The sequence below is a fragment of the Cydia pomonella genome, chromosome 14 (genome assembly GCF_033807575.1).
Source record: "Cydia pomonella isolate Wapato2018A chromosome 14, ilCydPomo1, whole genome shotgun sequence".
NCBI classification, from domain to species: Eukaryota; Metazoa; Arthropoda; class Insecta; order Lepidoptera; family Tortricidae; genus Cydia; species Cydia pomonella.
The window spans coordinates 3,629,491-3,895,279 of NC_084716.1; the positions used below are offsets into that span (position 1 = coordinate 3,629,491).

The 265,789-nt window shown below is 38.2% G+C and overlaps 14 protein-coding genes and 1 non-coding gene across 19 annotated transcripts in view; 5 read left to right on the forward strand and 10 right to left on the reverse strand.

Moving 5' to 3' along the window:
* Positions 1-12,301, reverse strand: part of LOC133524725 (ommochrome-binding protein-like) — a 14,299-nt gene extending 1,998 nt beyond the window's left edge. Inside the window, exons 1-2 of one of the 2 annotated variants that reach the window (XM_061860867.1) lie at positions 11,972-12,301; positions 1-12 (exon numbers count right to left, since the gene is read on the reverse strand). The exon at positions 1-12 is cut by the window's left edge and continues 1,998 nt beyond it. In XM_061860867.1, coding sequence (XP_061716851.1) covers positions 1-12; positions 11,972-12,002 — 43 coding nt within the window. In that variant the 5' untranslated portion in view covers positions 12,003-12,301. Of the gene's footprint in view, positions 13-457; positions 882-11,971 lie in introns of those variants that run through there. The other variant, XM_061860866.1, reaches the window with a different exon arrangement.
* Positions 12,302-14,783: 2,482 nt separating this feature from the next.
* Positions 14,784-21,196, reverse strand: LOC133524724 (uncharacterized). Of its 2 annotated transcripts, none has more exons than XM_061860865.1 (3): positions 20,960-21,196; positions 17,432-20,005; positions 14,784-16,129 (listed from the first exon to the last, which is right to left on the reverse strand). In XM_061860865.1, exons 1-2 carry the CDS (start codon positions 21,018-21,020, stop codon positions 19,137-19,139), a joined length of 930 nt encoding a protein of 309 aa, XP_061716849.1. In that variant the 5' UTR covers positions 21,021-21,196; the 3' UTR covers positions 14,784-16,129; positions 17,432-19,136. The 2 variants fall into 2 exon arrangements, with proteins under 2 accessions (XP_061716849.1, XP_061716848.1); XM_061860864.1 differs by having other exon boundaries at positions 20,960-21,182.
* Positions 21,197-25,512: 4,316 nt separating this feature from the next.
* LOC133524726 (uncharacterized) lies at positions 25,513-30,134 on the reverse strand. The gene is made up of 2 exons (XM_061860869.1): positions 30,005-30,134; positions 25,513-26,663 (listed from the first exon to the last, which is right to left on the reverse strand). The coding sequence occupies exons 1-2, from the start codon at positions 30,063-30,065 to the stop codon at positions 25,774-25,776; spliced, it is 951 nt and encodes a 316-aa protein (XP_061716853.1). The 5' UTR covers positions 30,066-30,134; the 3' UTR covers positions 25,513-25,773.
* Positions 30,135-34,591: 4,457 nt separating this feature from the next.
* On the reverse strand, positions 34,592-35,602 carry LOC133525284 (uncharacterized). The gene has a single exon (XM_061861570.1). It carries the CDS (start codon positions 35,600-35,602, stop codon positions 34,592-34,594), a length of 1,011 nt encoding a protein of 336 aa, XP_061717554.1.
* Positions 35,603-38,857: 3,255 nt separating this feature from the next.
* Positions 38,858-42,839, forward strand: LOC133524727 (ommochrome-binding protein-like). The gene is made up of 2 exons (XM_061860870.1): positions 38,858-38,962; positions 41,671-42,839. The coding sequence occupies exons 1-2, from the start codon at positions 38,902-38,904 to the stop codon at positions 42,555-42,557; spliced, it is 948 nt and encodes a 315-aa protein (XP_061716854.1). The 5' UTR covers positions 38,858-38,901; the 3' UTR covers positions 42,558-42,839.
* Positions 42,840-56,738: 13,899 nt separating this feature from the next.
* Positions 56,739-110,556, reverse strand: LOC133525285 (coronin-7). The gene is made up of 23 exons (XM_061861571.1): positions 110,539-110,556; positions 109,029-109,364; positions 107,068-107,254; positions 102,685-102,885; positions 101,818-102,039; positions 99,898-100,025; positions 97,427-97,567; positions 93,614-94,069; positions 91,997-92,105; positions 91,536-91,637; positions 89,341-89,461; positions 87,858-87,956; positions 86,398-86,501; positions 86,057-86,170; positions 85,002-85,244; positions 83,344-83,603; positions 82,035-82,156; positions 81,257-81,395; positions 77,332-77,463; positions 76,926-77,000; positions 73,288-73,423; positions 67,116-67,228; positions 56,739-65,985 (listed from the first exon to the last, which is right to left on the reverse strand). Exons 1-23 carry the CDS (start codon positions 110,554-110,556, stop codon positions 65,893-65,895), a joined length of 3,651 nt encoding a protein of 1,216 aa, XP_061717555.1. The 3' UTR covers positions 56,739-65,892.
* Positions 110,557-110,603: 47 nt separating this feature from the next.
* On the reverse strand, positions 110,604-133,647 carry LOC133524733 (ras-related protein Rab-30). Its single transcript, XM_061860878.1, has 4 exons — positions 133,165-133,647; positions 132,129-132,312; positions 128,030-128,181; positions 110,604-118,562 (listed from the first exon to the last, which is right to left on the reverse strand). Exons 1-4 carry the CDS (start codon positions 133,333-133,335, stop codon positions 118,461-118,463), a joined length of 609 nt encoding a protein of 202 aa, XP_061716862.1. The 5' UTR covers positions 133,336-133,647; the 3' UTR covers positions 110,604-118,460.
* Positions 133,648-134,060: 413 nt separating this feature from the next.
* On the forward strand, positions 134,061-136,025 carry LOC133524732 (speckle-type POZ protein-like). The gene has a single exon (XM_061860877.1). It carries the CDS (start codon positions 134,227-134,229, stop codon positions 135,235-135,237), a length of 1,011 nt encoding a protein of 336 aa, XP_061716861.1. The 5' UTR covers positions 134,061-134,226; the 3' UTR covers positions 135,238-136,025.
* LOC133524734 (probable RNA-binding protein EIF1AD) lies at positions 136,018-136,918 on the reverse strand. 2 transcript variants are annotated; one of them, XM_061860879.1, is made up of 3 exons: positions 136,824-136,918; positions 136,517-136,725; positions 136,018-136,356 (listed from the first exon to the last, which is right to left on the reverse strand). In XM_061860879.1, exons 2-3 carry the CDS (start codon positions 136,637-136,639, stop codon positions 136,033-136,035), a joined length of 447 nt encoding a protein of 148 aa, XP_061716863.1. In that variant the 5' UTR covers positions 136,640-136,725; positions 136,824-136,918; the 3' UTR covers positions 136,018-136,032. The 2 variants fall into 2 exon arrangements, with proteins under 2 accessions (XP_061716863.1, XP_061716864.1); XM_061860880.1 differs by lacking the exon at positions 136,824-136,918 and having other exon boundaries at positions 136,517-136,799.
* Positions 136,919-137,760: 842 nt separating this feature from the next.
* Positions 137,761-171,678, reverse strand: LOC133524735 (DNA polymerase subunit gamma-1, mitochondrial). Its single transcript, XM_061860881.1, has 19 exons — positions 171,104-171,678; positions 170,464-170,659; positions 169,566-169,720; positions 168,497-168,696; positions 167,140-167,288; positions 165,340-165,553; positions 163,357-163,883; positions 162,207-162,419; positions 160,306-160,411; positions 157,335-157,465; positions 156,443-156,612; positions 155,154-155,277; positions 153,199-153,288; positions 151,893-151,983; positions 151,229-151,401; positions 150,515-150,650; positions 147,631-147,799; positions 139,632-139,748; positions 137,761-137,966 (listed from the first exon to the last, which is right to left on the reverse strand). The coding sequence occupies exons 1-19, from the start codon at positions 171,433-171,435 to the stop codon at positions 137,774-137,776; spliced, it is 3,486 nt and encodes a 1,161-aa protein (XP_061716865.1). The 5' UTR covers positions 171,436-171,678; the 3' UTR covers positions 137,761-137,773.
* Positions 139,957-142,601, reverse strand: LOC133524731 (lipase 1-like). Its single transcript, XM_061860875.1, has one exon. The coding sequence runs from the start codon at positions 142,332-142,334 to the stop codon at positions 141,186-141,188; it is 1,149 nt and encodes a 382-aa protein (XP_061716859.1). The 5' UTR covers positions 142,335-142,601; the 3' UTR covers positions 139,957-141,185.
* On the forward strand, positions 166,287-166,358 carry Trnap-ugg (transfer RNA proline (anticodon UGG)). The gene has a single exon. It is a non-coding gene; the product is annotated as a tRNA-Pro (tRNA).
* Positions 171,679-171,952: 274 nt separating the features above from the next.
* Positions 171,953-173,641, reverse strand: LOC133524729 (AP-1 complex subunit mu-1). The gene is made up of 2 exons (XM_061860873.1): positions 173,522-173,641; positions 171,953-173,387 (listed from the first exon to the last, which is right to left on the reverse strand). Exon 2 carries the CDS (start codon positions 173,378-173,380, stop codon positions 172,112-172,114), a length of 1,269 nt encoding a protein of 422 aa, XP_061716857.1. The 5' UTR covers positions 173,381-173,387; positions 173,522-173,641; the 3' UTR covers positions 171,953-172,111.
* Positions 173,642-173,794: 153 nt separating this feature from the next.
* Positions 173,795-205,706, forward strand: LOC133524730 (peptidyl-prolyl cis-trans isomerase D). Its single transcript, XM_061860874.1, has 8 exons — positions 173,795-174,066; positions 176,944-177,081; positions 178,704-178,810; positions 182,130-182,318; positions 194,888-195,004; positions 195,595-195,763; positions 197,856-197,959; positions 200,903-205,706. Exons 1-8 carry the CDS (start codon positions 173,997-173,999, stop codon positions 201,155-201,157), a joined length of 1,149 nt encoding a protein of 382 aa, XP_061716858.1. The 5' UTR covers positions 173,795-173,996; the 3' UTR covers positions 201,158-205,706.
* Positions 205,707-221,989: 16,283 nt separating this feature from the next.
* LOC133524728 (uncharacterized) lies at positions 221,990-228,542 on the forward strand. Of its 2 annotated transcripts, none has more exons than XM_061860872.1 (2): positions 221,990-224,200; positions 225,396-225,512. In XM_061860872.1, exons 1-2 carry the CDS (start codon positions 222,359-222,361, stop codon positions 225,417-225,419), a joined length of 1,866 nt encoding a protein of 621 aa, XP_061716856.1. In that variant the 5' UTR covers positions 221,990-222,358; the 3' UTR covers positions 225,420-225,512. The 2 variants fall into 2 exon arrangements, with proteins under 2 accessions (XP_061716856.1, XP_061716855.1); XM_061860871.1 differs by having other exon boundaries at positions 224,076-224,200; positions 225,396-228,542.
* The last annotated feature ends 37,247 nt before the right edge of the window (positions 228,543-265,789 follow it).

Consider the following 265,789-nt stretch of genomic DNA (forward strand, 5'->3'; position numbering starts at 1 on the left):
AAGAGAAGAGAGCTGGAAAGGAAAAGGAAAAATATTATTAGTGGATATCTAACGGTAACATGGAGTATTTTTTCATCACATTGCATTAAAATAATTACGATAATTATTATAGTTATCGGATCGTTATTTTTTTCTGTGTTTCAGGAGATATTTTTTCAGTAAAACAAATTATTCAAATGTTCCAATCATTTTAAACGATATGATTTTTTTTTCATCACGTTGCGTTGCATTATGATAATTGTTCTTGTTATCGCATTGTTAATTTTTCAGTCTGCTTATTCTGATAAAAATATTTAATTTAATTAATAAAAATATATATATTGATAAAAAATGCTATTTCATTAGGTACTTTTTACATTAATACAAATTATTTATTATGCGTTCAAATCATTCTGGAGGCCTATTAGAAGTGTTAAAAATTCACTTCTATAATAATATGTTATTGATATGATACGACCTTCATTTACGGGCAGTGCATCTGCGAAATAGTCGCTAATCATTTTTCCGTTGTAAGAACAGTCGTGATCAGATACATCAGAGCCGCCAAGGTGCTCATAAATAATCTGAAAACGCCTCTATTGTCAAGGCGTTAAAGTGCGTGCACAGATGGTTTTGAACACCTCAGCCGCTCCGATATGTCTGATGACGACTGTACATGTGTTTTGATTGAACCAAGGTCCGGGTAAGATCGTAAATAAACGATCTAATAGATAATGACGTGCAGAAGGTATATTTCTCAGCAGTAGCGTATTAACCAATTGAGAAGGATTAGCGATAGATTGGCGGGTCGATTGAGCAATTAAAAGTTGTTTTGTGTTACTTCCTTAGCTGTATTGAAACCTTGACCTCTTAGTTTTTTCGACCCATACAGGACAGGCAAATAAGAGATATACACTTGGTTTTTAAATTTTTAATATATTAATTGCAAGAATTATTAAATATTTTTTCATAAATATATTATTCAGGGTTGACAATTATATACGGAAGATAATTTCTGCCAAATGTCTACCTCTAGCAGTAAGCGTTTTTTTCTCAAATGTTTGTGTTGTTTAAAACACGTTGTATGCTCGATTAATTTCGAAAAACAGTGACAGTGATGGGCGCCCAAATTCCCCAAATTTTGCAGCTCCTGACTTATTTCTGTGAGGTTATCTAAAATTACGTGTCTATGCTAACAAGCTGATGAAATTTAACAGTTTAAACAGACCATCCAACATAAATTTACTAAGATAACGCCGAAAATGTGCGAAAATATGCTGGAAATTGCGATGATAAGTGATCACATTTGCCTACTGTTAGCGGTGGACATTTGTCAGACATCATGTTCCGCGTGTATTTGCCAACCCTGAATAATATATTTTTAAACCAATTATTGAAATTAATATAGTTAAAATTTTAAAACAAAATGTATACTTCTTATTTGTCCATCCTGTACAATATTATTTCACATATTTGTCGGTTCTACCGACTAGTATAGTCCATTTCGGTCGGTTTTTTCACGTATGCGGAATTCCCGTAAATAAGGTGGTAACAAATTAGTTACCGATATTTTAATTTTGATGGTACTTAACATTAAAACAATTAAGTTGCAATAGAAATTAAGAAAAATTTTCATATAAGTAATTTATTGTCTTCATTAACCGAACAAAAAAAAATCCTTTACCTACGGGGACTTTCAACACCCAGTCACTGCTCAATACGGGCATGTATGGGAGTCAGCGGTTTGAGATAATTTCACTTATTTATAACTTTTGATGTATTACAGCTACATGCTTGAAATTTCACACACACATTAAATAAAATATGTATAGTAATAACTAATTACTCCGTGTAATAAAGTCATGTATTATTAGAGAATAGACCCGCTGTTCGTAATCGATTTCACCACGCGAGAGTGCGTTGATGCGGTGTGGTCAGAGTGCGTGACAAGCTATTGTATGTATATATATTTGTCGTATTTAGAAACAGGGACTTCCGTACTATTTCTGACTATCTGCTATTAAGCGTTCGTGTCTTTCTATCCCATGATGACAGAAAAAGACATAAATTCGGCCCAAAGTATGACGATGTCCTCAATAACGTCAAATTTCTGTGAAAATAAGACGTATAAAAGGACTATAATGTTGTATCAAGTTATGTAACGTGGCGATAACACACCAGGGTGCCTAGCCTAGATGCCAATCGTTTACGCTCCGTAGCGAACGAAACGCAACTGTCATTGTCGCACTAATATGGAAGAGCGATAGAGAGACAAAGGGTTTCGCTGTCGTAGCGTAAGCGATTATCACCTTGGCTAGGCACCCCGAGGGCCTTGCCAGGAGGATAATCGTTTGCAGCATCTCCCATATTACTGCGGTTGAGACAGATAGCTTTTCGTTTCATTATCTGCGAACGTTTGTCACCTTGGCTAAGTCCCCTGCTTTTCAAGTGACTACGCGGGCATGAACACTTATAGAATTATTATTAATGTAGCAAACAACGCGCTTACCGAAACAAGCTTACGTAATGTACGTTAGGCCGAAGATATAGTTCGTTTCATCCACGATGACGCGTAGAATTGTCAAATCTAACATTTAATTACATAATCTAATAATCTAGCATTTATTTACGAGTCAAGGCACGCGTCTTGATCTTGCACAATTTTGTGAACATTTACTTTGAACAAATGGCCTAATCCCCTTATTCATAAACATCTACTAAAGTTAACAAACCGCTAATAATCATTTGTCCATTTCCGACGTATTGGTATGATGGAAAGGGACGAAAGGGATAGACGTTTATGAATAAGGGGGTTAGACGTTAGCCAAAGTAGCTGCCAGTCTTCTGGTTACCGGACGCATCAATATACCTGTTAATAATTCTTCTCCCTCCCGTTGCCCCGGCATTTTGCCACGGCTCATGGGAGCCTGCGGTCCGCGTGGCAACTAATCCCAAGAATTGGCGTAGGCCCTAGTTTCTACGAAAGCGACTGCCATCTGGCCTTCCAACCCAGAAGGTAAACTAGGCCTTATTGAGATTAGTCCGATTCTTCACGATGTTTTCCTTCACCGAAAAGCGACTGGTAAATATCAAATGATATTTCGTACATAAGTTCCGAAAAACTCATAGGTACGAGCCAGGGTTTGAATCCGCTACCTCCGGATTGCAAGTAGCACGCTCTTACCGATAGGCCACCAGCGCTTCATACCTATTAATAATTGTATAAATTATATTTGTGTGGATATATATATTTAAATTGTTATTTCGCAAAATAGCGTAAGCGCCTTCCTCGGGGCCTCCCTTTTCGTATGACTCATTATTGAAGCCCAAATGACCAGAAATTAAAAGGATAATAATAATAATAATAAGCCCGCAGGCAGCTTGTGGCGAGCTGCTGGGGAGTAACGACCCCACGGACCCGAGTACTCCCGAGGCACGCAAGCCTATCGAAAGACCGGGATTTATAGGCCCGTGAAATCCAAGGATATACAATAATAATATTCTTTATTGTGCACAACGAAAACATGATTAAATACAGCAATTAACATAAAAAAACTAAGCAACAACAGGCGGTCTTATCGCTAAAAAGCGATCTCTTCCAGACAACCTTCAGGTAGTAGAAATTACCGTAAGGAAGGAAGGATATAGGCTCATTAACGCCACGCGATCGTCATGGAAACATAAATGTTTGATGAAGCGGTCGCCATCATTGCTATTATATCGATTTTTCATAGGAAGCTCTCGGGTAGACATATATATGGGCAAATAAGGATGGGTTTTCTTTTGTTTAAATATTTTAACTATATTAAGTTCAAAGATTATTAAGTATTATTTTTAAAATATATTATTCAGAGTTGGCAAATACATGCGGAACATAATATCTCACATATGTCAACCTCTAACAGCAGGCAAATATAAGCCCTTATCGTCGCAATTTTCAGCATATTTTCTCACATTTTTGGCTTTATCTTAGTAAGTTTGTGTCGGATTGTAGGTTTTAACTGTTTAAATTTCATCAGCTTGTTAGCATAGACACGTAATTTTAGCTAGCCCCACAGATTATGTCAGAAGCTGTCACTTTTTCTTCAAATTAATGGAACAAACAACGTGTTTTAAACAGCACAAACATTTAAGAAAAAATTGCTTGCTGCTAGAGGTAGACATTTGGCAGAAATTATCTTCCGTATACAATTGCCACCCTTGAATAATATATTTATGAAAAACAATTAATACATTTTGCACTTAATATAATTAAAATTTAAAAACAAAATGTAATCATATCAATCAATGTAAGCCTGTATATTTTACGTATAACCAGGGCGTATTTGCGCCTAGGCCCACAAAGCACGGGCTTAAGGGCCCAGGCAACCTAACAGTGGTTTTAAAATGGAGAAGGGGGCTGCCCTAAATTCTAAGTACCATATCAAATGCCTATGAGCCCTAGGTCTGTAAATCGGGACCTGCGTACGAGTATAAAGTAAATGTCCCCGAGTTATACACTGTCACAGTTCAATCTTAATTCCTGCCAATAGATTTGACAAACGAACCAGCAACTATGGAATTAGACTCAAACACAAACAAACAAACTCCAAACTGTTAATAAAATAAGGTCATTTTACTGAGGCTTTAGTCATACAGCTTTAAAAAAATAGAAGTTTTGAACTCGCCTTAGAGTTTGGAAAGAAAAGTTTGTTTCATTTAGTTTATGATATCCACAACTCCATAGGTAAGACGAAAAAAGTTTTTGACCCATTAGCATGTCTTGAGCGTTGCGAGCATTTCAAGGCACGAGGGTTAAACAAATTTTGCCAACCCAACCATTTTCACGACACCAACGCGAGGAAAATACTAACTGTAAAAATCAAATCCAAATGAACTTTTAAATATTTATCATTCAAAATCATCATTTTAAAATCAATTCTGACGACCGGTTTGGCCTAGTGGGTAGTGACCCTGCCTATGAAGCTGATGGTCCCGGGTTCAAATCCTGGTAAGGGCATGTATTCGTGTGATGAGCATGGATATTAGTTCCTGAGTCATGGGTGTTTTCTATGTATTTAAGTATTTATAAATATTTATATGTTATATATATCGTTGTCTAAGTACCCTCAACACAAGCCTTATTGAGCTTACTGTGGGACATAGTCAATTTGTGTAATAATGTCCTATAATATTTATTTATTTATTTATTTATTTTTTATTCTACCGGCCAACATAAGGAAAGAACTCAAAATTTGCAACAAATTACTTTGCTACTCTTGTGGATAAAATGCAACTTTGTCATCAGTTTGTGAATAATCACGAGAGCTGGTGTGCTGAAAAAGCTTTACTTATATTATATTTGTGCACGATAAAGAAAACGTTTGGTTTAATATGTGCCTTGGACTAATTTATCGAAGGATAAGTGATAACCAGGTATGATTCCAATTAGTGGTTTCGTAATAATTAATAATTTGTCAAGCTCTTTAGATAACTGTTAATAGATGCTTGACAATCAGTACAGAACCGTCTAACTTTCATCTTGTTGTCACTCAACTAAACAATATATTATTAGATTATTAAATAATACATGTTTTTGATTTTTAACAGTGTATTTTACATAACAAGTATTTTTTTTTTACGCGTCAATAGGTAAGCTATCTAAATTTGTGGTGTGATAAGAAAACTCCCTGTATGTTAAAATATGTAATTTTTGCGTCATCGGCATGAAATATGCGAGCCCTGTAGGGTTAAGATTGTCGGTTCTTTATCATTTGCCACCATGCCTGTCACGTTCTAACGAGTGTGTAAACGCGAAAGTGACGGGCATAGTGACAGGTGATAAAAATGTAACCATGCTGCCACTGCTGCGGCGGTATCATGGTTCCATTTATATCACTTGTCACTATGCCCGTCACTTTCGCGCTTACATACTTGTTAGAACGTGACAGGTATGGTGACAAATGATAAAGAGCCGACCATCTTAGCCCTACTGATGATAACATTTTTATCGAAGCTGATAAAAGATAACATTTTAATTCGCTTAATTAAAGTGACATTTTCGCTCATGTATTTAATTTAACGAGAAGCTTTTTGGCAATTAATTGTTTCACTCTATTTAACACGATTTCACCAAAAGGGCAACTTTTGTGACGTGACGCGTATCTATAAAATATATGGGTATCTCTATATCGTCAGAAGTACCTACTAATTAAAAATACCAACTTTTGGAGCGCTCCTAATAATGTCATTTTTGAGAGAACCTCGTTATATTTCTATTCTTTTATTAATATAAGTTACATAATTAATAGTAGATTATTAACGAGGGGATGAAAGCTGGCTATCTCTGACGATAGGTATAAGTGATACGTTACTTTTGAACTATTTTTTTAATAAATACCTATGTAATTTATTAAAAAAATATTTCAAAAGTAACGTTATCACTTTTAACTCGCTTCAAAGCAAATGAGCGATTTTAGAATATGTAATGAAAATAAACGATAAACAAATACGATCTTCATCTCTATGCCTCGTTAATTTTATGTATCTTATATAGATATCAGCTATTATTATCTATAATATAATAAGTACACTGATGTTTAATCTCCGTGCTCTCCGGTTGCGCGGTCGGATTTGGGAATTATTACGAGTCATTGGCGACAGATATTATGGAATTACGGATATATTATGGTTTATAGCCTAATGAGTTATTAGGTTAATTATACGATTACTAAGATACAGGGAGTTATGGATTTATATACTCGTACCTACAAGTTTACTGGCGACCCGCCCCGGCTTCGCACGGAACAGCAATTCCAAGCTGAGGAACTTTTCAAATATCGAATTTTTGAAGGTTTGTTTCTGTCGCGCTGCGGGGGGGTGTGGGAGTGCGTGTATGCGATAAGGACAACTGCAGCTCGGACTAAAATTCCCACGCAAAAAACTTAAAAATCGAGGTTTCGCTCTCGAACTGTATCCTCCTCCAAAACGCAACCAATCATTATGAAATTTTGGAATTCTGCAAGAAGAAGAAATGTTTTGATTTTTTGGATATTTGTTGTCATATTTGTATACTGTGCCTTTTTTGCGGCCAATTCATTTGAGCCGTTTTTGCGATTTCGAGGCGCTGTAAGTTTCTTCAAAATGAAATAATCCAATAAAGCAAAACATATCGGCACAGATATGGATTACATTGATCTTATTTGAAAAAATCATGGCTCTAGGTTAAAAATCCAGGGAGGAAACGGTCGAGAGCGTTTGTATGGAAAAATCGCAACTAGGAATTCCTTATTATGCAAGGAAGCTTTACCTCAAGTATCACTCTATTGAAAGGTGAAAATCGCATGAAAATCCGTCCAGAGATTTTTGCATTTATTGCGAACATACCGACAGACAGACGTGTCAGAGGACTTTGTTTCATAAGGTGTAGTGATGTAATTGGTACAATTTCAGCAACGGAAAACGGGAGTCACTGACAACTTCAGTCATTCGTTCAGCAGTCAGTCATCAATGTCATCATTAGGTGATTTTATCGACAAAATAAGTGACGTAATTGAACGAAACGAACTCACTGGGCCTGAATTCACACTATAAGTTATAAATTGGTAATGAATATCACATAATATTGAAATACCCGGGCTGATCGGGTGGGCCAGGACTACCGGGTACGCGGATGGAGATATGCGGTTCAATTCCGGCCTCGGCCATAGGGCTTAGACGGTTTTTTACTGTATTACAGAATATTTTTTTACAGTTTTTTTACTATATTTTTTTGTATTTCAGTTTATATGACTAGTAGAGCTTAAATTAGGATGCATATAATGCCTGACCAGTAATATATGATCACGTGCCATATTACGCAATTTCATTGGTATTGGAACTTTTTTGATACTTAACTGAATGTCACCATCACCATACATGAGAATAACAGCGCCCTCTTGACAATAATCATATAATTCTGTTCGGGCTTTAAGCACATTAGAAGCACATTCGATTTTTTTAAACTTTTTATTATACTTCTATAAGTGAGAACCTGTAATTATATTGTAAGTTCTAGATATATATATATATACATAGCGTTGGTTTTCCATATACTAAAAAAGTAGTAATAGAAGTTATAAATTATGTGTTTCATTGCGTAATGCATTTGAATGGATAAAGACAATTGACAAACGCATTTACACTCACGAGGCTACCGCAGGTAGTTGTTAAAAGTAATTCAATATACCGCATTTATTTAGACAAAGTCTTAAGTGACGCCAGGTTTTTACTGAGATGGGCCTGTTTGGATGTTCGCAGCGGAATAGTTTCAATGTTAGCGCCATTACGCTTGTTAGGGAAAATGGAGATTCTTATCACCACGTCTATGCCTATAGATAGCCGTGTTAGTACTATCACGTTTAGGTATAGATAGCGAACATGTAGACTTCTTTTTATTGTATTTTTCCTGTTACATGTAGCAGACAATTGTTTTGATTGGGTTTTTGTGACATTTTGCATGTGAGACATAATTGTACAGTATTTAAAACAATCATTGTCCCTGTGGAATGGAACATAGTTAACAGTTTGTGTGCAAGTATGAACCAGCAATATTCCTTACTCATAATATTTATTATATTTCATCTATGAAAGCTTTATTTACATGATAGATGTATATAGAGGTATTACTAATAATAACTGCCTTAAATATAAAATAGGCCCTTCAGGCATTATACCAAGGATGCTGGCGGCATTTCCTCGTTGTATCGCAATGCTGATACGTTGAGCGAGGAAGCCGCCTGCTCTTCGGTCACCAGTTTCGGCAACCAGACGCTTCGCGATTTCTGCAAAAAACTTGTGCGCGCCGGGACCCCATGGACCTAGAGTTTCAACGCCAATGGTACAAAGTGGTGCTGTTATATTTATTACGTTTCAAAATTTCGGCGTGAAGTAAATACAAAATGATACTATGCGGATAAAATATATATGACCTTATTGCCATTTACACAGGAAAGACGTGATCCTATTTGGTGTGTATGACCCACGTCTACTATGGAACGAGTAGGTTTTGTACGCACAGTATAATAGGAATACCTACATTAGTCATATCTCCAATCTCAAAGGTGTTGACGCATTGTTATTTATATTAGAGACTCCTACAAGTAGGTACGCATAGGCCAAGGGTCGGCAAGTATGCGACTATAGATCGTGTCATTCACGAAGACGCGTGCCTTCGCTCGTATTGTCATGTTATTAGAGGTTAGATTTGACAAATCTGCGCGTCATCGTGGATGACACGTACTATACAGGTGTGCAAGTTGTGGATTTTTTTTAAAAACATACAAAGTTCTCGGAAATTTAAGGAAAGTTACACAAGAAACAAAGAGCACTTTCATATTGGAAATAGAAAATTTCTATCACCATACAAACTAATATGGAATGGATATGGAAATTTTAAAATTTTGGAAGGTTTCCAACAGTAGATCAGGGTGCTTAGCCAACGTGCCAATCGTTAACGCTCCGTAGCGTATCGTAGTCATCTCTCTATCACTCTTCCAAGATTTCCTTGAATCGTTTTTTCAGTGAGTCACGAGAAGCCGTGTTGTAAATATATCTGATTGCTCTCTTCTAAAGAACGAAGATGGTTCTGCTTTGCTCTATGTCAGCTGCTTTGCCCCACGCCAGTATGCCATAAGACATAATACTGTAAAAGTAATTGAAGTAAGCTAGGCGAGCTGTCTCCACGTCATTGAACTGCCTGATTCTTCTAACTGCATACGCGGCAGAGCTCAGCTTTTTCGCCAGGGTAGATATGTGAGGGGCCCATTGCAGGTTACTATCTAAAGTAAGGCCCAGAAAAACCGTATTCTCGACAAGGTCCAGCGTTTCGCCATTTAATGTGATGATCGTTTTAGCTTTTCTTACATTCGGCAGCGAAAATTTGACACATTTCGTCTTTTTCGCATCTAAAGTAACCATTCCCCTAATTTTATATTCATATTCGTCTATTGCACTCATGTAAAATAATGCATTATGTCTAGGATTTATTACTATACTTTACTTTTTCTTACTCTAATGAACAAAATAATTTTAAAAATACTACAGTTTGCTACAATATGTGTTTGTTCATCTGTATAGGAACCAAGAATGTTTTATGTTATGGGATATTTATTTTTTAGACATGCAAAGTCTCCGATAACAAAGTAAGTCCTAAGGAAAAAACCATGGCCATACGCGTCTATTACTTTACGAGTAATCAGGTACTGATTATGAAAATTTGCCTATTTGTTTAACAATCCACCATACTAATAGCTCCAGTTTAGCCTATTGTGACGGAAGGGTAACTACTGAACCCTACACTGAGCATGGTCCGACATACTCTTGGCCGGTTTTTATTTATATTACGTCGGTGCAAACAAGCATATGGCCTGCCTGATTATAAGCAGTGTCCGTAGCCTATGTACGCCTGGAACTACAGAGGAGTTACATGCGCCTTGCCGACCTTAACACTCCGCACCCTCGTTGAGCTTTGGCAACTTTACTCAATTGCAGGAACACAACACTATGAGTCTAGTCTAGGGTCTAGTGGTATTTGGCTGCGGTTTTCTGTAAGGTGGAGGTACTTCCCCAGTTGGGGAAGCCAGTTCTGCTCTAGATCTGGAATGACATCCGCTGTGCTGTGCCCTACCACACAAAGCGAGATTCACAGTACCCATACATCTCTTTTAGACGTATTTTAAGGACATACACGGGAACTCTCGCGTCGCGTCAAATGATGGTCGCCATGACAGTTCCTTCAAATCTATTTTTAATTTGGTTGAGTCGCCTCTAAGACCTATTCCTCTGCTGAAAACCTTGCACAATGTGTATAATTAATGTATGGACTGACGTTTATTTGACATGGCTATTTATACGTTAGGTACGTACGAATAGCCATACATTTGACATACCCCTCCTCCGCCAAAATCGGCAGACTGTTTTCTACAGAAAATGACAGACAAGGTGTCTCCAGTTACTAAGTGCTCTAAGTAAATGTCACACAACCTCGTCAATAAAATGTCCTGCGTGACTAGCTTAGCTGTGTTTATTTACGTGATTATGCCCCACTTCACAATTAATCAATATTGTCCTACTTTCAATTTCCGACAACCTTTATAATATCTGTACATATCGTTCAATACAGAAAATGTGTATTTATACTTATCACGAAGCATAAATTTAAAAATAAAAAGGTACATACATTTTATGTAATTTATACTTTGATTTAAGACCTTAAAATAAGTCGCGAAACTTTAACAAGAGTCAAGACATTTTTAACTATTTTAATCTAAACAAAAACGTAACGGAATATAAGTTGCGTTAAAACGTAATATCCGTCATATTAAAGCAGAGCTTTAGAATTGATGTCATTCGCATATTTAATACTGTACGATATGATAAGACCATATGAGTTCACAGTAGAAACGAAGGGTGATAGTCATGAATGAACCACCGAAAATGTGTATGCCGAAAAAAAACACGTTCAATGCCGAACACAATTTAGTTAACTTGCTCTCTGTACACCCCATTAATGACTGGTAATACTTAGTTTCCCCCGCAGTACGCTTAAACTAGACTTTATAATAAGAAAAACCTCGGAGAACGTAATTCGAACACCGCACCGGGTAAAAGTTCAGCACAGGGCGAATATGACCTGTTCCGCATTGAACGTATTCATGTATAAATCATGTGTAAATCAGTATTAATGTAAACGTATTTACTATATTTATTGCACCAATATTTTACGAAAAATATTTCTTGTAATATTTACTTTATGGTTATTACAGCAAGGTAGAAAATCAAATATATAAAAACGAAGTGTCAAGATAAACTCAAGATATTATTGTAGTATTTTTTCTTAACAGTCGTTTCTAAGAGTACCTATGAATGAAACCTATAAATAAGTGAATGTTTTCATCAACAAATACACAAATGTAACTTTAAAACTACTGATGTAAAAAAAACGAAAATATAAAGTAATCACACTATAACAAACCTGCATAAACCCCGACAAATCGCATCTTCATTGTTTTCAACACGCAGTAATTAAAAAAATACAATCAACACACGTCCATCAGGACCGCCGACCACAATACCACTACACAACCCCATTAATACTTAAATACCACGTAACACCAACTATACCATACAAAGTACCTAGCGGAAAACCGTACTATACAGTCGAATTCACAAACATCTGTACAAGCCGTTTCAAAAACATTTACACACCTTTAAGACATTGACAATAAGTTCGTGTAAATATTTTTTGCAACTTTGTCTTTGTAAAGTTTGTGTACTCGACCGTACCCCTCCATACACGGGCCTGGAATGCCTCTAAACCCATTTTACATCTTCTACGGTTCAAAGGTTTTATTTTTAGTCACTCGGTGAAGTCACGCGTAATATGGATCAAACGAAATTATATACGCAATGTGAATTAAAGAATTGACTACGCCTCCGGGTGCTCGTGATATGGGACTATGCCCACGTGTTTAAACATATAACTGGGTCAGTAATGTTAGTATACAGACGAAATAGGGGAATGTCATTACTTTCAAGGTTTATTGGTAAACATACTTGAACAGTCCCTGTGTAGCATTAAGAGGATAGTGGACGACCGCTTCTCCACTAACGTAGGTAGTCCTCATTTATCTCTCTCGATATTGACGTTATGGAAAATGTTTTTATATATTTCTTTTGAATATTTAAACATAGCTATGCCCTTTCGTTTGACTCCGTTAATTTAACTATTATAATAAAAGTTAGAAGCGAAAAACAAATTCCATACAAATTTTCAAATGCTCCCAAGTTTTATAGTAATAAAAAAAAATTAGGAGCATTTGCGCAATTAAAACAAAAAACATAAAGGATTCCAAACGGGATACGATTATTATTATTATTATGAGCCCATACTGTCCCACTGCTGGGCAAAGGCCTCCCTCTTATTCTTCCACGTGTCCCTATCCTCGGATAACGGGATACTAACGCGATATAAACCGTTTTTATACTTTTATTTCTTAGTATGAGTTAAGGTTTTTTTTCTTATTAAGGTTCACCAACAGTGGCAACAGCAACTATAACCTAACGGCCCAAATTGAACTTTGCTTGCGACTTTCTCACAAATCAAACGGACTTCAAAGCCCAATTTTCGTACTAGTTTTTTTCCTTATAAGCACGTAAAAACCTTCTACTTAAAATTTGCATGATGAAAGACATAAAAATGTGTACAAATCCTTGACTTCTGTAATGTTTACAGGCTGCGAGGACAAGACGCTCCATAGCGAAGGAAACGCAACTGTCTCTGTCGCACTAATATGGAAAAGTGGTAGAGAGAAATAACTACGCTTACGGAGCATTAAACAATTGCCATCTTATCTACGCACCCAGAAAAGACACCGGTTTCCCGAACATTTTTAACCTTTAATGCATCTAGTTTGTTGTTTTCGTACTAATTCCATGTTCTAATACATCTGGCGATTCAGAGTATGACTACGAATAAAGCCAAACAATTAACACTCACACAAAGTGTGACTGACAATACCTCTGCACCACGCTTCATAACAACAGACGTAACAGCCATTAATAAAACAGTTCGAATTTGAAACTTATTGCACCAGATTACGGTACACAATTTTCGTTTTCGAATGACTGAGATACGACGTCTATTCTGGCGCAGAATAAACCATCATATATAAATCAATTAGTCGTATGTTCTAGCATAACCAGTATGTCCAACGTCCCACCATTCGATTTAGAAAAACTTTTGGAAAAGTTTGTAAGTGTAACACGCAAAGGTTAACCACAGAAAAGACAGCTTTAAGTGCTAGATAAAAAGTTCAAATTTCCAAGGTAAATATAAATGGTTTGACCATTTTTCTGTAAAATCCTATTGTATTTATTGTTCACTATTGTTTAAAAACAGAGCAACCGAAGCGTGTTACGTATTAGTTTATAACGTTTCTAACACCGGTCAGTGACCGTTCAAAGTCAAAGTCAATACAATTTATTGTACGTACGTATTAACGTAAGTATCCTTGATAATGACCTAGGTGAAATGTATTATAATCATGTTAATTTCGCCTTTATAATTATAACACGCAGGTTAAAAGGAACTGTGGTCAGATCTGACAACACAACCTTGATGCTCTTAAACCTGACCATTGGTGGATCTTATCTTTGCAATTTAAAAGCCTAAATTTTTTGAAAACAATATTAGCCATAAAAAAAACTAAACAAAAATGTTATTCTTTGCGGATAAGTCATGAGTTTGCGGATTTGTGGTTTAAACACTTTCTAGTAGAAGATAGCTGAGTAAGTATTTGGACTATAACTAGACTACCTATATTACTTACTTGACATAATACAAATAAGCTTCATACAAAGAAGTCTTCCAACCAAACCAAGCCAACCAGTTCGTAGCTGACCATAACAACTTCTTACCGTCCAGTCCGATTAGACCTTGGTAGTTCCACCTAGGTAGTTCTTGGGGTTTTGGGATTTGGGGTTGGGGTTTTCGTCAAATTGTGCTTTTAGTCAAATAAATATCATAGAACTAGATTCAGATTCAACAACCTGTTACGGTGTTGAGGGGGTTTGATAGGACTTGGACGTCCATCTCACGCATGAGCGCACGACCTTCACTTCATTTCGCCAACCAATCAGCATGAACGAAGTTCAAGGTCATATCAAAATATAAACACAACCGTAACAACATCGGACTGATCATTATGAGTACAGGTTAGAAGGTAAAGGTAAAGAGCAGACGTACTTAAAAACACAAATCAGAATATTTGATAAAAATAATTCGATTACTTCCCAAAGTTGAGAGACAGGGTTTAGAATAATTTTATTTCACTCCAACTAATAAAGGCAAAAAGCAAGGTTCATTTATTTTTTCAAAATAAGATTACAGTAAGGAAAAAAATTACAATGCCGAAATAGGTAGGGCAAAAATTACTTAAAGTAGTTTGGGTTAAAGATATTTTTATTATTCTCAAAAGAAATTAACATTTCACTTCATGAGACTTAAAAACTATTTACATATATGCCATGCAATAAAAGCAGTTAAATAAATGTATTCAAAAATAAAGTAGTTAAATAAATGTATTCAAAAATAAAGTAATTAAATAAATGTATTCAAAAATAAAGTAGTTAAATAAATGTACTCAAAAATAAAGTAGTTAAATAAATGTATTCAGGTGCCCACGGCAAAGCAAAGCAAATTATACCTATAGCAAATCTCGTTTATCTTCAATTGGATTCAGACATTACATACCAAAACAATCACTGGTAGTCACTTTACTTAACTTGTACAACTTTTTTCCGATCGAATATATAATGTTGTTTGACTGATCAAACGTCATAGCGTCAGGAGCTAAATTTGAAACACGTTTCAATGTAGACTGGGAAAGAACTTTACCTAAAGTCACTTTATATATCCCATCTACATGCCAGGCGTATACTGCTCCTTTCCCGTCGACAGTCAAACCTCTGATGAACCGCTCCGTTGATAATCTTACATCATTCTGACTTTTACTACGGAATGAAATATATAATCCAGTATCATTTAAATACACAATATTGTACCCGATATCCAGAATAAAATTATTTATCGTTTTATCTACTAATTGACCGACATAATACCCGTCCACATATTTAAATATTCCATCATAACCTGACGCAGTAAAATACACATTGTCCCTTACAACAACGTTAGTGATAAGATTCGCCTTCATACTAAAAAATGCTGGGAAACGGCTAATAGTATTAACAACCCATATACCGTCGGAACCACCTAGATATACTTTTTTATTGTTTTGGTTTATATCAAAAGGACCAAAGTTGAAAGACTGCCAGCCAGAAATGACGCCAGAGAAATTCGTAGAATATAACGACACGAAGGCAACTTTGGAGTATTCCTTATCACTGAGCGCAGGTTCGAAGTTATAGTATAGAAGGTTCGAAGACTTCATGATCCCCATTCTTTTAACGACGGGGTGTTCACCGAAGGGCGCCGGGAGCTCGAACAGCTCGGTGTGGTTGTAGCAGATGTTGTCGATTTTGATGCAAGAGTAGCAATATCCATTCTTGTCCACCTCGGCTAGGTCGAGGATCTTGGTGGCCGTAATGCGCGGGCCCAGCAAGGCAGAGAGTGCTGGAATGTGAAAGCTATATTTTATTTTTGGTAAACAATGGAATTTTAGTCAACTTTGGGAACAAATCAAATATTTTGATTTGTGTATTTTAAGTAAGTGTTTTTGTGTAATTTAACATATAAAAAATTTTATTAAAATGCACTTATTGACATCAAACGACACAAGCTACTTATACTAAGAATCCTACAATGTTTTCTTTTTTTTTAATTAGACATAAGACATTAATATATGTATTGTTCTCTGAACTCCCCATCGGCACACAAACCTCCTCAAGGTTTTGCCTACGATGGGTCTTGTATTAAATTCTAGACTGTAAATTGTTTGTTTATTCAATAAATTAAAAAAAAAAGTACTGCCACTACTATATACAAATTATAAAGCGCAATAGATGTCATATACTAAAATCAGTTACGAATCCGGCCTCCCACCACTGGAGTCATTTTTTTGTAATAATTTATTAAATTATCTATTTCAGTTTATAGTAGATTTTTAATCAAGTAGTCGTAATGGATATCCTCACATGAGTTAAAATGATTTAGCCCCTAATCATTTTCACCTGTGTGTTTTGTGCACATGTAATGTAATCATAATATTTATATATGGCTGTTTTAACGCATCACTATCAAATCAATTTTGCATTCTGAATATTAGAGAAATTTAAATAATGCTATTAATGCCGTCCGTCCAATTGCACTTATTCATGTTTTTAAATAAGACAATGCTGGTTTTTCCCAATTTTGGATTAAATGGGCAGCCGCTTTGACTTAACAGAAATTGGAATCACTATATATTTTGTTGTGTGTTGTATACTCAAAAACCTTTTCATTAAATTTATTAGGATTCTCGGATGCTTACTGATAGTCGAGAGTTTTCAGGTTCCCTCATCTAATTAATCCGAACAAACCATACTTTCACACGAATACGTATTAAATTTATTTTTATTTACAATATACATAATGGATATATACAGAGGATTACTGGAATTTATTTGGTTACTTTAGGAATAATCAGGTTCTAATACCAAACAAACAGACGAACAAACAAACATACAAAATAGAATAAAAATCATTAAAAATAACAATCTAATTCAGAACCACTTTTCGTGCGGCTGCCTTCAATACTATCTCTAATAATAGAATTGATAACGAGTTGTCAATACCACTAGATTCCCAATTCCTAGCGCTCGCATTTCAAAAATAGCATTTCGCTGTGTTCTATGGATTTTCGAGTGACGAAATCGAGCGCTCGATATTAAAAAATCGGCACCCAGTAACTAAGAATGAGAGATGTTCATGGCTTACCAGAGCCCCATAAGGCGTGAAGCACCAGAGTTACAAAAACCAACGCCAGTGTACGACCCATGATGTTGCACTTTAAAATGCACCCTCTAAATGTTATATTCCAATTTATATCCTGCATCAATTAGCGAGTTGTAATATTCTCATAATCAGTGTTGACGAAAATCATGAAAACAAATTATAATTATCAGTCACATTTGCTTAATTAATTTAATCAGCATTATTATATCCATTTAGAAATAATTTTGTTCCGATAAGGTAATACTGTCGAAAAATACTTAAAAGATCTGATCAACACCGCGCACCGAGGATTCCGTACAAACTTTCAATTATCTCAAGTAACTATAAATACGAAAGACTTATGACCAGAAATATACCAAGCATTATTGAGTTCAGCGCCATCTACCTATCGACAAATTGCTAATTTACGCAACCTGTATGTATGTTGGTTTTTCAGGGATAATTTTTTATCATGTGAACAGATTTCAATTTTTATTTATATTCAAAGAAGGTGTCTTTAGTGTAATCTCAAGGATTTTTCAAGAATAATGAACACCCACTAATGAACAAAGGGGGTTAAATTGCAAATTTAATCTGGAAGTGTTTTTGATAACCGTAAAACCATCCAACTATAGTCCAAAGCTCCCAACTATGGTCCACAAATAAACTCAATTTTTCTGGTTCAGGTGTGTATTTTACTATATTTTTGTAGTTCTAAGGCAAAGTATGTTTATAAATGGAAGGTAAAACTAGGAGTAAACCACAAGGAACATTGGTATAGATACTTAATTTCCTTTTGAACTTGTGGACCATAGTTGCAGTATTGGACTATAGTTGGGTGGTTTTACGGAACTTAAAAAATAAATATCAAGCTAGACATGTGTTTATATTTTTTCCTAATTATTTATGATAATTCTAACGTAAAAAATAGTCGACAATTGTTTTGTGTACCATGTCTTGAGCTTTTATACGTGAATAGGTGTTTAAGTTTCTTTTGAAAGGTGTTAATGTTAGCAAGGTTAAGTCTCATCCCGAATCCCAAGATCTGTTGGATGTTTATTTATAGTACCCCCGAGTATGCATCAGTGGAAAAGCCTACATAGCCGTTCTTACCTCCACCCAAGGTTCGGAACCGGTTTTTCCTTCATACAAAAATACCGGTATTATTACGTTCTTTTTCGTTCTTTATTATTTCATTTTTAATGGGACTATCTAATAATGAGAAGTTGTAACCTAAATACATGATCCAGTCCTACGTAAAGAGTATAAAATAATTAAAAATATTGGGCTATGAAATGAAATGAAATGAAATGAAATACTATAATTCAAATTCTAGGAGACTCCCAGGGAAGAATATAGGACAGTTTTTATCCCCGAAATCAACCTGACACGATTTTGCACTGGTTTTGATACGGCTTTGACGTACAAAAGATCAAAACCGTTACAAGTTGTTAAAACTGAATTGGACTTCTGGTAATTACAAATACAGGTAAAATAATTAATTTACTCCAAGTAAAGGCAAAAAAGCAAGATTTTATTTGGGTATTTTTTCACAACAAAATTCAGTTTTACAGGAAGGAAAACAATACAATGCAGATACGTATAAAAGATGTAGGACAAAAATTTCTTACATTAGTCATAAATGTATGGCAAAGCAAAGTAAATTATGTAGCAAATCTAGTTTATTATTTTCAACTGGAATTAGCCATTAGCTACCAAAACAACTGCCGGTAGCAACTTTAGTCAACTTGTACAAGTTTTTTCCGATGGAATATATAATGTTGTTTGACTGATCAAACGTCATAGCGTCAGGAGCTAAATTTGAAACACGTTTCAATGTAGACTGGGAAAGAACATTACCTACGGTCACTTTATATATCCCATCTACGTGCCAGGCGTATACTGCTCCTTTAATATCAACAGTCAAATCTCTGATGAACCGTTCCGTTGATAGTCTTATATCTTTCAGGTTTTTACTACGGAATGAAATATATAATCCAGTATCATTTAAATACACAATATTGTGCCCTATATCCAGAACAAAATTATTTATTCTTATATCTACTAATTGAACGGCATAATGCCCGCCCACATATTTAATTATTCCATTATGACCTGACGTAGTAAAATACATATAGTTCTTTACAACAACGTTAGTGATATGATTAGCTTTCCAGCCAAAAAACGTTGGGATATGGCTGGTAGAATTAACAGTCCATATACCGTCCGAACCACCTAGATATACTTTTTTCTCTTTCTGATTTATATCAAAGGGACCAAAGTTGAAAGACTGCCAGCCAGAAATGACACCAGAGTATTTCGGATTATTTAACAACACGAAGCCAACTTTGGAGTATTCTTTATCACTGAACGTAGGTTCGAAGGTGTAGTATAGGACGTTAGTAGCCTTCATGATACCCATTCTTTTAACGACGGGGTTTTCATCGAAGGGGGCGGGGAGCTCGAACAGGTCAGTGTGGTTGTAGCAGATGTTGTCGATTTTGACGCAAGAGTGACAATATTCATTGTCGTCCATTTCGGCTAGGTCGACGATGTTGGTGCGTCGGGAGGAGAAAGCTGGAATTAGAAAGGTAATTGTTAGCTTTAGTAAATTTTATGGAATCCTAACAGATACAAGCACTCATTTGAAAAAAAACTATTTTGTCGCTAATCATTTTGACCTGTGTGACACAAATTGACTAAGTCCCACAGTAAGCTCAATAAGATTAGGTTGAGAGTACTTAGACAAGGATATATATATAATGTATAAATAAATATTTATATAGACTTAAATACATAGAAAACACCCATGACTCAGGAACAAATATCCATGCTCATTACAAGAATAAATGCCCTTACCAGGATTTGAACCCGGGACCATCGGCTTACCAAAACCAAAACGTATATGCTGTTAACACACTTTTGTTTGACATCAAATAATCTATTATTGAAACGATGCACATTATTTCTGTTTTCAAAATAAGTTGACTAGGTATTTGAAAAAAAAAACATTCATGGAATATGTAAGGGATATATGTAATATGATGTATTAAAATTCTCAAGTGAGCTTTTTTAACTACCTCAAATTGCAAATTTCCATGATTTAGAAATGATAAGAGTTCTCAAGCAACAAACATACAATAATAAAATCAAATAAAAATAATTTAAAATTGAATCGAATTGAGGACCTTGTTCTTTACGGGACCAGTAACTAGAGGCCAGTTCAGACGGGACAATTTTTCGGCCAACCTGATAAAATTGCCGCATCAAATCAAGTAGCGTGGACGCAAAAATGAAATTCTCTCGCTGAACCCACTTTTTTCACGAATTTGTAAAATTATTACTAATGGGGGCGCGGACGCAAGAATGCTATTTCTCGAAGCTAGTACTTAAGCACATTTAGGGGCATTTTTTTTTTAATTTCACGTACTTTAATGTCACAATGAACGTGTGGGCGTCTGATTTGATTGTTTTAAGGACGCCCACGAATGCCAGTAAAAAAATATCTAAATATAGATGTCTATGGCTTACCAGAGCCCCATAGTACTTGAAGCATCAGAGTGGCAATAACTACCGTCAGTGCACGACCCATCGTGTTGCAGTTTAAAATGCATCCTCCAATTTCTTTTTACCAATTTATACCCTGCATTAATAAGCGGATTAAAATAGTCTCATAATCAGTGTTGACGGAAATCATGAAAACGAAATAAAATTATAACAAATTTAATTAAAAGTTGGATTTAATTTTGCCTAATTATTTTAATCAGCTTCAATATCTAAAATTAATTTTGATGCGATAAGAAATCTAACTGTCGAAAAATACTTAAAAAAAGAAAGGTTAAAATTTAATAAATACCTAGTACGTCTGAAAATATCGATACGAAAAAAGTGCCAAAAATATGTATAGACGACTTTATTGCCCATATATTAAGGTAGTGTATACATATTTTTGGCACATTTTTCGTATCCGTATTATCAGACGTGACTGTACCGCTGTGTCGGTGGTAAACTCAGAACTCTAAGTCCAACTTAGAGTTATCGATGATATCGATTAGACTGTAACCTACTTTAAAGCAAAGATTTCTTTAGTAAAGATAGGCCCGACGAAACATTTAAGCTGAACCTTCTTCGTAAAACAAAGCAAACTAATCTTCGTAAATAACAAAAACAACTCTGAGAAGATGGCGTCACTAGTACAAACAGTAAACAAACCGACATGATGCATCATGTCATATCTATTGTTCGAAACAAATAATCTGTGAACACGTATTAAATAAAAAAATTATGTCACTGTTACAGGCTTTTCAAAAAACCGTTTATATATACCTAAGTTTCCACCGAACACTGTCTATGTACTGATAAGATTCATATACTAGCCGTGTCTTATCCAACCTCGACATCGGCAGAATCGTTAACACCTTGATGGAGCCATAACACGTAAAATTCATTGATTGATACCTAAATTACTCCATGGTTTACGGTGTGTGCTAGTGCTGCACTCTGGCGGCAGAACTTTGCAGTAATACGCTTCTTTATTAGTCTTTTTTGCGTAGGTGTTTTTAATTTTTAATATAATAGTTAACTCCTTAGAGTATTTAACAATTGGAGACGCCTTGTCTGTATTTTTTTGTACAAAACAGTCTACCGATTTTTCCGAGGCCCCTCACGTCAAATGTAGCCATGTCAGATATACGTCAGTCCATACAATAAGTATGACCATTGGGGGAGGTATTCGGTTTAAAGACATTTATTTCTCATAAGAAATTACATTTCACTTACACGAGAAATATGTATAACTCTCTTCTTCTTCCATTCCTTTTCCCTTTATTTGGGGTCGGGCCTCCTCACATATTTGCGCCAGGATGTCCTGTCCTGGGTTGTCTGTTCTGGCAATTGGGCTTGCTTGAGGTCTCCTTGTATTTTTGACCACCAGGTCGTTGGTTTGCGGCCCTTCCTCTTGTTTTGCTCTGGTAAATCTAGCGCTATCTGTACCACATGATCTTTGCTGCGTCTTTTAATATGTCCGTACCATCTTAAGCGGTTTTCGATGATTATTTTTTGGTATTATTTTTATATACAAAAAGTGAGCTCGGACTTGTGTACATACCAGTTTAGATAGAATTCTTTCTTATCAGCATACATCAGGCACATGATTATGTAGTTACTTCACGGTAACATCACTTGTTAAGAATTACATATAATTTTCATTACTTATTCACTTATATTCATATGACTAAATGCATAAAAGTGTTTACGTTTTAATTACTGTTTCATCGCCTACCTTACAACTTAAAAATGATCATAGTACAAAGTATCGCGTAAAAGTCCTTCAAACCTTCAAGAAAAGAGCGTACTCCCATCTTAAAGGCCAGCAACGCACTTACAACCCCTCTGGTGTTGCAGGTGTCCATGGCCGGTGGTAATCGCTTACCATCAGGTGATCCGTCTGCTCGTTTGCCTCCTCTACCATAAAAAAAGTATATGCTTACAGTGCATCATGGGATCACAGTTATTGATTGTTTTATATTTTAAGTAGCTATGAAAATAAAATATTCGACTTTTTTAAATTAAGCTCTTAAAGGCGACTCCGGTTGTTAAATGCTCAAGTTATACTCCAATTAAGGCATATTTAGAGTATCAGTCTTTTTGCGATTATAGTCCAGAGGGCTTACCGCGAACCACGTTCGACGTGTTGCCTCCCTGTCACACTTACGTACGAATTTACAAGTGCGATAGAGAGGTAACACGTCGAACGTGGTTCGCGGTAGGCCCTCAGGGCCGGATTAATTTTATAGCATCAGTTGAATGGCCTCGCACGTAAAATAAATTGAAAATACATATTTTGCACGGAAAGACCAACTGGCATGGAAAAAAGAGGCCCCGAGATTTACATTGCCTAGGGGCCCGGACATGGTTAATCCGGCCCTGCATTAAGTATCCCCGGTCCCGTCACGTTGGTGACGGATGACGGACGTTAATCACGGCCGGCCCGGACGAGTGGAGCCACAAAGAAGCGGAAGTCACTGCCGGAAGCCGGTTTTGTGTGGCTGTCAACTAAATTCCGAACATTTTAATAGCTAACTCGACGCGACACTGAATTTGACAGAAGAGTATGACAGTATTTGAAAATCGGTTGAGATATGCGACCTATGTACGGAAGGTGGAGTTAAGGAAATAAATCTCCATGTACCAAAAGGTGTCATCAAAAAACCTTAAATAGGTGGCGCTACAATACCTAGAATACTTAAACAAAAAAATCAAATCATAGACAGCGCATTTCACTCCGTCAATAACGCCTAGGTTCTTAGCTACTCTAGCGCTACTCTGGGGAGATTTGGAACTATTATTTATAGCTGACAGCTGGACACTTTTGCAACAGTTCTACCACAAGAGATTTCACTCCTCTTAAATCCACACTCCATAGACCTATGGACATATTTGCCCAAGCTGAGATGGAGATGTCTCGCTCGCTCTACGCGCTCGCTATGACGATAATATTTTCACGTCAGCAGCTCGAACAAGGGTAATTTGCTGCTTAAAAATAGTGAGCATCATCGCATTTTGCTCACTGAGTGAGACAAAATAACATTCAAGTGACTTTTATATTCGAATGTTATATCAACGTGCGGGGCCTTATACAAGTTCGAAATAATTGGATTCTATTGTCTCTGTCCCTTTCACAAAGAAAAAAGAGACAAAAAAGGTCATGTATAATTCGACGGTATATTGACGGTTTTTTAATTGACCCCCGAAATAAGTCAGACCGCATCGTTCCAAAAAAAACAAACAAACAAACTGGTTACAGTTTGGCGGTTGCATAAATTTTGTCTGTAAGCATGTACCGTTTGAGTAAATAAAAAATAAAAAAAACACCCTACGAGTACTCATTCGTAGAGTCTGTTCGGAAAGAGAAGAGTCGTGGAATGTATTGGGCCCCATACATTCCACGACTCTTCTCTTTCCGCACAGACTCTTATACCTAATAAATTAATTAAATAAAAGATTAAAACTTAATAGAAACACCATATTTAAAGTATTTTAATGTACAATCACAACGATAAACTTAAAAAATACAAATATTATTACGCAAAGTAAATAATTCTACTTTTAACTATCTCTACTTTAGTTGACAAATAGTGGTATCCGCAATTTGGACTGTATTTAAAAAAAAGAGTTGTCGATTGAACTGTCAATTGATGTTCGTTAATGTATTATTTTATTGAAATTTCATTCATTTTGTTGTATTTATTACCGCAGTAATTAAACTTAAGTGTTAAAATATCTTAAGAAAACATGAGTGAAATAATGATGAAGAAGGATTAATCGCAATGGAATCTTTCGCTTGTACGGGACTCAAAATAAGCAATCAATGAAATATCAATCTTTGCTCTCTTGTTGTACAAATAACTAAGCGTGTTTGAGTAGAAAATTAATGTTGTATTTAATATATGTTCACACAGATTCGAACACAAGCCTTGCTGGCCAGCGTTAAACCTCAAACAAGTGTTGTTGTTGTTGTTCTAAAGCACCCCAGAGGGGCTAAGGGCCTTCACAAGCTCGCGTCACGCCTTACTATCTTCAGCTCGCCTTCTGGCCTCGCTCCACCTCAACCAAGTTGCCAAGAGTGTACAGGGCGTGCAAAGCCCTCACACAAGTAGCAAATGAAATTTCGTACATAAATATAACTCTAAAGAAACTCATTGATATAAGCCAGAGTTCGAACCCGTGACCTTCGTTTTGAAAGCCCCTCGTCTTACCAGTACAGCACCTGTCTGAGACCTGTGCTGTACTGGTAAGGTGTAGATGAGGGCCTCATCCCAGCCGTGTCTCCACATAAGAACAACTCGCGTTCAACTTATAATAAATATATTTTATCTCCACAACACTTACAAAATTTTCATTGCATTACAACTCAATATCTTCTCTTATCTTCTCTTCTCTATTCGACTGTTTTCATAGACAACAGGGTAAAATAAAAAACCTAAAGAGTTTTGTGTATTTGACACCACAAACGCTTCATCATTACTTACAGTTACAAGGCAAAGGCAAAGGACGGATTTACGATGAATTGATTGTACACCGACTAAAGGCAAGTAAGCAAGGTTCATTTATTTGTTTAAAACAAAATACAGTATTTCAGTAACTAATTAAAATCAGATACATACATAGAAAACCGGTTAGACAAAGATCGGTATTTAAAAAAAGATCCTCTCTTGCAGTTTCAAGCGCGTAAACAATTCCTTAAATTAGTTATAAATGTATTATTATGTGTCACTGGTAAAAGCAAAGAAAATAAATAGCAAATAATGTCATTTTACAAATATACGTGTTATTTTTAAATTGAATTACCTACCAAAACACTTACTGGTAGCAACTTTACTCAACTTGTACAACTTTTTCCTGATCGAATATATGATGTTGTTCGATTCATCAAACGCCATCGCATCGGGAGCTATACCTGTAACACGTTTCAGTTTGGACTCGGAAAGAACATTGCCTACAGTCACTTTATATATCCCATCTACATGCCACGCGTATACTGTTCCTTTCGTATCCACAGTCAAACCTCTTATCCACGATTCCGTTGATAATTTTACATCACTCTGGTCCTTATTAAGAAATGAAATAAATAATCCACTAACATTTAAATACACAATATTACTCTCGGCATCTAGAACAAACTTATTTATAAATTTATCTACTAAATGAACGACATAATACCCGGCAACATATTTAAATATTCCCTGCTGATTGTACGTAGTAAAATACACATAGTCCTTTACAACAACGTTAGTAATGTAACTCGACTTCACGTTAAAATATGTTGGAAAATAGTTGATATCGTCAACAACCCATATACCGTCGGAACCACCTAGATATACTTTTTTCTGCCTGTGATCTATATCAAAGGGACCAAAGTTGAAAGACTGCCAGCCAGTGATGACGCCAGAGAACTCCGGATAGTATAACGATATGTAGCCAACTTTGGAGTATTCTTGATCACCGAACTTTGGTTCGAAAGTGTAAAATAAAACGTTAGTAAAGTTCATGATGCCCATTCTTTCAATGTTGGGGTGTTGTTCATCGAAGAGAGCGGGGAGCTCGAACAAGTAGGTGTGGTTGTAGCATATGTTGTCGATTTTAACACAAGAATAACAATATTCATTATTATTCACTTCAGCCTGGTCGACGATCTTGGTGGCCGCTGTGCGCGGGTCCAGCAGGTAGGAGAAAGCTAGAATAGAAAAGCTTAATGTTAGTTTCGGTAAATAGTAAATAGTCGACGAGTAACAAAGTAAGAGTAATACTCGTTATCAAGGAGTCGAACAGATATCCTTATTCAGATAAAATGATTTGGCCCTTAAACATTTTGCCCTCTCTGTCATTGAGTGAACGTATAATATAATCCGAATACTATATTTGCTAACCAACTGAACCAAATTAAAATACTCTATTTTGCATTATGTATATTAGTAGAAAAGTAACCAGAGGGGAATTATGTGAAATTAATTTTAGAATCGTTTGAAATTTTGTTTGTGTACGGATCACTGAGATGACCTGACAACTCTTTAGTTTATCAGTAAGCGTCCAAGAATTCGAGTAAATGAAAAAAAAATTAAAAAAGCCTTTACGGTCCCGTTAGTTAATACTCTTTAACAGAAAAAGTCAAAGAGCATTTTTATGAGCGACGACGTGCGCCTGTCCTGTGAAAAAACTCACTACATAATAGTATAAACCGCCATTAAATTCATTCACGACCATACACCCCTTTACAATCGTAATACTCTGAAGCCCAAAGACGCTTGCGGTACAGCGTTGCATAACGGAATTCAGTTGATCATTTTGTGGTCTTCATAATCCACATTACCTCAACTAGTCTGTACAGAAAAAGAAGAATCATAGAATATATCGGTTCCCTTATATTTTACGACTCTTCCGCACAAACTCTACCTAAAGCACCTGTTATCAGCATAGACCAAGATAAGTTGCCAGCGATTTTGATAGGCCAGACGGTGCAAATGTCAAGTAAACTTCATAACTTCATAGAAATTTGACGTTTAAAATAACCCGTCCACCTTATCCTGGTTTGACTCTAAATTGATTGGCAACTTTAACAATGAACGTGAATTGCGAAAAATAACAAAATAAACAATTCGAAATATTCCAACTGAATTAAGGACCTCATCTTAAATTTTAATGTCGGTTATAATAAATAAAAATGGTAGCTGAGAATGTCAAAGAAATTGAAAATAAGAAGTCAGTATGGACCTTTAGTCTAAAAAAATATTTAGTTATAGCTTACCAGACCCCGCTAACGCTAACGATAACGCTAGAAGAACCAGTGGTAAACACAACCGGCAGTGTACGACCCATGGTGATGCACTTTGAAATGCACCATCCAAATATGTATTATCAATACAAAGCATAGATACTTAAATTAAATGTGTAATAATTAAATTGAATTAAATTAATTAATTACCTAATGATATGAAAACCATCATGAACATGACATGTAACTTGGCGTTATAAATAAATTATTTGTATTTGTATTTGTATTTGTACAGGGCGTCTCACGACTTTGCCAAATGGAGGGGAAGTACTATAAATATAGTAGATAGGAAATTTTACTGAAAGACGACTTCATTTTTATTTTTATTTTTAAGACTATACGAACTGCATTCAAAGAATTTTATATAAACGCCTGTCTGAACCGGGAGTCGAACCCGCTAAATGTGGTAACAAAAATCCTGCAATTGACCTTTTAGAGTGCGCAACGAAGAGCCACCAAGATTCCATTTAATCTGAAACGTCTACCTTATGAAGAAAGGCTAAAGTTACTGAAGCTGCCCACACTCAAAGCCAGGAGAGCGAGAGGAGACCTTATCGAGTGTTTTAGAATTGTTACCCACTGTTACAACCTCCCCGACATTCACGATATAATCAACAAGAGAACTATCAGCCGCGAGACCCGAGGTCACAGCCTAAGAATTGTTCGCTCTCCCACTACTACTAAAGTTGTATATCATTCTTTGTCCAACCGTGTCGTGGCGGCTTGGAACCGTTTACCGGATAGTGTTGTGACTGCTGCCTCGGTCAATGTGCTTAAAAACAGATTGGACAAGGGGCTTTTAAACAATAAGTTAGACTGACGGCTCGATTCGAAGAATGAGATACGATAACGATAAGTTCTGGTTTAGATAAGTTCTCATTTAGATATCGTTTATATGTCGTATAATTACAGAAATAGCTCGATTCGGGCAACCAATGTCACTTTGACGTTAGAAATATCGTAGATAGATCTTATTGGGATCACAGCGGAATCGTAATAAACGTCAATTTTGACATGTCGTTTAGTTATCGATCTTTTAAAGATTTTTCCAGGATCTTAAATGTGTCTTAATCATTCTTCGAATCGGGCCGTGATGTTACTTAGTGATGTGATACGACTTTACAAACTTTGAATTGTATAATACTGGACACTGTGTGACATAGGCTCATCAGCTAAATAGCTGCTCGCCTATAATTACATAATAATAACAATTTTACTGTACTGATCGAAACCCTCAATTGTAAGAATTTATGTCCTCTAAGTAACGTAGCATCTTAAATAAAAAAAGACGATGAATTTTGACATTTAATAAAATCATATCAGTACAATTAACTGCTACTTACAATAAATTTAACTAAATTAAATGCTCAAAATGTTTGCCTTCCTGTTCCTTATACAATGCAACTCTTTTAATAATTTCATTTCCAGTTTATTTATTAAATTTTTATGGTGAATGTTTTAAATAATATTTCTAAGTTCAGTTTGTAACTCCTGCGCACTCTCATACTGATTCCTACACTAAATTAAAACAAATAAAAATTAACTATAATTTTAGTAATCTTAATTCCATTTTAATCAACATTAATATATAACTTTAAAAATTATTTTCATTTGATAAATTGTGGAAAAATATTTAAAAGACGGAAAGGTAATTGTATTATTAACGACAAAAAAATAAAGTTCAACCTCATTTAGGCTGGTTTTGTACATAAGTAGGTATGAGTGTGATTACTATTTACATATTTTGTTGTGTGTTGTAAACTTAAGAGTCTATACATTTAATTTATTAGGATTCGCGGATGCTTGCTTACTGATAAAGTCAGGAGTTTTCGAGTTCCCTAATCTAATTAATCCAAACACAAGCAAACTTTCAAACGAATAAGTATTCAATTTATTTGGTTGCTTTAGAGATGGTGAAATTCTAATTCCAAAGTAACAAACGCAAAAATAAATAAAAATCATTAAAAATAACAATCGAATTCAGGACCTCCCTCTTTTTGAAACCACGGGGGCAATTTTTTTATTTCAAGCTCTCGGTTTCGTGTGGCTGCCTTCAATACTACCTCTAATAATAGAATTGAAAACGAGCGGTCAAAATACCACTAGATTCCCAATTAAAATCGCTCGTATTTCAAAAATTGACTCGCCGATCGATTCCCACGGATTTTCGAGTAACGAAGTCGAGCGCTCGAAATGAGAAAATCGGCCCATAGTAGCTAAGAATGCCAATAGAAATCCAAACTTACCGGAGCCCCATAATGCATGAAGCACCAGAGTTACAAAAACCAACGCCAGTGTACGACCCATGATGTTGCCCTTTAAAATGCACTCTCCTAATTTTATGTGCCAATTTTATAACTTGCAACAATTACCGATTCGTAATATTCTCATAATCAGTGTTGACGGAAAACATGAAAACAAATTAATATTATAATAAACTTAATTAAAAGTCACGTTTGCTTAATTATTTTAATCAGAATTATTATATCAATTTAAAAATAATTTTGATCCGATAAGGTACCTATTACCTACTGTTAAAAATACTTAAAAAAACTTGGTCAAGTGCGTGTTTGTTTAACTCGCTCACCGAGGGTTCCGTACAAACTTTCAAGTATCTCATGTAATTATAAACATGAAAGACTCTTGACCAGAAGTATACTAAGCATAATTGTGTACAGCGCCATCTACCTATCGACAAATTGGCTAACTAATTTGCGCAACCTGTATGTTTGTTAGCTTTTCAGGGATAATGCTTTATCATGGGAACCGATGTCAATTTTCTTTTATTTGAAATAATAAATACCCACAAAGGGGGTTAAACTGCAATTTAAATTTGGAAGTGTTTTTAGGGTTCCGTAGCCAAATGGCAAAAAACGGAACCCTTATAGATTCGTCATGTCCGTCTGTCTGTCCGATTATGTCACCGCCACTTTTTTCCGAAACTATAAGAGCTATACTGTTCAAACTTGGTAAGTAGATGTATTCTATGAACCGCATTAGGATGTTTACACAAAAATAGAAAAAAACAATAAATTTTGGGGGTTCCCCATACTTAGAACTGAAACTCAAAAAATCTTTTTTCATCAAACCCATACGTGTGGGGTATCTATGGATAGGTCTTTAAAAATGATATTGAGGTTTCTAATTTCATTTTTTTCTAAGCTGAATAGTTTGCGCGAGAGACACTTCCAAAGTGGTAAAATGTGTGTCCCCCCCCCCCCCCGTAACTTCTAAAATAACAGAATGAAAAATCAAAAAAAAAATATGATATACATTGCCATGCAAACTTCCACCGAAAATTGGTTTGAACGAGATCTAGTAAGTAGTTTTTTTTTAATACGTCATAAAATTAAAAAAAAAAAAAATTTTCATCAAACCCATACGTGTGGGGTATCTATGGATAGGTCTTCAAAAATGATATTTAGGTTTCTCATATCATTTTTTCTAAACAGAATAGTTTGCGCGAGAGACACTTCCAAAGTGAAAAAATTTGTGTCCCCCCCCCCCCCCCCCTGTAACTTCGAAGATAACAGAATGAAAAATCTAAAAAAAATATATGATATACATTACCATGCAAACTTCCACCGAAAATTGGTTTGAACGAGATCTAGTAAGTAGTTTTTTTTAATACGTCATAAATGGTACGGAACCCTTCATGGGCGAGTCCGACTCGCACTTGGCCGCTTTTTTTGATATTTAATTTAAACAAATAAAGATCAGGCTAGAAATGTGATTATATTATTCCTGTAATATTTATGTGAATGGTAATGTCATGTAAAAATTTCATAATTTTTCGTTGGTAAACGTCGGTAAACTAACTTTTTAACATTATTCTTCATAAATCAATTTTTTTCACTGTGATTATTTTAAATTCAATTTCAGCTTTTTTAAATGATACCCCACTTGACCTTGTAACTAAACTGAAATTTTGCCCCACCTTCATATTGACCATATCCCATAGTTAATAAAAATAAAATAAAAAATAACACGGGTCTGGGTTAACGCTGTTCATAAACATGTCAAATTTCAAATAGATACGTAGCTTAAGTAAGTAGTTCTTGAGATATTTAGCAATGTGACAGACGGACGAACAGAGTCGCACCATACGTACGTACGGAACCCTAAAAAGGAAAGAAATAAAAACACTCATTATCTTTTACTGCTGTGTCGGTGATACTGTAATAGGCAGAGCGCCGGGGTGGAGGGGTTGAATCACTTAACACAGTATACAGGTTAACAGATGTATTGGCTTCCAGCTTGTACCCTTAAATCCCCCAAATACTTACTATTCTATCAATATGAGTGTCTGCCTATCGCAATACGCTCTAAACTTTATAGTTGGAGATTTCAAGTAAACTATTTGCGTTCTTAAAAGCAAAGATTTTAAAAGTAAAGATAGGGCCGCCAGAACGTTTAGACTGAAACTTCTTCGTAAAAACAAAACAATCTAGAGTCAGGCTAAAATAACTGCAGCTATTTTTATGCCACAGACGTAGATGTGCAAGTGTTATTTTAAATGACAAACTTCTATGAAATTTTGACGTTTAAAAAACACTTGCATCTGTGCTATAAAAATCACTGCAGAGTATTAAGGGGTTTATCTATAAAGATGATAGGGAACATTACGCAAACTCTGCGTAGGGGGTCTCCCTAGCACAAACAATAAACAAAGCGTCATGATGCATGTCTCATTAGTAAATTTAAAAAAGTCTGTTTAGTAAATTTAAAAATGCGAATAGAATAAGCCAATTTTGGGACTGGCCTGGCTGTGACGTGGTATTCCGCTGCAGGGGCGCCTGTCCTTCGATAATGGCGAACGTAGCAATCTGCTAGGCTGGCGTCGGGAACGTTTTATTTTGTGCTGAACACTTGAAGCTTTTGGGGTTTTGGTTTTAAAGGCTCGAGCTTTCGGAGCGAGCAGATGCGGCGCGTTTTAATTTTGAGATCATTGAGAAGAGAATATAGCAACACTCAAGCTTCGGTGTTGCGCGCTTTGAGAAAGCGGTTCCGTTTTAGGCTTGTCGTAATCTCTAGTCTTATCTAAACTCAATTATGCAGAATTTCTTTGTAAATCTCTAGTCTTATCCGCGGGAAGGCATGGCAAAGCATGACGAGCTCTGGTTGGACCACCTCAAGCAGAAATGAACTCGCAGAGTTGCTGGACCACCCCAGAAGTCAAGACACATCTGTGATCGATGCGGCAAGAAATGCCGAGCAGCCATTGTTCTATACAGTCATCGCTGTCGATGTAGGCTGTAGACTACTTCCTCAAAATACCTCCTTACTCGCTGCAACTATCATCTGCAAAGATGCAGTGGCCAATGATGATGAGTCTTATCTAAACTTAAATATGCAGATACCGTTATAGGGAGATAGACGTCTTCAATACAGAACGAAAAAGCTCATACAACGAGTACAGAACGCATGTGCTCAACTTTGTTTCGTTATACCGCCCAGAACTAACATAAATCCTTACCTTAATAACAGCGCCCTAATGAACATGGAGTCGCATCGTTCTCTACATGTTGCATGTATGCTATTTCGGACTATTAAGTCATTGACACCCCAGTATCTAAATATTTAAAAAATTGCATTTGCCACAGCGGCAGGTTAGAGAAGCTACTCGTCTTATCTGCCCACGGCACAACACACCTGCATTTTGTGGCAGTTTTGAAATTCCGCCACGAAATGCTGGAACAACATACCGCCGCCCATAAGAAACTCGCATTCAATTTTGTCTTTTAAAGTCAAATACAAAAAGTAATAATAATAATAATAATTTAGCCTATATACGTCCCACTGCTGGGCACAGGCCTCCTCTCATGCGCGAGAGGGCTCGGGCTATAGTCCCCACGCTAGCCCAATGCGAATTGGGAACTTCACATACACCTTTGAACTTCTTCGCAGATGTATGCAGGTTTCCTCACGATGTTTTCCTTCACCGAAAAGCTAGTGGTAAATATCAGATGATATTTCGTACATAAGTTCCGAAAAACTCATTGGTACGAGCCAGGATTTGAACCCACGACCTCCGGATTGAAAGTCGGACGTCATATCCACTCGGCCAAAAAGTACATTTTAAATTTGCAGAAATCTACTCCACTTCTAAGTGCCAATGGCAAATTTCACCTGTATTAAGTGTTTGTTATTTCAGTCCCTACAACTACGGGGCAAACTCAAATTAGTCCTACACATATGTTGTTGAGAAAATAAGTGATAGTTACATCATATATAAATAGCTCGAAATCAAATAATATTTCATTGATATTCCTATCCTGATCTCGACTTAGTTTAATGTTAATTAAGTTTACGTACAGACGCGATTGCTTGGACAGGTTTCCACGGAAGACCAGCTTTGATGATAATTATGTATTGTTTTTTTTATTTCAACAAATTCATTGGTACAAGCCGGAGTTCGAACCCGCGACCCTCGGTTTGAAAGTCGTTCAACAACTTACCACTGCCACCAACGCTTTATCATTACAGGCCATTAGGTACAGTTAGTAGGTAAAGGCAAAGAGGAAGGGTAGGATAGGATATAAGATAAGATAAGATATAATATTTATAAGGTAAGATAGGATAAATTTATTTTACATCAACAAAATAAGCAAGGTTCATTTATTTTATCAAAACAAAATACAGCATTACAATAAGAAATTATAAAATCAGACATAGTTTTACATACATGTAAAACTGGTACGAGTAGGCCAATGAGCCCGTAAATTATTCTTTAAATAAGTTATAAATGTATTTTTAGGGTGCCTTTGGCAAAGCAAATACTTAAATAGCAAATTATGTAATTTTACAGATATACCTCTAATATTCAACTGAAATTACCTACCAAAACACTTACTGGTAGCAACTTTCGTCAACTTGTACAACTTTTTTCTGATCGAATATATGATGTTATTTGACTCATCAAACGCCATCGCATCGGGAGCAATACGAGTAATACGTTTCAATGTAGACTCGGAAGGAACTTTGCCTACAGTCACTTTATATATCCCATTTATATGCCAGGCGTATACTGTTCCTTTCGTATCAACAGTCAAACCTCTCATCCACGGTTCCGTTGATAATTGTACATCATTCTGCATTTTATTATGAAATGAAATAAATAATCCATTAACAGTTAAATACACAATGTTATACTCGACATCTAAAACAAAATTATTTATCATTTTATCTGCTAAATAAACAACATAATACCCGGCAACGTATTTAAATATTCCTTTCCGATTGTACGCAGTAAAATACACATAGTCCTTTACAACTACGTTAGTAATGAGATTCGCCTTCACGGTAAAATATGTTGGAGAATAGTTGATATCGTCAACAACCCATATACCGTCGGAACCACCTAGATATACTTTTTTCTCTCTTTGATCTATGTCAAAGGGACGAAAGTTGAAAGATTGTGAGCCAGAGATGACGCCAGAAAATTCGGGATGGTATAACGATATGTAGCCAACTTTGGAGTACTCCTTATCACTGGGATTTGGTTCGAAAGTGAAGAATATAACGTTAGTAAAGTTCACGACGCCAATTTTTTCAATGATGGGGTATTGCTCACCGAAGGGAGCGGGGAGCTCGAACAAGTAGGTGTGCTTGTAGCAGATGTTGTCGATTTTAACACAAGAGTAACAATATTCATTATTATTCACTTCAGCCTGGTCGACGATCTTGATGGCCGCTGTGCGCGGATCCAGCAGGTAGGAGAAAGCTAGAATGTAAAAGCTAAATGTTAGTTTCGGTAAATAGTAGATCGTTATCAAAGAGTCGAAACAGATATCCTCATTCAGATAAAATGATTTAGCCCTTAAACATTTTGCCCTCTTTGTCATTGAGTGTACGTATAATATAATCCGAATACTATATTTGCTAACCAACTGAACCAAATTAAAATACTCTATTTTGCATTCTGTATATTAGTAGAAAAGTAACCAGGGGGGAATTATGTGAAATTAATTTTAGAATCGTTTGAAATTTTGTTTGTGTACGGATCACCGAGATAACCTGAAAACTCTTTAGTTTATCAGTAAGCGTCCAAGAATTCGAGTAAATGAATAAAAAAATTAAAAAAGCCTTTACGGTCCTGTTAGTTAATAATTTTTAACAGAAAAAGTCAAAGAGACAGGAACCTAAAGCATTTTTATGACCGACGACGTGCGCCTGTCCTGTGAAAAAACTCACTCTACAGAATAGTTTAAAACGCCATTAAATTAATTCAGAATTTTGATTCTGAAATTCATTCACAACCAGTGCATCTCTTTACAATCGTAATACTCGGAAGCCCAAAGACGCTTGCGGTACAGCGTTGCATAACGGAATTCAGTTGATCATTTTGTGGTCTTCATAATACACATTACAACTAGAGTCTGTGCGGAAAAAGAAGAGTCATAGAATTTATCGGTTCCCTTATATTTTACGACCCTTCTGCACAAACTCTACCTAAAGCACCTGTAATGTGCATAAATTCCTTGGCAACTTTAAAAGAGAACTATAACACATATTCGTCTATACAAAAAGAGAAAATGTTATTCCACTTCTAAATATTTTCCATTCTCCGTGATTTTTAGTACCTATGTTATATATGACAAACTATTTTTTTTCTTATACAAAATATTTTTTTATTTTAAAAAGAATGAAACCTATAAACCTAGAATATATTATGCTGAAGCGATCGACATCAAAATCAAAGTGATTTGTTAAGATTTAGTTAGTGGAAACCGTTTTCTCCCGAAATGGAATTCATAGAAAAATTACCGTTATTCCGTTAGGATCGCTAAGCTATTCTTCCTTCATATACAATGAACACGAATCACGAAAAGTAACAAAAAATATTGAAATATTCCAACTCAATTAATTCGTTAATATAAAACGCAACGCCATCGGCGCGGCATCGGTTTTGTTGTATTTCCAATCATCCCCTATGACGTGGCTACTCACCCCATATGCGTGTCCGCTGACCCCTTTATCACGTAAAATTGCTTGTTGATGGCAAAGAAAAGCTTAATTATGGAGAAAATTGGTGATATTATTTGGTAAGTACTACAGATACATACCACCAAGTTAGCTAACTTGGTCTCTGTTAATATCACCACATTTACCGCTAAAACAAAGATCAGACTGGCTGTATTCCTTACCTCGGCATGAACTTACTTTAGAGTAAAAAAAATGAAATTTTTAGGCATTTTTATTAACTTCTTTTGGTATCAATGTAGACTGTAGAGTATAAATAGTCTACTATATACATGCCCCAAAATCTCTAATTTTAGAGATGTATCTTTTTAAACATAACAACTTGAAAAAAAATCTTCAAAGTTTCTCTATTAACCCCACGATTTCTAGTGACCCTGTATTACAGTACTGTTTTCGGAATTGGAAAGTATGATGTCGAGTTTAACGGTGCCACTCTGATTATAGGTATGCAAACTTTCATTCAAAAGGTATTGTGGGTAATGTCAAGCACCGACGAGCAAAGTCTGCAGTGAGCATGTCATGGATAAAGCCAATCACTCAATAAAGTTTTATATGCATCTGGTTATATGTCGTTTTAAAATATTTAATATGTCTATGCCTTACGAATGTTTTGTCATTAAATTATTTGTCGAGTTCAATTTCAACTGGTATTTATGCGTTCTACGGAAAATATCTTTCGCGCGATTCAACAGCCAGTACAAGCTGCATCTAGTTTACAATACATTACAAATGTTAAGACTAATCTTCAGGGGCGTATTTACCCTAGGGCCAAGGGAGCTACGGCTCGGGGCGGCATGCTGCAAAGGGCGGTAAAACAGGGTTTTTTCCTTAAATGAAATAGATTATCATCACTTAATGGGGCCGCGGATCTAATGGTCCCAAGGTGCCAAATATTTAATTACGCCTCTGAAAATTTTCTGAAACATTCTCAATAAATGATGATATGGTCGAGTCGTATGACTCGTATGGCAATCATTATTTTGAGTTACATTTCGTACAACAACGGTTCCAAAAGTTACTGCTACATAAGGTGAATGTCCATCGAGCTTTAGTGCTGATCCAAGCTGATCAGTAGACCAACCAAGATTCGTGTCTACAAGACTAGCTAGGCCAATTTTGATGTATGGGTGTGAAGCTTGGACTCAGAAAGAAGAGAGCAAGCTTTTAGTGGCGGAGAGGAAAATCTGGTGGAATTTTCTGGGATCTATTAGAGATGAAGATAGAACTTGAAGGCGTAGGAAGAATAGGGAGCTAGAGGAGCTGGTTGCGGTGCCCAATATAATTGGCGAGATCAAAGCCACACGACTGCGCTGGCTCGGTCACCTACAGAGGATGGGAGAGGATCGTGCTGTGAGAAGAGCGTATGTGGGGCACCCGGGTGGAAAACGTCCGTCTGGGCGTCCCCGATACCGCTAAAGTGATGAAGCCCTAAAAGACCTGTTCGCCCTCGGAATACCCAACTGGCGTGAAGTGGCGCAGGATAGAGCAGAGTGGCGCTCTCTTGTGTCAGAGGCCAAGATCCTGTTTAGGTCACTGAGCCAGTGAAGTAACTAAGGTGAATGTTACCTTGTTGCACAGTGTTTCTCCACAAAAATAACTACCGCTCCCATTGAAAAAATCCCGGACAACGTTAGAAAGGAGGAAGGAAGGAGCTACATAGTTTTCCTATTTGAGGTTATCTATCGTCATTCAGCGTGGTAACTCGGCTAGTGTGATAGGTACCTTTACACCAGGTACAACTCGAGGGGAACTTTTTGACTAGGCTTAAGCTAGTCTTAAGTTATAATTTTATTGTTATTCTATGTATTGACAAGTTTTATTTAAATAAACGGTATTTGACTTTTCTACACAATTACACATATTTAAATAAATATACGTTTTATTACCTCTCCCGTTTTAACTTTTTGCGACAGTTTGATACCTTATCGATCCTGAATTATTTTAAATTGATATATATATATATATATATATATGCTGATATTAATAACTAGAGGAGGTACCTAAATGCGGTTATAACTTCATTATAATTGTACCTAGTTAATTTTAATTTGTTTTCATGATTTTCATTAACACTGATTATGAGACTATTAAAATTGATTAATTAAGCAGGGTATAAATTGGGCAAAACGAATGTTGATGGTACATTTTATAGTGTGTCACCATGGTTCGTACACTACCGGTGGTTTTTGCCACACTGGTGCTTCCAGCGTTATGGAGCTCTGGTAAGCGATAGACATCTTATTTATTATTATTAATCATTTATTCAAGACACGGAACATAGGTGTGTTTTTATATGAATTGCGAATGAATAATTCATATGAATCAGATCTATATTAAATATTATATTGAAATATTTGTTTTAAGTACTATTGTATGTATGTATAAACTCTTTATTGTGCAAAATACAAAATATAAATATGGCACAGGATAAGCAGTACAAAGGGATTGTACCTATTTTTAAGACATTTTGACCTATACCTTTGGTGTTAGTAATAAAGTTTTGTATTTGCAAAAAATATCCACAACGCAGGCTACGTCAGGTGGCCACAAATGCTTAGATGATGAATTTTCGAAAACGCTGAAATTAGTTTTCTTGTATTTTTTTATAACCCCTTTTCACGAAGTTTCATATTCCTAGCTTAAAATAAACATCAACCCCATACCAACTTTCACGCCCTTTTTAACTCCCTTAAGGGTCTAATTTCTCAAACTCGCTACTTATCCCTTGTACACATTATAAATCTTTTGTAGTTTCGGCTTTGCGTTGATGAGTCAGTCAGTTAGGACACACGCATTTATATATATATAGATTTCATGTTAGATTTGGTTAATTCAAATAGTTTAACTTAAACTAAAATGTTTGAGTTAGGTTTGAACGATAGTTAGGAATTTTTGGACCATAGTTGAGTTGTATTACGGTACTGATTTCCTTTTCAGAATACATACTGTTCTCAGTTCGGTTATAGTATAATTTTTTTTGTATGTTTGTTAGGTACATTTGAACTTAGTCATTATTAAAACCGTTCTTTAAATTTGCATGTTCTAAAACCGTCTTTTTGCCTTGCTTATATAGGTAAGTATATAAGCAAGATAATATATATTACATATAATCGTAGGGCTTTTTTTAGATCCCCTGATCCTGAACTCACGGCGCCTTTAAAAAACCCACAATTCATACCTCATTGCAACTTTATAGTCCTAAAAAAACAGCATTAGAAAAAAATACAAAAAGATGATGTAATCTGATTGTGCCCCATAAAGGGAAACCTTTCATTATGATTTACCTACATGAAAAAATAACTCTTATCCGGATTATATCTTTATTCAAATCAAGATTAGGTATATCTTTTTTTTAATTCTAGTTCAGATAACTTTCAGTTCAAGGAAATATCTTAAAGTCAAAATATTTATTATTTTTACCTAGCAGAAAAGCCATATTTTTGCTTCGTTTTCCAATATCGGAGTCCTCAACCTTATCTTAGGCATAAGTAGGTCATAACTTTTTTAATATGCACAATGCAAGATAGTACCTATTTTACTTTAGTTCCGGTGATTCACTCTCTTCTTCTTCTTATTCCTAGCCTTATCCCATTTACTTGGGATCGGCTCTCCTAATACGGCGTCGCCAGGACTGTCTGTCCTGGGTCGTCTCGGCTGGAATATTTGTCTCTTTAAGGTTCTTTTGGATAATCGCCATCCATGTCGTCTTGGGTCTTCCGCGCCCCCTACGCTTCAGGTGATTCACTGCACCTACGCACGTTAAAACAGGCATAAGTAAAATCTTCCGATTCGAGACAAAAGTCAAAATTATTAAAGCCTAAATGATTTTCTCTCAAGTGAGGATATCCGTTAGGAATCCTTGAATAAAAATCGATTTACCGAAGCTAACATTTAGTTTTTACATTCCAGCCTCGAATAAAAACAAAAAATATTACTTTGCTAACCCGCTAAGATAACGTGCTAGTCATCGAGTTTATAAGCTAACTTGTGATGAATGTAATAAAGTGTATGTGGGGCAAACGGGCCGTAATTTCACTACAAGTCAGAAGGAGCATGTTGCGTTGTATAGACACAACCATCCAGAAAAGTCTAATTTTGCAAAGCACTTAATAGACAGTGCCAGGCTTTATCTGAGAATCGTACTTTTGATATTTTGACGACCGGTTGGCCTAGTGGGTAGTGACCCTGCCTACGAAGCTTATGGTCCCGGGTTCAAATCCTGGTAAGGGCATTTATTCGTGTGATGAGCATGGATATTTGTTCCTGAGTCATGGGTGTTTTCTATGTATTTAAGTATTTATAAATATTTATATATTATATATATCGTTTTCTAAGTACCCTCAACACAAGCCTTATTGAGCTTACTGTGGGACTTAGTCAATTTGTGTAATAATGTCCTATAATATTTATTTATATTATATTATATTTTACATTTTTGCGAGAAAGGAATGGGTTTGAGTGTTCTGGAACAGTTGGGAATAATTAAGTACAACAATAGGGGGATGATTCTTAACGAGCAGTTGAATGTTGCATCTGCGCCATTATTACGATTTTTTCCATCTCACTCACACTTGCACAGCAGGGGGAGTAGTTAAGGTATAAATATGGCCGACCATTTTAGACAGCACATTCAGTTGTCGGACGTCAGACCGTCTACATCTCCAGCATCCTCTCCCAGCAATCTCCTGAGGATGCCTCGTAGAGAGGCGAAACACTTGTCGAATTTTGTACTTTTGGTGGTGGCTTGTTATATTTATATGCGCATTTATTTTTGCGGTAGGAAGGGTGGGAACATTCATTGCATGTAAAAATACGCAAGTAAGTGTAACGGACTAGCACGTTATCTTTTCGCGGATGAGCAAAGTAATATATTTGTTTTTATTAGTATGGATTTCCGCAAAGTAATGCCTGATTGTATTCATCATTCCAGCCTCCTCCTCCCTGCTGGGCCCGGGCATAGCGGACACCAAGATCGAGGACCTAGCTGAAGTGGACGGGAATGAATATTGCCATTCGTGCGTCAAAATCGATAACATCTGCTACAACCACACCCTGCTGTTCGAGCTCCCCGCCCCCTTCGGCGAACACGCCGTCGTTAAAAGAATGGGCATCATGAAGGCTACTAACGTCCTATACTACACCTTCGAACCTACGTTCAGTGATAAAGAATACTCCAAAGTTGGCTTCGTATCGTTATTGTCTCCGAAAAACTCTGGCGTTATCTCTGGCTGGCAGTCTTTCAACTTTGGTCCCTTTGATATAAATCAAAACGATAAAAAGGTATATCTAGGTGGTTCCGACGGTATATGGACTGTTAATTCTACCAGTCATATCCCATCATTTTTTGGCGTGAAAGCTAATCTCATCACTAACGTTGTTGTAAAGGACTATGTGTATTTTAGTAAGTCAGATCACCAAGGAATAATTAAATATGTAAACGGTATATATGTCGCAGTATTAGGAAATAAATGGATAAATAATTTTGTTTTGGATAGAACTTTCGGATATAATATTGTGTATTTAAATGAAACCGGATTATATATTTCATTCCATAGTAAAAACCAGAATGATGTAAGATTGTCAACGGAGCGGTACATCAGAGGTTTAACTGTCGATGAGAAAGGAGCAGTATACGCCTGGCATGTAGATGGGATATATAAAGTGACTTTAGGCAACGTTCTTTCCCAGTCTACATTGAAACGTGTGTCTAATATAGCTCCCGATGCTATGACATTTGACCATTTAAACAACATTATATATTCGAACAGCAAAACGTTGTACAAGTTGACTAAAGTTGCTACCAATAAGTGTTGGTAGGTAATTCCAGTAGATTACACGTTTCTCTGTAAAATTACGTGATCTGCTACTTAATTTGCTTTGCTTTGCCATGGCTACCAGAACACATACATTTATAACTAATTTGATAAATTATTTATACGCTTGAAATTGAGTGCCTTAATTTTTTTTATTTCTTATCTTTGTCCTATCTATTTTACGAACATGAATTTTAATTTTTTGTTTGCTTACCGTAATGCTGTACATATTGTGCTGTACCTACATGTTGTTTTGAAAATAAATGGACCTTGCTTTTTGCCTTTACTTGGTGTAAAATCAATTTACCCTAAACCCTTTCCTTTACCTACTTATTTATTTTACTAAAACGATACCGTAAGTCATGACTTTCGATACCGGTAGTCGATAAGTAGAAGTACCTACTTCCACACACTTATATGTGTACTGAGTGACTTTGTATTGTGTTGTATTTTGTATTGTCGTTATTGAGTAGATCATACCGACAACATATTCCAACGTATGTAATGAGGACGACCCTAAAATTGCGGAACAAACGTCAATGTTTTTTTTTACAAAAACGTTATTTTTCCCGATGGCTTGGTTGATGGATGGATTTGATTAACTCTCATAGTATTTACTGATAAAAACGACACGTTCAATAAACGGTAACCCTGGCATCTAAAACATTTCTAAGCGCCACTTGCACCAACCCACTACTCCGGGATTAACCGGTTAAACCGTTAACTCGGCATCAAATTGTACTGGTAATCATGGTAACTTCCTGTAAATCTATTTCCAGTCCACTATAACTTAGATAGTTTTTTTAAATCGAGAGTGAATAGACATCTTTAGGTAAGCATGTTCCATCCTAGACTGCATCGGTACTTACCAGCAGGTGAGATTGTAGTCAAATGCTTACCTTTTTACAATAAATAAGTAAAAACTCTAGGTTTAACCGGTGCCTGTAAGTACAAAATGGACTCATGCACTTTGTGAAAAAAAAAAAACCGTTGTTTCTCTCATTTTTAACCATAAATACATATGAAATTTGCTGTTGCTAGTAGTGCAGATAGACAATTTCCGAATGTAGACGTTCGCAGTGGGGTAGGTAGGTATTCATCTATTCACTACATCTTGTTAGAGACTAATAAGAAACGTCTGGCTCATAAGTAAACTATCTCATGGTGAATACTGCCATTTTGCAGCCTTATAACGAGAATAAAGATAGTTGATTACCAGCATATCTCAGAAATAATCTAGTCCTCTGTCACTCAACTTTTAATCTAAAATCAGCCTTAAATGTCTACAATAAAGTTCATATTTAAATAATGATTAAAGAGCGATACGAGATTGGTATAATAAGCAACAAATATTTCAGTTGCCGTCCACTTTACGTTATTTTATTCAGTTTCAAAACGTTTCAAAATATTCGGTATTTGGCTGAATGTCGGCTACTATTCGGCCGAATACCGAATATCGAATATCAGTTACACCTACCTAAAATGAAAAAATACACAATAAAAATAACCGAAAACCACTATGTTTAATATTTAACACTTACCTACCTATTCTTGGAAAGTTGTTGAAATACGAATACCCGTTTTTTTAGCATTTGTTGATTACAAATAATTTTATATTTTTGTCATGGTTCTGATTTTTTTGGTTTTAGTTTTTTTTTGTGTTGACTCTAAGCGGTAATTTATTAATTACGTCACGCCACCGTCACACAACCGGTCGTGGTTGGGGGCCCCAAAGCCCACTGTTGATTCAGTAATATTAAAATATTTAGGTAAAACGGCCTCGGCGCCCATTATATGTACAAAATTTGCTAAAACTTTTACAGAGGAAATATGTCAAATTAAACACAACTGCAACATAAAGTTTTTGGAACGTCAAACTTACATCAAACCATGTAATGTGAGTTTTAGGTATCAAAAAGTAAGTAATATACATATTGAAAAAACTATTGGAAAATTAAGCAAAAAATCCGCGGGTGTAGATGGAATAAGAATACAGGACTTAAAATACATACAGAAAAAAATTAGTCCCGTTTTAGCAAATTTCGTAAATATGTGTGTGCAAACAGGAAAGTATCCTGAGAAATTAAAACAATCCATAATTAGGCCGATATATAAACAGGGTAGCCATTACGAGTACTCAAACTATAGGCTAATAGCTATCTTACCGGTTATTAATAAAATTATGGAAAAAGTTATTGTAAATCAGATCAGTATGTTCCTAAAAAAACATAATGTTATCTCGGATTCGCAGCATGGCTTTCGGAAATCTAGAAGTACTTCCACAGCCTTAGCACGATTCTCAGATGAAGTTTGTCGAAATTTAGATAGTGTCAGGTACGTGGGGGTGCTCTTTATAGATTTCAAAAAAGCATTCGACACACTGGATCACGAACAGCTACTGCAGGCGATGGATGAATGTGGGGTTCGTGGTCCAGTGTTGGAGTGGTTCCGTGCTTACTTGAAAGGTCGGACTCTCCGAGTCACTATCGACGGAGATAGCGGAGAGGAGGCACACGTGCAATCGGGGGTACCTACCGGCTCGGTCTATGGTCCACTGGGGTACATCATGCATGTAAACAGTGTGACAAATGTAGTGCGGAACTGCTCCACCTACATGTATGCTGATGACACATGCCTACTTTATGCTGACAAAGACCCTAACATCATACAAACATGTATACAGGAAGATTTTGAAAATATACTCAAGTGGTCTCACGATAACGGAATCATTTTGAATACACAGAAAACAAAATTTTTGCTTATAAGTTCCCCGTATACTAAAAAATACCATAATCCTGTTCAAATTATTGGTCACACATATGATTGTTTACATACCAACAAACATAATTGTAAATGTAAAATAATAGAAGTAGTTCAAAATTTCAAATATCTGGATTTAACTATAGATAGTCACATGAATTGGAAAATACATATAAACATAGTGTGCAATAGGCTAAGGTCCATATTATGTCAAATAATTAGCTTAAAAAATATTGTAAATAAAAAAATATTACGTATGTTCTATCATTTACTGGCTGACGCTGTAATTGGATATGGATTGATAGCCTACGGACGTACTTTTAAAACCTATTTAAACCATGTGCTTAATTTACAACTGAGACTGTTAAAAAATATTACAAACGAAAATACCAAAAAAAAAAAGGTTTGTACTTGTAAAAATGATAACGTAGCCTTATTCAAAACATTAAGCGTCTTACCAGTGCATGACAAGGTTAGATATTTATTAGCAACTGATCAGTTTAATTGTTCTGAGTTTAAAACGCCGCGAGTGTACACACGACCGCAAAGAGGGTTAGAGCGCCGTAGGTACGCGGAGCCCACCGCCAACAACTACTATGGTGAACGAACGCGCAGCTATCTCACACCGCGAATTTTTAACAAAATTTCCTTTGAAGACGAGTGTAGCAGCAAAAACGTGTTTAAAACGAAACTGAAAAAGTTGCTACTAAATACCTCAACTCAAAACGTGCCTCAACTTAAAAATAAATAAATAAAATATATAAAACGATCCCAAGCTTGGGCAACTAGTTTTTTCAGATAAGAAAAACAATACACACCTACATACATACATATAATACTTAGAATAAGTCATAATCATAAATACTTAGATAAATAAATAGTTCATAAGATAAGATCGGGTACACAAAAACTGTAAGTGAGTGCAACATTCGCCGATAAATGTTATGTTTGGCGAAATATTATGTAAATATATATTGTACCAACTTTTTTTGGATAAATAAATTTAAAAAAAAACATATTTCGAGGTTTTTTTACCCCTTTGCCGTCACAAAGTTTGTGAGTCCCCCCTCCCCCTTGTCAGAATTTTTTACATTTTCTTAACCCCCTTCCACCCCTAATGGATGAACCCTAACCACATTCGCTGATTCTGAGAAACAATAATGAAATTTTAGTAAACGTTGTGCTTTATTAGCAAACAGTTTTCATAATTAATTGTGACTCAAAATGTTCGCATGTTATGCCGAATATTCGGCACTCAGGCTGGGAGTGAGGCCGAATATTCGGTATTCGGTATCACTAATTTCTACAGCGGTTGGCTTCTACTCAAAAGTTTACCGACGCCAGACTAAAGCCCACTTGCGCCATTCGGGTTAGCGACTAACTCGGGGTTAACCGGTTAAACCCGGAGTTACCAGTACAATTTAACCCTGTGTTAAAAGTTAACTCCGAATAAGTTAACCCAGGATGGTGCAAGTGGCCCAATTGAAAAGCAGTGCCACAATTCAGTTTTCGCTACACAAGTGGTTAAAAATGCTACGGTCTACGACGTAGCGCTCGTAGCACACCTGAGAACCCAATGAGAACCTACGGCCCGATTTATTTATTTATTTAATCTTTTGCACAAAAGAAAACAATCTTATAGTACAAAAGGCGGACTTAATGCCACGAGGCATTCTCTACCAGTCAACCTTAAGGCTAAGCAGAGAGATTGAGAGCGGTGCTACAATTACAATAGCAAAACAAATCAAGCAAAAATACATAAAATAACATATACATACAAACATAATACACACATACATATATAAATAAAGATTTTTATATTTTTCAATGCTTAGATTTGACACATTATATTTGCACGCTTGCTTGCAAGCAAAATACACATTGTACCTGAATAGTCCTAACACCTTATGTTACTGTATTTTTGCAAATAAATAAATGATCGATTGATTGATGTATACATAAGCGGATTGAGTAAATTTTCTCTAGCTTGGTATTAACACCTTTCTAGCTCGGGGATAAGGTTTAATTTAATATGGCAAAAAAAAGTGAGAGCGCCCTCTACTTTAGGTACAACTTCATGGATTAATCGTATTTTACGAAAGATAATGCGATAATTGATTAACTTATGTATGAGTATTTATCCTGCCTCTTTTCTTTCGATCGGTATAATTTTTGCAACATTCGACCACGCATGCCGGCGTATTTAATTTTTTTCTTCGAACAATTGATGCACTGACGTTTCAATTCGACTGACGGCAGATTGGTGGATGAGGCCATAGAGATAACTGTCAATGGGTGTGTGTCACGCGTAAATACTAGAAAATTGGTGGATGATGGAATCCTATTTGTGTTTTAGCGAAACTACGTCCTTAGTATTCTAAGTCCATGGTTATAATGTCACATCACATTGAAACGGAGTTTTAATTTTAGAGTGATCAGTCATTTGCTTTAATAGGAGAACAAAACGAAAAGAATAATGGTTATCATATCACATTAAAATGGAGTTTTTATTTTGGTGATTATAAAAATTGAGTTTTTATTTTGGTTTTTGGCAGTAAAAATGTTTTTTGACGTAACATTTTACTATAGTGGTGATCAGTTAAATACCAGCCGTAAAGTAATCTAATAGTCTCCAGACAGATTCTCTAACATTGCCACTTTAAACTCAAAGTCAAGGTCACGTGAAATCGATACGCTCTCTGAATTGATGGGGTTCAACTAGTTCGCCATTGATATCGTCCGCAATTCCGTGAAGCAGTAATTGGATCCCAGTCATAAAGCGCTGTCACAGAATACACAAGTCCAAAAGCAGTAACTGATCAACTTGTGTTTAAGTGCAATGCAGTGATTTCATCTAGTAGAGTTTTTGGAAAATTGTAGCGCTTTTTTAGACTAAAATATGGTTGGCAAAAAATATAGATTTATCTAGTCACTTCATCGATTCGAAACCTGATTAAACTTTTGCACGATCGAAAAAAATCACGAACATTGGTCAAAATCGAATCATTAAAACTGTTAATTGTAAATATTGCTTCTAATAATGCTTTAGGTCATTTTTAATCGAGCTCATCGATTACTTTTTCTTGTCAAAAACAACAAAATAAAAATAACAGTGATATATATCCGCGACCCCGGGCACGCACGGTCGTCCGCTCAGTGCTCAGCGAGCGGTGTTCGGATTATTGATAGAAAACGCAAATAATGTACGGAAATAGCCACATGACTTTTCGTAGCATGTCATCCTGATATTCTAGATACATTTTTTTTTTCGTTTGGCGTTTGTTGATAACCAACTTACTGCACGGCTTTTTATATTTATCTACCACTTATTCGGACAAGCGCTAATCACGACACATTGTCGTTACGCCTCTACGAAGCGTTAGCATCAAACCATGTAATCGGCTATATACGCTACGGCGTAATCGCTACAATGTAGCGTAGCAGTTAAAGAGCACCCCCCAACCATAGTTGAAATTCTGAGGTGATTTTTTCGGCTAAAGATTAATATTTTAAGCCGAAAAATCACCTATTTATATTTATTTATTTATATTTCGCCAAGTCCGCCATTTGTACTTATTTTTATTGTGAAATAAAGTTTAAAATAAATAAATAAATATTTCAATTATAACTTCATCCCATATTCCTCATCTCACTCATCTGTAATAATTAAATGTATTTTCAAAAAAGTACATGTAAACAAATGCAACGTCAATCATCCTTTCTAGTATTCCTTGAATCTTCCCGTCTACAACCAAGAGCTTGGTCTCTACCCTAACTTAGGTACTTACGGTATAGATAGACGGTAGACCCTAGTTTTATCTATTGATTAACTGGGACATGATTATTTTGTAAAGTGCTGATGAGTAAGTATAAAGTTGAGTTACTGCTTCCCAGTATAAATCATACTGTGGCGCTGACCACTGAAGATGGTCATTCGTAAGACATTGAGAAATTTATAGCACGAACCGTGAGTACGGTCAGCACTGCGTACATAAAGCTCTCATTCCCTTAGAAATAAAGTTGCTAACTGTACGCACCTAATCTGGATTCATGGTCGCTTTATGATGTTTATATGGTGTGTTGACTTGGGATTTGTATGGGGAGGCTCTTAAAACTTGATGGGATATGTAATGTTGTGGGTCACAATGGAGAGGGTCCAGATGAAAATTTGCATAAATGTCTTAACGGCCAAAATACCTATACCATAACTTGTGCCTCAGATTCCTCAGAAGCTAATTTTAAAATACTTGTAATAAATATTCGTCGAATCGAAAGTCTAATACCCAAAAGAAGAAAGAGTATAGTTTTTTGTTTTTAAATACTAACAAATTGGGTTTGCCGGACTATAAAAATACTGAATAGCGTGCCATATGACTTAAAAAATCTACCAACACATTAATTTAAAAACAAACGTTTAATTTATCGCCACTCGTTACGAATTTCCCATTTTTCGCACTTGTATCGTAATGTACTATTACAATACATATGTTGCTACTTTACATGCAAGAATGGGTGATTCGCAACTCGTGTTGATTTAAAACAACTATTTCGCGAAGATTTCGCGCCAGGACTGTGAATAGTCTTATAAACTAATGCTACAGAATACACAACTAGTATTATTATAGAGGCGGCCGAAAAATTAAAAAAGACTAAATATAGGGGTCTCGGCACCGAATATAATTTCGTACCATTTGGCGTCGAGACCCTTGGTCCGTGGGGTCCGAGCGCCTTTAACCTTTTTAAGGAACTTTCGAAAAGGATTAGAGAGGTCACCGGTGACCGCAGAGCTGGCAGCTTCCTCGCTCAAAGAATTAGTCTTGCGATACAGCGAGGAAATGCTGCTAGCATCTACGGCACCATGCCGCAGGGGGATAGTTTTATTTTATTTTAAGTCTATTTTTATTTATTTTTAGATCTAGGTTTTAAGTTTTGTAGTTTAGTTTTTAGTATATTTACCAAATTTAATAGCTGTTAAATTAATTAAATTAAATTTTATTATTGAAAATAAAAAAAATACACTAATAAACACTAGTATTCATTATATACTTATATGTAGGTACCTACGCGTGACTATTCATCTAATAGTGTAGGAAATGAAGCAAGTTGTTGTATGGAGACCCATGCATTAATTTCTCAGTCGATGAAATTTTGCTTGGTTATTGTATAGTATGAGTCGAAACTAACATATAAATATCCAAAAAAAAAAACACTTCTAAGTTAGGTATTTATACGTAAAAATATAAATCTGTTTATATTTTTAACCGAGTAATTCCTCTGTCCAAAATTATTTTACCAAATAAGTTATTTGTATCAGTATGTAATACTAGAAAAAAATCTAAAAATTTTGTCAAACATGTGATTTTTTTTAAATGATAATTCCTTTTTTTGACGCTCATTTTCATCGGAAAATTGCTCTGTCATTTTTTTCTTCTTATATGATCTTAGAATATAATTTGGCGTAGTGGGTAAGAATATCCAAAAAAAATACATACCCAAATTTATGTATTTTACAACTATTAAAAACTGAGAGTGGAAAATTTCTCAGCCTGTATTATTTTTAAATATATACTTAGTAGTCACGTATACACTTAAATTGAAAATATCCAAAAGAAATATTATCCAGAACACCGAAATTTTTGAAGCGAAGATAAATACATCCCGCGGTTACGCAATAATGTACCGTCTTCCTTTAGCAGTTAAGTGCAGATTAGTGTCCTTGTGCTACTAGTACGACCCGACCGCGTGACCCGCAGTCCACACTTAAGAAGGGAGTTGTCGTTGTCACTGATGTGTGAGCCTTTACACTACATTTAGTGATTTTTGCGAATAATATATACTTACGCAGTTTTATATAACATTGATTAGAATAATATCACGCTAAAGACGTTAATAACAACCGACGTCAAAAACAACTAGGTTCTAGAATATTTGCCACGTAATAAAGATTACCTACGTGGGTGGGTTTAAAGGTCCCCTTTTTCAGTTTATCTTAAATATCTCGTAAACGGTGGCCCATAGCAAAAAATGTTCTTTAACGTAAATAATATATATAAAATTGCCTAATCGAAAGATTCAGTGCACTTTTTCGCTAGGATCAACATTTAAAAAATATTAAAGCGGGAAAGTTAATTAAAATCAATTTTATGGTCCATTTTACTATATTTTCGTGAATAACCCGTAAATAGCAAAAACCTTGTTAAACGTAAATAATTTACAAATTTTTATTACAAAAAAGATTCAGTAAACTTATTGAAAGTATCAATATTTAAAAAGATATTAAAGGGGGAAAGTCAATTAAAATCAATTCTAAGGTTCCTTTTCTTTCGTTTTTCGTAAATAATTTGTAAAGTATGATCCATAGCAAAAAATCTCTCATACATAAATATTAACCATAATTTTTTTTACAAGAAAGACATATGAAACTTTTCGCTAGGATCAACATTTAAAAAGATACTAAAGCGGGAATATTAATACTAATCAATTTTAAAGTCACTTCTTAGTTTTTCGTAAATAACTCTTAAACGGCAGCTCATAACAAAACAGGTTCTTATACATAAATAATTAACATAATATTTCCTACAAAAAACATACAGAACACTTTTCTCCGGGATCAATATTTAAAACAATATTAAAGGGGGAAAGTAAATCACAAACAATTTACAAGTCCCTAATTTTTTTGTTTTTCGTAAATAACTCGTAAACAGTGGCCCAATGCAAAAAGTTCTTTATACAGTAATAATAGAAATGTAATTTTGTACAACAAAAGTTCCGTAAATTTTTTCGCTAGGATCAATATTTAATGAGATATTAAAATTCATTATAATCAGTTTCCAGGTCCTTTTTAGGGTTCCGTACCCAAAGGGTAAAACTCCGCTGTCCGTCCGTCCGTCTGTCACCAGGCTGTATCTCATGAACCGTGATATACAGTTGAAATTTTCACAGATGATGTATTTCTGTTGCCGCTATAACAACAAATACTACAAAGTACGGAACCCTCGGTGGGCGAGTCCGACTCGCACTTGTTGGGTTTTTTTAGTCAGAGGGGCAAAGTTACTTACAATGAATCCTCAGGTCTCTTTTTTAGTTTTTCGTAAATAATTTGTAAAGTATTATGACCTATAGCAAAATATATATATGTATATATAAACAATTATAATAAAAATTTCTACAAAAGACATGCGGAACATTTTTCCCTAAGATCAATATTTATTAAGGTTTTAAAGCGAGAAACACAAATAATGTGCAGAGTTGATTAAAATTAACTTTCGGGGTTTAATATCTCAATAATATTGATCCTAAAGAAAAAGAATAGAAATCTTTTTTCTAGAAAATTTTATGTAAAACATAAATAATGTTTGAACGTGTTTTGCTACGGGCTACCGTTTACGAGTTACTTACGAAAACTAAAAAGGGTTTTTAAAATTGATTATTATTAACATTCCCGCTTTAGTATCTTTTTAAATATTCATCCTAGCGAAAAGTGTGCTACATATTTCTTATAGAAAATTTTATGTTACTTATTTATGTATGAGACATTTTTTTGCTATGTGTCATACTTTAGAAATTATTTACGAAAACTAAAGAAAAGGAACCTTTTTATTAACTTTCCCTCTTTAATATCTTTTTAAATATTGATCCTTTCACAAAGGGTACTGAATCTTTTTTGTAGAAAGTTTTGTGTAGATCATTTATATTTTACAGCGTTTTTTGCTTATTGCCACCGTTTACGAAAATATAGAAAAATGGACCATAAAATTGATTTTAATTAACTTTCCCGCTTTAATATATTTTTAAATATTGATCCTAGTGAAAAAGTGGACTGAATTTTTTTTGTACGAAATTTTATTTAGATGATTTGCGTGAAAGAACATTTTTTGATATGGGCCACCGTTTACGAGTTATTTAAGATAAACTAAAAAAGGGCCATTTAAAGCTAGCAGCCGCGTCGATGCAATTGTCTCACGTGCGCTCCAAGCGATATCATTGTCGCTGGTTACGTTTAGAATTATAGTTTGGCATGCTATGACAGAAATATTTATATGTATTTCTGTTGCGGCTATAACAACAAATACTAAAAAGTACGGAACCCTCGGTGGGCGAGTCCGACTCGCACTTGTCCGGTTTTTTAGTCAAAGAGGAGCAAAGTTACTTACAATGAATCCTCAGGTCTCTTTTTTTAGTTTTACGTAAATAATTTGTAAAGTATGACCTATAGCAAAAAATATATATGTGTATATAAACAATTATAATAATTTTTTTACAAAAGACATGCGGAACACTTTTCCCTAAGATCAATATTTATTAAGCTTTTAAAGCGAGAAACACAAATAATGTGCAGAATTGATTAAAATTAACTTTCGCCGTTTAATATCTCAATAATATTGATCCTAAAGAAAAAGTTTAAGAAATCTTTTTTCCAGAAAATTTTATGTTAAGTATTTATGTTTAACATTCTTATTGCACTAGAGCACCGTTTAAGAGTTATTTACGAACAACTAAAAAAAGTACATATGAATTAATTTACCCCCTATAATATCTTCTTAAATATTGATCCTAGAGAAAAGTGATCGAATTATTTTTTGTAGGAAATATTATGTGCATTCTTTATGACGTGTAAGAACGTGTTTTGCTACGGGCTACCGTTTACGAGTTACTTACGAAAACTAAAAAGGGTTTTTAAAATTGATTATTATTAACATTCCCGCTTTAGTATCTTTTTAAATATTCATCCTAGCGAAAAGTGTGCTAGATATTTCTTATAGAAAATTTTATGTTACTTATTTATGTATAAGACTTTTTTTGCTATGGGTCATACTTTACAAATTATTTACGAAAACTAAAGAAAATGAACCTTAGAATTGGTTTTATTAACTTTCCCTTTTTAATATCTTTTTAAATATTGATCCTTTCACAAAGTGTACTGAATCTTTTTTGTAGAAGGTTTGTGTAGATTATTTACATTTTACAGCGTTTTTTGCTTATTGCCACCGTTTGCGAAAATATAGAGAAATGGACCAGAAAATTGATTTTAATCAATTTTCCCGCTTTAATATCTTTTTAAATATTGATCCTAGTAAAAAGTGTACTGAATTTTTCTTGTAGGAAATGTTATATAGATGATTTGCGTAATAGATCATTTTTTGATATGGGCCACCGTTCACGAGTTATTTAAGATAAACTAAAAAAGGGACATTTAAACCCTCCCTCCCCCGTACACAGTAGCGCCACCCCCATCTATCAGTACTTTCAGTATGTTATGTAAGGTACCTTTATCTACAACTATGCCAAAATTCGCTTATACACGAATTATTTCTCCGTTTTTTCCTTCGTTTGGTGGCCTAATACGTACGACTCGAATTGAATAAATTGAATTTAAGAATATAAATATTTAAATTAGACACATCGCATAACCTACCTACTTCATTTGTAGGTACGATAGAGACTATACTTACGGTAGGTACTACACAGACAGGCAGGCATACGGCAGGTCAAAAAAGAAACAAGTAGAAATATTTTTTAAAACAGTAACCTATGCACCTAGGCGATACGCGAATGAATAGAGAAGTAGCAAGCTGCCACCGCCGGGCAGGCGCGGCGCGCGCGCTGGCGGCGGCTGGTACCGCTCCCGCACCCCGCTTGTACACCCCGCTCCCTACACACTGCTCCCGATATGTTAAGTTTTTAATACGCTCGTTATTTTTTTGGATGTTTTTATAGTTGGATGGAAATAAAACTGTGATCTTAATTCAATAAATAAAATGGATAGAGAAATTTTTCACAGCGAGTAAAAAGGCAATTTCTGAAAATAGTATAGTTACATGGATTTTTTTTTAGATTTTCATTTTGTAGCTATAAAACGGCAATAAAATGGCATTCCAGTGAAAAAATTAGACGGAGTAATTTTCCGGTCCAAGACACGTCCAAAAATTATATTTTATTAATATTGGTATTTCTGCTGGGATATTTTTTTGGATATTTCATATATTGTTGTAATACGTTACATGAATATGTCTGGTGAAGAAAGTTTCAACGGAGCATTTTTCCGTAAAAAGATATTAACGATTTAATACTTTAGGTATTTACTTAAATCCTATTATTATTATTCTTTGGAAATTAAGACAATACTTTTTATTTATTGATACTTTATCATACTGTAAAGTTTTTTCTGGCAGAGGAGTTACTGCGGGGTCCACTACCTTTATTTCCTACACTATAATTGTTTATTTTTCTCCGCCGAAACCCCCGCGTCAATCAGGGGACCTTCGCTGTCAGTTCCGCATTCAACATGATCCCTTGTAACATGAGATTAATGTCAACGCATCGTAACACTAATGTGTAACACGCGATTACAATATGATGCGTAGAAGGAACGATTCATTCCATCAGTATTGATTGCAAACGCTACTGTTTTAATATAGAATCTAATAAATTAAGTTCTATCTACCTTACTTGTTCTCTTCGCTTAAGAACAAGAGATGTTTCTATATATAGTATCCCAGCTATAAGAAGTATCACAGCTGGTCCCATTATCGAGTAACAGTCTGATGAGTTCAAAGAAAAATCGAAAGAACTCTTCAAATATAGGTGCAGTCGCCACCAAATTTATAAGATCTGATCATGCACTTTAACGTCTATAAAATAGAGGCTATGTTCCAAATATCAGGCCTTGGCTTGGTATAGTGGTTCGATTTGTAGCTGGACCCGAACGGCTAATCATTTGTCTATTATTAAGTAAAACCGCACGTGCTACTACCTGCATAAAAAATGGTCCGGTCACTTTAGCCAGGTAATGAATTACAACTCCTATGGAAATTGCAATAAGATTTAAAATGAGCAAATAGAAAAATAATTTGCGATTTCTTGTGTTGTCCCTCTACGGTAACCGAGTGCCGGCGAGTCGAACGCTACAGATCCAGTCTAAAATATGTCTTCGAAATGCGGAACAAAGGCGCGTTATCGGAGAGCGCACCTACTGGTTTTTTTTTTTTTAGTGTTGGACTAGCCCGCACTCAGGTGCCAATTAGAATTAACAGACCCTTTTTTGCAGGCAGTAGCACGTGCGGTTTTACTTAACAATAGGCAAAGGATTAGCCGTTCGGGGCAAGCCACAAATCGCACGACTGTAACTCGTATGTTTGTTTTCGAATGCAACATTTGGTAAACTTGATGAGATAAATACCATAAACTGATGTCATGCAGTAAGTCACTTACGTGCGTATTTAAATTTAATTCGTGGAGTATTGTAGTATTGATAACTATTTTTCATCGTGAAATTTATATCCCCCCATAGTCATCATAAGACTATCGCACCGATAATTTTCGAAAAAAATACACACGAACAGACGGACATGGCGAAACTACAGAATGGTAAAAACTACAGAGGTTGAGCTTGTTTTGACGCGGCCCTTTAAAGAAAACACATTAATAAATAAAACACATAATTTATTTAGCAAGAGTTTAATAAAAAAATGCAAAATAATAAAAATATCTCCAAATATTGCCTTAACACTAGGATATCTGTAGGGCTTAACATCCAAAGGTATGAAAAATACACACACGTTCCCTGATGTCTGTTATATTTTACCAACAAAGACTGCTCACTGAAATATCAACCCTTTCTTAAAGCAGTAAGACTCATTTTCAGATTGATATTTCTATTAAGCAAAACGGTAAAGTCGTGAACTATAATACAGTAAGCCAATTTTTATACAAAATTAAAAAACACATTGGCACTCGTTTACTCAAAATTGTAGCAATCACGATCCAATTCATTAATGATAAAAAATGGATTCTAAAATTTGCATTTTCGTAAGACTAGCAAATTCATGGAAAACTTTAATAAAATACAAATTGTAGGTAGACAACATAACCCTGGTATGATTTGAATCATACCAAAGTTTCACTTCTAGTAATTTTAAAGTAAATCCGTTTTAATGTAGACCTAGTAAATTTCTAAATAATTAGAATATGGTTTGCGGTAATTGTGTACAGCAGGATTCTGGGGTATGATACGAAAAGTATTTTTTTAAACTTTAACATAATACAATTGTATTGACAAATTTTTAATGATAGGATCCAGAAATATTTATTCATTACGTCGATTAAGATCAAAGCAAAGCATAGTTCAGAGCCGGTAAAAAGCCGCTATCTTTTTACTAAAACTTTTTAATACCGGTAATACTAACCTAACTTAACCGGTTTAATCGACAAGCAGTAGGAGGCGACCGGCTGAGATTAAAGAACTTAGCAACCCCTTTATTGTCTATAAGCGGTTTAAAAGTTTTAAATCGGATGACCTTCATATCATACTTCTCCAAAAACCGGTTTAATATTGTTTTTGGTAACGAAACTGAAACAAACACATGATAATCATTTGGAAATTTAACCGGTATCCACATCTTTTTTTTTTCACAGCGTTAAGAACACTCGAAATAAATACTTATTACCACCATTCTCTAGACACTCGAGCCATACATAATTACATATTTTTATTGTATTGAATGCAAAGAAATTACCATAATTTGGAAGATTCTGGGAAACAAATTATTGTCATTCCACAACTTTGGTACGGATCAGGATTTGTGCAAAAGCAATTCGTATGACAATTCATTACAGAATACAAAATTATATATTATACAATCTTACAATTAACATGGAATACAATAGTGGGGTGAAAAATCTCGAAAACTGAATACATTACGTTAGCAGATACATTTCAACGGGCGAAAAGTTCAAAAAAATCTACACGATTTCTTTGTAGTAAATGCAGAAATCAAGTCACTTAACAGCCTTAACACACTCACTGACAAGAACACGTGTGTGCTCATTTTGTATTGAAAATGGGGCATTTGGCACTGAAAGTGTTAAGATCTAAGAATTCAAAAAGGTCATATAAAAGTACCCTTTCTAAATTGTACAGTCAGCGTCAAATACTTCGTAGCAGTCAAAGTGGCCAAATAGTTCGGTACACCATACTAAATATATGGTGTACCGAACTATTTGGCTACTTTGACTGCTACGAAGTATTTGACGCTGACTGTACCCGTTTATTATCCAAATATGAACACGCAAGTTTTAAGATTTTTCACACCACCATTAGGACTCGATTATACAAAAATGTTAGGTGATCTATTAGGTAATATTTTATGCGATTAAATATCAAAACGATGAAAATGTCATACGAATTTTGGTTTGATTACAATTTCGGTTTCGAATATTTTTCACAAACATTAAATAACCATTAATATTAATGTGAAATATCATATCATACATTTGGAAGGATTTAGGTATACCAAAGGTGCGTATTTTAATATTATATTGAAATAGCTTATAGCCATAGTATGGATATGTGCAAATGTCAAAATTTACTTGTCAAACTACACATTAACACCATCAGTTCTGAGCGAACAATGTCCTCAAAATATCTAAACATCCATAACGTCAAAATGTTAATATTTTTAGGTAAATCAGCAAAGTGTATGGTGATAACGGTATATTTAAACAAGAACTTAATTAAAAGGAAATACTCTTTAATTATAATCATAAATTAATATTAAAGAAATACGCATGAAACCATAAGGAATAGCTTTTTGACTAGTAATAAAATTACATCTATTCTATTTATATTTAAGTAATACGAAAGCGTACGTATCTCCCTGTCCGTCTCGCTCGTAAGCGTTGAATTCAAGCGAGATGGAAGATATTGAGGAAAGTCCTCGATATTTAATCAATTTACAAAAATTCATTGCCACTTACAAACTTCGAATAATCGTACTGATTGAACGAGCAAAACTAATTGTTGAGTCAAACACTCGCTGCGCGCGAATACGCAGTGTGCTCTCTAGCCTCTCTATCACACATACCTGCGGCGGGCGGCGTCCTGTCTCTTTTTTACTTGCTTCGCGTGCAGCGAGTTTTATCTCAACTATAACAGTAACACTCTGAACTGATCATTAGTGTACCTTATATCTTCGCAATAAGGCTTATTCTCAGTTAACAGTCAAGCCGATGGTAATTCTACATACAAAAAATCTGACTATGTGAACAAAAGACGATCTACTTGCGTTAGACAATAAGACCGATTTTCAACTACATATTATTGAAACCGGCAAAGTAGAATCACCAGTTTTCTCCCTCTTACTTAAACCTTCTGCAACTAGAAGTGAAAGAGACGACTATAGTTTAGCTCGTTCAATGAGTACTGTCATTTAATGTACCAAATTTCCTTTACAAAACTTACAAATACATTATAAATAATGTCGTTATGAGATTCTGTTGAATAGGACCTATAATGATGCCTACAAATAAACTATAGAGTACATAATCAAAAACACCAAATCACATAGTTTTAATCCATGAGGGTTTATATGTTTTTTTTAAACTACTATTCATTAAACTCCTTAATTTTATTGTTATTTTTACTATTTGATTTTATTGTGTGTTTACTATTTGATTTTATTGTGTGATTCTCACATCATGGAATTGATTGGTTCGTCATGGCATGACGTTTAAAAAGATAAATTTTTGGAGATAAGAAATAGTAGACTCGGTTCCTTTACACTGTTATATTGAGCACATTTTATATATTTGGGATTTATTATACATATTAAAAAGGCCTAATAAGGCCTGCCTTATTCAAGAAAAAAGTTAAAATACCGTCCCAGTGGGGTAACGACTACTATATTCTAATAGCTAGTTGAAAATATAACCCTAAAACTAGTAAATCCTGATTCAAAGATTATAAAAAGTACACTGATGTCAGCCACTTCATATAATTGGGGAACATTTATTTTGTTGTTGTCACTCCTGCCCCCAGTTACACTTGACGGTACTATTTTAATTTTAAGTAATCTATGTGGTCTGTAAAAAATTATCATACAGTCCGACACGTCAAGGCAAAACGATTGTCCTTTTTTGAAGAAACCAGTGAATAAAAAAAAAATATGTTTCTTAAACAAGTAGACCAATTTCGTTTGATATAGCGTTATAGGAACCGAGTATAAATCAACATTGTAAATAAATTACGTTGACGAGACAGAACTCTTTGGCTGTTTGAGCAAAACGTGTGATGTATGGCATCAACTAGCAATACTAAACGCACTATAATATAATTATATATAAGATTCTGTATACAATATTAATAAACATCCACTGAAGATATAGAAACCGGTTAAAACCGGTATTACGAAAAACCGGTTCTTTTAGTACGACTTCCGTTAAAAAGTCTATGGTCTGTTTTTTTTAATATGAAGTACTGCCCATAGAAAATAGCATGGAACGCTCATTTGATTCTTGCATAGAAAATATATGGAATACGGAATACTACTTTATAGTTAAAAAAAAAAACCAGTATAACTCAGTGGATTGCCACCCTAACAATTATAGAAATACAATATTACGTTGAAAAAAATCGTCAATTCCCTAAGACGGATTTCACATTGGATTCGGAGCCGCGCGATGTGTGAGCGGGACATCATGTATAGCGCTGTCTCGCTCACACAACCCGTGCGAAGCCGCATCAGTGCGATAACCGCGGAAGTACCCTATATTTCCTTATCTATATATACGCGTTACGATGTATATAGTAACAATATTTAAATACATAAAGTACGTATAAATAAATGCATTTCATATGGCAAACGTAGGAATGTTACGTTTCTGAGTTATATATAGGACTATCTCTATGCGATAAGCGTCTTCATATAGAAAACCGAAAAGAATAGACATCAGATTTTTTTTTTTTACAGTCAAATGAAGACGGCATATAAAATTGTACGTCTATCAGGGGTCTTATACAAGTGTTAATTTAGTCACCTGCAATAATTTACGGGATAAATATATAGGTCATACTGAGCTACTATTGGACCAACGCCGATATCGCAAAAAAAATTGAGTATACATCGTAAATTATTACAGGTGACTAAATTTACACGTCACGTCTAAAAACATCGCCACGATCGACGTGCCAAAAATATGTATACACGACTTTATGGCCCATATATTAGGTTAGTGTATACATATTTTTGGCCCTTTGTCCGTATCGATATTTTCAAACGTGACCGTATGTGTCTTTTTAGTTAGTTTCACATGAAGACGTTTACTGCGTAAAAGCCCTAAATGATCATTGTAAATATCTGCGACCGATCATAACTGGGTGGATCAACTTTTTTGTCTCTCGTTGCCATGGTTACGGTTTATTGTCCCTTAGACAACCTGATTTTATCTTATACCTTTAAACGAGCAATTCTTGTATATATATATATATATATATTTCTGTGATCTCGGAAACGGCTCTAACGATTTCGCTGAAATTTGGTATATGGGGGTTTTTGGGGGTATACAATCTATCTAGATTAGTTTTATGTTTGGGAAAACGCGTGTTTTCGAGTTTTCATGCGTTTTTCTTTCGACGCAGAATATGCTCGCTAATTTCGTATTACCGGCCACTGCCCGTCTGGTCCAGCGGGTTAAGACGCGGGCTGCTAAACGAATGTTACGGGTTCGAATCTCGCCCGGTGACTAACTTTTTTTTTTATATATATTCATTTTATGTATATAATTTTTTAATTTTTATTGTTTTAGACAAGTTTAATTTAGTAAAAAAATGTAGTTAAGATTATCACCTATAGACCACCATATTACAATAAATAGTTATAACCGAGCAAAGCTCGGTCGCCCAGGTACTGTTATTTAAATGTATCAAACATGCATTTTTGGGTCGTTTTATACCATTTCTATAACAGACCATGTTATACCATCCATCGGGCATGTTAGTAGATCGTCATATGTACATCTTTTCAAACAAACTGTACCAGTATTGAGCCTTGGACAACGGGACAGGATAACAACACAAAAAAAGTTGATTCACCCAACTATATAATTAATTTTGGTTCATAGTTCATATCGTAGTGCATTATAGTAGATTAAAATTATCTAATATATCACTTCGCCACAACACTTCGGGGATTAAACGAACTGCTATTCGTAAAATCAAAATCAATGAAAACTGGTACTGTCTGTACGGGATGTACCCGTTTTTATTGTTTTTGAGTGTATAATTAGTGAGCATGAATGAGCATCGCTTCACAGTCAGAGTTTGGTCGAATGTGAGATCAAAATAAATACTTGACGCGGTTTTCAACACGCGTGCCTTTGTCATTATTGTTACCAGACCATATAATTAAACTTTACGATAATACATATGCAATTTCAAACTTTATTATAAAGCGTGAAGGTGCATTTTAAGTTGTACCCGGTAACAGTTGATAAAGTTATTCGTATTTCTGAATAATATGGTATTGAAGACAGTGCCTTTACTGAAATATTTTGTGAGATACAGTGAAAATTTCCCTTGAAAAAAGCGAGCTAATCGTGATAATCATGATAATAGTCGTTTCGCCTCCACAAAGCACTTTCGCTACACACCGGGAAACTCGTGGTATCGGCTATGACCGCAGCTGCTAAGTAACTTTCCCTGTATCTCCCAAAACATTGACGTATGAAATAATGAGTCTCCGGCAAGCTCGGCCGAATTTCACCTCCCATACAAACGAACTTTGCACATTCAACATGAGGTATATCTAGTACTGTAATTAGTTTATATAGCTCCAGTTTAAAATGAAAGAAATAGAGCAAAAACAAGTTTTGTATGAAAAACTTAAATTCGCTGTATTTTTTTAACGATAGCATCTGACGCTACATAAACTAAATACAGGAGTGGATATACCTTATCCTATTGTAGGTTGAATGTTGTACGTGTTATTGAATGTTGAGTGCTACCGTTTGCCAACATACTGTCAAGCAGTTTGGTGAAAAATATGTAAAATGAATATTGCTGTGTATTTTTATTGAGTAAATACATGATATGTGTAATGGTATGTGTGTTTGTGTTTAATAGTCTCCATATTTAGCTCCTTGCACTACCTGTTGACTTTTGTATGAGTTCTAAATTTCCTGCTGCCTAAAGGTTGTCTGGAAGAGATCGCTTTTTAGCGATAAGACCGCCTGTTGTTACCTGGTTCTATTTTCCTTTAAAATTCATTTGTAGTTTTACATGTATGTAAAATGTATGATTGTTGGTGCAATAAAGAATATTTACTTACTTGCTTACTTAAATGATTTAAAAAAGTACAAAGTTTCAGAGCTTTCTAGCTAGTCGGTTTAAAATGAGAGCGTGAATACGTTTGTATGGAGAACCGAACTTGCTGCGGAAATAATTTTACGGTTTTCATTCAAGTATTTTTAGTTCACTCGCGCGGCATGTTTCAGAGAGCTATTCATGCACAAAAATACTCGAGTTATACCATAAAATTAGCTCTGTACCCCTAGTGTAAATTTGATCGACATCATAACGTGACGAACGCGTTTGCGTTAAGTCTCATTTTGTATAGGATTTTGAGTTTCCAAAACGTCCCGCTTGGCGCGCTCTTTCTAAATCCAATACAAAATTAGACTAAACGCAAACGCGTACGTCACGTTTCGAAATCGAATTTATTTACACTAGGGGTACTGTTCATGTCAAATAATACTTTTAAAACTAATCGTCTTTAGTCCAGCTACTTACGATTATTGAATAGCTACGTTAAGTCGGAAAAAAGTTCTATAAAATATGTATCGAGGTACAGTCATAGGGGCGGGAATCCTAAATGGAATTCGTTTACGGTCTTATGCTTTCTACATATTAAAATAAATGTGGCTTTCCATTAGAGAAGGGTCCTTGTGTTTCATGTGCAAAAGGACAGGAAAGGTTATGCACATGAAACATAAGGACCCTTCTATGTTTGAAAGTCACATATACTGTTACAAATGGGTCTAAGAATCGTTGCCAATATATTCCTCAAGTTAATCATGTCTAAATCGCTAATCTATTTCTAAAGATATACAAAAACTGAGACTGAAAGCATTATCGAAAACTTCTTACACGTAACAGTCTGTTGCAAAGAGGTCTAAAGGTTAAGGGATTAGTTACCTTAGGTATTATATAATAAAGTCCCAAATATCTTATCTTCTTCAAATGCAGCTAAAGGTCTGCGACTTAAGTCGACTCGGTACTATATCACTTGTTTTAATGTTACTATACCAAATAATGTTTGACCTTGGAAGTAGCCCATCTTCTTAGGGTGTTACCACACCAATCGATCGATCATCGATCGATACCATCAATCGACATCGATCGCAATGTGTGGTAGCTTTAGCTGATCAACGGTTACGCTAATCGATCGATTGGTGTGGTAGCGTTTGCTGATCGACTGATACACTAATCGATCGATGTTGATCGATACCATCGATTAGTGTGTTTTGTCTAATAGAAACTATCGATCGACGTCGAATTTTCCATTCTACCATCGATCGCTGCCATCGATCGATTGGAATCGATTGGTGTGGTATCATCCTTACAAATAGATTGGGACAGACGGGCTATTCCCACAGAGTTGACAAATAGACAGAACGTATGCGGCGCGTCATCGTGAACCTTATCGGAATGCACGAAGGTTGATATTGGGCTGTCGCCACGAGCGTTAGTTGACGTCTATAGCAGTAAAACGGTTAAGGCAAAACTGTGACTCCATGAACGATACGCATAGCTCTGGATTTTTAGAAATTAATAACGCGGTATGCTCGGTTTATTTTACCCCAAAACAGTCTGAAAATAAATTTCAGGTTATTCCTATAACTTCAACCCGTGCCAACATTCATGTGATTATCCCGTACAATGTATGAAAATTACCAAATATAATAACATTACTTCACCGGAAAACCAATAAATAATTATCAACTTACTGTCTGACCAAATTTCTCCAAAGTAATTTGTATAGGATTTTCAGATGAAAGTCGGCACGGGTTCCGGTTACAGGAATATCCTGAATTTTTTTTCAGGGTGTTTTGGGGTATTATTGTATTAAGAGAGTACGCGTTGTTGATTTTAAAAATCGCAAAATAAGGGACACCCTAAGTGTATACCCGAAATCACTTGTATACCCGAAAAAATCGGCGTATTTTTATATCAGTTTTGTCTTAGCCCTGCTCAACATATCAACTCTATGTAGTGTTGGTAGGAACTACTTTTGAGTCTAAATAAGAAAAACTCGACTCGTTTTTACGCGACTCAACGCTTACATACGAGTTTAAGCCCCGAGTCAAGTCCTTTATCTACTCACTTGCTTGATATTTTTCAGCGACTGCTATTAGTATAATAAAATAAGGGTGACAGCTGGTAACTACAGTTACCAAAAGCAAGTGAGTGGTTATTGAGTCTTTTAAGCACTTAAAAGGACTCAAGTCTTCGGATAGACTTCGTAAAAAAAAATAGGTTTTATCTAAATGAACAATATGGAAATAGGCGTTATTGAATGATCCTTGTCATCATGTGAAGACAATGCCTTTTCACAATTATCTATACATAATTTAAGAGTGAAAAACCGAGTCGATTTTTTTTTTTTGCTTTAGCAGAGGACTTAAAGGACTTGAGTCTAAACCAACACTTATTCTATGGTTATTTGTCTCAAGGGTGGAACAACCTATTTTGAACCTTATAGCAAGTTACTTAAGGTATGTCGGTGTAAGAAGAATTCATCGGCAGCTCACTGGTCCCACTCGGCCTGGTCAACGCCTTCCATGTTGTCCTGCTCTAACTTCAGGTCCATTGCCACCTTTGCGCTCATGGATTTCATTATCTGTCAACAATAATTCCATTTAAAAACTGGACCAGTGCGAGGCGGACTCGCCCACCGAGGGTACATGTGTAACTAATTTTTTTTATAAATTTCTAGTTTTTAGATTTTTTCTTGTACTTGTAGTATAAGACTGTATTACTTGCCAAATTTCATAGTTCAAGGTCAACAGGAAGTACCCCATACATTTTTTCCCCTTGAAAGTGTCGAAATATACGGTAACTTCGAAGTTTGATTTTTCAAGTCGATACCTCCACGCGTTGCCGAGATAATGGGTCTTGACAGACAGACGGACGGGCGGGCGGACAACAAAGTGATCCTATAAGGGTTCCTTTTTTTTTGATGTATGGATCCCTAATTAAGGATTATTAAGAGTCATATTATATTATACATTTTTGTTCAAAAGTAATTCAACCCAATTTATCACATGACGTTACGAAGAACTTAATACTGATTTTATACATTTTGAAATACTAAGATACATATTTTAGCTATAGGTAACAAATAGCATCAATAATTGCTATACAGATACTAAACTGATCAACATCTTAAGTTGATATTTGTAGCTAACAATTAGAATGTGCTTATTGCTCACTCAATTAAAAATATTTAGACTTTGTCACCCCACAGATAACTGTCAAACTTTCCATAAATTCTAACTGACTGACATAAAATGTTACCGAGTTAACGTTGACAGTTGGTCCGGTCCGGACTATGGAAGGAACAGAATCTCCTTAGGCAGAACTGTTGCAAAAGTGTCCAGCTGTCAGCTATAAATAATAGTTCCAAATCTCTCTAGAGTAGCGCTAGAGTAGCTAAGAACCGAGGCGTTATTGACGGAGTGAAGAGCGCTGTCTATGATTAGATTTTTTTCTCAAGTATTCTAGGTTTTGTAGCGCCACCTATTTATGGTTTTTTTTCGGACACTTTTTGGTATATGGAGATTCTGTTCCTTGCCTCTACCTTCCATAGTACGGACCTTAGTAGTGTTTAGGGCCACCTCACACTAGCATCTCCCGAGCGTGGACGTCTAGTCAACTCTGTGGCTGCTGCTCGACGCTACGTCGGCGCAATTGCGCAGCGACGCCATTTTCCATACAAATACAAATACAATACAAATTTTAAAAACTCACGCTGTCCTGTTTTTCCTTAGGGTCGAGTGGCACGTGCGACTTGATCAGGTCGGGTTTGGGCTTCTGTGGAGGCTTTGCCGGTTCCTTCGCAGCGGGCACGGAATGCTCCGACACTGTACAAAAATAAATAAATAGTCACAAAAAAATAAATTGATTAACAAGCAAAGTGCTTAGAGAACTTTAAACTGATTATGGATTTTTAATGTAGCCTATAATACACATTCGAATCGATTGCCACCTGAAATCATTGAAATCGGCTTAGTTGTTTTGACGCTACGGTGGACACAACACAAACATATCTTTATACATGCTGTACCGTAAAGGAACTGATTAGTAGCAGATTAATTTCTATACATATTTAAATAGGTATTTTTCCTTACATACAAAGCAACACAATTAGGAAAGAATATATTTTTCTTGTGTGTGGCGGCATCTTTTGAGATGATAAATAACTACATTATCCCAAAGCCGTTTCCGGCGTGGCTACCGCGCCGCCTAGTAAAGTAAAAAAAAAACTTTTCTTGCCATTGAAAGCAACGCATGCTGCACGCGCGCTCCGATTAAATAAATCAAAATTCGAGTCTGTCGCTGCAGTTTAAAGTGTAATCCAAAAAGAAAATGCCTCCTGATCCATATGAAACTGTCGATAAAGCAGAGGATTTTCCGAATTTGACAACCACGCGGTCTCCAAAGGAGCTGCTGGATTTATGTAAGTTGACGACTTCTTATCGCCGCTACACATGCATACTGACCTAGAGCCTCGATAATCCGTACACAGGCTAATCCGAACGTCGCTGTAATCCGAACAGACTTTTTTCCCCGCCGCAACAACTGACCCCAGTTTTGTTTGTGGTTTTTAATATTTTATTTGCAAGGATCAAAGTTACTCTGTGCTGTATTGTAATTAAAGAGAATTGAAATAGAGGTGGATTGTCAAAATAAACTTTGTAGCCACAGTAAATTTACTGCCAAACTTTTAGAACGCCATTTGACTTTGAGCCTTATTCTTTCACAGATATTTGTTAAATTTGTTAAATATCAAAAATTGGCGCCATCTACATATTTGTGGCATAGGCTAGTAGTAAGTAGTAAAGGTCTAGCTCCATGGCTCGAAAAGATGCCCCGGCGCGGGCGCCTGCGCGGGCGACGAGGGGCAGTCGCCGCTTGGCCGTCGGACGGGAAACCTGTGCCACTCGATGCGACGCGCGCAATTATTATCTGTGAATTGATCGTTCGATTTTGAGTTTTGAGTGATAGGACACTGCTTATTTAAGTTTAAAGTAAGTGACTGAATTTTAAGTGAGCTAACGGACGCAATAATAGGTTTGCTTGTGCAAATTCAAGTTGTGAGCATGAAGATCTAGGAAGGTGGGTCGAGGGAGTTGGAGGTCATTCAGATAGGGGACGGCCTTAATAGACAGCTTTTCAGTCGAGTACTGTGTTTAGGCCACAAAGGTTGCTGAGTGACCTAAGTAAGGAACGAGATTGAAAAACTTGATTATATCTCTTTTGTATGCAATACTTATTCTATGACTCAACGAAAATAATACTTTTTCTATTATACAACCTAAATCATTGAACGGAATTAAGTAAGTATCTACTAAAGAGTTTCGTTGATGTCTTTTGTGGTATATTTTGGTTTTGCCCTCTTGCCCGCGGCGAGACGCGATTGGTCAAATTCATTATAGTTCACTAATGAAGTAATTATAGCTGAGACGGGAGCCTATATTGAAAAGTATGCGATTATAGTTTGGTTTACGAAGTCTTAATTCAACGATAGATTCAACCAATAAAAAGTGGCTGTGACATAATCGGACAGACATACGGACATGACGAATCTATAAGGGCCATTTGGCTACGGAACCCTAAAACGACGAGTAGAAAGTATTTATCAATCTATCCACTCACAGGGCTGCATGCCGGGCGGCTGCAGGCTGGCCGTGCGCGGGGTGACGTGCTTGTTGTCGAGCCAGGCGCGAGGACTGCCACGGCTCCCACGTCACTAATGTATGTACTCACAGGGCTGCATGCCGGGCGGCTGCAGGCTGGCCGTGCGCGGGGTGACGTGCTTGTTGTCGAGCCAGGCGCGAGGACTGCCACGGCTCCCACGTCACTAATGTATGTACTCACAGGGCTGCATGCCGGGCGGCTGCAGGCTGGCCGTGCGCGGGGTGACGTGCTTGTTGTCGAGCCAGGCGCGCGAGGACTGCCACGGCTCCCACGTCACTAATGTATGTACTCACAGGGCTGCATGCCGGGCGGCTGCAGGCTGGCCGTGCGCGGGGTGACGTGCTTGTTGTCGAGCCAGGCGCGCGAGGACTGCCACGGCTCCCACGTCACTAATGTATGTACTCACAGGGCTGCATGCCGGGCGGCTGCAGGCTGGCCGGGCGCGGGGTGACGTGCTTGTTGTCGAGCCAGGCGCGCGAGGACTGCCACGGCTCCCACGTCACTAATGTATGTACTCACAGGGCTGCATGCCGGGCGGCTGCAGGCTGGCCGTGCGCGGGGTGACGTGCTTGTTGTCGAGCCAGGCGCGAGGACTGCCACGGCTCCCACGTCACTAATGTATGTACTCACAGGGCTGCATGCCGGGCGGCTGCAGGCTGGCCGTGCGCGGGGTGACGTGCTTGTTGTCGAGCCAGGCGCGCGAGGACTGCCACGGCTCCCACGTCACTAATGTATGTACTCACAGGGCTGCATGCCGGGCGGCTGCAGGCTGGCCGTGCGCGGGGTGACGTGCTTGTTGTCGAGCCAGGCGCGAGGACTGCCACGGCTCCCACGTCACTAATGTATGTACTCACAGGGCTGCATGCCGGGCGGCTGCAGGCTGGCCGTGCGCGGGGTGACGTGCTTGTTGTCGAGCCAGGCGCGCGAGGACTGCCACGGCTCCCACGTCACTAATGTATGTACTCACAGGGCTGCATGCCGGGCGGCTGCAGGCTGGCCGTGCGCGGGGTGACGTGCTTGTTGTCGAGCCAGGCGCGCGAGGACTGCCACGGCTCCCACGTCACTAATGTATGTACTCACAGGGCTGCATGCCGGGCGGCTGCAGGCTGGCCGGGCGCGGGGTGACGTGCTTGTTGTCGAGCCAGGCGCGCGAGGACTGCCACGGCTCCCACGTCACTAATGTATGTACTCACAGGGCTGCATGCCGGGCGGCTGCAGGCTGGCCGTGCGCGGGGTGACGTGCTTGTTGTCGAGCCAGGCGCGAGGACTGCCACGGCTCCCACGTCACTAATGTATGTACTCACAGGGCTGCATGCCGGGCGGCTGCAGGCTGGCCGTGCGCGGGGTGACGTGCTTGTTGTCGAGCCAGGCGCGAGGACTGCCACGGCTCCCACGTCACTAATGTATGTACTCACAGGGCTGCATGCCGGGCGGCTGCAGGCTGGCCGTGCGCGGGGTGACGTGCTTGTTGTCGAGCCAGGCGCGCGAGGACTGCCACGGCTCCCACGTCACTAATGTATGTACTCACAGGGCTGCATGCCGGGCGGCTGCAGGCTGGCCGTGCGCGGGGTGACGTGCTTGTTGTCGAGCCAGGCGCGCGAGGACTGCCACGGCTCCCACGTCACTAATGTATGTACTCACAGGGCTGCATGCCGGGCGGCTGCAGGCTGGCCGTGCGCGGGGTGACGTGCTTGTTGTCGAGCCAGGCGCGCGAGGACTGCCACGGCTCCCACGTCACTAATGTATGTACTCACAGGGCTGCATGCCGGGCGGCTGCAGGCTGGCCGTGCGCGGGGTGACGTGCTTGTTGTCGAGCCAGGCGCGAGGACTGCCACGGCTCCCACGTCACTAATGTATGTACTCACAGGGCTGCATGCCGGGCGGCTGCAGGCTGGCCGGGCGCGGGGTGACGTGCTTGTTGTCGAGCCAGGCGCGCGAGGACTGCCACGGCTCCCACGTCACTAATGTATGTACTCACAGGGCTGCATGCCGGGCGGCTGCAGGCTGGCCGTGCGCGGGGTGACGTGCTTGTTGTCGAGCCAGGCGCGCGAGGACTGCCACGGCTTCCACGTCACTAATGTATGTACTCACAGGGCTGCATGCCGGGCGGCTGCAGGCTGGCCGTGCGCGGGGTGACGTGCTTGTTGTCGAGCCAGGCGCGCGAGGACTGCCACGGCTCCCACGTCACTAATGTATGTACTCACAGGGCTGCATGCCGGGCGGCTGCAGGCTGGCCGTGCGCGGGGTGACGTGCTTGTTGTCGAGCCAGGCGCGAGGACTGCCACGGCTCCCACGTCACTAATGTATGTACTCACAGGGCTGCATGCCGGGCGGCTGCAGGCTGGCCGTGCGCGGGGTGACGTGCTTGTTGTCGAGCCAGGCGCGCGAGGACTGCCACGGCTCCCACGTCACTAATGTATGTACTCACAGGGCTGCATGCCGGGCGGCTGCAGGCTGGCCGTGCGCGGGGTGACGTGCTTGTTGTCGAGCCAGGCGCGCGAGGACTGCCACGGCTCCCACGTCACTAATGTATGTACTCACAGGGCTGCATGCCGGGCGGCTGCAGGCTGGCCGTGCGCGGGGTGACGTGCTTGTTGTCGAGCCAGGCGCGCGAGGACTGCCACGGCTCCCACGTCACTAATGTATGTACTCACAGGGCTGCATGCCGGGCGGCTGCAGGCTGGCCGTGCGCGGGGTGACGTGCTTGTTGTCGAGCCAGGCGCGCGAGGACTGCCACGGCTCCCACGTCACTAATGTATGTACTCACAGGGCTGCATGCCGGGCGGCTGCAGGCTGGCCGTGCGCGGGGTGACGTGCTTGTTGTCGAGCCAGGCGCGCGAGGACTGCCACGGCTCCCACGTCACTAATGTATGTACTCACAGGGCTGCATGCCGGGCGGCTGCAGGCTGGCCGTGCGCGGGGTGACGTGCTTGTTGTCGAGCCAGGCGCGAGGACTGCCACGGCTCCCACGTCACTAATGTATGTACTCACAGGGCTGCATGCCGGGCGGCTGCAGGCTGGCCGTGCGCGGGGTGACGTGCTTGTTGTCGAGCCAGGCGCGCGAGGACTGCCACGGCTCCCACGTCACTAATGTATGTACTCACAGGGCTGCATGCCGGGCGGCTGCAGGCTGGCCGTGCGCGGGGTGACGTGCTTGTTGTCGAGCCAGGCGCGCGAGGACTGCCACGGCTCCCACGTCACTAATGTATGTACTCACAGGGCTGCATGCCGGGCGGCTGCAGGCTGGCCGTGCGCGGGGTGACGTGCTTGTTGTCGAGCCAGGCGCGAGGACTGCCACGGCTCCCACGTCACTAATGTATGTACTCACAGGGCTGCATGCCGGGCGGCTGCAGGCTGGCCGGGCGCGGGGTGACGTGCTTGTTGTCGAGCCAGGCGCGAGGACTGCCACGGCTCCCACGTCACTAATGTATGTACTCACAGGGCTGCATGCCGGGCGGCTGCAGGCTGGCCGGGCGCGGGGTGACGTGCTTGTTGTCGAGCCAGGCGCGAGGACTGCCACGGCTCCCACGTCACTAATGTATGTACTCACAGGGCTGCATGCCGGGCGGCTGCAGGCTGGCCGTGCGCGGGGTGACGTGCTTGTTGTCGAGCCAGGCGCGAGGACTGCCACGGCTCCCACGTCACTAATGTATGTACTCACAGGGCTGCATGCCGGGCGGCTGCAGGCTGGCCGTGCGCGGGGTGACGTGCTTGTTGTCGAGCCAGGCGCGCGAGGACTGCCACGGCTCCCACGTCACTAATGTATGTACTCACAGGGCTGCATGCCGGGCGGCTGCAGGCTGGCCGGGCGCGGGGTGACGTGCTTGTTGTCGAGCCAGGCGCGAGGACTGCCACGGCTCCCACGTCACTAATGTATGTACTCACAGGGCTGCATGCCGGGCGGCTGCAGGCTGGCCGGGCGCGGGGTGACGTGCTTGTTGTCGAGCCAGGCGCGCGAGGACTGCCACGGCTCCCACGTCACTAATGTATGTACTCACAGGGCTGCATGCCGGGCGGCTGCAGGCTGGCCGTGCGCGGGGTGACGTGCTTGTTGTCGAGCCAGGCGCGAGGACTGCCACGGCTCCCACGTCACTAATGTATGTACTCACAGGGCTGCATGCCGGGCGGCTGCAGGCTGGCCGTGCGCGGGGTGACGTGCTTGTTGTCGAGCCAGGCGCGCGAGGACTGCCACGGCTCCCACGTCACTAATGTATGTACTCACAGGGCTGCATGCCGGGCGGCTGCAGGCTGGCCGTGCGCGGGGTGACGTGCTTGTTGTCGAGCCAGGCGCGCGAGGACTGCCATGGCTCCCACGTCACTAATGTCGGCGGGAACAGATCGTCTTGGAAGAGCTCGCTCTGAAAGCAAATCACACTCGTAAACATTAAGTAAAACACGGATATAAACTTTCACGGTTTTTACAAGCTTTCATTTAACTGGAAATGTTCATAGGAACATTACATACATAGGTATGTTTGTACGGGTCAAATCTTGCAAGTTAAATTGGACCCACTTCCCGGTTTCTCAAGTTGAAAATTTGCATACATATGTAAGTCGGGTGACAATGCAATATTATAGTACCATCGAGCTGATTAGATGATGGAGAGGAGGTGGCCATAGGAACTCTGTGATGAAACAACGCAACCTAATTGTTGGGGTTTTTAGAATTGTCTTGATGAGTATTCGTTGCCTTTGGAAAGAAAATTACAGTCAGTGATAAAAGCTTGTACCAGATTTCTTTTTTTACTTATTGCCCAGATACGATTATTACCTTCAATGTTTCGAAAACGACATAGAAAAAATATAAAAATAGAAATATCTAGAAGGTGTTCATATCAAATTTAACAAGTTTTTCTCCTGGACCACGAAAACAATGACGTGTTTCAAAAATTTAGAAAGTAATAATTATAAGCGATTAAATCCCGTCTAAATAAATAATAACTTGAAATAACAATGGGAAAACAGTGAATTCATCTGTCATGGAAAGATCTGAGCTCAAATAAAAAACGTACCACTTGTACTCTAAACCTACTCTCCTTATGACTTACAGGTCACTTCAAAAATAAAATGGAGCATTGAAAGCAACTCGCGGTCACCAAACATTTACATTTATTTCAGCATTGACTCACGCCACGCCTATCGTGTGTCACATAACCGGAAACCTCGTCAGAATGCACGAATGTTCATATAGGCAGAGATGTGACTTATTTGAAATACTTGTATTTAAAATACAAATACAAAATGCAAAATACCTATTTTGTATTTTGTATTTAAATACCTTTTAAAGAAAACTATTTTGTATTTTATTTCAAATAGTTTTTGGGACCTATTTTCTATTTTCAAAATACAAAATACTTTTTATTAGGTGAAGTAAGTAGGAGATCTCTTCTGACGTTACAATCCTTGCAACTCTCTCATTCTTTTATGGCGACCGGTCTGGCCTAGTGGGTGACCCTGCCTATGAAGCCGATGGTCCCGGGTTCAAATGCTGGTAATAGCATTTATTTGTGTGATGAACACAGATATTTGTTCCTGAGTCATGGGTGTTTTCTGTTTTTTTTTTGTGTATTTATTCACTATGAATTTTTTGAAACAGGGTTTATTTTATTTTATTTTATTTTTATTTTATTTATTCATTTTAATTAACACAGTATAACAGTTAAAACTAAAGCACTGTGAAATTACATATTGAACCTAGACAATCTAGACATGTATAATTGGAAAGAGTTGACATGAAACATCAAAATACTAATTAGAATACAGGTGACACTTATAACACAGAGGAGGGACGAATATCCATCATCTCGCTGAACCTCAGACATTCATCACGCACTGACATCCATCTACTTGCAAACACATCACATTCAGGCGCTGATGCGAAGAGTGAATTCAAGCTGCGTAAAGCTCGAACAAAAGGAGCGTTCCTGCGCGACACAGTTCGGGAACCCGGCACAGATAAAAGACAGCGATTACGAGGCCGAAACTCAAATCTAGAAGGTGTTGGGACAAACAGACGCACTACTTGTGTTGTTAACTCGACACAGTCAAAGTCACCGCGTAAGATATTACAGATTGTAGTGAGAAGTGCTGAGCTGCGTACCTCTAGGGAGTTAAATCCCATCATTCCCAACAAAAACTTGGTAGGATAAAGGAATGGGTAATACCCGTACATTTTTTTGTATAGGAAGCGCAAGAACACTTTCTGTACTTTTTCCAGTTGTAAGACATATGTTGTCTCGTAGGGACACCAAACGACAGAGGCCGTCTCAAGCTTACTCCTCACTAAGGCATTGTAGAGCAGTTTTATTGTTCTTGAGTCAGTAAAATCCCTGGCATTTCGAATGACAAATCCCAACCTCTTGTAACAATTACGGGTCAATGCATTCAGGTGCTCATGGAAATTGAGACGAGAGTCTAGAATGACACCGAGATCGCGGATGGAGCTAACACGAACTATTGCGTCTGAACCCAAAATATATGTGTAGTTAAGTGGATTTCGTGCCTTGCTAAAACTTATAACCGCACATTTAGAGACATTAAAGGATAGTCTATTTTTTACGCTCCACTCGCGCAGTTGGTCAAGATCCTTTTGAAGAGATTCACAATCTTAGATTCCTTGTACTCCATAGATCAACTTCAAGTCATCGGCATAAAGAAGGCATCTAGCGAAACTCGGAACAGATGCCAGGTCATTAATCATTATACCGAAGAGCAAAGGACCCAGTACCGATCCCTGACTGACCCCAGACCTAGTCTGATAAGTGTTCGATATAAAGCAGCCATGTTGCACATATTGACTCCTATCGCGGAGATAACTAGCGAAGAAACGGAGTAGTTGCGGGGAAAAACCGATATCGCACAACTTGCTCAATAGCACATCGTTATCCACGCGATCGAATGCTTTAACATAATAAGCCACTATTGAAAACCTCTAGGGTTTATGTAATAGTTGGCGAAACCGATCCGCGTTTGCTTAATACTATTATTACATACTTAGTTATGTTTTCCTGTCGAAGCTGTTATTGTATCTATCGTTTAAATATCGACCTTATGTATATGTACTTAAGTATTTATAAATATGTATCATTGTCTAGTACCCACAACACAAGTCTTAATGAGCTTATTACTGTGGGACTTAGTCAATTTGTGTAATAATGTCCTATAATATTTATTTATTATTTTAACATGGAACTGGTGAATCTGTGTAGTAACGCCGCAAATGACCACAAGCGTAGCGAGAGATTAAAAATGTGGAATCTTAAGTGTTGCAAGGGTTTCAAGGCACGAGAGGTAAACAAACTTTTCTGCCCTGGTGAAACACAAACGAGGCGTTTTTACCAACCAACGAGAGGTATATACTAGCTGTAAAACATTACAAATCTAAATTAATGCTTTTAATAATTGACCGTTAAAAACCATCACTTAAAAGTCCATTCAACTGGTAAACATGAGGAAACAGAAAATTTGCACTCTAGAGAACTGATATACACACTATTTTTAAAGAATAAAGAAAGCCTTTCCAACTTGTAAATTCCGAGCCATACTAACTTTTTAATTCAGACTAGGTATCCACTATTTAAGAGTACCTTTTATCGCAAAGTATTTGTATTTTAAAAAAGCATTTTGAAAATACCTATTTTGTATTTAGTATTTTAAATACAAATTTGAAAACTATTTTGTATTTTGCATTTGAAATAGTATATCAAGGAAGTATTTGTATTTTGTATTTAAATACTTTTTATAAAATATTTTTCACATCTGCATATAGGGCTGTCGCCACGCGCGTCAGATGACGCATTTGGCGGTGAATGGGTTTAAAAAATCAAGAAGACTATCTACTTGTTCACTTTTTTAACTAACCTTTATCCTAGGCACAGTGAAGGACAGAGGCTCGATATTGCCATTGGTCAACCTTAGCGCCCTCGCGAACTCCACCTGCAATGAAAAATACACAATATTTGAATGAAATATGAATGTGACTGTCCCACCAAATAGAAAATCGGACCTGGTAACAGTAGATATATGTAATGTAGGTCTTTTCAAGTAGGGTCGATCGCTATAATGTTTCACCAGCATCAAGAGAAAGCCTCCCGTCAAATCGTTCTTGGTTTAAAAATTACGACAACCTACCTTCTCCATAGCAACCAATTTCTCGTTAAGGAAGATGCCCTGATGTGATGCGAAAGGCCACACAGGTAGGGAGTATCGCTCGTCACCTTGTATCAACAGATTGTTGAGTCGCGTTGACACAAGAGTCAAGACATACCTTTTCTACAGCGACCAATTTCTTGTTGAGGAAGGAGATTCCCTGGTGCAGCGTCGGCGAGCGGTGATGCGACAGAGCACACAGGTAGGGGGCTTCGCTTGTCACCTCGTAGCAGTAGATTGTTGAGTCACCCTGGAACGATATAAAAATGTAAAACATGGGCCTCTCACCAAAATCTAAATCATTTTTAGGGTTAAAACGGAACCCTATTACTAAGATTCCGCTGTCCGTTTGTCACCAAGCTGTATCTCATGAACCGTGATAGTTAGACAGTTGAAATTTTCACACATGATGTATTTCTGTTGCCGCTATCAACAAATACTAAAAAGTACGGAACCCTCGTAGGGCGAGTACGACTCGCACTTGTCGTTTTTTTTCGGTCACTTCTGAGAGATGTTGTTTATTACTAAGTTGCCAAGTTGAGTTGGTGCAATCGACCCTAAAGCTGAAGGACAAAACGATGAGTGTTACTTTTATGAGATTACGAAATATTTGAATTGAAAAATTCAAAGGACCATACCATACTATGCCTGATACAACTTAATCTGTCATAAAATCTAAAAAAAAAAAAAACAAAGACAAGTGTTAAGTATTAGTCGTTTTTCCTCTGAACTCAATTGCCTGATTAGTCATTTACAGGGGTCGGACAAAAAGTGCGGATGACGTAAAAATGACGTATTCTTGCACACAGGATGATGTTTGAGTTTGTATTTAAACTTCCGTGTGACATGTAGTAACAAATTAGTATTAATGAAGTAACAAAATAATCGTAAATAAATCCATGGAATTAATAATACAGGTGGTAGGGTGATGTAGTGAATAAAATAAATTTCACGAAACTTGTTACCATAAGGTATAATTATTTGAAATTAGTTAGAAAAAGTCTGTGGGATTGCCACAATATTCGAGTAAAGATGACATTTTAGAGCGTTTTCTTATACATTAGTAAATATAAATTTTAGCTAAATATAATCGTGAAGATACAATAGCTAAACAATAACAGTCAATTTATTGTTCATCTGATTGACAATGTGTCAGTCAAAAACGTACTTACTCATTTCAAGTGGCGATATCGTTTAATAAAGAGGTTGATAAATGATAAGTGATAATTGTTTATGAAAATCAAAAATACTATTTGAAATCATCCTATAAGTGGTTTGACGTCATCCGCACTTTTTGTACGACCCCTGCACGGCTAGCACATGACGGGCGCGACAGTCGACAGGCGAGAAAATGCCGCGACATAGAGCTTTCTCGCGAATCGGTAGCATAAGACGCGCGCGACAACGCGCTGTCTCGCGGACAAATGTCAAAGCGACATAATTTTGTCGTTTGACAGTTCCACGCGGGATACTCTCGAAACTCGTAGCACAAGTGCACTATGAGAGAGAAAATATCCCGCGTTTCAACGTCAAAAGGAGAGAAACTGTCTTCGAGGCTAGAGGGTCGCGAGAAGCATATTTTGTCGAAGTTTTGTTGACTTTGGTCCTAAAAGAAAGTTAATTTTCTATATTTTGTATTTATTTCATACTACAGCAATTTTCTGTGTAATTTTAATATGAATACTGAGTTTTATGATTTGTCCGTTAGCTAGGTATTTAGGTAAGGTGTAGGTACGTGGTATTGCTTTATAACATACCTATTAAGATACCTATATCTACATCATGCCGGTAATAACAAAATGATTGTATTTTTTCACATTTACTTGTTTGTTCTCTTAAGTTAAATGAAAACCCGACAGAAAAATTAAAAGCCTAAGATTGTGCCACTACATCAACAAAGCAAACAGTTTGATGGCGAATTGACTGGAGGGTGATTAATAGAAATTACTTTGTGGAAATCTGTATTAATTGATACAAAAATATTACTTCGCTAATCCACGAAATAATTAAGTGCTAGTCAATCAGTGCTAACCAGTTACACTTACACGCGTGTTTTTACAGTCAATGCATGCAACCTACCACCTAAAAAATATATACGCAAATAGTTAAATAAACCACCACCTAAGTACAAAAACTCGTCACGTGCTTCAATTGATTGTGGGATATAAACCGCGGTCTTGGGGTTTAATTATAGGTATATCCGGGTACTAATGATTTATAATATGTGTACAAAAACGCACCACCTAGAGAGGATGGGAGAGGATCGTGCTGTGAGAAGAGTGTATGTGGGGCACCCGGGTAGAAAACGTCCGTCTGGGCGTACCAGATACCGCTGGAGTGACGAAGTCCTAAAAGACCTGTTCGCCCTCGGAATATCAACTGGCGTGAAGTGGCGCAGGATAGGGCAGAGTGGCGCTCTCTTGCGTCAGAGGCCAAGATCTTGTTTGGGTCACTGAGCGAGTGAAGTAGTAGTAGTAGTAGTACAAAAACGCAATGTATTTTAAAACTTTGGAGAAAGCCTTCAGATTGGGTAAGGTAACCTACATCTACTGTACTTAGGTACCTATTACTTACCCTAAGTAGGTGTCTAAGTACACTTTTGTTACTATATGCATTATTTTATTAAACGCAGATAATAAAATAATGCAAAATAATGAATCTGGCAGCCCAACTCAACCTCCACCTTACAAAAGGCCACGGCCGTAATACGAGTATTCTGTAGTTACCACCCTAATGTACGATTCCCACCGACTGGCTGGAGTCAGGCCGCACCGGAGCGCATTTTTAATGTGCCTATATATTATATATCGCAGAAGCGATAGAATCCGTCCGGAGGCGTCTCCGCGTCCGCGAGCAGCCGACCTGCTTGCGGCCACATAAATGTGAAATGCGATCCGACTCCGCCCGTTCGGTGGGAGTCGTAGTAGTCGTACTTAAATCTAAATATCTAAAAGAGGTCAGAGTAAATAAAATAACTTAATGTTTTTGTGTATTTGCAATATGAGAAAACTTAAAAAACTAACGCTGCATCCATAGATCGCTAAAATACAAAACACGCAAAAATGACTCATTGTTTTAAACATTCGAGTGTCGTTGTATGGAGTAGGTTCCCAACTTGAGCCCTTCTATGTCCTCCGTGGCAGGATGGCTGCGCCCAGCAGCAGCATGTTTAGGTATAGGCGCCGTGTTTGATGACAGACTTGTGCATGTCATCAATCTATCTTCAAAGCCAGCGGTGCAGCAACTAGCCAGCCACAAGGAAGATATGTTGGGGATTATCATGAGATCTTCAGTCTTCTTTGTAAAGATGGTAGCTTATTTGCCAACACTTTCGGGTAATCTCAATTATCTTAAAAAAACACCAATCATTCGTAAGGAGTGGTATTTAATTATTAGGTAGGTATAATTACCTAAAGATAATTCTTTAGATATCATAATGTACTCCAACTTGTAACGACAAAGCGAATCAAATTATGATTGACACATTGACATTTCCGACTTCAAAATAATATTTGCTATTTCTTTAATCTTAATACTGCGAGAAGGAGACAAAGTTATCGTGACTAGGGACGTTCCGTTTCTAAAGCTGACTATTCATTATTTTTCCGATTATGTTAGTACCGATTCAGTGTTGCCACGAAAGAAAAGTTTGTTCCAAGTATAAATGGCCACACTGGCTAAGTCGCGCGCGGGATGGCTCTCTCGCGTGGAATTCTTTTCTCGATCTGCCAACTTATGCTACCAAAATCGAGAAACTGACAGGTCGAGATAGAAATTTGTGACACGCGACTGTTGTTTCTCGCGGCGCGAGTTATCCCGCGTGTAATCATGTGCTAGCCGTGCTGGTCATTTAGGTCTCAACATTCAGTGTAGTTTTACCTACCCGCCAAGTTAAATGTCTCTTATGTCTACTAGCAGATAATTTAAGTACCATCGGCAAGGCTCTCAAGTCATGTCTGATCGGGGGGATAGCAGTTGGAAAAACGAATGAGTGGCCTAGAACTTAGTACAGAAAATATGGAAGTCGACTGACTTCAACTTACCCGTCCCGTGAGGAAGATGGTGCCGGAGTCGTGGTCGATGTGCGTCTGTAATATTGCCGGGGACACATCCAAGCCCACCGTACACAGCGGAGCGCTGAGATCGCTTGCCTTGTACAAGTAAATTTGCCGTTCCGATACTCTGTAAACAAATAATGTCAATCAATACTTAAAAAAACCACAAAAGTATGGAAAAACAAGCTAAATAAGAAAAAAAAACTAAATACTTATTCTGTTTATTATTCAAAAACTAAGAGAATTGGAGATGTTTCGATACTTATAGCCTGGACTGCACGAATCTTACTAGAAATAAACTTCGTAATAAATAAGCTAAAATGGCAATCTCTTATTTTTCATTAATTAATTTCTCTAGCCACTCATAAATATTTAACTTCTTCAGATACCATATAATATATTTTTTTTTTATGGTAGAGGAGGCCAACGAGCAGACGGATCACCTGATGGTCAGCGATTATCGCCGCCCATGGACACCTGCAACACCAGAGGGGCTGTATGTGCGTTGCCGGCCTTTATGATGGGAGTACGCTCTTTTCTTGAAGGTTTGAAGGTGGTATCGGTCCGGAAATACCGCAGGCGACAGTTCATTCCACAGTTTACCATATGTTACGTTCCACAGGTAAAGGCACCTTAGGCGGTTTACTTCGCGTACCGCATCAATAATGGAGCGCCACCAACGCCAACCACTATAAGGTACCTTTGACTCGTAGAGCGTCACATGTTTAAAAAGATGCTGTTTAACGATTGAAGAGTTGGAACTTACTTGTCAAACCCAGTGACGACTAGATGCGTCTCGTTGAGGGCCCAGACTATCCTCGCCCCGCGGCTGCCCGCCGGCCCGGGGCCGCTGCGGATGGCCTCCGTCGACGACCGGGGCTTGAAGATCTGGACCAAAATTAAAACGTCACGTTTACCCAGCAGGTACTTCAACCCAACAGATAAAAGGCTAAAGTACGAGAGTTGAAGTCACGCACACGACAACAAAATCGTGTAATGACAGCGAGATACATTTGTATTTCATACCCATAGCAAGTTGAACTACCAACTGCAAGATGGACTGAAAAGTCTCGATTATTTAGCTTAATTTCGTGCTCTTATGTCACATTCATTCATTATTCACATTAATTGTAGCTGTGTGTGTAATTATTCACATCAACTCCTGGTGATACTTGTATGCATGCATATTAGCGGCAACATTAACCGGCAACATAAACCGAAAGAATATTAGCGGCAACATTAACCGGCAACATAAACCGCAAGAATATTAGCGGCAACATTAACCGGCAACATAAACCGCAAGAATATTAGCGGCAACATAAACCGCAAGAATATTAGCGGCAACATAAACCGCAAGAATATTAGCGGCAACATTAACCGGCAACATAAACCGCAAGAATATTAGCGGCAACATAAACCGCAAGAATATTAGCGGCAACATTAACCGGCAACATAAACCGCAAGAATATTAGCGGCGATTATGATTTCATTTAGACTTGCAGTTTCTTTATATTATGTATTTTTAGTTACATACTCAGCCCCGGGGAATGTATTCAAAACTCTCTTATACTTCGTTTTTTTTTAGTATTATATAAAAAGGGTAAAAAATCTTGATGTGTCTTTTCACTGAAAAAAGCTATTAAAAACATAGTAACTATTACTTATGAAACCAAAAGAACGTAAATGATCATAAAGGCTATACAATTGTTACATATTAATACCTTCTTTTTAATGCTAAAAAAACGACAAGTATAGTAGTTAGCAAACAATAAATAAAATAATCTATTGAGCAAATAGCATTAAGTATGAAATGTCATATCTTTAATATTGAATCTTGAAGTTGAACTTCGACTTACCCTATGTCATATCTTTAATATTGAATCTTGAAGTTGAACTTCGACTTACCCTGCATTGCGACTTACCACAAGTCCATCCTTGCAGACTGTAGCCAAATATTCCCCAGAAGGCGACCAATCCAACGAAAAGATCTGCTGATATCCAGTAAGCGTTATGGGTGCTTCATATACATCTAGGCTGCGATCCTTTATCTTAGTTAAGTCTTAAGTATGTCTTACCCTGACAAGTCCATCCTTGCAAACGGTAGCCAAATATTCCCCACAAGGCGACCAGTCCAAGGCAAATATCTGCTCCGTATGACCAGTTAAAGTGATCGCCGCTTCTGGTACATCTAGGCTGAGATCCCATATCTTAATAGTAAGGTCGTGTGCTGCAGTGGTGAGCAGGTCGGAGGCGGTGGGGTGGAAGCGCACTATGTAGATCTTGTCGGGGTGAGCGGAGAACGTGCGGTTTGGTGTGTTGGAGGACTCTTGGAGGCCTGGAAGGAAAATCTGGTGAGTGGGGCTGTAATAAAATGGATAATGTCCCTTACGAATATTAAAGTTTCGTTTATTTTAAAAAAATACCAGGAAGCCCATTTTAAATTGAGAATGTTCTATGGCCTGTTCCAAATGTTTTCTGTCAAACAAAACTCGACTTTTGTCAGAAAACCCCAAAGACTTAGGCTGGTGGAATGACAATCTAATATACTATAATATTATATATATAAAGGAGTGTACAGGTTTTTAAAGGGTCGGCAAAGAGCATGTAACACCTCTGGAGTTGCAGGCGTCCATAGGCTGAAGTGACTGCTTACCATCAGGCGTTTGCCACCGTCGTGGTATAAAAAAAATATATTTACAATTGAGTTCATAAATATGTATATTTTTTTCATTTTATTGCTAATGGATTAAGGTGAAGAAAAAAAATTTGAGGACAATCTCCCACAGATCGATCTAGCCCCAGACTAAGCAAATTTTGTACTATGAGTAGTAGGCGACGATACACATACTTATATAGATAAATAAATACTTATATACGTAGGTAACATCCATAACTCGGGAACAAATATTTGTGATGAACACACTAATAAATGCCCTGACCGGGATTCTAAGCGGGGATCTCATTCGCTACCGACTATGAGGGTAGGATGCCGTTAAATGATAAATATTTCTTTGTAATTTTCATTTTGCAGTTCCTACGCAGTTTGTCTGAGTAAGTTTTGTTAGGTAGTCCTCATTCCACGTAAGATTACCTTCAACTAGTCCAAGACATGTATTCTGCTTCCGCACTTGATAGTTCTACCTAGTCCAAGACATGTATTCTGCTTCTGCATTTGATAGTTCTACATCAAACTCATATTAGATATTCCTTTTTTGCTGATACTAGACTTAAATCGACTGGGATATTTTATTATTGTTTTATTCGGGATGCTTACTGCCTCAAATACATATACAATAGACTTATCTACTAGATGCAAATTAGAAGCTAAATAACGTAAACGATGACGATGGGTTTAAAATGTCAAATGTGTAGAATCCTGTGATTTGTTTGTAAAATAAATGAATAATATCCGAATTAAACCCGCGTAGGGACATTGTGAGCGTAGTGTGCTTGGATAGACTAACAAATGTGGACGCGACCAGTGGTAACGTTGAAAGCGAACGCAGCCGACGCGCACGAATGAGGGTAGACCGAGCGCGGTTTACACAACTTTGACACCCACCCGCTATCTCCAGTTACCCATGAACAAGATGCATGTAACTGCGTTGAAATATCGCGAGTTCGAAACAATACAAAAGGTAATCACGGTCCCTATCTCGGTCTATTTAAGTCTATTGAAACTAACCGTGGATAATTCAAAACTGTTTTTGTTGATAGTCAAAGAAATAGTCACCTCCTTCCGGAATAATCCATTCCCGAATCATGCCATCGTCGCAAGCCACCAGCAGCCTGTCGTCGCGGAAGGGGTCCCAGGCCCAGTCCTGCAGCACGGCCGGGTGCAGCAGCGCGGGCGCGTGCCGGCCGGAGGGGTGCGCGGGCGGCGCGGCGGCGGCGCGCGAGGCGCCCGCGGGCAGCTCCACGATGGCCACGCGCCCGCCGCCGCCCGACACCGGCACGGCGCAGCGGACGCCGTTCGCTGCGAACGGAACGGGAAATTAACCCCCTTAATAATCGTTTGTCCCTTTCCGACGTATCGGTATGATGGAAAGGGACAAATGATTATTAGCGGCATCGTAACTTTAGTAAACGTTTATGAATAAGGGGGCAAGCGTTTTGCGAAAGGTGCCGATATTGAGGGTCGGTTGCGCGAAACCGTGTCACCGTCGAAGCGTACGCAAAATTTTATTATTAGGTATGCCAAGAATATTCGTATTCGTACGAATATTCGCATAATTTTAAACATTCGCATCAATTGAAGTAATGTGCCCTGTCTCGTTGACTCGCATATGAGCAGTAGAGAGCATTTCTCAACACTTTATAATATCTCGTTCTGAGGTTACGTATGTTTTATATACTAACAGATTTTTTTCTAATTAGGATGATAATAACAACATATTCCCTAACATTCGTATTCGCGTCCTCGATATTCGGATTCGCATTCGCAAATGTGAAGAATACGAAATTAGTGACATCCCTGTCGACGCAAAGAACTGTCGACGATTTGTCATGCGACAAGTATCTACTATACGTTGGCATTTAAAAGTACACGCACTTGTATGCAAATACATATTTTATGAATACTCTACAATGTAATTGAAAATAAAAAATCTTTTACATCTTAATATTGAAGTTCTTAACCAAGTCAACTTTACGATTTAAGTAATCTAGAAGACATGCCTAGATTCAAATTTTACTTATTTAAACTTTAGTGCATAAAATAAAAACTCAATAAACAATAAACAAATTTTCGATCATAAGAAACGGCATGTGAAATCCTTTAAATCTCACCATAAAATCCATTGCACTCTCCCGATATCTGTCGGCTGATGTTTTTGATGTTCTCCACATGTGTCGACTTGTGTCCTGGCGTTCCTTTCAGATGCCGGAATTTTGATACTTTTCCTAAAAACAACAAATACCAAAAATTAACCCATAAACAAGATGGGCAATTAACGCCTACCTAATACAAAATATACCTATAGTGTAAGGGTTAGAATCCCTTGCACCGTCACCGAACTTTTCCTAGTAAGAACGCATTCTTGTCTTCTTGAGCAAGTCTTAGAAGAACTCAACCGAAATGTATTTAAATTATTTTTATTTTATACATAGTCAAAACAAGAAAAACTTACCAAAGACAGTAGAGGTCCTCTTAGTGGTCACGTTCGGTACGGACGCGCGTTTGTCCTTTTCCTCGCGATCTGGACTCTTCCGAGATTTCAGCGAGTCGCGCCGCCTGAATTAAAACATTTATTTCAACCATTGACGTATTAAAACAAATAGACGCCCAAAGCCAAAGAAATATGTCAAAATATATGGAGTACTGACGTCAGGAAATGCGTTCCAGTCTTCCAGCAACACCGGCTAAGCGATATTTTACCGAACAAATCATTCTGCCATTTTTTGCGGGGGAAACGTGCACACACTCACAACATACAAAATCCAATCTCAAATGACGACACAAATACATAGAAAATGACACGCATCAAAGACAAATCTTGTACACCACGATCTATTTTTGTGTACGGACGAGTCACAACATGCACCGCCTTAGGTACAGTTGTACCCATGCTTCGGCAGAGGGGAAATAGTATGAATGCCGTCTCCCTTCCCGGTGTTGCTCGAAGATTCTAGTAGGTGCTTATAACGCTTCTTTATAATTTTTGTCAAGATAAGTATTATATACAAAAGTAAACTTAACCCGATACAATTTAAGTGTCAAATTTGCAAACGCACGTTTCAAAACGTTGAATACTTTATGGGTAAACGAAGTTTTCGCAAATTGATCATTGTATAAACGTCAAAATTAATAGCGAATTAATAAATCATTAAATACCATGAAATTACGACGAATTCACATTAGTTCTGTTATAATATTAATAGAACTCACTGAATGAAATATACGTGATCAAGTATTAAGTGAAGTGAAGTGTATTTTCATAAGTGCGATTTCACTCATTCCTTGGACGCATTCATCTTAAGTTTTATACGACAGTCATTAATGTACAGTCTAATGTCGCGTCATGCGATTCATTCGTTAGAAAAGGACAACGTGATTTGCTGTCAAACACCTGTTTTGTTACGCAGTGAGAATTCAGTAAGTACGTTGTATTATTTTGTTATCACAGTAGGGTTTTTTTGCTCATCTACAAGTTCTTAGAATTTACCTGAAGGTGTATTCCCATCTGTGCCCGTGCTCTAATGGGCCTTTCCATTTTTCCCCGCCGGCCACAGATGGGAATATATGGATGGATGGCCACAGGTGGGAATACACCCGGACACACATTTGGACCCGGGTACGTCGTTAAATTACGTCCAAAAGAGAAGTATGGGCATTGTGAGTGTCATCTCGCTTTATGTGGTTGGGCACATCACAGCGGATGACATTCAGAACCTAACTGGGGAACTACCATCACCTTACAGAAAACCGCATCCAAATAACACTAGACCCTACTCATAGTGTTATGTTCCTGCTGGTGAGTAAGGTTGCCAGAGCTGAATGCGGGCGTTAGGGTCGGCAACGCGCATGTAACTCTTCTGGAGGCTACGGAAACTGTTTACCAAAAAAAAAATAGAAAAAAAAAAACGTTACCTGAGAGGCGCGGGCGATGGCGGCGTGTCGGACTCCACGGCCACGCTCACGGAGCGCGCCTCGTACGCGCGCCGCCGGTCCGCGATCGATTGGTTCCCGCTACGACACAACATAAGCCCCACATAAACAACGTTCCTTCCGCGGCAAACTTGCGAAGCCTTGCCTGCTTACATTCCAACTTTATCATAATTATGGATCGCGAATTTGCCTTGGATATGACGGTATAGCAAAACGTTACATTAGCACATAATCTTGTATTAGACAAAAAGGCGCAGATTTTCCGATACTAAGACAGAGCTAAAGCAGAGAAAAAAATCTTGACAAATAGGTGATCTTGACGAGCAGTTATACGTACGTATGTCACTTTAATGCACACAGGTTTACATATAACAGACAAAACAAAACAAAAATAAAAGGTTACATACAAAGGCAAACTTATCCCTAAAAGGGTTCTCTTCCAGCTAACCTTTATGAAATTGTGAAAGGATCAAACACTAACAGGTGAAAGACAATTTAGTATGAACAATAGCATTATGAGAATTTTTGATACTCATAAAGTAGGACGAGATCAATAAATAATAATAAAATAAAAAAGTAGAAAACCTGTAGTATAAATACGCATAAACTATAAACATATACATCAACCTATAAACACCTATATATAAAATACACATTAAACATACATATGTGTATACATAAACATATTATATACATATAAACAAAAGTACTCAGGACTAACAACATCAGAAATCTAATAACCACAACTTTTTCTACTTCTTCGTAAAGGTTGCCAAATATTGCCAATTATAGAATTTGTATATGGCAATAGGGCAGCGTCCTAACTAGTCAATCAACTACTTTTTATACAAGATCAAAACTATAATACTATGAAGAAACACGCAATCTACGGCGTGACAACGCACTCCACCACCAACCTTTAACCTTTTGAACGCAACGCCTAACATACGCGGCGCGTAATCGTGAACCTTATCGGTACGCATGAAGGTTGATATTGAACTGTAGCCGCGCGCGTCATATGACGTCTTTGGCGGTCAAAAGGTTAAATGAGTTTTTAATCTTTTAAAAATAATCATTAACAGCACAGAACCTAGGGCAACCTTAGATTTTCCATAGTAGGGTTGTTTGTTTTTAAATGAATTACTTATTTTTAGGTCCTGATTTATGGTTACTCTGTACATGAATTATTAGTAACGCAGACGAAACAAATACCCAGTGAATTTTTATTAACCTTTTGAACGCCACGCCTATCGCACGCGGCGCGTAATCGTGAACCTTGTCGGTACGCATGAAGGTTGATATTAGGCTGTAGCCGCGCGCGTCATATGTCGTCTTTGGCGGTTAAAAGATTAATTCTCAATTTAAGAGGGATTAAAATCTTCTCGGGTCAGAGGTGTAGAGTTAGAGCATAGCTTTATTTGACATTCATAAGTTGTAATATGTCTACTTGAATAATAGTACTTACTCAGTGGTTTCAAAAAGTTTCCTCCTATCGGCAGTGCTTGGAGTTTTAGGAATGTATCCCGAGTCGGAGGAATTCACCTCCTCTTCCAAGCTCGTGTCAGACTTCCCGTTCGTGTACTCTTCTGTGACAGAATGGTATAATAAAATACACTTGATGTTAGAGTCGAATCAAGATAAGTTGGTAGCGATTCTGATAGCCCAGACGGCGCACGGGTTATTTTGAACTTCAAGAAATTATAATTTATAAAAAAAAAATTAAAAAAAAGAAAAAGACGACCGGTCTTGCCTAGTGGGTAGTGACCCTGCCTACGAAGCCGATGGTCCCGAATTCAAATCCTGGTAAGGGCATTTATTCATGTGATGAGCATGGATATTTGTTCCTGAGTCATGGGTGTTTTCTATGTATTTAAGTATTTATATATTATATATATCGTTGTCTAAGTACCCTCAACACAAGCCTTATTGAGCTTACTGTGGGACTTAGTCAATTTGTGTAATAATGTCGTATAATATTTATTTATTTATAATGTTTACTTGAGACTTGCACTGTCTGGGCTTTCAAAATCGCTGCAAACTTATCTTGGTTTGACTCTAATAAAAACTAGTCAGTCAAGTCAACCTCATTTGGACTTTATTGCAAACGTATTAAGGGAACATATATTAATTACGTCACACGTTTATGGGGAGGTAAGAAAATGTGGCATATTGTGACAAGTCCCCTTGTCAGAAACTTTGTAACATCACTTTAATCTGTAACTAAATAAAAAAAAGATTTTTTTTTCGCTGTACAGATAAATAACTAGATTACTATTAGATTTTCCAGTGATAAATCGTATTTATTCCTGTAGTCATTAAGTCATTATCACTAATCGGTTTTAGAAAGAAAGAAAATACATTTATTTATGACAAAACAAACACGGATGACAAAAGCATGTTGACAATACAATGTATTAACATTTAGCGCAAAATGCCATAAAAGGGTCACAACTCAGCATGTAGCTGACAAAGCCAGCGCTGTTCTTCCGTTGTGACCCAGGCGTACGCCGTTCGACGACGAGGCGGTTATGCTTTAAGTAACTAAACTACTTAAAACTAGAGCTATAACTATACATAAAACATAAAATTTAAACTAAACTATTTAGACACTGCAACATATTTGACAACATTTCAAAATTTTCAATATCCCTAAATCACCATTTTAAAAAACCATTTCGAGAGGGGCTCCTGTAGATTACAAAAAAATAAATTTTATATATGTTTTACGAATTTTTGTATTCAAAATCTCTAAAAATAGTTAAAACGGAAATTGACGTCACCCAGCTCCATCAGTTCTGCCACTACAAGCAAAAAAATTACTTCCGATTGGGTTGCCATTGTCATTGTCGATGAAAACGGGATGAAAACCATCGTTTGACTTGAGTTTTGACGTTTGTGACACTTGTTAATTTGTGATTTTATTTTTAACGTTTGAGGTTATGTCACTCGCACTGTTGTCTATGCTCAAACGTAAATTAATTCAACGTTTTTTCCAGTGTATGAAACAGATCCGTGACGTCGCGATTCTCACAAATGACGTTTGTTACATACGCCCTTTTGTTTCAAGTAATAATATAAATAGATTTTATGACCAAAATATAGGACTTACGCAAAATAAAAAAAAATACGCGTACCTTAAATGAGTGCGTTCTTTCGATGTAGACAATAAAAAGTAGCACTTAATAATATGAAATGTTGTCAATTGCCGTATCTAAAACAGCCCCGACAGCGAAGTGACAGTTGGCCGCCACGTCATGGCCACGTCACGCGGCACGGCACCAGCACGGCCATGTTTGTGCTATGCCACGAATACATTTTGTGCAAAAAAGTTTTATGTTTCAATATTTCTATTACTGCTTTTAATTATTATTTGTTAGCCTGTTGTGTCCCACTGCTGGGCAAAGACCTTCCTCTCTTTCTTCCACACGTCTCGGTCTATAGCAGTATTATCATTGCATCTAAAAAAATTAAAATGATCAAACCTAATAAAAATTGCTGATTACGTTGAAAACAAAATTGCCACATATGTGACGTCACACTCGTGACCAGGTGTGACGAGGTGGGGGGAGAGGTCTAACAATAATGAAATTCGTGTGCCGTAATTTATAGATGACCCCTAAAATTTTAATTTCGAAATTTGTGTAGTTGTTTTGTTTTTACCTTTAGGTGCAATTTCAACGTCGCTGGTAGGAGACAGGGATTTGTCCTTTTCTTCGTCTTTGCCCACAGGAGTGGAGGCCGCTTGCGTCAATGGCGAGGTGGCTGCCAAATAAAAATAAATCAAACGTCTATTTCGCGAATCAATAGATTAAGCGCAGGAGAATAACAAACAACAGCTAGGTAAATTTCGTTAATCCGAATTCAGACATTAGTATAGTATTTTGTTTGGTTTGAAAATTGAACGGAACAAAACAAATGCAACTGCAAATTAACTTCGCGCGTTTATGTCTATTGTACTGCATTTTTGTCTACAGAGATACTTACCAATTTTCATTATAGGTTATTTAGCAAAACAAAGTATTGTTTTAGATGACACGTAGTTAAGGTATTATATACGATAGTGATATAATCAAGCTTTTCAATCTCGTACCTTACTTAGGCAACTCAGCAAATTTACTCACCTGATTCAGATTTGGGTACGCCCGGTACAACCGGCACAGAGAAGACCTTGTCGAATGAAAACTCTTCACTGCCAGACGATGCAGAGAATGGCTTCGGTCCCAGGCGAGGCTGCAAATATCATTGATAATGTAGTTCAAAGGGGATATAGTATCGGCTTTTAACCTTTTGACCGCCAAAGACGTCATATGACGCGCGTGGCTACAGCCCAATATCAACCTTCATGCATACCGACAAGGTTCACGATTACGCGCCGCGTGCGATAGGCGTGGCGTTCAAAAGGTTAAGCACAGCGAAATAATAATAGTATAAATGACTACTATTTTATTACTATACTATATTACTATATCTAAGGTGACACTTGTATAAGCGTTCAACTTCCAGGGATCATAACTTATCAGCGAAAAAACGACCTGGTGCTGCTTAATTTGAAGACATTACATTCCCGAAAGTGCAATCTAATTTGAACCTTAAATCGGAATGCTAAAGTTGAAATTCTATTGGAGGGTATGTGGTGGTACTGTCTATTTATATTTTCAAAAAACATGAAAAACGAAAGATTTTTTTTTTTGTATTTCTGCCCACAAAACTGCAAACATACATACAGGAATACCAAAACGCCAGTAGTGCAAAAATTGAAGCTGCATATTTATGTTAGGTACAGGTTTCATAAGAGATGGCGCGAGATTTGTACTGAACTGTCACTATGCTCATAAAAAATCCCCGACAGCTCTCGTGAATCAAAGTTTATTAGTTAATCTCGGTTTAATTGTGAAGCCAAGGTAAAAAACACATCGACTTCTCTCAGAATCAAACGCTGGCATTTTAAATTTTAGTTAGGATTGCTTAAACATAGGAATAAAACAAAACAAAAAACATATTAAAAATCACATGTTCTAGAAAAACATGAAATATTTGTAATTATCGAACGCAACGATACGCTACTTCGTTTCATAGCGCATGCAAAAGTACCAAAATCCAACACTGAGAAAAAAAACTTATTTAAAACAATTCCAATTCCATTAACGTTTAATGCTTTAAACAGTTCCATATGAGTCTATCGAACAAAACAGTAAATTTTACTGTTCCGAAAAGACAGTAAATTTTACTGTTTTGAGTAGCTAAAATGTTTTAATCAGTTCCATATGAGTCTATCGAACAAAACAGTAAATTTTACTGTTCCGAAAAGACAGTAAATTTTACTGTTTTCAGGAGCTAAAATGTTTTAAACAGTTCTATATTAGTCTATCGGACAAAACAGTAAATTTGACTGTTCCGAAATGACAGTAAATTTTACTGTTTTGAGTAGCTAAAATGTAGTGACTGTTCGTTTATTTTTATTGTTTTTTCAATACTTAGAAATGTTCAAACAGTTAAAGTTACTGTTTTTTATTTTACTGTTTTTCAAACATTTGTTGATATTGTATAAACTAGTTAATCTAAATGAAAATCACTTTAATGTGTGCTCGATAGATCATATTTTATTCAGTGAAATCAGGTAATTTTTGTTTACTTCGCTTCTTTTGATACAATTTTTTAGCTATAATCGCTAGCACAACTCTACCTATACCTAAAAGCAAAACTCAAAATAAAACAACACCAACAAACACATTTTATACCTTGTAACCAGAAATCGGTACCGCCGTAGTCCTAGGCTTAGGTTTGGGCGCCTCGTCATCGCCCGCCGAAGGCTCCGAAATAGACGACCTAGGCAACGGCTTAGGTGCTTGTCCTGGAGTCCCGTTCACATAACTATTGCTTCTAGACAGACATGTTTCCGAATCTGTGCTTTCAGTCTTCTCTAGAATCTTTTCTTTATCTTCTGTGTCATCTTCTTCATGCCCGTAGTCTAATTTCTTATGGAAACCGTTTTCTTTCTTGCCTTCCATGCCTTTGATTAAGTCTTTTACATTAACGAAGTCAATCCGGTCTTCGTCTTTTGGTTCGGGTGCAGGTTTAGGTTTCGGGTCTTCTTGGGTGATGACTGGAGTTATGGCTTTGTTGGCTTCTGCTTTTTTGGGTGGAGGCATTGCGAGGATCGATTTGACTAGTTCTTCTAGGTTTCCGCGGTGGATCTAAAAAGGTTTATTAGAGATTTTGTGAAAGAAGGCAAGTAAGAAACGATTTTTACTCGAGTTACCTACTCATAGTGTTTTTCCAACATTTAAGCCATATGCAACGTCTTTAAATAGGGAATATTACACAAAACTCTGAGTAGGGGGCGCCACTAGCACAAACTCGAAACAAACCATCTGGATAAATTTCATATTTATTCGTAACAAATAATTTATGAAAACTTGTCAAAAAAACTGTTTTATTTTTATAATATAGGTATTTTAGATGTCAATACTTACAGCTAATGAGATCATACATATTCTTTATTTTTCGAATGAAACATTATTTATTTATCTAAGGTACATAATTACTTTTGAGTCAAATTAATATTTAACCTTTTGAACGCCACGCCTATCGTACGCGGCGCGTAATCGTGAACCTTGTCAGTACGCATGAAGGTTGATATTGGGCTGTAGCCGCGCGCGTCATATGACGTCTTAGCTTTGGCGGTCAAAAGGTTAAGTCAAAGTATATATAAGTTACTCTATGGTTTACGGTTTGTGCTAGCGCTGCCTCTGGCGGCAGAACATTGCAATACTACTGTTTCGATACCAATTACGACATTGCGAAAAAAAATGTGTTTATAAACATTTGATGAATTTCGTGATTTTGGGGTTGTTCGTGAAAAAGTAGTTGAAGACGACATATTTACCTCATAAAGTAGGGCTACACGTTGAAAAAACACCTTGAAAGCAAACAAGGCAAATAATATGTAATACAAAACTTATTTTTGCGTTTGTTATAAAAATATTTAGATATTTGCAAATACATATGTAAGATAACCTCAACAAAATCAATGAAACAAAAAGGTAAAGCAATATATCACAGGCGTTAAAAAAATAAAAAGAAATTTAAATAAAATTACTTACGCATTCAACACAAAACTAACCCAACTACGAACAAAACAACACAACACCACACAACACAATAATAATGTAGAATGCACATCAATCACCGGTGTTTTAATTATTAATAACACAATAAAAAAATAAATTACTTTATGACCTAATCCCACGTGTCATACATCCACATTAAATCGCATAATAAAATCATGCACCAAGTCATATGTCATAAATTATGAATATACATAATATTGAAATTGATAAAATTTTTAAATTTAAATATTACTATACTAAGACTGGCATAACTCAAAAGTTATTAAAAAAACACACACATATGTTGTTTATCTCAGAATATTATTTTCTGATGCCTTTGCCTTTCTTTCCATCGCTCGGCAACTATGTACTTTGTGGTACTATTTCATAACCGTACGAGTATGTCCACTTTACTAGACTTGTTGTTGGAGACCCCTAGTTTTTATAAGGTTAGGTGGGTTAAGAGAAACACTTGTTGGGAAAATAAACGTTAGAGATAATTAAATCAATTTAAAACGGAATTAAATGATATAATAATAATAATAAATAAATAAATATTATAGGGCATTATTACGCAAATTGAGTAAGTCTCACAGTAAAGCTCAGTAAGGCTTGTGTTGTGGGCTTAAATAACGACATATATAATATATAAATATTTATAAATACATAGAAAACACCCATGACTCAGGAACAAATATTCGTGCTCATTACACAAATAAATGCCCTTACCAGGATTTGAACCCGGGACCATCGGCTTCATAGACAGGGTCACTACCCACTAGGCCAGACAGGTCGGCAAGATACTAATAATCAGAGCACGTAACTTTCGTTTCGTTAACGTTGACAGAAAAATGACGTCACGCTACATAGAGTATGATTCCAATGGGGTTGGCAACTGTCAAAGGTTTGCATAGATGGCGCCATCATAGCTTGCCCCTGTCTCTAGATTTGTTCTATGAGATTTGGCTTAAAGTACTGGAATCCAGGTCACAAAATTCCAAAAAAAAAAACAAGAATTTGACACAATTCTAGGGATTGACAGGGCAAGCTATGATGGCGCCATCTGTTTAATACTTCGACCGGCCAACCCCATTAGTATTTTCGTAATAATTAATCATTTGTCAACCTCCTTAGGTAACTGATACATATACTTGACAATCATTATAGAAACGTCTAACTGACTTTCATTTTATTGTTACACAAATAAATAATAGATTATTAATTTATGAAATAATACATATTTTTGGTTTTCTATTCTATGTTTTTAACAGCGTAACAAACTTTTATTCACGTAACAAGTATTTATTATGATACCCATCGATAAGTAAGTTATCTAAATTTGTAGTAATTTTTGCGTCAACGGCATGAAAAGTACGGGCCCTGCTAATAATTAAACTAATGCATACATGTTTGGGTCCGGGTATATCCTTAAACTACGTCCAAAAAGAGGTATGGGCATTGTGAGTGTCATCTCGCTTAGTTTGGTAGGGCATAGCACAGCGGATGCCATTCTAGATCTGGAGCAGAGGCTAACTTGGGAAGTACCTCCACCTCACAGAAATCCGCAGCCAAATAACACTAGACCCTAGGGTTGTGTTCCAGCCGGTGAGTAAGGTTGCCAGAGCGATGCCCATTGATCACGTCATACTAAGTAAGGGGGGGAGAGGGTCTACAAAAAATCACCAATGATCACCAAGGGGGGAGGGGAACGAAATATCACGTTTATTTTTTTATGTCAAAAAGTAGTCAAAAGTGATTAATGGACAATCTCTTACGACCAGACGGGCCGTATGCTTGTTTGTCATAAAAAAAAAATATATAAAATTAACTTAAAAACACGTTGAAGGAATTAGCAAAATAAACTATGTTTCTTTTACCCCACCTGACCTTAAGTAACAACTACGGCCCGCGGGCCTCACTTTTGGGCCGCTAAAACGCAGCAGAAGAGCCAAAGGCCCTCCGGTCAAATATTAGGTCATTACCTATGAAATTGGTGTTTTGTATGGAGAACTTTAACGAAATACGATTATTCATACAATGAATTTTGCGAATTATTTTGTGATGGCATTTTCAAACCAAACAAATTTTTGCCAGTAAACTGAGACATTTTTGAGACACATTTTCTATATCATATATTTTTTAAATCTGTCGCGTTAGAAAAATATAAGTCATTTAAATACTCGAGCCGGCAGCACATGAAAAGAGCTGTTTTCAGGGCGGTATTCTGAATACATAAAACAATAATTAAATATAGTAAATATAGTAGCAAATAATTGTATGTAAAATCGTTGTCATGTAGCGCACTAATGAAATTAAAAAATACTTCGACGTTACTATTAAAATAAATAAACTATGACATGACTAATACTTATGAACAAAAACGTCAATTTCATAGGTAATGATCCAATAGTTCGGTGGGAGAGCCCACAGCAGCAAGCGTACCTGCGTGCAGTTGCCGGCGGCCGGGTGCAGGGAGATGCTGGGCACGGGGTGGTCGCGGCGCGCGAGCCACATGGGCGCGCTGAGGTACGTGACGGCGCCCGCCGTGTCGGGGTACAGGTCCGCGTGGTATTCGCGGTAGCTCTGCGGAAACGAAAAAACTCATTACTTCTACTACAACATTTATTCAGCAAATAGGCCCCAAGGGCACTTTTACACGGAAACATGTAATTTAGATATAAGCAAAAACAAGAACAATTATAATAGTACATTACGATACAAGTGCGAAAAATAGAAAATTCGAAACGAGTGGCGATAACTTAAAACACGACCGAAGGGAGTGTTTTAAATCGACACGAGTTGCGAATTACCTATTCGCACATGTATTGTACAACGTTTTACAGTACATAAAGCTCTTTAAATGTTCGATATAATAACGTAATATGCTAATTTTCGCACTAGTGCGGTAAAGTAGCACCATATGTACTGTAAAATACAATTAATCGAAAATATTAATGCAAACTACAGTATTATTGTTTAAAGAAAAAGTAAGTAGAATATTATTATTACTTAGAGATGTATACAGTCTCTAAATGTCGAATTACAAAAAAGAAACTAAAATAATAATAATAAAAAACACAAACAGATTGAAAAAAATATCTAAAATTTGTTACAGGTGTCTAAATGTCAGAACTAAATGATTTTTATGAAATTACCCTTAGAGATGTATAGAGTCTCTAAGAGTCAAAATTCCGTATAATTAAAACATTCAGAACATTAGATTTGAACGCAATGTTATTTTCCACGGCCTTCTAAAAATAATGACGATTAGAGAGGTATTTCCATCTGTCTAATATCTATATCCAATATTTAAACGAATTTCTTTGAAGGAGGCCCATTCTAATTATCCAATATCTTGTTTCAAGTTTTTAGACTAGTTAATGTCATTCGTAATATTTGATCAAATGTCAGTGTTTGAATCGAGGGTCGGAAACCGGTTAAATTTCCAAACCGTTATAGACCGCGAGCCAGGAACAGATTTACGTATAGTGGTTAACGTAACGGCTATATATAATGAACCCTCGTCAGCTGCCGCTCCGTTGGGGGTTGAGAAATGACAACAACCGAAACACGAAAAAAAAAATTGTCATCGCCTTCCGTTTGATACTTTGTCAGATGATAGTGCAATTGTTAATTTAAAAAAATGTCAGCCGGTTATATCGCGGTGGTAAAAAAGGAAGCGCTTTGCCTTTTTATGATAGCAATAACAAATCACGAAACTTTGCATGGAGAATTTCATCAGGTGAAACGCCATAAACGGATTACGTAATTTACATTGGCTATTTTAGCTTTGTAACATGTTCATTTTATAGCTGGCGGTCTTTCCACCGCGATACAATCGGCTGACGGTTTTTTATTTGATTTAAAACAACATCTTAACTATCATCTGACAAAGTATCAGCCTGGAGGCGATGACTGGCGACATATGCTCCTGGCCCGCGGTCTGTTATTACTTGTATGTACTTGGCGCAAAACCTTTTAATTTCGGTTTCGTTCGTAATAACGTTGTATTCAAACCGGTTTTTAGGACAAAATTTCCATAAAGTTCTTGTCAGACTAACCGGTATAGAACAATAACAAATTTTTAGTAATGTAACCAAAATTTCCGCGTAATTTAGTACGATTGTAAGCTGGATATCGATTTTTAACAACGGCAAAAAATTTGCACTATACATTTGACGTTTCTTTGTTACCGCACTGCTATTATGACGTCACAAAAATGGCAGCTGCCTTTTTGGCGCTTTTCTTTGCAAATAGCGATATTGTTTTCAGGAAATGAAAATATCAGTTGGCAATCGAAGCCATACGAATATTTATAAATATATTTTAATACGAATATTTATAAATATATTTAAAAAAAAATGTAGAATATCCTACGCCATCGACGTTTACTTTTTGCTTGTGTTTGTGTTTAAGAGGCTGTCAATACCTAAAGCGCGCACACTGTCTATTTTTATCGGAGTAAATGAGATAGCACTGTCGCATGTTACTGGGCCTGGGCAAGGGAATAATAAGAAAAATATTTAAATAAAAAAAAGTGGATTATTAGTGTAATATTTTACTCAACAGCGGTTTAGATATAAATGTTTTGAAATTGTGATTTTAATTGCAGACCCATAAGTCAAAACAATAAAGACATAGAACCGTTTAATTGTGATTTTAAGACCAATCTTTGCAATTATTTTCTATCGAGCCGATTTCGTTCAATCATGTATCGAGTACAACCACGGTCTTTGAAATATAATTAATATGAACATATATTTTTCTTACTTGACTAAAACAAATATGTAGTCTTTCTTAAAAAACTGTTTAAGTAACATCAATTTCAAGGACATTGGGTGTTGACAGCCTCTTAATCACTTGACGTTACGGTATAGGGGGGAAAATGGGAAGCCTATGACTGTGAAGCTTACCTTTCTTGGCACCTGGTACATGATTGGTATAACGCTAGAGCCGGTGAGCTGCAGCACTCGGTTGACTTCGCCCTCCATGACGCGGAGAGCTCGCTTCGGGACCAGGCAGGCGCCTTTCGTCTGTTCGCCTGTCGAGTAAGATGAAGTTTGTTTATATTGTTACGATAACTATCTGTGTCTGTGTATGATGATGAACCTATTTCTGCGTCAGCCAAGACCACAATGTTGCTATAAAAACATAGTAATTTTCATCCTCCTATATACATCCTATCCTGTAATGAACACATATCAACCACTTCAATCAGTTATCCTTCGTGTGTATCGAGTTTTTTTTTCAAATAGTTTTTTCTCTTAACACATTCACTGCCAGACCAAAAACGGCGCACTACCCCAGAAACCGGTGGTCTATAGCTGCGTACAAAACAACCCGCCCAGCGGGTTGTCCGGCATCTGAACAAAGTTCACGAGCGCCCACCAGGTGGGTTCCCGGCAGTGAATGTGTTAAGCTCGGTTCTCCATACAACCGTTATTACGAGCTCATTTTAAAACGACTAGCTAGATTGCTCTGAAACTTTGTACTTACAATAGGATAAGGTTTATCAAGAGCTATAATTAGTTCATGTAGCCTCAGATACCAAAGTTAAAAAAAATACAGCGAATTTAAGATTTTCATACAAAACTTGTTTTGGCTCTATTTCGTTTATTTTAAAAGATAATTTCACGCCTAAATATACCTCATGTCATTGTATGTGCAAAGTTTCATTACAATCCAACACGTAGATTTCAAATGAGAACGGAACTCCGTTTGTATGGGAAGGTGAAATTCGGCCGAGCTTGCCGGAGCCTTGAGTCGTATCAGGATGCCGATAAAACAGCCAAGTTTGAGAGATTTTGAGTTTGAGAAAGGGTATTATGCTACATATTAAATATCTATAATACCAGGTATAGGTATTATACACCGTGTTTTTATTGAATTGCGTTAACTCCGGGGTTTCGGTAAGTACGTTTAAGGAAACTAAATGGCATAGTTAATTTTCAAAAAAAAATATTTTTTTTTGTTTTTTTTTACTATTTTTATTTTTATAAAAAGTAACTAAATGTTGCATATAGCGTTGTTGTAACATGGGCATTACATTTAACTCAACCAAACAATTGAAAACTGTGACATATCAATGTCATTTCTAATATCGATCGTCCGAGATAGTACGTACGTTTAGTAGCAAATGTATGAACTCGCACTAAACACTAACTAATAAGTAAACAGGTCCTAAAGCAAGTGTACACGCTCGTAAGGGCCTTATAATAAAAAAATTTATGATTGATTATCTCCGAAATGGAGTTAGTTAGAATATCGGTATCTTTGAGAAAGTTACTTAATTTAAGCTCAGGAATGCACCCTCGAAATTAACGCAAATCAAAAAAAACACGGTGTAGATGTGGGTGTTAAGGCCGCTAAGCTTAAGTGGGGTTGAGCAGGACACGTCTGCCGTATGCACCCGGATCGGTGGGCCAAATTGGCTACCGAATGGACACCGCAGATTAGCCGGGGCAGAGGCAGACCAAAAAAGAGATGGCGGGATGACCTCGACGCTTTTTGCAGAGACTGGCGGGAACGTACTTCAAACCGTGATGAGTGGCGGAAAAAAGGGGAGGCCTTTGCCCAGCAGTGGGACACAAAATAGGCTATTACAAAAAAAAAAATTAAATATCTATTCACCAGAATGCCTCAATCCCTCAATGAGGAATGGTTCTCTATCAGTAACTTCCATGTATAATATAGTGGTATCTCCCTTGCCAGCAAGGAACAGCATGTTAGTGTCAGGATCGAAGAGGCATGAGGATGCTGGTGGAGCAGTCTAGTTCGAGGGGCTTTTGAGTTTGAGAAAGGGTATTATGCTGTATATTTAGTATTGTACTCACCAGAATGCCTCAATCCCTCAATGAGGAACGGTTCTCTATCTGTAACCTCCATGTACAATATGGTGGTATCTCCTTTTCCAGCAAGGAAGAGCATATTGGTGTCAGGATCGAAGAGAGGCATGAAGATGCCGGTGGAGCAGTCCAGTTCGAGGGTCTTCTGAGTTTGAGAGAGGTTGCGAACGTCGCGGATCATAATCTGGCGGAGGCGAGCTGCGTCGAAGCCTGAAAGTAATAGGTAAGTTTGAGAATCTAAAATTTTGTACAAAAAACATGGTAACGAAAAAGTCTGAAATAAAGAAAAAATAATACAAGCCTATTATAAGATATATAGATTGTGACATTCACGAAGACACGTGCCTTGACTTGTATTTTTTTTGATAATAATAATAAATAAATATTTTAGGACATTATTACACAAATTGACTAAGTCCCACAGTAAGCTCAATAAGGCTTGTGTTGAGGGTACTTAGACAACGATATATATAATATATAAATATTTATAAATACTTAAATACATAGAAAACACCCATGACTCAGGAACAAATATCCATGCTCATCACACGAATAAATGCCCTTACCAGGATTTGAACCTGGGACCATCAGCTTCGTAGGCAGGGTCACTACCCACTAGGCCAGACCGGTCGTCATGTCGGTCGGTATTGTCATGTTCTTAAAGGTTAGATTTGACAAGTCTGCGCGTCATCGTGGACGACACGAACTATAAGATAAGTACTTGGTACAACGACTCAAAATTGGTTTTAAACTCCCCATCAGCACACAGACCTAGCCAGTAAAAAATATGTTAAGTTAAAATAGACCTTATATTGTTGAAGCGAGTGGTCAGTTTACTATGATAATGATACATACCAGTGGTCAAAATTCGGTCTTGGTCCAGCCATACCACCCTGCTGTCTTTGATGCCATGGTGGCTAGAAGCCGCGTCCAACACGGCAGAGTCTGCTCGAGGATCCACTATGCGGACCTTTCTGTCTTTGCACGAGGTCGCCATGAGACGCCCGTCCTTCTTCCATGATGTGGATTGGATCACGTCGCCGTGGTCTCGGTTTACTGAGAAAAAAAGGGCATTGAAATAAAAAACAAGTTACAGACAAAAGTTTTTTTCATGATACACTCTTTTATTGTGGGCTGTACTTATTTAATCGACGACCTGGCTGGCCTAGGGTAGTGACCCTGCCTATGAAGCCGATAGTTGCGGGTTCGAATCCCGGTAAGGGCATTTATTTGTGAGATGAACACAGATATTTGTTCCTGAGTCATGGGTGTCTTCTATGTATGTAAGTATGTATTTATTTACCTATAGTACACGCTTTACTTAGTTTGGGGCTAGGTCGATCTGTGTAAGATTGTTCAAAAATATTTATTAAATTATTTATATTTTAATTTGCATGTATATCTACTTCTGCTAGCTATGCCCCTACGTTTTACTTTATTAGTTTTTTTTAATTTATATAAAAATTAGGAGCGAAAAACAGTTCAATGCATCTAACTCTTACAATAATTAAAAATACGAAAAATATTAAACGTGGCATAGCTGCAGTTGATATATAACAAATAGTATCAAAATATTGCTAATATCCAGAGACCCGGGTACGTCCTTAAACTACGTCCAAAAGAGAGGTATGGGCATTGTGAATGTCATCTCGCTTTGAGTGGTAGGGCACAGCCAGTGGATGTCATTCCAGATCTAGAGCAGAGCCCAACTGGGGAAGTAACTCCACCTTACAGAAAACAGCAGCCAAATAACACTAGACCCTACTCATAGTGTTGTTCCTGCCGGTGAGTAAGGTTGCCAGAGCTCAACGAGGGGGGGCGGGTTTAGGGTCGGCAACGCGCATGTAACTCTTCTGGAGTTGCAGGCGTACATAGGCTACGGAGACTGCTTACCATCAGGCGAGCCGTATGCTTGTTTGCCACCGACGTAGTATAAAAAAAAAAGAGAGGGAAATTAGGACTACGTTTCGCGTTTGTATGAAGAGGTGATTACGCGCGCGTCCCCCGCTTTCGTTTTAAGATATTTATGAGCACTTTGGCCGGTCCCATATATATGTGACCAACTGGCCGCTTGAAGCACAGTCGCCATTCGTGGTCATAGTCATAGTCATAGTCATATTTATTCATAAACAATTTACATTGTGTTTGAAATTAATTTACATATAAATTTTCTTATCTAATATACACAAACAATTCCTATAAAATAAATTTTCGTAAGACACAAAAAAAAAATCTCATAAAATACTTATAAAACATAACATAACGTAAAATTAAATTTAAGACATAATAATAAATAAACAGAAAATTATAATGTCATGAAGAATAAATACTGAGACTAAATTTCATTAAGAGGAAAATTTAAATTTAAAACATAATCAACCCAATAATAATAATATTTCATTTATAAACACATATAAGTACTCGTAATTGTTACATTAATTCTACTTTTTACTAAAATATTCCTCCACAGAGTAGTAACATTTTTCCAACAAGAAAGCATTTAACTTCTTTTTAAATAGATAGCTATTATAGATTGACTTCATGTCAATGGGTAGCTGATTGAACAGTCTAATCCAGGGGTTCCCAAAGTGTGCGCCGCGGCGCCCTGGTGCGCCGTAGAAAGTAAAGAGGGGCGCCGTGAGTTCTATCATTATCCGAAACCACAAATATTCGCGGGTACCTATTTGAGCGCTCGCATCGGTAAATAATATTGCGTCGTGTCACTCTTTTTCGACCGTGATTTTAAATTTACAAGGGCGCCGTTGCAAAATACTAAACTTGTAACTGCGCCGCATGTTGAAAAAGATTGGGAACCCCTGGTCTAATCGCTTGATAATTTGCGGATTGTTTGACCACTGTTAGATTGGTCGCCATCATATGAAATAAACTGTATTTATATTTTATAATTTTTCATAAACCCCCTCACCCGCTACGTGAAACGGCGCCACCTAGCGGACTCGTTTGCATACATTTGTAAGTCGGGTGATAGACCATCGAGCTGATCTGATGATGGAGACAGGAGGTGGCCATAGGAACTCTGTGATGAAACAACGCAATTTAATTGTGTTTGCGGATACCGATCCGCGTATCTTCCCATACATTTCATATCCGTGCAAACCCTAGTCTCGATACTCCATGCTGCAGTACTTAAATAAATAAGTCTTCACCTAGTTCCACAAACCTTTACAATAATGTCCTATTAGGACACTTACAATCCGTATTTAATTCGTCAATACAAAAAGTGAAAGCATGACTGTATCGTGTCCCTTATCGGGCCGGGTCAGACCGACGGAAACGGTGCCTGTACTTCCGGCCAACGACAAAGCCTTCAACATTCAATTGTTCTCGGAGAGAATGCCTGTCTTACGGAACTTGGGACTAATGCCTTATCTATGTGATGTGATGTGATGTGTGGAATATTTGTGCGACGCCTACCCTATGTCCTATGGTTGATTCATGTACAAACAATATAGATATCGCATTTTTTATAAAGTTTGGTAACCATTTCATTAACGGAAAAAATCGGCCAAGTGCGAGTCGGAGTCGCACAGGAAGGGTTCTATACCATTATCTATAAAAACGGTCACCCATCCAAGTACTGACCCCGCCCGACGTTGCTTAACTTCGGTGATTAGATGAGAACCTCGAGATTGGAAAGAAATATTTATTTTATTCTGTTTTTAGTATTTGTTGTTATAGCGGCAACAGAAATACATAATCTGTAGAAATTTCAACTGGCTAACTACATGAGATACAGCCTGGTGACGGACGGACGGACGGACAGCGGAGTCTCAGTAATAGGGTCCCGTTTCACCCTTTAGATACGGAACCCTAAAAATTGGTTGAATTATATAAATAAGTTAATGTTTGGGCATAGCCATATATAGTTCAACTTAAATCCGAAAGCGACACAGTCTTATGCAACAAATATGATGTTTATTTCCTAAATTTTCCCTATTACAAGCACTGTAAATAAGAAGAAAAAACCGGGCAAGTGCGAGTCGGACTCGCGCACGAAGGGTTCTGTACCATTATTTTATTATTTATAAAAACGGTAAAAAAATATGTTTGTTGTATGGGAGCCCCCATTAAATATTTCTTTTATTCTGATTTTAGTATTTGTTGTTATAGCGGCAACAGGAATACATCGTCTGTGAAAATTTCAGCTGTCTAGCTATCACGGTTCATGAGATACAGCCTGGTGACAGACGGACGGATTGACGGACGGACAGGGAAGTCTCAGTAATAGGTTCCCGTTTGACCCTTTGGGTACGGAACCCTAAAAAACAATCAATTAGCTAACCCTTTTCCAGGCATAGTACCTACGATTTTTCGACTACATATGTGCCAAGAGAATTCAACTTTAGCATTTCGATTATAATTGTATTCTAATGTGTAGTTTACTTTTTAATTTGTTAAATATGCATAATTTGTATTTGTATTTATTATTTACTGTAAGCTTAATAAGTATGTAAAATAAAATAAATTGAAAATTAAGGTTCAAATTAGATTGCTACCAGGATTTTTTTTTAAATGAATCACCAAAATTAATTGAGATATATTTGTTTCTTTTTTTTTCGGAAAAGCTTGTTATTTGGTGTGGCCTGGAAAAGGGTTCACGGAATTAAAGTAGTGAAGTGGATTCATTATTACATCTCAGAGATATTCATGGAGTTAATATTTGATGTTGTATAAAGAGTTGCTGATTTGACTGGACCTATCAAATTACATGTTTTGGCACTCTAATTTATTTCAAATCTCTACAAAAACTCATTAAAAGTACCTACCTAATTTTAGTGAGTTTTTGTAGTTTTTTCTTTTTCGTTTTTGAATCGACTTGTATTTGTGATGAGTTATGACGTCACAGGATTGCTCATGTTGGATGTTTCATAAAAACATGCCAATACGGTGTTCACAATTCTGTGAGAGTTCTAGTAGCATCCATAATAGTTCTATACTTCTAGGTGCTTTTTTTCATAGTTCTGCTCATTTATGCGAATAAAATAATATTTGAAAATAAGACGCTAACTTTGGAAAGCCCTATCAACTCCAAAGACTCAAAATATCATTTAAATTCAAGGGACTAACATTCCTGGACGATATATACTAACTATAACACAAAGAGTTTTATCTTCTAGAACAAAATCTGGCAGACCAATAATTGAATATATGCCGTTTTGATCTGATTTTACTTAAAATACACAACCCTCAATCTCATAAAATTAACTATAAACTCACCAAAAGCTTCCTTCTGCTTAGTCAAATCCCATAGAGCCAGCTCATGACCCGAAGCCACATGGATCAGCCCATCGGCCACTGGGTGGAAGCCAACATTCTCCACACGCCGCTGCTTCTGGGACAGTGTGCACTCCGGGTTGGAAAGGGACTCTTTCAAACCCTCTGGAGGTATGTGCCATAGTTTTACCTGTAACAAAGATATGGAAAATTTAGTTATTGCATAAGTTGTCTGCCTGATGTCTAAACTCTTCTACTATGTGTTACTCAGTATAGTATATTCTTAGACTACTGTGTGATATCTGATGACCAGTCTGGCCTAGTGGGTTGTGACCCTACCTTTGAAGCAGATGGTCCTGGGTTTGAATCCCGTTAAGGGCATTTAGTTATGATGAGCACAAATATTATGTATATTTTATATGCAAGTGTTGTCATCTGAGTTGAGACTTCTTGAGCTTACTGTGGGACTTAGTCAATCTGAGTATGAAATGTCCTATATGTTATGTGGCCTAGCTAACCCGCCTAGCGGGCGCCTATAGATGTTGCATGGTTTTTGGAGTACTGTTTAAGTTCATGTCTGGCAGTGAATGTTTTAATAAGCAAGCACTTATAACAACTGATTTTGCCTGTATCCCAGTGATCTGCCTGTGAGAGACAGAAAATAAGCAATGCAACAAAATTAAAAACACACTTTAACATTTCTGATACCAAAAACAACCTACGTAATTTGGTACCTTATTTGTTACCCACCATAAACCATACAAAAATTTATGATGAGGAATAAAAAAATGTGACTGTGACAAAGATAAACAATAATAGCGCTTTCTCTGCTATTCCTACTGAAGTACATAAGACTATCCTGTTCGGTCATTTCCCCCCACCGCTCATGCCTGATCCAGTTATACTAGATTCATGGATCTCCCAGATAATATCATTGACATTCTCAATAAGGAAAAGAAGATGTACGGTCACAACACTGCTTTAGCATTGAACATAAGGTAAATCTACATATTATATCTCTATGCCTACTAAAACATAAGTGACAATCCAAATCAATAGGCGCGCCTACAATACTAATGCAGTACAATAATATAAAAAGATTTCCAAAATTACAGTTCTTACAACATTAGTTACTTAATCTTATTGAGATAATTTATCAACCGATGTGATATTATCTTATCAGTGATTTATCTATCAATGATATAAGAGATATTGTCAACAGTATTGTAATTTGAATTATTATTTTGGTTTCATTGTAAATTTAATTATAACCAGGAAGATAATTGTCTATCCATATAAGGTTATTTTCCTGTAAACCAATAACAATTATACTATCCCCAAATAATTATACAAATCCATATAAGGGTATTTTTCCTTGCTAATGGTAGGAAATTCCCTTTGGGAACCAGGAAGAAGCAGAAAGGGCCCTTACACAAAGATAAACCATTATGAATTGACAGTGGTGGTTTTGCCCCAAGGCTTGAGTAGGCCCGGGCCAAGGGCGGCTAGATAATTAGAGTGGCAGTCTATATAGATGCTTTCTATATAGAAAGGTGCTGAGAAAATGGTGGATAGTACTTAATAAGGGGCCTGGGACTTAAGGCAGCTAAGGCTGCAAATCCGCCACTGGGGCTTGCTTGCTCCCACGTTGAAAATTTCAAAATGATTTCATATTTATAGATAATTTAAGCTGCATATTAAATAAATAGAAGTCTTACAATAGGAATCTCTGCTTTGTCAAGTCTACAGTCACCATCAGATATATCAGAATGGACAAGGTGTTCACAAGTATTTGAACACACTTCTATTAGGCGTTAAAGTGCTTGTTCAGATATTTGTGAACACCTTGGCCATTCCAATATATGTTTTAAAACAACACAATAAAGATTGATATGTGTGCTAATTGTATACTTAGATATTCAATAAATCAATTCTTATTCTTATATTAAGACTAATCAACTTACCAAAGAATCTTGAGATCCAGTCAACAGCAAACCATCATGGAACGGTGAGAATTCCATGTCAGTGATTGTGTCCGAGTGTGCATGCAGCAGCGGCATGGTCTTGCTCTTCCTTCCGCAGTCATCCAACGGCAGCACCGCCATACTTGAACCCACATGCTCCCAGTTAAACGCCATAAAAGACGCTGAAGCGCAAATATTGTTCCCAAAGGTCTGGTACGACCCCACACAGATGTCCCGAATACATGCCTCGGGCTTAGGCACAATTGGTGCTGCATTTTTATACTTAGAGGCTTTAAAAACGCCACGCCATTTTAATCCACTTTTTGTAAAGTCAGTCTTTTATATGGAATGTTCTTGGCCTCGGGAGAGGCAGTAAGAGCTGGAACAATCAAAAAAGTTATACACATTTCCTAATTTTACTTTAATGGTTAAGTTCGTTTTTTACTTATCTGTACATTAAAGAGATTACCGGAAGTTCGATAAAGAAAGGAGCGTTTTTATGTACAGTTTTCTAAACTGTAACAGTAAAGTAATGACTGCATTAACGCATCTCTAATTAGGAGCACAAAAATAATTAACATAAAAAGTTACTAAATTTCAACACACTGTCGATTGCGGTCTAGAGGCTCTCGAGCGAATAAAAAATGATTTTTTGCTCTAACTAGACAATCTGTGAGGCAAAGACGGGGTAGAGACACGAAAAACTATTATAAACACCTTTGTTTTGAAATACTTGCCCGGCAGTATGACCGGAAACCATTAAAGTTCAGCAAAACAGACATAGAAAACTATTACACCTTTTTGTTCATTTATAAGAGTATTGGTTAAAATAAAAGTCGCAATAAACAAGTTACCTTATTGAGTAAAAATTACAAAGAAATCCAATTTCCGTAAAACACTAGACACTCCCCCTAGACGTCGGCCATTTCAAGCGACGTTAGTGCCGTATCGATCAATAATGAACCCAAAACAAAACTTACAATCGAATCATACAATGTCAAAACAAAGGGTTGTCAATTGAATCGATACTAAGAACTGTAAACTTGAACGCATCGTATAAATCCACTTAAATCATTCACACAATCCATTTAAAATCATTCAGTAAAGACTATTAGAGACAAATTTCAATTAAAATAGTTTCTACAAAACGATGTTGTATTTATTCATTTCATTCATTTTTAATTTAATTAATCAGAGAAAAATAATCGATTGTATCGAGTCATCGATCGATGTATCGTTGTAGTACAACACTGGGCACTTTGCGTTACGTTCCACGCTTGTTACGATTCCCAATGTCAATTTGGTTCACTTGACAAAAAAGAACTCAACGATACGAAAACAGCAATAATTTATGAACCCAGCCTGCAAAAGGATGTATGTTTCTTATCTTTACTTTGCGGCACTAGTTTCGGATGGAATTTTTTTGACGAATTGTACCCCAAGAAAATTCATGATAGCGCGATTCTGGATTTTAACCACATGGAGGAAAGCCATCTTCTGACATAGGTACCATAACTCCACCAAACATTCTCGTAGATAACGCTCGTTCGATCGATCATAAATAAAACAAGAAAATTGTATCCAAAGTGATCATTTTATTATTTATTTATTAATTGCGAGTATTACAATAATTCCTTTTCTTTGGTGACTTAATTTAATCAATGATAATTATCAGGAAACATCAAGATAGGTATTTTCAGATCCAATAATTCTAATAAAAAGGCTATATATTTCATTCGGTCAAGTATTTCATTTTCTAAGTTGATTTCTACATAAAAGCTGTCACAGTTAGAAATCATCATAAGGAAGCACATCTACTATACTCCTGTCCTAATTTCATACTGATGACCAGAGATAAATAAAAAATAAAGACTGCTATTAATGCTGCTATTATCTACGTGTTGTTTCTATAAAATGAGAATCTCAGACACCTACGGGTAAATTTGTGTAGTCCGTAACTAGACATACTATTTGTTGGATTAGCAGTTATTATTACCCGACTGCCAAAGGGAGGAGGGTAATGTTTTTTCATATCTCATCTCTGTATTAGCTTAGCAATAAAACATTATTCATTAATTCATTCATTAACAATATTACCAGCGTAAAAAATCGTATTGCACATATTCAACATCAATTAAGCATACAATTTAAAAACAACCTCACATGTAAATGCACAAAGAAGTTTATGTGATGAAAAAAAATCCCAAAATAGACACCCATAACAAGCATAATATCAGTTATACTAAATATATCCGTAACCCTAGGTTAAAGTTAACAATTCACAAAAAAAACTATTTTGTAGCGTAACTATTTCTAAAGCTTTAAAATAGTCTAAATCACTTTGCGGCATTGATACTAATAAATAAGTTCTCATAAGTTTCACGGCTATACAAACAACCATACAAAATGATAGAAAAAGTTAAGGCTTATAACTTATAATGCCGTAGTTAATCTATAGTCTGGCAAGTCAACTTTGTCAGTAGAAAAGGCGAAAAATTCGAAATTTCTATTTAAGACCAAACCTTCACGCCCACAGTTTTCAAATTTGCCGCTTATTTTACTGAAAAAGTTCTTTTTGCCATACTTAACACATAAACGCGTCCTTATTTTTATGGTTGCTTAAATAAGAAGGCGGTTTTAATGTGGCAACACCAACGAGTAATAAAAAATACAACCAATATTTTTACTAAAGTCAGTCAAGCCATTTCCGTCAGTAGAAAAAAGCGGCATATTTAAAAAATGTAGGCGCGAAGGGTTATCGTCCCATAGAAGAGTTTAATTTCGCGCCTTTTTCTACTGGCAAAGTTGTTTGACCGGCTACATGTATGTACACACTGAGAAAATGAAAGATTAAAGATGTAAACTTCCGTGGGCTCATATCTCATAACCACCAGGTATGTCTCTGTCAGACAGATGCGATAGGAACCGTTCATTTGCCCAGTATGTATTATAATTACAATAAAATACTTTTATTCCCCAAGTAATCCAAGTATACTCCTGAAAGGTGAAATATAATACCCAGTACACATATGGCGACAAAGTTTGCCAATCTAAGGTAGCTATCCAGTCAAACCTAGTGCTTTTGGCGTACATTTTTGATCAATATGTGTACTGGTCATAATACTTCGATAAATTTTAAATACCAACTCGCCAAAAAAATGCTCAAATTACAAATATAACAACAACTACTTGCAGTTGATTTCTAACATAGCATGTATATTTATTATAAAGCTTAGTAATCACTGTCAAATGCACAAAGTAAATATACAACTACGTACGATGTATATAAATCCGCACCTTTTAATGTAATTAACCTTCACATACATATCTCTAACCAAATGCTAGTCACAGACTGCTAATCTTCATGCAAAATGAGGTTAAAACCCACAGATTTTAAACTACTTACAGTTAAAAAACCAAAAAAAAACTGTAGTCTGTGGTTTGTTTCTTTGGATTTGATATATCTAATGACCTGTTTTTTTTTATGATTAAGCGTCATCTGGGTTAAGCTTTGCGCGATCAAACTATTGAGAACACTCAGCGAGTGTCACTAGATGGCGCTGTAAAAGAAAAGACAGTGTCATCTAAACATCTAGACAAGCTTTTCAAGTTATTTGTCAGAAGATTAGCAGTTTTTATTAATCACTCGTCTCTGCTGTAACTAACAAAAACAAGTACTTTCTACTGTATCCCATGTTTGTTGAAAAACAATGAAATTGCTAATATGTACTAATTGATTTTAGTAAAGCGAACTATGTATTAATAATCATAAACACTATTACATCCACTTTACCCTCAACGATAACCATAATCTACAAAATAGTATTTCAGCACAATGTCTAAAGTAAGGACACTAAGCAGGAAGAATTTCGTTCATTGACCCGCGATTTCCTGTCTCTATTATCACACGCGCATAATCATGTTGCTGCCCCGCTCGCACAGTGGCATTGACCGCCGGCATCATCGCGCTTGCGATAGATTGGGGCAGGCGGGTCAATGTACAAAATTATTTGTGCTTAGCATCCTTAGTTTAAACCAGGGGTTCCCAACATTTTTCACTGAGCCCCCCTTAATAAAAAAAAACGTACACTCTCTGAATTTTATCCTAATATAAATTAAACAAAGCGTTTTGTTCACGCTAGCATAGCTAGTAATTATTTATATCAAAATAATTACTATTTATGTTAAAACAAAATTGCAACCATTTTTTTTATTCTACAGTGTTGGTACAATGTCATCAGGTCATCACTACGAATTCTATTTATTTAAGTAAAACTGTCTTTTTATAATGAATAATTATTATGCAATGGATCTACATTATATTAATTAACATTATCAGTCAAACCTGAAACCTTGTAATGCTCATTAATTTATTTAATTTCCAGATATATTTTGTAAATGTTAGTAAACGTCATTCCAAACGGCCCGTCATTGGTCCGTCTGACCACAGATAAAAAAGTCATCATATAAGGCTGTGTTTACACGACGGATCAAGCTAATACCCTCTTGTTAGAAAGATCTAACTGATATAAAGCACATGTAAACACAGCCAAAAACATTTATTATATCATAATATCGGTAGTATAAGACCGCGGGATAATAACAGAGGGCCTACCGCCAACCACGTTCGACGTGTTGCATCCCTGTCACATTTACGTACGAATTGACAAGTGCAACAGAGAGGCAACACGTCGAACGTGGTTCGCGGTAGGCGCTCAGATTCCCATGACCTAAAGCATCACGGGCGAAACTTCGTAAAGTAATTAAGGGCGACGTGTCTATCATATCATCTGACAAAGTTTCAATCGGGATACGATGACAATTTTTTTTGGCTGCCGTTTTTCAATCTACCGGCGGAACGGCAGCTGACGTCCGCGAGGGTTCATTATCATTGCCATTAACCACGTTACTAGCTATCGCCCGGGATGCGATGGCCGATGAAAATGAATGCTGTCTTTAGCTCCATCACCATTATGAAACCATTAAAAAAACCCCTGAAGCAACTAGACGTTTTACTATGAGATTAATTTATAGAGAGCTCATTGAGCAATAACGAATTACTACCATATTATTATTAGCTATCATACCTTCAGCCATACAAGAAGCTAAGACTATGTATTTTGGTCAAATCTACAATATTTGATATGCAACTTACACTACCACTACTGAATTGACATACCAATTATATCTATAAAAGCAGATTATAATCGTGTTTATCGCGCGTGACATGACAAAAATATCATATGTCTCTTACTGACACCGCGAGTTATTATATCCTGTCGTGCGCGATAGGCACGATTATAAGATGCCCGCAGAGTATTTAAGACAACTTTTGGTTTATGACATTGTACCCACACTGTACCTTAATTTTAAAAGCAATTGGAATGACCTCGGCAGCTAGAATATGGTTTATATAATATATACATATGCGGCCGATCGTAATGTCCGCCCGATCGTTGTAATGTTTTGACGGTAGTCACATTAAACCAATAGATAGGATAGATTCGTCAGCCCGGAGGGCAAACTGTCCAGAAATACAAGCCCCGCCTGGCGGGGCTCCGTCAACTCAGGGAACGAGACAATGACATCACGATATGCCTAGGAATTTCATGATTTTGCGGATATTACGATCGGCCGCCGACATATATAACATGAGTAACGGAGTAACCTAGTAGTGATAAGCAAAAAAAATCTTATACCCCATAGTTAAAGTTCAAATTTGCTTAGCTCAATAAAAGTTAAGACCCAAAACATAAATGTGCTTACAGACAATAGACTATCACGGATCAACTCCACATTTTTTAACGGGAGTAAAACGATCAGCCTTGTCGCCTAAAGCAATTATCCTTGCCCATGGACACCTGTAAAACTAGAGGCGTTGCAAGTTCGTTGCCGACCTTTAAGATCGGAGTACGCTCTTATTTATCAGTATTTTCTTTTCATTATAAAGTTTCGCAGTCACCATATGTGCTGCTTTACTTTTTAAATACTACTAGTACAACTCATTTTTATCCTGCACTATTTCTTAGCAAATATGAACTTTAAATATGAGTAATAAGTTATCCTGTATTACTACGTTTACCTTCGCTTCGTGACGATATTCGCTCAAAATACGATCACCTGCAGTGGTATTAATAACTGCGAGCACTTAAAACTTTAAAACACTTTATAATACGTCTTAACCCTTTGAACGCGATGCCTAGCGATGTGCCGTTCTCGAAATTATCCCGAGAACAGAGAAATCTATCGGAAACGTTCTCGGAAATTTCTCGGAAACGTTCTCTGAGAGTTTTACCCTTTCGTCGCCAAAGCGATGAATCTTTTGGTTAATCGCTTAGTATAGGAGATAATCAGACCTCGGACAGAGTGAGCCATTTTTACGTCATTAATGTCAAGTGTAGATGTTAATATAGATATGCCTCAAGATGAAATATTAAAAAGAATTCATGAATAATAATATTAATAATTAAACAAAAATGACAGTGCATTATGTACAAAACGAGTAAGTATTATTTATTTATTCAAATTTTTCTTTGTTATTGGTTATTGTAATAAAGAACTATAATTTTTTCTAGATTTTCAATTTTCAACGCACTTCTTCTTGAGTTTAATATCCACTTATAGATGGAAAAAGACCTTTCTACTTCCACTGAAGTGAGCGGAGTGAAGTTGTACATTAAAATACCGTCCACATCTGTTCCTTCCGAAATTTTTTCAGCATAGTCCCTAAACAGATCTAAGTCTGGGTTTCTAGCTATGACGTCTTCTAATTTCTGACTGACAGAAGCAGACGAAGACCAGCTTATAAAATAATATGCTTATCATTTAAAGAGGCTTGCTATACAATTAATTTGTTTTGCTAGTTATGTAAAGATCTAAATAGAATAATTTAATTCGTTATTCAATTACATCACATCTGCCATTGAATGACTACGTAGGTATGTCCATATTATGCAAACTCTTAAAACAGCTCACCCTGTCCGAGGTCTGGAGATAATACCATGGAAGCTTAAAATCAAACACTTGACAATATTCATAGGAATATAAAAAATAATATTAATTGATAAAAGACCAGGAGTAAAACAACACAAAATTGCCCAAATTATTTGAGGCAAAAGTTATAAACTTAAAAAAAGTAAATGTCATTCCATTAAAAAAAAGAAAATTATTCATAACTTATTTATGCTAATAAGAGAAAGTTGTTGTTTTTTTTTTCGGAAAGGGATTCTCAGATACGAGAAAGTTCTTATCGGCACATCAATTGCCACGCCTATCGTGCGCGGCGTGTCATCGTGAACCTTGTCGGAATGCACAAAGGTTGATATGGGGCTATACCCGCGGTCTTTGGGCGGTAAAAGGGTTGACATTAACACTAACAGAGTGGACAACGGTACTAAAAATGAAAGTTCGATTGGCCAATTGACCACCCAATCATAGTAATTTTATAAACCAAACTGGGTGGGTTTGGTATAAATACCAAAATGCGACCTGTCATTAGACAAAATAAGGGCAATTGAACTGTCAATTTAGTTTTTGGGATAAATACGAGTAAATTATAAATACAAGGTTTAGCATCTTATTATTAAACGAAGTCTTATCAATTCCTTGTAAATTCTACCCTGCGTGGTATCGTTATTGACATATAATTAAAATAATATCAATTGATAATTCATTGTTCGATTAAGAAAAAAACTCTAGGTGCTTTAGGGAAATTCTAAAAATGGGAATCCTTAAAAAAAAACAAATGAATTATGAAGATTATCCGAATGAAGCAATAGACATAAACTAATATAGCATTTAATAAACAATAAAGTGGATTTTTAAAATCACTCCGAAGTACTTATGAATGTTATCATAATATTTTTTTGTTAACATAATAACTTAATAAGAGTTAATTTCTCTTAAAACCATCACAGTTTAAATAATAAAACAAAAATTGCATTTTTTTCTTTACATTCAAACTATACCCTATTATTATAGGTATAGGCATTATTATATATGTACCTTCTCTATCATATTACGATATTTTCTAGCAATAAAAAAGTAAAATAAATGTATTTCAAAGAGAAATACTGTAAATGTATAAAAAACAATCTTCATAAGACAATACTGCTACAATAATACCACTGCACAGTAACGACACTAAAAGACGTCCACATTATAGATCGGATCTGACCGGGGTATCTGCGAATTAGAAAAACTTAAAAATATCTTCACAAAACGACTGTACTTTAACTTTAACCCTTACTTGTACGCGTAAAATCATAGATAATTCGTGTCCACAGCGCCAGCAAGGACGCTTTTACACTTTATGGTGTATTTCATCAAAGAGAATTTGTAGCCACAGACAATTTACTGCCATCTTTCGACTCATGATTAAAACTTTTAGGACGCCATTTGACTTTGATCCTTATTGTTTCACTGATATGTGTTAGATTTGTTAAATATTAAATATGGTATGGCGGCATTGTGTTGAGTGATGGCGCCATCTTTGGCCGTAAAATAACTGTGGCTCCAAAGTTTTCTTTGACAATCCACCTCCATTTTAAATTATCTTTGAATTATTGTTTTTTTTTTATACTACGTCGGTGGCAAACAAGCATACGGCCCGCCTGATGGTAAGCAGTCTCCGTAGCCTATGTACGCCTGCAACTCCAGATGAACATACACGAACACACACACACACACACACACACACACACACACCCGAAGAGTGACTATTTCGTAGCCAGGTCTTAGGAATTATTTCAAGTAATTGGCCACATCATGAACTAACCTAACTAATTCTATGATGGCATACTATGAAGTAATCAAATCTAAGATCTGGCTGTGGGGCTGTGGCATTTATACAAAATCGCGTTTCTCTAATATTCAGCGTTATCTATTGATATATTGAAAGAAAGTTGAGTTATTTAAACCAGAGTACTAAGCGCCCAAAAAAAATGGAGCTAAGACGTGCTTTAAAATAACTCTACTTCCGTTCAATAGATGGCGCTGCGGAACACTAACACGAACTAGTTGTCTAAAATGGATGAAAATAGAATCTTCTGCGTGGGTAAAGATCTACCAACAGCCGATAGGTAATACATACATACACAGATACCCCGTCAGAGTGAACGTGAACATTGATGGACCCTAAGCAGTCATACTTCGTCGACATTGAACCTTATTGCATTGAATTAAGGGCTACTAAGCGTCATTTGTGTTACTCTTAGTATTATCAACACAATTGACCTGTCGTACGCCGTATTGCAAGGAGATAAGATATAGTTTAGGAGAGCGAGCAGCAGTAAGTGTCGCCGACGGACGTCATACCATTGATGGGCCCGAAGAAGTCACACTTCGTCGACATTAAACCTTGAGGTCTACAAGGTTAGTACTAAAAATTAACTGACAATATGTAAATCTTATTGCAAGGAGATAGGGTATAGTTTAGGAGCGCGAGCAGCAAGAGGAGTCGCCGACGGACGTCGTCTTACCGTTGATGGGCCCCAGGCTGCCGTCGTACTTCGGTAGTTCCTTGCATTTCGCTTGCTGAAAAAAACATATCATTGAGAAAGAGGTTACAATTATTGTATTTAAGAGAAATAATACGGAGTCTGTTGTAAAAAGTTACGGGGAATTTCGTTTCAGTATGACTAGGGTATTAAGTGGTTCCGTATAATTCAATACTGAAATGTACTAAGCCCGAACAAAATAGGTAATAGGTATTAAAACGAATATAATATTGCAAAGAGGAAGACACAATCTTTACACCTGGCAGTCAACAGTCGAATTTAAAATTTGCGTCAACAGAATTTTGTACTACTTTACGCGTAGGAAACAGAAAAAGGAATACAGATCATACAGTAGGATCTGTATTCTTTTTTTTAAATCTGATTTTTATTGAGTGGACAAATATAGGTGGACATATCAGCTTTCATACGAGTAGTTCCCTACTCAAGGGAGAGAGCAATAAAGTGGTATACACTAATTGCTTTGTCTGATAAAGACTCTGCCAACCAACAATTGGGTACTTGACACATATTAAATATTATAACAAAATTTAGTTAAATAGATAGAAAATGAGGCATCCATTATGGCATTTAAAAAGACATTGAAATTATAAAAAATACAAGGCTACAGTCTAAAAAAAATGTTTTAACTTTCTTAAAGAAAATGGTACCATTCGATTCCTTACATTTTATTTAAAAAATAATTTTATGACAACTATATACATAAACGCAATATTTCAGGGCCAAAATAGCAATTTTATTGATCTTCCGTACATTTAGGACAGACTAATGTAATGTGACATCACATTACAATATGATTTTGTTAGAGGCGTTTCAATCGTCGAGTGCGAGCGTCAGACTTGAACTCTCATTTCTGACCTTTGTGTTCCTTAAATACCATGAGTTCTATATAGACATGTTGTTCTAGACGTTAAGGTTCATTTTGGAGTGAAGGTGTTAGAAGAAATTAAAACAGGTCCATACGCTTATGACTATTTATTGCAACTAAAAATGCAGCGGTGGGTTGGCTCATCATAGGTACATATAGGTATACATGTATAGGTGCGTATAGCTAATCAAATTTCGACTTAACATATCGCCCACCAAAAACAACAGTTTTTAAACCAAGCTCTAGAATGAGTAAGAAAATATTCGTTGACCTAAACCCACATAATAACACCAGTACATTGTAAACTTTAACTGAAAAAACATAGGGCATAAAAATCTAGTCGATTAAGTTAACAACTAACAGTCGACATGCAAACTATGAAACCAAATAATCATAAAAACAATAGTTCCTTACTCAATACAATTTAAACTACTGTATCGGCGGTAATTATCTAATCTAACAAAATGTAGGTACATTTTATTCATTGGAAACACAATATCGATCTATGGTCGGGCCGTAGAAAATATTATTATATCACGAACAAGTTAGCTTCGTGCTAATTACGTACTACATAACTAGTCAAGCTAGGTACCCACAAAATGTGTGCTAACTAATTAATAATGTAAAAGAAGTAAACAAATCCCATCACCCAAGTGCTCGTTTACATTTAAGAGGTGTATGAACATATGTTATCAACTATGAATGAACTGCTTTGAACCTTAGATTCATAGAATTAAAGTATAATTTCAATAGTAAATGTTTCCTAATTAGTTCATTTCGCGTCTAAATAATGTAAACTGAGCAATTTAACAAAATAATATAAGCAAATATATCACAAATATTAAAAGCGATCTGACATAGGGCATGTAACATGTAACATTTTTTACGTACTTACGACTATAAATTTATTTTATCTTAGAAAATAACATTTTGTTTGCTAACACGGTTAACACGATTCAATTGTAATGGACTGTATGGATTGTTTTAGTTACTAAATACAAAACTTAATGTTAGCTAAACAAACTTTTTAGTAAATAATGTTTATGATTAAGTACGAACATGGAAACTCGTTACATCTTAATTTTCACAAACAATCTAGTGAACACACTCGAGTATAAATCTTACTCTAACATAATAAAGTCTTTTAAATGATGTTTGATGTTGACGAAATAATAACGAGTGGTTTATTTGTTAAATAACCACTTAAATCATCTCAATGATTACAAGTTACGTTTATAGGTAAGTATGCACATGTATTGAGATACGCAACGGGAAAGCGGTTATGTAATGAACGTTTAACCTTAGTTACTTAGGTATTCGCGACTATACCTAAGTCTGATTGAGATGCTACCTGAAAAATAGGTATTTACTTTTAAACTGTAATTGGATGTAAGTATTTTAAAGGCTGAACGCCCACCCTTTTGGACTCAGGTTTGTAGATCACGATGGTGATATACAAGCGTGCGGTTTATATGTAAAGTAGTGGTAAGCGGAAACTGTAGCCTCTTCCAGAATACATGTTCTGCAGCCGAGTGTAACTTGTCTGATAGTTGCCTTTAAACAGATAATCCAACATATTATGCTTCGAATGTATATCATTATAATCAGAATTTCTATGTGCAAAGTTCTTACGGAAGTCTCTTTTATCATTAGTTTTTTGATATGTTGCTTTGCTTGTTCTTTTATGGAAGAGCTGTTAAGGCCGCCAACGACCCTCAACAGACCAGGTTCATCTAAGTATGGGGTCAGTGTGATTAAAGAACTTTTTGCCTGACTTTTACCTTTCCTTTTCAGATGTTTAATTTTATCTTCATATACCAAAATATATTGGTAGTATCTTATACATCTCATTTTTATTTTTTCCATTTCAGCTTCTGTCAAATAATCTCCTCGACTTGTCTTGGTTTTCCCTTCTTCTTCTCTCGTCTTCAGTAAGTTTGAGAGCTCATGCAATAGCTCTGCAAACAAGGCTGCGGCGTAAAGTTCTAATTTCGGCCTACTCACGACTCTCGCATAAACTATTGCAGCGTCGACAACGAATGATGCGTCAGGGAACCCATGCAGTTGTAAATCCTTGCAGCCTGCTGTGATTTTCATCCACCGTGGGACTCCGATCATTTGCAGTTCGTTCAGCTCATCCCGGTAAGTAACCCATTCATTAACCAATTCAGCGGGCAGTTCTTCATCCCACCCATGGTTGCAAAGCCATAATTTCTGTAACAAGACTTTCGCTGTTATGACGACTGGAGCTAGCCATCCTAAGGGATCGAAGAGACTGGCCACATCTGATAAAACTAACCTTTTTGTTACAGGATTCCTGAGTTCCGGTAAGTTCACCGTTATTTTAAAGGTGTCTTCGTTCCTGTCCCAGGTAAGTCCAAGTATTTTTATTACCTTATCTTGCTTTATTTCCAGACTGTTCACTGTTTCTTTACTGTTACTAACCTCTTGTAAGTACTTTAACAACTCTTCAGAGTTGCTTAAACATTTCTGTATGTGAAAGCCACCTTTCTTTAATAACTTGTTAACTTCATTGCATATTACCTTCTTTTCAGATAAGTCTGCATGGCCAGTCAACAAGTCTTCCATGTAGACGAAGTCCTTACCAACTGCCGCGCTTCGTAAATGCCTTTCAGATTCATTATCAGCGAATTGATGTAGCGTTCGTACTGCTAACCAAAGTACCGCGGCGGTTCCAGAAGTGACTGTTAACAGCTGATTACTTTCCAAGTTGCCATAAGCTTCGTCTTGCCACACTATTCGCTGTAAATCGGTATGGTTGTTTGTCATTCTTACTTGACGATCCATCTTGACTATATCGCCTACCACACAGATTTTGTGACATCTCCAGCGAATGATGAGGCTGCGTAAGTCAGGTTGCAAGGTAGGCCCCACGAGCATGCTGTCAGTTAAGGATCGACCGTTGTATCCGTTCAACGACGCACCGTATACAGCCCGTACCCTTGTGGCGTCCTTGTCCTCACGAATGATAGGGTGTTGGGCTAGGTAAATCCCTTCCCTTTCATCTTCCTTCTCTTCCTTCTTCATATGACCTAAATTCAAACATTCATTGGTGACTTTCGTGAATTCTTCCTTTAGTTTTCCATTTCTCTGGAACTTCCTTTCTAGTAGTTGGAACTTGATAGTTGCTTGTTGCTTTGTTTCACCGCAAACCTTTATTGTTTCTTGTTTTGTTTGTTTCAGAGGCAGATGTACTTCATAGTCTTCATACTTACCTGTTTCATCTCTTACTGTTGTATTTTTGGAGATTTCTTCACAACTTTCTTCCTCCTTAGACCAAGCTTTCTTGGTTGTGTAAAGTTGTATTTCCAATTCCCAGAATTTTCTTAGTAGATTGTCTTCTTCCTTGATCTGTCTTGTGATGTGAAAGCTCCTGACATAATGAGACCTGTTTGAATTGACCTCAATATCACCTGACAAGATCCACCCGAGACGAGTGTGCTGCGCGATTACGTCACCTGGCCCCCTAATCAAACCACTATCTATTATCTTAGCATAGATTTTCGCACTAAGTAAAATATCTATCCTACCCGGTACGTTGAAGGTGGGGTCAGCCAGTTGTATATCCTTAAGCTGTGGCCAATTATAGCCTCTAATTTCCCTTTCAGGCAACCAACGCGTTATTGACCTCAATACATATGCATTGTTTACATTAAATGAGAAATTTGTATCATATCTAGACGTAATCTGTAAATCTACTAAGTGCTTAAGAGATGTGCGATTACCTTCACCAACACCAAACATGACGCCGCCGATCTCGTTTTTCTTTAAACCTAATAAATCGACGACTCTTGATGTTACTAGTGACACCTCTGAACCTGGATCTATGAGAGCACGGAAGACGTGTGACTGACCTGAACTCGATGTGACGTCTACCAGTGCTGTGGCTAACCATATATTCTCACCAGGCTGTTCTCCGCTTGCCACATGCGCTGTGACCTTGGTGACACACTTTTCTTCGTTTGTGTGTGCAGGCGGATCCTCTTTCGTTGCAGTTGTAACCTGTTTATCTTCACTTATTTGCTCCTTCTCTCTATGTAATAAGGAGTGGTGTTTCCTCTTGCAGATTTGACGTGTTGTGTGTTGTTTGCATTTAAACACGGTGTGATTCGGTGTAAGACAATTATAGCACAAGTTATTGCCTTGAACGTGGCTATATCTCTCTTCAATGGGTAGCTTACTAAACTGCTTACAATTATGTATGTGGTGCTTCTCTTTGCAGAAGGTGCATTGCAGATCATCGTTGCTTGCCGTTGTATGAAATGACTTCGGTTTAATACTCGGTGGTTGTTTGTAACTTCTACTTGCAGGTTCTACCATCTCTAGTGTGCGAAACCGCGTTTCCAAGAATTGCTTCACTGATTTGTCCATATTTAACTCCAAATTACATTAAATTCACTCCGCGAAATAGGTCACCGTAAATGATATCCGTGGTCGATGGACCATATGTTCTAGACGTTAAGGTTCATTTTGGAGTGAAGGTGTTAGAAGAAATTAACACATGTGATCCTAAGGAAAATCAAGATCGATTCACATTTTTAAAAAAAGTAGTAAATTGATCTGTCCATTGTGCATGGAACCCAAACTACCAAAAATTATTTTTCTCAAGTCCGAATTCCAGACGTAGTGAGACACGTGAGACAAGTCATCAGACTTCTGACAGTCATTAATTTTAAAAATCGAACACAAATTACATTTAGCTTACATCATGCCTTTAACGTTGTTGACCATGACCTTCTATTGGCTGCTCTTTCCCATCTCAGGTTCTCATCAGAGTCAATGGCATGGTTTGAATCGTACCTGTCCGGTCGCTCCCAAGCTGTCCGTAGAGATAGGTGTCAGTCTGATTGGTGTGATCTGAACACTGGAGTACCGCAAGGTGGTATTCTCTCTCCATTGTTATTTTCGGTGTTTATTAATTTCATTACACACGGACTCAAATGCGACCATCACCTGTATGCAGACGATCTGCAATTATACGCCCAAGCCGAGGTAGCGGATGTCAATTCCGCAATTGAGGCTATCAATGATGATCTGGATCACATAAGTGATTGGTCTAGTTCTTTTGGCATCTCTGTCAACCCTTCTAAGTGCCAGGCCATCATTCTGGGTAGTCGATGGCAACTCTTAAAGTTGAATGCACTTTCTGTTGCACCGATCATTTTTGACGGCTCGGTCATACCTATTTCGAGTCAAGTGAAGGACCTCGGTTTAGTCATTGACAGGCATCTCTCATGGGACGGGCAACTTTCGGAAGTGAGCCGGAAGGTCACTTGTACCTTACGCACACTCTACCGTTTCAAAAATTTTCTTCCGGTATGCACAAAGAAATTGCTCGTTCAAGCACTCATCCTCCCGCTCATTGATTATGCTGATGTGTGTACAACGAACATGTGTCAAAATTCTCTCAACAAACTCGATCGACTCGTAAACAATGGAATACGCTTCATTTTTGGAATTCGAAAGTTTGATCATATATCTAGCTACCGTCGCCAGCTCAAGTGGCTTCCCATACGTCAGCGCCGTTCCTTTCGAATACTCTCCTCACTTTTCTCTATCCTATTCGAGCCCTCCACTCCAGAATATCTCAAATGTAACTTCAACTTTATGACCCCCCGCCCAGGCTGCGAGCTGCGCTCTGCCCGTTCTCTTAAACTCTCTGTTCTCCCTCACCATACTGGTTTCCTAAAGTCTTCTTTCGCTGTTCAAGCAATCCGTCTTTGGAATGCGCTTCCTCTAACGATTAGACAAGCCGCAAACAAGCTGAATTTCAAACGTATTCTCTACAAGCACCTGCTAGATACTGTCTAGTGGGACCCCCCCCCCCCCCTCTTCCCCCCTGCCCCGCACACATGCAGAAGTATATTTATGTATATTGTATAGTATATTATGTAATTAATTTGTATATGTATTTATAATGATAATTTGTGTAGTTTATAAAAGTATTATATATATTACCTATTAGTTTGTATACTGGCTTAGTAGTATTAGACTTAGTATTTAATTTTGGAATATTTTTTTTCACACTGCACCCACCTTAGCAAATTTCTGTTTGGCCCAGTGGTTGACTGGTAGAGAATGCCTCAAGGCATTAAGTCCGCCTATTGTACGTTATACTTGTACTTGTGCAATAAAGTTTAAATAATAATAATAATAATAATAATCATACAATTTATTTTCCTGCCCATTGGAACATTGACTAAATCAAATTACCGAGTGGGAATCGATGTTTGATTCGATTGATCATGATTAACCTTTGGTCACTGCAATTGAGTTATTCCCTTGCTATTGGAACGATTTTAGTTAGCGTATAAAACGACGCTTTACACTAATATTATGCCTTTCCCACTAATATAGTGTGTTCCTAGCTATTGGACAAAGCCGAAATGTACATATGCATTAGGATATTTAGAACCAGTGTACAAAGTATCATAACAACCGGTGTAGCGGTTTCGAAGAAATTAACAAATTACCATTTTTAGGGTTCCGTAGCCAAATGGCATAAAACGGAACCCTTATAGTTTCGCCATGTCCGTCTGTCTGTCTGTCTGTCTGTCCGAGGCTTTGCTCCGTTGTCGTTAGTGCTAGAAAGCTGAAATTTGGCATGGATATATAAATCAATAAAGCCGACAAAGTCGTACAATAAAATCTAAAAATTTAATTTTTTTTAGGGTACCTCCCCTACACGTAAAGTGGGGGTGAATTTTTTTTTTCGCTTCAACCCTAGAGTGTGGGGTATCGTTCGAAAGGTCTTTCAAAACTAATAGGGGTTTTCAAGAAACATTTTTTGATAAAGTGAATATATTCGGAGATAATCGCTCCGAAAGAAAAAAAAATGTGTCCCCCCCCCCTCTAACTTTTGAACCATAGGTCCAAAAAATATGAAAAAAATCGTGGAAGTAGAGCTTAAGAAAGACATTAAATGAAAACTATAGCGGACATGATCAGTTTAGCTGTTTTTGAGTTATCGCAAAAAGTTTTCCCTTCATAGTAAAAAGACTTACTTTAATTAGGTACTGATTATGCAAATTTGCCTATTTGTTTAACTCGGGTGAAAGGTACCGTGTCATCCTTTGGTTAACAATTTACTATACTTTAAGCTCCAGTTTAGCTTATTGTGACGGAAGAATAACTACGGAACCCTACACTGAGCGTGGCCCGACATGCTCTTGGCCGGTTATTATTTACTTTGGAGCAGCCTGTATGTGTTAGTAGCTCCTAAGGTAATATCCTTAAAGAATAGTATGGAACCTTCTTCGACCTTTTTGATTATCTTTTTTATTTATGACACTAATAAGCTACTGACTTTTGAAAAATGTCATCGTTATCAAATATTTCGATCAAATTGTCAAAAACACTGCCCACGATTAACACAGTAGATTAACCCAGTGTTTCTTTTTGTTGTCGATTATTGCAAATAACTTTGGTAGAAAAAAATATTTTTAATCTTTTGTTTTGTTTGTTTTGCTCTTTTTTGTTTGTTGTTTGACGACCGGCTTGGCCTAGTGGGTAGTTACCCTGCCTACGAAGCTGATGGTCCCGGGTTCAAATCCTGGTAAGGGCATTTATTCGTGTGATGAGCATGGATATTTGTTCCTGAGTCATGGGTGTTTTCTATGTATTTAAGTATTTATAAATATTTATATATTATATATATCGTTGTCTAAGTACCCTCAACACAAGCCTTATTGAGCTTACTGTGGGACTTAGTCAATTTGTGTAATAATGTCCTATAATATTTATTTATTTATTTATTTATTTATTTTATTTATTTAATTAAAAAAATATTAACGTCAGAGCAATCCTGAGAAGTAAACCTACGTGGGATTTCAGGGTTTGTCCAATGGCTAAGGTCACCCTGTATAATTATTAGTTACAATTTTTTACATTTTAGTTCGTTTGCTAATAACATTAGAAAGGTCTCTTCTTCTTAGCGTCCCGGCATATTGCCACCTGCCAGCCTGGGGTCCGCTTGACAACTAATCCCAAGATTTGGCGTAGGCACTAGTTTTTACGAAAGCGACTAACATCTGACCTTCCAACCCAGAGGGTAAAACTAGGCCTTGTTGGGATCAGTCCGGTTTCCTCACGATGTTTTCCTTCACCGAAAAGCGACTGGTAAATATCTTAGTGTTAGTGTCTTAATAGGTTAGTGAATAATTCATAGAAAGTTTATAATATGTGTGTAGGTAAAACAGTGTATGTAACTGTACACAGTTAGGCATTTTATTATGTAGGAGTCACATAAACTACTATTGACCGTACAAAGTACTACAAAGTTAGCTAGGATGGAGTCTAGGAATACCTTTACCGTAAATCATCTCCTAATAACAAAATTAAATTGGGGGAATGGGATTTGTTTATTTGGTTTATAATTACAGGTTAAACGCACCTCCATAAGTTCCACTTTTCGCCACGAAGCGCCGCTCCACATTGACAGTTGAAATCCTTGTTACAATCAACTATATAGTGTTACCTCCATGAGCTCCACAGCGATCTCCATAAACAACCGCTCCACATTGTCGGCCTCTAGGGTCTCCAGGAAGTACATTCCGTGCCGCTTGAAATCCTCGTTACAATCAACTGTATATTGTTACCTCCATGAGCTCCACAGCTATCTCCATGAACAGCCGCTCCACATTGTCGGCCTCTTTGGCCGAGGTCTCCAGGAAGTACATTCCGTGCCGCTGCGCGAAATCTTCGCCGATGTGCCGCGGGATCTCGCGGTCTTCACGGTCCGTTTTGTTACCTAAAACACAAGGTTCTTTGTCAGTTAACAAAACAAAGTAAAATATCCGCAGCCCTCTCCGCTGTGTGCTCAGCTCGCTCAGCGGAGCGCCGTGCATCCTCATCCAATGTTCACCGGAGGAGAGTTTGCCAAACGTGTCTTGCGAGTGACTAAAAATAACGCGAGGCAAAATGTAAAATCAATCTAAGTATTTTGCCAAGTAAATACCTGCACAAGTCAGTTTTCTCTATCTAATTTACAGTTTCAGTTAAACTGTAAAAACTGTTTAAACTGTAAAATCAATACAGGGTTGTAACAAAAATAGTGGGGATCCATTTAAGTTCATATTCGGCGTCGTTTGATTAGGAAAAAGTAGAAGAAATAAATATGTTTTTATGGGGTAGGTCATCCTAAGTTGGCTAACCCTCTATCTATATAAAAGCCAACCATATTTCGCACAAAAAAAAATATTTCTTCTTTTTCCTCAGAACTCAGAACACGATACTGACTATACCCTAAAACGGATCCCCTCTGTTTTTGTTACACCTTTTACAAGTATTTTAGCAAGTACCTAAAGTTTTCTGTATCTAATTCGGTCTTTGTAGCACAATTGCATAATCCGATTGCCACTCGCAACTATATCATGCGACCTGGACTCTCATAACGACTTTAAAGCGGATTAGTTAGCTAATCTTTTATGTAAATCGCTAATATGTTAACGGCACCAATCATGGGACATTTAAGGGAAAATTTGATATTTCACCGACATCTGTAAAATTTCTACCGCTTTATGCTTTAAAAGTTGAATGTCCAATTCGTCCTTTATATTTTCTATGTATTGAATGAAAGCTACTGCAATTGGTTTCAATATTACTAACAAATTAAAACTATGGTTTTTTACTCCAGTCATGGGATGTATGGCGCCATTAATTTTCAAACTAACAAATATCAATGAAAAATTAAACTTAAGCAGCTTTTTGGCTCTTGTTTATGGTAAAATGTTGCCAGCGATTAAAAACTGATGGTAAATACTTGTTTTACAGGATTTGTCTATACCATCCCATTACTGGTGCCTGTTCCATTATAGGGGTGTTTACTATATCACTTGTTTCAGTCATACATTAATCTAAGTATGTCAGTATTGAGTTTATACTCTGTATCTTTTGGTATTTAAATAATAGTAAACAAATTCTACCCTCAAATCGCTCCTGAATCCAGGTGAGGGTAGATGAAAACATTACATTATCAAATAATGTAGGTTAAAGTTGGGTTCAGTGACAGATCCAGGCTGTTTTGTATTTGGTTGGTTAACCAATAAATGTTATAACTACCCGAAAATGTACAAATTGTTTGTTTACTTTTATTTAAAAACCTAAAGATACAGATATAGGTAGGGCGTTAAAGCTGCGTTTCCACTAGATAGGCATGTGCGAGGACGCGTTGCGAGGGATGTTTGTTATGAACCAATAGAATTACTTCATTCGGTTAAGGTTCTGATGGAAGATCAGCGCTGTGGTCTCCGCAGCATTTATGCTGAGTCAGCGTTCAGTGCCTATTCCATACCACAACACATGACCCTCTACTAATTCAAAGATATGTACAGAGTGAACCAATGATAAATGCATTATAAAAAATTGAAATAATCCATAAATGTGTGAGTTTTTAAATAAAAAGTATATTTAGAATTTGAGAGTCAAAAGGGCTTACTTGGGTCGACCAACTGGACCCCGGCCTGTTGGTCATCCTAAATGTTGTTGGACGGATAGAGTGGAGGCAGATGTCCGTGAGCTCGGCGTCAGCGAAAGCTGGCGCAAGTCCGCTCTGGACCGAGCAAAGTGGCGTGATCTTGTGTTGGAGGCCAAGACTCATTTTAGGTCATCGCGCAAGCCAAGTAAGTAAGAATTTGAGATAATAACATAAATTTAACGTTTTTGTAAGGCTGTAGCCGATCAAGCCGTAAAATGCGTCGTAAAGTTGTTCTGGACAACCCCAAAGCCGTAGCTCGTGTACGCGTTGAGTTCCTTGCATCCGTTCTCATCGGTTCGACCTTTTCATTGTTTCACCGTGCACGTCCTTGACGTCGAGATTTCAGTGTCGATCCAGTAGCCTCAAATCTGACTATCCATTGTTTGATTTGTGCTTGGACACTCACGGATATTGCGTAGTCCGAACTTTAGTCGAAAACGCCGACGAACAGTCACATTATAACGATTGTTTTCAAAAAGGGCTCGCATGCAAACGCTCGCTGTTTTCCCGTGTAAGGCATCATTTTGAAAAAAAAATGGTTTTTTTTAAATGACACCTTACTCATTTCAAAGAGGTCGAGGAACACAGCAGGACTAACAGGAATTCAGAGTGTGGACGGCACTACGAATATTACTTGTAACGCTCGTGCCTGGGCTATAACCGCGAAAATCGAAGTTCGTCAATTGCGGGCATTTTTCTCTGTCACTCTAATTAGGTCTTAGTGAAAGTAAAGGAGAAAGATCCCCGCAATTTGCCAAAATCGGTTTTCGCGGTAGGCCCCCTGATCCATTGTCTGTCGGTTTTTAGCGCGAACACAAAGGAGCTCGCAGTACCGTCCATACGTTGACGCTATATTACACGTAATCTTACATTACACGTTACACTCGACTGGACCCGGCTTTACATGTTTTTTTATTTTATTTAGGCAGGTATACATATTTTTTTCGCCAAACTGACGACAGTTTTTTGGCGAATAGTGCGCTCTAAAATTCAAATAACAATGTTGTGTTATAGCTACTTATACATTATACAAACTTACTACTACTACACAACAATACCTGTAGCAATCCTATTGTTTTTCCTCATATCCTTGAATAAATCAACATTGACACAGTTCCTGTCTAATCAACAGTTAAAAAGCTAACAGGTAGTGTTATTGTGTCTGTCACGTAGAAAACTTGTTTGGTAACACTTACAATGTAATGTATGACACTAATGATACTTTATTGCAAATAAAAATTAATTTATGCGTGCGGAAGCACTGCACTTTTCTGTTGTTTCTGCACTAAGCATAAATGCAATCAATATTTTAAAAGTCACTGTTCAAGAAGGAGGTAAACATTTGTGCAAACATAACAAATTATTTACACAAGTGATAATGAAAAACTAAAGTAAGATATTGCATCATGCTCAGGTCTTGATCTTAGCAACAGCAACGGAGGGCCTGTCTGAAACACCGAAACTCGCAAATTGCAGACACCTTTCTCTGTGACTCTTATTACGCCTTTTTTGGTAGGCCCTCTGATTCTTATTGCTTGGAGATGCAAGAGTGACAAAATAGGTTATAATGACGCTATGTATTTTTTATGACGGGCCTAACGGGCAATAAGAATGGGGCCAGTACAGCGGTGTCACACACACGAATTCGAGCCAATCGTGCAGTCTAACGCCACAACGCGATTGGTTGATGAGTTCGCATCACCCGCGCGATTGGTCACAACTAGTTGCATTAGACTTTACAATTGGCTCATATTCGTGAGTGACACTGCTGAACTAGCACCATTCTAAGTGCCCGTAAGGCCCATCCTTAGATATATGTATGTCAATGGTCACTGTAAATGTTGTATTGCATTGACTTATGAAAGAGCCCTTGAGGCCTGCAGAATATTTTTCAGAGCAACTCAAATGAACTCGAGCATTCGAATAAAGAGTCCATAAATAATTTTATAGGTTTTACCTAAATAGCAGTAAAGAAATTAGGCATTATTGTATGATTTGTGTGTGTAATCCATGAATATTACTTAAATCAATGCATTTCGAAATTTTGCAAACAAAAAAATTTTGAGTTATCTGAAAAGGAATCAAGTCTATGGAAAGACTCAAGTTTCTAACAAGTTGAAAAGAACTTGAGTTTAGACTGAAAAACTGAGTCAAATCTCAAAGCAGAGAACTCAAAGGACATGAGCCTTAACCAACACAACCCTGAGGGTATGACAACTCACCTACTAATATCCTCAACACCTTATTATTGGCATATTCTTCGATTTCCCGCAGCCAATCCGGTAAACAGTCAAAGGTGGGTTGGCAAGATATGTCGTACACAAGTATGAGCGCATGCGCTGACCGGTAGTAGCTCTGTGTGATGGAGCGGAAGCGCTCCTGCCCTGCTGTGTCCCATATTTGAAGCTGTAACATTGGTCAGGAATATCTGAGTGTCCACAACCAGTATTTGGATGTGTAATCTATAACCATTCAAGTAGCAGGATTGTGGACAATTAAGTCATTTAAACTTAAAATTTGATGGAGAAAATCAAAATTGCAACAACTAAAAAATGATGTATGTACAGATAAAATTATCCCTAAGAGTAGGCCTATGAGTCCAGAACGATAATGTCATTTAAATTTCAAATTTGATTAATTTAAATAAAATCAAAACCCAATAACTCAAAAACTACATATTTAATTATATATTTATTTGTCTTGTATCTTTTTACTAAGGTATGCCAATAAAGAGTATTCTATCTATCTATCTATCTATGCCACTTGAAGTTTTAACATTCTTGAGGATATAAAACTGCTTTTGTACAGCAAAGGCAAGTCTGGTGTCCACCAACTTTTTACCCTAATTTTAAAATTAAGATTAAATTTGTCTATTTAATGTTATAAGAAAAACATTCACCTTTAAAAGGTTACTATGGTACCTGATAGATTATTTTGATCAAGTTTAATTAAAATATAAAGAGACAATGCTCCTATCCATTTTATAATATCAATCACTTTAAGATCACAATGCTAGTATTTGAGATTTAGCAAGTTCCTCAACAGAAACACTAAGTGTAGCTTAGCTTCTTAGTTTATCTTACTACTACTCACGATGTAATTATTTACAAAGTTATAATACTGAACACTTCAAGGACTTATTAGCAGATGTTATGCCTTAAAATGGAAACAAACATATGGCACACAATCGTAAAAAAAACACCTACTTAAACAATACAAGTGACGCAATTATTGTCCAAAATCGCAATTAAGCCTCACCTTCACTTTCTCGCCGTCAACTTCAACAGTTTTTATCATGAAATCCACTCCAATCGTAGCACCTTGCCCGGGAGGAAATAGACCTTGAGTAAACCTTCGTACCAGGCATGTCTTCCCGACACCAGCATTACCAACTAGCACCACTTTAAAGAGAAACTTATAATCCTCCATAGCGACACCGAATCACATTTGTCGAAATTCCAACATAAAACAATAAATTAACCCAGCCACTCGCGACGTTACGCTTTGATGAATTGACTACCTAATACATTATCTAGTAACACTTGTATATCTACACGATTTTTTCGTGATCAAAAGACCATTATTTGATTAGATAAGGTAATAGAGATTAAATTTACTAAGCGGACCTTCCCAAAACAATGGGAAATAAGAGTGCGATTTGCGATGCGAAAGCGATAATTCAACGTCAATCAAGACCTTGTTGAGCATTTACAAAGCATGATGGTATTATTGGTATTTAACACGTAGAAAGTAATTTATAAGGTTCAATTTCATTTTTATGTTGTAATGATTAGAAATTCAAATCAAAGATTTGAATAATAAATATAAATGGTATGTGATAAATATGTATTTAAACTAATCCCAGAGATACCTCCTTAAAAAAATATTCAAGTAGAGATGTGGCTTTATAAACAACTTGTATGTCACATTGACTTTAACGTTCTGAAACCACTTACCACCTCCGTATTAAAATACCCAGACATGTACAGATGCACACCAATAATCATCGTTCATAATAATTATTAAGTTGCAGTTAATAAGTACGGACGAATGTAATCAATTGACTTAAAAAAAAAAACACTGAATAATAATGCTTCTATATTTGTTCAATATCTTTGTATCAAAAATTATATCCTGTCATTGATAAAGTGCAGGCTACAAGCACAGACTACAGAGTAAAGTAAGTATATAAGTACAGATACAAGTATTTGAACGTTACAATGAAGTGCAATCAATAAATAACTCAAAATTATGAAAATTTGACTTTTTCACATCTCAAATTACTTAATTAACTCCAAAGTGTGCAATTAAACGTCTAATATGTCTTGTATAAATTACTCGTCACGCACAGAGGGCCAGAGGAAAATAAATACAATAATATGGTCAATACCAAATTTCATAAATCTCTTAGATAAGACAACTAGAGAATTCAGGACTGAGAATTCAGATGCTAAAGTTGAGTTGAAGGAGCCAAGATTTCAGTTGAAGATGCAATTTTTGGGAAGAGACAACAATTTGATTGAGATTTACTACCTGTCCCCCACTCCTGTTTTTCTGAAATGTATCTTAACTATTTGCTTGAAACGATATGAGGAGCGCTCCGTAATTGATAAGGACTACAACACAGTCCAGGCAAATAAATGGCAGTACTTGACAACTTTATACAAAAGAGATATTATAAATGAGCGGGATATTATACTACTTAGTGATGGAACATTAAGACTCAAATTTCAGTTTATGATCACAAATGATATAAAAGTTGACCGAACGCATATCCCTGCAGCCCAGCTAAGCAATGACTTCGAAAATTTGCTTGAGAATGGACTATTTTCTGATGTTATCATGAAATCAGTTGAAGGGGTTGAATTTAAAGTGCACAAGGCTGTTTTGGCGAGTCGGAGCGCTGTTTTGAAAGCGCATTTTGAGCATAACACTATAGAATGTCACACCAATGTTTTAGAATCTCCTCTGGATGCTGATATTTTACGAGAAGTATTGACTTTCATTTACACAGATAAAGCTCCGAGTGTAGATGAAAATCCTGAAAAGTTATTGGCTGCTGCGGATTACTACCAGCTTAGCAGGATGAAGAGCTTGTGTGAGGAAGCTTTACATAAGAAATTGACTGTTGAGAATGCTATAGAAACCTTGCAGTTGGCAGGACTGCATTCCGCAAGCACATTGGAGCAACTGACGCTTGAATTCATAAAGGATGGTCAAGCGAAGCTGATCATTAAGACTGAAGGCTGGGCAAAAGTGAAATCAGTTGATTTGATTAAGAGAATCTATGAATATATAGTAAATGATGAAGTTGATACTGATATCAAATAAAATATATATTGTTGAAAATCAAACTAGAAAGATACATATGCAATACCATTATTATAAAACAAATATATTATTTAACTATAAATGTAAGGAAATTCAGATAAAAAAATAATTTATTAAATTGAATGATTGTCAAATGTTGTTATGAAGTTGTAATAGGTATTAAATCTTATACCTTTAAACGAGCAATTCTTGTATATATATATGTATATATATTTCTGTGATCTCGGAAACGGCTCTAACGATTTCGCTGAAATTTGGTATATGGGGGTTTTTGGGGGTATACAATCGATCTAGATTAGTCTTATGTTTGGGAAAACGCGTGTTTTCGAGTTTTTATGCGTTTTTCTTTCGACGCAGAATATGGTCGCTAATTTCGTGCTGCCGACCACTGTCCGTCTGGTCCAGCGGGTTAAGACGTGGACGGCTAGAAACGAGTGTTACGGGTTCGAATCTCGCCCGGTGAATAACTTTTGTTTTTTTTTTGTGTTCAAGTTTATATATATATTTTTTAATTTTTATTGTTTTAGACAAGTTTAATTTAGTAAAAAAATGTATTTAAGATTATCACCTATACACCACCATATTACAATAAATAGTTAGAACGTCGCCCAGGTACTTAGAAATTAAATAAGTTAAAATGGGTCACTCATGTATTTTAAGTCGAAAACGCTTGACATGTTTCACTCAGTTCCGAGGAGTGTCATCAGGAGGACTGTTGAGGAGTGTTTTGTTATTAAATTAGAAATTGAATATTAATGTTTGCTCAATAAAAAACAAAAATAAACAAATATATTTTTATTCTTCATCACTACTTCTCTCCGAGTCGGAACTATTATCACTATGATACTGTATCCTATTTCTATTTGTATTTTCAAACAAATCATCATCATCATTTTGTTTTACATCACTTTTACTGTCTTCAAACTCCTTAGGCCATACATTATTTTCTTTGTAATATTTAATTGAGTCCTTATTCATTATTTTCACTATTTCTGCTTTTACTTTATTGCCTTCTAGAATAGGTTCCACAAGTATGTAATCTCCTCTTTTGACCCATATATTTTTTCTGAATTTTATTGGCATAGATACTAAATATTCTTCTCCGCTTGGTGTAGTTATCTAAAAAAACATTTAAATACATATTACATGTCAGTTTTAGAAATTACATATGAATAATATAATCCGTTAAATATCAAAAATATGAACCCAACATTATTTTACAAAATTAAGTTATGATAGAAAGTAAACAAAAGTAATTAACCGAAAAAAAAATCATTACCTGATGCAAATTGTTTCCCATACTTTTTAAAACTTTGACAATGCTCTGGTTTTCCTTGGGAAGTTCAAAATCGTCCCACAAAGCTTCATTCATCACATGTTTCCTTTTAGTAACTTTCGACATGATGCAAACAATGATTATTGATCACAGTTATAATAGCTTTACTTTAAATAGCTTTTTCCTATTTCTCGGCTAACCAATACATACAACTGAAATCAAGTTAATTTATGTGTAAATAATTTAAAAACACGCAATGATTTACACGAAACGTGTAATAAATAAAATTACAAAGTTCAACGCTACTCACTGTAGAACTACATTCTAATCTAATTCTTTTCTATACTACGTAAGGTTAATTTTGATAGATTGCAGTACGAGAACTTGAAAGATCATTGGGTTTACCTCACTATATAACCTATGTAGAAAGAACTGTCAAGAGTGACATTTGCTTGTGAAACTATTTAAGACACATATGTAGACGTCCAAGCCAACATTTAAAGTCAATAATGAGTATTGAATGCTTGCATTCGATTGTACTAATTCAAATCGAAATCACTGAAAGTATTTCAAGCGCATCGAAAGATATACTTGCCTTATAAGAAATACAACACGAATATTTGATAAAATATGGCGAAGTAAATAAATACCATACACACTCGTGATTGGAGAGTACTTCTGATCTGAGAGATGTAAATGCAACAAAGCCAAGGACTGCCCTGCACTCCCTGCAGGCAGCAAGAAAGGGACAGAAATCTTTGTGTCGTAATCGTAATTAACTTATCTGTCAAGGATCAATTACACTCCGCTTACTCCTTTGAGGCTCTACTTTCGGACAGCTGTAGCAAGCTGGGCGGCTACCGGGAAAATCGTAATTCGTCAATTGCGGGCATTTTTCTCTGTCACTCTAATTACGTCTTAGTGAGAGTAAAAGAGAAAGATCCCCGCAATTTGCGAATTTCGGTTTTCGCGGTAGGCCCCCTGTACCTAGCTTACGAATTAGTCAGTCGCTTGCTGTAGCATGTTGTGGTTAGTTATATGACAGCTACCAACCACAAAAAAAACATTTCTATAGAGAGATATTTCTGTTCATTTTCTATAGAGAGGTACCTAGTGCATCGTTTAGATTTTTAGTTGATGATTTACTGATTTAAGTTGTATATACTTACCATTTTCAGCCGATCTCATAATATCGCTCCATAAGTACGGTTAACGTCAAAGATAACGGGGAGTAAAGAAAACACAAATAACATAAACAATTTATTTACCCTTACACCTATCAATCACTTGGTATATGTTCAACGATTCCCCACTAGGGATCCCGTAGCCCTTCTCCAAGCCGTGGGGATTGGAGGGAGTTGTGCAGCATAAGTCCGCCTCTTTACGTAGCACCTGGTCCACTTCGACTGACGTGAAGAACGCCACGGAGAGCGGGAGGTCGTTGATACCGACTCTGAAAATGTTAAATATAAGTACATGGGTAGGTATATAATATATGAAAATATGTGGCGTTTCATCAGCGAAGGGTCCTTATGATTCATGTTTATAAGGGCCATTCAAATCCTGTTCTGATAGGAAGCCACAGTTAATGACTGAGCAAAGCGAAGGTTGCGTTTCGGCTTGGGCTAAAATACGTTAGTTTATCTAGATGTTCTCCTCTACAGGTCGCATTTTCCCAACGATTATTGTGAAATATTGTTGGAATAATTATATGGATTTTTGTTTGTTGATTTAATTTTAACAACTTCTTCTCTCTTCGTCTCAGTGATTCGCGAGTTCTACAGACATAAAGGCCTATGGCACTTTCTACCAGTCAACTATAGGGACAAATGGAAAAATATCAAAGTGGGTGCAGTAGTGAGGAGTTTAAAATTGCAGTACTACTTAATAGCAACCGCCGAGTTTCTTGCCGGTCCATATTGGGATACCCTCCTCCAATTGAGGGGGGGATTTAAATCTTCTCGGGTCAGAGGTGTAGGGTTAGAGCCGGTGTAGCTTTATTTGACGTCCATAAGCGCATTGTAATATGCCTACTTGAATAATAAACTATATCTTTATCTAAAAATAAGATTTACATCGGAAAGATTTATTTAGACTACAACACGTTTTCTAACAAGTAATCAGAAAGGCACGGGTAGTCATTCTCGTGCGCCAGATACTGTGGCACACTCGTGCTAAGCCTACTGTAATTCCGGTCGAGGTATTTTTGCTTTTTTTCGAAAATTATGTGGAAATACAACTTAAAAATTAATAGTAACTTAAAAGTTTAATTTACGGTACGCTCCCATGCATAATCACGTTGCCGGCAATGTCGTAAGAAATCCATGACATACTTTGTAAGGCGCAGCAAAATTTTTTTTAAATCGTATCTTGTATTTCATAGGCAACCTTAAGGCCTTTATCTAGTAACATAATCGATTTGAAACCTAATCTCTCCACCTCCGCTTGACAGATAAAAATCACGAACATAGTTCTAAAACGCACTTTAAAAAAATAGTAACAATATTTGCTCAAAAGCTAAAAACAAGAATTTGCTTTTAAAAACGCGCTATTTTATTTTTGTTCGAACCTACCGATTACATTTTCATGTTAAAATTTACAAAAAAACAATAATATGATATACGCGAATCGTGATCCCGAGCACGCACAGCCATCCCGCTCACGCTTATACGCTTATCATCAGTGAGAGAAGAACGGGTGTGGCAATGACAGATTGTACCTGAGAAAGTGAGATTCTGCAAAGGACTTCCGGTTCGAGCGCCTTGATAGTTAGCGTCGTAATTAATTCCTTTGTTTTTTGCTCATTAATATTGTTTAAAGTGTAATATCGATAGCTTAGTATATAGTAAACTAATGTGGTAGTGTGCAGTGAATGGAGAATTAATCTTGAAACGCATTTAACCACCGTTTTGGAGTCAACGGCCGGTAGTCCACGTGCTGCTTGTAAAGTCCAGCTATTGCTTTACAAGAGCTAAATAAAATCACCGTACATTGTCTTGTACTAACCGTACAATTTAAGTCGTATTTAAAGCTCCTAATACCAATACTGTCAGTATCAATACTGGCAAGATAGTGATAATGAATGAGATTCTGCATCATCTTCTCTCTTCACACTTACCGTTGGGAGCAAAATGCTCTTGTAAGCAGGTTGGTAATCTGCAATGCTAAAGCAGTCTCATATTTCTGCTCCTCTGGTACTAAATAGCGGACTTCATCGTGGAAACTCAGACAGAACCTGTAAGTAAATAATTAAATCATGAGTATCGATGAAATACCATACAATCAATTGTTATTTGTGCATGAGAGTAAAGGGGCCCACGGATTACCCGTTCGGCCGACGATATCGGCCTGTCAGTTATTCGCAATTATCAGCTTTTGCGAATAACTGACAAGCTGATATCGTCCGGCGAACTGGTAATCAGTAGGCCCTTCAGGGCTGATTTAGACGGCGAACGAACTCGTGTGCTATTTTAGTTACATTGCGGACTATTGAGGTTACAACCAATTCGGCCGACCGGTCAAATACCGCAATGTAAAGAAACTCGCATGTGAGTTCTGGTAACGTCTTAATGAGCCCTTTAGTTAGTTTTTGGTGCGTGTGCCGATTTTGAGTCCAAGTGTAGCGAGTGATTCTAACTAAAAACCTTGAGCGTAGGACGGGACTACAAAGACGAGTTATTTTTATAAAAAAACCCTAAGCTTAGTTAGGAGCTCTAAGGGCGAGTGATTCAAATAAAAAAAACCTTATGCGTAACTAGGGACTCTAAGGCACGAGAGCACAAGGTGCAAAAAAAACTTTGGTCCGTGTGGCACATAAAGGTAGCTTATAGTGACGTCATATTAAAGGCAAATACTTACTAAAATATGAAAGAAAAAGATGTCCAATCTACGCTATATGCTTACATAAGCTTGCTCGATGCTTGCCTCTGAATGTCAAGTAGGCAGTGGCAATGTCAGTTACAAATGTTACGTTACAGATATGGAGCGAGTCGATTCGACTTTCTTGACATCACAGCTCGTGACATCGTCACTAATAATTACTATCGACGATAAAGTAATGTGATCATTCGTAAACCTTATTGCAATCTCATAAAGTCTAGGGACCAAAAGTCTGTTAAGAGGCTGTCAATACCTAAAGCGCGCACACTGTCTATTTGTATCGGAGTAAATGAGATAGCACTGTCGCATGTTACTGGGCCTGGGCAAGGGAATAATAAGAAAAATATTTAAATTAAAAAAAGTGGATTATTAGTGTAATATTTAACTCGACCAAGGTTTAGATATAAATGTTTTGAAATTGTGATTTTAATTGCAGACCCATAAGTCAAAACAATAAAGACATAAAACCGTTTAATTGTGATTTTAAGACCAATCTTTACAATTATTTTCTATCGAGCCGATTTCGTTCAATCGTGTATCGAGTACGACCACGGTCTTTGAAATATAATTAATATGAACATATATTTTACTTACTTGACTAAAACAAATAGTCTTTCTTAAAAAACTGTTTAAGTAACATCAATTTCAAGGACATTGGGTGTTGACAGCCTCTTATGTGTGGATGTCCAATAGTCAATAGTCAAGTTAAACCTCTTAGGGGTGGAGGAATAGTTCTATATATAATTCAATAAAAAAAGAACTTGTAAAATCACTTTTTATTTAGTAAAGATTTTTAAAATTTCTCTAACAATTTTAAAATGTAAGGATACAAAGTCTTTTGCATGTCATTACCCCAAACGAAATCATAATGGTTCCATCTTTTCGAGTCCATTAAATGATATTCCACCACGTTTGGAAGAACTGTTCGAAGATATTCCACATCCTTAACATCACAGATAAGGTCATTATTTCCGGCAAAAAGTGCTGTTTTCATAGAGAATTGTGTAAGATTGTAATCGGGTGGTTCAGTCTGTCTGTAGCGTTTTAAATTGCTTGCAGCGCCATAGTCGAATAAGCCAAAGCGCTTTCTTAGACCTAGCTGGTTATAATGAATAAGACCTTTTCTCGATCCCGATGTAGGAAAATGTCCAAATAATACAGACAAAAAGTCTCGTTCTAACCGTTTAGGATCGTGTCCCCCAACTTGAAATAAAAGCTCACGACAAAAAACAGCATTTCGGTTACAGATTTCTTCAAACGCAATTTTCTCAATACTTCCTTCGCGAAATAACTCTTCAATTTCAAACGGCCGTGAAACTTGATCTAATAAAGGACCCATTCCAATTATCAAAGACAGTGGGGGCGTCAAATGTTTAAAAAACACCGAGGGCGCCATCGCTATAAAGATTTGGATTTTCTCGTTGTATTCAGGTCTAAGGGATCCTAATACGAAGTGATCTGTCGTTCCCTCAGAATGTCCGATGCTTTTAAGAGTCTTGTGTCCAGTTGCGTTTAAAATGTAATCTATAATAGCGGGGAGATCGTAGTATCCGTGATCGTGAAAACTGTAGTCCCAAAATGTTAGGTCTGTGTCTGGGTTTAGTTTGGTATGTTGTCTAGCGTATTTGTTGCCTCTTGTATTCGCAGCCCATGTGTCATAGCCTTTATTAGCCAATGTTATAGCTAAAGAGCTATTGCCTCTTATAATAAATGTGTCTGAACAGTCGATTAATCCGTGAAGTAATAAAACTGGGGGTTTCTTCCCTGGGATACGGAATAGAGTGAGTATGTAGCCATCTGCTGTGGTCACTCTGTGCTCTTCTGCGCTGTGGCCGTATTTTATACTCAGTTCGGTAAAATTAAGACGCGCATCTTCGGGTATTAATGAATTTGCTGGTACGCTGGTCACTATGAGAAGCAACGATATAGTAGTGATTGACATATCTTTGGATTTCTTTATTTTGATTTAGATTTAAGCGTTCATATGTTTCACATAACGTTTCGGAGTCGTGTTACTCGTATGATAATATAAATTCGAAATATCGAGGCAAATTCGCAGAATGAAGTCCTGGCAAATTTTATGCAATTTTAATTTTTTTGAATGTTCACACACACACACGATTGTTCACACACAGGATCATAGACGTTAAAACAAGTCCGAAACATCGAGGCAAATACGAACGTAGATAACATTGAAGCATATTTAAATTATATACCCATCAAAATAAATTAATACATTATGACCACTTCATATGTATATAATATAGTAATAAAGCAATATTTTATTACGAATTCTTTAACTAAATACAAAACTAGTTTTTCCAATTATTTTACAAGGTCGACATGTTTTAATACGACAATGTATTAACATAGTAGGTCACACACAGATTTAAAAACAAAAATGTAATGGTTGACATAATAGTATTTAAAATATGATTGTGGGTTTTTAACACAAGCTGAAAGGCGGTAGACAAGTCGGTGAAATTTGAAGATTTTTTTTTTCAATAATACCCTATTTGTTTAGGCAACCCTATTTATATATGTTCAGAAAAATATTTCATCCGATAGGCGAATAGGTGAAAGTCGTCGGCTTTATTGCCGTATCTTAGAACATTGCTAGTATCGATAATATCTGGTGGTACGTACCTGGCCCTGGGCGCCTGTCGCCGCATGCTGGCCAGCATGAGGTGCAGGAAGTCCGCCGCGGCCGACTGCACGGCCCAGTTCAGCCGGGTGCCGGCCCAGCGCCCGTGTTCCAGCGCGGGACAGTCGGCCGGAGAGGGATGCTGTAGGTGTCTGGTAGTATGTACCTGGCCCTGGGCGCCTGTCGCCGCATGCTGGCCAGCATGAGGTGCAGGAAGTCCGCCGCGGCCGACTGCACGGCCCAGTTCAGCCGGGTGCCGGCCCAGCGCCCGTGTTCCAGCGCGGGACAGTCGGCCGGAGAGGGATGCTGTAGGTGTCTGGTAGTATGTACCTGGCCCTGGGCGCCTGTCGCCGCATGCTGGCCAGCATGAGGTGCAGGAAGTCCGCCGCGGCCGACTGCACGGCCCAGTTCAGCCGGGTGCCGGCCCAGCGCCCGTGTTCCAGCGCGGGACAGTCGGCCGGAGAGGGATGCTGTAGGTGTCTGGTAGTATGTACCTGGCCCTGGGCGCCTGTCGCCGCATGCTGGCCAGCATGAGGTGCAGGAAGTCCGCCGCGGCCGACTGCACGGCCCAGTTCAGCCGGGTGCCGGCCCAGCGCCCGTGTTCCAGCGCGGGACAGTCGGCCGGAGAGGGATGCTGTAGGTGTCTGGTAGTATGTACCTGGCCCTGGGCGCCTGTCGCCGCATGCTGGCCAGCATGAGGTGCAGGAAGTCCGCCGCGGCCGACTGCACGGCCCAGTTCAGCCGGGTGCCGGCCCAGCGCCCGTGTTCCAGCGCGGGACAGTCGGCCGGAGAGGGATGCTGTAGGTGTCTGGTAGTATGTACCTGGCCCTGGGCGCCTGTCGCCGCATGCTGGCCAGCATGAGGTGCAGGAAGTCCGCCGCGGCCGACTGCACGGCCCAGTTCAGCCGGGTGCCGGCCCAGCGCCCGTGTTCCAGCGCGGGACAGTCGGCCGGAGAGGGATGCTGTAGGTGTCTGGTAGTATGTACCTGGCCCTGGGCGCCTGTCGCCGCATGCTGGCCAGCATGAGGTGCAGGAAGTCCGCCGCGGCCGACTGCACGGCCCAGTTCAGCCGGGTGCCGGCCCAGCGCCCGTGTTCCAGCGCGGGACAGTCGGCCGGAGAGGGATGCTGTAGGTGTCTGGTAGTATGTACCTGGCCCTGGGCGCCTGTCGCCGCATGCTGGCCAGCATGAGGTGCAGGAAGTCCGCCGCGGCCGACTGCACGGCCCAGTTCAGCCGGGTGCCGGCCCAGCGCCCGTGTTCCAGCGCGGGACAGTCGGCCGGAGAGGGATGCTGTAGGTGTCTGGTAGTATTTACCTGGCCCTGGGCGCCTGTCGCCGCATGCTGGCCAGCATGAGGTGCAGGAAGTCCGCCGCGGCCGACTGCACGGCCCAGTTCAGCCGGGTGCCGGCCCAGCGCCCGTGTTCCAGCGCGGGACAGTCGGCCGGAGAGGGATGCTGTAGGTGTCTGGTAGTATGTACCTGGCCCTGGGCGCCTGTCGCCGCATGCTGGCCAGCATGAGGTGCAGGAAGTCCGCCGCGGCCGACTGCACGGCCCAGTTCAGCCGGGTGCCGGCCCAGCGCCCGTGTTCCAGCGCGGGACAGTCGGCCGGAGAGGGATGCTGTAGGTGTCTGGTAGTATGTACCTGGCCCTGGGCGCCTGTCGCCGCATGCTGGCCAGCATGAGGTGCAGGAAGTCCGCCGCGGCCGACTGCACGGCCCAGTTCAGCCGGGTGCCGGCCCAGCGCCCGTGTTCCAGCGCGGGACAGTCGGCCGGAGAGGGATGCTGTAGGTGTCTGGTAGTATGTACCTGGCCCTGGGCGCCTGTCGCCGCATGCTGGCCAGCATGAGGTGCAGGAAGTCCGCCGCGGCCGACTGCACGGCCCAGTTCAGCCGGGTGCCGGCCCAGCGCCCGTGTTCCAGCGCGGGACAGTCGGCCGGAGAGGGATGCTGTAGGTGTCTGGTAGTATGTACCTGGCCCTGGGCGCCTGTCGCCGCATGCTGGCCAGCATGAGGTGCAGGAAGTCCGCCGCGGCCGACTGCACGGCCCAGTTCAGCCGGGTGCCGGCCCAGCGCCCGTGTTCCAGCGCGGGACAGTCGGCCGGAGAGGGATGCTGTAGGTGTCTGGTAGTATGTACCTGGCCCTGGGCGCCTGTCGCCGCATGCTGGCCAGCATGAGGTGCAGGAAGTCCGCCGCGGCCGACTGCACGGCCCAGTTCAGCCGGGTGCCGGCCCAGCGCCCGTGTTCCAGCGCGGGACAGTCGGCCGGAGAGGGATGCTGTAGGTGTCTGGTAGTATGTACCTGGCCCTGGGCGCCTGTCGCCGCATGCTGGCCAGCATGAGGTGCAGGAAGTCCGCCGCGGCCGACTGCACGGCCCAGTTCAGCCGGGTGCCGGCCCAGCGCCCGTGTTCCAGCGCGGGACAGTCGGCCGGAGAGGGATGCTGTAGGTGTCTGGTAGTATGTACCTGGCCCTGGGCGCCTGTCGCCGCATGCTGGCCAGCATGAGGTGCAGGAAGTCCGCCGCGGCCGACTGCACGGCCCAGTTCAGCCGGGTGCCGGCCCAGCGCCCGTGTTCCAGCGCGGGACAGTCGGCCGGAGAGGGATGCTGTAGGTGTCTGGTAGTATGTACCTGGCCCTGGGCGCCTGTCGCCGCATGCTGGCCAGCATGAGGTGCAGGAAGTCCGCCGCGGCCGACTGCACGGCCCAGTTCAGCCGGGTGCCGGCCCAGCGCCCGTGTTCCAGCGCGGGACAGTCGGCCGGAGAGGGATGCTGTAGGTGTCTGGTAGTATGTACCTGGCCCTGGGCGCCTGTCGCCGCATGCTGGCCAGCATGAGGTGCAGGAAGTCCGCCGCGGCCGACTGCACGGCCCAGTTCAGCCGGGTGCCGGCCCAGCGCCCGTGTTCCAGCGCGGGACAGTCGGCCGGAGAGGGATGCTGTAGGTGTCTGGTAGTATGTACCTGGCCCTGGGCGCCTGTCGCCGCATGCTGGCCAGCATGAGGTGCAGGAAGTCCGCCGCGGCCGACTGCACGGCCCAGTTCAGCCGGGTGCCGGCCCAGCGCCCGTGTTCCAGCGCGGGACAGTCGGCCGGAGAGGGATGCTGTAGGTGTCTGGTAGTATGTACCTGGCCCTGGGCGCCTGTCGCCGCATGCTGGCCAGCATGAGGTGCAGGAAGTCCGCCGCGGCCGACTGCACGGCCCAGTTCAGCCGGGTGCCGGCCCAGCGCCCGTGTTCCAGCGCGGGACAGTCGGCCGGAGAGGGATGCTGTAGGTGTCTGGTAGTATGTACCTGGCCCTGGGCGCCTGTCGCCGCATGCTGGCCAGCATGAGGTGCAGGAAGTCCGCCGCGGCCGACTGCACGGCCCAGTTCAGCCGGGTGCCGGCCCAGCGCCCGTGTTCCAGCGCGGGACAGTCGGCCGGAGAGGGATGCTGTAGGTGTCTGGTAGTATGTACCTGGCCCTGGGCGCCTGTCGCCGCATGCTGGCCAGCATGAGGTGCAGGAAGTCCGCCGCGGCCGACTGCACGGCCCAGTTCAGCCGGGTGCCGGCCCAGCGCCCGTGTTCCAGCGCGGGACAGTCGGCCGGAGAGGGATGCTGTAGGTGTCTGGTAGTATGTACCTGGCCCTGGGCGCCTGTCGCCGCATGCTGGCCAGCATGAGGTGCAGGAAGTCCGCCGCGGCCGACTGCACGGCCCAGTTCAGCCGGGTGCCGGCCCAGCGCCCGTGTTCCAGCGCGGGACAGTCGGCCGGAGAGGGATGCTGTAGGTGTCTGGTAGTATGTACCTGGCCCTGGGCGCCTGTCGCCGCATGCTGGCCAGCATGAGGTGCAGGAAGTCCGCCGCGGCCGACTGCACGGCCCAGTTCAGCCGGGTGCCGGCCCAGCGCCCGTGTTCCAGCGCGGGACAGTCGGCCGGAGAGGGATGCTGTAGGTGTCTGGTAGTATGTACCTGGCCCTGGGCGCCTGTCGCCGCATGCTGGCCAGCATGAGGTGCAGGAAGTCCGCCGCGGCCGACTGCACGGCCCAGTTCAGCCGGGTGCCGGCCCAGCGCCCGTGTTCCAGCGCGGGACAGTCGGCCGGAGAGGGATGCTGTAGGTGTCTGGTAGTATGTACCTGGCCCTGGGCGCCTGTCGCCGCATGCTGGCCAGCATGAGGTGCAGGAAGTCCGCCGCGGCCGACTGCACGGCCCAGTTCAGCCGGGTGCCGGCCCAGCGCCCGTGTTCCAGCGCGGGACAGTCGGCCGGAGAGGGATGCTGTAGGTGTCTGGTAGTATGTACCTGGCCCTGGGCGCCTGTCGCCGCATGCTGGCCAGCATGAGGTGCAGGAAGTCCGCCGCGGCCGACTGCACGGCCCAGTTCAGCCGGGTGCCGGCCCAGCGCCCGTGTTCCAGCGCGGGACAGTCGGCCGGAGAGGGATGCTGTAGGTGTCTGGTAGTATGTACCTGGCCCTGGGCGCCTGTCGCCGCATGCTGGCCAGCATGAGGTGCAGGAAGTCCGCCGCGGCCGACTGCACGGCCCAGTTCAGCCGGGTGCCGGCCCAGCGCCCGTGTTCCAGCGCGGGACAGTCGGCCGGAGAGGGATGCTGTAGGTGTCTGGTAGTATGTACCTGGCCCTGGGCGCCTGTCGCCGCATGCTGGCCAGCATGAGGTGCAGGAAGTCCGCCGCGGCCGACTGCACGGCCCAGTTCAGCCGGGTGCCGGCCCAGCGCCCGTGCGCGTGTTCCAAAGCCCGGGATAATCGGCCGGAGAGGAATGCTGTTGATGGCGCTTCGGAGTCTGTAATAAATCGCACGTTTGCTATAAGGAACAAAATTAGACAGGATCAAACTGAATATTTTTCTCAGGGAGTATTGTATTTTTGCTGAATTTTAGAAACCAGATTGTATATTTAAAGTCATGCACGTACCATACCAACATGTCATTAAGATTTTGATAATGACAGCAAGATTTTAAAATTTGTGATCTTTTCTTCGTACGTATAGAACCGCATCTTCAAGGTATTAAATAACTTTAATATTATCTATCTCTATGTATTATGTGTGTTTCCATGTATTTATTCGGAGGTTGTGCAATAAAGAGGTTTTTTAATGTATATTATGCACGTTAGTATGTGGGTAATAATTCGCCTCAACTCTGCCGATACGATATAAAGTAAAATTTAATATTATTACTTATTGATCCATACGAGTAGTGGAGGCAGAATTAGGGGTTCCAAATACCGGTCTTCTCACAATACCGGTATTAAAACCGAAACTTTTTTCATCAATATCAGGATCCCGTTATTGAATATGAATCGCTTGAACATTTAGAGTTTTACTAAAAAAGGGGAATTAAAAAGGCTACAGTGACCCTTTATACTTTAACTAAATATGTCCTAAAAGCTTGTAGAGCACTAAATAATTAATATCGCCATTTGCAATCATTTTATTTCACGCTCCAGGTTATCAATATTTTATCCACCTTGTTGACTTCACCAGTTAAATTTTTGACACAACTGAACCTACCAGCCAACTTTTTCAAATGTGCCGCCAAAATGGGTTTGCCATACTACCTTGGCTGAGTAAACCAGTACATACTACAGTTCCTTGCTCTTTTCGCTTTAGTTTTTGACAAAATTTAAGAACTAAAAGAATTACATTAATTTAATATCACTATCATAATATTCATCACCTAATATTTATGACGCATACGCAAAGATGATGTTTCAATAAATAAGTTTTTGGCAAAAATGACATTTTTGGTAGAAGCTTTTATCGCTGACTGTACTTTTCTTTCCACAGTGCTCATCGAAACGATCCTCAAACCCCCAAACACAATTAGGTTGTGTTGTTTTATCCCAGAGTTCCTATGGCTACCTCCTGTCTCCATCATCAGATTGGCTCGATGGTACCATAATATTGCATTGTCAAGTTTCAAGTTCAAGTTTCTTTATTTGGCCAAGTAACAACATAACGTTACATCTAGCATGTCAAAATACAGGTCATTGCTAAAACGAATCATGCAATGTCTTAATAAGTATATAGGTAGACAAAATTATATAAATCAAAATATATTTATATATTAAGATCAAATACATCAATATAATACAGTATAAAAGCACCTACGCTTAGAATTATTTTATATAATAAAATCATAATTTTTCATTTTATCTGTAAATTCATTGATTGAGTAAAATCGGTTTAATTGGAAGAAACGTTTAAGTTTATTTTTAAATTGTATACATGTTCAATTGGTTATGTGTAAAGGCAATAGATTGTAAAGGGTAACTTTTAGGAAGATACCTTGCTTGAATATTTTTACTAGCTTCGTCGAAGAAACGCATACAATTAAATAAGCTGTGACGCTCAAAATATTCAGTTACTTTGTTTTTTATTATAGACTCTAATATTTTAGATACAGCCGGAAGAATGCAAGCAGGTCTATAATTGTTAGGGTCCTCCATTTCCCCTTTTTTTGTGAAGTGGAATAACCTCACCCAACTTACATATGTATGCAAATTTTCAGCTGCATTGGATGTCCGGAAGTGGGTCATGATTAACTTGCAAGATTTGATTATAGACCTACAGACAGACAACGGTACAGGTGAAACTAAATAAAAGCTTGTAATAAATGAGGGCGAGATGCCAGTTAGATGCGTCTGACGTATAGTAAGCTTCTTGACACAACCGAATATAACCATTTTAATTGATAAAAAGAGTTTAAATTGCACTTGTTTTTGAAAATACCGGGATTCCGGTTATGCATTTAAAAATACCGGTATTGAAATATGCGGTAAATGGTATTTCGGTATTCGAAACCTCTGAGGGAATCCGGCCTCAAATTTCTTTAAATGATACTCCCAATGACATTTTAATACTTTATTTTTTTTGACTTGACTATACGTACATAGTTATTTTTACTCTGTGGCTGACATGCTGCTGTCATATTTAGCTATGTTTCGGTTAATTTTATATATATTTATATGTATGTTTATGTATGTCTATTTATATTCCTTATATGTGTATGTTTATTCACTGTAATTGTGTGTGTGAATCTAGGCTTCATAACGGTTTAGCAACACCTACTTTTTCGATTAACTTCTCTATTTCCGCTACCCAAAGGTTGTCTGGAAGAGATCGCTTTTTAGCGATAAGACCGCCTGTTGTCTGCCTCTAAATTTAATCAATGGTTTATTTTTCTTGTATATTTTTACTGTGGTGTGCCAATAAAGAATATTCTATCTATCTATCTATCTACGTAGATGTGGCCAGACGGCAGCCAGCGGAAACGCCGGCTTGTCGATCGCTTGTTGTATTCAATGCTTGTTATCCTTGATGGCAATATAAAATGTGACCGAAATCGGCAAAACGGCCCACTTTTTCGCTTGCCATAAGGATGAGATTTGCTTGTATCTTTATACTAATAACCTGTAAAGGCATCCTTATGGCAAGCGACAAAGTGGGACGTTTTACCGGTTTCGGTCACATGTTTTTTAAGTGGACTTTTACTTACCAGCGATCTCTTCCAGTTTGTTGAACATTTCTGATTCGGTGCCGCCGACCCAGCGCGGTCGCTCGAACATTTCTTCGACTTTCTTGCCGCTCATTTTAGCCAGCCTTATCACCTGGTATCCGGGCATTTCTACAAACTGAGCGACCAAATAAATATATTCAAAGGGAATTTAAAAAATGGGAAAGAAATTTTCTGAAGGAAAAAAAAAACTAAAACCAAACAAGAGCACAAAAAGTTTTACAAAACTCAATTTACGAAGCGAAATCTAAAAATGCAACGCACAAGACACGTCACTGCATATACGATGGTTCTTTAAAATAGGGGGTATTACTCTCACTTCCGATAAAGCTAAAAATCATAATGGGAAATATATTCCCTGGCTACGCCATTGTGAAAATTACATATATTATTTTATAATTAATTTAAGCTTATGTTCAATATCTCCTACACACAACTCGAACGCACACTCCCCTCACCTCTAACCGCCAGTGCAAAATAAAATCCCGTAGCGCGCGCGCCCAAAAACCCACACTCATCTAATTACAAATTAAAATAAGTGAAAAAGTACTCCAAGAAGATTAGTGACGTCACTTTTAACATCGTGCATTGTGAAATATCTACTTAAAAAATTGAGTCGGCGGGCTATGAGCTGTCGACATTAGTCCTTGCCCTCCATTCCCTAATATAAGGCATATTAAAGGCTTAAAAATATACCTGTCCTTCTAAATCCTCATCGATCATGCCCTCCATGTATTTTTTCTTCAGCACATACACCCTTCTGCCTTTGGTGGTGGCGTACATTTTGGCGGCTTTGCTTTTGGCCTCGGACATGGTCATGGTCGGGTTGAACTGCTTTAGGAGTCGCTCGGCGAACGTTTGGCCCGCTCCTAAGAAAAAATACAAATATACTGGTGGTTATAGCGATAATAAGGGGGTTGGCTTCGTCGTGAGTTCGAGCCCGAAATGGTGCGTATTAATTACTTTCTGGAACTTTTGTATGAGATTTGATATTTACCGGTTGCTCGTTGCTGTTCGGTACAGGAAAACATCGCGAGGAATTCTGACTACTAGTAGTAGTATTTTATTTATTATAACAAATAGAATTGGAAATAGAGGTGTACTGTTAAAGAAAATTTTGTAGCCACAGTACATTTACTGCCATCTTTGGACACACGTTTAAACCTATGTCTTTGTTTACGCGGCACACCACTAGGCCGGCCGGTAGTTTCGTCGCTCGACGAATAAACCGGTTTATTTAGGTTACAATAAAGTTCTTAAAACGTTCGGGTTCTTATGAAAGTTCGGAATAAAACCGAAATAAACCGGTACCGAATTACCGCTATTTCTAAAACCGGTTCGGAGCATCTGACGCCCTTACCGTATATCCTAGCGTAGTTGATGACTTTGGCGTGCGAGCGTGATATGTCAGCTGCACGGGCGGTAAGTGAGTGTAAATCTGTCTTCCGAGCCTATAAAACAAACAAATAAAAAAATAAAAAAATATTACAACACAAACATACGATAAATAAGTTTAACTATATACCAGTGGCGGATCGTTCAAAGAACTCGATTCCCATTGGCTTGTCTAATTTCAGCCCGTTGAGTTCTTTCACGATCGGTTCATGGAGAAAAGGAAAGCAAAATTAGCTCCGGGTTCCCTACGAATATTTGTGACGCGCCGCCACTGCTATATACTATACATTGTCGTAACACCTTGTATCTTTAAGGTTATATCAGACGCCAAATAAACTAATGTAAAATAGAAGGCTGTTGATTGCATGGCCGAATTTTGGGGCAGTTTACTCGTTAGGATCTCATTAGGATACTTGTTTATAAGCAAGTCATGTAATATCCTGCTACCCTAAGGTTGTCTGGAAGAGATCGCAATTCAATTCAAATATACTTTATTCATGTATGCCTAGCAACAAGCACTTATGAATAGTAAGACAGTATTACATAGAATTATCTTAATCTAATTATCAGAGCAATTTATTGATGTTGTAAATATTATTCCATATATAATACTAATGAATATAATTCATATATCAAATTTAATACTAAAACTTTCACAAAATATAGTCATACAAAAAAAAATGTATAAAAAATACTAGTCTAGATTGTTTCTAGAATAAATTCTAAATGTCAAACAAATATAATAAAAACAACAAAGGAAATACATGCATTGGAATATCCATTTCATCATCATCATCGCTTACAGCGATAAGACCATTTGTTATTGCTACCTTTCTTTACATTGTAAATCTGTTTCTAAATTTATTTTCTTTGTGGTGCAATAAAGAATAGTTACCTACTAATAACTGGCCAATCCACACGCGACAATTTTTCGCCAATCTGATTAAATTGTCAGATCAAATCGGGCCGTGCGGACGCAAACGCCAAGTTGGCTCGCTGTTTTCGACCGCCGATTATGACCGAGATTACCGATAAAATGGAGGTGCGGACGCAAAAATATCAATTTGTGACTCTAGTATTCGTGTTCAGGGGAATTTTTTAATTGAAGATTGACGTAACTAAATTGGAGATTGACGCCAATTTGCTCATCCCGTCTGGACTCCACTTAAATGTCGACAGTATGCAGTATTTCTCCTGGATTGGTTCGGATACGGCAGTTATGACGCACTGATTATCGCCAAGTCGGGAAAGAGTCTGAAGATAAAAAAAACCTTGTCACCAGCTAATACAGCCCATCCCAACGCTGTTCCTCCACAGGTTGAAAACGTCGAGTCACCGAGCAACGCCGCTATCCACAGCTCCTAAAACACAGACTAGAGTATAGAGTACGGAATGCAATTTCGATCTCGCGAGATCTCGAAACTGTGACATCTCGAGCAAATTTTCGAGATTCAATCGCGCAGGCAGGAAATCTCGATGTTTGCAATTTTGATCGAAATCTCGATTAATATTTTCGAGATTAAAGGGTTGACGCGTGAGAATTTGTTTGGTACCCACAAGTACTTATATGATTTATGCTCGCACACCCTACAGTTTTTCAAATATAACATCAGTTACTAGTTGTATACAATGTGTTTGTGCACGTATAGTGGCGCCGTTAACCACGTATAGTACGATTAATTTTATCGACAAATCACCCCCATACCTATGTTTTTTCTCGACCATTTTAAAAATGCACCCTTCCATAGGTTAATGTACCATTTATCTGTCCATTTACCTGTCGCACATTAAAAAAAATAATGATTCGGTAGCTTATGAATTGAAGCATAAATTTCAGGCATAAATGTCACAGAGAATTTTACACAATCACTCGAGAAATAATAAGAAATAAATAAAATAAATATTATAGGACATTATTACACAAATTGACTAAGTCCCACAGTAAGCTCAATAAGGCTTGTGTTGAGGGTACTTAGACAACGATATATATAATATATAAATATTTATAAATACTTAAATACATAGAAAACACCCATGACTCAGGAACAAATATCCATGCTCATCACACGAATAAATGCCCTTACCAGGATTTGAACCCGGAACCATCAGCTTCGTAGGCAGGGTCACTACCCACTAGGCCAAACCGGTCGTCAAAGAAAAATAAAAACTGTCTTAAAAAATTTACTTTTTTTACATTTTATCATTTTTTTCGAAAACGAGGTCGTTGACCTGTACGTTTATTATTGTCAAATGATAGCACAGGATATCAGCTAAAAGTTGACATCAAAATGATAGCCCTAGTTAAAACATTTCACAAGTTACACGAGTCCAAACAAGACCTTCTGTAATGTGCGTCGAAATAAGTTGCTTTAGTTCCAAATGATAATTCGGACGGCGGTAATTATTCCTTAAAACTAAGTTGACGCTCATTTAAGAGGGTCTTCTTTTTAAAATGGTTGAGAAAAAAAATAGGTATGGGGGGTGATTTGTCGACAAAATTCATCGTACTATACGTGGTTAACGGCTCCACTATACGTGCACAAACACATTGTATGCTGGATATGTAATGGATATATAAGAAGTTGTACCTACTTAAAGATTATTGATCAACATAACTCATTTTTAATCACTTTGTTTAATCTCGATTTCGTCGATATTAATCTCGATCTGGAAAATCTGAAACACCCAATCTCGATTCAGATTTTTCGCGCGAGATCGCTAATCGCCAATCTTTGTTCGAGATTGCATTCCCTGTTATAAAGACTGAATTATGTTACGTAGATAGTTAAGTATAAATATATAGATTCAGATTATTCGCCTTTCTTTTTACTTGTTATCATTGGTTACGTTCCCCTGCGTTGCATGTTAATTTTTTTTTAATTTATTTAGAAACAAACAGTCTTATAAAACATATAAGTAAATAAGCTACAGCTATAATTTCTTATGATATAGACCTATAGTTTCCTATATGTACATTTTATAATAAACCTAATACTATGAATTGCTATAGGGACCGTGCGCGTTGGAGGGTCTGCCATCTTGTGGCCTGAATCGGAACCATAAACATGCACATGTTCACGTCACGTGTTTTATTGTGCATAGTAGGTTCTGCCATCTTGTGGGCTACATCGGAACAAAAAACATCACATTTACGCCTCGCGCCAAAAATCTGACGGCTCCTGTGCTGCCTCCTACAGTTCATGCACGCTCCCTATTGTTAATTTACCTGCGAATCGACGTCGGCGCCGACGAAATTATATCCCGGAGGCGCTTGCACCATGGCTCGCAGCTCGGAGCCGATCCGGTCCTTCTGCGCGTTGCTGGCGGTCATCCAGGTAGGTTCGCTAGCCCTGTTATAATAAGAAAAGAAAATTAAATGTTAATAAAGTTGAAAAAAGCAGATGAAAATCTGCGACGACAACCACTTTCATAAATTGGATTTATTTGCTACACAACATAAGATTATTTTGTATAGGAAGAAGGAACCCATATTGTAATGTACAATAAATAACATGTATTATTTAATAAAGGGCAACGCTCCGAACCGGTTATTAAAATAACGGTAAATACCTGTTTATTTCGGTTTTATTCCTTTCATAAGTACGCGGACGTTTTAAGAACTTTATTGTAACCTAAATAAACCGGGATATTCGACGAGCGACGAACCGGCCGGGATGGTGGTGGGCCGTGTAAACAAAGAGACCGACATAGGAAGAAACCGGTTTGTATTGTTCTAAACCGGTTAATCTGACAAGAACTTCATGAAAATTATCCCCTAAAAACCGATTTAAAAATAACGGTTTAACGAAACAGTACATGATAACAGTTTGGAAATTTAACCGGTTTCCGAGCCTTGCGAGGTCTCTTTAGAAATGAGCTGGATACGGTAGTTATGGTCTCATTTGTGACTTATTTACTTATTAGTTAAAATTAAAAACAGATTGACATCTAAAGCATATAATATATATATATTATATATATGCTATAGTCAACGTGTGATTTTTTTTTGTTCCTACTTGCCTCCTAGTGAGCGTGCCGCACGCGACAACCTGCGGCAAGATGGCGTCGTACTGCCGCACGCCGCGCAAATGTTGCGGCAGCGCTGTTTCAGGCAGCCATATTACTTGCTGCCCCATGATCCGCTCACGGTTGCGTCAGTAAGACATATGTCCCAGTAGTTGTTACCTCCTAGTGAGCGTGCCGCATGCGACAACCTGAGGCAAGATGGCGCCGTACTGCCGCACGCCGCGCAAATGTTGGGGCAGCGCTGTTGCAGGCAGCCATATTACTTGCTGCCCCATGATCCGCTCACGGTCGCGCCAGTAAGACATATGTCCCAGTAGTTGTTACCTCCTAGTGAGCGTGCCGCATGCGACAACCTGCGTTAAGATGGCGCCGTATTGCCGCACGCCACACAAATGTTGCGGCAGCGCTGTTTCAGGCAGCCATATTACTTGCTGCCCCATGATCCGCTCACGGTTGCGTCAGTAAGACATATGTCTCAGTAGTTGTTACCTCCTAGTGAGCGTGCCGCATGCGACAACCTGCGGCAAGATGGCGCCGTATTGCCGCACGCCACACAAATGTTGCGGCAGCGCTGTTGCAGGGAGCCACACTACTTGTTGCCCCATGATCCGCTCGCGATTATTACGCCAGTAGGACATCATACGGCCAAAGGAAAGTACCTACGAATTGATAAATTTAAGCTAAAATATAAAACCGGTCTTAAGGTAAGATAAAATACTATGAAAAATTGAGCCCACAAAGATTTCATATTTTTGCCACACGTGTTGACGTGTACGATTAAATTAAATCCTACACCACGCCCTGCCAACGATTGCGGGACAATTAAGAGACTTAATACATCTCAAACTAATAATAGTACTTTAGTTTGCATTGATATTTTCAGTTAATTGTATTTTATAATTGGGTACTTGACACATGTAGAATATTATAACAAAATTTAGTTAAATGGATAGAAAATGAGCCATCTATTGTAAAAAAGTGGAATTTAAAAAATTATATTGAGCTTATAAAAAAATACAAGGCTCTGAAATCTCAAAAAAAAAATTTTTTTTTGTCTTTCAAAAATAGAAAAGAAAATGGTACCATTCGATTCCTTACATTTTATTGAAAAATAAATTGTATGACAACTATACACATAAACGCAATATTTCAGGGTCAAAATGGCAATTTAACTCTCATTTCTGACCTTTGTGTTGCTTAAATGCCATGAGTCCTGTATAGACATTTGATCCTTAGATCGATTGACATTATTTACAAAAAACAGTCAAGTAGCCAATTGTTGATGTGCTTTTTTTGCTTGTATGTAAATTCCATGATGACGTGTAAAAGTTGTGGCCTATTTGCTGAATAAATGTTGCAGTTTGAAGACGCTGGTACTCACTTTTTCAGCGTCATTCCCCTGTGCGGATAGAACGTTTTGACTGAACATGTCCAGAAAGTCACGTGCCAGGGGATTCCCAACTTTGTATTTGGGGCCGTCTTTGTGAGGCAGCCTTAGGAAGTGGCAGCATCCTAGAAAAAAAACCTGATGTCATTTTAAATTTCTAAAGAAGAGACACTGCCGTCCCGCCCATGATGCCGGTTGTCAATGTCACTGTGCGAGTTTGACAGCAATATAATTATGCGCGTGCAATAGAGATAGCAACAGGCGAGTGAATGTACGATAATCTATCTGGAAAGCGTCTCTGCTTTATTTATAAACATTATCTGAGACTGAGTTAGTTAGTTAGTGCTTCTGGGCATTTTCCGCAAATCGACAACCATTGTGCCTATTTTGCGTGAAACGAGGTAGCGCTACTCTAACCACCCCAGCTCCTCCACGAAGCCTAGCAAAGTTTTCAGGTTGCTAATTGCCTCTCCTAGTGTGCACGGAGTCCCTAGGTATTTGTTCCTGTATACTTCTACCTGTTTGCAGTCTAGGAGAATATGTTTTGTTGTTTCCTCTTCTTCCATGCACGCTCTGCACATGGGGCTGTCTGTTTTACCCATATTGTGTAGGTGTTTGTTAAGTGTGTTATGTCCTGTAATTAATCCTACTGTTTTACGTAGTTGGTGTCGAGGTGTTTTCAGTAGTATTTTGGTGAGTTTGTGGTTCAGTATCTGAGACTGAATAAAGTTGAAGTTGAGGTTTCCTAAATTTTTAATTTAGGAAACCTTTTGGAACTCACTACATTTCTTTACACTTTTGCAAAAACAGTGAACTTTATCTGAGACTGAATAAAGTTCACTGTTTTTGCAAAAGTGTAAAGAAATGTAGTGATTTCCAAAAGGTTTCCTAAATTAAAATCATATCGTTCCAAAACATAGTTTACTTTTCTATTTGACAGTACGTACAGTCGCCATTATGAGAGCGGCCCAGTTGCTCATAAATATCTGAACACGCCTGTATTGTCAAGGATTTAGAGTGCGCGTTCAGATATACCTCGGGTGCGCCGATATATCTAACGGCAACTGTAATTATGAGACGACTTCTAGGCACCCAGGCTAGGGCTCCCCTAAACCAAAATATTTTATATTGGAGTGTATATTTTACTTTATAAACTTACTGCCCGATGGTAAGCAATTACCAACTCCAGGGGTGAAACATGCGCGTTACCGGCTATATATACGCAATTAAAACAAAAATATTACTTCGCTAATCCGCGAAAAGATAACTTGCTAGTCAATCAGTGCCAACCCGTTATACTTACTTACGTATTTTAACAAGCAATGAATGTTCCCACCTTCCCACCGCAAAAATAAATACGCAAATAAATATAACAATTCACTACCGAAAGTACAAAATCCGACACGTGTCTCGCATCCTATGAGGCATCCTCAGGAGATGTTGACGGTCCGAAGTCCGACGACTGAAATACGTATTTTTGCGGTGGTATGGTGGGAACATTAATTGCATGTTAAAATACGCAAGTAAGTATAACGGGTTATCTTTTCGCAGATTAGCAAAGTAATATATTTTTCTCAAACTTGCTATGAAATGATGACATGACTTACGTCAAATTAGGTCCGGAAATACTACATATCAGGTGCGATGAGTGAAAATGATATGTAAAGGAATTTCATACTGCCTTACACACCTAGGACTGTAAAGCAACCTTCTTTTGTTTTTTAACGTCAAATTGTGACACAACTTCTTGGCATTCAAACATCAAAAAATATAGGTACGCTACCGTTGCTTAGCAACGAATAATAAATAATAAATAAATAAGTGGCAGGGCACCGCTGGTAGAGTGGCGAGCCGAGGAGGTCGCCACAAAACAAATTGACTACATTTTTTGTTTTAATTGCAAGTTTGAGAAAAGCACTATACAAATCTCGGCGAGAAACGGGGTTACCGGCCGCGTATCTCTATCTACTTGGCCTGCAACCCTACGTTTCCCGGCCTCTATAGTAATGTACTATTTTTCTACTCGTCGACTGTAATGGTTGAATTAAGATTACGTATACCAAACTGTTCCAAAATGGGTTCTTTTTATGTATGGGCTCTCAACTCAACTATAATATTCATTTCGAAATGGTTTAGTCAACTATAATAAAATTGACCAATCACAGTTCGCCGCCGTCAAGAGGACGAAACAAAAATATAGCTCAAATTAATTATTTATTTTGGTTGTATAGTAGAAGCAATTGCTTCATAAGTCATAAACGCACATGGGACACCCTTAATATAGCAACATCCATAAACTATGAAAACCGCTTAGCGTTGCCTGTTAGTCTCCATAAGCTACGGTGTCCAAAATCAAGAAAAAAACTGTCTCAAAATTTAATTTAGCAAGGAGCAAGTACCAGGGCCTCATGAGTTACGAGAAGGTGTCGTTGACCACCCCGCCGGGCCACGGTGGCCAGGGCGCGTACGAGTATGAAGATAACGCGACTGCTCGAGTATTTTAAATTAGTACTTTTGGTTTGTTTACCTATATGATACTATTAGTTTAAAGTATTATTTCTTCTATATTATCCAGCTTTTCAATCTCATACCTTACTTAGGCAACTCAGCAAGCTTCGTTGCCTAATCCCGGTACTCGACTGAAAAGCTCTCTATTATTATGTCACGATTGTATAAAATACTTTTTTTTTATACTACGTCAGTGGCAAACAAGCATACGGCCCGCCTGATGGCAAGCAGTATCCGTAGCCTATGTACGCCTGCAACTCCAGAGGAGTTACATGGGCGTTGCCGACCCAAACCACCTCCCGCCCCTCGTTGAGCTCTGGTAACCTTACTCACCGGCAGGAACACAACACTATGAGTAGGGTCTAGTGTTATTTGGCTGCGATTTACTATTTTAGTATTTTAGTTACTATGAATTTCAGCAAAGTAACGCCTGATCATTTTATATACGCATATACACCTTGCAATTGTATGCCGCACCACACGCCCAGACCGTGGTACTGGTTGGCCGCCGCTTGTTCGTCCAATTTCTTCCTGGCGAAGTATGCCCGTCTGCCCAAATCCTCCTATAACAATTATTATAATATTTAACAAACAAAGCCATTATTATAAAAAATAGTACATTGTGGAACGAGGGGGGTGAGTGACACTTTGCAAACGAGGTCTTTAGATGCGACAGCCGCAGGCTGGAGTGCATTAAAGACTTGAGTTCGCGATATTCTTACCCCCGGAGTTACACACAATGTTTTTCATCACACTTGCGAAGAAAAAACTAAGTTTTAAGCGAAATCATTCTTAAATACGGTGACATTTTGAACATTCGGCCGCCATATTGTCATTCATTGACAGGTTAGGCATTGAAGGACAGACCAACACCTTGATGGAGCCATAACACGAAAAATTTATTGATTGACTATTCGGCATTCAGCCACGATTTAAAATCGTGTAAAAATATATTAATCGGCTACTTAATTAATCATATTAAATATTTTTAACATAAACACTAAAAATAAATTATACATCTCTATAAATCAATAAATCTACATCAAGTAATCAATACAAGTCAAGCCGTTTAAATCAGTATTTTACAAGCAACAATACTCCAACAAGTAAGCCAGGCCTCGAATACAGGCGCAAATGCCCAGTTTGCCAGCAAGATCATGGTATATATTTCTGTACTGAGTTCAAAAACATGGCCCCAGGACTTAAACGAAAAACAATTACAAAACTTAATCTTTGTAGTAATTGTTTATACAATCATAACGGCAAACCTTGCCATTCTACTAAACGGTGTCAAGTATGCGGCGGGTATCATAATACACTTTTGCACGAGACATTTCACAATCAAAATGCAGCGTCGGTAAATACGGTCGGAAATCAAAGTCGACAACAAGGATTTCGGACTCACGTGGCATAGCAACGTGAAAGATGTAGAAGATACTAAAAATAAAACTCATTTATACCTCAAGTAGGTTGTAGTTGGTATGAATTAGTGGCACAATAAAAAAAAAGCTATAACTCCCTTGGTTATAGCTTTTTTTCACAATCCATAACCCCCGTGGGAACAATATAGGCCTTTATCCTCCAGTACACCTGCATAAAATAAGATCTTTTTCGAGCAAGTGTGATGAAAATAGTATTTACATGTCGAAGAACGGTTGGATGTGAATTGTCCCATCTATCGCCTTTAAGTCTCGCCATATTTGAACAATAGAGCAAACTAGGGTGTTACGTTACACCCGAGTGGCGTTGGACGTAGTTCCGCCAAGGCGTCATAGAGTGCGCTGTCAAAACAATTGAAATCCAGAACAATTTAAGTTATGTTGTCAATCAATTCAGACAACAACGGGAGTAGATGACGTCGCTGGCGGTTCCTGGGTCAAACCCACTGATCAGAGGGCCTACCGCGAACCACGTTCGACGTGTTGCCTCTCTGTCGCACTTGTATATTCATACGTAAGTGTGACAGGGAGCCAACACGTCGAACGTGGTTCGCGATAAGCCCTCTGGACTTAGTCAATCTGTGTAAAAATGTCCTATAATATAAAAAAAAAGCTGGATCGACTGATACTATTAATACAAACATGTCATCTAGCCCAGGGGTTCCCAAAGTGTGCGCCGCGGCGCCCTGGTGCGCCGTAGAAAGTAAAGAGGGGCGCCGTGAGTTCTATCATTATCCGAAACCACAAATATTCGCGGGTACCTATTTGAGCGCTCGCAGCGTTAAATAATATAGGGTCGTGTCACTCTTTTTCGACCGTGATTTTAAATTTACAAGGGCGCCGTTGCAAAATACTAAACTTGTAACTGCGCCGCATGTTGAAAAAGATTGGGAACCCCTGATCTAGCCTATTTAAGTACCTCAACTGTCTTCGGCAAAACGTAACAATCCTCCTCTCCGCCCTCCTTACACTCCGCCACAGGACACTCCTCCAACAACTCCTCCAAGGGCAGTCTCGGCTGGTCTTCGCTGCTGTTCTGCCTCCTGAAGGGCACCAGAAACCCCCATCCTTCCCCCATTATGTAGTGGAGGGGGTAACCTTCCCAGGACAGGCGGAGTAGTTTTGGGGTTATCTGAAAGGTATAGAAATAAAATTTACAGTACATATGGTGCTACTTTTCCGCACTAGTGCGTAAATTAGCACATTATGTAACTATGTCGAAAATTTAAAGGGTCATATGTACTGTAAAACGTTGTACGATACAAGTGCGAATAGGTAATTCGCAACTCGTGTCGATTTAAAACACTCCCTTCGGTCGTGTTTGAATTTATCACCACTCGTTGCGAATTTCCTATTTTTCGCACTTGTATCGTAAATAACTATTTTCAACTCGTCGATTTTAATGGTCCAATTAAGACTTCGTATACAAAAATGTAATCGCATACTTTTCAATGTGGGCTCCCGACTCAACTATAATGACTTCTTATGAATCGCTTTAGTCAACTGTAATGAATTCGACCAATCACGTGTAGCCTAAGGATAGAACAAGAGACATCAACGCGCTACTATTTGATGAATAAGAAGTGCGTTGATGTCTTTTGTACTAACTTTTTGTCTACTGAGATACTTACCTAATTTCGTTTAATTTTTTAGATTTTATAATAGAAGAAGTATTATCTGAGTTGACTCGTAGAAAAAGTATTGTATACAATTGTGTAATAGTGACAGTAATTTATTTGCTTTAAATATAGTACAATTGTGGTGTTACAATGGTTGAGTGAGCATACATTCAGATTTTAATAAGACATCATTTCCTTGAGACACTATTATTTCCTTAATAGTTAAATTATTTCTTAAGTTATTAACAATAATTACACCTCCATAAACAGGGAAGAGAAAAAACAACATAATTTGCTGGGATATCAGTTATCTGTGCCTGTGAAACCTGCGTCGAAACGTCGGAAATAAAGGTAACAAAATAAATTCGCGATAGACGTGCTTTTAAATATGTTTTAAAATATATAAATATACACGTTTTAAGTCTTTTATTAATGATTGGGTTACTATACCTGCATACTAGTGGTAATATTATTCGCCCCAGGCTCCCAATGATCCTCTTTACCCGGTTTCGTACATAGTTTTCTATACCACGCCGGATACCCCGCCAAATATGGCCTTTTCACCGGCAACGCCCGTTTCAAATCAAACAAATATGCAAACTTTTTACTCAATTCATCAACGCCTTCAAAACAATCTGGCCGGTAAGAATTCGAATCAATCGCTTCTATGTATTCGTCGCATAGAACATTGAATTCTTTTTCATTCGCCGTTCGATTTTCAAATTTTATCGCCAGTGTTTCTGGCACTTCGTTTTTCTTTTTAGGGATGGTTTTCTTTAACTTCAACGTTTGAGTAGACCAATCCTGGTCCCACATCCAAAGGTCCTTTTTGTAAGCGTCGTTTTCCATTAATTTGCACGCTTCGTCGGCTTTTTGAGATAATATTTGTTTGGATTCTAGTTTTAAGTCTTCGAATATGGTTTCTGATGAGTCTATGTATTGGAGCCAGTTCGAGTTGACTGGTAAATACGCTGAACCTATAGAACAAATAAAGAAATAAATAAATATTATATGACATTCTTACACGGTAAACTCAAGAAGGCTTGTGTTGTGGGCGCTCAGATAACATACAGAAAACATCCATGACTCAGAAACAAAAATTTGCGCTCATCATACATATAAATTTCACTTTTATGGTGCTTCTCGTGACCGTCAATTTCGCTCTACTGGCAATCTCTCTCTTTCTATCCCCACTCATAGAACAAGCTTCATGTCTAACTCTTACGCCATTCAGGCAGCACGTCTCTGGAACGGTCTTCCCCCTAACATTAGAAAAGCTCCCAACAAGTTTGCTTTCAAAAAATCTTTGCGTGATTTATTTGCTGGCAGTTTAAAGATCAATTAAGTATCAGTCTCACGAATCGGTTATGTATATTATGTATATATATATATATTTATTTATGTAATGTATGTAGGTATGTGTCTTTATGTATTTAAGTAGTTTATAATTAATTTATGTGTATTAGGACTCTAATTCTTTCAATAACAATTTCTTTTAGTTTTAAACGCGCCGCCTACAATCTTTTCTGCTTTGCCCTAAGGTTGACTGGTAGAGAATGCGTCATGGCATTAAGTTCGCCTTTTGTACATTAAGTTTGTCTTTTGTGCAATAAAGTTTTTAAATAAATAAATAAATAAATAAATGCCTTTACCGGGATTCGAACCCAGGAACACCAGGATATATGCGTCACTGCAAGGCTCACCTAACTCGAGCATGCCTGCCATAGTGACAAGGTGCGGGAACCGTTCCAAGAACAGCGGCAGCAGTGTCCCCAGCACGTTGTGCGTCGCGATCACGTCGCGGTCGCAATAGGACATTAACTTTTGGAAGCTGTTGAGCACGTCTTGCATAGTGCCGTCCACGAGTAGCGAGAGAGATAGAGTCATACTAGATAGAGACAGCACTATTGCCTCCGACACTAGGCTTGTGCTAGTATATAAACTGACCTAACTCGAGCATGCCGGCCAGAGTAACAGGGTGCGGGAACCGCTCCAAGAACAGCGGCAGCAGTGTCCCCAGCACGTTGTGCGTCGCGATCACGTCGCGGTCGCAATAGGACATTAACTTCTGGAAGCTGTTGAGCACGTCTTGCATAGTGCCGTCCACGAGTAGCGAGAGAGATAGAGTCATACTAGATAGAGACAGCACTATTGCCTCCGACACTAGGCTTGTGCTAGTATATAAACTGACCTAACTCGAGGATGCCGGCAATAGTGACAGGGTGCGGGAACCGCTCCAAGAACAGCGGCAGCAGAGTCCCCAGCACGTTGTGCGTCGCGATCACGTCGTGGGCGCAATAGGACATTAACTTCTGGAAGTTGTTGTGCACGTCTTGCATAGTGCCGTCCACGAATAGGGAGAGAGATAGTCATACTAGATAGAGACAGCACTATTGCCTCCGACACTAGGCTTGTGCCAGTATATAAACTGACCTAACTCGAGCATGCCGGCCATAGTGACAGGGTGCGGAAACCGTTCCAAGAACAGCGGCAGCAGTGTCCCCAGCACGTTGTGCGTCGCGATCACGTCGTGGGCGCAATAGGACATTAACTTCTGGAAGTTGTTGTGCACGTCTTGCATGGTTCCGTCCACGAATATGTCGCGGGTTGCCTTGTCAACTGGCACGCCGCAGTACAGTTTGTGTACCTGAAAAACACAATAATATTATAACTACAGATATGATATACCCTAACATAAAAAGCAAAAAAAAATGGCAGCGCACTCAATATGTTTATTATATATTTATGTACACCTAAATATGCAACAGGCGTAAAAGAGACGGCATAATTAGAAGAATACCTAAGTAAAAAAGATACGACTAGTGTTTATCACTTGCGTGTCATAGTTGAAGTCCAACGAAAATAGGTAAGTGCTTAAATTTCGGAGCGCGTAAAACCTATCTATAACTATAATATCGTTAGAAAAAGACAATATACAGATGAATCAAACACTGATTTAAACTTCCAAGATTTTTAGACATTATTATTTATAATAAATAAATATTATAGGACATTATTACACAAATTGATTAAGTACCACAGTAAGCTCAATAAGGCTTGTGTTGTGGGTACTTAGATAACGATATACATAATATATAAATTAATATATTATAAAAAAATAATATAATTTATGAAAAAGGGATCGGTAGTGTGCAATATTTCCCTCCCCTTATCTATATTCGATGTTATAGACTAGCGTTTTGATAAAAACTCGACAAAGCTGTAAAAATACATAATCCTTGAAAAAAAAAATCTACATAATATTTAATTGCGGAAGTTCTAAGAAAATAAAATACTTTTTTAAATCTGTTAAAATATTGTTTGTACCGCGTTATCCTTTTGTACTAATGTAATAGGAAATTTCGGCCTACTGAACATGTGGCCTCTTGGTCTAGGGGTATGATTCCTGCTTTGGGTGCAGGAGGTCCCGGGTTCAAATCCCGGAGGGGCCCTCTTTTTGTATGAAATATGGATAAGGATTAACTGAATATATGAAGTTACTTGCGGTGTACTGTGTTGACAATTTAGATATTGCATTCTAATTTTTTTTTTAGAAGAAACAAATTATGAAAAATTAGGAAAACATTACCATTAAGTTAATGGATCATATTTCATTGTATTTCACAACTACTTCTACATAGACATGATATATTTACGACGAGAGGGCGTACACTGAATCCAGAGCGAAGCGAAGGATTATAGAATAAAATCAAAATTTGCTGCGAGTCTTATGTTTCCGCATTTCCGATTTCTAATGAATTATTCTTTAAAGCTTGTAATAACATGTAAATTATAGGATTCAGAAATTCTTTATCAATCAATTAATCATAGAAATGACATAAAATGTATTTTAAGAATTTGAATACTTTTACTTTTATAATGTTTTAATGTGTCATTTTTCTGATAATATAATATTAGATTTAAATGTAAGAAACTAGTTAATATTTAAGATTATTTCTATGCTATGTATTATGGTAAATTAAGGATGGAAACAATATTATATAACATCAATGTATGACCCTTTTTTCCACAAATAAACGATTATATTCAAAAAGATCACTGCTAAGATTTTTTTTATACTACATCGGTAGCCCCGCAGTCTCCGTAACCTATATACGCCTGCAAGTCCAGAAAAGTTACATGCGGGTTGCCAACCCTAACACTCCGCAACCTCGTTGAGCTCTGTTAAGATAAGATTACTGTTAAGATATTCACGTTTTTAATATTACTTACTTCTGTTAGACTATTGAGAGAGCTGATTTCCATCCAATGGTCATCTGCAGGGTCCGGTTCCTTGTTTTTGGATTTCAGGACTGTCCGCTGGTAGCTGGTCACCCCACTGACGCATGTGTGCATGGACATGGTGTCCATGAATCGCACTCCTGTAGCGGATTAAGAATATCAATTTAAACTTACTTACAAAATGGCGTAAGAACCAAAAATACGTACACGTTTTACTATATGTAATATACACCGTGTTTTTATTGAATTTCGTTAACTTCGGGGTATCGGTAAGTACGTTTAAGGAAACTAAATAGCATAGTTAATTTTCAAAAAAAAAACTTTTTTTTTTGCTTTTTTTTACAATTTTCATGTTTATAAAAAGTAACTAAATGTTGCATATAGCGTTGTTGTAACACGGGTATTACATTTAACTCAACCAAACAATTGAAAACTGTGACATATCAATGTAATTTCGAACGTCGATCGTCCGAGATAGTACTTACGTTTAGTAGCATATGTATGAACTCGCACTAAACACTAATCAATAAGTAAACAGGCCCTAAGGCAAGTGTACATGCTCGTAAGGGCCTTATAAGATAAAAATTAATGATTGATTCTCTCCGAAATGGAGTTAATTAGAATATCGGTGTCTTTGAGAAAGTTACTTAATTTAAGCTCAGGAATGCACCCTCGAAATTAACGCAAATCAAAAAAAACACGGTGTATATCACATATTGGACTTGTCTGTAAGTGGTTAAATCGACCCGACAACCAATGAAGTGAAACAGCGGTGATCTACGGTTTGTATCTGGGGTATCTTATTTTATTGGTCGAATGACACACACAAGTCTCGTAGTTTCATTGATATATGACGTACCTTACGGGCACTAAGAATGGTGCTAGTTCACCGGTGTCACTCACGAATTCGAGCCAACCGTGCAGTCTAACGCAACTAGTTGCGATCAATCACGCGCGTGATGCGAACTCATCAACCAATTGCGTTGTGGCGTTAGACTGCACGATTGGCTCGAAATCGTGTGCGTTGTACCGCTGTACTGGACCCATTGTTAGTGCCCGTAAGGCCCGTCCGTAGATATATGTCAGTAGCTGGGTCCACACAGAGCGAGCATACGCCCGAGGCAATTTCCTCACGCACAAAACGGGCAGTTTAGACGTGCCTCAGTCGAGGCAGCGCGCTCGGGCGAAGAAAATGCGCGCGCTGCCTCGGTCGAGGCACGTCTACACTGGCCGTTTTGTGCGTGAGGACATTGCCTCGCACATACGTGCTCGCTCGCTCGCTCTGTGTGGACCCAGTTAATGCGTAGTTTGGGTTATTTACTCAAATTACTAAAATACTTATAAATACCTGTCTGTTCAAGCCAGTATTGCTCCTTTATTTTACTCCGATCATAAGACACATTATGACCAACAACTATTCTAGGTCTTTCCAGATCTCCAACAGGCTGGTCTCCGTCAGTCTCCAATGGTATGAGGTCTTCGTAGTTCACGTGATCGAAGGATTGATGGGGCTCGCCGTTGGCTAGGGGACGGCTTACCCAGCCGTACCTGTGGTGAAAAAGCATGTCTTTAGCATTCTAAGACCTCCTCACATTTATACTCCTCATATTCCATTTCGGGAGAAAACGTTTTTCACTAACTAAATCTTAAAAAATACTTAACACATTCACTGCCAGGAACCCACCTGGTGGGCGCTCGTGAACTTTGTTCAGATACCGGACAACCCACTGGGTGGGTTGTTTTGTACGCAGCTATAGACCACGGTTTCTGGGGTAGTGCGCCGTTTTTTGTCTGGCAGTAAATGTGTTAAATACATAGAAAATACCCATGACTCAGGAACAAATATCCATGCTCATCACATGAATAAATGCCCTTACCAGGATTTGAACCCGGGACCATCGGCTTCGTAGGCAGGGTCACTACCCACTAGGCCAAACTGGTCCTCAAATATAAGAATATTTTCGCGTAAGTAGCACGGAAACAGCTAGCTGGCCTATGTGCCGCATTTAAAAATTTCAACCCATATATCTTAACATACTTGGCGCTAGTGGCCTAGCGGTAAGACGTGACTTTGAATCTAAAAGTCGCGGGTTCGAACCCTATTCATACCAATGAATTTAACTTATGTCATCATCAGCGCAACATCTGTTTGCCACAGGCATACTTACAAGTACAACATATGCATGTTAAGGAATGTTTCCAAAAAGTTGGAAACATTGTCAGAAATTTCAGGATAACTTAACAGAAAATAAAGGAAATTTGGAAACTTTTCGACGGCATATCAATAGGCACACCACATCTGCCTGGCTTGTGGTAGTGTTTTCCACTCCCGTAATGGCTTACACAACCATGAAAAACATTGTTTCCCTACCTGACACTTTAATAGAATAAAAGGCGAATGATGATGATGGTCTTACCAAGCATCAGGTGACACTGCGCAGGCCAAAGTAGGTCTCTTCCCAGCCGACATCAAAACCTCCACATCAAATATAAGCGCATTGTCAGGCGGGAATGGCACTTGCTCCACGCCGTCGTCTGTGTACTTGGACCACCCATAAGTTTTCAACCATTCCTGTAAAATATTTGTAAAAGCTGTTATTTTGAGATCTTTAGTCTTTATAATAACTGCTGTAATTTTTATGATAGACAATTTTAAAAAAACTTTTATTTTCTGGGCAATAGAACAAAAAAATATATAATATTTGCAACTTAATCTAGGAATAAACCTAATTTATATTAAAGAAAATTACACCAGAACCCTCTTAATAGATATAGGACTTTAGATATAGGATCTAGTTGGGCCCACTACTTTAATTATGTCATCAGCCCAGAATGCCAATGGTTGTCTTCTTTTTCCTTTTCCATCTGGATCTTTCCAGACTGGCTCTTTTCAGTTTTTATATGATATAGGAGGCAAACAAGCAGACAAATCGTCAATATATAAGTTAAGATAAGTAAGGTAGGAATAGATTGAAAAAAAAAAGAATTTTTTTTTTTATTTATTTAAAATATAAATAAAATAAATATTATAGGACATTATTACACAAATTGACTAAGTCCCACAGTAAGCTCAATAAGGCTTGTGTTGAGGGTACTTAGACAACGATATATATAATATATAAATATTTATAAATACTTAAATACATAGAAAACACCCATGACTCAGGAACAAATATCCATGCTCATCACACGAATACATGCCCTTACCAGGATTTGAACCCGGGACCATCGGCTTCGTAGGCAGGGTCACTACCCACTAGGCCAAACTGGTCGTCAATTTATTTTTGTTTTTTAAAGATTTAAAATAATGATTACCTTAGGTGGCCGTGGTATGTTGGTGTTGGCCAGAGTCTTCAACAGTTCTCTGTAAGGCCCAGACTGCTGCTCACCAATATTGTAAAAATGCTCTACAACATCCTTGCCCTGCAACTCTGGCAATTTCAGCTCTACATCAGACACATAAGGGTTCTGTTTGTAGTCTATTCCATGTCTCATTAAACTTTCTTGACAACTGGAAATGAAAGAAAACTCAGTAAATTACTATCATACAAAGTAAAGTTGCACATTCTGTAAAACATTGTAGAGTCGAGTAGAGAGTGATTATTTGTGGCAAAATAAAAGAAGAAAACAACAGGTAACCATACATAACATATAAGCCATGAAATGATCCCGACTCAGCATGGTGCTAGCCTGGCTGGGCTAACGCTGGTCTCCTGTCGGGGCCATGACGATTTGCAGCACAAAGCGTAACACAATATTTAAAAATGATACATCATTAGTACTAATAACAAACAAAATGGAAAGTAAAGAAGTAAAATTTCAAAACGAATTTATAAAATATACATTAAAAGAATCGTAGCGATAGCTCTTTTGTGACTTGTTTTATTAATAAGCCCCTTTCAATAACCGTAAAATATAGTGAAATGTGGTCAAAATTCAAGATAAACATAAATACCTTTTAATGATATTTGAATCTACTTTACGACTATGATCCTTGAATAGCTGATCATATATATTCTTGGAAATCATCTGTATATTATATTCATTAACTCTAAACTCTTTGGAAACGTTTTCTTTAACATTAACTTCTTGAACACTTTCTTTTGTAACGTTTTCTTTAGGATTTTCTTCTTGAACACTTTCTGTTTTGAGGTTATTCGATTCGGCATTTTTTTTCCTAACAATAGTCACTTGGCTTTTGGGAATTATATCACAGTAATATCGTGTACGAATTCGAGATAGTTTTACAAAGCTTTTTATGCACATCGAAACGCTTATTCGTTGCATTTTTTTATTTTTAACAAAAATATTTACAAAATACAAACACAAACTTTGCCGCGATCAGGCTGCGTTCTGAAACCATAATTATAATTTAATGTCAACCAAGAAGTTTTTATATATCATTTATTCTAAGTGCCATGTACAATTCGTAATAGCGATATAAATATAGTTGTTTTAATTCAAGTAAATTTTAGTGAATTGCTGCTTAAATTTACAGTAAATGGCAACAATAATTTAATTATAACCTAAGAATAAAATGTATTTAGTTTCTTAACGTACACTCTCTGACAGCTGTTGATGAACTTAATATGAGAAGATAATGAAAAGGTTTCATTCATGTAAATGAAACTGGGTGGTCTGCTTAAGAGCATACATCCGTCTCATTAGCAGTCTTGATCTTGATAGCCTAGTTTCGCATATTTTTTTTCGTATGTACGTAATAAAATGATTTGCGTGTAGTCAAATCACATCAAATCAATGGATTGGAATGTGTTCAAGAAATGTCAATAAAAAAATTAAAAGATATCTTGTAAGAATATTTTATTTTATTACCGCGTCAATACATAATACTATTTCCATTATTTTATACCTATAATGACAGTGTTAACTCAGCAAACAATATTGATAACATGATAAGTGCAACTTATAATAAAAGGAATGTAATCATAACAACTTATATTGCTCAGTTGGTTCTAAGCTGATAGTCTCCATTCTGGGTAATATACCGCACCCAAGGCAGAGCTTGGTAGCCGCTCTTCTCAATGATCTTCAGGTATCTGACTTGAATGCCTGATGTAGTAAAGTAGGGTATCTCAAATTTGACCTGAATTGGTGGCTTGCCGTCTACTTCTTCACATTCAACGGATGGTAAACCAAAATGAGCTCTCATTAGGTACTCTTTGCCCCCTGGGAAGGATTTAATAGACCAGGTTATAGCACTCTGTTCAGGAGTGTATTTAACGCTGCCAATGGTTGTCTTGAATTTAGGAGAATCAGCATCTGCAGGCACCGGAATGATAATCTCCACATTGTTGGCTGTGGAACGTCTTTTGAACTGCGATTTGGCTTTAATCATGTATTCAACCCTGGAGTGGGCATGACGCTCAATAACAGACTCTATCCAAATCAATGGTTTTACATGAGTGTTTAACCTGTAGGACATAAGCTCAAATTCACCATCAGGAGGAATGAAGGAGATGGTTCTGTCATTCTCAAATCTTGACAATCTAACACACTGATGGAATTTTACATCTTCAAGCTCAACAGACTTGGATTTGCCTCGGCCTGTGCTCTCAAAGAGCACTTTATCATTCAAACCCAACCGTAGTTCCGGCATGCCAGACAGATAAACTCTCATTTTTATGGCACCAACAATCTCACTCCGCAACACATTGCCGTTAGCATTGGCAAGCAAATTGACTGACTCAATCACGTCTAGAAAAACTTCATTCTTTCTGTATTTTATGCCTTCTGAACGCCATGATACTGCATTTGTGACCGCCATGGGTATTCTTGGCTGCATTTCCAGTTTATGTCCTTCTTGGGTGATGTACTCCTGCAGGATCTTGCTGTCTGTGGTTTGAGGATACCCGAAGTCAATAAGTTCATCTAGAAGCTCATAAATAACGACGAAATTGTCGCGAATACTCTCCTCTTCAAGTTCCTTGAAATACTCAGTCATGACTTCAACAATCTTGTAGAGAAATACGAAAACAAGCGCTATGTTGGCGTTTTTCTTCGTAGTTGATACGATGTAGAGGTTGTTGGTCTTGATGTAGGAGAACGTACATTCGCTAGTTTGTAGCAAAGGTGTCAACATTCCTTCCTCTTCTTTCTCCATCAGTAAAGGCATGAACTTGTCGATGACGCTCATGTCCACATCGCCACGGTAGTTCCTCGATATGAGGACTTTTCCTTTGACGTCCAAAATGTATATCGCAGACGAAGACATCTTGGGGCTGAAACGAAATGAGCACAATCTTAATCCACTTATGATATGGTGACTAAGTGACATTCAGATAAAAACTATGCTTTTTCTAAAGTGCTAACATTGAAATACATGGACAAGATTAAAATAAGTTTATATACTCACGGAAATATACACTATTTTCTTAAATAATTATCATTATTTCCGAAATAAGTACGTGGGATGACGCAAGTTGGGACGACTCAAGTGACAGCTGTGAGACTGTGACATTTTTGGTTTTGGTTTGGTGAAGTAAGAAACTGATTAGAGAGATCTAAACGTTTTTAATTAGAGGTCGAATAGTAGCAGCTGGAAATGTTTGAGTCATCCGAATAAAATCTTCAACCGTCGTAGTTTGACATTGACTTTTCGGCTGTCTGACTGACATTTCAGGGCTCGAATGGCTTCAATACTGGCGGATATTTTTTTAGTATTGTATTCGCGTTGTTGTCAGTGTTGGCGAATGCTGGATAAACACATAATTGTTTGTAAATAACTTTCTTAACAATGCTAAATTAAACTAGTAATAATTCCCTAACATCTGTCGTTAGAAAGAGTGTTCTGTCCCATTGTTATATTTGTTAGATTTCGAAACAAAGCGATGGTGGGACCAGAAGTAAATGAAAACAATTCTATCGTGTTCCTAGATGTATCAATTGATGGTGAGAAAGGTCAGTATAAGATAAATTTTAAGTTAAGAAGTGTATCTTCAAAGTGCATGTGCAAAGCGTTTCTAGGTCAATCGATTCTGTAGGACAAGGACGCGCGACTCGTTACTGCATTATTTATTGTATATTTCAATTTTATTTATGTTCGCGATGTTTATGTATTAGAATGTAGTTACGGTAGGTTTCTATGCGCCTTTACTTAAAAAAAAACTCATTCTGGATTTTTTATAAAGATATAAATATGGTGTCATTATTTCCTACTTTGTTCTAAAAATAGATATAATTACACCACCATAACGTAGGTTGGTAATTGAATGTACAGATTGCTTGATTTATACGTGTTTTGGGTTAGCTATTGTATTCCTAGGCTCTAATGGGATTAGAAAAAAAGAGTTTTTATATTTGTGCATATCTATTTTCTTAAAATCGTAATTAATAAAAAAAAAATCTTTATATCTATATATGTATGTCACTTTCTTACAAAAGATGTAAGTATATGTACAAAGGCAAATTTTTCCCCAAAAGGGACATGGGGAAATTACCTTGTGTATTTCTTACCGAATGTTTTATTCAAACAATCAACTTAAAATTTGGAATGCAAATATGTATATGCACAATGACAATGCAATATGCTTGCTTGCGGAGTTCATATGTGTCCACTTAAATATTTATGATTACTGGTAGTGAAAACTTGGTAAATTTTGAAAATTAATATTATCCTGTACTCACTGTACCCATACCTGGGGGGATTTAGTACTCACTTTTATTTAATACTCACTCTCAGCAAAAATATAGTATTCTATGTCTATAAGTTTAGCTTTTACAAGTTTTACATGCCAAATCCAATAGATTACTTGTGAAAGGGTGACAAATGGACAAACAACCTCTATCATAATATATATAATAATAAATAAACTTTTTATAATCTCTTATTTTTTAGTCATATCCTCATTTTTGAAATGAAAATTTAAAATTACCATATATTGTGCCTACTTTGCTCCTCACTGGGTAATTGTGCTCCAAAAGTTTTTATATCTTAAAACTATATCACAAACTCATTTAAGTGTTAAAACATGATAGTGATGGTCTACTCTACTGTAAATCTGTAAATCTTATTAGTCTTATTATATCAACATATCTACCACTATATAAAAAAAAATCTAATTTAGGAGCATAGCATAGGAGCAGGAGCAAATATAATCATTAAACATTAACATGTGGCATATCAATCAATAAAAGGATTTTAAAATCATTTTAAGGTATCTAATCAACTTTTTTATTTCATGTAGAATAATTATGATTAGTCACACCTAGGAATCAGAACCGCTTTTTTGAAAAGTTCAAAATAACCATATATTTCAATTTATTTTACACTCCAAATGTAGGACTTAGTTGTGTTTTTAGATAACAACTACGTATTATTAGATTGCCCAGTTAGAAATTAAATAATTAACAAAGAATGAATAAATATAATTATTGTTTCCATACAAAAAATACCGGTTTCCGATCCTTGGTCACACCGTTTACACCAAAAGTAAATCCAACATCTAACTATTCAACCTTGAAGAAATACTGCAATATCTTCGTCACATTTTATGCTTTCTATCCTTATTCCAATTTCTAACACACCAGTCAAGTGGAGTGGTGGTGGTGGTTGGAAGTGGAATATTTATATATTATATATATCGTTGTCTAAGTACCCTCAACACAAGCCTTATTGAGCTTACTGTGGGACTTAGTCAATTTGTGTAATAATGTCCTATAATATTTATTTATTTTATTTATTTATGGCCTACAAATATTGTCCGCTTTTAATTTGGAGAATTTAACACCTTGTCTGTAATTTTCTGTATAAAACAGTCTGCCGATTTTTGCGGGGCAGAGGCACGTCAAAAGTATGGCTATTTGTTCATAACATACAAATAGCCATGTCATTGGCCGAGGTTTTCGACAGAGGGGTAAATTAAAGGCCACTCCAGTTGTCAAATCCTCCAAGCCAATGTAAGATCTCTGGTTATAAATAAATAATTCACTAGTCCTACTATGCCTATTTCTGTTTTCCTTATCTCTTCCTACATTGAAAACGAAATTATGAGTCAGGTTACAAGTGCGATTTCAAGGTACTGCTTATCTCATTCCCAATAGAATTTACAAAATGAACCATGACATTTAGAACTTAAGGTTGAATTTGGAAATGAAAGTACAACAAAGTATGCCTTTGCTGGAATGCATTTTATAATATTATTATTAAATGCCTTAAATGGACTTCTTGAAATGTATTTCATATCAATGTTCCTACGTAAATATTATTATCGTAAATTGTAATTGATTTTAAGCCCCCCATTACTTAAATACTTTTGTACATGAAGGTTAGATTCTAGCCTTCATGTCTTCTTCAGTCATTCTGAATGACTTAGTATTGCAGTGCACGTCTTTATTTGCTGTTTGCTGGTTTGTTATTGTATATTTTATGGTATAAATTTTTTCACCTTATTGCAATGGATTAAGTTGAAGAAACGTATACATATTTATGAACTCGACTGTAAATGTACAGTAAGCTGTAGAGGTAACTGAGCCCCCCCAGCATAATTCTATGCAGAGGGGGGAATAAGTTATCTCTGCAGCTTACTGCATTACCATGCATACCTAATGCATTAGTCTACCAGCAGTGATACTATTCTTCTTTTGTTTCATTATCTCTTTCCGTCACACCTATCGTGTGCGGCGCGTCATTGTGAACCATGTCGGAATGCGCGAAGGTTGATATAGGGCTGTCGCCGCGCGCGTCAATGACGTCTTTAAAGTAATAAAGAACCAATTGAGTGCACGCTCGTTTTTTTTTTTTTATTCACAATTAAACTGAGAGTATGATTGTTACAGCTAGCCGCATAGTGATCGAGCTACGGAACGACATAGTTCCCCGGACGGCAGAGAACTTCCGCGCCCTCTGCACTGGAGAGAGGGGCGTCGGCGCCAGCGGGAAGCCCCTACATTACAAAGGCACCAAGTTTCACAAAGGTATGGTGTTCTTCCTTGTTGCCTTATGATTGAGTGTTATGGCCGCGCAGTAATATATGTATCATGTGTATTTGGGTCGCGATCTTCTAGAGGATAACGAAGACTAAGTATTAAGGTTTAGCATAATGCGTTATAAAAATAACTTATTACCTAAAAATACTTGTCATTGAAAAAATCATAACAAAAGGGAGCGACCTTCAAAGCGTGGCTCGTTTGACACAATGTACACAATGGTGGGAAAATACAAACGACAGGGTTGAGTGGAGGCAGCGAAGAGGCCTTTGCCCAACATTGGGGTGTCCCAATTGGGGTGAATAGTGTTAACACTAAGGCCCGGCGTCCACAATTCAGAATTGCTAAGAACGCCTCGACATGTCTGAGACACTTTGGACACCTTCTGATGACGCTTGAGGAATGCCTTGGCATTCCCAAGCGCACCTTGGCACAAAACTCGGAATTGGTTTTGAAAATAGCGGTAAATACCGGTCTATTCTGGTATTAAATACTCCGAACTTTCAGAAGAACGCAAACGTTTTAAGAACTTTATTACAACCTAATTAAACCGGTTTATTCGACGAGCGACGAGACGGCCGTCCGGCCATAGTGTGCCGCGTAAACAAAGACAACCACTTAGGAAGTAACCGTTTTTTTTGTTCTAAACCGGTTAATCTGTCAAGAACTTTATGGAAATGTTCTCCTAAAAACCGGTTTAAAAATAGCGGTGCTACGAAACAAACCGAAATTAAAAGATTCTGCACCAAGTACATGATAACGGTTTGGAAATTTAACCAGTTTCCAAGCCTTGCCTCGGCAAGTCGGCATGCCTCAGGACGCCTCTGCATTCCTGAAGACGCCTCGGTAAGGCTCGACAATATATCGAAGGATCCTTTGCCATTCGCCGCGCCTAAAGTAAATAAAAAATGGCTATTCTTAGGTTGCTGATCGGACCCTCAAGTGAGTCGTGGCAAAATGCCGAGACAAAGCAAGTAGGATGATGATGATGTGCGCAGTGACCTCCTTTAGCAAAAACGTGTAACTAACTACTACGGCTGAAGGTAAACCAGTTTTTTAAGTAAGCTCAAGTATTGTTACTATTATTAATACCTAGTTCCGTGTATATTTTTTCATGCATTTGCCCTTGATCAACAAGGGCGTAGCCAGCCAGTGAACTAGAAGGGGGGGGGGCAAGGTGATATCGCCGGAGGCCTGGGGGGAGGGAGACGCCGTAGAGAGGCATACATTGTATTTAAAATTTGTGCTCTAGGGAGGGGGGGGGGCATCCCCCCCCTGCCTGTATCTGCCTACGCCCATGATGATTAAAATGTGTAAAAATTCAATATACAACTACAAATTTGCTTCAATAAATACTCTTAAATGTACTGTTAGTCGTAACGTCTCGTTGTTATTTATTATTTATACTATAGTTATTCACTTAATAGCGCCGCGACCCAAAATGAGTCATGGCTTCCGATACGAGTACACGTTGTCTCGAACCTGATGCACAATCTCCCGCCAGCTATCGGCTTGGAGCTCCCTACCGAGCGTCCCAGATATGCCCTTTTAGCGCCGCAATCCTCATCCATTCTTAATACTTGTTAGTATATTTATATTATTTATTCCAGGGTTGTCACAATTCATGGTGCAGGGCGGAGACACGGTGAAGAACGATGGCACCAGCGGGGAGAGCATATACGGACCCACGTTTGAAGATGAGAACTTTAAACTGCCGGTAATTATCATCAGTGGCCACTTAACCGCATGGCCGTGTAAAGACCGCATGATATATAGAATTATTCGTTTAAATTTGAACTTGAATAGCTGTCAATAGAGTTGAATATATTAAGGCACCATAATATGCGGTTAGGGGCTACGCTTCCAGCAGACATGTGCGAGGATTCCTAGCAAGGAATATGTTTCTTAAGAACGAATAGAAATTGTCCACTAACATCCTCTCCTACGCATCCTCGCACATCTCTGGTAAAACGCAGCCTTAAGGTCAATCGGAGCATGTGCGTTGTGCATAAGCTTTGGTGGCCTCTTGGTGAGGCGTGCAAATTTACAAATTTCTAATTATCTCTATTGTCAAGGCGTTTAGAGTGCGTGTTCAGATATTTTTGAGCACCTCGGCCGCTCCGATATATCTGATGGCAATTGTACAAATGAGTTTCTTGAAACAGATGTGTTATTGAGTACTATACATCAATTGACATTTACCAAACCCTTTGTAGTGAAGGAAAACATATTGACGAAACCAGACTAATCTCAATATGGCCTAGTTTCGCCTCTGGATTGGGAAATCGGACGGCAGTGGCCTTCGTAAATACTCATAGATGCTATGGATGAGATATGCGCGTGCGCCCGTAAGGTACAGAACATACGCAATGCGATAAAATTAAAAACACGTTTTATCATTCCTGACTACATACCAAAAACAACCTACGAAATTGGGTCGGGTTATTTGTTACCCATCTACTATTTACGGTCGGGAATTTGAAAAAAATAGACTGTGACAAAGACAAACAATAATAGCGCTTTATCTGCTACTCCTACTTAAAGTTCCATAAATGCATCTCGTTCGGTCATCTCATCTGGCCCCTCCCTCATTTCATCTCTATATTATTGTACTTCTATATAAAAACTAGTGTTTGAAATAAAACTATTTAAACTGGTTCTATCGCGTATAATTAATTTAAAATACATGCTGACGTTTCGAACCCGTTGACCACGAACTGTAACACGTTGACCACGAACTGTAACCCGTTGACCACGAACTGTAACACATTGACCACGAACTGTAACCCGTTGACCACGAACTGTAACCCGTTGACCACGAACTGTAACCCGTTGACCACGAACTGTAACCCGTTGACCGCGTTACCGAAGACAATAATAACCAATGTCTTCTCAAATTCTTAAAATTCGGTTGTCACAGACGGCAAAAAAGCACTGGTGGTTCTGGCGTAGTGGTAAGAACGTGCGACTTGCAATCCGGAGGCCGCGGATTCAAACCCTAGCTCGTACTAATGAGTTTCTCGAAACTTATATACGAAATATCATTTGAGGAAAAAATGGTGAGGAAACCGGGTTTCTCCTAGTTTACCCTAGGTTGGAAGGTCAAATGGCAGTCGCTTTCGTAAAAACTAATGCCTACGCCAATTCTAGGGATAGTTGCCAATCGGACCCCAGGCTCCCATGAGCCGTGGCAAAAAATGCCGGGATAACGCGAGGAAGATGATGATGGTTGTCACACGGCACGCGCACATACACAACCCAAGATATGAAAATTGAATCGTGTGTGTCATGTCATCAATCACAGGTTTTACTTAACGGCAGTTTTGTCCAATCCAACGTCAAACAGTTATTCAGAAAATAGGCCACAGCCGTCCATCTAGTAGATCAAAGGCTCAAGGTATAGCACCATCGTTTCGAGAGATAGCGCCATAACCTTTAGGTTGTGCCCGGTAAGATGGCGCCACTGTCATAATATTGAACACATAACAGTGAAAGAATAAGGATCAAAGTCAAATGGCGTTGTAAAAGTTTAAATTATGTGTCGAAAGATGGCAGTAAATTTACGTCGCTACAAAGTAGGGTTGCCAACTATTTTTTGGTGGAATATAGTATTTTCCAGAATAAGACATTAAAAATATAGTACATTTCAAAAAAATATAGTACTTTTAGATAAAATGCTTAACGTAAGTGTAAATACATTTAATCATACTTACTAGCACTCTGTTAAGATTAAGATTAGTTATGGTAACGATATTAGAGCAAAAATGTAAAATTGATAGATTTAGTCGTTGAAATTGTACTCCTTTTGTTACACAATATCTAAATAACAAGTATTGGTTTCTATTTTCTATTAGCACGTCTTCTCATTTTGCCTTTTAATAATGAGGTCGCAAGCGTGCGTCCCCGGTAATATGTGACGAGAAGGGACAGTTTTTAAAAATTCATCAAAAAACTATGGTAGTAAATTATACAAAATTATGTATAAGAACAGTTTTAGCAAATGTCGTAGATTGTTTAAGTATCAAAACTACGTTGAAATTAAGTCGATTTTCAGAGAAATAGTCACTTGTTTTGAAGTTAGTTCTGGAGAAAATTGATTACGTCTAACTTTCATTCAAATAACTAAATTCAATTTTATAATAACAAAAATGTAGTTTATTAAAGTTGAAGTACAGGATATGTGTAATACAAAATTACCATTTTTAGCAGTCCAAACATTACGAAATTTACAAATAAGATCAACAAAATCAGTGCGTTACGCGCGTTTACCTAAACGTCCATCAGAAAAACTATCATTACTAATTAAATGAGTCTATTTAAATAAAAATGAAAAATAACAAGACGCGCTAATAGAAACCAGTACTTGTTATTTCTAATAGTTAACAGAAGTTGTACAATTTCATCGACTAAATCTATGAATTTGACATTGTTGCGACTAAAATCGATAACTTAACTATTCCTTTCGTGTAGACCACTCTCTGTTGTCAAAATCATCCTATTCCTAGACTCCGGCTATCATGCCATCAGTTAGTCATATATGTAAAACTGCTCACTCGTCATCTCATACGCCCAGTAATAATAAAGAGTAAAAAAAAAATATTTTTAATAACAATATTTATTTAAAGTTTAAATTTATATTTTTTATTGAGCTTTGCACTTTTTAGTAATGTGTAATTTTTAATTAAATGAGACAACGATTCAGTACATTCATACTGGATATTTATGACAATTTAATAGCTCACTTTTTATTAAATTTATGTCAGCCCTGTTGCATTCCTCACGCCATTTTGTCTTCATACTTGAAATAATTTTATTTGATTAGAATTAAATTGATAATCGATTTTGAACAAATTAGAAGGATGTCGGAAATATAGTATTTTAGCGTACTATATATTTTTTCAACAGTATATAGTACAGAGAGCCAAAATATAGTACAATACTATATAATATAGTACGGTTGGGAACCCTACTACAAAGTTTTCTTTGACAATACACCTCCATTTCAAATTCTCTTTGACTCATTGTTTTTTTTTCAGCACGAACCCGGAGTCCTTAGCATGGCGAACAAAGGCCGGCCGCACACGAACGGCTCACAGTTCTGCATCACCTCTCAGCAATGTCTACATCTGGACGGCACGAATGTCGTGTTCGGGCGGGTGCTTAGCGGTCTCGGGCTCGTGACAGAGATGCAGCTATACGGCGAGCAGGACGGGAAACTTAGACTGGTATGTATGGTATGTTGTCTTCTTTCGGCGGTTTCTGAGGAATTTCCTTATACAAATGATCCGGTAATTTTAAATCCACCAAATAATTAAAAACTATGAGATATCAATGATATTTCGAATATCGATCGTCCGAGATAGTACTTGCGTACTGGCAAATGTACAAACTCATACCAAGGATACATTGATTGAGTAAGATGTGTAAAATCTAAGATAATTTCATACTTCGAATTTGACAGGTCAACGAGATGACAGCTGTACAAGTCCATACATTTTGCGGTAGCTTTGATTGTCAAAAGTATATGTTTGACCGAAAAACATATGGCGCAGTACAGTGCTGTTTTGGATGTCCAAATTAAGGGGCACGTTTTTTTCTTAGACTTTACTTCTCTATTACAATCAATAATGACGACCGGTCTGGCCTAGTGGGTGACCCTGCCTATGAAGCTGATGGTCCCAGGTTCAAATCCTGGTAAGAGCATATATTCGTGTGATGAACACGGATATTTGTTTCTGAGTCATGGGTGTTTTCTATGTATTTAAGTATTTATAATTATATATTATATATATCTTTGTCTAGGTACCTACAACACAAGCCTTATTGAGCTTACTGTGGGACTCAGTCAATTTGTGTAAAAATTTCCTATAATAATATTAATATTATTAGGTTCTCTTGTAGTGTGAATCAATTTAAAAACAATCTTGACAGACTATCTAAGCAGTGAAATCGTGTAGTGAACTTTGATTTAGACGTACCAGCATCAGCTGCCTGTCTTAAACCAAATAATAATAATAATAATACCCCCCTGTGGGACCACCTTGTCGTGGCAGGGGGGCTTACGGGTAGAAGAGCTATAATTGGTCTACAACAGCTTGACCACACCCGTTCTTACGGCTGAACTAATAAAGTTAGCAAACATCCTGCTAAATCACTTCCCAAACTAACGGTCCCAACCTTCGATTCATCATGGAACCAGGTAAGAATTGTAGGTATAATTTGCGGTCGCTGCCCGGGGGTCGCCGGGGCGCATCTGGAGCCGGTACTGGATGCCACAGTATACGAACTGCCGGTGGCGCGGAGTTGAGCAGGCGGGCCCGCGTCGATCAAATTACTACAGCCGGTCATCGGGAGCTGAGCAGGCGGGCCCCCGATGTTGATGCTACAGCCGAGTCGGGCGAGGATACGGTGTCACTGTTTTCGTCTATCCCATCAACTCGCCCTTCATATATGACTAGATCCAAGTCCACCATATCTAGTATTAACCCCGAGGATGTTGTGCAGGATGCCCTCTTAGACGAGGATATCGATACTGTACCCACCGAAGGTGAATCTACTAAGCGTAACAGATGGACATCCGAAATGAACGAGTTCATACTACGCACATACCTCTACCTTACAGCATTAGACACAGACAGGAGAAACTACTTAGAAGCACTTCATTTAAAATTTACAGACAAATTTCCCCAAATGAAAGTCAGCCGACAAAGAGTCGGGGACCAGAGACGAGCTGTGGAACGACTAAAAATGCTGCCTCAAACAACAATAGACAGAATTTACACAGAAGTTAAAGAAGAGTTACAAGTAGTACAAACAAATATACAAATACACACCCAAATGTCATCATCACAATTAGATACACAACAAACACAAATGCCCCTCACCACACAAACCAGAAGGAGATGGACGAATGAGCAAAACGAGGCCATAATCCGACTTTACTTACACATAACCAAGTTAGAAACGAACAGGACAGCATACCGAAAACAATTACATGAACAGTTTATTGCCAAATTCCCATCCCTTGCTCATGTAAGCGAACAAAGAGTAGCTGATCAGAGGAGAACAATTATTTACAACAAATATATTACTGACCAGAGGTTTAAAGAAATCAGACAAGAAGTAGAAAAAGAGCTTACAGACACCCACCAGACAAATATAGTTAGAGATTTCAATATCATGCCAGATAGCCAAATATTTATAGACAGCAATGAAATGTTTAACGAAATACAACCCCTTGTTGACAGTTCCCAAACAAATACAAACACACATGCGTCCCAACATCAACCTGACTTAGATAACCCTGAAATTAATGAAATATTTTCAGAAGTGTTTGAACATTTCAAAGATACTGATCCCACTAGCAGACCTTATATACCCAAACAGAAACCATCCAAGAGATTTGCGAACATAGTTGCTTATATAAATAACATAATCCTACCAGAAAAGGTTGACAACGAAACTGATTTCCTCACCCTTCAAACAATAATATACTGCGCTAGCTGGACAGCTGCCAAAGCTAACGGTACAAAGCTCAATTTAATTCCACCTGTCACATCACACCCACCCCGCATAAGGAAAAAGCCAAACTGGGAACACAGATTAGATAAGAAAATAAAGGATCTGAGAGTAAAAATAGGTAGGTTAACACAGTACATTAATGGCAGTAGAAGTAGAAATCTTAGTTTACAAGTAGAAAGTATCCGAAAATGGTATCAGATCCACTCTACACATGAAGTATTGAACACAAACTTGGTACAATGTTTAGACACCTTAAAACAAAAACTTGCAGTCGCGTCGAGTCGTCTTCATAGGTACAAAGCCTGCACACTCCGAAAAGACCAAAATTTCCAGTTTGTTAACAACGAAAAGCAGTTTTACAGACAAATTAAATCCGCCAGTACCAATAACCACGAAAACAGCCAACAACGTTCTAATTCTCACAATGGACCAGATACAGAAACCTTACACAAATTCTGGGCTGATATTTGGCAAAATCCTGTTGCACACAACAATCAAGCTGAATGGATAGAAACTGAGAATATGGCTAACAGTAGAGTCAATGAAATGAAGTTCGAAGCCATCCCAATGGAAACTTTTGCTGAAGTAATACGAAATTTACACAATTGGAAAGCGCCAGGATCTGACCATATCCACAGTTTCTGGTACAAGAAATTTACTGTACTCCATCCCTATTTGTACAATCACATCAATAATTTTATTTTGCACCCAGAAACCATGCCCATATATATCACTACAGGAACAACGTACATGCTTCCAAAAGACCCCAATGACTCCAAAAACCCAGCTAAATATAGACCTATTACATGTTTACAGACCATCTACAAAATAATCACAAGTTGTATTTCCGAGCTAATTTACAAACACGTCCATAGCTATAATATTCTCGCAGAACAGCAAAAGGGCTGCAAGAAACTGAGCCAAGGTTGTAAAGAACAACTAACCATTGATTCTGTTATCTTAAACCAGGTTTTCAAAAATAAATCAGACCTACACTCAATGTACATAGACTATCAGAAAGCATATGACTCCGTACCCCATTCCTGGTTAGTTAAAGTACTGGATCTATATAAAATCCATCCACAAATTATACAGTTCCTACAGGTAACAATGCAACACTGGACTACTCGACTTAGACTGACTACACCAACGGGCACAATCGAATCAAACCTAATCAAAATACAGCGAGGCATTTTCCAAGGAGATGCACTCAGCCCACTTTGGTTTTGTCTAGCACTCAACCCCTTATCCAATATACTTAATAGCACTAACATAGGATACTCACTCAAATATCAACCTGACACAAATGACAGACATACCAACCAAACCGACGTACAACTAAACCACCTTCTGTACATGGATGACATTAAGCTGTATGCCTCTGACGAAGTTGACCTGGACCGACTGGCTAACCTGACAGAAATATTCTCACAGGACATCAAAATGAATTTCGGGATAGATAAATGTAAAATTAATTCAATGAAAGCAGGAAGAAGCTACAGACACAGTTACACCTTAGAGACTGGAGAAGCAATAGACCCATTAGATGAACTTACAGGATACAAATATTTAGGATATCTGCAATCACAACGCATTCATTATAAAGAAACGAAGGACAAATTAAAGACACAGTTCAAGCACAGACTCAATTCAATACTCAAAACTCAGCTAAACTCAAGAAATACAATTAAAGCAATCAATACATACGCGATACCTATTTTAACATATTCTTTTGGCATTATCAGATGGAATAAATCGGACCTCAAATCTCTGCAGCGTGTAATACATACCACGATGACTAAGTTCAGAAAACACCACCCTAGATCATGCCTTCAAAGACTGACTCTGCCAAGGAAGGAAGGCGGCAGAGGGCTTATAGATATAACAAACCTCCATAACAAACAAATATTGACACTGAGAAAGTATTTTCACCAAAAGTCAGTTTCCTCTACCATCCATAAAGCCATAGAACAGAACGACCGCCAATTTACGCCCTTGAACCTGAAAGACAGAACTACCCAAAAAACTGAATTTCTAACAGACCATAGAACCAAAATAGCTGAATGGAGCGCAAAGTCCCTACACGGAAGACACCGTCACGATTTAAGCCAACCAAATGTCGACAAAGTGGCGTCGAACGCATGGCTGAATCGTGGAGAACTTTTCCCAGAGACGGAGGGCTTCATCATGGCTATCCAGGATCAAGTTATTGAGACTCGAAATTACCAAAAGTACATAATTAAAAACAGAGCCGAAGATTTATGCAGGAAGTGCAGCAGTTCAGCAGAAACCATTCAGCATATAACCGGAGCATGCAGAGCAATAGTACAAACTGATTATAAGCACAGGCACGACCAGGTAGCAAATATAGTTCACCAAAAACTTGCACTTAAATACCACCTGATCCATCCTCCAGCCACTGCTTACTACAAATACACACCTGTTAATGTCCTGGAAAATAATACTTATAAAATGTACTTCGATAGAGCTATACTAACAGACCGAACCACACATTATAATAGACCAGATATAACTGTGGTAGACAAAACAAAGAAAACAGCCCTTTTGATAGACATAGCCATCCCTAACACCCATAACTTGTTTTTCGCCAGATGGCGCTCGCCATAGCAACATCAGGAAAATGTCGTGTCATTATTATAATTAATTTAAAATGTGTTTGTGCTTCCCGGACTAGTGTCAATAGTGTTATGTGACTAGGAATACAACAAATCACGTACACAAACGTTATCTCCGTGTTTTATACAGTGATTACTCTAAATACATTGAAAGTGAGAAAGTGACTTTAGAGTGAATTTACCCCGGACCAAGAACCTAGACTCAATATTTATCACCAAAAACCTTTTGTACTGTGTTAGTGCCGCATTTACTAGCTTCTAGCTATAACAGTGTGTAGACATCACAAATTATAATTTAAATGCAATCGAAGTTAACCTACAATAAATCTACGACGATCATTGACGCTTGGTAATATCGCCCTAGGTAATCCAAAGAGGGCGCTATCAGTGACTTTTTAGTGGCTTTTATATACTCGACTCAAACAGTGCCTGTCAAAAGTCACAGTGACAGGTGACAACAAAATTTTATTCAATCAATTGATACATTGTTCATAACAATACAGAATGCCGTGCTTTGCATGCGACCTTCCACTGGGGCGAAAGGGGGACGGCGAAACTATCTCCTGTTCAAAGTGCCCCAAAAAGTATCACTCGACCTGCCTGAAACTGACCCGCGAGGAAGCAAAAGCCATACGTGGGAGTGCATCCAAATATGTTTGTCCGAGTTGCAAAATGACGAGTAAACAAGTTCGCAACGACGATACCCCCATCCGTAACACATCACAAAGTTATCCCGAGCAGGAGCAGCCTGATGACGAGCATACAGATGCCGAAGCAGACTTCTTAAACACAGCGCGTGGGCTAGCGGAGATGGCTATTCCAAGTGAAATCTCATCTACACTCACACTCACTTTGCTACAACTACAGCAAGTTTTCAGCTCGATGAAAAAAGAAATGACAGAGTTTACAGCATCGCTAAACAATACTACGGCAGACATAACCGAGTTTCGCAAAGAAATATCAGACATGAAATCGAAACTGAAGCAACTCGACTCCTACAAGACAGAAGTACAAGACCTGCGGGCAGAGGTGTCCTACCTGCGGAAAGAGCTTGCGACCATGGAGCAGCGGAAGTATCTCAAGGATGTTGAGATAACTGGACTCACTGAGACCCGCGGTGAAAATCTACAGCAGGTTGTTAACATTGTAAGCACAAAGTTGGGTGTTCAGTTGGACTCGCGCGACGTCGACGATGTGAGGCGTGTGGGCAAGAAGGCTGAGGGCGCCGCCAGTGTCCTGGAGCGGCCCAGACCTGTAGTGCTGACATTCTCTCGCCGGGCTCCACGGGACCAATTACTTCGCGCCGCGAGGGTACGCCGCGTGCTTAACACAACGGATTTGGGCATTCAAGGTAACAACCGTCCAGTCTACATCAATGAACATTTAACTAAAGAAAATAGAGTTCTCTTCAGCAAAACCCGCTCAGTAAAAAAACAACTCAACTATAAATATGCTTGGACATCCAATGGATCTATATTCCTGCGCCGATCCGAAACTAGCTCAGTTATCCATATTACCAGTGACTCAATGTTAGATAAGTTGTTAAAGAATGTGCAAACCAGTGAGGGGCCCCCTGCAACAGGTGAGAGCAGGGATACAGCAGGTTTACCTCCCACTGACCCGACTGTGAACGCCCCGTCTTTTTAGAGGAGCCTTATTTACTAGCGAGTTGCACTGTCCCTGATCTCTCTTGCTGTAGTAGCCTGATACTCATTATATCATTTGTGTTAAATCTTGTTATGTCTCATTACGGTTATATTTATAAGGATTATACTTGTTGTTTTGTCTTTATAAGTTTAAAAAGTATTACTATTTTTAAGGATAACCTGCCATTGTCTCAGTCTCAGATATATATGTGTATGCTAACTTTGATGACTTCTGTTACATGCAATAGTGCAATTAAACTAAAACTAAATCTCATATTAATCCAGAAGCAGTGCTACTCTTATAATGTTACTCTTTCTGCCACTATTTACGGTCATATATTCTATACTTTCTATACTCGAAGCCACTATACTCAGTTCTCACCGATACCAAACCAAAGTAATAAATTGGAACCTCAAGTGCCTAGTTTTGAATCTGGATACCTAAACAAATTGTGTTATAATTCTCACCTCTGCAAATGCTTATGCATATTAATACTATACACTTTTACATAATGTCAGTACTTGATGTAGCTGACGATCTTGATTCGGTTTTAAATATTACTTGTCATGACCTGGACTGCCCCGAGGCCTGCACGGGTATACTTAAGCCCGCGAACTTTAAAATAATAACTTTTAACATTCGCAGCATAAATAAGAACCTAGATCCATTTCTAATATCCTTACACAGATTTCAGGCAACTTTTGACGTTATAATTTTGACTGAGTGTAGGTTACAACCGCTAACATTAATAGAACCTATTCCGGGCTATACCTCTTACTGTTCTAAGCGCAATATTAACCAAAATGGCGGGGTTGTAGCATATATAAAGAGCTCTTGGAACGCTTCCGTATGCGAACCTCCCTTCAATGAGGCTTGCTGCCTGCAAATTGATATACCTAATTATTTAACTGTTTTGGGCTTATACAGGTCACCTTCCTTTAAGAATACCGCTAACTTCTTGGTCGCTCTGGATGACTTAATAAGCGATTCTAATAGTACAAAGCAATTTATTATTGCTGGCGATATTAATATCGATATACTTTCAGATGATGTGCATAATGCAAATATTTCAGAATATTTATGTCTCATGAATGAACACGGTTTAGCGTCAGCCATAACTAAACCCACCAGAGAACGCGCTTGCTTAGACCATATCTTTGTCAGATCCAAATTTAAAGTAGTGGGCATGGTGTGCGACACAGACATTACAGATCACAAGATGGTCGCTGTTGGAATCACCTCAACGAAACCCCGGCCGTCAGTCCTAAATAGGCGCCGATCACTTACCGACTTTGATGGTGTTGCGGCTGAACTATCTGTAGTCAATTGGGCTCCGGTTTTAGAAGCTGACGATACGAATCTGGCCCTTGAATTATTTATGACAACCTTCAAATCTGTAGTTGAAAATAACACGCGGGAAGTTATTCTTAGTAGAAAAAAGTTTACGTTAAAACCATGGATGTCGCCAGGGCTGCTTCGATGTGCTCGGCATCGAGACAGATTACACCTAAAGGCCAGGCAAAATCCAAATGACGAATTTTCAAAAGTAACTTACAACCGGTACAAAAATTACTTTAACAACCTTCTAAGAAAGCTAAAACACGAATATGAACAAAGCCTTCTCTTGACCCACAACAAGGACCCCAAGAGGTTATGGAGTACGATAAGAAATATATGCAACATTCCAAAGAAACCGACTCAACACCCGGACCTAGTTGACCCTAGTGACCCCAAGCAGTCTTTGGATAAGTGCAACCACGTCTTCTCGTCGGCAGGAAAAAAGCTTGCAGATAAAATCTTTGCTCAAACTGGGGAATCTGAGGGGACTTTGGCTGCCAAAGTCAACATAGGAGAAAGTCCTTCCGAATCCTTCTTCATGCATCCGACAAATGCCAGCGAAATCAAGAATATCATTTCGCAGCTCAAAACAAATAGTGCACCGGGCCTAGATGGTATGGGCAGCGACCTGATAAAGTCTGTTGGTCACTTAATATTGCAACCATTAACGCATATCTATAACCTAAGTTTAGGTTCAGGTCAATTCCCAGAGCAGTGGAAGATAGCATCTATCACCCCTGTATATAAGGACGGAGCTAAGAACGAACCTAGCAACTATAGACCTATATCCCTACTTAGTGTTCTTTCGAAGATGCTGGAGAAACTAGTCAATATCAGACTCGTAAAATTCCTTGAAAGGAGCGGAGTGCTTTCGGAGAGACAATTTGGCTTTAGGGCACACAGGTCCACTGAAGATGCAATCTCACTCTTGGTCAATTTAATATCTTCAAACCTGGATAATAACATAAATTGTATCGGCGTTTTCTTGGACCTGGCCAAGGCTTTTGACACTGTGTCTAGACCAATACTTCTTAAAAAGCTTGAGAAAATGGGGATTCGGGGCGTGTCCCTGGCCTGGTTCGATAGTTATTTATCAGAAAGAAGTCAACTGGTTAAAGTGGATTGCAACAGCAGCGGTCTGGATAAAGTCGATTTCGGGGTCCCGCAGGGGAGCGTGCTTGGGCCTACACTATTCTTAATCTACATTAACGATATTCATAAAATTTCCCTCCCCCAAGCTGAAATAATCTGCTATGCCGATGACACAGTGATTCTTTTTAAAGGCGATACTTGGGAGAGTGCTTTTGCTGCAGCAGAAAAGGGTATGAGTGACGCCGCTTGTTGGTTTCGAGATAACCTACTGACCTTAAATAGTAAAAAGACTAAATTCTTGTGTTTTCATAAATCTGCCGCTTCCAGTCCCACTAATTCTACAAATCTAATCAAAATTCATAATTGCAACAATGTCAGTAACTTAGCATGTTCTTGTGAAGTCATATGTCGTTCCAACTCTATCAAATATCTTGGCTTAGTTATAGACGAAAACTTAAATTTCAAATCCCATATCAACTGTCTCTCCAATAGGATTAGGAAAACGATGTATATATTTAAGAAACTTCGACATTCCGCGAACATGAGCCTTTTAAAAAACACATATATCTCTCTATGTCAGTCTCTAATTACATACGCCATTGGAGTTTGGGGCAGTGCTGCAAAGACGTCAATCTTAATGGCTGAAAGAGCCCAACGTTCGGTCTTAAAGGTAATGCTCAAAAAGCCCTTCAGATATCCGACAAACAGCCTCTACCAGGAAGCTAAAGTACTGACAGTCCGCCAGCTTTACATACATAAAGTCTGTCTCTCGATTCATAAACGCGCTGCTAAATCCGAATATTATTCGAAATTACTATCTAAACGCGTATTCAAGTTGCCTGTTCCGAGGGTTAACACTGCTTTTGGGAGACGTTTTGGCGACTTCCTCTGCTCTTCGATTTACAACATGGCCGTAAAGTTTCAGAGTGAATTAATTAATTGCACTGTGCATGTAGCCAAAAGGTTACTCTTCAACTGGTTGTTGTCACTTGATTATAGCGAAACTGAGACATTACTCCTAAGAATTGTTTAACATTAACTTTATTAATTATATAAAATGAACTTGACTACAAGATTAGTATAGAACCGAAGCTATAAAGAATGAAGCATTAGATAATTAGTTAAAAACTGAAAACTGCATGTATCAACTTAGGTATAAACCTGAATGTCATATTTATTATATAAAAATAAATTTTAGTTTTTCGTTGACTTGCATGACATTTATATGTACTTCTGGTCTCCCGCGATACAGGCCTAGCCTAGTGCGGGGACTCCTGGAAACTCTGTTGTCAATCTAGTTATGCACCAACTCTTAAAAACAACCGCTGTATACTTTTTCTGTGTCCTTTATTGTGCAATAAACATATTTTTATCTTTTTTTTTTTTATAACATCCAAAGTACAATAGCTGAAAAATTATCCAAATACACCGACTTAAAGGAAGAAATAACCCGGATATGGAAGCTAAACAACGTTACCATAGTACCCATTGTTTTGTCTACCACAGGTGTCATCCCGCCTCAATTACACACCTCCTTAAAATCCCTGTCATTACCTCCATCGTCTTACATTGTTATGCAGAAAGCTGTAATTCTGAATACTTGCCGAATCACCCGAAAATTTTTACAGAATGATATAGCCACACAGACCTAGACCAGACACTACATTTTTTTTTTTTTTTTTTTTTTTTTTTTTTTTATATGAAATGCACTTGGCCTTGGCCCGTGTACTTCATTACGCCAGTACTCTGTGTACTGAGATATTTAAAGAACCCGTAATAATAATAATAATAATAAGGGGGAAGGTTGTAAATTCAACAAATTTACAACTATCTGAGGCAATGTCTTTCAGATCTATCTCTGAATCAGAAACCTACAAATACCTTGGTATGTCACAGTCGTTGGGTATTGAGGACGAGGGTATTAGACAGTCGGTGAAGGAGCGCTTTTTTAGTCGGCTCACAAAAGTCCTTAACAGTCTTTTGTCAGGAGGCAACAAAGTGCGCTCCTTCAACGCCTGGGTAATGCCCTTACTCACATACTCCTTTGGCATACTAAGGTGGACTCAGACCGAACTGGACGCCCTGGACCGGAGGGTCCGACTACTGCTCACCACACACCGTATGCTGCACCCACGCTCGTCAATTATGAGATTGTACATCCCACGGAAGTGTGGAGGTCGAGGCTTCCTAAACGCCAAAGATCTCCACAACCGCGAGGTGTGCAATCTCAGGAATTATTTCCTTAACAACGAGTGTGGGATGCATCGTGATGTGGTGGCAGTAGACAGGAACCTCACGCCGCTCTCCTTGGCAAACGAGAACTGGCGCAAACCTGTGGTACTAAGTACTGCGGATCGCAGGGCGGCATGGGAGAGTAAGGTGCTACACGGGCGGTTCTACAAGGCCCTAACGGGATCCGACGTGGACCTGCTCGCGTCGGTGAACTGGTTACGATTCGGGGACCTCTTCGGAGAAACCGAGGGTTTTGCCTGTGCAATTGCGGACGAAGTTATGATGACGAACAACTATCGGAAATATATCCTGAAGGACGGTACGGTCGACATTTGTCGGGCATGCCGCCGTCCCGGTGAGTCACTCAGGCATATCATTTCCGGTTGTTCTCATCTTGCTAACGGCGAGTACTTGCACAGACATAATCTCGTAGCCAGGATTATTCACCAGCAACTTGCTCTTCTATACGGCCTTGTGGACCGCGAAGTACCGTACTACAAGTACTCACCTGCGCCAGTTCTCGAAAATGGTCGTGCCACGCTCTATTGGGATCGATCTATTATCACTGACAGGACTATTGTAGCCAATAAGCCTGACATCGTGATAATAGATCGATCGCAACGCCGGGCCGTGCTCGTCGACATCACCATCCCCCATGACGAGAATCTCGTGAAAGCCGAGAAGGACAAATCCAGTAAGTACCTAGACTTGGCTCACGAGATAACCGCCATGTGGGATGTTGATTCGACGATCATTGTCCCGATAGTCGTTTCAGCGAACGGTCTCATAGCGAAGAGTCTCGAACAACACCTTGAGAGACTCTCGCTAGGTGGTTGGATCAAGGGTCAGATGCAGAAGGCGGTGATCTTGAGCACGGCGCGGATAGTGCGGCGGTTCCTCTCTCTGCGGCCCTGACCACCGGCAGCTTGGGCCTTGCCCCGCTGCTGGCGGCACCCTAGGTTAGGTTTTTTTTTAATGTGTTTATATTTTTTGTATTGTTTTGTAAGTGTTTTTATATTTTACTTTTATATCCATATTATAAAAAATCCTAATCTAAGACATTAAATGAATAAAGAGAATAATAATAATAATTTATTTAATATTTATAATCTTTGCTCATACTAAACACTAAATAATACCTAAACAGGCTCGAAGGCTAGTTGACATGCTCGTATGGGCCTTAACAGATAAAAATAAAATTAGAATACCGGTTTCTTTGAGAAAGTTACTTAATTTAAGCTCAGGAATGCACCCTTGACATTAACGGACTAAAAAAAACACCGTGGATATGATATCTACGTTCTCAATTTAAGCGTTTTTCATTTCAGGAGTGTATCATAGAAGACTGCGGTGAGGTGACAGGCGATTGGCGGGATTGGATCTCGGACGAGGAGGACAAAATTACAGACTATCCTGAGGACCATCCGCACTTGGAAGAACTATCGGTAAACCATTATTTTCATCACACTTGCTCGAAAAAAATCTTATTTCTTGCTGGTATACTGAAGGACAAAGGCCTATATTGTTCCCACGTGAGTTATAGATTGTGAAAACGCTATAACTCCCTAGGGAGTTATAGATTTTTTATCATGTCATTAATTCATACAAACCAAGTAGCGTAAATGAGTTTTACTTTAAAAATACTGCCGTTAATAATTCAATATGTTTGTTTATGTTTAAAAATATTTAAATATTTTAACATAATTTTCAATCGTGCTTGAATGCCGAAATAGTGCCTTTCGATGCCTACCCCGTCAGCAAATGACAAAATGGCGGACGAATGTTTGATATGTCACCGTATTTTAGAATAATTTCGCTTAAAATTTTTTCGCAAGTGTGATGAAAAACATTGTGTGTAACTCCGGGGGTAAGAATATAGCAAACTCGGGTCTTTAATTCTCTCAAGCCTGTGGCTGTCGGGAATTAACCCTCTTGCTTCCAGAATTTCAATTACCCCCCTCGTTGCACAATGTAAAAAAATTTCTCCGTAATTTTTACCATTGGGTATCGCTTAATCTAAACCATTTCTTTACAGATAGAAACATTATTAAACTACGTAAGCACTATAAAAACCTTTGGTAATTCGTACTTCGCCGAGGGGAGATATAAACGAGCTGTACGAAAGTACGACAAAAGTTTACGATATATCGCGCATCTTATGGAGCTGTTCCAGCGGGCACCACACCCTGAACCCCTCGTGCCGTGTGAGTACACCTCCATATGTTTCCATACATTACAACCTGCATGATGCGTTATGATTATATCAGGGATCTGAACCGGTTTTTTGCAAAAACATCGAAATAATCATATATTTCGGTTTATTTTATACTCTAAATGTAGGACTCAGTTGTGTTTTCAGATAACGACTTCGTATTATTAGATTGCCTAATTAGAAATGAAGTAATTAACAAAGAACGAAAAAATAACGTTTTCGTTCCCATACAAAAAATACCGGTTTCCGATCCCTGTGTTATATTGCGCATCTTATGGACCTTTCAACGGGCACTACATCCCGATGGCTCGTACAATGTGAGTACACCTTCATATGTTTCCATATATTGCAACCTGGTTGATGCATTATAATTATGTTACATTGCCCATCTTATAGAGCTTTGAACGGGCACCACACCCCGAACCGCCAGTACTATGTGAGTATACCTTCATATGTTTCCATACATTGCAACCTACCAGCGCTATAATGAGAAAATAGCTGTTTGAGCGTGCACCTCACCTCGAACCTCTTGTACCATGTAAGTACACCTCCATATGTATTTATACATTACAGCCTTCACGCCATTTTATAATAAAAATGTACCCTACACCGTACATTTTATGATGCTATTTCAACTAGCACTACACCCCGAACTTCTGGTACAATGTGAGTACATCTCCATATGTTAATAATTTAAAAAAAAACAAATATTTCTAACTAAATGTATGGGCCCCCCCGCTCCCCTTGGCCATCGGCCATATGAACTGCCAAATGTTTAAATTTAAAAACTGAAATGCATATTTTTCCTACTTAACTGTTATTTTCTCTAGAAAAATCTTATTCGTTGTACGTAATAAATGTTTCTAAACATTATAGAACAGTTTTTCAAAATGTGTCATTATGCCTATTATGAAATTTCCAATAAAATAAAATGTAGCTTTATAGACCTCGCCGACCTCGGGATAGGAACAAATTTTATGACTAAAAGCGTCCTGGGAGATAAATCGTAAAGTGTTTAAGAGAAATGTTTAATGAAGACTTGTGAACGTCAGCTCCCGCTCCATTGGTGAATTGAGGAAAGGCAGCTACTCAAATAAGTAAATAATAAACAATTTTACAGTACATATGGTGCTACCTTCCCGCACGCGTGCGGGAATGAGCACTTTCCGTGCATATGTCGAAACTTTAAAGAACCTTATGTACTGTAAAATATTGTACGACACACGTGCGAATATGTAATTCGCAACTCGTGTCGTTTTTAATTTATCACCACTCGTTGCGAATTTCCTATTTTCTGCACTTGTATCGTAAATAACTATAGTCATCGCATCCCGATTGAAAATTTGTCAGATGACAGCTGGTATAAATAAAAAAATCTGTACCTACAATAATACGCCTTAACCCTTTTCCGGGCCGCACCAATCTACAAGGTTTTCCCAAAAAATTCAGATATATTCCAATAAATTCAGCTTTGATGATACATTTGAAGACAAGTCACATTTTCCGATAGTGCAATCTAATTTGAACCTTAAACCGGATGGCTAAGGTTGAAATTCTATTTATTTATTTAAACCTTTGGGAAACAAACAGGCAAAAACAACACATAGTTAAACAGATTACACATTCATAAGCCAAACAGTTTCCACTAATGAGTAATAACAATTATGTTGCTCAGAAATTAACATTAATATTAAAACATGCAAAACTCAAATAACACTAACTGTTGAAAACAATATTAACAATTGGCAAGTATGCTGAAATATAGTAACTAATCAATATTATTATTAGCTGTACATTTTATTGCAGAAACAAACTGCTGTAATGATAAATGGAATATATCAATATCAGAAAATTTTTCATTATAAGTTCTACACGCTCTAGCTAAGAACTTATTTCTCGCATATGTAGTACGACCAAAGTTAATTGCAAATAGGCTTGTGGAGCGAGTTCGCCGATCAGGACATCGAATTGAAATTTTATATTTTGATTCTATTGGCGCGTATGTGGTCGATAAATCGTACTATGCCTGGATAAGGGTTAATACATTGCAACAAATAACAAAATGCGATATGGTTGTGTTCCAGCGTTCAACAAGGCAGTGATGTACACCCAGCAGTGCAACCTCAACCTGGCCGCGTGCCACGTCCAGCTGGAGAACTACCAGGCCTGCCTCAAGTGCTGTACTGAGGTAGAACAGATTCCTAATATCAAAGACAATTTGAAATAGGGGTGGATTGTCAAAGTAAACTTTGTAGCCACAGCAATTTTTTTTTTATACTACGTCAGTGGCAAACAAGCATACGGCCCGCCTGATGGTAAGCAGTCTCCGTAGCCTATGTACGCCTGCAACTCCAGAGGAGTTACATGCGCGTTGCCGACCCTAAACCCGCCCCCCCCCCCCCCCTCGTTGAGCTCTGGCAACCTTACTTACCGGCAGGAACACAACACTATGCGTAGGGTCTAGTGTTATTTGGCTGCGGTTTTCTGTAAGGTGGAGGTACTTCCCCGGTTGGGCAATTCACTGCCATCTTTCGACACATGATCGAAACTTTTAGAACGCCATTTGACTTTGATCCTTATTCTTTAATGATAAGAATAAGAATAAGAATAAGAAACCATTTATTGCCACACAAAATACAATGTTTCACTTAAAAATAATAATAATAGGCATGCGCGGCAAAAGGAACGGACTCAGCGTACGCTGCGTCAGCCATTTTATTACAAATTGATTGCGCAGCGCTGATTTTCAGTCCGCCCCCTTCCCTTGACACATGATATGTGTCAAATTTGTTAAATATCAAAAAGGCGCCATGTAATCGATCAAAGGCTAAAGGTATTGCGAAATCGTTTCGAGCGACGACGCCATAACCTTTAGGTTGTGCCCAGTAAGATGGCGCCGCTTTTTAATATTATTTACGCAACTACCGCACCTGCACATACAGTTTCGTGAGAATCGGTGGAGAAATGCGACCTGCAGAGGAGTGGAACATTTGGACATACGAAAGTATTTTTGCCTAAGCTGAAACGAAGACCTTCACTAACGCTCGGTCAATAAATGTGAAAGTTAGGTAATCAATGATGTTTGGAAGTTTGGATCTTTGTTCCTCTTAAGCACAAAGACGACGGATATCGTTGAGTTTTGGCACATAGATAATTCAAACGTAATAAAAAGTCAAAAGCATTTATTTGTCCAACATAGGTATATACTCGTACAAGGTGCCTGTGAGCATTGAGAGACATTTTAACTAAGCATTCCTGTTAATATTTAGAAACTAAAATGTCATATAAAATTTTCTGGATTAGGCCTAGTTTCAGAGATAATTAAATGTTTTTCGAAATCATTCTTTCGCTATAAGTCGGTACAAAACACATTTTTGACTGCGGTATTGCCACTTTGAGGTCTAGTCTGGGCATACCTATTGATTGACATCGAAAAATTAAAAAAAAGTATTCGAGAGGCTACCCCCAAATAAAAAAAAACTTTTTAGTTAATTTTAGGTTATGTGTTTATCAATAAAAATTACGTTTTATGTACAGGAGTGTTCAAAAAAAGGAAAAAAAAAACAACAAAAAAATTTTTTTTGTCGAATTTCACAACGTCATAACATTTTTTGCTTCTGTTGCCATCAGAAATGCACCGTTAAAATCTCTCGCAATGCTCACGGGCACCTGCATAGATAAATATAAGTTCCAAGTACATCATTATCGTATATATCAATACAATAGTATGTTTAAATATACCTTATGACTATGAGTATGCCAAATGTATATATATTTAGCATACATCGGCAGTTGTAGGCGTATCATACTAGCGATAGAACATCAGAACCTTCAATAGTAGATGACCAGGACTTTCAATAAAATACGTAAATATGTTCAACTCACAGTCTTTACTGGGCAATACTGATTACAAATCATAGCACACGTTACTTTTTATCTTAAGCAAGCCAGTGACTTAGACCCAAGAACCGCCACCGACGTCATCTTCTCTTTCGTCTACAGAATCATTGACAGCATAACTTCAATTGTTCTCGATTTCAATTGTTTTAACAGCGCACTCTATGACGCCTTGGCGGAACGTAACAACCTAGCTTGCTCTATTTGTCAAATATGGCGTGATGAATATCCTCTAAAAGGCGATAGATGGTATAATTAATAATAATAAAATAATAAATATTATAGGACATTATTACACAAATTGACTAAGTCCCACAGTAAGCTCAATAAGGCTTGTATTGAGGGTACTTGGACAACGATATATATAATATATAAATATTTATAAATACTTAAATATATAGAAAACACCCATGACTCAGGAACAAATATCCATGCTCATCACACGAATAAATGCCCTTACCAGGATTTGAACCCGGGACCATCAGCTTCGTAGGCAGGGTCACTACCCACTAGGCCAAACCGGTCAATTCTGTCGTTCTCCGACATATATACATTTTCTAAATAACGCTGTTTTGGAAGGCAACGATTTTCTAAGACATTACACGTATTAGGTACAGATGTAGTGAATAATCCCTTCCCATCGTATGTTGTCGAAAATGTATTAGTCTTGCTACTTCAGTCATCGGCTCATTGCATTAGTAATTGAAACGTCATATTTTAAGTCCTCCAAATTACTTTCATTTGAAATTTGTTATTAAGAGGCTGTCAACACCCAATGTCTTTGAAATTGATGTTACTTAAACAGTTTTTTTTAACTATTTGTTTTAGTCAAGTAAGAAAAATATATGTTCATATTAATTATATTTCAAAGACCGTGGTCGTACTCGATACATGATTGAACGAAATCGGCTCGATAGAAAATAATTGCAAAGATTGGTCTTAAAATCACAATTAAACGGTTCTATGTCTTTATCGTTTTGACTTATGGGTCTGCAATTAAAATCACAATTACAAAACATTTATATCTAAACCTTGGTCGAGTTAAATATTACACTAATAATCCACTTTTTTTTATTTAAATATTTTTCTTATTATTCCCTTGCCCAGGCCCAGTAACATGCGACAGTGCTATCTCATTTACTCCGATACAAATAGACAGTGTGCGCGCTTTAGGTATTGACAGCCTCTTAAGTTATTAAGTCGTCTAGTATTAAAGTTGAAAGTATTCGAGCAGGTCCTGTCGTTGGACCCGCGCAACGAGAAGGCGCTGTACCGGCGCGGGCGCGCGCACTTCGCGCTGCACAGCTACTCGGCCGCGCTGCGCGACCTGCGCGCCGCCGACCAGGTCTGCCCCAACAACAGGGCGGTGCTGCGACTGCTAGAACAAGTCCGGATATCCAATAAAAGGTACAACGACGTACAAAAAGAGCGCTTGTCAAAGTTTTTTCGTGACCAAAAGACGAAAAGCGTCCCAGTCGGACATAACTGAGCTAAGACTGAAAGTACTGATTTATACTTTTAAATGATGTGCAAATTAGACCCTACGAGGACGTGGAAATCGAAAGGGTTCCCAGTAGTTACCACCGAGTTGTTACCGGTGGTAAATACTGGGAAAAAAATCCCATCTTTTTACCACTGGTAACTACTGGGGAAAAAATTCCCAGTAGTTACCACCGACTCGGTTTGGTACTGTTTTTATTAGTATTGAACTAACAACATTTTGGTGGTAGCTACTGGGAAAAAAATCCCACCTGGTAAACAGTGGTAACTAACGGGAAAAAAAAATACCAACTCAGTTTGGTGGTAACTACTGGGAATTTTTCCCAATAGTTACCAGTGGTAAAAGGTGGAAAAAAAATCCCAGTTGTTACCTTTGGTTACAACTTGGTGGTAACTAGTGGGAATAGCCTAATCAAAATGGCCAAAGATGAAAATCCTTTGGAGTTTACTAATTTGCTCCTTAAAATGAGTATTTTTTATTTTGCTGTAAAAAAAATTCATCATACTTTGGTTAAATTTGGCGTATAGATAACGTTTTCCCTATTCTGTATATTAGGCGTAATTTCACTGTATGACCTAAAAATCGCCCTATGGTTTGCAATAGAACGTTACATTTTTGTCCCAAATGTGTTTATTCCGCCCAGAATAAGGAGCTTTTCAAACCAACCAAATTTTAACCAAACAAAATAATCGCACCAAAATAAAATTCGGCCTATGTATTGCAAACTTATCTCATAGCAGTTTTTGACCGAACAGATTAAAATTAAGTATTTGTCGTATGACATCGAATTTTATGATATTACTTATAATGTATAGCCACGGGGGTTTATTTGTAGCAAGATACCAATAGTTAGGTATAAGAAATCATGAAGAGATAGCCTTAATAATTCAATCAGAACTTTAATTGCTGGTGGTTCAAGTTTTGTTTTGCCCTATTGAATTCTTGCGATGATGAGAAATCAAAAAATCTAAGGTCGATGTGGTAAAGACCGTAAAAGCTTGGGAAGACCGTCACCAGGGAAGAAATCTCGTTGTTGTATAATTACTTCGCTCAGAGTCTGAAAGGAAGAATTAAAAAAAAAATTCTACATTTTCCTAATCAGATCACGATACTGAATATGCCCTTAAATCAGGGGTCCCCAACCTTTTACCCTATACAGCTCGCCCAACGTTGTACTAAAATACTACGCCCCCCTAATGGAGAGAACATAACTCTAGTTCGTTTTTTAGCATTATAAAAAAGGTAAACAATCTTTATAAGTCTTTTAATTAGAAATTATTGCAAAACTTAAAAGAAAAATGAGATTATATTACTTATGAAAGCAAAATAATGTAAATAATCATTCATAATTGTTACATATTTATCGTGACTTTTTCAAAAGCGTTTTTTAATAAAAAGATACGTCAAGATCACTCACTTTCTTTCTAATTGTAAAAAAACGAACTATAATTGAGGCTTGTAAAGTTTTATGAGTATGGGGATAATTCTGGAGCCGCTCGGTGCGCCCCCCTTTGGAATCACACCACGCCCCCCAAGTGGGGCGCGCCTCGCTGGTTGGGAAACCCTGCCTTAAACCGATCCCCACTATTTTTGTTACACCTTGTATGTACATTAGAAAAACGCAAGAGTTAGAAGTCAGTAATGAGCTTATAGACGGTTTTGCCTGATAGACGGTCTTGACCACATTGACGATAAGGTTTTTCAGATAAGGCTCAACTTAAAAAGAAAGTTATATTGTTAATTTAGTGTACAGTTAAGTTAAATTTTAGTTAGATTAAACAAATATGACAATATTTGTTTAACTACAAATTTAAATAATAATAAAATAGTACGAAATAGATTGTAACCAATAGCTTCGATTATTTTTAAGATTCATCAGAAAGGAAAAGTGACATATACGGTCGAGGAAATAGATTCTTTAGCAGTTTACGGTTCACTGTACATTGGACAGCTCTTAGCATAAGTATGTACAACCAAATTTACTTGAACCGCAAGTTGCTGAAGAATCAATTTCCTCGACCGTAGAATATAAATGATATTGTTTATCCTTTTGAGACCTAACATTCCAAATTTATGAAAGAATAACTTTTAGACCTAGTTTTAACCTCTTATTTTCATTGTACGAAAAGAAAGCTAAAGATACTAAATGTAAATAAAAATTAAACAAACAATCGAATCTAAAACTGTATACCTAACTCATACAGCCCGATTTAACCCTTTGAATGGCGCGTCGTCGTGAACCTTGTCCAGGGTTCGAAAGGATAATTATCAATGATAGTTATCTTGATAATTATCGTGATTTTTATGTCTGATAATTATCGATTTGACAATAACTTACAATTTATAAAATGCAGTATGTTTAAAATGTTGATTATTTTATATACAGGGTGTTTCCTGTAACAGGAGCAATAAATTAAAATATAGTCCCCTTAAGTAATCAGTTATTAAGTCCAAGTGGTTTTAATTAATTAAAATGAAAAAAAAAATACTGTTATTTTCTTACACAATTAATCGAACCAGCAATGTACAGCCGCCACGCTGGGCAACCATTAATTCACTATCATGTTTAGTCGGAATACTTCGGTAAACGTGACAGAAACGTACACATATGTCAACAAAAAGGATGCTAGAGTTCTTCAAAGATTACGCTAAGTGTTATTTACGCATAAATACTCGATAGATAACTGATAAAAATGCGACTAAACAAATAGACACAACAGACTTTTACGTACCTGTTTAGAAAATAACATTAAAAACGTTAACTACCTAAAATAATTATAAACAAGAATAGAATTAACATGTTTATTCAGTCCAAACAATACACGGCTTACTTTTTTTACTGATGTGTAGGTACTTATGTTCTATTAGTAATTATTGTACCAGCAGTTTGAAGGCATGTTTCATGATATACGCCAATCAGCTGTTTTGAAGCCAGGAGTAGGGTTCTTGAAGGCGAATATGTTTTGTCGATAATAGAGAATTACAGCACACTTTGGGCACGTGCTGTACAGGCCGCCGCTCTGGTTATTGCATATTATCTGCACATTATTTACAATGGCGGCTCTTAGGCAAGTGATGGATGGTTATCGTAAACAAAGTACTTAAACCTCGGCTTAGGTTTCCTTTTTGGCTTTATTGTAATTAAGTAACGTCACACAATAACGTAAACACAATTCACACCATTTGTAATCTTTTTGTAATACTTATTGGAAAAAAAACTTTTGACTCGACAACTTGACATTGTCAATGTAATCTTAACACGCAAATTTTTGAGTCTTGTCACGTGAGCGTTGTGAAAACGGACTTCGGTTATGATCGTAGGAAAGTACCGGAAACCACGATTACTTCCGAACTTTATTTACCAATCATTTGTGAAGTTGCTATGGTTACTTTATAATAATAGCCTGTAGCCATAGAAACGTTACAAAAAGACAGACCGGATGTGGACCGGATAGTCAAGTAGGTACTACTTATTATAACCATAGTTGCTATGTTACGGTTACTAGACTTGCAATTGATTAAACGAATATATCCGAGTAAGTTCGAATCGTATGTTACGACTAAATAAAAAAATAACCCATCCCAATCAAAAAGTTTGCATTCGGGATTTCGTGGTTTGTCGTACCACAAGCCTATATCTTCGATCATATTTTTTTTAATGAAAAACCCAATGGCGAAAACCTCCAACGAAACTGAAAAGTAAAGGGTGGCCGTTTTCGTAATACAACAATAATACTCCTATTCCTTGAAAATAAGGACTAATTTATAGTTGGGCTAGGAATTTACTCACTTAAAGCATAGTCTGAATAAATCATACTGTCTCTATCTTATGCTAGTACTATCACCCCGAAAAAAGGGATGAGTGCATATGTGCATATGCATATGCATAATATTATTTCTTCTACTGTTACTGACAAAACTGGATTGCCAGACTATAGTTTTGTCAAGAAGATCAAATCAACCAGAAATGGCACCTGTCAAAAGAAGTTCGAGTATTTTAACGATTTTTATTTGGTACAAATGAAATTATTAACACATTTAGATTTTATGCACGTATAATAAAAAAAATAAAGAAAACAATATTGTTGTACAAAAAACTAATATTGCACATACTTTTCTCAGAATCCACAATTACTAGCTGCTTAATTGAAAATGTTCTCAATATGCTGACCACGTGCTCGTATGCATGCGTTGTACCTTAACAATGTATTTCGATGTACTACATTTAGATCACGTTGCCGTATGGTGTTAAATGCCTGAGTAATTCGATCTTTTAGCATTTCTACATTATCTACTTCGGCAGAATATACGTCGTTTTTGATAGCTCCCCATAAAAAGAAGTCCAAACATGTCAAATCGGGCGATCTCGGTGGCCATCGCTTAGGGCCGAATCGTCCGATCCATCGATTTCCGAATATTTCGGTCAACTTTTCACGGACTGCCACAACGGAATGAGCAGGGGCTCCGTCGAGTTGGAACCATGTCACATTTTTTACATTTTCGGGCAGATTGTTGTAATACTGTAATAAAGTGACATTTATCAATTGTAAAAAACGGACTGTATTCAAAGTACCATCAATAAATACCGGACCAATTATTGTATTTCCGTGAATAGCTGCCCAGACATTAACAGAGAACCGATATTGGTGAGCTGTCTGTCTCATTAGACGGGGGTTTTCCGTACTCCAATAATGGGTATTTTTTGGATTCCATAGTCCATTGTTAGTGAACGTTGATTCGTCCGTCCAAATAACATTTTGTGCGAATGTTATATCGCGTCTGTTCCCATGGCACTGAGCCATAAACCACTCACAATAAACTTGCCGCACTAGGTAGTCTCGCTGCAACAAAGCCTGTACTTTTAAAAATTTGTATGGATGCTTCTTATTCTTTTTTAGTACTTTGTACACAATACTGTTGTTGACACCAAATATCAGACCCGCTCTCCTTGTGCTGGTAGTTGGACGTTCACGGAAGTGCTGAAGAAGCCGCCGTTCCAGTGCTAGTCTGACGTTGAATGCTGCAGCAGGCCCTTGTGCCGGCTGCACTCTGCCGACTATGGGCTGATTGTCCCGCACACGCTGCAGAGCGTTCACAATAACGCGACCGTTCGCAGGATGCATCCGGTTAGGAAAACGTTCGCGGTATAAATTAAGAGCTCGAACAGAATTGCCTCTCGCTTCTCCGTACAACAAAATCATCTCACATAATTCTCGGGCATCGTAATTAATTCGTGCCATTTTTTCCCCGACATTGACAATTTAATTGTCAAAATCAAAAATTTCTTTTTAAATTATCATAATGAATTGAACAAAAAGTTATGACTGATAGATTTTCACAATTTTGAGGACAAATTTAAAAGAAATAACCAAAATTCGGGTGCCATTTTGTGTATCTTACAAATGAAAATAGTTCCTAGTACACCTAAATAAGACCTAATCTCGATTGTTTTAAAATTATTTCTGAAGTAGCATCCCCGGTACCACGACACTAAACCACCGTTGAGCGATCATATCGCGATAGTCGGCATCCATTGACTGTTAAATTTAACTTTAATTGCTATTTTCTCTAAATTTAAGAACTTTGGAAAATTAAGTTATTGTTATTATGAGTACTAATTATCTAGGGAATCTTCGTTTTAATTTATTGCTCCTGTTACAGGAAACAGCCTGTATAATAAAAAAACTAATCAATATTAGGTCAGTTTTTATTTGTACATAGGAAAAACGCCCCAATCATTATTACCTGGGATAATGATTTGATATTTATCGGATAATTATCTGGATAATTTCGAACCCTGACCCGGTCTTAGGCGGTTATGTTTTTGAAAATGTCCATTGAAGACATGATGTCTGATAGCATTACAACAGATGTGGTTCCTTTTATTTGATAATTATATTAAAATTAGGATTATAGTAGAGAATTTTATGAAATGTTTTTTTGCCTCGGGCCGTAATCTGTTAAAGAAAAGCCTTTGTTTCTTTTATGCGGAGCGGTCAGCTCCCGTCTTAATGGCACGCTAAAGCAACAATGTCTTTAAAAAGCATCTATCGTGATAGTATTAAGGTTCAAATTAATGTAACAATTTATTCGAAATCCTATCAAACGCGGGTGGCAAAAACAACAGGGTATTATTTTAAACTTGTTATCACCGAATGGGCTGTTTCATGAATTTGAACCATATATATAAGATGGTAAAATTGGTTTTTAAACGGCTTGTTCCCGTTTACTTATGGCGGCGTTTCTAGCAGTAGCAAAAGTACTCGCTGCATAAAGGAAACAATATCTTTTGTTGAACAGATTAGGATCTGGAAACCGAAGTCATTTAATAAAATTCATACTATATAAGTAATATAAATTTATAACTAAAACTATTAATTATTATTTGATAAGGTAGGATTGAATTCAAAACGTACGGACAGCGGCTGAAATATCTAAGCACGTGAGGTGTTTAAAACGACCTGGGATATAACCGCGAAAATCGTAGTTCGCAAATTGCGGGCATCTTCAAAGAAGAAAAATCCGCGCAATTTGCGAATTTCGGTTTTCGCGGTCGGCCCTCTGCTCACGGTTTTTTTAAGAGAATAAAGAGCGTGTGCAGTCCATTTTGGACACGTTGGGGCCTAACCAAGCTGACATTAATATTTGATAAAAAAACGCAAATCGAGCTTATATGACCATGCCATAGTCATGAGGCTTTTCCCGATACATTTTTACTTTTTGTTTGTCGTTTGTCGATGTAGGTACGGTCGCAGACTTTAATTGTTGATCCACCTGCGGTTCAAGTTATTTGATTGTCAGGACGTAGGTCACTAGATAAGTTTTGCAATACACAAATATGAAACAATGAGGTGGCCTATCGTATATATTTTATAAAAGTATATTTCCATACAATGTTTGGCTAGAAAACATTAACTTTATTTTTAAATTTACTTATTAAAAAATAGATTTTAACTTTGAAAACGTCGGCGTGGGCTAAGGACGATTTACGCATATTTTATACAATATTTTCATTCCATACAAATTTTTAAAAATTAATAAGTAAATTAAAAAAGAAAGTAAATCTTTTCCGGCCAATCATTGCCTATGCTAATATAGTTTTAAAAAGTAGTACCTGGGCGACCGAGCTTTGCTCGGTTATAACTATTTATTGTAATATGGTGGTGTATAGGTGATAATCTTAACTACATTTTTTTACTAAATTAATCTTATCTAAAACAATAAAAATTAAAAAATTATATATATAATCTTGAACATATACAAAAAAAAAAACAAAAGTTAGTCATCGGGCGAGATTCGAACCCGTAACACTCGTTTAGCAGTCCGCGTCTTAACCCGCTGGACCAGACGGACAGTGGCCGGCAACACGAAATTAGCGACCATATTCTGCGTCGAAAGAAAAACGCATGAAAACTCGAAAACACGCGTTTTCCCAAACATAAGACTAATCTAGATAGATTGTATACCCCCAAAAACCCCCATATACCAAATTTCAGCGAAATCGTTAGAGCCGTTTCCGAGATCACAGAAATATATATACATATATGTATATATATATATATACAAGAATTGCTCATTTAAAGGTGTAAGATATATGATAGGCCACCTCTTTGTTTCATATTTGTCTATTGCAAAACGTATCTAGTGACCTATGTACTAACGGTATGAAATGTCCAATGTAAAATAAATCCTAAATGGCTCAGCAATTTAAGCACGTTTAACCACGTCGCTGCTCACTGTCCAATGTTTCGAGTCTTAAGAGGCTTCGGAGTTAAAATGTGATCCATTTTATAATGATATTTGGTACAAGTTTAATTAAAATAACTGTAAGCATTTTAATTCTTTAACACATTCACTGCCGGGAACCCACCTGGTGGGCGCTCGTGAACTTTGTTCAGATGCCGGACAACCCGCTGGGCGGGTTTTTTTGTACGCAGCTATAGACCGCCGGTTTCTGGGGGAGTGCGCCGTTTTTTCTCTGGCAGTGAATGTGTTAAGGTTTCTATTTTTATCTAAAAATAAGTGAAACCGCGAATTAATTAATTTTAAGAACAAGTTGTCCAGTAAGTAGTAGTAATATTTATGTCCATTTTGTAATTGGCTAGTTTCTATAGATTTAAATAGCTCTCTGATATGTTATAGAAAGCTAAGCAAACACAAAAGAGAACTGATAAAAGATAAAATTATCAAAAAGCTTACAAATAGTGTAAGAAAATGTATTCGAGTTTGTATATGCTTATTGGTATATACATGTATTGTTTTTATTGACTACATCCTCGAGCAACACCGGGAGGGGAGTCGGCATTCGCACTATTTCCCCTCTGCCATAGAGAAAAAAGTACATAGAGGATAGTACATGCCCTTTACCAGGCTGACAGTTCAAAAATGACAATCGAATGTCAGTCTTACTCATCGAAAATAGAACACATGTTTGAAGAGCCGCATGTGGGAAATATATATCCCTTAGCCTGGTAAAGGGTTAACCCTTTACCAATGAGAGATAAAGAAGAGTGAATGAGTAAGTAAAGGCTTGTTAAAAATAAGGTTTAAGTCGTACAGTCGCGTTCACAAATATCTTTACAATCCAACGTTCCAAATATATATTTACACGCCTCTAACTCTGACAATAAGACCGTGTTAATATATTTTCCTGTACATATGGTGCTACTTTACCGCCCTAGTGCGGAAAATTTTAAGGGCCATATGTACATACTGTTAAAACGTTGTACAGTACACTTGCAAAAAGGTAATTTCCTACTTTTCGCTCACACTTGCTCGTAAAAGGTGTAACACGCGGGCGATGCGGTCCGTAAATCCTAAATTTCGATCTAGGGTTGTAATGTATGTTTTCATCACACTTGTTAGGCGATGCGGTTCGTAAATCCTGAATTTCAGGCTGTAATGTACAGTCAGCATCAAAAGTAGCGGATCAAATAACGCTTCATAAGTATCTACCATTCTGTAACGGCTTAACAAAAAGTGATGTCTTTAATATAGAACAGCTAAGACTGAGAAAGATATACTTTAGAACGTGAATTTTAGAAATTTATCTATATTTGGAAAAGTTATCCGGGGTTTCAGATGCTTTTGGCGCGTTGTTTCATCAGCTACTTTTGATGCTGTCTGTACATACGTACGAAATTAGGCAGAACTAACTAACTAACTAAACTAACTGCTTTGGCTCAGCGATCCAAAACGAATCTTGGCCTCCGAAACGAGAGAACGCCACCTGTCCCGATCCAGCGCGGTTTCCTGCCATGAATTGGCATTCAGCCGACGCAGGTCCGCCTCCACGACATCACACCAGCGGTACCTGGGGCGCCCGATCGGTCGACGGCCGGTTGGTCGCCCCAAGTACGCTTCCTTGACTACGCGATCCTCCCACATTCTGAGTAGGTGACCGAGCCAGCGAAGCAGCGAAGCGAAATTAGGCCGAAATTTATTTATTTCCTATTTTCCCACTCACAACTGTGATGAATACCTAACATTGCCACGGGCGATACAGGAAATACGAACTCGTGTAAACTATGTCCTCGCCTTCGGCTTCGGGCTTCGATTCACACTCGTTAGTAAATTCTTGTTTACCGCCCTTAATACATAATAACGCCGTGTAAATATATTTCTGAAACATTGACCTGTAAAGATATCTGTGAACTCCTTTTTAATAACAAAGAAGTGTGAGAAATCAGTCCTAGTTAATGAATTTGTCGGATCAAGTAAGTAGGTAATATCTAAATGTAAGTGGTACGAAATTTAATGTTTTATATGTATGAATTGGCATTTGATAAACATGAATTGGTAATTTTTAATTAGTATGAATTATCAATTTATATTAAATCTTGGGAGTAGTGTAAATATGTATGTTCCATCTCAAAACTATTCCGCCAGAGGGCGCCACTTGGTAGTTCGGCAAAGATCCGTTAGATGGCGCCACTTGGTAGTTCGGCAAAGATCCGTTAGATGGCGCCACTTGGTAGTTCGGCAAAGATCCGTTAGATGGCGCCACTTGGTAGTTGTTCATTGATCCCCGTCAGATGGCGTTACTTTGTACGTGTAAGTTAGTTAGTTATCGATGAATTTAAAAAGTTCGGCAAAGATCCGTTAGATGGCGTCACTTGTTCCTTCCGCAATGATCCGTCTTTGTAAGTAAGTTAGCTATGGATCTGTTTAAAAAATATATAGAGGGCGCCACTTGCCCCCTTCCCGCCGCCTCCCCGCCCTCCCCCGCCCCCTCCCCGCCGCTGCCCCTGGCCCTGCGCCCCTTGGTAGTTGTGCATATATCCTCGCCAGTTGGCGCTACTTTCTATGTTTAAGGTATTTATCTCCCGAGGGAAAACTTCGCTAAAATAGATGGCACCACTTTGTACGTGTACGACAAACAAAAAGTGACGAGGTGGCCTCCAGTGGCGAAGGTCGGATTCGAACCAGCGTCTTTAGCTAACCGGGGCGTCTTTAGCCAGTTAACGTCATGAACCCCTAGGCCACCCCGTCACGGTGAAACTGGTCCTAATTTCTCGTTTTTGGCTCAATTTAGGTATTTATCTCCCGACGTGTTGCATCAGCCGCCACCGTGGCGCCGACGGCCACCTGCAAATTCCTACGTGGGCGTCGAGGTCGATCGAGATAAGAGAGAGAATAAGTTAGATTTAAAATATGCATATATATATTTATATATTTATATATTGGCGCTACTTTGTATGTATCTGACGCCACAGAGCACGTGTACGCGTCAAGGTCGAGGTCGATGGCCTCGGCTCGCTCCCGGTGCGGTTGGTTTTGGAGCTTGCGGTCAGCAAATATATGGACTTTGTACTTTTCCAACTGCCCAATAAGTTGGTTTTAAAATATGCATACGGGCATATTTGCAAGAGCACATAATATAGAGTGGTTACAACCGGATAGAAAAATATATTTTTCTTGAATACCTGGGTATTCGATATTTATCCAGGTACTAGTCGTAATGTTAAACATACATGTTTTTACTTACATTACGGGATGTTTCATGTTAATCTAAAAGTTGTAACTATTTCTAGTTACATCTGGTAACATTTACATCACACTTTTTAGAAAAGGGAGTTTCTAAACCTAAGTATGTCGTTAACTAGCAAAGTCGAGTATATCTGTATGTGAATAATAAATAAATATCGAATATCCAGGTATTCAAGAAAAATACATTTTTATATCCGGTTGTAACCACTCTATATTATGTAATAGGTATTTTTTAGCTGACCTAATTCCGATTCCTGGTACTGGTGAACTTATTTATACCACGTCGGTGGCAAATACTGTCCGCCCGATGATAAACTGTCACCGTAGCCTATGGATGCCTGCAACTTTAGAATTGTTACACGCGCATTGCCAACACTTTAAAAACCTATACACTGCTTTTTGAATTGGGAATGGGAAATTTCCTATCGCTCGTTGAACAATAATGTGGAGAAATGATCATGTATGCGCAGGTGTGTAGATAGATAGGTATACTGAAATAAAAAAAAAGTTTAAAAGTGAATGAGTAATTATTTATTTACCAATCATTTAGCTATTTTACAATGTCCCCATGCAAGGGTTTTATTACCATCGTTCAAAATGAATCTCTTTTCATCTTTACCACAGAGAATTTTCTTTCTTCTAATTTGAGTGTACATATTGTGCTTATCACTAATCAAATTATACATGTTATCATAGAGAGTTTTACTCAAGTCTAAACAGGTATAGTATTTATTAAAATTTAACCTACGTACAGCAGCGGCGTTAACACCTTTGTTTTTTTTATACATTTAATTTCGTTATTGTCATCAGAGTCTAATATATACGCATACATTTTTGCCCTTAACGCAACAAATTCTCGTATTATTCTTCCATTGTTTTCATCCTTCATCATGCCCACAACCTTTTTATTGACTTGTGGTAAATTATATACGTTGTTTTGAGGCAAATCTGAAGTGTCAAATCTGCTATGCAAGTCAGGTTTAATGTCTTCGTAAAAGTTATCTGTTTTGATATGATAAACAAAAGAATCGGTGTCCGTGTATAAAAGGCTTACATTATCACCGTATTTATTTAACATGTAATCATAGTGAAAGTTGTACATGATTTGTTTACTCAAATCTAATACACTAAAACCTACATAAATAGGTTTGTCATATACAATTATGGTTTTGTTCATTTGCACAGCTACTAGTTCTTCAGAGAAAATAGAGGCACTGTGGAAATTTGGTCTGGAAATGTAACGATCGAGACCATATGTAGGTTTTTTTCGTTGTTTATGTTCGCTGTGCAAAGTATCCCACCGTTTACACAACTTGACATCAACCCTTTTCTCGACATTTTCAATAGTTTTCCCGAATATGGAGTTATTCATGAGTTTAAAGAAATCTTTTTCAAAACTGTTTTTAGCTTGGATTCTCATTTGCGAATTTAAGTCAATATATGATTTTAGCCAAGATGATTGATTGAAAGTGAGAATTCTATGAATTTTCTTACAAATTAAACCTTTTTCTATATAAAGTTTGAGGTTAGCATGGTGCACGACATAATTGGTTTTGTTATCGAACGTTAGCAATAACTTTTTAATTTTACCTTCAATTGGTAGCTTGGTTTCAGCACAGAAAGGGTAATCATTATGCAAGTCATGTAAGCTATGCGGATACTCCAAATCTACTTCCAATATATATCCAACATCAGAGTCTATCCGCTGTGTCGATATATCAAACAGTTTAACCTCGTCTTCACTCATCCACCTAAAGTTATCGATTGGAAGCGGACGTCGCATGGCATCACCGTAAAGATTATTTATATCCAAATAGATGATAAAACTGCTGTCCTGATTCATGTCATAATCATGCATAAATACATTATTGGCCTTAGCATAGCGGTTTGACGCTTGACATACACCACCTCTTATACCTTTCTTTATAAATTGAATCATTTCATAGTCCGTAAACAATTCTAGGCATACTTCGGTATGTTTCAACATGGCGTCCCAACTCAAACCGGGTGCAGTGACATATTGACACGGATCTAATTCATACGCACCTAAACACACTTGTCTAAAGTTTTCAAACACTTCAGCCAATAATAGAACATCTGTCTTTAAATATAAGTCACAGTATTCACCCAGAGTTGTAATATTGAACGCATCCCAAACATCTTTTGCATGTTGGTAATCCTCATTGGAAATATTTAAGTCCGTGAGGCTGCTATAGAAGGCGGCCTGAGGGGGTAGCGCAGTTTCCTCAAGCCGCCTCCAGTCACTTACATACTCGTAAGGAAAAACTCCTTTACGCGTAAGTAACTTCATATATTTCTCACGCTCGTAACAATTATCGGATGGTGGTAAGAAATGTGGTAGTATTTTGAATTGGTCCTGTGAAAGGTTTGAAACTAGTTTATCCAGGCTACTTGACATGAATTTATACGAGTCGACAAACCTAAGACTGTATTCGTTAATCTCTAAATTGAATGAAATATATTTTTCCTTGTTAATGGGAATGCAGGTTAACTTTCCCTTAATCTTGGCTAATTCCTTAATGAATAGATGACAATCGTAACCGCTCAAATTGTGAAAGACGACTGGTATAAACTTTGGTAATTGGTAATTCAAATTACATGAATTGTGTGTTTTGCCTCTAATATTACCCGTTAAATGACAATGATCAATTACATAAGCTTCATCATCTCCAATTTTTTTCTTGCAAATATGACATATATTGGAGGATGTGTTAGCACCGGTGCTGTCGCTGTAATTTTTTTTTGGTGGTACGACTTTTTGCAAGATTTTTATGATTCTATCAGCGTCTTCACGAATGCTCTGTATAAATTTCTCCACACAATCTTCACCGCGATAGATAACAAATTTGGATAAATTATTGTCATATTCACAATGAATATAATAGGAAAAACTACATGGCACATGTTTATGGGTGTTACAAGTAGCACTTGTAGTATTAGACTTTTCATTAGCTAATGGAACTAAAATCGATTCAAAGTCACCATAAATTACAAATGGCACTTTCATTTTATTTTTATAATTTTTGAAACGTAAGTATTTATTATTAGGCTTAGGTAGCTCTACAAGTGTCTCCCCACAACCAATTGCTCGGTGTCGATCTAGTTTATTTTTATTTGCAAAGGGGTGTAAACACCCATCACATATCCATGTTTTTTCTGTGTGTTTAGTAATTTGCGAACGCACCAAACGAGACAAATTTTTAATCCAACAATAATGTGAAACATCACCTCTCTCAAAATATAACAAATTTACATGATTTTCGCAAGACATTTTCGAAATACGTAGAGGTACAATAGTCAGACCCCTGTCATCCCTTTTCTTATCTGTATCAATACCATATACATTAACACTGATTTTATTAAATTTTTCAAACGTTTTAATGTCCGAGAGACAAACCGGATCTTTTATACCTGTCACGTTAAAAATGTCTGTATAATGTGGGTACGATGAGGGACGATCACTGTTTTTATCAACTGGATAGAGAGCACTAATGATGGCCCAAAAAAAGCACTTGTTATCTTGATTTTTCACGTTAACACATGCATTCTTCGATTGCACCTCGGGTGGCAGTGGTATATATGTAGATCCTTTGAGTGGTTGATATTTGTTAACGTTGACGTTGAGAAACTCAATCTTCTCGAGACCCCAACCGCTGTCCCTTTCGTTGAAATCTTCACATTTTTTGGAAATACACAAGGATATTTGTTCAAAATACGATGGAAAATCCATACAGTCTTTATGCAGAGCCACGTTTTTTGTGTTGAATGACTTTAGATCACGTATCACTTCACCTTCAGCATTGGTTTTCACAAAAGTACCAAAGAGTTCAACATTTATTTTTACATGTTTATGTGTTTTTAGTTCAATGGTAATCAGCTTTTCAAGCGTTTCTCCAATATTCAACAAATACATTTTAGGATCCAAAATGTCTGCACTCCCATTAATCCGGTATGTAATTATTCTGCACTTGAAGGCACTGTCAACAATGTAAACAGCACCGTCGGCAGACTTTTCTTGTGCACAAAGCAGGATGTGGCGGTCACTTTCCGAATGAGATATCAAACAGTTTGATAATACATCTTCGTTACAAAAGTTGCAATGATGTAACAACGCCATGGTGATGCTTCAATTCACTCGCTCAGACAACGGTACGGTCGTGCCGTGAGGCGGGCTGCGGGCAACTGACATCATGCCATGCGCTGGCGTCTGCGGTGCGCGGCGAAGCGGGGAAGGGGAGCCTAGCCGGCGCCGCGCCCACGCATGATTTGCACGTGTCAAGGTCGACCTCGACTCGTGCGCTGACGTCTGCGGTGCGCGGCGAAGCGGGGAAGGGGAGCCTGGCCGGCGACGCGCCATGCGACGCCCACACATGATTTGCACGTGTCGACACAGAGTGAGTCATTATTGCATCATCGGGCTTGACTGAGAATGGTTAGAGAAAACGGGGATTTCCCGTCGACCAAACACAAGTGAATGATTACATATCTTCAAGTATACTCTGGTGAACCCACTTTGTGAGTAGAAAAAAAAGACGTAATATTCAATTATTACTGCGCGTTATTACTGTACAGCCTACAATTGCATTGGTGTAGGGGAGGAAGAAAGATAAGGTTCTATGTTAAAATAAATAATAAATAGGTTAGTTATTGTTTTTTATTTTTATTTTCATGAAACTTTAACCGTTTCAATTGAAAATATAGGTATTACACAAAATATCGGTGGCATAACACTTGATTTCAGAGTCGACAATATCGTTTACATTGCACAAACTACCTATAATATTGCGTGCATGTTGAACATTAGCGGGGTGATATATCTTGAAATGTTTCTTGAAGAAGTTGAGACGGTTTTCGTAGGTAGACTTTATTTTGTTCAAGTATCCGATACGTGCGTTAATACACTCCATAACACATTCGATATGACTCCATTCCATGTGGTTTATCACCAAGGGGTGTGTGTTCGTCACCGGTTCATAGTCACAGCTGAGTAAAAGTAACGGTACAGGAGAGATACACATCCGAAGACGATCGCACTGAATCAGCTCTGGTGAAACACACATTGGGCTATGAAAGAAGTTTCCAATGACGTCAACTTTTTCCGCAAACATTGCATTCCATTCTTCACAGGTGAGTTCATAATGGCCATTAAAACTGACACAGGTATGTAATCTGATTTTAGCTTGAATAAACTGCAACTTCAAGTATACATGGATATTTGCAATCGGAGCACTTGCACCAGCAGGACAGCGTTTGAGATTGTAGACACTCTTGCTCAGCTCACAGCAACCATCACCAGCACCGGAACAATCAATCGACGGTGTGTAAGAAGGTAAAAAAATGTTTGAATAATTCATTTTTTAAACGTATTTTCAAAGTTCCAAGACACGTTTACAATTGAGGGTGGTCAATGCTCTACTGAATGATTTTACGTGTGGCACTGGTGAGAGCGTTGTACTCAAACAGTGAATCATTGATAATGAGACAGTATGCCGTGGTGTTGGCAGGTACATTCTCTTTAAACTCCATTTCCAATTTAATATCAATAGCACCAGCTCCCGAGTTGAAGCTGTCACACTGTCTGGACGTGTCAATGACTATTAATGGAGAGTGTGTCTTGTAATGAGCATAATTTACTTGAGGGCTGGTATGATCACGGCTGTAGTACGATCGTTGGAAATTGGTAAATGCGTCATATAAGAGCGCATAGTTGTTTGTTTTAAATTCAGCCGAAAAAGGATCGTATGGATAATACTGTGCGTTCAAATACACCCTGCAATTAGTAAGATTACAATGGTCGAATATACTCATATCTTTGGTCTTGTCGTTCCTGCGTGCCGTTTGGAAACCAACAATGAGATAGCGAGGTTTCTCAAGCTGAGTACTAGTCTTGATGCACCAAATATGACGTTCTGAGGAAGGTAGTATGGGATATTCATACAGTTCCCACGTGCGGAACGCTATCTGAACTGGTATGCTGCCCTCAACATACGACATTAAGCGCAGTTTCTCCTTATCAGATACTTTTATGACTGGCATCCTCCATGTGACACGAGTGATTTCAATCTCACCATTTGGAGTCGGCGGTTTTGGTACCGTATTCGGATCAACGGGTGCTAAATCTAAACAGTTTACATCTATACTGGCGCGATTTAATATCAACTCGTGTTTCCCATTCATTATTACCTTCTTGTAATCCTCGGCGAAACCCAAGAAATGAGATAGTGGTATGGTTAATGTAAACTTGTCATGTATCTTTTTAGCACCAACTTCCCACCCCGCAGTCTGAAGACTATGGTCCATTTCCTTGGTGTATGAGATTAGTCCCTTAATGGTGGATGTGATGCCGCAGTTTCTCGCTCGATCAATCTCCACACCGTTCAATTCATAACGAATGTCTTGAAATAAAAAAGCAGCACCATTGTTGACCAGTAGACAGCCTTTCTCCACAGTGCCTTCCACTAATATTTGACTTTGACTCGGTAGTAGAATTAGATCTTGACGGTTGATACATATGTGGATGTTATCGTTGTTTTTGAAAGAGTCATTATACGGAGTGTATGGGTGAAATTCTATACTTTCTATACTGTCATCGAATAACACCTTCTCACCAATGTTTAAGATAGATGACGAGGACATACTTTGAAACCGATACTCTGTAAAAATGTACTGTTTTCTCTAGTCAATTTCCTTGGTTGTTGTTGTTTTTGTAGTGACTGCCGCTGTCTCTCGTTAATACGACGAGTTGTAGTAGTTCTCTCGACGAGAGCAAGATCTCGACTAGTTGTGAAGGTGTTGTTACCAAGGCTTTTATTGTTATGTATAATCATTTTTTTTTTTACTTTTTACGAATATGCAAACGAAGTGCAATGCTTTCACCTCGGAAATTTACCGTATTACCGTGCTCGTTTACAATGCGCAATTCAATGTTTTGTATGCGATTGTTACTCTTCTTGACGGGTAGATATATAATATTGGTAGGTTGTTCAATAATTTGGTAGCCGGGCGGGACGTCAGGTGAAAACTCGTGTAAAACATGTGACGGCTTGTTGTTTACGAATGAGCCCTCCACAATATTGCACTCTATTCTTATAGTGTTTGTAATGATTATATTAATTGTTTTATCCGACCAATGTGATGTTTTTGCTTTAAGCTTTTTCGCTGAATAACCAAACAATGACCCTATGCTGTTTGGTTTGTCAAAGCGAATATCATACTTTGGCGAGAATATCATACACTTGGAGGTATTGTTATTTACAAAGATATCCACCAATTTTTCACCATCACCTTTAGCCCTCTTTGTCATTTCCTCGTTCAAGAGGTGTATTATACTGGAGAGCTCGTATGAACCTTCAGGAATTGCGATTACATCATCCCCATAGTGAAACATATTATTGCTCTTATCAACATTAGGAATAGTGTTGAAAGTCTTAAAGTACACGAGAGCACACTCGTAAAAACCATCATTGTCCAATTCTAGAGCCGGTTGAAAGTCTACATTCAACACAGGCTCGTTACCGCTCAGACTTATTGTGAATGATGTCATAGACATGATACTGACGGGTAGACGATTAATGTAAGAATGAAACTACGCATGTAATGCTCATTATATTTATTTAAAACAAACGCTTAGCATTGGTACACAGGAAGGCCAAACATAAGTGTCCACAATTTACAGTATTAAATTTCTGTAATCGATTGTAATTATACTCTACTCGCATGTTGCGCTGTTGTTTGGTACTAGCGGAATCATTTATATAATCAATAAACTCTCGAGGTGGTCTCAAATCACCAAAGCTATCAAAATATAGACAATAATTACCCTTTTTCGCATAGGCACACCAATGTGTACCTTCACCCTGCTGAGAGTCTAAATTGATAATACCAGTTTCATAATAGTGAGGTTTCTTTGGGAGATTATCTCGCATGAAAACACCCCTAAAGTAGGGGATTTTCTCTCTACGTGCAAATCTCACAATGTCCACATCGGTGAGAGCTTGACCAATCGGAGGTAAATCTAATTTCTTGTTTTTTTTTTTTTTCGCCACTTTTGCAGTTGCCGTTACTGTTGCTGCTGCTGCTGCTGCTGCTGCTTCATTAGCCGGTGTAATGTAGAGTCCCATTCCACGTTTATAAGGTGCTAAATATAAACCTCTACCGACAATCTTGCTTTCATTGTTATTATTATTATTTCTATTCCTGACCATTTCATAAATATTTTTAGCAGCAGTGGTAACACCGCCGGCCAAAGTTCCCGTGGCTGCTAAAGCACCCAGTAGCGGTATCAAAGCTGGTAGGAAACCGCCTCTCTTAGGTATTGGAATGACTCGCTGTTTCTGTTGTCCCTTAACAATTTTCCCTTTAACAAAATGTTTCGCAGCTTTTACACCCACTTTTAGTAGTGTATTAGTAGTTGTATCCTTCTTTTTCGCAATGTGTTTTTTTACAGCATCACGACTTGCTTTAATGACTTTTGATATGGGAATCATACCCATACCGTGTTTAACTTTATATTTCATAATCTTATCTACCGCTAACGCGGCAATACGTTCACCAATTGAATTGTTACCACGCCAACGATTTTCAGCAGCTTGGGCCAATCGCAAATCTGCTTGATGACGTCCCTCCAATGTTTTATCACGTGAGTAGGCAATATCGTGTAATTTACAAGCTTCGTCAAGCGGATTCACACCGGGATCGTTGCGAGCCAATCTCTCCTTCAATCTAGTACCGGGACCGCAATAATTGTAACCGGGTATGTGCGCTTCGAATGGTAGATTATTAATTAAATTATTTATAATACCCCCACCGCTACTATGAGATCGCAGTCGTCTAGGTCGTTTGGGATTATGCTTAACACTAACCCCGCCAATGTGTGTTATCATCTCAAGTATCTATACTTGACTGTGTACGTGAGTATAAAGTATGCCTATATATCTATATAATATTTAAACCTTTGAAATTTGATCATGTATGTGTGTATGTGTGAGTATAAAATACATGTCCTAACGATTTGATACATCACAGTGAAATGAAGCTTAAAAAACAAAACACGTCACTGGCTATTAAAGATTGGAGTGTTGTGCTAGATGATAATGTGAAACCAGCAATGACTCATCGCTCCCTTAAACATGGCTCGTTGCTGGCGAATAACATTAGATGTCTCATCTGTGGACCTTCCAACTGTGGCAAGACAAATGTTCTGTTGTCTCTGCTCTTACATCCGAACGGTGTAAAGTTTCATAATGTTTATCTTTATTCGAAATCATTGAATCAACCTAAATACAAGTTTCTGAGTGACGTTTTAGAGCAAGCGGGTGACATACCGTTTCACACGTACAATGATAAGAGTCAAGTCGTCCCACCGGAGGAAGCTGCGGAGGACAGCGTCATTGTATTTGACGATGTGGCTTTGGAAGATCAAGATGCCATTCGTCAGTACTTTGCAATGGGACGTCATCGTTGGTTAGATTGTTTCTACTTATGCCAGACATATAGTAGGATACCTAAACAGTTGGTACGTGATAATGCCAATCTTATATTGCTATTCAAACAGGACGAGTTGAATTTAAAACATGCCTATGACGATCACGTGAACACCGATATGGGTTGGGAAAAGTTTAAGGAAATTTGTCGCGAGTGTTGGCAGAAAAAGTATACTTTTTTAACAATCGACAAGGAGAGAGACATTAATAAGGGTCGATATCGTAAAGGATTTGACGTTTTCATTATTGTATAAAATTTAGTGTCATCTCCGGTTTATTATCAGTTTTATGTTGTCAGCTACTGAAGAACAACGTCGTTTAATTTATATCCTATCTGTTTAAGCGTTATAAGTAATTGCGATTTATTGTCAACATAGTTTTTTTTTGGTATCTCAAACGGCGCCACACGCCCATAGATAGTGTCAATTGTTTCATCGCTCTCGCTCTCTCTATCAAAAATGGCTGCACGCGTAAGTCCATAAGCTCTGTGTTAAAAATAATAAAATTAGTTTTAATGCACAAATATTGTGCATCATAATGTAAAGTCGAAATAAAAGACTATTGTGTTAAATCCAACGTTTTATTGAAAAGTTATCCACCAGTGAACCAGCTTACCCATTTATCCAAATTGTGCCGGCCACATGGTCGGACATGGTCCAATCGAACCGAATAAGAACGAAATTACAAGATTATCACCATGGAATATATAAAATTACAGCAAAATATAGAAGAGATAATTGACAAGGCCGCTTCTAACCTCAAAAAATCACCGAAATCGCGTATGACCAACACGTACTTACAAGCAAGGTTAGATCTTCTCGAAGGAAATTGGAAATCTTTCGAGAGCAACCATCAAACGATTTTGTTAGAATCTAAGGATCCAAGCAATACGTACTTCACAAATGAAACCTATGACAGAGTCGAAGAAAAATATATTGATTATAAGTGTCAGTTAAAAGAGGCCTTGGAAAAAATCAAATCAACAATGTCAACATCCTCAACTCACACACATAATAATCTACAGAGTGAATCAAATCCATCAAGTGCAGTGAAGCTACCCAGAATTATAATCCCCGTATTTTCTGGCAAGTATGCGGAGTGGCCTACTTTTCACGACCTATTCGAATCTGTGATCAATAACAACCAGACTTTAGCACCTGTACAAAAGCTCCACTACTTAAAGGGTCATCTGACGGGTGAAGCAGAGCAGTTAATACGACACACACCTATAACGGATGCAAATTATGAACAATGTTGGACATTATTGAAGAAACGTTACAGCAACACTCGCTACATCTCATCGTGCATACTTAACCGCTTAATAAGCCAAAAGACTTTAACCGCAGCATCTTCTTATGGTGTCAAACAAATATTAGACACAACAAATGAATGTTTAAGTGCTCTGACCAACATGAATATTGATGTTTCAACATGGGATCTTATCATCATCCACCTGATCATACAGAAGCTTGACCAGGAATCCCGGAAAGAATGGGAACACAAGATAAGTGATTACTCAGATAAAATACCAACGTTTAGTGAATTTTCAACATTCCTAGAATCCAGATTCAGAGCATTGGAGTTCTTAGAGCCAAGTACTAAGAAAGAAACAAGATTAAAAGAAACAGAGCGACCTAAAGTGTTCAGCATTACCTCATCAGCATCATCAGTATCCTGCCCATTTTGTGCAGAGGCTCACTTGTTGTACCAATGTAAGCGGTTTAGCCAGGACTCTGTACAACAACGGAGGGACTTTGTCAAAAGTAAGGCGTTGTGCTTCAATTGCTTTGGAGCAAAGCATTCTGCAACACACTGCAAGCGAGACACAACATGTAGGCGCTGCGGCCGCCGTCACCACTCCCTATTGCATCTGGACAGCGAGCAACCACCTTCAGCGCAACCAAGCCGAGCCGTTGAAGGGGTGAAGATCCACAACCAACAGCCGAGTACCCATGAGAAGTCGGAACAGAAGGAACCTGGGCCTGGTAACATAGTGGCTCACGCTGCCGAAAGTTCAGGTTCATCGAATAGTGAGATAATATTAACAACGGCATTAGTTAAGGTAGAAAATAAAGGAAACTGTCATATACTTAGGGCATTTCTTGACCAGGGTGCACAATTATCATTCGTGACCGAGCGTGCTGTACAATTGCTTCAGTTACACAAGATACCTGTTAATGTTAGTGTTGATCCCTCAGGGCTGGGCGGAGAAAAAATCCCCTTGTCAGTCCCAATTAAACACAAAGTTCAATTCAAAATACAATCCATTTGTAGCTCTTTTAGTTGCGTTGTTCAAGCATATGTGGTAAGTCAGGTAACTAATCCCATTCCTTCACAGAAAGTTGAGATTCATGATTGGCAGGAGTTGAAGAAATTAAAGATGGCAGATCCAGGATATGACACTCCAGGCCATGTGGACATGTTGCTGGGTGCTGAGGTGTATGGACTGACCCTGACAGAGGGTATTGTACGTAATCCGACGTCCACGCTGACAGCACAGAACACCGCTTTGGGCTGGATCCTGTCAGGAAGAACACAAGTGAGTAACCATTCTAATAGCTTTATAACTGCTCATATTCTGGATAACTCCATTAATGACACTCTCCGTAAATTCTGGGAAATAGAAACTGATCAGCCTCGCACCTTGTTGTCTAAGGAGGACCAAGTGTGTGAGGAGCATTATGCATCCACTACAACTAGAGACTGTACAGGTCGCTATGTTGTTAGTCTCCCATTTCGTGATGAAGATCCATCATGTCAGTATGGCGAATCACGGAAAGTGGCTTTAAGGAGATTTCTCTCATTGGAGAAAAAGATGGATAGCAATCCACTCCTAAAGCAGGAATATACCAAAGTGATCAATGAATATTTATCACTAAATCACATGGAACTTATCCAAGACCAGCGGGACGCTGCGAGACCTGGCTGTGTGTACATGCCTTACCATGCCGTGATTCGCAGCGACAAATCCACAACCAAGTTTCGCATGGTTTTTGACTGCTCTTCTAAAGGTATTAATGGCAGGTCCTTGAATGATGATCTCTTGGTTGGTCCACGACTACAACCAGAACTGCGTCATATCATCATGAAATGGCGTATTCATCCAATTTGCTTTATAGCAGATATTATAAAAATGTACAGGCAGGTTAAAGTCGTGGACAAACACACTGATTTCCAACGCTTGCTGTGGCGTGAGAGTTCTGATGACATTGTAAAGGATTACAGGATGTTACGTGTAACTTTCGGGGTCTCATCAGCTCCCTATCTTGCAGTCAAAAGTTTACAGCAAGTGGCTAAAGATGATGGTAAAGATTATCCATTGGCTGCAGAAAGGGTGCTGACAGATTTCTATATGGATGATTTCATGAGTGGGTGTGAGACAGATGATCAAGCCATCCAAATCTATTCGGAAATAGTTAGTTTGCTAAGTAAAGCTGGGTTTGAATTACAAAAATGGGCAAGCAATAGTCAAAGATTAATGGAAACAATTTATCCACACCCGGTTACCAGCTCTGACAAAGACATAAAACTGGATGACATGATCAAAATCCTAGGCTTGTCTTGGAATCATCAGACTGACTCATTTCACTATAAGGTTAACTTACCTCCACAGCCAACCCCCGTCACCAAGCGGAACATCTTGTCTGACATATCACGTCTCTTTGATCCACTGGGATGGATTTCCCCAGTCATTATCCGAGCCAAGATATACATGCAAAAACTGTGGGTTTCAGGTCACTCGTGGGACGAGGAAGTGACTTCCAACTTGCTGACAGAGTGGAATGAGTTCCGTGAGCAGCTCCCGGTTCTCAACGACTTCATCATGCCAAGATGGGTTGGCGTCAGGCAAGACGCGAGTGATATCCAGCTGCATGGGTACTGCGACGCCTCCAACGACGCTTACGCAGCAGTCGTATACCTGAGGGTAGTGGATCATGAAGGTAATGTTACTGTCCATTTAGTCGCAGCCAGAACGAAGGTCTGTCCAATCCGCCAAATTTCCACACCCCGACTTGAACTTTCCGGAGCAGTACTCTTATCCAAACTGCTGGCAGAAGTATCCACTGTCTTATCCATGCCAGTCAGTCATTGCAGGGCTTGGACAGACTCAACCATAGTCCTCGCATGGCTTCAAGGTGAGCCGAACCGTTGGACAACGTTTGTTGCCAATCGCGTCACTGAGATCCTATCCATACTAAACCATGATCAGTGGGCGCATGTAGAATCCACCAGCAACCCGGCAGACTGTGCAAGTCGAGGAATGTCACCATCTGATTTCATCCAATTCGAGTTGTGGGTCCATGGCCCAGCTTGGCTACATGACCCTAACTACCAGCATCCAACATCCGAGCCCGTATCCACTGAGCTAGAAGCAAAGCCCATGAAAGTCCAGGTATGTACAGTTTTATCCCCTGCTCAGCCATCCGAAGAGTTGAGTGCTTGGACTAAATACTCATCTTTAACAAAGGCAGTAAGAGTAGTAGCTTACTGTCTCAGATTTTGTAAAAAACTGAAAGGAGAATCTTTTCCATCCTATCTGACCGCAAGAGAGCTTGATAATGCCTTGAAGGTAGGTATTAAAGCAAGTCAATTGTCAGCCTTTCCCCGGGAGTTAACTAACCTGAATAACTCTAATCCACTTCCCCGGAGAAGCATTATCTTATCATTGTGTCCCTTCTTGGACGAGGATGGCATTATGAGAACGCGAGGTAGGATTGAGCATAGCGATCATTCTTATAATGTAAAGCATCCTATCATAATGCCTCATGACCATCACTTGTCAAAGCTGATTGTGAGCGACGCTCACTCAAGGACTCTCCACGGAGGCCCCCAACTCACCCTAAATTATGTAAGATCCAAGTTTCTAATTATTAATGCCAAAAGCTTGATTAGACATATTTTAAGTAAATGTGTGAGATGTATAAAGTACAAAGTCACCAAAACTCAACCCTTCATGGCTGATTTACCCAGTAGCAGGGTGACTGTTGCTCGACCGTTCCACCGCACCGGGTGCGACTATGCAGGCCCTATAAATATCAGAATATCCAAAGGTAGAGGATGCAAGAGCTATAAGGGCTATATAGCACTGTTTGTATGTATGGTAACCCGTTGTATCCACCTGGAGGCAGTAAGTTCACTTACCACTGAAGGGTTTCTAGCTGCTTATAGACGGTTCGTGGCACGTCGAGGACCCTGTAAGGAGATTTGGAGCGACAATGGGTCCAACTTTGTCGGTGCATCCAAGGAACTGCGCATCCTCTTCCAGCAGGGCGAGGCTTCTGTCATGAAAGAGGTTGCTGAGGCCTTAGCTAATGAAGGTACTGAATGGCATTTTATTCCACCCCGGGCTCCCAATTTCGGTGGACTCTGGGAGGCGGGTGTCGCCTCTACTAAATATCATTTGAAACGGGTCCTAGATGGCACCACTCTCACGTTTGAGGAGTTATCAACGGTTTTAGCACAGGCTGAGGCTTGTCTAAACAGTAGGCCCATGTACCAGCTGCCATCAAATGAAGTGGACACGAGTCCACTCACCCCGGGACACTTTCTAGTTGGCGAAGCTCTGGTAACCGCGCCAGATCGCAACTATGAAGATTCTAAAATCAGCCCTTTACATAGATGGCAGCTCACCCAGAAGATTATGCAGCAGTTCTGGCGAAAGTGGTCTCAGGAGTACCTAACAACGCTCTATCAGAGGTACAAATGGACTAAGTTGACCCCAGAGCCACAGGTAGGTGACGTAGTGTTAGTCAAGGAGGATGATCTCCCGCCCTCGATGTGGTTATATGGGTTAGTACAAGAAAAGCACCCTGGTCCAGACAATGTCACTAGAGTCGTTACCTTAAAATGTAAACATTCCAAACTTATGAGACCTGTTTCCAAATTAATAGTGTTGCCTGTTGCCAACTAGTATTATTTGCCATGTAGTTAAAGTTATAGTTTCCTGTATTCTTATTTTGCTACCAGTCAGAGCAAGACTAAGAGTATGTTATTAATATGTGTTAAATTTAGTTGTAGGTACCCAAATGGTACTGTAAAATTCATATGGTTGATACTGTTACTGTATAACTTTAGGTTCTTACTCGTAATGAAGTTCCTACAAGGTTGTTACTGAAGTCTCTATTAATACTTCTAAATTCTACTAGTATGTAAAACTATACAAGTGTACTTATTCAAAATGACTGATAGGAAAGAGTACTAATTGTATAAATATTGTAATAGGTATACTTATAAGTTTTTATTTTTTCTAAATTACATTTATGTGTTATGTAGTAATTAAAGGGTTTTTAACCTTCAGGTGATTTCTGGATACTCACTTTTACGGGTATGTTAGTAAATGTTAGTTAACATGCTAAAGTTAGCATACAATGTTACTTGTCTTAGTCAGCCTGTTTTCTCTATCTCTATAGATTGTAATCAAAGTTGTTCATGATCTCTGCCTTATATGGTGAACAGTGTATTTGTATTGTTTATGTTTAAAAAATTTAGATGGAGTGCAAAGTTATCTATTGATGTCATGTTAACTCGTTTTCATGTTAGTTTAGTACGTTAGTAATGTTCAGTTCCTAAACCTTGTTATGTATGTACTGTTGTATGATGTCATGGCGGGCGGTAGGAAGAACATACTGTTCTTGGCGGGCGGAATGTTTAAGCGTTATAAGTAATTGCGATTTATTGTCAACATAGTTTTTTTTTGGTATCTCAAACGGCGCCACACGCCCATAGATAGTGTCAATTGTTTCATCGCTCTCGCTCTCTCTATCAAAAATGGCTGCACGCGTAAGTCCATAAGCTCTGTGTTAAAAATAATAAAATTAGTTTTAATGCACAAATATTGTGCATCATAATGTAAAGTCGAAATAAAAGACTATTGTGTTAAATCCAACGTTTTATTGAAAAGTTATCCACCAGTGAACCAGCTTACCCATTTATCCAAATTGTGCCGGCCACATGGTCGGACACTATCAACATATTAGCATCGGCCGTACCAAAAGCAGCAGCAGCAGCAAAAGCAGCATCAGCACATACACTATAAAATAAAATATGTTTGGTAATAAAAAGTTGAAACGGAAACTCGTAGATTCCATTGAGAGTGTAAAGAGAAAAGTAAAAGCGTTGCGAGCAGATAAAACTTTGCTTGACACTTCGCTAGCTCAAACCTTTGAACCAATTACAAAACCGCTCAATGTTTTAATGACTAAAGCTTTAGAATCTAAAGGTAATAATAATAATGATGACAATGCTAAACCAGCAGTAATGAATAACCCCCAGCTCCCTTTGATAAAGACCTCCACACCATTGTCAAAACATTCACGTAAAAGGAAATATCTGATTAAAACCGAAGAACCCAATAGTAAACTGATTAAGTGGAGTAATAATCTTTTTACAAAAACACAACAGTTTGATGATGCTGCTGATGATGATGATGATGAAGATGATTCTAATGATGATGCTGATAATGATGATGATGATGAAAGAAAAACAGAGGGAGATGAAGAGTTTAGCGATGCTGAAGATATGAAGTCGGCTCTTGAATTTGATGAAGGTGGTGGTAGTGGTAATAGTAGTATTGATGATCTACAAAATAAATATATGAAACATCTTTTAAAAACATCAAAAATACCATTTGGTGTTTATCTCAAGGATAATAAAATGCATATTGGTAATAGTCGGGTTAAAATCATTGATGACGTGTTACATATTAAAGATTCACGATTCAACCTAACTCCTGGACTGTTGGAACTTATCTTTAAAAGAATACCAAACAAGAATATAGTTTTGAGAAAAGATGTAGAGGATTACAATAATATTTTAGACATTACAAACGCTCATCGTAGAGGATTCTCGCCAAACGGCCAATTGAGTGGAGATAGAAGTGTAAAATATCAATGTTACATTAAACAACCACAAGAATCAAAGAAACATAAAGAAGGTGGATGTTTGAACTCTGGTAGAAGAGATGTATTAACAACTAAAACTTTTTATCCTAAAACTGATTATATCTATTGGGATGATCCCAACGAACTGGTGAGCCGTTTACAGCTTTTGATAGCATCACAGAATGCTGGCAACACCTCTCATTCGAACGAGATCAATGCAATCGTTGAGGAACTGACTGAGAGCGGTATAATTTTAAAGTAAGAAAACAGACCCTCTTCTGTTAGCTGTTTTTAAACCTGTTCTGAGCTGTTATCTAATAAAACAGACATGTTTTGTAATTAAGCCTCTCCCCCCTTGCTACCTTGTTATAAATACCGATGAGGCCTCCCCCATCGTTCACTTTCACAATGCCTCTTAACAAGTTTGGACAATACTTGGGTAGCGAGTCTACAATCCGTGACGACTTGAAAGTGGAACGAGATTTAGTAAATTTTGAAAATAGACGGGTGGCAGGAATTCATAAATCTTTTCTTAAAACTGATGCTATTTGTAGGGCTGAATTGGATGAACAAGTAGTATTTTTAAACACAAAGCTAAAGGCAAATATTAAAGATATAAAAGATTTACGGGTAAAGGTTGAACAATTATCAGCTAGAATTACTACACAAACACACGCACCACAACCAGCCCAAACACCATCAGCAACGGCAATAGCTCCAGGAAAGCGATTGAAGAAAAATGAGTAAAGCTCAAGTGGTCAACGAGATACACAGGTATGCGAGAAAAACATTTCCACGTCGTCGATTCATTCAGAGGGGGCTCGATGACACATGGCAGATTGATCTAATTGATATGCAAAAGTACTCCAAGGATAATAACAACTACAAGTATATTCTAGTGTGTATCGATACCTTTTCCAAATACGCTTGGATGCAACCGCTAAAGTCTAAGAGCGCTGAAGATGTTACAAAGGCAATGAGCAGAATTTTGAGTGAAAACGGGAGAAAGCCCAAGAATATTCAATCAGATGATGGAAAAGAGTTTTTCAATGTCAAATTTAAATCGCTCATGAAACATCATCATATCAATCACTACTCTACCTATAGTGTCATGAAAGCTTCCATAGTGGAAAGGCTAATTAGAACCTTAAAACATTGGATTTGGAAACAATTTAGCATGAATGGTTCCTACAAATGGATACAGCTGACAAGTGAAGTGGAACAATATTACAATAACAAACTGCATCGTACTATCGGTATGGCACCGGCGAGTGTGAATAAAAACAACTCTAAACAGTTGTTACATAAAGTCTACAATCACATTAAAGTCAAACCACGTGCCAAGTTCAAGGTCGGTCAACATGTGAGAATTAGTAAATATAAATCCACTTTCGCCAAAGGCTACACCGGCAATTGGACTACGGAAATATTTACAATAACTAAAGTGCAAACTACTAATCCAGTGACCTATTTACTTCAAGACGCTAATCACCAACCCATCTCTGGATGTTTTTATGAACAAGAGTTGCAGAAAACTAAACACAATGACATTTATCTAGTGGAAAAAGTTTTAAAGCGTCGTGGAAATAAAGTGTATGTAAAATGGCTTGGCTTAAATGAAAAAAGTTGGATAGAAAAAGATAACATTGTGTAACTATTTTACTCAATAAATATTCATTTACTCCAAATCAATGAGGTTTCACTCAATAAAACATTCCTATATTCAGTAATATGAATTTATTATTAATACGTGTACATTAAAACATTTACATTCGCAGCGAGCTAACAATTTAAAATTAAACAATGACAAGGAATAAATGCATCATCACCTTAATATGTACGAGCATTCTTACATTTAGGTTCACATTCATAATCACCGGAAGCTATTATGTTTGGACCTAGCACACAAAATATTACATTGATTAAATAATTAAAAGATTTAGTATTGAACACCACGCGTGAAAATAGTTCCGCTGTAACGCCACCTAATAACGCAATCCAGTCTTGATAGTTGATTTGAGCATCTCCCACTATCTCTTCCACGTCATCGTTTAAATCGTCCCACATTACAATTAACAGGTAAATATGACAATCGTCATGGTGACCTTCGATGTACAATCGTTTTAACAATCTCGCTACTTCCGCTCTAAATGTGTGAAATGGCATGGGGAGGCGCCATCTATTAATCAGAGTATTGTTCTGGAACGCTTTTATCCACTTGCTTTTACATCCTTGATAAAAAGATTTCATTTCATCGCTCGTATCGCTCTCAGAAGCGCTCTCTAGGCAGTTTGTTTTTCCCTTGTCCCCATCGTCTTGTTTTAACAGTGCCTTTGCTGTTGCCATCGGTTGTGGTCCGGGTGACGATTGCGAAGTGGAGCTGCTACAACCACCGTCACAGCCGCCGCCGCCGCCGCTTGTGGTGGTGGACAACCAGCACTGGCAGCACCAAGTGGTGATGGTATTGTTGTCGGCTGGGGAAAATATAATAAAAATATTGTTATTATTTATATTAAAAGTAAGCAAGTATTCCTAATTGAGAACATAGGGGATAGGTCGAAAGTGATAGATTATTTAAACTACACAGACAGAACAGAGGTGAAATACTCAAATGTTAATGTGAGTATAATACAACTATACTTACATTTGGTATGTGATGAAGCTTGCGGATCCATGATTTCAACGCAATATTCGTTGTGACACTGTAGTGGGAATATGGTTCAACATGCTCTTTTATAGCAGAAAAATTCAGTTGAGGGGTGGGGTGTAGACGGGCGGGCGGGGCGCATGTGGTAAAGAAACGTGTGAAACGGTTCTCATGAACTATATGAAAAGAGGAAAAGATTTGTTTGTTAAGTTATCGTACAGGAAACGAAACTACATTATTTTGTAATAATTAAAATATAAATATATGTACTTACCTCAACTTTCGGTGCAAACTGAACCATCTTTGTCGAGCGAGGTCAAATGTAGTCATTTACATTATTGCTCAACGAGCTATAGGAAATTGGCATCGATACATGCGAATTTCACATAACGCCTAGTCTCATTACGATTGCATATATAGTCGAGAAATTAGGACCAGTTTCACCGTGACGGGGTGGCCTAGGGGTTCATGACGTTAACTGGCTAAAGACGCCCCGGTTAGCTAAAGACGCTGGTTCGAATCCGACCTTCGCCACTGGAGGCCACCTCGTCACTTTTTGTTTGTCGTACACGTACAAAGTGGTGCCATCTATTTTAGCGAAGTTTTCCCTCGGGAGATAAATACCTTAAACATAGAAAGTAGCGCCAACTGGCGAGGATATATGCACAACTACCAAGGGGCGCAGGGCCAGGGGCAGCGGCGGGGAGGGGGCGGGGGAGGGCGGGGAGGCGGCGGGAAGGGGGCAAGTGGCGCCCTCTATATATTTTTTAAACAGATCCATAGCTAACTTACTTACAAAGACGGATCATTGCGGAAGGAACAAGTGACGCCATCTAACGGATCTTTGCCGAACTTTTTAAATTCATCGATAACTAACTTACACGTACAAAGTAACGCCATCTGACGGGGATCAATGAACAACTACCAAGTGGCGCCATCTAACGGATCTTTGCCGAACTACCAAGTGGCGCCATCTAACGGATCTTTGCCGAACTACCAAGTGGCGCCATCTAACGGATCTTTGCCGAACTACCAAGTGGCGCCCTCTGGCGGATCTTTGCCGAACTACCAAGTGGCGCCCTCTGGCGGAATAGTTTTGAGATGGAACATACATATTTACACTACTCTTGGGTAATACGGGCGATTTTGTTTAATCCTTTTCAGGCCGCACCAATCTACAAGGTTTTCCCAAAAAATCCAAATATATAATAAGTGTAATCTAATTTGAACCTTAAATCGCAATGCTAAAGTTGAAATTTTAATGGCGCGTATGTGGTCGATAAATCGTACTATGCCTGGAAAAGGGTTAAAATATATTGGTATTATCATATTAAGTACTAAGAAAAAAAAAGCACCATATTTTGTTCTAGCAAAAAAAAGATAAAGCAAGATAATGGTCCTTGGAATTTGTAAACTTTAAAATGTTTTACAGAAATCGTCCACTCGTTTTTAGTTAGTGTACGACTGAAGGTTTGATTTCGGCAGGTTTCGGCCTGAAACTCGTGTTTGGGCCAAAGTTTCGATCACGCTGAAACTTGTATTTTCGATAATGTCCGACCCCAGTTTCGGTTTCAGCAGATTTCGGCATAAAAATCATGTTTCGCAAAACCTACTCGTCAGTTGCGGCAATAAGACCGGTTTCGGTCAGAGACTAATTTTAATCCATCTATCAAGGATGTAAGTCAGAACCTTGTGAGAGCGATACATGATAAAATATAAGTTCATTCATAAAAGCAGATAACCATGATATCCGTATTTATTATTATTATTAACCAACTTTAAGGGCGTCCGCTAGCTGGCGCGGGTGCACTTCGCGGGCGCACGCACGCGGGTGCCATTGTAGGTAAAATCCGTCGCAGGAGTCCGCGCCGATTAGCAACGCTCATACTATTTTTCGTTAACCCCGCTTCGTGCAACCGCGCCAGCTAGCGGACGACCTAAATAATAAGAGGCTGCCCGTATTACTTAAGTTTTTTTTAATTAATAAAACATAACGAATAAATTAAAAATTGTATTGGTGCTCAAGAAGTGAATGCCAAAATAGCTAGGAATGTTCTAATTATGAATAAAATACTATACTCTGTATCTTTAGGTATTTAAATAAAAGTAAATAAATAATTTGTACATTTTCGGGTAGTTATTACATTTATTGGTTAACCAACCAAATACAAAACCACGTGGATCTGTCACTGAACGACCCGACTTTAACCTACGTTATTTGATCATGTAATGTTTTCATCTACCCTCAACTGGCTTAAGGAGCCATTTGAGGGTAGATTTTGTTTTCTTTAAATACCTAAGGATACAGAGTACAGTTATTTGATAATTTATTAATGTGCGTTAGAATGAGATTCAGACTTAATTAAATACACGTGTGTTGTGCTTGCCGTGGACTTAAAATACCACAGATTAACGCTAAGAAAAAAACTCCACAAATCTGACTTTCAGATGGCCATTGAAGCTGCATTATCCGTCACTCATTTTATCAATGAAATTGACAGATACAGCGCCATCTATGTGTATGAAGAGTGTCCATCACAGAAAAATAGGTGGCGCCACAATACATCGCGAACAAATTTTTGACTTTAATTTCAAATCAATCACAGCGCACTTCACTCCGTCTAAGTTAATGTCATGTCCTTGTGCTACTCTAGCGACACCGGAGAGATTTCGAACTATTATTTACATCTGCCAGCTGGAAACTTACCAACAGTTTTCCCATAAGAGATTGTTCTCCTTACCAGCAATAATGCAGCTGCAGTTTCCATCTGGACGTCACCTTTAACATCGCAACAGTAATGCTTTTGCAGTCGTCATCCAAATGTCATCATAACACGACGATTTTACTCTTATGCACACATTCACAACTCGTTGCCGAGCTTTCATTGGCTCAAAATCGATTAGTGAGTATGTGTGCGTGCGAAATCGGCCTGTCATAAAGACATAGCTCCGTCTGACCTCTACAGATCTTGCAACAAATCGCATGCGGTTTTAGATAATTGCCGGCAAAGCAGATGCAACGAAATCAATCGATCAGTCAAATGCTGGAATGTAACGCTAATCTTATGATAGTGTCGGTGAGGTGTGTAGAGGCTCTGAGCGATGTGATTTCCTCATATTCTTCGTCAGTGGTGCTTTCGTTGAAAAAGATTTGCAAGCTGGGCTTGCTTTACGGCGTAATTACCATCATTCATGTCATATTTATATGAAAAAAGGATATTTATAAAATATCAGTAAAATAATAAGAATCAAAGTCAAATGGCGTTCTAAAAGTTTTAATTATGTGTTGAAAGATGGCAGTAAATTTACTGTGGCTACAAAGTTTTCTTTCACAATCCACCTCTATTTAAAATTCTCCTTGCTACGGCTTTAAGTACTTCTTTAAATCTGGCTATGTACATGACTGGCGCCGCCATTAATTATTTGACAGTTAACATGTCGAATGAATATTGATAAAAATGAGGGTCCACGAAACTTCACATTTTGGCCACAGTGTGCGCTGTCATCACTTTTGTAGCATTCAATAGATAATAGAAGTTATTGAAATAATCATCCATTTAACATTGTATGCAGCTCAATTAGAAATAAGTTGTTTCTTTCTACTACCATCATGTATAAGTAATAAGTAACATTATATTATTATATCCGTTTCAAACCACGTATGTAGAGTCAGACCAAGATAAGTTAGCAGCGATTTTGATAGCCCAGACGATGCAAGTGTTAAGTAATTGTCATAAATTCATAGAAGTTTGACGTTTAAAATAACCCGTACACCGTCTGGGCTATCAAAATCGACTGTATGACTCTAGTATGTACCATGGCTTGGAACCCGTTTATAAAATACCTGTAAAAACCGGTTTATTTCGGTTTTCTTCCGAACTTATAAAAACGCCAACGTTTTAAGAACTTTATTGTAATCTAAAAAACCGGTTTATTCGACGAGCGATGAAACGGCCGGCCGGCGTGGTGGTGTGCCACGTAAACATATACACCGACATAGAAAGAAACCGGTTTTTATTGCTCTGAACCGGGTAATTTGACTCTGTTCTCATAAAAACCGGTTTAAAAATAACGGTTTTGAAACCGAAATTAGAAGGTTTTGCGTCAAGTACATGATAACGGTTTGGAAACTTAACCGATTTCACGAAAGCTGACACAAATGGAATGAACGAAACTTTCATTGTATGAGTGACACATGTATCGGTATACTAAAACGTAGTGATTATATGCTCTTTGCGGTATACAGTCAATGCCGCCATTTTATTGGTTAGTGACATTTGATTGGTTACGACACATATATATTTTCATTCACTAATTCGTTCCATTCGTGCCAGCTCTTGTGAATTGACCGGGGCTATGACAGCGAAAACCGAAGTTCGTCAATTGCGGGCATTTTTCTCTGTCACTCCAATTACGTCTTAGTGGGTGTAGAAGAGAAAGGTCCTCGTAATTTGCGAATTTCGGTTTGCCCCCTGTACTGTAGGAGCGATATTTTGAACCTCTCGGGAGTTCTTATTGGCGACGTAATCATAAGGTGGTTACAAATTAGCTACCGATATTTTTACAGCTGATAGTACTCGGCTCGGATTTAAGTATGAAACATTACAGGATTTATTATGTTTTTGAAAATTGGAAAACAAATTTGTTATTTAAAAACACTCTGTTAATGAGATAATTAAATAAACAGATTCTAGATCCTCTTTTACCGTTCGCCATTTCACGTTGAAAAATCAAATGACATGTTGACAATGACATTTAAGACAAACAATTGTGGCGTTTTCAAACAAACGGGTACTTATTGTCGGTTCTCAATAAGACGCTATTTCCATAAAGCTTCAAAATTAAATCAACCTAACCGACTATGTAGTACCTTTTAGTTGAAAACGTCACAATTGTTAGCATAATAGAAAGTCTTAAACATCTTGTCAGTCAAATGCACATGTGATGATTATTTTTAGATCGAATTATAACTTATTTATTTTGTTCGGAAAATGAAAACATTAAAATCATATGAAACAAACTTTTGTGGAATAACACTGTGTAATAGTTCAGCTTAAAAGTCTTATGGTGTTATTCGTAAACGCGTTACTGGCCTGAATTAGCTATGAATCATTTGTCTTTATCTGTTATTTTGACTTCTGTATTTGTCAGAAAGGGATCAAATATAATTTAACTAAATCAGGCCCGTAAAGTTTTATGAATAAGGGGGTTAGAACGCACTGCGATTAATTTTGGAACGTACGGCATGCTTCATAAGCGCACGCACTTGCAAGGCTGTGACCGCAAGAAATTAAGCTGAAACCGCAAGAAATTAACCGCAGTGCGTTCTAAACCTTAGTAACTAGTAAGTTATTAAATTACCTAATGTTACCGTGTTAAACAAATCTCTGGCCCAATATAACACGGTTCTATTGTTCGCTTTTATCAAACTGGAATTTGAACATTGTCATAGTGACATAGAGTCGAATTTCAACTATCTTGTAAATGTCACATAGAACCCTATAATATTGGGCCAGCGAAATGTTGTTCCACAGAAGTTACCTAAATGCGGTGTGGATGCATTTTAGCATATACAAACACTGCAAATGTACCGATTTTTGCGCTTGTATGCGTTAGATGATGATGATGATATACAGTCGACGTCAGAGATATGTTTGTGATTTTGCACCTTACGCCTTTATAATAAGGTGAAAAATGTAAACATATATTTGACTTGGACTGTAGGTACATATCTAATTGAATACGTGAGTTGAGTCGGATTTATAATGTAATAAATTGTAACCGCGGGCAAAACGTCCCACTTTGTCGCTTGCCAGCCATAAGGACGAGATTTGCTTGTATCTTTATACGAATTACCTGTCAAGGCGGCCTTATAGCAAGCGACAAAGTTTTGCCGGCCGCGGTCCCAATTATTCACTTAATGATCGCCGAGTTGCGATCTTAAATGTATTTTTGTTTTAATGTGATGATATTAGACAGATTTAAGGATATTAAATGTAGCTTTAATTATTAATTAATGTTTTACCATTTGATTTAATTTTTTATGATATTATACAATAATGGCATAATAAAAAGCTATTGTAATCACGTGGTTTCATTTATAGTTCATTTAGGATTATATCGTTAGGTACGGTGACCAAATGTCCCGTATTTTACGGGTTGTCCCGTATTTCAGGAACTTATTTCATCGTCTCATAATTTGAGGACATATATACGGGGCAGTACATTGTCTCATAATTTTATGATTTAATGGCATTTAATGATAAAAATGCCTATTTTAATTATTTCACATTTTCCTTTCCAGATAATATTTTTGTGGTGTTTTATAATACCTATTTAATACCGATTTTTAGTCTTTCATTAAGAAAGCTAATCGCTTTCGTTGACATTTTTTTTTTAAAGTATGTTGCACCAACTATATTGAATTGATTTTTCGCATGGTATTAGCTAATACTATTTGCAGTTTATGTGATTTTTTCCATCGGTGTACCTTTACAAATATTTGTTGAAAAAAGCTGCCAAAAAATCTCTGACATTTTAATCATAATTTTTTCAGGGAATTAAATATTTTTAAAAATCTTGAGTAATTACTCTTACTCATTCTTTGTAGCTATGATTTGGTTTGATTGCTCTACCTTATATAGTTCAGGATAAAATGACGTTTTTGACATTATCTCGGTGACGGTTCAAGATAGGGACCGTGCGCGTTGGAGGGTCTGCCATCTTGTGGCCTGAATCCGAACCATAAACATGTACATTTACACGTCACGTGTTTTCTTGTGCATAGTAGGTTCTGCCATCTTGTGGACTACATCGGAACAAAAAACATCACATTTACGCCTCGCGCCAAAAATCTGACGGCTCCTGTGCTGTCTCCTACACATGCACGCTCCCTATAGGAGGCTGAAAATTAACGAGTTTCTGTATTATAACTATTATAAGATAGCCAACAAATGACATTATAAAAATCCGATATTCGGCACAGGGGCAACTTCTCCTTTCTTAGCCTGCTAGACCATTTAGCAATTGTATAGGTTATTTAATTGATTATGCTAAATTTATGTAGTAAATTAATGTTGATTTTCATTAAAAAACGGCCTCTCCCGTATTTTAACTTCAAACCCCGTATTTTTAATGCAGTTGTCCAGTAAAAGCGGAAATCAGATCTATCGTCAGGTGACAAGCAAAACTCACTAATTACCACCATAAGTTTATAGCCATAATGAACCATATTGGTTCATAGCATTACTATTGCAATAAGGTTAATTTTTGTTTAATTATTTGTTTAGTAATTAGAGACTTTTGGTTGTCACCTGACGATATTGGTACCTATTTTGAAATATTAATTACTCTTTGTACAAAAATAGTTATATTAATTACCACATGACAAGAATAGTACATTACGATACATGTGCGAAAAATAGGAAATTCAAAACGAGTGGCGATAAATTAAAACACGACCGAAGGGAATGTTTTAAATCGACACGAGTTGCGAATTACCTATTCGCACATGTATCGTACAACGTTTTACAGTACATATGACCCTTTAAATGTTTGACACAGTAACGTAATATGCTAATTTGCGCACTAGTGCGGTAAAGTAGCACCATATGTACTGTAAACAATTTTATTGAAGTATTTTGCAACCGCTTTGTAACTTATGTGTAGCATCAACTGATCAGTCTCCTTGAAAGGTGTATTAGGTATTGTGAAGGTTGGAAACCTTCACAGTTTCGTGATAGATAACTGGCAACGATCATTTGAATTCAGTACCCCTAGTGTAAATAAATTCGATTTCGAAACGTGACGTACGCGTTTGCGTTTAGTCTCATTTTGTATTGGATTTAGAAAGAGCGCGCCAAGTGGGACGTTTTGGAAACTCAAAATCCTATACAAAATGAGACTTAACGCAAACGCGTTCGTCACGTTATGATGTCGATCAAATTTACACTAGGGGTACAGAACTATCGCCAAACGTAGTGATTATATGCTCTTTGCCATCGCCCTGCTGAAGGAATAAAGATCTACAGGCGATTCATTCTGAAAGTAGCAAGCATATGAGTTAGTTGATAATTGTATTGTGTTGTTTGAAGAAAAAAAATATAAATATTATCAGAATCTACCTGGAGCGTTTACATTCCCCACCTCAGATAGACCGTATGTCTTTTACAGTCCTTACTCAATAAAATTCAGATACACTTAATAGGGCCACCCAACCCTAGCGTATTTTGAGCTTCGGCGTCTAGTCAGCGCTAGGGAAAAGGCGTCGCTGCGTCGCTGCACAGTTTTACGCCAAACTGAAAACACAAGCATGCGAATTAAAAAACACAGTACATAATGCTATCATGATCCCATGGTCAGAGGTAAGAATTTAGGTAGCGTAAATAGTTCTGCGGTGGTAGCACGGCCGCATTTTTATCGCCTGTCGTTTGGTGTCACGTTCTAACATGTACAGTTAGAGTACAGTACGTAAGTGCGACAGTCCCAGGCATAGTAACAGGCGATACAAATGCAACCATGCTGCCACCGCTGGAAGATGTCCAGCAACTTCTCATTCGATTCGAAGATGGGCGCAATGAACATTCTCATCGTTACAATATACTGCTGTGTTACGTAAGAAATTGATTTCTGAATTTGGTGTTTACCCTGCTATGACAGAATTTTAGATGCTAATGATGACCCAGTATTTTACAACCTTTTATTTTAATTGCCCTGTTAGATGTGTATGTATGTAGGCAGACCAAGGTAAGTTGGCAGCGATTTTGATAACCCAGACAGTACAAGTGTTATTTTAAACGTCAAACATCTATGAAATTATCACGTTTACTTAACACTTGCACAGGCTGGGCTATCAGAATCGTTGCTAACTTAGCTTGGTCGGACTCTGTTTGTGTGGGTCAAATCTTGGAAGCTAAATTTGACCCACTTCCCGATTTTCGATTAAGCTGTAATTTTGTGTACCTACATTTGTAAATCGGAAGACAAGCAATAATACATATTATGACAAGCAGCTGATCTGATGATGGAGACAGGAGGCGCCCATGGGAACTCTGTGATAAAACAACGCAAACTAATTGTGTTTGGGGTTCTTAGCCTTGGCGTTATTGCCTCAATGAGTATTAGTTGCCTGTGGAAAGAAAATGTCAGTCAGCGATAAAAACTTGTACCAAAAAATTTAATTTTACCCAAATTGTATCCTATGTAATGAATTTAATGGATAAATATCGCCACAAACTATTTCTCCTCAAGGTAAGGCTATTACTCTTCAGCCTGCCAGACTGACAAAATATATATACAAGGTGCCCGTGAGCATTGCGAGAGATTTTAACGGTGCATTTCTGATGGCAACAGAAGCAAAAAATGTTATATGACTTTTTATGAAATTCGACAAAAAAAATTTTTTTTTCTCCTTTTGTGTTCAACACTCCTGTACAGAAAACGTAATTTTTATTGATAAACACATAACCTAAAATTAACTAAATTTTTTTTTTATTTGGGGGTAGCCTCTCGATTACATTTTTTTAATTTTTCGATGTCAATCAATATTAGGTATGTCCAGTCCAGACTAGACCTCAAAGTGGCAATACCGCAGTCAAAAATGTGTTTTGTACCGACTTATGGCGAAACAATGATTTCGAAAAACATTTTACAGTACATATGGGGCTACTTTATAGCACTAGTGCGAGAAGTAGCATATTATGTTACTGTGTCGAACATTTAAAGGGCCATATGTACTGTAAAACGTTGTACGATACATGTGCGAATAGGTAATTCGCAACTCGTGTCGATTTAAAACACTCCCTTCGGTCGTGTTTTAATTTATCGCCACTCGTTTCGAATTTCCTATTTTTCGCACTTGTATCGTAATGTACTATAATAATCTCTGAAACTAGGCCTTATCCAGAAAATTGTATATGATATTTTAGTTTCTAAATATTACCAGGAATGCTTAGTTAAAATGTCTCGCAATGCTCACAGGCACCTTGTATTGACATTATTGACACAAGACCTAACCTTGACCTTCAGATTAGCGACCGGCTAAAATCAGAGATCAATATTAGGATGGCATGTAGCGTAAAGTCGATAAGCGTCTTGAATGAATTCAGCCGACAGTCATTGACCGGCCGGTCGTTAACCCTACGCCGTGTATTCCTGTCTTGACCACGAGCACAGACGAGATGTTTAGCAGCCAATGTAACTAGACCTTGCAATTTAGACATAAAGTGCGTAACAGCGAGAGAGTTATTCTGGCACTGGCTTGTGCTAAGTAAACAATGGGAATGTTTAGGAGGATCCACGCGAAGATAAGGTAGATTAGATCAAGTGCGAGTTCGTTTTACTCGCGCACCGAGGGTTCCGTACAAACTTTGAATTATCTCGTATAACTATAAAGGCGGATAACTTTTGATCAGAAGTACCTAAACTAAGTATAATTGTGTACAGCGCCATCTATCGGCAAATTGTCTACCTAATTTCGCGATGTAATGCACGTATGTTGGTTTTTCGAGGACAATTTTATTCTCTATTATGTGAACCGATTTCAAAAATTCTTTTATTGAACAAGGTGTTTTTAATCTAATGTCATAAAAAATTCAAGTGTAATAAACACACGTGGAGTTGGTTAATTTGCAAACAGAATTCGGAAATGAGATTGGGACCCTTTGCCACATTATAGATTTAAGTTATAATCAGTGATCGGTTATTTGGATTCTCCCTCGCGGGATATCAAGTAGAAAAGTTAATATAGATACGACAGATTTCCCGCGATACCGAACAAACCGTACAAAAATAAAACAATTTAAATTATCTTTAAGGAATTTTTTACTCTTACATGGCAACCAGTTGAGACAAAAACTTCTATTCTTTTCCTAATCTCAACAATTTATTTAAAGCAAAATATATTAAAACCTCCACAAAGTATTAGCTTATATATCTGTCATGATGGAAAAAGTACTTAAAAATCGTGACATTGACCTTTCATTATTTTCTCTGGATTTCAGTTCTAATTATTTGCTTCTAAGGATTGCATAAATAAATAGGTATTATCTGTTTAATTAGGCCACAAGTTATCGTATAAATAAGTGCAAATACATAGATCTTATAGCTCAAAGGCGATCCAATAAATAAGTATCCACGTTAAGTTCGCACACATGATTTATGGTTCAATTTTCATTTCATCGACTTGTTTCATGGACTCTGAGATTATCTTTTACGACAACTGTGGCTTACTATAATTGAACTTTTGATTCGTGTATGATTGGAATATTCTCGGTAAGTACTAGACCGCAAGGCAGTATTACATACTAGTTGACATGCCGCGAAAACCTAATTCTTCCCCTAAGGATGAAACTATTCTAAGTTGGATCGAGCCCCACGTTGACTTGATGTATGAGTCGACTAAGCAATCAATCTATTGTTCAAAATGTGAAGTAACCATCGGATGTACGAGTAAAAATGTTGTTAAAAAACACGTTGAAAGTGGCCAGCACAGAGGATTACAACAGAAGAAAGAAGATTTTTACTTTGATCTAGTCCAGTTCTTAATTCTTTGCAACATTCCGTGGCAGCAAATCGAAAATCCGGCTTTTAAATCTTTCTTTGAAAGTACATATGCTGTAAATGTGGTGATAGTATTAAGTTACCCGGTGAATCTATTATAAGAAGAACGTATTTGGATAAGTTTTACAAAGAAAAGTTAAGTGTTATACACGGTGACGTTGCAGACGAAAAATTATGGATATCGCTTGATGAAACAACGGACTTTCTTGGGTACTCGTCTATCAGCTACTTAGATGTTTAAAAGTGTAATAAAATAAACACATTGTATTTTTTTGCCTTTTCTAACAACATGAAGCCCGGATTCCCGGGGCATATCCATACTAACATAATGATTGAGGTCGTTCACCCCATGTCGAATCCAAAAAACCGATCACTGGTTATAATTATTGTGTTAATTTAAGTTAGTTAGTTTAAGTTATTTTGTATTTTTTTAGCTATTTTCATATAAATTGTAAATTTTGTTGTGTGGCAATAAAGATTTATTTATTTATTTATTTATTTATTGAAATGTTTTTTGTTACTAAAAAAAGTTACCAAGATAGAGGTCTGATTATATTTTTCATGTAAAATTTATAGTAATGTTAATATTGTGAAAAAAAAAATATTTTTCGAAAATTTCGGTAAACTTCGGAGATAAGGAGGGAATGGCATTTGTTTTTTACATTTCCCTCCATAAATCTTTTTTTTTCACTACGTTAAAAATTAAAAAATGTTTTAGAATGTACAATTTAAGCTCTTTCAAGTGATACCCCACTTGACCCTCTAGTCACTAGACTTTGAAATTTTGCCCCCTCTTCTAATTGGGCATTTTCCATAGTTAATAAAAGATAAAATAAAATATTATACTTTCAATGTGTCTGGGTTAGCGTTGTTTATAATTATTCCATATTTCAAATCGATAGCTTAAGTAGTTCTCGAGATATTTTGCGTTGTGACAGACTGACGGACGGACGGAAAGAGTCGCACCATAAGGGTTCCATTTGTACCTTTTTGGTACGGAACCCTAAAAAGTAGAAGATAATATTTTTTTAAGCGCAAAAAAATGATTTTTATGGGGCATGTCGTCCGAGTCGGCCAACCCTCTATACTAAGCCCAAACATTTATCGCGTCAAAAAAATTTCATCTTCTTTTCAGTATGGCGGTGGAACTGCTTCAGCTTCGCGTCAATAACTGGCAGGCAGTTGCGCAGGATCGGGACAAGTGGCACGCTCTCATTTCGGAGGCCAAGATTCTTATTGGATAACTGGGCCAAAATAGTGTACTTTTTCCTAGAAAACGATACCAAAATTGTTAAACGAATGCCCACTATTTTTGTTACACTCTATAACGTTGCCATAGAATAGATAATGTCGTTGTTACACTTTGTTTCATAAGTGACAACTGATATTTATTGTTGGTTAAGACTAAGTTTAAACTCGAGTTCTTTTCAACTTGTTAGAGACTCGAGTCTTTTGTAGGGACTCGAGTCCTTTTCAGAGAACTCTCAATTTTTTGTTTGAAAAATTTCGGAATGCTTTGTCTTTAAGTACCTAATAAGTTAGTAATAAGCACACAAATAATACAATAACGCAAAATTTATTTACTCGTATTTAGTTTAACCGAGTCTTTATTGGAAGACTCGAGTCCTTTGGAGCTCTCTTAAAAAAGACTCAATAACTGACTCTCTTCGGGACTTAAAAGACTCTTATGATTTTTAAGCGCCGAGTTTCGTAAAAACGAGTCGAGTTCTTCAAATGCAGACTCAAAAGACTCGAGTTCCTACCAACACTACTGATAATATTACAAATACTGAGCGGGACTACAAGTTTCAAATATGTGTTTCCATCAAGGTGCGTTTAGGTCTAACCATGAAGGCCCGTGGGTCTAACGAACGAATGCATCGCGAGTGTGCACGCATAATGCTTCAGATTACGCGCCTATCAGCACAACTGATACAAAGCTCCAATCACTCCCATGAAGGGTGTAAGTAATCTACGTCATCTACATATATGGCTAAACCTAAACGCCACCTTCACACAAATGTTTGCGCTTACCGAAACTATAACGCAGGATCACCATCTTGGTAACGATGCGTGGTTGTCTGCGTTATACAGTCACGTCTGAAAATATCGATACGGACAAAGTGCCAAAAATATGTATATACTACCTTAATATATGGGCAATAGGGTCGTGAATACATATTTTTGACACTTTGTCTGTATCGATATTTTTAGACGTGACTGTACATATAATCTAACACCATACCCAAATTAGAACACTTAGGCAGTATAGAAACGCCTAAGTGTTCTAATTGGGGTCAGGTATGGGGTCATCCATTACTTCCATCACACAGATTTCACGAATTTTGGACCCCTCCCCTCTTTCTTGTCACACCTGGTCACATTTAGCAACCCCCTTCCACCTGGTGTGACATCACATATCTGGCAATCTTGTTAACAAAATAAGCAATTAGAATGAAGTATTATTATTCCAATAAAAAACTATTTGTAATAATAGTAATTTAGAAATTTTATGACACAAAACAGATTTGGAATAAAAATTTCACGGATTTAAACTATATATCGTTGCAAAATTAGTTATTTAGCTGTACTGCTAATACAAAAAAAAATCAAAAGATTTTTTGTCTACTAGTGAAGTTAAGTGACGTCACAAAGCTGTTCACTCCCCCCTCCGCCATGTCACAACATGTCACATTTTCTATACCCCCTCCCCACACGTTTAGGGGGTAATTAATGTAATTAAGGATTACCTCCCATGTGCATCTTCTGTAAAGTCATAAGAAAATTTAGTCAGCTTTATCAAGATCAAGTTTTCTTATCAGGAATACATTGTAAGTATGGTCCATATTTTTAATCCATGGTAAATATAGTTAAATAAATAAATAAATATTATACCACATTATCACACAAATTGACTAAGCCCCACAGCAAGCTCAATAAGGCTTGTGTTGTGGGTACTTAGACAACGATATAGGTATATATAATATATCAATACTTAAATATATAGAAAACACCCATGATTCAGAAACAAATATTTATATTCATCACACATATAAATGGCTTCATAGTCAGGGTCACCGACTAGGCCAAATTGTTCATCAAAGTTAAATCACGTTGTCTTCCCTTCGTTGTAATTTGTAATCCAGCATCTCCAGCAATTATCTTTGTTGAATGGCTTGACAATTTGATGCCCAAATTAGAATGGTTAGTTAGCATTAAACATCACAACTAGCCATTCTAGCAGGGGCACATTGCTAGCATCTAGCATGCTTTATTTAGATGGCGGCAGCAACTTTGTTTGCGCTGTGATAAGGAAAACCTAAATGTAAGGCCTGAGTGGACGTTCGAGTTGGGCGTGCAGCGGGGCGGGGCGTGCGGCGTGCATATTAAACTATTGCAAACGTATACGAGCGGCCTTAGTGGACGCTGCTGCTCAAATCACTTAATTGTGAGCTCGACGCCACGCTGCACGCCCCGCCGAACGCTCCGCTTCAAGCGTCCACTAAAGCCTTACACTAAGGGTACAAATTGAGCGGACGCTCGACCGGCAGTAACGAACGACCATTATAAACAAATGAAAACATATGCTAGTAGCCTCAGTACACTGCACGCTGCTCAAATCTCAGACGCTCGACGGAACGCTGCAGGCCTCGCGAACGCGCTTCAGGTGGCCACACGGCGTAAATTAAATTTAAAAAATCTTAGGTAATATTAGGTATGGGCGTTTTCTTCCAGTGATGTTTTCTTCGCATAGTAGTTTAATATCTTCTGTAGAATATAGCCTAACAATGTGATTCCCAAATTAGAATATTTTAGTTAGCATTAACACAACTAAGTATTCTAACAGGGGCACATTGCTAGGACGCTGCATCTGTCTTCTTCTGTTTTGCTCCGGGTTCTGCCTTTGGTAATTATTTGTCAAATAAACGGATAAAAGACACTATACACCAAATAATGAGAAAGAAACCAAGAAAAATTTAAAAAAGAAAGGACGTCACAGTTAGATATATTTTCGGAAAATCAGGAAAATTGCACACGGAAACAAAGACTACTTTCTTTTTGGAAATGGAAAATTTAGATTTCTATACAAAATATAAGAAGTTCCAAGTAATACTTTACTTTCTTTCCGGCGGTACATTAGTAACCTCATACGTAATGAAAAAAAAAGATCTATCGAGCACACATTACAGTGATTTTCATTAAGATTAACTGCTCTAAACAATATCATCAAATGTTTGAAAAAGTGTAAAATACAAAAGAGTAACGTTAACTGTTTGAACATTTCTAAGTATTGATAAACGATTAAAACTAAACGGACAGTCACTACAAACCTGCTCTCATAATGGAACTATTTAAAGCTTTAAACGTTAATGCAATTTCAATCAGATTTGTCAAATCTAACCTTTAATACGACGATTAACATCTAGTGTTGGTTAAGACTCGAGTCCTTTGAGTCCTCTGCTTTAAGACTCGACTCAGTTTTTCAGACACTTATAATTAAGACGAGTTCTTTTCAACTTATTAGAGACTCGAGTCTTTTGCAGAGACTCGAGTTCTTTTCGAAACGGACTAATTTTTTTTACAAATAACTTCGAAATGCGTTGTCTTTATGTAAAATTCATGGATGTACATAACATAAATCATACAATAACGCCTATTTCCTATACTTTTATTTAGGTAGGTAGGTTTTGAGTAGCGCTTAAAAATGACTCAATAAATGACTCGACTCGGGACTTAAAAGACTCAAAAGTTTTTTAAGCTCTGAGTCTCGTAAAAACAATTCGAGTTCATCAATTTAGACTCAAGACTCGAGTTCCTACCAACACTAATAACATCACAATACGAGTTAAGGAGCGCGTCGTAAAGGAACATGATCTATATCACAGTTAATTGATTAATCGTTCTCTGTATTCTGCACTGTGATCCCAAGTTTAATTTAATCCGCTAAGTAATATTCATGCTATTAATGCCTAACAATATGCCAAATTGGAACATTTGTCTAGTTCAGCACAGGCAAATGTTCTAACTGGGGCCTTTGATTTGACATCGAAATCTTCGAACTTTCCATCTGCCTTCTAGTCTGTCCTGTTCAGGCTCATAGGCGGTAATACGTACCTATAGTCAACAAAAGTTACGCAACAAAATTTTAAATCCCCTCAAGCCCCAGTACCTACTTTGATATATAAAAAATCATAAGGGGTTTTTGACTTTCCATAAAATTTAGATTAAATCGCATATGAAACAAATTGACTTTCGAGAAAACATTCGTTCGTGCTGGAACTAGAACTCAAGAGGTTCAATCACAAATAATACAAAACCTTTAGAAAAAAGATTTAACCGCGTCATCTCCACGCTTCGTGTTGTCCCGTAGTTGTCCCAACAATGTGCCCAAATTGGAACGATTGGTAAATATAGAAACACTGCCAATCGTTCCAATTGGGGTACAAGATTAGGAGCGCCAGTCTTCTATTTCTCTTCTGTAGATTACGCGACAATGTGATGCCCAAATTAGAACATTTAGTTAGCATAGACACAACTAATTGTTCTAACAGGGGCACATTGAAGGGACGCCGCAGCTTTTTGGCTTGTGCCTTGTCGTGTAGTCGTTGCTGAAACCCCATACTACGATTGAAATGGAAAATCTGAAACCCATCCAGGTTTTCAATTTTCGTAGCAAAAAGAATGTTGTTAAACTAGTTATTACCATAAACTTTTTGATTTGAAGTAGTTTTTGGTTTTTCACATGAAATCTCGCGACGCGATATCGCGTTCGCGACAACGGCGCAAGGAGATGTCCAGTGGTAATTTTCGTGCCCACTCAATTTCGCGACGGAGCGAGTCTACGGGTTAATATTAATTACCCTTGATTAACGATTCCATCTTTATTGAATATATTTTTTAAACGTTTTATAGGTAGGTAGGTAACACTTGTGAAATTAGTGATCATTAAAGTTAGCATTTCATGAACTTTTAAACACTTTTAAGCACACAACGTTGTTTATTAAGTAATCATCTAATCAGGCATTTTTAATTGAAGAACTGAAGTTACTAAATTTATTTTCGCGTCCCGCCAGATGTATGCCAACTTTAACTAACTGCTTAATTTAACTAGGTAGGTACCTACGTAATACGTAATAATTTTTTTACCCGCTGAACTTCACTAACGCACGGTCGCATTACATTGATTATTACATACTTACTTAAAATTCTAAGCCGATTTTGCTCGTTGATTTTGGTCACACAATAGATACTTAAGCTACCGCAAATGGCGCAAATATACCTGTAGATCCAAATACAACCATAACTCCCTTTCCTCAGTCCCTATTAAAACCGGAAACCCCAAAAAAAACGGAATATTTATGTATACTCAAAAATACACATTTCCTCATTCCACAGACGACATGGTACTAGATCCACCAGGCGTTGTCTTTTAGAAACACATCCACACAAAATCGTCGCTTTTACGGGCTGCTTCCGGTATATCGCAACCAAGTGCTGGAATAATATCCCTCCACCATTAAGATGCCTTAAAGCAAAGCAATCGTTAAGTCTCATTTTAAAATGTACCTTTTAAATAAACAAAGTGCAGGAATACCGCACGGGTACTTGGTTGCAGATTACCGAATCTAGTCTGTATGTGTACAAACTATAATATTGTAGGCTGTTTTATACTCGACATCTGATATAATACTATACACCAACACGCACAACACTTTTACATAATCCATACTAACTACGACACTTATTATTATTTTATAGGCAAGCTACTAATTATTTATGTAGACAGTGCCGGATTAAGACATTGTGGTGCCCTAAGCATTTCTAGACCATGGTGCCCCCTCATCAAGATTACATTGAATTTTCTTGGTAAATTGAATGACGTTTATTGCCGCATTACTTCTGAGAATAGAATTTTCAATCCGTCACATCATTTTATCACGGAAATTGACAGAACTGCAGTATTAATGTTCCAACAGTAGGTAAGGTGAAGTGTAAGCAAATTCGAAGACCGTGCTTCGCATAAGTCCGGAGGCCAAGCCAACCATGGTCCAAGTGTAAGCGAAGACGTAAGACATAGGCAGTATTCCGCACAGGATTTTGCAACCTCTATAGCATTCCTGCGAAGCTCATTCATGTAAGGGCAAAGGCCGAGCTTCAGTAGGGGCTTAGCCATTGACCATTGGTTCTTGTCAGAACAAGTACCAATGGCCACAAATGTCTTAAATAGCAAATTATTGTTTACGAAAACGGGACTTAATAGGGTAAGTTTTAAAATTACCGCTGACCCGACGTTTCAAGGACGGCGTTGTCCCCATGGTCTCGGAGAAGACTGTGTAAAGTCGACATCATTATTTTGACGTTGGAGGTAATTTTAGAACTTAATCAAACGCGAATAAGTCCCGTTTTCTTAAATAATAATGTGTCACAATTAGGCCAATACAATTAGATTTTTTCGACCTAAAAATACGTGTAATCCGAGTTTGCTCCATTCCAGGAGGTGTGCATAAATGTTTCCTCTTTTTCAGTTTTTTTGCTTGTAAATCGAAAACGGTAAGGCCGACGGAAAATTTGTTCTAATTACGAGTATTATTAAAATTGATATCTGAGGATCCGAAATGTAATTTAACTATGTTCTTGCAATAAAATATATTGATTGATTGATTGATTTAAGGTATCTTAATATGTATTCGTAGTACCTAAATTGTAAAAAAAAGGTCGACATTTTTTATTTTTGGTAAAATCATGTTAATAATCCGTAAACGCTTTCTTACCATTGTCCATAGATATAAGAAGTAAGGAGATTTATAACGAAGCATAATTTCAACGAGTCTCGCTGTCTCCAACTGTCCCCCACCACATCATTAAAGGCGTGGCCAGACAACCAACTCACGCGCTGTGATTGGCCAAACCGCGCGGTGTAGGAGCCTAGAGCGGCGGCACTAGAGTGAGGACAATTCGATAGAGCTATCGATATTTTACATGTTCTGAACATGAGTAACATGACCTTAGAGTTTTGACATTTTTGTTTTAAGTAATAATTGCCATAGACTTAATTTATATTCCTTTAAATTTTTGACCTTATTTACGAGCTAAGAATTTTAAGGTACGTGTAAGGTATATTAGTTGATCCATAAATTCTCTCACAAAGGTTTTTACTGATAAAATGTAATACAAAGCTTTTAATTAAAAAAAAAACATGTACCATGATGCGAAAGCTTGTTTATGCTTAACTAATCAAATTGGTTTAAAGGGTCTAGCAGGCTAAGCGAACAAGAAGTGCCCCCAACGACGGATTTTGTCGATATTTCTGGTAGTGTACTGTTAGGTCCTAAGGACCCTCCATGCTTAACATCAGACCTCGATTCTCTTTTGTTTGCGAGTTATTCAGGATAACGTAAAATAATTAGGGTATCATTGAAAGTGTCATATTTTATAAACGATTCAAGTTACGTGAACCAAACAAAATTATATTTGATAACAATAAAAAAAACTACAAAATGCATATTTTTTACCAACATGCTGTCCTTAAACTTCATTGCAAAAAATAAAAATATTTTTTTCCTTCCAATTTTTTTTTTACTTTTCGCGGAGGTACACCTCCAAAAAAAATATCCATGAGTAGCCACTAATTCCCACTACATACACATTTAAAAATATTTGCACAAATGTTCGTGCTTCATGTCAAAAAAAAAAAACGATTCTCCAATAAGTAGTCACTGGCATTACATGTATGTGTCGACTTTTAGTGTATAAACATAAAGCAGTAGGTTGCAGACGAAGAGCCAGCATCGCCAATTGTTGTGCATGTACTCGCAGAAGTTGATGCTACTGCTTTATGTTTATACACTAAAAGCCGACACTTACCACACAATAAATCATTTATGCAAATTAACATATTAGTGCATTTGCTATATAAATCAGCCTCTTGCTCTGTTTTATGCATTTTTGTTTCCCACGGATATTTTTTAATGTTTTTTTACAAGACTTGCATTTAATGTTTTCCATTTTCCACTACAAAATGCAAAAAACAAATGCAGATAATATTATGTGTCAGATGTTATCAAAGCTGACACGTCATCGTTGATGCACTCCAAATAGATTTATTAGAAGAGTTTGTATACCTACACACTAATCTTCAAACTGCACTGGTACTTCTATCTGTACATATAATGCCAGTGACTACTTATTGGAGAATCGTTTTTTTTTTGACATGAAGCACGAACATTTGTTCAAATATTTTTAAATGTGTATGTAGTGGGAATTAGTGGCTACTAATGCATATTTTTTTTGGAGGTGTACCTCCGCGAAAAGTAAAAAAAACATTGGAAGGAAAAAAATATTTTTATTTTTTGCAATGAAGTTTAAGGACAGGATGTTGGTAAAAAATATGCATCTTGTAGTTTTTTTTATTGTTATCAAATATAATTTTGTTTGGTTCACGTAACTTGAATCGTTTATAAAATATGACACTTTCAATGATACCCTAATTATTTTACGTTATCCTGAATAACTCGCAAACAAAAGAGAATCGAGGTCTGATGTTAAGCATGGAGGGTCCTTAGGACCTAACAGTACACTACCAGAAATATCGACAAAATCCGTCGTTGGGGGCACTTCTTGTTTGCTTAGCCTGCTAGACCCTTTTAGTCATTATTTGATTTTGTTTAAATTGTTTACTTTGGGATTGTCGTTAGACGCGAGTGCTTCATTAAAAAAATAGTTTCAGTTTATTATAGCATATTTCGTCACCAATTGAAAGCAATTCCAGCATGTTACATAGAGTTATGAAGAACTGCGAAAGCAAGTTATAGTAAATTATATTGTATGTATAATGCACCATTAAATAAGCTTTTAAATCATATGTACGAATAATAAGGAAAGAGTAATCATAATTATCAGTAAAAATCTTTCTGATAGAACTTTTGGATCGACTAAGTATAACAATATACTATTATTTTAAACATATTTATATTCTATCGTTATATAAATGAGGTGAAGCGTAACTGGAAACATTTTTCTTGAAAATGATCCAAACAAATAACACTTTTCTCGCTCGTAAACCAGTTAGGGCCCTCTACCTGTAGCATCTATCCATTTTTTTTTAATACTGGAATATTTCGGGAAAATGAAAAAAATTGCAATCATGAACATATTTGATTATACCTAGTGCAGTTATTCGAATCGTTGCTAAGAACCTGAATAAAATATACTTATAGGTATAAACTATAATGTTATAAATAAATTGTACTTAATTAAATCAGTTTATTTTTTGGCTTACCTATTCGATTTTTAATCCAAATTAATAAGTATTAAATTAAACATTAGGTGCATATAAAATAATTGTAAAATTTTACTTGAAAAATAATTACTTTCATTCACACTATATCCAAACATTTTTATCGATAACGCTCAAAGATCAATTATATGCACGAGCACCACTCTACTTCGCGGCGTCAATGAAGGGAGCGGTTGGCGGTCGTACCAAGAAACAATAATGTGAATATCGTTAGCGGTTTAATGCATTGCGCCGTTGCTATGGACACTACAAATAGTTTTCCATGCCAAAGCGTCAATGTAGGATGCATAGATAAATTGGCACGCGTTTGTATGACAACATGGTCTGACTCAGAAAAATCATGTCACTGGATTTATTTGTTAAAATGTGTGGTTTTATTGACTAATACGTGAAAAAAAATGTGGTATGTAACTCCATGATCCTTATAGTTTTTGGATGCACTCCTAGTTCGACACAAAATAACGCCATAATTCGGCATTTCAATAAAATTGACGCGCACATTGTTCAATGACAGCTAATTTGCTACTGTCTTACGGCGGGCCGGTATGGCCACGATGTGGCCATGTCGCGGCGACACGCGCCACGCCTCCGTCAGCCATCTAGTACTTTCTATGATCTGAGCCATTGTCTGATCCACCAAGTGCTATTGTAATTGATAGTGGGTTCCTTCTACATCGAGCGGTTTGGCAATCCAAAGGAAAAAATTATCTCCTAAGGATCCCAAAATGTATGCACACCTCCTGGGATAGAGTAAACTTATTACACGCATTTATGACCAAATAAATGTATTAAAACAATTTCCAGCTTGCTGGGAATTAATTCCTCAAAACGCTATTTTTGGATCTAATTTGATTGGCCTAAATCGTGAAGTATTTTTAAAGGCAACGTCTAAGGCTGAATGCGCGGAGCGTTCGATCAGCGCTTACGGATGAGGCCAAAGGTCGAGCTGGAAGAAAGCAAGGCTTGAATTTGACCAATGGCGAGGTATGAATAGCTGGACGTCCGGAGCGTTAGATCGCGGCGCGTTATCATATAATACAACTAATGGCGAGGTGTGAGCAAGGCAGCCCAGCTGCGAAAGAGGACAGCATGGATTTGGATCCATGGCCAAGCGAAAGTGGGGCAGCTTGCATAAAGTAGAAGGCCTGGCGTCGCATAAGACCTAACGCCGAACTGCAAAAGAGTGACTTGAAATCGAACCTATGTAATCACGGTCCTCCTACTGCTCGGGCTTGGCCTTAATTCGAAAGCGCAACTTGATAAGATGCTTTTATTTTTCGGCCTTCGCAGGGCCCTTTATTACACTTTGACAATTAGGTCGCGGCTCTGCAGCAACTCGGCCTGGTGTGCAAGAGACCAAAATACGCTACAAAATCGGTAATCTACGTCGAGAAAATCGGTTGGCCACAAGCCCGACGGTAAGATTTTTTGGCCATGAGCTTTGATGGCCTCCGCGTAAGGTTGGAGATGTGCTTACGTGTCCTCACTCTCTTACGACCCTTCGTTATTAGATGGGTACTTGCACACGTATCAAAAAGTTTCGTGTATATAAGTACTACACTACGACTGCGATGCTGATGCAGCCTGCGCGTTTTTTTTTTCCTATGATTTTGGTGCCCCCCTAGACGTGGTGCCCTAAGCAAGTGCTTATTTTGCTTAATGGTTAATCCGGCACTGTATGTAGATATATACATTTTTGTTACATCGTTAATCAGTTCGTGATCTGGGTTCTAGCAGAATTATCACTGCTTCACCCGAAAGAGTGGAGCGTACTACTGAGCCAGAACCCTTTTGTATTGCTGCAACGCACACAGCACACATTAATACCTTTTATTGTTGCTTTTTGTTCTTTATTTAATTTTTATTTTGATGTTTGTATTATTTTTTGTTTAGATGTGTGTATTGTGGCAAGCGAATAAATGGTTTATCTATCTATCTATTATACCTGTCCTGGTGGAAAGGGCGTTGTCCTAACAATACAAAAAAGCGGGCTGCGAACCCTTTACCTGCGAACACCACTACTAACACAATATTTTATGACTTGAAATCCAAGCTAAGATAATTTAGAGGAAACAGACGGGCGTTCACCGCGCGCCCCATGCTGCACTGAATGCAGCCGATGCAACTGACGCGACGCATGTATGATGAATCGATTAAGTACTGATGCATTCGCGCATATATGAAGGTTAAATTGAATGAAGGATAGCTTCGGAATGGCTCGCGTCTCGCATTGCTATTTTGTAAATCGTCAGTGAGGACAGTGAAAGTTCAAATGAAAGTACCTAAGACTATTATTAGACAAATGGTCAAGCTTTTTTATTATCTAAAACTTTACGAAAATACATATTTGCAAATAAACGTACAACAGTTTGGACTGTTGTCACAAAGTAAATAGGGAGCGTGAATGAACTATAGGAGGCAGCACAGGAGCCGTCAGATTTTTGGCGCGAGGCGTAAATGTGATGTTTTTTGTTCCGATGTAGCCCACAAGATGGCAGAACCTACTATGCACAAGAAAACACTTGACATGTAAATGTGCCTGTTTATGGTTCCGATTCAGACCACAAGATGGCAGACCCTCCAACGCGCACGGTCCCTATAGCGGCGGCGCGCGCCAGAGCATAGAGTTCGCTCAGTACAAAGTGCCATTTTCGTTACATTTACAGGCGTTCTCGGGCACTCTCGGGCAGAGCTTAGTCGGGCTCTCGGGCTGTGCGCGCGTTACTAACTTGACGTCCCCGCCGCTACGTAGGTACCTACTGTCATGTACGTCAAAATGCAATCTCTAAGGAATGAAAACATGATAAGATGTATGTATAAACGAATCGATGTATGTATGTCTGTAAACTTATATTACCTACTCCTTTTTAAAATTCGAAATTAATACAGAAGCAACCCTAGTGAGTCGGGCAAGTTTAGGTATGTATTTTCAAGAACGGCGGGAACGGACCTTCTGTTTATTTTTTATTTAGTTTTGTTGTTTACATCTGCTTGTGCTACTGTTTTCTTTTATTGAGGTGTGCAATAAATGCAATCATGCATTGTATTGATCCTTGGGTCTAATCAAATGGAAAGTAGAGTGTGGGTACCTACCCAAAGCATAGGTAGATTAGACCCACCTGGGTCTACGCAGTACCTATGCTATTACCCACCTGGGTCTAATCAGTACTTACCTATGCTTAGCCAGAAATTGCTAATTACAAATCTAACACTTACCTGTTTGCCTGCTTGAAGCTGTTTCGCAGAAAGTAAATCAAGTCTTGAAAATAGGTTCTTAGAAAATACTAGTAAGCAAAAATTAAAACACATTTTGTGATTTTTTACAAAATACAAATAAAGAAATAACAACGTTGTTTAGATAACTACACATTTTTTTGTCATCTCCTATTAGTGAGTATTGTATTCTTTGGTTGTCATCAAAGAGTAAAGTAAGAATCGTAAAAAAGTTTTAAAATCATTGGTAAGTCACATGTCACACCTCGTTGAACTCATGTCGTTTGAAAATAGAACTAAAAACCTTGTAAGCATTAGTACGAGATCCAAACACTATAGAGAGCGTGCATGAACTGTAGGAGGCAGCACAGGAGCCGTCAGATTTTTGGCGCGAGGCGTAAATGTGATGTTTATTGTTCCGATGTAGCCCACAAGATGGCAGAACCTACTATGCACAAGAAAACACGTGACGTGTACATGTGCATGTTTATGGTTCCGATTCAGGCCACAAGATGGCAGACCCTCCAACGCGCACGGTCCCTATAATCTTCGAGCAAAACAGGGAAGGGAGACGGCATTAATACTATTTCCCCTCTGCCAAAGCATTGGCACAACTGTGCCTATGGCGGTGCATGTTGTAACTCGTCCGCCTACACAAAAAGAGATCGAGGTGTGCAAGATTTGTCTTTGGCGTGTGACATTTTCTATGTATTTGCGTCGTCATTACAGATTGGATTTTGTATGTAGTGAGTGAGAAGTACGACAGGGTCCCCCCCCCCCTGTAACTTCTAAAATAACAGAATGATAAAACTAAAAAATATATATGCTATACATTACCATGCAAACTTCCACCGAAAATTGGTTTGAAAGAGATCTAGTAAATAGTTTTTTTTAATACGTCCTAAATGGTACGGAACCCTGCATGGGCGAGTCCGACTAGCACTTGTTTGTCGTTAGAATGATTCCCCGAATGTCACAAATAAAAAATTAACCAATATTTTAATGGTCATAATTGACTGACGCGTGGTTAGATAAATATAAGGTCAACTAATTCATTTATATTAAAGCAGTGCGCTCAACGGTCTTCTATTAAAATAACCTCATAGTGATAATTACTCTGAAGCATTAAGGGCCTGTTTCACAATGTCCAAGTTCTGAATAAGCTACTTGCCACTTATCTGACGAATAAAGTCATCGTTGGCGTTTCACAATCTTCAAATAAGCTTAACTATATACCTATGGTGCTAAGTTTTGCTATTTTTCGCACGTGTATCGCAATGTACTATTAAACGATTATACTAGTGGCTCTGTGAACTGTAGTCTGTAGACCTCGCAAGCATTACTCTAAACTGAATAAATGTAAGGCTCAGCCATTTACTTTTAAATTTCCAAATAGACTGAATCAAGAAAAAAAAATTGAATCTGCTCACAAAATTTCACGAGAATCGGTTGAGAATTACGGCCTGTAGAGGAGAACATCCGGACATACGAAAACATTTTTGCTCAAGCTAAAACGAAGACCTACGCTAACGCTCAGTAAATTAATGAAAAATGTTTTTTCATATGATACAAAATCGTTTGAGTTAACCAGAATGCCATTTTCCATTGTGTAACAAAAATTGTCAATTTATATGAAGAACTTTCGTTACACAGTGGAAAGTTAAAACCATTATACGGTTTAGTATTGTACCTAAACGGTGATCATCCGTTAAAGTTGATAATCATAATGGTTATTTCATTAAAACAAGTTGCAGCAAATAAAACGACATATAGTTTTAAAATTGTTTTATAAAACAATAAATACAGGCTTCAACGTAATGACAACAAATAAGGTGGGTACGCTTGAAAAGTGAAGGTTCAGGACGGCAAGGGTCTTTACAACTTGGTGTTCACATACATTGGTAGCAGTTTTACAAATATTTAAATATATATGGTGCCTTGGGACAATACCTTAATCGTGCTAAAACTAACACAATGACCATTCCATTAAGTGTACTTCTTGCCCCGGTGCTCGCTTTAACCTTTTGAACGCCAAGAACATCTAAAGTCGTCGTTACTAGTCGTGCTTATGGCGCCAAGCACAACTATAGGTGTTATGGCGGACGCTGTCAAAGTAGCCTTAGTAAGGTTTAGGTACATTAGCTCCCTGGCGGGCTCCTTGGCGTATGAGTGATGCTTGTGTTTATGACATAAAGCGTTCAAAGGTTTAAAGCCAATTAATGGTATCCTGGACAAGAACAGAACTGTCAAAATGACGTTATATTGACATTGACGTTAGGTAAACACGAAAAGTTTAGTTAGCTACAATTAAAGATTGCATTATTAACCGCTCGTCGGAACGCGGATCCGTTTTCGAGGAAACTATTTGAAAAAAAAAAACCCGGCACACGAGAGGTTAGATTATAATCAATGTATAGCAAACACCAGTTTAACATTGCATTAATCTTAAAAATAATTAGTATAATTACACACATATAAACATTTATCATTTACATCATTAAACAAATAATTAATAAGCATCCAAGTTTGCTTAAGACCCTTATTTCAAAGTAAATAAGGTACAAAGTCTTAGCTCTAGGGTTTTGTGGTTAAAAGTAATAAAAATTGTTAGGTAAAACGGTGAGCCATTGCGGAACTAGGTAGCAACATGATTCAGTAAAAACAAACATAAAATTAATAAAAAAATCAAGTACAGACCAGAGTTCTAGCTCTGTTTTAGGAAATTGCATTTAAAGACTTCAAAATCTTAGTCGTGATTAACTTCCTTTGTCTTAGTTCCGAAATTTGTTTCTATATAAGACTCCAGTCCTTATCGAGTTTATAAACACTCAAGTTTCGAAAATAATGACTTAGTTTAACCTCCTGGCCACTGGGTATCAAAATTTGCTAGTTTAAACTCTGAACTCTGATCTTGAACTCTGAACTCTGTCAAGTTGATAACAAGTAAATACTTGATTGTGGCCTGGGAGAATCAACTTTTTAGCGTCACTCGTTGCCATGGTTACGATTAGTTGTCCAGGGGACAAAAGTTCATTGAAATGCTGATTTTATGGTACTTAAATGTATTAAACTTGCGTTTTTGTGGTCGTTATAACCAATGTCCATAATGGGCCCCCTACTAAGCATGTTAATAGAACGGCATACAACGTCTCTTCAAACAAACTGTGCCACTGTTGTCCCTTGGACAACGGGACAGGATAACAAAACAAAAAAAGTTGATTCACCCGCCTATATACCACGTGTAGGTCGCCGGTCGTCAGGAGGCTAAAAGTCAATCCCTAAACATGAGGACTCCCAAAGACAATTTGCCAACACTTTATTGACCAAGTTAAACAATTATAAATAAAATGTGATGTTCTCAATCAAAAGGAACTACTTTGTCGTTTACCGTAAAGACGAAATTTGCTTGTATCTTTATACGAATAACCTGTCAGAGCGTCCTTATAGCAAGCGACTTTTTGATTGTGAACGTTACAAATAAAGTCGTAAGTCGTTTCGGACTAGGCCCTTTTGATTGTTATAAACAGATGAGAAAGTTAAATTTTATCCACGAGAGTGGCAAAGTAATTTGGTGCAAATTTCGAGTTGTTTCCTATATGTAGCAATTAGGGTTTGCAATCCCCGTCGCATCAAGACCCGTCGTGAAAACCCTACTTGTAATGTAATATTTCGGAATTATTTGGAATCTTTCGCTTGCTCGGATATCAACATGAGCACTTAGCAGGAATCAGTTAAACAACAGCTTTGCCACCTTGTAAAACAAATTACCATAACTGGGAGAATCAACTTTTTAGCGTCTCTCGTTGCCATGGTTACGATTAGTTGTCCAGGGGACAAAAGTTCATTGAAATACTGATTTTATGGTACTTAAATGTATTAAACTTGCGTTTTTGTGGTCGTTATAACCAATGTCCATAATGGGCCCCCTACTAAGCATGTTAATAGAACGGCATACAACCTCTCTTCAAATAAACTGTGCCACTGTTGTCCCTTGGACAACGGGACAGGATAACAAAACAAAAAAAGTTGATTCACCCAACTACCTAGTTACTCAACGGCTTACTTTACCAGCACTGGTAATAAATAGTTTGTGACATAATACGAAGTCTTAAAGTTTAAAATGCTTTGTGAATTGCACTGCTCCATTGATGGTTGTTAAAAATGACTAGTATAGCGATGAGGGCTCTTATAAGGCTGAACAGTATTGAAAACATATTATTTTAGATGACTCGTAGAATAGTACATTACGATACAAGTGCGAAAAATAGGAAATTCGAAACGAGTGGCGATAAATTAAAACACGACCGAAGGGAGTGTTTTAAATCGACACGAGTTGCGAATTACCTATTTGCACATGTATCGTACAACGTTTTACAGTACATATGGCCCTTTAAATGTTCGACACAGTAACGTAATATGCTACTTCTCGCACTAGTGCTATAAAGTAGCCCCATATGTACTGTAAAAAGTATTTTATATAAGTGATGTAATCAATCGTTTCAATCTTGTACCTTACTTAGGCAACTCAGCAAGCGTCGTTGCCTCAACACGGTACTCGACTGAAAAACTCTCTATTATATCACGATTGTATAAAATACTATTAATTAATGCTGAATGGTAATATATTAAAATAGAATTCTCAACGTCTTTAATCTTTTGACCGCCAAAGACGTCATATGACGAGCGCGGCTACAGCCCAATATCAACCTTCATGCGTACCGATAAGGTTCACGATTACGCGCCGCATGCGATAGGCGTGGCGTTCAAAAGGTTAATTTATTAATAATTTAATTGATTCCTTTTTATAACGCAAATTAGTCATAATCACACATTACTTTCGTTACATAATGCAATCAATTAACTTGTGGACAAATTATATCTGCAGGAACCAGCAACTATTTTTCTGACGAGAAACTTTTAAAACTAGCAAAAATGTGTCTAAAATGTAAAATAATACATATAGTAGCTGCACGCTCTTTTAGTCTTTTTACTTAGTACGTTGGTTGGTTCGTAAAAGTTAAATGCTTTTAGCTGTCTTAGACATATAAATGTATTTGTTGAAATATTTAGTGGATTAACCTTTTCGTCGTCACGTAATGAAGTAATAAAGTATCATCAACGCCACGTCAAAAATTGCACGTATACAAAGCTGACTAAAACCACGACTTGATATCAAGTCGTGGCGTGTGGGGCACGAAATGAACTGACTTGACAAGTCAATGGCGGCGAAAAGAAAGTAATTTCCAAGCCTTATAAGAGCGAAGTTAAAAATACAATAATAAAGCGTAGTACGAGATTCGTTTAAAAACTAAACCATTACCCGAAATCGAGTACTTGTTATATAAAGCGTACGCAAGGCATTCTTGGTTAAAACATATCTAAAATACTCATTATTCTGTACACAGAGTAAAATCGACTCTTATTTGTATTTATCATGCAATAATACAATTAAAATGCGAGAATAACTGAATAGAGTCAGACCAAGATAAGTTGGCAGCGATTTTGATAGCCCAGTCTGTGCAAGTGTTAAGTAAACGTCAAAATTTCATAGAAGTTTGACGTTAAAATCGCTGCCAACTTATCTTGGTCTGCATAATTTTTGGTTACTCTGACTTATTCGTCGTTTTCAATTAATTGGTTCCTTTGTGTAACATAAATTTTCCTACACACAATTATTTGTATGGACATTTTTTGTTACACAGTGGAATTACATTGTAGACAAATTATGAAGTACGGAACTTAATCTTATATAAAATATTATTAATATTTTATATAACATTAAAGGCCTGTGCACACCGGGTGTGTGTGCGTAGACGAGCACGCGCACGTTGTAAATGTTGTAATATACAGATCCTTATGAGAGACGGCACACTGCTTGCGTGACGGGTGCGTGCACGGCTCCCACGTTTAAGAGACACGCGCGTGCATGTCTACGCCCGCGCAGCCGGCGGTCTGGCCTTAACACTTGTAATGAATTATGAACGACAATAAAATTATACAATGGTGTGCTGGTGTGTGTTACAAACTCGCGAAATACATATTCGCGAAGGTGCAAAAGTAGTGGAACGGAATTTTGAAACATTTTCGTAGAAGAATCCGAAGTTTAGCAACTGAATTCACTTTGTAGCTATGTTCTTCCTAGCCTATACAATCGCAGTCATTTCTGAACTGACTATAATTTCATTTTCTTATTCTACTCTAACTCTTTGAAACTTAGAAATTCACAGATAAATTCACTGTCTCCGGCGAGACTCGAACTCTCGAGTCTGGATCACTTGCCCATCGCTCTGCCAACTCAGCTACCGAGACTTCACTCGATGACAGCGAATATTTCCACGATATTTATCATATGCGCCTTAGGGAAGCGCCTAGCGACATCTACCGTAAGAGCATTACATTTACGGCTACCAGAGTTCCAAGTCATATTGGACTCTATATTAACAACAACGTACGTCGGTAAGCATCATTCCGTTCCACTTTCTAAAATTAGGTAAACGCAATAAAAATATCTAAACAATAAATTAACTTACACTAATATTATGCGAATGTTTCCAGTACAGATGACGGTCGCAGCTATCGACAGTGTTTTTTCAATTGGGTACCTGACACATGTTGAATATTATAACAAAATTTTGCTAAATGGATAGAAAATGAGCCATCCATTGAGCCAGCTTCAAAACATTCTGCAAAATGTCTTACACGCATTACGGTTTTGTACGGAACTTTTTTAACTAAAAATAACTGTCTTTTCATTAGTCTTCTTGGTCGCATGATTTTTCAAAGTCTGTAAAAATTAAAAATATGTCTGTCTAATATAATAATACTATTTTTTTTATGTGCCATTTTTACAGAGTGGTTTTTACATTTTTACCAACATTTTTAAATTACTGAAGAGTAATGTAGCAACCAGACAATAAAGCTTAGAACTTAAATTAGTTAAAATTGTGACAAAAATGTACACCTAGCAGCAAAATACGTGACACTTTGCTATTCCTAACACTTTACAATTTTACATCAATTTGGAATTGAAATTGAAAAATAGCAGTGCCTAGAAAAAGCCATAAAATTATAAAAAAAAACTTGCGTATAATTTACACGACATTTACAGCTGAATTTACATAGCTGGGAATTTACATATTCAATTGACTAAAAAAATTGGGATCGTGGTTTTTTTAATCTTCTTATATACTATCTGCCACTAAAAACCAATGTTTTTAAATAACCAGAATTTTTAAATACTGTTTAGAGGTTGATCGGAACCGAACTTTGAAAATGTGGTCTCTCCATACAAAATGTTTTTTTTTTTTTCGTTGTTAGGCGATGAGTCAGGGTATATTGATGTGCAACTTAACATAAAATAGCACCACTGATTTTTTAAATTATTGTATATTAAGAGGTTCAAAGTATTGATTTAAAGGTGCGTGCATACTTTCCGAAAACAAATAAAAAAATCAAAGTTATTATAAGTTAAATTGGACATTAATACACTTTGAATCGTTGCGTTACACAGTGAAAAATCTAAAAAAAAAAAAACTTGTATGGAGGCTCAAAATACTTAGGTAACTCAGCAAGCTTCGTTGCCTAAACACGGTACTCGACTGAAAAGCTCTCTATTATATAACGATTGTATAAAACACTATACAATTAAATGCACAGCATATACACCTTCAATTTCAGATACAATGTCACGTTACTATATGATTATTTATAATACGCCCACACTACCTACAAATATTTATACAATTTGGTGTTACAGCACTTTCCGACAACTACGACGGAACAACGAACACTAAATAATATTGTAAAGATCGTGTCATTCACGAAGACGCCTGCCTTGACTTGTATTGTGATGTTATTAAAGGTTAGATTTGACAGATCCGCACGTCATCGTGGATGACACGACCTATATAGGGACCGTGCGCGTTGGAGGGTCTGCCATCTTGTGGCCTGAATCGGAACTATAAACATGCACATGTACACGTCACGTGTTTTCTTGTGCATAGTAGGTTCTGCCATCTTGTGGGCTACATCGGAACAATAAACATCACATTTACGCCTCGCGCCAAAAATCTGACGGCTCCTGTGCTGCCTCCTACAGTTCATGCACGCTCCCTATACCCTTAAACAACGTTAAACATCTCAACAAGTCAAATTGTGAACACGTCTTAATGTCAAATTATTATTAACCGAGAACGCAAATGCTTTTTATTTATACCTCGTTTTTTTAAATGAGAAAAATAACGGTCAAATTTGCCCACGTTTCTTTATTTATCTCGGAAATATTACAATTCATTCACTTATTTCCTTTATTGATTATGATTATGCTGTAAAACTGAGCATATTTGTCAGAAAATATTTTACATAGAAATCGTACGACGAAAAATGCAGGATTATTTTAATATTAAAAAAAACGAGGTATAAAGATGTGTACTGGATTGACTTAACTTTGTATTGTGACTGTAAAGTGAATTGTAAAGTTTATTTGATTGTCTAAACCCTCTGAACCTCACGCCTATTATCAAAGACAGACAC

Bases quoted from the DNA above. Each gene is read 5' to 3' on its own strand.
- LOC133524724 (XM_061860864.1), bottom strand. From the start codon at position 17,549: ATGCAGGATATAAATTGGAATATAACATTTAGAGGGTGCATTTTAAAG. The intron at 16,130-17,431 runs GTAAGCCATGAA...TTCACATTCCAG, and splicing joins TCACGCCTTATGGGGCTCTG to CACTCTCTGCCTTGCTGGGC.
- LOC133524726 (XM_061860869.1), bottom strand. From the start codon at position 30,065: ATGGGTCGTACACTGGCGTTGGTTTTTGTAACTCTGGTGCTTCATGCA. The intron at 26,664-30,004 runs GTAAGTTTGGAT...TTTCTATTCTAG, and splicing joins TCATGCATTATGGGGCTCCG to CTTTCTCCTACCTGCTGGAC.
- LOC133525284 (XM_061861570.1), bottom strand. From the start codon at position 35,602: ATGACAAAGAGGGCAAAATGTTTAAGGGCTAAATCATTTTATCTGAAT.
- LOC133524727 (XM_061860870.1), top strand. From the start codon at position 38,902: ATGGTTCGTACACTACCGGTGGTTTTTGCCACACTGGTGCTTCCAGCG. The intron at 38,963-41,670 runs GTAAGCGATAGA...TCATCATTCCAG, and splicing joins TCCAGCGTTATGGAGCTCTG to CCTCCTCCTCCCTGCTGGGC.
- LOC133525285 (XM_061861571.1), bottom strand. The intron at 86,502-87,857 runs GTAACGTTTTTT...GTTTTAATTCAG, and splicing joins CCATCGCCCGCGCCTCTCAG to GCGGCGCGACTCGCTGAAAT. The intron at 86,171-86,397 runs GTAAGTTTTTCT...TGTTGTTTTTAG, and splicing joins GAGGACCTCTACTGTCTTTG to GAAAAGTATCAAAATTCCGG.
- LOC133524733 (XM_061860878.1), bottom strand. From the start codon at position 133,335: ATGGAGGATTATAAGTTTCTCTTTAAAGTGGTGCTAGTTGGTAATGCT. The intron at 132,313-133,164 runs GTGAGGCTTAAT...CCAATGTTACAG, and splicing joins TTGACGGCGAGAAAGTGAAG to CTTCAAATATGGGACACAGC. The intron at 118,563-128,029 runs GTAACAATATAC...TGTTTTTTTCAG, and splicing joins TAGCTGTGGAGCTCATGGAG to CAAGCGAAATGCAAGGAACT.
- LOC133524732 (XM_061860877.1), top strand. From the start codon at position 134,227: ATGTCTTGTATAAATTACTCGTCACGCACAGAGGGCCAGAGGAAAATA.
- LOC133524734 (XM_061860879.1), bottom strand. From the start codon at position 136,639: ATGTCGAAAGTTACTAAAAGGAAACATGTGATGAATGAAGCTTTGTGG. The intron at 136,357-136,516 runs GTAATGATTTTT...ATGTTTTTTTAG, and splicing joins TGGGAAACAATTTGCATCAG to ATAACTACACCAAGCGGAGA.
- LOC133524731 (XM_061860875.1), bottom strand. From the start codon at position 142,334: ATGTCAATCACTACTATATCGTTGCTTCTCATAGTGACCAGCGTACCA.
- LOC133524735 (XM_061860881.1), bottom strand. From the start codon at position 171,435: ATGCAACGAATAAGCGTTTCGATGTGCATAAAAAGCTTTGTAAAACTA. The intron at 150,651-151,228 runs GTATATTTTTAA...TTGGTCGCTCAG, and splicing joins ATGAGGATTTAGAAGGACAG to TTTGTAGAAATGCCCGGATA. The intron at 137,967-139,631 runs GTAAGTGTGAAG...TAACATTTTCAG, and splicing joins AGAGCATTTTGCTCCCAACG to AGTCGGTATCAACGACCTCC.
- LOC133524729 (XM_061860873.1), bottom strand. From the start codon at position 173,380: ATGTCTTCGTCTGCGATATACATTTTGGACGTCAAAGGAAAAGTCCTC.
- LOC133524730 (XM_061860874.1), top strand. From the start codon at position 173,997: ATGGTGGGACCAGAAGTAAATGAAAACAATTCTATCGTGTTCCTAGAT. The intron at 174,067-176,943 runs GTCAGTATAAGA...TGATTGTTACAG, and splicing joins ATCAATTGATGGTGAGAAAG to CTAGCCGCATAGTGATCGAG. The intron at 182,319-194,887 runs GTATGTATGGTA...TTTTCATTTCAG, and splicing joins AGGACGGGAAACTTAGACTG to GAGTGTATCATAGAAGACTG.
- LOC133524728 (XM_061860871.1), top strand. From the start codon at position 225,485: ATGCCAAGATGGGTTGGCGTCAGGCAAGACGCGAGTGATATCCAGCTG.